We start from the raw sequence: 277,541 nt of genomic DNA, 5'->3' as shown, positions 1-277,541 counted from the left end.
ACCGATTTTTACCGAAAATGTCTTTAGTACTATAAAGGGGGAAAAATGTACAGCTGTCATTGGAAGATGAACTGGGACTTCAGCCTCACTTTACTATATCCGAGTTTATTATAGCAAGGTTCGAAGCTAACCGAACACTTAGTTTCCGTCGCTGCAATTTTTTCCTAGCTCCTGTGACCCTGTAAGTACTTCTTTATAAGTCTCTTGTGTGCCTGAAACTTGAGTATGCCTCATTTGTTTGGGATCCCCACACTAAATTACTCATACAAGCCCTCGAATCCATTCAAAATCGCTCTGCTCATGTCATTCTGTCTAACCATTCTCGTTTGACCAGTCCAACACATATGAAGAAAACATTAAATCTTTCTGAGCTTTCTTTATGCCGTCGCATTTCTCGTTTGTCTTTTTCACAAAATTTATTTCACCAATGAAAAGCTGAAGCAATTTCTTTTTAGTACTCCTACTTATTTCTTCTTCCGCATGGACCACAGATTCAAAATTGGCGTTCCAAGTAGCGCAACTAATCTTAATTTTGAATCCGTTGTTCCTATGACTAGCATGGACTGGAACCACCTTCCCGCCTCCGTTGTGCCCATCACCGCACCAGACTGCTTCAAGTCTGCTGTATTTAATCACATGCATTAACCTGCTCAGTACACCTGTATTCTTTGTTTTTGCTGTTTTGCTTTGTATTACCCACTCCTCTCTTTAACAGTGAACAGCCCTGAGAGCAAATAAATAAAATGAAATGAAAGAGTGTTACACCTACATATTACAAGACAAGCTATTATGAAATAACCATGCACAGATATGACACAGAGGAGAGATGTGATGTATTGAAAAGGACTTTGAACATGAATTCAGTCAATTATGGATATATCGAACCCGAAGGGGCATCATAGCTAAATACAAAAAATATCACAAGAAATAAGCTTTTATGCATAACCTAGAAGAATACAGTGCATCCACCCAGCAATGCACAGCTAGCCAATGTAGTGGTAGCGCGCTGCTTGTTCGGCGCGTGTCACATGCTGCAACTAGAAGAAAATTGGAAAAAATTGGGCCCAGATTGTTGTGTAACTTTTGGCAAGTGCCTTCGGATGCAATGCATGCCCAGCGATGGATGCCTGGCGAACAGATCTGCAGCCTGCAGAAATTTGCAACAATGCTGCTCCTGCCAGCAACTCCCGAGAAACCGCATGTGACGCGATGTCATGGCAATCCCCAAAGGCAAGTCTCTGAGAGACCGCCCCGATGCTGCGATAAAATTTCAACTTGATGGAAATTCATTGCAAGCCATCTATGGCTAAATTGAAGCTCTTTCTTGTCACAGACAGACAAATATTGCAGCGTCGAAAGATGAAAACCATAGCATGTGAAATAAGCCTTGAGGCTATTTCACATGAGACTATTGTTGCAGTGTAGTGAGATTTCAGCTCGTTTGCGACAGAAATGCACATAACTGGCTTCCAACGGGTTTGTTGCATTGCTGCACAGTCAGTACGATCACTGCGAAAGGGCTTTTCTTCAATCAATAGCATTCCAAGAGCACTTCAAAGGGAATGACGGGACGAAAACAGTCAGAATTGCAGGCTTAAGACCAGGAATTACTTTGACTGTTTTGAGCCATGAGTTCACTTGACTGTCTGCCTGGCCGTTCTCCTAATGATTTGCATGATTTGTTGCTTTGATCAAAAACCTCTTTTTTTCGAGAAGATAGAGCTCCTCGAGGAGCATGAGCATAAAGGCAACAGAGGCCAACAGCAATACTGCTTGTAGTTGCATAAAAAAGCAAAAACAGAAAAATTTATTTTTTCTGGCATAGGCATAGAAGTGCATTATACTTGTTAACTAAAGTCATGCAGATAAAAGGCATTGCAACATGTGCAACCTTTATTTTTGGTAAATGTTTGCTTGCGAATCGTGTACCTCTGGTGTCACAAAATTATTGGGAGTTTCGAGCATGTGAATTGGGCATTGCAACTGGCATCGCAACGACAGTGCAACTGGGCTGTATTTTCTTATGCACATCACATCACGTGGAACCACTTTTATGCGTTGCTGGGTTTAGCTTGCTTCGCATCGAAACTGCAGCAGATGATGCTTTAAGGCTAAGGTAACTGATAAGCACTAACAGTAAACGACCCTTGAAGAGACAAAGACAGGCAGTACAACGCCTGTCCTTGTCTCTTCTCTGTGAATCGTCTACTGTTTGCGCTCATCAGTTACCTTAGGAAAATAATGAACCAACTAGGCCCAACTAAAATTTTATTGCTTTAAAACTAGCCTACCACCTATAATAAAAGTTCTTATCCTGTAACTATTATAATACTGTAAATAAAATATCTCATTAAAATAAAATTGCAGTTGGTTTCTCCAACACTTTCAACGAAGCATGCCATGCAACGGCCGCCTTAGGCTGCTTTCACTGCATGACAAGTGGCGTACAGAATGCTGCTTTCGTTGCATGATAAAAATTTTATGAGAATGAGTATGAGAAGCCGAAGGTTATCCCAAAGCCCTGAAGAACATCCCATATTCAGCATGTGATGTTGTTTTACAGTGCTCATATTACCAGTAGGTATCGCAGGCCGTGCAGCCAACCCTGCACTCCATGCACCGTTTGGAGATTCATCGCTAGCAAAGGTGCCGTTTGACATAGAATGTTTCGCTGAATGAGAGTTTGATAAACGCCAACAATAGCATAACACCTTTGCATGGGTTTTATGGGGGGGATATGGCTCTTAAAGCTATGCTTTCCAATTTTTGACCAAATGTGATAAAACCTGGTATTCTGATTCAGTTTCTTGCACAGATTTAAAGTATATATTTTTCCAATTGGCCAATTAGTTCAAAAGATAAATGAAATTAATTGTTCATAATTTGTGGGAACAATGAAAAAATTACTGCATTAGAAACAATTCGCATGGACACTTTGCTAGATACTAGAAAGCATAGTGAATACAATGTTAGGAGCACTTTTTTGATATAACGAATATTAGCAATGTTATAGCAGTTCAAAGCCCATTGTTCCATATCTGGGTGCCCTACTATCCGATTTAGAGCAAAAGTGAAAAACTTTTGAACCGCTATAGCACCATTAATATTTGTTCTATTAAAGAAGTGCTCCTAACATAGTGTTCGTTATGCTTTCTAGTACCTAGCAAAGTGTTCATGTGAATTTTTTCTAGTGCAGTAATTTTTTCATTGTGCCCAGAAATTATGAACAATTAATTTCATTTATCTTTTGAACTAATGGGCCAATTGGAAAAATAGCTACATACTTGAAATCAGTTCAAGAAACTATAATCAGAATGTACTAGGTTTTATCAAATTTGATGAAAAATTGAAAAAATAGTTTTAAGGGTCATGTCCCCCCTTAAAATGTTTGGACTGTCTAACATAAACAATTTGGTTAATCGGCTTATGGGGTTTAATGTCCCAAAGCAATTCGGGCTATAAGAGACATCGTAGTGGAGGCCTCCGACTGGCATTGCACAGCACACGGGCGCCTTGCAGAGTTGGTGCACAAATAGTTTTGGTTTCGTTTATCGTGTAATGTCCCAAAACGACCCAGGCTGAGGAGTGCCATATTGAAGGACTCCTAAAATTTCAACTATCTGGGGTTCTTCAACGTGCACCAACACTGCATTGTAAGCAGGTGCTCTGCTTTTCGCCTCCAATGAAAAGTGGTCGCCGCCACCAAGGTCAAATTCACATCCTTGGGATCAGGAGACAAGTGCTCTAACCACTGAACCATTGCAGCGGGAGGTCACAAAAATAGGTACAGCATGTGTTTCATACTACATTTGCATTATATGCTTGTACTGAACAAGCTGCATAGCAAACAGAAGCACCAGAATTGCTCTTTGAAGTAAACGTTTCTTTTCATTAAAACAACTGCAGAGAGTACAATACTATATAGTGAAAACCTGTTATAACATTGCAAGTGCACTATGGTCTAAAAATTGTCATGGATGAAAAAGCGAAAATTCAACTGTAGCGGTTTCCACATCCCTGAATACAGGAATTCTCCCAAGAGCCACACAGCAGCGAAGTAAGTAGATTAAATTTGTTCCCATGAAAGTTGTGAACACAACATATGAACATCTTTCGACAATTTTGTGCCACAGAATGTTAGTTCTTAAGCCTTAATCCCTTGCTCCACAACCTCTTTGATCTTCTTGTGAAGTGGAAATCGAACGCCTTCTGGAGATACAGTTCCTGTGTGGTCGTCACAGTTGAGACTAAATGTCATGATTCCTCCAAAGCCCTCCGAGAGGATCCACCTGGCCTACATAGAAAAAGAGGTACAGTTTGACAATCAAAATGAAAAAATCAACTTGATTCAAGTACTTCCTGCCATAAGACATAACCCAAGCCAATTAGGTCAAATTCAAAGCAATAAAGACAAAGATGTTTTAAAGCATAAATGAGTGGGACTGAACACATTCTTCCTTCAGTGAAACCACACGTGCTGGCATCACAGCTTAGTGCTCTAAACATGCACAACAGGCATCACTAATATCAGAAAAACTACACGTCCACCAGTTCATGTAAAAACAAGCAATAACTTCCACTGCACAGTCTCTAACCAAAAATAAGAGATTCGAATCTTTCAGTGAGGGGAACCACTGCTCTCACAAAGCAAGAGCTGAACAGTAACAAGGGTACTACCAAAGCCCCACTGTATGAGCCCGTCGCAGATACTTGTATATTTTTGACAAATGGTTTGGCAGGCAGAGAACACAAAGTATGGGATGACTCTTTTGCAGCCACTTTACAGAATATGTAGATAATTAGGCTTTCTGCATTGTTAGCTTCAAAAGGAATGCATGAGCTAACTACCTGCATTCTGCAAAAAAAAAAAAAAAAAAAAAAAGGAAAAAAGGAAAGGTAAGGGGGGGGGGGGGGACATTTAGCTCTCCCGTAAAGGACATGACAACAGTTTTAAATAGACCCTTCAGCAGTTTCTCTTGCTGAAGCAGACACGAACACTGTCCTCTTTTACGATAGCAATCATTACATATGAAAGACCACACGACATGCATATAAAGCCCCACATTAAATAAACCGCACGAAAGTGCCTACGTGGCGCAGTGGTACAGTGACTGAATTGGTCACAATGAGATACGGCCTACTTAGACCTTACACACAGCCTTATCCACTACAAGCTCTGCAGTGAGCCAAAATGCTGTTGCAAACTGAAGAAGTTAAGCTGAAAATATCACAGTTGACGGGGCTGGCTCCGAGGATTTTGTTTCTACTGCCCACTTTTTTATTTGTACCTGGTAACTTAAAACAAGTGACTTCTACGTTCTAAAAGGGCAAAGCTGTGAGGGATGAAGGCACTCAAAGAAAAACACATGAACTGCAGCTTTGTCATTCTGCTATACTTTGAAAATTTAGTTTCTGTGCATGCCACATCCCTTGTAAGCACGCACCGGTCAATTTCTTAGCCAGTGCATTCAAAGCCAGTCATTGAGTTTGGTTTGTGGTGTTTAATGTCCCAAAGCGACTGAGGCTATGAGAGATGTTGTAGTGGAGGGCTCCGGAAATTCTGACTAAGCTGTGAGGGATGAAGGCAGTCAAAGAAAAACACATGAACTGCAGCTCTGTCATTCTGCTATACTTTGAAAATTTAGTTTCTGTGCATGCCATATCCCTTGTAAGCATGCACAGGTCAATTTCTTAGCCAGTGCATTCAAAGCCAGTCATTGAGTTTGGTTTGTGGTGTTTAACGTCCCAAAGCGACTGAGGCTATGAGAGATGTTGTAGTGGAGGGCTCCGGAAATTTTGACTACCTGGGAATCTTTAACGTGCACTTACACTGCACAGCACACAGGTGCCTTGCTTTTCGCCTCCATCGAAAAGCGGCCGCTGCAGCCGGGATGCCAGTAATTGAATATGTGCACAACATAATGACATAATGGCCCCCCATGCAGTGCTGCGTGCTGGTTTATGCAAGGCCAAGCATTACCGTACATATACCTTTGCTGCCACACTAGCAATCAGTTCTACAAGAGAAGAACACGATAAAACAGAAAAAGCTGCTCAGTGCAAGGAAAGCCACAAAGCAGATAAGCCTCCACACTTTTGCAGCACAGAGATTAGACATATCCAGGTCATGGCTCTGTATACTTCACTTGCTGTGCATTTTCTACAGTGGACGAAAAGCAAATGCAGCAAGTACCTGCTTGTGAACTAGCTAGAGGGGGCCAATTTTCAACTTGTTCAAGGCTCATCACATGCCCTGGGTATCTGCCCGAGTAAAGTGCTGCGATGCATGCATAGAGACCTAACATAGACACCAGCATTGTGCATCACTGCCTTCAGCTAAAGGTAATCTCAACTGGTTCAAGGGCCATCACATGCCTTTTGCATATGCCCCAGTCAAGTGTAGTGACATGTGTGCAAAGATCTAATATAAATCTCAGCGCTGTGCATCACTGGCTTCGGCGAAAGGTAACATGTGTGTATGTGGTGTGCCTACCTGTGCATGGCAGATAGTATATGGCTGTGCTACAGAATGAGTAAGATAGAAGAGCAAAGAGCATAAGAAGTTATGAAGGAAAGACAGCAACCTTAACAGTTTCACTCTGTGTACACTAGAAACAGGGCTGGGCAAGATACTTCAAAAAGTATCTTCGATACTGATACTCGATACCTTGAAAAATTGTATTTCTGATACCGATACAAGATACCGAACCGAAATCGATTTCTGATAGAGATACGCGATACTGTATCTTCGATACTTCGATACATTTCTGAAATCCAAATGTGATAAAGGCAGTAATATTATTAGCGAAGCTGGAAAATTTTACCATGCTTTCTAGACCTTTCAGTGGTACCTATATCGCAGTTTTTGTTTCTCAGAAAGGGCTTAAACAAATTTGGCAACACGGATTTATTGAAGCTCCGCTGTCTGGGCAGCTGGCCTTGTAAAAACTTCACATTGAACTGAAGCTATGGTTACAAAGCTTCCACAAGAAGCCTAGCGAACAATTTCTTTAAGCTAGCGTTCTTCATAGGAACCACCCTGTGAGCACTTGGCTATATACAATGGAATCTAGAATTTCTTTTGTGGCTTTCCATTTCATCTACTACATGCTAATTACCCGATGGCCCCCTCCATTTTCTCTTTGCGATAAAGCCCAGTGCTGCGTGCGATTGGGGAACTAACAGGTATTTTGATATTAGTGCGATAGCAGACTTGTGAAGCTCGCATTTTGTGTTAAAAGCTAGAGGATAACGAAAATAAAATGGCTGAACGTTTTTATTAGTTCTGAAATAGCCCCGCCATGTGGGCGTTGTGTAAGTGAGGCAAATAAAAAAGCCTATCTATATAATTAGTCGAGCACGCCGCAATGTTACATTTGATGAAGGGGCCTTTACCAAAAGATAAGAGTGAAGCATAGCCGCGTCGACTCCAGGATCTTGAAGGTACTAGTAACAAAGTCGATTCGCTAGCGTCTCTTGATAACTTATTCTGGTTTAGATAAAAGAAATAATTGTTCTTTTTAAGAGAGATTGGCTAATATGACGTCAATCAATCCACATATTTCAAAAATATTTTAATAGTTTATTGCTTTATGAAACAAGGGTTCTTCACAAGTTTTATTCACATTTCGCTGAAATGTTTTTGGCAAAGAAATTCTTTGACCATGTATTTGTTATTCAAATTTATGTGCCGCAAAAATGTAGTTACATAGCTTTTACGTCGTGTATTTCTTAATATTTTAGAAATAATAGTTTTTACAGAAAAAGCCCAGTGAAAGCCTCTTCTCAGCGCAGTTACAAAAAAAAGGTGTAACTACAAGAATGGCGACTGCATCGTGCCCAACTGAGGCCTTAGATGCTTATGTTCTTGCCGCCAAGCAAAGCCGACATGCGAAGCTCAAGGGTGTGGAGAGCTAGGGTCGTGCATAAGTTACTGAGTTTGTCAGCAAACTGAGCATGCTGCTTGACAAGAATCGCATGCCTGAGAGACGAACAAGGAGGCGAATTGCACAGGGTGGGAGAGCAGCCAGGGATGAAGTGTGTGTGGTCCCTACTCCCTGTTTGTCTTCTTTGGTCTTTCTTTGTCGATTTTAAGGCGAAAGCCTTTAATGGCTCATACTGTCATGGACAAAATGTGTCCCGCTTTTGCGGTGGCTCTGATTGGCCGAGGCGGGATGTCATCACAGAGGTCCCGACCAATCACAGAGTATCACCACAGTATGCCCGAATGAGTGCCTTATATGGCCATATGTCAACCAATGATTAGTTACTAATTATTTACTAATTAATTGATTATTAATCACCAATAATGACTACTTAAGTAATTAACAATACCAAATCAATCAAGTAATTATCAATGACCTACATAATGACTAATTGATCAATTATTTATTACTAATTAGTACCAGTTGCGTAGCAGAATGCGTCACCCAGGCTTTCGTCTTTCACTACTTCAGTCACTAAAGTCCCTCATAATTTTTGTTCTTTGTTTCTGCGTGTCTGTTAACGGCTTAACGGCTTCGTTGTATGCATCCGGTGCTCACAAGTAAACAACCTCATGAAGGCCTACTTGCAACTGGCTCCTTCAGTTTTAAAGAAAGGAAATATGGATAGATGGAGGCTAAGGAGGAAAGAAGGGAAACTTTGAGCAGGAGGGAAATCAGGATGCGCTGCAAGCAAAGACGCCTCCCGAATTGCAATAGCGCCTCAGTGAGCAGTCAGTCAGTTCAGTAGTTCAGTCGTGTCCGACTCTTCGTGACCCTATGGACCATATCATGCCACGCTTTCCGGTCTCTCACTGTCTTCCTAACATCACATAACCTCATCTGCAGCGCCTCGAGGATGCCATCTAACCATCGCGTTCACTGCCTGCCCCTTCTCCGGTGACCCTCAACCTTTCTCAACATCAAAGCTTTCTCCAGCGACTCTTCTGTTCTCATCAGATGACCAAAGTAGCTGAGCTTTAACTTTAGAATTTGACCCTCCAATGAGCAGTGAGGGTTTATGGCAGACAATATCGACTGATTTGATCTTCTGGCAGTACAAGGAACTCTGAAGTCTCCGCCAGCACCACAATTCAAACGCGTCAATTCTTCGGCGGTCAGCCTTCTTCACTGTACAACTCTCGCATCCATACATCACAACTGGAAAGACCATAGCACGAGTTATACGGATCTTGGTTGGCAGTCTAATGTCTCTGCTCTATACTAGGCGGTCAAGGCTAGCTATGGCTCTCTTTCCCAGAAGCAGGCGTCTCCTAATTTCATGGCTGCAGTCTCCTTCCGGGGTAATCTTGGAACCAAAGAAGAGAAAATCTGTCACAGCTTCCACTTCTTGTCCCTTGATGCTCAAGGACTTGATAGGGCAAGACGCCATGATCTTTGTCTTTTTAATGTTCAGTTTAAGCCCAAACTTCTCACTCTCTTCTTGTACGTGCATCAGAAGTCTCTTGAATTCCACTTCACTTTCTGGTATTAAAGTGGTATCATCTGCATATCTAAGGTTGTTGATACGTTTCCCAGCAATCTTCCAGCTGAAGACTCTTCAAGACCGGCCTTCTTCACAATGCACTCAGCATATAGGTTAAATAAGCAGGGCGACAGTATACAGCCTTGTCTCACTCCTTTCTCAATCGGGAACCAATCAGTAAGACCATGCCCAGTTCTGACTGTGGCCTCTTGTCCTTCAAACAGGTTCCTGAGGAGCCTCAGTGAGCGCCGTCAAGCAAATGTTTGACACACTGTGGCTTCAATATTTTATGGAGTATTGGTATCGTTAAAAATACACGATACACCAAAAATATATTTTCGATACCGATACTCCGATACTTTCATTTTCAGCACTCGATACCTGATACCGATACACAAAATGTATTTAAAGATAGTATCGAAGATACATGTATCTTCAATACTGCCCATGACTGACTAGAAGTGCCTGCTCTCTGAGGGAATGGATGAAGAGAGTGAAAAAGTGGCAAAAAAAGAAGAGCAGCACTGAGATAAGAAGACAGCAATCTTGTGATCTAGCAGCTTCTACCATGCAGCTAATCAACAAGGCACTTGCGCGCAAGCGAAATAAAATTCACAAAATCTCTATGTAATGATTGCCGTGAAAGGGAGAATATGCACAACTGTCATGACAAAAAATAATTTTTTGCAATGCAGCTTCCCTGTGGGATCGCAAGTGTGTGTCATCATGTTGCAACTTGTAACCATGCTGATCGTGTACCACAAAAGTCATGCCACACTCCAATGCTTTGGTTATGAAAAGTGCAATAAATGTTCATTTTGAATTTATCGCTTTCCCAAACAACAGTCTCATTTAATGTTTAACCATAACAGATATACTCACATCCGTACGATCTTCACATTTTTTTCTGAGCGCGCTTCTGATAAGTGCTCACTGTCCATTATAGCTAAAATTTCAAAACGAATTTCCTTAATTCATTTTGAAGAGAAAGTTGACAGTGAAGTCTCGTTAATTCGAACCCCAATCATTAGAGCTTTCAGATAATTTGAACTATACAATTTGTTCCGCCCAATCTCCATAGACGTCTCTGTACAAAAAAGCCTGTTAATTCGAACGCGAGCCGATTCCGCTATGAATAATACGAACTATGCGCCACCGCGTCTAGGTAGCCTGGTGCCCAGCCCACGGACAACACCCCCATGATAAAGTGGCATAGTTACGAGGCTATGCATACCCAAAACAGAGACAGAAGGTAATGCCAGGTAAAACCATGGAAGAGTGTGTAAAGCCTAACTGGCACCATGACCGGCGCGGTGGCTGGTGACCTCAGAGACTTGCAACTGAATGCTCATTAATTCAGACAGATAGATAAGTATTTCTGTTGGCACAGTCTCAGGTGATGCCCATGTAAAACTATAATGTCGGATAATGTTGGACGGGCACTATACAGGTATCCCACCGGTTCAGCCGCATCCGCTGATCCGAGCCGCATTTGACGATCTGCAAGCGATCATCAAACTAGCACTCTTCAAATCTCAGCTACATGTTGTGCATGGCAAGTATGATGAAACACAAACGGCCTCATCTCCGATAACAGGCGAACTACTTAGTTTCGGTTTCGCTTTAAAACCGAAAGCTTTTACTACTCCCCTCCGTAGCTTCTTCGCCGTGTGTGTTTGTCCTTGAACCGAGGAGAAACCACGTGGTAGCTATGACGTCACTCAGCTGCCAAGACCGAGGTAACCACGTGCTCACCTCTGCCTAGTCACGTGACAACCATGGCATCGTTAAACCACAGCTACGCTGGAGCTGTGGTGCTTGCTCTGTCTAGATAGTCTCTGCTGCCTCATAGCCAGTGCCTACGGATCACAGCAGCTCTCGACAATTTAACGGCAGCAGTCGTCATGGGTGATCCAGGCGAGATGCCTCGTGAACTGTCAGCGCTTCAGAGGTTGTGAAGATGACAGACCGAATCCGATCATCCACTGGACGTAGCTCGCCAAGAGGCTGAAACGTGCTGCCGCTTTCGCTTTAGTTACTTAGGTTTAGCAGGGTTAAACCTTTATGATCTTCACACTGTCCGCACCAGCTCGCAGCGAGGGCAGTTATTGGCCATGCATCATCCAGCTAACAGATTGCAGTTGCATGATGTGGATTTTTTAAGCAATTCCATCGTGCTTCTTCCGCTGCTCCCAAAATGTGTGTCCGTCAAGTGCAGTTCGGCAAGTCGTGCAGTGAAGCCTCAAACGCGACGCAAGCTGCTTGTTTAGGGGCAGTGTCGCTACCATGTCGCACCATGGAGGATACCGGGAAGGCAATTACCATTTTCAAGCTCTTCTGCTTTGGTGCTCTCAACAGTGTGCACACAATAAAACATTGATTACAATGTAAAAAATAGTCACTGGCACTCTGTTCCCATCTAAAACCCAGGCGACCATTGTTAATTTTCTGCCGCACGCATAATTAACCCATTTTTGTAGCAAGAGCTACATTGGCCACAGTCTCGCATTTCGCCGTGCCTGTCTGAAGAGCGAAGAAAGAAGAAGAAGTCGCTGGAGGCAATAGCTGGCAGCTATGGCTGAGTACTAACTGGAATTAGAGATTCCTGACACTACGTTTAGCAGGAGCTGTCAACTAGGATCTCTACTTTCATATGGGAAGGTAATATCCCAATCAGCCGGCCAAAACCCTTGCATTCACGTTATCCCTAGGCTACGCAGGCATGTTCATATGGCTCAGGGGGCTTAATCTGTTGGCTGGTAACTTATGCTATCGTGTCATCGCGAAGGTGGGAGTGACAACAGAGAGAAAGAAGTGCAGTAGTGGAAGGCTTCGGACCACCACACGATAGAAGCTGTCGCCTCATCGCACTTTAGTGGCCAAAAGTGCCCTCTATGACATAAATAAAGCTGAAACCATACAGTAAACAACTATGTTCAAAAGCCATCTGTTTACTTTCAAGCCGAACCTAAGTGTAGCCATGCAGATAGCTCTTGCGTAACTTCATGTTTAACCACAAGCTAAAGCACAGCTTTTGTTTTTTTTTAAAGAAAAATTTATGTCAGGTTGAGGGAAGTAGGGTTCGTTACTTAGGAAAAACTTATTATTATTTTTTTTTTTTTGCGAGAGTCAACGTCGATCCTTTCACCTATAACTGAAAGCAACGAAAGCAAGCGGTCAGCCGCGACCACGACGCAGGCTTCTAGCACTGTTCACTTCAAAGGGCGTTTGCTGCTATCACGCGTTCTAGCGATTTTATGGCAGTGGACGACACCTGCCCCAATCATGGCATTAATAAAGAAAACATACTGAAAACCAGGCTTGCGCAACCAGACTAACCAAGCAAGCCACTGCCGGCACTGCCGTCACGGCCACTTGCACTCTGCCAAGTTTCCCCCCAACCCACTGCTAGAGCTATAACCACAATAATGTCAAAAGGTAAACACACCATGATGTTATAGCATCTTGACATGCTACCAAGAAATGTGCCATGGATGCTAACGACCACCTTTTTTTTTTTTTTTCAAATTCTCACAAGCAAAAGTGTGTGTGTGTGTGTGTAAGCACATGGGGGAAGGGGGGTTCATTATGTAAATGGGCTCATTACGCAAGCAAATACAGTAAATTTATCATAATGCAAATGAATCTTGCCAATTTTTTGAAGGCTATTCAATAATTCGAATGTTGGACAATTCGAACTTATTTCCTGGTGCCATGAAGTTCGAATTAACAAGCTTTTACTGTATTACGTTAGATGCTCTTCCTTTGAACAAATAATCCTGAACGCCAGGAAGAAAATGCTTGCTGCATGGCAAATGCAAGCTGAAGCTAAAGCTGAACTTTTTATCTGCGCAATGTAAAAAGCATACTTTCATAACTGTATACCTTCAGTTCCACACTGGTGACATCATCGTAGCTTATCCAATTATTCTTGTCGATCACATATGGGACTTTTGACTGCTTATCAAATATCCTCTTCCCTCCATTGGATATTACCTTACAGACCTATGATCCAGAGAAAAGGAAGATACAGGTACATCAGCAAACCCTCCTGCACAGCAAACACTTTTGCACACTGGTAACATGGTTATATGCAACTCAGAAAATGTTCTGCTTCACAGCAAATCAGTACCCTACAAGAATGTGCTTGCAAGTATTGAACTGAAAACTCACTAAAATTTAAAGCATAATACTCAACAGCTATTTCCAACAAACTTAAATCACTCATTCCTTTCCCCATAACTCATGATTTTCTGGCAACAACTTCAGTGCCTATCAAAGCTAGGTCATTTTACAGCAGTTGAAAAAGACCCAAAATGAGTAAGCAACAGCTCAAGACTTAGTCACAATATAAGCATAAGCATAAGCTTTTGTCACAGCATAAGAATCAAAGCAGGCTCAACTAAGGATGATTCCTTTTCAGTGATGCCCCATTTTTAAAAAGAATTAACAGGGCTGTCACTAATCATTTTAACAAATTTTCTTAGTAAGTATGAGTAGAATAAGAAGTTATAGTATAGTAAAATACATTTTTACAAGAAATTGTGGGTGCTATTGGGTGCTATGAGAGACATGCAAACATCCGGACAATAGGCCTAATGCAAACATATGTGGGACTGCTGAGCTGATAGTGCACCAGACAGTAGATGGGGTAGTTGACACCAGTGGATTGATACATTCTGCATACACATCCACTGCATTATTTACACAACACAGGCCCAGCAATGACAGGGGACCATTGTTGAATACCTACATAATTAGATGCATGTGAATTAGCGACAACAGTTGTTTGGTGCTTGCTAGCCAGGCCTGACGTTAAGTGGGGTGATTTTGTTGGTGCAGATATGATCACTCCAGCATGGCAGACAAACTGATAAAGCCATATGAAGTATGAGCACTCCTTGACTGCAAGGAATCTGGTGAAAACTATCACAAGGAGGCTGACATACCATAAGAATGGCAATCAGTTAACTTCCTTCTCTAGAGGAGCTTTTTGGGAGAAAGGACTTAGGTGAGGAGCATATGGTCGCACTGAGGAGATTATAAAGCTCAACAATGTTGTTCGGCTTGAAGGAGCAGATGTGCATAACAAATTTAAAAGGAAAATGAATGCCACTTTATGTGTGCTTGCATTTTTGGCTGTAATATAAAAAGCCCACTTACAATGAACTTTTTGAGTATAGTAATGCTATCTGGCTTTCATGAAGCACAAGCTTACTATATTGGTGAAAAAAAAAAGCACAGCCTACTGCCTGGCGCTTAGCGATCCTCAAAAAGGTAGGCATAGGCAAAAAGGCAGGTAGGTTGTGGTTGGCGCACCATAGCCATAGTTGCTTATGCACCATAAATAGAAAGGTAGGATAATTTCAAAACAAATCATGAAACTTGACAAAGAAGCAGGAAGCATGAAATCAAGCATGTTATGTTATTAAAACATGAAACTGCATTTGGATAAGCTTTGACAAAAGTTATTTACTGTCAGCCAGAAGATCAGACTTTGGCATTAGTGACATAGCATGTCCCATGTTTGCCACTCTTTATATATGCCGGGAAGAGTATGGCAAAAGAGTTCTGCTATAGAGTGCCAAATGGTTGGCAACGTTAATGTCGGTTCAATAATTAAAACATCAAGTTAGCATTAAGGCAGCAGTACAGTAACTTTTACTGCATGAAAAAAGCAGACTGTAGGGTCTAACAGACTTTTTGCTGCATGCATGTGTCCCCTGTGAGAAGCCAATAAACATTCAGCTGAAGCAGCCAAATCAAAATAGCACAGGTAAACTGATACTGCAGTGGCATTTCTGCCCAGAATCATACCCATAAAGTTAAGCACATAAAGAGGACACATGCAGCACTCCGTGTCAGTGTTCTATGTTATAAATCTAGCCAATAGGAACGTAAATGTGAGCGATCACATGTGTCGATAAGATATGAAAGGGAACACAAAAAGTATACATCTGATGGGACTTGCCCTTAGCCAGTGGAGTTTTAGCCCATGCTCACAAAAAACGCCCCCAGCATTTAAATTCGCTTGAATGTAAAGGAATTCCCATCCTCAACCCTCTAGAGCTTATGACTTCCAGGAGTACTAGAGAAGCCTGGCTTAAAAGGAAACTGCTTTGATTGTATTTTTTTTCAAAAAGTCTGTACACAGAACCCCTTCATAGTAAAGGCACTCAGACTGGCAAAAGTTGTTATTATACTATATCAGCTGTTGGTGATAACATGGTTCTGAAGATGATGTCTGATAACTAAATGGTTACCTACTAAACACAATTTGCTGCTTTATAAAAGAAAACACTCTAAAATACCTTCCACACTCTCTTAACAGCACTTCGTGCATTTTCTTTTTTACAGTTATATGATGTTTTCGTTTAGATCTTGGAGTACTTTTTAAGCATGAAGGCTGCATGACCACGAATATAACTAAACTTGATTTCATGTGAAAACCAAAGCCTTGCATGAACACTGCATTATATTCCACTGTTTCTGTATTTTAAGAGGTAAGAGATGAGAAATGCAGAGACAGTTAAGCGCTGCAAAACCGCCCATGCCACACCTCCACTTCTTGCCACCGCTGTCTCGTGCTGCAAATGTTTCGCCGTTTCTTCCCTTCCCTATTTCTAGCCGCACTTCTACTCTCTTTTACTTTCTGAACTGACCCCATTACCTTCTTTTCATGTTTGTCGCCAGCTTTCCTTTTTTTTTTTTTCCTTACGAGCAGCAAGCTTTTTCTCACAACTGCAAGGCCTACGTAAAGTTGGCTTCTCCTCACTGCTAGCGTGTCTGGTGGTAAAGCCATTAAAGAAAGAGTATTATGTTCTTTTTTTTTAATAAAGAAAAAATTGCCTAGTGATTCTAGGTAACGAACTGTCGTGACGCTAGGACTAAGTTGACCCGGCCTTCACTTGGTAGCGTGCAGAGACTCGGGGTTGATGAAGGATTGAATCTTTGAAGTTGGTAAAATATATACAAGCAGGTTTAATGGCACTTTGAGAAAACTTATTTACATGATTATTTACATGAAAAAGAAGGGTATATTAACAAAATGGCAAGCGTAAAGAGTTCATAGCGAGAAGCGTCTGGACGAGCCGTTTACCCAGGGCTCAGAGCCTTTTCGTGCTCTGCAATGTCCTTAAAACCCCCTATGTCCAGCACCTCTCTGAAGATGCTGACCAACCAGTTCCAGGGCACGCCCCTCAGATATCGGCATCCAATCGAACACATCACTGCACTGATGGTCTGATGCACTGACTGGTCCGGCATTGTTTCGTTGGGCGTGGTCACTTGTTGGCGGGAAGAGCTTGGGAACGGCGAGGAGGTACATTTCTATTCTTCAGCAAAGATTCGATATGCTGGTTCCGGTAAGTGGATTTCCTTCTCAGAAACCCAAGTGCACGTGCGCGCCGCATACTGCTCCCAGCATTGTCCCTTTCCAGCAACTGCAAATCTTTCCTGCATTCCCGGGAAATCCTCTAATGGCCGTAATCACCTTGCTCCTTTCTTGTCCTGTACGTCAGCGGACGTGTCACTCTGTCACCTCCTTTGGACAGTAGGTATTCCTCACTGGACGATAGCGCTTCTCGACGGGAAGGGTGAACAATTGAACGAAAGCACTTCCGGCTATTTCCCGCAGGGGGACATTTCTTTGTATTTTTCTAGACGTTCCCTTGACAGGGCCAATTTGGCATTTGCAGGGTCTCCACAAAGCAAAACAGGCTTACACAAAAGGATTCATGGAAACAGGCTCACTTAGCGCCCTTGCACCAGCAGCACATATCCATGCCCACAGGCGAACAATAGAGCGCGCCAGTGCGAACGATGCAAGGTCATAACAGCCTCCTCCCCCGCCAGAAGAGTCACGGAGGGCAGCAGTCGCAGCTGCTGCATGAAGAGACGACTTAATGGCCTGCACATGAATGCTTGAGGCTCGCTGTTGCTTGTCGCGTTGTCTTGATTGTCGTAGGCCAAATTGCTTGAGCTGTCTCTGAAACTCAACCACATGTTAAACAAGCACTCGGCTCCCGTCTGAAAAGACCAGGTGAAAAGAAAATTGCCATTGTTGTCCGAGAAAAGCCCACACTCAAGACGTTCAGGACCCACATATGCCTAGAAAACCAAACGTGCTGCTTTACATAGTCACACATATACAAGCGCACGAAAAAAAAAAAGAACCGGAGTATCAATTTGGATACATGGTGAGGAACACCTCGGACCGCTTAGAAACAGCGGCTAAGCGCGTCCGCATTCCCATTTAACTTCCCCTTTTTGTATCTTATTTCAAAATTGTACTGCTGTAAAATCAAGCTCCACCTAAGAAGGCGACTGTTCTTCGATGTCGCAGTTTGCAGCCAAGCCAGGGGACAATGGTCCGTCTCTACGGTGAATTTGGCCCCTCCAAGATAGCACTGCAATTTTTGAATAGCCCATACAATGCAAGCGCACTCTTTCTCTGACGCGCAATAAGCCCTCTCTCTAGAACTCAGTTTTCTGCTCAGGTAGAGCACGGGGTGCTCATTACCGTTGTCATCTCTCTGGCAGAGAACAGCACCTAGCCCTCGATCACTGGCATCACACTGGACCGTGAATTCTCGGTCATAGTCTGGAGCTCGCAATACCGGACGGCTAATCAGCACAGCCTTCAGGTTTACAAAGGAGGCTTCCTTTTGTTCGTCCCAGACTACATTTGTCGGTTCTGTCTTGCGGAGAGCGTCAGTCAGAGGGCTGGCCAAAGCTGAATAGTTAGGGATGTAGTGATTGTAGCATCCAGTCAGACCCAGGAATGCTCGAATTTCCGTCTTCGTGCTCGGCTGCGGGTAGTCTGCTACCGCAGAAATCTTAATCTCGCTGGGTTTCCTGAAACCTTGACCTACATTGTGACCCAAGTAGTCCACGGTCGCCCTTGCCAGGCAACATTTCTCGGCCTTTACGGTTAGCCCAGCTTGACGCAAAAGGCTCAGTACAGCTCTTAGATGTACCATATGGTCCGCCCATGAGTCGGAAAAAACCGCAATGTCATCTAAATAAGGCACCGCGAATGTTTCACACCCCTTTAAAACCCTATCCATGAGTCGGGAAAAACAAAATGGAGCATTTTTGAGCCCGAAACTCATCATTGTTGGCTGGTAGCTGCCCGTCGGAGTGACGAAAGCCGCGTATCTGCTGGCGCGTTCAGTGAGCGGTACTTGCCAGTATCCTCGAGTAAGGTCCAGCGTAGTAACATATGCCGCTCTACTGACCTGTTCTACTCTCTCCTCAATATTCGGAATAGGATACACTTGATCCTGGTGAGAAAATTTAGCTTTCGGTAGTCTACCACAGGCCTAGGGTCTTTACCTGGAGCTTCTACTAAGATCATAGGCGAAGCATAATCGCTTTCTGAGGGTTTTATTACTCCCAATTCCAGCATGCGAGTTACTTCCCTATCCAGAATTTCTCTTTGCCTTGGAGAAAATCGGTAGCACCTTGATCGCACTGGCACGTCTGAAGTCAGCTCAATATCGTGCTCAGCCAAATCAGTCCTGCCTGGCCTGTCCACGAAGCAGGCCTCAAACTCTGTTATTATCTCGCCCAGATCGGACAGCTGGGATTTCTTTAGTTCTCCTCTCTGCTCCGTCTTTTTGAGAAGCTCCTGAGCGTTGCTTCCTTTTCCGCTGAGGCAAATCAAGTTGTCCCCCATCTCCTCGGGAAGGTTTAACGTTAGATTTACCACGGCTTCCCTCTGCACATAAGGCTTCATAAGATTGCAATGATAAATGCGCACTTCTTTATGCCTACCGGGGATTTTCACTGTGTAGTTAGTGTTAGAAAGCTTTGCAACGACTTCAGCAGGTCCTTCCCACTGTACTTCGAGCTTATTCTGCCTTGAACCTCTCAGCAACATCACCTGGTCCCCGATACTAAACGTCCTTTGACGAGCTGACTTATCATAGTACACTTTGGAACGAGCCTGGGCTGACTTCATGCTGGCCTCAACGAGTTCCTTAGTGTGATGTAAGCGATTCAAGAGGTTCAGAATGAATTCTACTACTGTTGGGTCTTCTCCGCGCCCCTCCCAGGCTTCGCGCACCATTCGCAAAGGTGAGCGCAGTGACCTTCCGTACACCAACTCGGCTGGGCTAAATCCAGTGGATTCGTGCGGCACTGACCGCAAAGCGAAAAGTGCTGCAGGCAGGCAGGTATCCCATTCGCGCTTGTTTTCATAGCACAGTCCCCTCAGGACTCGTTTGAGAACAGAATGCCATCTTTCTACGCTGTTGCTCTGCGGATGGTGGATCGAGCTATGCACTCCCTTAATGCCGCATCGCTCGAGAAATGAGGTGGTGAGGACACTTGTGAAAACGCTACCCTGATCACTTTGGACCTCGGAAGGGAATCCAACTCGTGCAAACACTGACAGCAGCGAATCCACTACACTCTCGGACGTCACCTCGCGCAGCGGAACAGCTTCTGGAAACTTTGTGGCTGGGCATAACATAGTGAGGATATAACGGTACCCTGACTCTGTCACAGGAAGTGGCCCAACTACATCTATTACTAACCGGTAAACGGCTCGGTAATGATTGGTACTAACACCATCGGAGCTTTCCACTTATCTTGCGCCTTTCCAACCCGCTGGCACGTGTCGCATGACCGTACAAAATTTTCCGTGTCCTTAAAACATCCAGGCCAATAGTATTCTTGCAACAGCCTCTGCTTTGTTTTCCTTATTCCAAGGTGACATGACCACGAGCTGCCATGGGAAAGTCGCAGTAAGTCTTCGCGGTACTTTTAGGGAACGACTAATTGGTCCCGCTCTACTCCGCGCTTATCCTTGAATAAGCGATACAGCACTCCCTTTCTCATCTCGAAAGAAATATTCTTTGCTGTCTTAGTGGCGCGGTGGCGCTCCCTTATCTCCTGTATCTTGGGATCATTGGCTTGCTCCATAGCTAAGTCCTCTCGGGTTCCACTTAAAAGTCTCGTGAGATTACTAGACACTGGTGGCAAGAGGTTACTCTCAAGAACGTCCTCATTCCGTGTCTCATCAAGCTCACTTTCAAGTTGACTTATCTGAGATGCTTCGCTCTCAAAGTTTTCTGACCCGCTATCTTCCGCATCGACCACTGTTTTAACTGCTGTTTCCTCCGCTGTGGATTTTTCTGGAATGAGCAGTGTAGCTAGTTCTCGCGCCTTTGAACGTGTTAAGGCTTGCACAACTCTGTCTCCGAAAAGGATGCCCCTCTTTCGCAGTAGCATGTCCGATTTGTTGGAAAACAAATACGGATAGCACTTAGGAAGCTTTCCTGAAACGGCAGCCTCGGTTGTTAACTCGCCGAAAGGGCTCTCGATGACCACGTTCGCGATTGGCAAGCACACACTCTGTTCCTCCACTACCTGGCGGATCCATGCACACTGTCCTGTATAGTCGGAAGGCGACACATACGCCGGATGGACAACATCCATCGTTGCGGCTGAATCGCGCAGTACCTTGCAAGGCTTCCCGTTGACTACTAGGTCACGCAGGTAGGGTTCCAAAAGCTGCATATTTTCATCGCAGTCACTGACATACGAGAAAACAATCTTTTCTTTCCGGCAGTTGACGGCAATGTGACCCTGCTCATTACACCTAAAGCATGTGAGCGGCTTCCTAGCCCCAAGCTTGTTCTTTGTGTTCTGCGCGTTGGTCACTTCCCCACTTTTCTCACTGCCGTCCTTTCTAGGGCGTTTGCCTGAAGAAGCCTTCCTTTCTTCGTTTGCAAATCTAGCAAAGTGCCTTTTCTGACGGTTATTCACACTGAACTTGGGATTGCGGGGCCTATCCACTGCTGGGTTGCTGAATTGTCGGCGCGAAGCATACTCCTCAATGAGTTCGGCAGCTTCAGTTGCCGACTTTTATGTCGCCTCGGTCTTGTAACCAATTTCTTTCTTTTTCTGGGAGGCAGTTATAAAACTGCTCCAAAAGAATTCGTTCGACTACAGCGTCCCTATCACTGTAGGAATCTGTGCTCTTTAGCCACTCGCCCAAATTGACTCTTAAATTGTACAGGAATTCAGGGTAACTCTCGTCCCTGGACTTAGTAGCGTTCCGAAAACGTTGCCTGAACGCCTCGGCACAAAGCCTATACTTTCTCAGAAGGCAAGCTTTGACCTTCTCGTAGTTGTCCGCGTCCTCCTTGCTTAGCCGCGCGACAACCTCCGCTGCCTCGCAGGGCAGAACCGTCAATAATCTCTGAGACCAAGTGTCTCGCTGGAAGGACAGTTTTTCGCACGTTCGCTCAAAGTTGGCCAAATACAGACCGATATCCCCTGATATCACATATGGCTGCATGTACTTTGACATCTTGAAATCTGCCTCCTTGTTGAGAAGAGGTACCGCTAGCTGGGGACAATTGCCCGACCTCTTGCTCAACTCTAGTTCTAATTTCCGGAGCTCAATTTCTAGCTCCAGCCTTTTTGCTTCTCTTTCAATTTCACGCTTCTTTTCCTCTTTTTCCCTCTCAAGTTCACGCTCACGCCTCTTTTTCTCACTCTTTCTGCTGTCTGAGCTGCTCCTCCTTTTTTTGTCCGATGAGGTTCCATGCTTCACTGAGCTCCTCATCATCGGTTCCCAAATCAGTGATTGACTTTATAATCAAGGGTTTTCGTGCCAAACCACTTGTATCAATTCCCAATTCCTCACACAATTGCAACAGTTCCGGTTTCTGCAGCTTTTGTAGGTCCATGATCGCTCCGAGTGTCGGCTACTTCCAAAACAACTGTGCAAACTACCAAACCTAAAGGCGTTTCCGCACTCTTTTTACCAGTTCTAAAATCTAACCCTGTTCTAGAACCTGGTCCACATCAGAAGAAAAGCCAAGCACTCACCCACACATGCGATCGATGTTCCGAGCTGCTCTCTTGTTGGCCGATTGCTGCTCCTGCTTGTTGCTTGGGATGCCACCTCCGATCACAAGATGTTGTGGCTTGTAGCTTCAGATCCACCTCCAATCACCAGATGTTCGAGAATAAAAACCAGCCAAGGGACGAGGACGAAGAAAGACGATGTACACACGGAAGCTGGTGTGTACATCGTCCTGCTTCCGTGTGTATATCGTCTTTCTTCGTCCTCGTCCCTTGGCTGGTTTTTATTCTCTGACTATGTACCAACTGACCCAGATTTCAACCCTCCACCAGATGTTGTGGCTTGTAAATTCAGATCCCACCGCTGGTCACCAGTTGTCGTGACGCTGGGACTAAGTTGACCCAGCCTTCACTTGGTAGCGTGCAGAGACTCGGGGTTGATGAAGGATTGAATCTTTGAAGTTGGTAAAATATATACAAGCAGGTTTAATGGCACTTTGAGAAAACTTATTTACATGATTATTTACATGAAAAAGAAGGGTATATTAACAAAATGGCAAGCGTAAAGAGTTCATAGCGAGAAGCGTCTGGATGAGCCGTTTACCCAGGGCTCAGAGCCTTTTCGTGCTCTGCAATGTCCTTAAAATCCCCTACGTCCAGCCCCTCTCTGAAGATGCTGACCAACCAGTTCCAGGGCATGCCCCTCAGATATCGGCATCCAATCGAACACATCACTGCACTGATGGTCTGATGCACTGACTGGTCCGGCATTGTTTCGTTGGGCGTGGTCACTTGTTGGCGGGAAGAGCTTGGGAACGGCAAGGAGGTACATTTCTATTCTTCAGCAGATTCGATATGCTGGTTCCGGTAAGTGGATTTCCTTCTCAGAAACCCAAGTGCACGCGCGCGCCGCATACTGCTCCCAGCATTGTCCCTTTCCAGCAATTGCAAATCTTTCCTGCATTCCCGGGAAATCCTCTAATGGCCGTAATCACCTTGCTCCTTTCTTGTCCTGTACGTCAGCGGACGTGTCACTCTGTCGTCTCCTTTGGACAGTAGGCATTCCTCACTAGACGATAGCGCTTCTCGACGGGAAGGGTGAACAATTGAACGAAAGCACTTCCGGCTATTTCCCGCAGGGGGACATTTCTTTGTATTTTTCTAGACGTTCCCTTGACAGGGCCAATTTGGCATTTGCAGGGTCTCCACAAAGCAAAACAGGCTTACACAAAAGGATTCATGGAAACAGGCTCACTTAGCGCCCTTGCACCAGCAGCACATATCCATGCCCACAGGCGAACAATAGAGCGCGCCAGTGCGAACGATGCAAGGTCATAACAGAACCTGCCGCGATGTCAGCCTGTGGAAAGTATGTTGCTGCGGCCAGAGGCACTTTACTATAACAAATTTTTATCAAAAACGTTTTTACTATAAATGGGTAAAAATGCACATTCGTCTAAGATGAACTGGGACTTCAGCTTCACTTTACTATACCAAAGTTTTTACTACTATATCAGAGTTTACTATCACAGGGTTCTACTGTGCTCAAGAGCTAAATTCATTAATGTGAAAGCGGTAGAGGCCCCATTCTGCAGAAACTCCAGCATTATTGGTGTTGTTGGCACCGTGTGCTAAATGTCATGGGCATGGGTAGTTGGCAGGTGACAGGGTCGGGTACTGATCAGTTGGCGGGTTGCATGGCATCGAAACAACATGGCATGGCAGGCACTGCCAACTAGGGTTTCTGATTTGAGGTGGAAGGGCGAGATGGGAATCGAACCTTGCGGGACTTTTCAGTGAGGAGTAAGACTAAGACATGCCGCTCCTGGGCCATGAAGGCACGCCCATATGGTTTGGTTAAGGTGAGGCTTTATACGTATGTCTGTCTGTGGTCTTTCGCATAACTGTGTAGCTTATGACTGCATGGTAATGAATATGTGCAAGATAATAGAGCCTCAAATTAGAAGGTTAGTGACTAAGTGAGTAACAAGTGCATGTAAATGAACAAGGATCTGCAAAAGGACCCCCAGATGGGAGCGATTAATGCTATTGAGTCATGCCTTTCAAAATGAAGCTTGAGTGTTGTTCCCTGCAGCTTTTTTTACTATTGCATTGAACCTGAGGAAGCATTCAAAGGATTACCATCATCCCCAGCTTAACGATATCCAATCCCTGCAGCTGTAGACACCTTATTTCCGCAAGCCTCACAAGGTCATTAATGCACCCACATGACCCTGATGCCTCCTGCTATGTATCCCTTCTCTAGGAGTCCATTTCATTACACTGACAGGCCACTGATTACCTTTTCTTGGCATTATATGCCCTGACTAAATCCATTTCTTCATGACTGCCACAATAGTCACGAATAGCCTGTGGCTCTGCAGCGAAGGTTATGATGAATGGGCTGTTAGTTGTTTGTCTTAGGGGTGCGGATGGGTGAACGGAGAGATGGTGCAGAGTTGCTAGCGCTGAGAGCCCGCACCCCCAGGGACGGGGGCAAAGGCCTGCCTCCTTTCCTTTCCTGTCTAACCTCTGCTGCAGATCCACAGAAAGCTGTCTGCGAGTACTATAGGATATCGTTAACTCACACCAGTTTCTCAATCCACAAAGAGATCATATATATGCATATAACCCTCTACTTAGAAAAAACAAGTATGACTTAAAGCAATTGCTGGCTGCCCACTAATGCATTCCCTTTCATGCTGCTGAAATTTACACATGGCAAAACATTTCCTTTGCTAATCACAGAAATAAATAGATGAGTAAGAATTCTGTCTAGTGATAACCCACAAGCATTTAGTGTCAATGAGTGATTAAGTGTAAGTAGATTTGGAATTGCAAAAAAATTACCAAAAAATGTATTATTTGAAATATTGTTATATATGGTTGCATGCTTGTTTGCAATGCCGTCCAAAAGTTTCACAGCTGAAATCCAGTGGTAAGTACTCTAATATACTGTTTCATAGACCAAAGTGGCCCTGCATATTTGAGGAAATGCTCAAACAATCAGTGCTTTTCTATGATAGTTTTCTGGCAAGATGCCAACCTTGCATAGCCCATTTATTCTGACTCCATTTATTTTGTTGGACTCCTAGGATCACACTGCTGGTTAAGGCATTCTTTATTTTTGAAATCTAATATTTCAATTATGAAATTTACTTTTAGCTAGATATGTCAACAGACACTACTAAGGAAGTTATTATTATTATTATTAATATACTTTTATCATTCATTGACATCCACCAAAGTGCAGCCATATGACTACAAAGAAAAGCTATACAGCTTTCTCAGAAACATTCCAGTTAAAGAAAAATTTGTCCTGGTTAGGGGGTTGAACTAGGGACCACTGCCTGCCCAGAGCAGTCTCTCTACCAACTGACCTAACCAGGACGGACAGCAGATCTGATGGTAAGGCAAGGGCTCGCAATTTGAAGTGGGAACGGTGTTGGTTCAATGTTAAAGGGAGTCCCACAAGGTGAAGTAATTTCTAATAGGCGTTATTACTCATCAGCATCTACCCAAACACAGCCATACGGCTACAAAAGATAAGCAGCTCTCTCAGAAATTTCGTAGTTAAAGAGCTCCTGGTTTGGGGTCCAAACCTAGGATCACCGCCTCTCCGGGGTAGTCACTCTACCAACTGAGCTAATGCTCAGGTAATGCTCAAAGGTAACTTCGTTCTGTTCAATCATAAGTGGCTTTAATCAATGCGGTAAGCAATGATCAAAGAACAAACCCTTTGAAAATCCCAATTTTTAATGAGAACACTGCAAGCCTTGTTTGAAACATTACTTTTCACACACAGGTGATGTGAAGTGCACGTTCACAGAGCTGTGCAATAGCATTCCACAAATGGTCTGTTATATTCACTACTGTGTCTACAAGTGTTAAGTTAATGTTAATGACAATGACAATGCACATATTTACATGTTTCAGTAAGACTGTACGAATGGGTGTAGTATTGTAGTCAAACAGCAGTCAATGGCTAGTATAAAGGTTGTATTGCTAAGTAAAAGCACATAGTGGTTATTTACTGTGCCAGCAGCTTGCTGTAGCCAGCACTACGGATTACACGGAAGTGACATCATAAGCGGCACATTAATGTCACAGTTCCCCAAAATCAGAAATAGAAAAATGAACTCCGGTACTACTTGCTCAAATACAAAACACATACTCAAACAACTACGAAGTTATACAAACCAAAAGGTGTAATTTAACCACACATTGCAATCAAGAGGCATGCTGTGGTATGAGATTAAAGGCATGCATACCTACATTGCCCAATTGACCACAATGCAACTTGCTGAACAACATGCTGAACAACATGCTCATAATTTTCAAAACAGGGACACATGAAAGTGAATTGGATCATACATCCAGAAGTTCAGCATTCAAAGTCAATAGCTCTGTGCCAAGTTATGTTTAGTTTGTTGATATCCCAACATATGAGCGTTAGAAGCCTAGTGAATTTTCATAAAATGCTGCCACAATTTATGTTGTCCCATCATGACTACCAAATCTCTCTTCTATCCAGCACAGGGCAAATATTGGTGAGAGCTGAGTTGAGTTGAAAGTCCTTTATTAAATAGGAAGGCTCATGGCTATGGAGGGGATGAGGGGGAGTAGACAGAATTTTCAGTGTCTGCAAGGGTCACCAGTCATCTCACATTGCTCTAATCAGGACTGAGGGAGCCATACTTGGAAAATAATATTCATATATTAGAGTTAATTGCTAGAAGGGAACCGTAGTTCAGGAGGTAGGGTTCGATCTCCGAGTATCCAGTAGAAAAGGCTGGGCAATCCCGAAGAAGATGGGATAGAGTCATGCAGTGGGGGCCCGCAATCATTTTCTTTGTGTACTGATGCCAGCGAGCCATAACACATGGTGTGCAAGCCACATGGGCAAGGAGCTTATTCAAGAAGACCTCCTGACATCGGGTGGGTCTTGCGTGTAAAGGTGGGTCGGGTGTGGTCAGCTGCATGCGATGCTGACCGAGGCTGCAAAGACTGGTCCTTGTACGGCGGATAAGGGCAAGAGAAGGGGGTGTGTTGCCTGTCCAAGGTCGAGCAAGGACGAAAAGTATGCATTTTTTCACACATATGTTCATGACAATGACAAAGATAATCTTTTTTATTAATTAAAATAGAGAGAATAGGGAATCAGAGAGCCTAGAGTACCTGAGCCCAGGCGGGCCGCTACCCCTGCTTGAACGCCAGGGTTACAGCTGTACATCAGTGCCTTTCATTTGTAATGAAAATAAAAACTGATGAATTGTATGCTGTGAAGAAACATTCCCATGGCTTTAAAGCAGTTGAAAGCTGTGCATATCAAAACAGAGTTAGATGAAGTTTGTGAGAATTGTACATTAGTGTCGAAGATTGTTTTTGGATGAGCAGTACGAAACATGGGTGGATAATGTGCATCCAAGGCAAAGAACACATTGAGCATTCAGTTAAAGTCATAAACGCACTGTGCAAGTGCACAAGGCTGCGGCTACAGAAGTGTTTAGAGTGAAAGTACTCAAAATCTTGCACGGAGAGCTCAAAGGATGAAATGACAAAATCCTTTACTGATAAGACAGAAAAATTTTTAGTGCTGTGTCAAACTAAAAATTTCAAATATGAATTGAACATGTTTGTTATTCAATTCGTATTTGTATCAAAGAAGAATGACATTCGGAATTTTCAGAATATTCAAACATGACTGAAAACACACTGAAAACGCACCGAGCATTTTCGAATACACCGCAGTTTCAGCACACTGCACGCATCACCGAAATGCTTGGCCGAGTGGACTGTGCAGTAAAGCATCCTCAAAATATGACGGGACAGTTTTGTAAAGAGAGCCCTCCCGAAAGTGTGCAAGCACTTGACGAAATCGGGAAAAAATGCTGTTCTCATTTTGATTTCATCTCGAATGCAGACAGCCATGGAGGTGTTCTAAGAATAAATTACCACGATGCAACTGCTTTTTGGCAGTTCTTTTCAGGCCAATTTGATAATTTGGGCTTTCAGTTACTGTAGACATTTTTTTCTGGTCCCACGAAAGCTGAATTATAAAGAGTTTACTGTATTCAGCAGCGATATGATAGCTCCACACAGTTCCATGCAGGTCCTTATGCTGTACAAAAAACTGGTATACAGAATGCTGTATAAAATTTATACTGGATTTTTCAGCATGGGCATACACTTTTGAATACCATATGAATTTTGAAATAAACAAAACGAGCAACATTTGCTACGCTTTAATTTTGTTTTGTTTTTTGTTGTTGTTTTTTTTTGTTTTTTGCTGATTGGATATTTGATATTGGACATTTTTCTCCACTATATTCATATTCCTTCCATATTCAAAAATTTCTGCACACCCCTAAAAAATTGCAACCCTAATGGGCCAACAGCACAGCGTTTCAGTAGATTGTACTGAGAAATTTAAGACCTTTCTCAAAGGTAAGTTTTAACTCGCATTTCTTCCAGACTTGTCAAACCGCCCTGAGCGACAAAGCATGCTAAAAAAATGAATTCCTTCAAACTAAGCAGAATTAGGCTCCAATTACTTAAAACTACACAAAAATCGCATCTTAAAAGCAAACAAAAAAGGCCTACCTCAGGATAGCTGATGTATCCTCCTCCCTCTCTACCTTTTCCCACAGTGAGGCATGAAACACCATGCCAAATTCGATGGCAAAGCTTCCACACTAAGCCATATGTCGGTATTCCAACTATTATCTTTGCCTTTGGCATCCCTCTTGAGAACCAAAATTCAGCCGAAGATGCCTGCACGACACAAAAAAAAGAGGCTCCTTTTCTTAGCACTGCTCTTGACAAGGCAGGACAACAAAAAACATGCACCTGAATATCTTTGCACGGCACAATATAAGAAAACATTACAGGCACAAGAAACATTAGGCTTATCAGCATTTCAAGAAGCACACTAGATTTGTTAGGTAGAGGTGACCCTCCCAAATGTTATTACAAGCTAACGTTTATCTCCAAATATTACAATAATAAAAAAAGACAGATCCAAAGCATAGGCATGAAGCACTGCAGGAAGAAATGGTAGCAGCACTACCAATTATGCCAAGGTGTTTCTGTATACTCCACCATAAAAAAAAAAAAAATTCATCTTGAATGCAAATAATCACTACTGGAATCAGTGCTAAACTTTCTCAGGGTCCATGCATTTAAAAAACAGTAGTCTGATTGGATCAATGATTAAGGGCTTACAGACTGTCATGATGTCTGCAATTCCTAATGTAAACTGTGACCAATTTACAAACTTCTAGATGGTTTATAAACACACAACCGTCCAGCAGTTAAATTAGTAAAATAGGAACAGTAATAAAAATTCACAAACATAACAGTCTGCGAGATAAATTAGGGGCAAAACAAGCAAAAGTAAAATGAACTTCAGAGGATAATGACAACAAACAGCTGCATTTTTAATCACTGCTTCTGGATAGCAATGCCACTAGTAAGCCCCTGAAGAGCGGCTAATAGGACCAGTCATTTCTTGAAACAGAGTCTCCCAAATGATATGACTAAAAACTTTTGCGTGAAACAAGGTGAAAAAGCTGTTGTGTACCTTTGCCCCTATAAAACTTCAACCCCTTTCATCTTAAATAAATGTTCACTGACAGCCAAACTGAACAAAAGAAGAATAATTGAGATAAAATATTAAAACGAAGCTGGAGGCATTCCCAAAATTATACTTTATCTAATGGCAATGTTCTGGAGGGTGTTAACTAGTTTTGCTTCCAAGGCTGCACCATTTCATTAAGAGATGGAACTGACCGTTGCACAAGCCTCACTCGAAGCTAGGTAGTCAAAACACGAAAGATGAGACAGATTCCTTATTCCTTGGAGTGTATCTTTTTCTGATGCAGTTCACACTAGTGGCACACTACTTACAGCATGCTGTTTCAGAAGAACGGTCGTAGGTGGCTTGCTTCCCACTTACAAAGTGAGCCTCATGCCTTTGCTCTTATGCCAGTTTCCCAAGATAAGAACAGAGTGAGGGCATGTGCTTTTCATTCAATGCAGAAGTCAACAATGCAGTGCAATGTTGGCATCACTAGCAACTGCCCTCATTCTCTCACGACAGTATGCACATACTACAGTACCACTCACGGGAGTGACAAAGGTGGTAGAACCCCATTGTCGCTAATGTTTTTAAGGCTAACAAAGTAAAAATAAAATTATACACTGAATAAAGCCCTTTACAGCAAAGCCTCCAAATTAGACAAAATAAATATTCAGAACTATACACATGCAGGAAAGCTATTAACCATGTTCAGGGTAGCAAAGTAGCCAATTTCTCTCCTTCTTCCATACAATGGACTGTTGTGCCCAGAGAAAGGGTAATACCACTTGAAGAGATGAAGGTCGTAGGTCATCAGGTTAATAAAGTCCACATACCTGAAATCAAATCAATAATGTGTAAAAACTGCCCCCGACACAGATATAATGAAGCTTATTTAATAATTATATAATGCCCTACAGTGTTAACAAAAGCAGCAAAACGTAGGAGGGAATTTACTTCTAATATATGCATGACAAAAAAAGCATTATTGAATATTGCACAACGAATGCAGGTTACTACTGCAAAAAGAAAAAAGGGTTGGTTATTCATGCCGTTTTCATGAAACTTAAATCAGTTTCTATTTGACATCAAACTAAAGTTGAGCAGCACAGCTGTTGGGTGCCTCTGGTAAAAAGGCCACTTGCAGCGTGGCTAACTCGTAGTGTGGTTCAACTGAAACAGTGTTCCAGATATGCAGAAACCATTTTAACTGGCACAGAGAAAAGCTCCTGGCACTGTTGATTTGCATGGCTTTGGCCAAAAATGAAAGACATCTTGCCTGTGCACAAAGAGCCTGCATAGGTGGGGCACCTGTTACAGAGTCAGTCTATGAACTTTCTAAAGCTTTGTTTCTTAATGCAAAAGCCTTTCATGGCTCATGGGTGGTGTCGACAGAAACGCCCGTAGAAAATGTCTGCATGAACTGACACTTAAAAGAAAAAGAAAAATCTGTCTCCACCGGAAATCGAACCACTATCCCTCTGGAAATTTCGACCACTTGGGATTCTTTAATGTGTAGCGACATCGCACAGTACACAGGTGCCTTCCTGTTCGCCCCCATCAAAAGGCAGCTGCCACAGTGAGGATTTAATCTCTCGCCTTTGTTAAACAATGCCCTAACCACTGAGCCAACATGGTGGGGAATAACTTATGGTTTGTCCCCTCTAAATTGAAAGAATTTTTATAAAAAAATGCTTACCTATATATATACATATATCATTTATATTGTTGCATATATATATATGCAACGATATGAAGTTTAATGAAACCTAAATTTTACTAGCTGCAGCTTAATACAATTCATGCCATAACTGCAACAGCATAATCAGTGCACACCTGAAAATGCAACTTATTATAAAGTTACAAGATTAGCAATATGCACTTTAATAACATAACTGTATTTGCAACCAGAAGTAACATATAACAGGTAAATTTGTTATGAGGAGAGAAATGGGGTGGTAACTATCACTCTCTAAACGCAGACAACATCCTGAGGGAGGGAATGGCGGGAGTGAAAGAAGGGAGAGAGAAAGAGGTGCTTTAGTGGATAGCTTTGCAACAGTTCCAACTGCTTCAGGTATATGCACTGTCATCTCACATCAAATGGGTGCCTTTTGGATTTTCCCTCCAAGAGAAAAACACAGCTATGGCAGCCAGAGAGAACTTCAATTTTGATCTTTTCTTTATTTAACTGAATAATCAGCAGACCTGCAACAGCCTCACACATCAATCACATCACACTCACGATGTGAATACGTAAACCTTGCAATAGGTATTCTCTTTCAGTTTATTATACTCTGCATTCTTTCTATTCTTTAAAACTTACCAGGACATCTTTATGGGCTAGTTCACCATCTGTGGCATGAAATCTACAATTCTGTATGGGATATCTTAAACCTCTTTTCGAAGCATCTAAAGCCATTTTTACAAAATCCGTGATGCTGGCTACATTTTAAAACCCTGCTATAAAAACGATAAAGCCATTTCATGCCCCCCCACCCCTGAAAAAAAAAAAGAGGGATTGCTTTTCAAGAACTAGAAATAAAGATGGACATCGCAAAGTCATGCAGATGTGCTTAGAAAGTGCTGTAACTGCTTCTTCTCTAACATTGGGGAATGTTTTACGAAAGAACACTGTAGCTAATTTTTGGTTTCGGAAACAGTTTCAGATATATTATTTCGGAATGCAGATACTTTTTTTGAATAGGGCTAAAATCTAGGTGGTTTAGAAGTGTGCCGTATGTGTGAATTCTTAAGTTTTTCTCTTCATGTTATATTCATGAAATAGGGGTTTTTAAATACACATGCAATTTTTCAGATGTTTCTCAATGGTAGGAATAATGAGTGTCTCAAACCGCGAATTGGTGAGAACTATGCGGCATAATGCAAAACGTTAACACTTGCTTAAACATTATTTCTGGCACTGGGGAAAGCAAAGTGAAAACATGGTGGGCTACTGAAATTTACAGAAGCAAGAGCAGTGGACAAGATTCTTTGAGACATGGATACAGCAGTGCTGTGCTGTGGTGCCCACACAGACACGTGTGTACCTTTAAATTCTAGACACATGCATTAGCTACAAGACTTTGGTTTTTTATATCATTCTAACACTCAATTTCTGCAGCTGGGTTTACAGCTAACCACACTGTTCATCACAGCATGGTGGACTGTAAACTTTTGCAACAGATGGAACATATGCAACACACAACCTTTTCAAATTAATTACCTACCATTTTTATAAAATCACTGGGTGTCAAAAAGAAAACAAACGAGATCTGCATCAGTGTGAATTTGGCCTCACGAAGGCACCTGAAGTGGTATAACAAATTATATTCTTACCTCTCTATCTCTGGAATATCATACGATGCTTTCACAAGCATTGACTGGGCAGCAACTGCTGCAGACAGAATGAGTGCCTGTCGTCCCGAAGCCTTTGCCTCATCGTCGAATGCAGTTCGCAATTTCTAAAGCAAAAGGTGAATCATTACCATTTTGTTTATATTAAATTATCCCCCCCCCCCCCCCCCCACACACACACACGCACACCCACACAAGTACCTGCAAAAGTCTGGTGAAATGGGCCTTGCCATTACGAATATCCATGGGAAACTCCCAGTCAATGTCAATGCCATCTAAATTATTTCCCCTCAGGGTTTCGACTACAGAGGCAACGAATCTGTCAAACAAGAATCACGAATTGTTTTGAATCAATGCACTTAATTACGTCACTGAAAAACTCAATCGACAATGAAGCGATTACATACCTGTCTGTGTTTGAGGGGTCGGACACCATACTGTGAAAAGAGTGTGAACGGCACCCGCCTCCAACAGACAACATGACTTTTAAAAGAGGGTTCTTCGCTTTGAGGCCGGCAACGGCATTATAGGATGGCTCCCCATCCGTGGACCCTTTACTGAGGACGCTGTCCTCGACATCGGTGAAGCCCAAAATAAGGTGCGTGCACAAGCTAGTATCAATACCCTCCGGCCTAAGGTTGGACTTATCCCAGCTGTAGTAAGACACAATCAGAAAACCTGCAAAAGAAACGAAGGCGACGCCCACAATTCAGCAAGGCACAAATCAAGGATATCCACTGTCGTATCAGACATCTCATCCTCTCATCCCTCAGCCTTCTTTACTAAACTTACGATACAAAAGATGCAGTCTCAGATCATCTTCGTTCACAACAATGCCATTTCGAAAAACCGCGCAACAACGACGGCTAACAAAAAGTAAACACGGGCGCGCCAAAACATACCTTGGTTTTGCTTAGCCATGGGCGTCATCGCTTGTTAGTTACAAGAACTGTGGGTCGTCAAATACCGCTCTCAATCGCAGTACACTTTCAGGTTTCTTCAAAGCAGTACCGTACCAGCTACGCAAAGAAGTGCAGATTGCTAATTTTCTCGTACCGTAATACGCTATGCTCTCACAACCGCTGCATGAGGTTAGATACAGAAGGAGAAGCTCTGGACTCTGACAGCAGCAGTAGTGCGGCCGACAACAGTCAGCCACGGTTTTTTTTTTTTCGTTTTTTTTTTTTTTTTTTTTTTTTAAACGGCTTAATAATAATCCAGGCGCGTCAAATAGCTGCACAAACGACGGTGTTCTGTAACAAAAGAGAATTGCTCAGAGTGGTTCTACGACAAACGACAACTCTCGGGAAGTGCCCTGCGTTACTGAATTGATGTCACATGCAAGTGCTTTCTGTCAACCACAAGACTCCGCAGCGACTCATATCTTCCTGTCTATGTGTTCAGGGGTGGAAGCAGGCTCAGACATTTTGGAGCAGCTTTGGAGCGACGAAACTAGAGCTTTGGAGCATTTGAATGAGCACACTAAAGTAACACGCCTCTGATTATTGCGGGCTTCTCTTTCTGACAAACACAATTCCATATTCGCACTCATCTTTGACAAGACCCACGGCCAAAGGCGGACCTGCAGCAACTTGCAACATACGAACAGCCTAACCTAAACCGTTTGCCTATTTTGATTTGATATATTTAAATGTCGAGAAATCTGTCGAGTATACCACTTTGACACCCTCAAGCAGCGCCACAAATTTGGATTTCAGATTAATGGGCACATTTCTGCTTTCTTATCTCGTGCATGTCCTTTTTCATCCTATGCCTGTGCTGATAAATTTCCGAGAAATAGTAGTGCATTCAGGAAACATAGATGGCACCGAAAGGTAGCCTTTTCATCCGTCAGTCTCTTTACCTCAGTGCCTCTTGCCAATAGTTTATCAACCTTTTGCATGAGCAATGCTGGAGCTCATTTCTAACATCTTGGCGATAGGCCCTGTGTGGCTTTCCAACACCTTTGGGAAGCTTCCTAGTGACCGACACCTTTGGCATACCAACCAACTACATGTGGCCCTGACGAAATACCGAATATCTTCCTAAAGCGGTATCCTGAACACGTCGCGAAATTTCTTAAAATTTTTTCTGTTTCACTTTCGTCGGGGGAGCTCCCGGCTGCCTGGAGGGTGGCCCGAGTTGTTCCGGTATTCAAAAAGGGAGATCGAAAAATACTCCAAAATTATCGCCCCATCTCTTTAACATCTCAATGTTGCAAGCTCTTGGAGCATATTGTGGCAAATTGCATCAATAAATTCTTGGCTGAAAACAATGTGCTTAGTTTCAGCATGGTTTCAGAAAGGGTTATTCGACTGTAACACAACTGGTATCCGTAATTCATAATTTTGCGTTATCCCTCGACAATAATGGACAAATAGATGTAATATTTTTAGATTTCACCAAAGCGTTTGATAAGGTGCCGCACGACAAATTAATATTTAAACTAAGAATGATTGGCATACCTGACATTTTTGTACACTGGATTGTTGCTTACCTCACTAAACGAACGCAGTACGTTAAAATTGGCGAATGCAGCTCAGCCATTCTTCCAGTCACGTCAGGGGTGCCCCAAGGTAGTGTTCTGGGTCCTCTGTTATTCCTGATATATATTAATGACATCGTGAATGTTGTGAGTCCAGGTGTTCAAATCAGACTGTTTGCTGATGATTGTATTTTGTATAAAGATGTAACAACTCCACGTGATCACATTGTCCTTCAAAATGATTTAAGCAACATATTAAATTGGTGCAGTGAATGGGGGATGTTGATAAACGCTGACAAATCAGTACTCCTCCGTGTTACTCGTAAGAAAGCCCCGCTTGTTTTCTCTTACTCCCTTGGTTCCTCACCACTGCGCAGTACTAACAGCTACAAATACTTGGGTGTTACCTTAACTTCTACTCTGTCCTGGAGCTTACATATTAAGACTATCTGCTCCTCTGCCTTCCGCAAACTCTGTTTCTTAAGACACAAACTAAAAAATGCACCCTCTTCCGTAAAGTTACTCTCTTACATCTCTTTCATTAGACCTAAGCTAGAGTATGCATGCATAGCATGGGATCCTAAGTCAGACATCAAGCACCTTGAGAAAATACAAAGAAAATCAGTTCGGTTTATATTTAATAAATTCGCTAGACGTTTGACTCACCCTCTCAAACAATGACAGATAATTCTATTCCCACACTTGAATCCCGCAGAAAACAGCTGAGGCTAGAATTCCTTTCTCTCCTGATAAATAACAAGCTTGCAATAAACCAGTCCCCTTATATATCTCCTGCATCAACACGCTATACGAGACATCCTGGCTGACACCCTATTATGCTCGAACTAACACGTTTATGTTTTCCTTTTTCCCTCGCACAATATCAGATTGGAACACTAATTTACAGATGGATATGCATTGCGAATAATATTGTATAATTTCTTATTACTTTTGTTGTTGTTCTTTGCTCTTTTTTGTACTCAACTATGCCCCTCTGCTTGGACCCAAGGGTCTGCAGTATGTAATAAATAAAATAAATAATTACGCTTCAAGTATGATTTTGTCTGCCACAGGCCTGCCATGCTTGCCATTGACAGAGAGGCTCAATGGTAAAGTACCTGCTTGTTTTCACAGTGAAAGCATTATAATAACTCATGCAGTTTTTGCAGCCGGACAAGTTTCCCAACAGCTCATAGTAGTTTGCACTGTCTGCTTCGTCTACTGCTCTCGCTTTTCTCTTCACCAGCGATTCAAAAGGCTGGAAGGAGGTGCTATATGCCACATGCACAGTACGTTTTTTTCACAATTCCCTCCAATCAATTGTGGCTGATACTAAATTTAGTTGCGAACAAAAATCTATTATGCTCTGCTTCAATTGCTTACAAAAATTTTATTTCTATTAAACTGAGTGCAAGATGAGTGATATATCTTTGCCCCCCGATGCAGTAAGATGTTCCAGGATTCTGCTAAATTTGATGATAGAACGTGGAGGCAGCCAGTTTGGAGCAGGATGGAGCAAATGGAGCAGCACTTCCACCCCTGTTTCATGGTGCGCTGCCGCATAGTCAATGGCCTACCACGCCTTTTGCGCGAGTTTTCTGCGCATGCGCGAAGCCCCAGCGGCGACTGATGAAAACACACTGAGAGGCGTCGACGGCGCTTCTCGTCGCCGCACTCATAGCCAACGCACGGGGGCTGGAGGCGCGGTACGTTCACAGCCTCGGTAAAACGATGCCAACCACCTGTGCCGCTTACGTCTGCCACTCTCGAGGCGTGCCGGGATGCAAGACGCGTTTTGTTAGGTTTCCTTCGGCAAGCCGCGACCTGCAACGGCGTGAAGCTTGGATTAGGGCAACCAAGCGTCAAGACGTGAATGGGCGACCTTGGCAGCCGACTGCGTGCTCTCGACTGTGCGAAAAACACTTCGTTACAGGTATGTATGCATCTAAAGGAAATGTGCATGATGAAAAGTATCTACCGGAGTTTGCACCAAGCCTGTAACCCACCAGTGATAGCCGCAATGAGCATTTGTTCGGCGCGTCTGATGGCGATGTATTTTGTCGTTTGTTGCGAAGGGGCCGGGTAGCGCAGATATCAAAGGGGGTTGTGTGCGCTAGACCGTAATATTTAGCATGTTTTATTGCGACTGCCGCCTGACTAAAAAGAAGAAAAAAAAAAAGGTGTTTGTTGTGATGCACCGCCGTCAGCGAGCCGAGTGGTTGAGCTGGTCATGAGGCTCGCGAACGGCAGTGCATTAAAACGCCGCATTTTTTTTTTCTTGTTAGTGAGGTGGCAGTCACGATAAAACATGCTAAATATTACGGCCTAGCGCACACAGCCGCCTGTGATATCTAAGCTACCTAGCCCTTTCGCACATAAAGATAAGAAGGGACAAAATACATCGCCTTCAGGCCCCGGTGCAACTGAAGCAATCACGCACCGAAGAAATCCTCATTGCAGCTATCACTGGTGCGCTACAGCCTGGGTGAAAACCAGTAGGTACTTTTCATCATGCCTATTTCGCTTAGATGCATACATACCTGTAGTATCTGTGTTTTTGCCGCTCGGAGCATATGACGTACTTGCACGACGCACAGTATTTTTTTTTTTTTTTTAATTAAAGGCTCGCCTTCGTGCACGAGCATCCGGACTTTGTTCCTTTAATGTACGCAATCAGATGCACTTCGTTAGGGAGCTTGATAATCGTCGTCTTCGTCCAACCGTTCGCAACGGCAAGGAAACCGCCCGGCACAATAAATGAGTCTCCTGGAGGGTTCATGCTCGTTCACTTGCAGAGTGGATCGCTCTGGACGTAAAACAGGGTTGGTTCCTGACCGAGATGCGCATCCGATATGTAGGAGATTCACATGTGTCACCAAGTTGTTGATTCCGCAGAAATCGCGGCGGAGGCAGAAATGAACGTTGGAGATTCTTTCACAACAGAATGACCATTCTCTGCGCACCGAGAACCTTTTCACCACTGCGACCACATCCGTTCCGACTCCTGAGGCCAGAAACCGGCTACAACTCTGAATCATCCATTGCCAGAAAAATGCAGCGCGTTTCCTGCAGGTGTGCATTTCGGCCGGGACAATGCCCTTTTCACGGGGTGTGTATATGTGACTCTCTGCCGATCTTCGTGGATAAAATCCTATAGCTGCACGGTTGTAGATGACGCGAGGAGGAAGCGACGCCCATTGCACCATGCCGGCGCCGCGGTGACCGCATTGTGCTCGGTAACTCAAGACACCCCGCGCATATGCGCCGCTCAAAGTCACAGGATACGATTCCACCTAGCTCTGCAGCATCAACAAACCCCTGGCTGCTTTGCCCTTTGAGATCCCTCTCTCTCTCTGCCCTACGCTCTCCTGTCTGCCGAAAACCTGCACGCTGAGAGCGTCTCATTCTGTCACGTCGAACACGGCCCGCGCTACACGCTCTTACAATACGAAGATAGTATATGCGTACGTGCGTTATGAGTGGATTGTGAAAACGCTCTACCTTCCCCCATACTGCGTGAACATGATATGCTGCAATCACTGTCACTACTTTTCGCTCCGAGGCCAAAAAAAGGGGGGGAAGCTTTCGCTTTCTACCAGCGTTGGCGTGGCCATTTCGTATGGTGCGCTCTCGTGTCGTCTGCTACACTGCCGCTCAATGTGTTTCCCGCCCGCTCCCGCATGATGGCGCCACATCCTCGCGCAAAAGGCGGATTATCCGCTTTACTGACTCGTGTATCTCCCAGAGCCGATGCGACTGCAGTACTCGAGAAGCAGCAGGCAGACATTACCGCGGGTGCGCGCCAGTTCATATGCAGATAGAACTAAATTAAAAAGAAAAAAAGCTGGGCGCTGTTAACAATTGTGAATGTTGTTAGGAGCCCACGTAGATACCGGTATTTTTTTAGTTCTGCCTGCTTAATGATTGGCAAACGTTAATCGGTTAAACTGAAATGTTCTAAACGACCAGACGAATAGGAAAGCTGTAGAGCAACATGAAAATAGTCTGACCCAGATGTTTTAGAAAAGGTAGCCTTAACATTGCCATCATCAGCCAGACTATACCCACTGCCTTGGAGGAAGGAAAATTGTTTCCTTCCCCCAGGCCCTCAGATATAGGTACTATATACCACTGCTGGGCAACCACTTCTCCCTTCATATTCCTTCAATTAACCCGACCCCCAAGAACACTGCATCCACCCAACCCTTGCAAACTTAAATATCATTTGCCCACCCCACAAATCAGTCTGCTACCCTTTGACTATCCCTTACCTTGCCCTTTGCATTACAAGCCCTGCCTATTTCCTTTAGACTAGAATGCCAGTAACTAGTTAGTTCCCTAATCCATTACTATGCATGCTTGTCTATATGTTACACCTATTATTTCCCTTTACAGATCACTGCATCATTCTCAAATTAAGTTGAACCTTTTTTTATTAGCCTTCATCTTTCTGCCCAATAGCAGGATACCAGTGGGCCTAATTGGTTCGGTCCAATTGGCAGGCTAAAAAGAACTGAAACCAAAAGGGAGGGAATTCCTGTGGTCCTACTTGGCTGGTAAGGGATAATTCATTATATCTTAAAGAGAGAACAGGGAGCATCACATTTCCAAGCCTCCAGGTGCAGATTCAACAGGTGAAGAGGGACACCCCCCTCTCCTCGCAAGAGAAATTTTCTGCGGGAAATGTCCCTCTTGCACAGAGGAAGAGTTTTTCAAATAAACAATAGTTTCTTGTGTACTGTGAATGTTTGCAGGCTTGTGGGACAAAATAGGTAGCAGCAAGCACTGCCCTCAAGTTACCAGTATGTCTACATTGCCATTTTTGTTTCACAGAGTATAATACGAGGATACAAGAACTAATTGCAAACTATGGTGGAGACTGGGCTTGCCAGTGGTAAGGCAAGCGACATACTCAGCAGCTTACTGGTAACTTCTGCTTCAATAAAGGAAAATACAACTACTTCTGTGCAGCAAACCTTGTGAACAAGGTTGCTGACCCAGATGGCGTGCAGCCAGAGTAAAAGGCTGAAAATCACTCATAACATAGAAAAATTTATTCTAGGATGAAATGCTAGGACAGTGACAGTCACAAGATTGTTAAAGTTTACACTAACTTGTTCTGTAATGGTAGCAAAAATGGGTAAGCAGTAGAACTGAACATAAGGTTTATAAATAATATCACAAAATTGCACAAACAGATACATAATTTGCAACTGTCTGTTGTAATGAATGCTCTAGCATCATGGTATGCATCTGAATGTCTTCCCTTCAGCACTGTTGCATGCATGAAATGTGAAGCCTGTGTTGTGGATGATGGGAGGTTTCTTTCGTGGACGGGTCAAAACTCTTCTGGCAAACAAACAAATGCCACAATGAAACATTGTACATGGTCACTTTGTCATTGTCAATTTGCCAGTGAATAATGATGAGAAATTTCTTACATGGCTTCAAAACACTAGCAATGTATGCTTTAAATTACAGCACAAGACGCAAGTTCTAAGCATTCTTGCTAACCAATACTGCTTATGAGAACACAGCTTTTTAACTTATGTGAGACCTTCTGTTTCAGTCATGAGTGATTTGACAGCAGACAAAATGAAAATGACACTTTCTAGATACCAAGTGTCACAAACGCTAACCTCATACTACTTGTATGAAGCAACAACATTATATATGTATGCACAGAAAAACAAATGGGAAAAAGGCTCTGCCAGAGAATAAAATTCAGGCACCCATGTGAGAGGTTCTAGCCTGTTAACTTTGAACCAAGAACTTTGTGGCCCACAGCTTGAGAACACGAAAAGAAAGGGCATGAAAAACTGATACTACTGCTAACTGCTTGGATGAAGAGCACAAAGCAGGAGCATGTGTCACTTTCACAAGCCCAAGTTTTTTTTTTTGTTTGTTTTCTTTTTCTCTTCCTCTGATGGCAATACAATGGACCTCCCAGAGACATGACCAGCAAGCTCCTCTACACAGCTTGCATATTTGATGAATGCAAAGTATGGTCGTATGTCTACAGTGACAATAGAGTGATACACTAATGATGATTAAACAGAGGAAAAAGGCAATGGTCACTAGGACGCACTGAAACACCACCATCGTCACCACAACAGTGAACAACAACAAACGAGGGAACAACAAACATCACCAGACACTGGAAAAAAGTGTTTTCACGACTTGAGCACTGATGTACCATGATGAAAAACACCTGAAAAACCCTCGACCAGCCACCCGATCCCACTCCTGTCCAGCCGCTGCATCAAAAGTTGAATGTTATGGGCAACCGCTGTTTTAATAACATGGTGGCCATGATGATGGCGGCAATGACACTAGTAGGCCACACTTCACGAAAGGCAACGCCGAGTAACTCGACATGGAGTGCAGCGACTCTGCTCTTGAATGAGCCGAGTCCTGAAGTATGACAGAAACACGTGCACAGCCCGTGCAGAAGCTCCAAGCAGACACACACGAGCAGCCACAGATGGCCATCAATCTGCATTCAAACACGGGGAAAAACTGACAATGGCATGCACCCATCTCAGCCCTGCTTCATGCCTGGCTCTGCAGAAGCTGCCACATATTAGGAGCTGCCTTAAGAACTATCGTGACACTGTCCTGTGGTATGTTACCCGACATACAGAAATAAAAAAAAAAATCCAATAATAGCATTTTGGGAAGCTACTACATACAAGTACAACAAACTAAAGACTATAGTTGCGCACAGACAACGCAAATATCTGTTTTCTTTTGAGCAAAATGGCAAACAAGATTATAAACTCACAGACACTGCCTCCTACTTTTGAGGTGACATGCACATACACAATGTATGTGAAAACAAAAACGGATATAGTGAATATAAAGCACCAGCTAAGGACTGAGCAATGAGAACAGCTACTATGTCAGTCAGTACACATTTAGGTCAACAGCATGCCTTAATCAGCTTTTGGGATGTGTTTACATCTGCAGCCAGTGCCGACCTTGGTTATGTTCAAGCTAGCACCACAACATTTTTTGCAGCTACATTCAAAAACCAAAGCACTAGCAATGCAGCTCCCACTGCCTGCTGCCAAGGGCATTACGCCTTCCATAGAGATATATCCAGAGCAAAGGAAAACCCCTGTGCCCTGCTGGAACACTTTTTAGACAAATGGTACCAGGACAAATGCTTCATTCACACACAACACGCACACACATAGTGGGAGTATGCAATAAATTAACAATGTTACATCTGCTATAAGTTGCAGAGGCATTCATTCACACAAACAACAAGGTCCCACAGACCAAAAAAGATCGCTGCAACGCATCAGAACTATCGATGGTGTCGGAAGTCGAAGAGTCCCCCTCAGTCGTACCCATCATTGCCTTTAGTGAGAACACGCAAGTGAATGAGGCTGTAATTGAAACTCATTTCCTACCAGTGTTCCTTAGTGTTTTCTTTTCTCGGAGAAAACACTAAGGAACACTGGTAGGAAATGAGTTTCAATTACAGCCATCAATTGCGTGCACCTAAAAGGCCATGATGGCGTCAGATGGGGGGACTTGATGACACCATGTTGTTGATGCGTTGCCAGAGATCTTTTTTGCAGGACTTGGAGCGCCGCAGGCTGTGCAGCAGTTCTGTGAACTGCACCATGCCACCGGGAGTTAGCATAAAAGCTGCACGGGCGCTGCGGAGAGTGTTGATGAATTCATCATACTCAACAGAGGTGATGTGGTACATCTTGGTGTGGGTGCAGGCGATGAACCTGCAGGGGCCAAAAGGACTACATGAAGCCACTGTCATGGAATAAAGAAGGAAGGTGGCAAAGAAACAGGGGACCACTTTCAGCATCAGAATAACCAAATGCACACAGCAATCTACTAACAAGCGACTACTATGGCTAGGGCTCATTCGCTTTTGAAGGTGTCCTCCTCATTATCATTGCTACTACTCAAGTTCAACAAATGTCTTTCTAAAAAGCACCAAGACACCGTCGAGGATGCTCATGTAGCACACCACTAAACAGTAGGAGTGTAGAATGGCTCAGTCCATGGACTGCAGCTTTGGAGAAAAACTTTTTTTTATGATTATTAAGGATGACCGAAATTGAAGATGTCCACACGCAACATAGAAAGGTTGAAGTAGGATCAACAAATGGGAGGATGGCATACGCTGCCTTGAAAAGCTCTTTTTCCAGGTAAGAGGGCATCTATTCGTCAAAAGAATGAGGTTTCTCCCTCTTTAAGTGGTGCAAATGACCAACGTCACAAATTCGGGACAGACCAGACATCAGATAATTATTGAACAAATGTTTCAAGCATCCGGTTTTGACACAGGTAATCTTCAACATCCCTGGGAGTAAAAAAATTTCTATTAAGCAAATTTTCTATTCCCATTTTCATTCATAGAGCTTCTTCACAGTGGAGTCAAACATTTTGGTCAGAAAGTGCTGAAAACTGGGAACACGTTGACACAAAAATTTGTATGCAAGCTCCTTGTAGGAATCAGTACACGCCGTGCAATCATTATACTGCAAACTTTGTGACACTGAAGCATAAAGGGGTAAGGTAAGGCCTGATGCTACCAGAGAAATATATTAAAATGAACAGAATAAATGTAATGGCAACATGTCCTCTGAATTAGAAGGTTGATGATGTGTCACGAAGTGGAAAAGCTACTGATATGCTGTACATATAACGTTTCGATAAAAACCGGAATATAGGTCGAATTTTGTTTAAAAAAATTGTGGCGAAAAGTCGACCCTCGTCTTATATACCGGTCATTGGCGGAAAAACTACGGAGGTCTTGCAACAATGGGCGGCTGAAGTCAACAGCCTTCATCACATCTCCATCGCCATCAGCAGCAGCGTGGCGTGGCATCGCCATTTTGCGTTTCCGTTGTCTGGAGCTAGCCACCATAGTCTAGAGTTATTCTGCTAAAAGCCAGCTTTTGACTTTTTTTGCTTCAAAATGCGCGGAAGCCGACGACAATTCACCGTCGCTTTCAAGAAAAAGGTGATTGAGTATGCGGAGCTTCACGGTAACCTGGTGGCACAGCATGCATTTGTAGTATCCGAAAAGAGCGTTCGGTACTGGCGGAGTCAGAAGCTGCATATTGCTACTTACAGCAACCAGAAGAAAACATCATTTCGTGGGCGGACTGCACCGTATCCAGAACTAAAAGCCAAGGTTGCGGATTTTGTACGGGAGCTGCGTGCAAGGTCGCTGCCTGTGACTGCCAAATGCATCCGCGTGAAAGCGGTACAGATTGCGAGTGCCTCGGGACTCTCAAGGACGCAGTTCAAGGGCTCGCCATCCTGGGTGCGGCGCTTCATGAAGAGGAAGGGCTTTGCACTACGGCGCCGTACTTCTGTGTGCCAGAAACTGCATGAAGAGTTTGAACACAAACTCATCGAGTTTCAGTGCTATGTGATTGCGCTCCGGCACCAGCGCGAGTACATGATGGGACAGATCGGAAACGCCGACGAAACACCCGTGTGGTTAGATATGCCCTTGAGCCGAACTGTTTCCAAGAAAGGGGCGAAGCAGATCAAGCTTCTAACTACGGGAAACGAGCACTCGCGATTCACTGTGATGCTCGCGTGCACAGCCGATGGGAAGAAGCAGCCCCCTTTCATCATTTTTAAGAGAAAAAAATTGCCGAAGGAGAAGTTCCCACGCGATGTCATCGTTCGGGCCAATGAAAAGGGCTTTATGAACGAAGCGTTAATGCTGGAGTGGATCTGGCTCGTCTGGAAGCGGCGACCTGGGGCCGAATCCACGAAAGAGTTCGCTTTCTCTCTCGTCGCCTCGCTCCACTGGTCGCGTGTCGCCACCAGGCGGGACCACGAATTTCGTTGACGTCACGAGCCATGTCAGTCAAATGAAAGCGAACGCGTTCGGTCGCTGTGTGTGGAACTCAGTAAGTGGCGTTCGCTTCAGGGCGAGAATCATGCCGTACGTGCCCTCTGTCGCCCCGCTGTTGTTTGCAGTGCTCAGCGAATGTGATCAGTGGCTTCGGCGGTCGTGCGCACATGACGATCCTTTCGACATGCCTGACGATGCCTTCCAAAGGTACTTCAGACTGTCGAAGAGGCTTGTACGCCAGCTATGCAAAGAGCTAAAACCCCACCTTGGCCCAATGAGGAAAAGCGCACTCAAAACAGAGCGGAAAGTACTCTGCGCGCTGCGGTTCTTTGCTACCGGAGGCTTCCAGGCGGCAGTCGGCAGCGAGGCAACTACAGTAAAAGCTTGTTTATTCGGACTTCTAGGGACCGAATTAACCGAATGTCCGAATTATCGAGAGAAAAAAAAAAAACATGCACAATTTTATCTCAACATACCTTTATTACTTAAAGTAATCACGGATGCTTGTCTGCTTTCCCGCAGAAACCTGCGCGGATACTATTTTCCTCAGTCCTTCCAGGTGCTCAGCAGCGCGCATGCCATCTGCAGTGCCCCAACAAAATTCCTCTAACACAACGAGGGCCTCTGCTGCTTCCTTCACAGTGCGAGGGGGCCGAGGCTGCTCCTCTCGCAGCCCCTTTTCCTCCTCCGAATCTTCCCCGTGCAGTACGTCCCGGACAATTTCTTCCTCAGTTAGAGAGCCGGCTGTAGCAACGCCGTCATCAATGCTGATGTAATCGGCGAGTGTCACCGCATCTGGCAGCACACCTCCGAAATCCGGGCAGTCATCTGCATTGTCATCTGGCGACACTTGTCGGGAGCCCGTTCTTAAGGGCCCGCAAAATTTCCACTTTGGTAGCCAAGTTCTTGGCCTTGTAGCTCTTTGGCCGTTTCACCGGTGTTGCCATCGGGGGCGAGTGCGGTGATACCAGCGCACAACAGAGAAGCAATGAGCCGCACTAAAGCGAGCAATCTTCAATACAACAGTGTAGCGCACCGACAGCAGCAAAACGACAAAATGGCACCGCCAGTAACGTTGACTCGTGAAAAAAGAAAAAGCGCCCATCCAACCACAAGTCGAGCCAAGTTGATTAATTGATGTCCATGGCGATGCTGCTTTTGGGTATCGCTATTGCGCCGCGTTCGTCTTATTTTCGTTTTCGAGCCTTGGTAGCTGCAGTTGTCCGAATTATCCGTTGTGCGGTCAAATCCGTCAGAATTAACAAGAGTTTCGTCCCATAGACTCCTATACATAATTCTAGGGACCAGGCGCGAAGGTCGAATTATCCGATTTTCCAAATTAACGGGAGTCGAATTAACGAGCTTTTACTGTATACGGCTCACGCAGTCGTCTGTGAGCCGAACAATTTTGGCCGTCGCTCAGGCAATCGTGCGTGTCGACACAGAGAAAAACTGGGTGTCATTTCCTTTGACTGCCGAGGAGAAGGCCTGCGCCAAGGCAGAGCAACCGAGATGGGACAGCCCAGCAAAGCCGATTGGCTGTTTTCTGCCCCCAGCGTTCATCCCACCCTTCTCCTCCAGATGCCTACGTCAAATTGACGTCACGGTAAAGCGAACGCGTTCCAAAGCAAACTATTTCGTGGATTCGGCCCCTGGTGCTCTCTTTGAGCGAACGCACATGCTTGTTCTCGACTCGTTTCGAGGCCACCTCACAGCCGACGTAAAACGGGCCCTGTGCGATGGCAAGACTGATCTCGTGATCTACCTGGTGGGCTGACGTCTGTGCTGCAGCCACTAGACGTTGTGCTAAACAAGCCTTTTAAAGATAGAGTGCGCGAGTTCTATAATGAATGGATGCCAGGCGACAACCCGACCGCCCCCACCGGCCGCCTGCGACGTCCATCGTTTGCGACTGTTTGTGGTTCGGTGTCGTCGACGTGGAAATCTCTGCCCGAAGAGATGGTGCTAAAGTCATTTAGAAAATGCAGCATCAGCAACGCGCTGGTCAGCACAGAGGATGATGCTCTGTGGGACGTGGGCAATGAGTGACAAGCACTCGTCATCCGACTCGAGTTTGGACGACTCTGATGACTCTGAGTAGACCAACGTTTGTGCACTTCGCATCTTTTCTGTGTACCGTACACCTGACTAATTTTTCAACAGTATCGCGCGACCATCGACCTGCGTGCTTGTCAGCGCCTTATTAACGGCGCTGAGTGGCGAAACAAACGAGGTACGCGCATATGTACACTTGCGCTTACTCTCGCTTCTTTCGCTGCTCCGTGCCATGATGATAAGGTGCTGACAAATGCGCGGGTCAATGGTAGCGTGATACCGTTGAAAAATTGGCCGGGTGTACATACGAGCACCATTTAAGTGAAAATAAATACTGTCACCACTGAAGCTAAGCAGCATTGGGCTCGGTCAGTACTTGGGAGGGAGACCACCTGGGAACACCGAGTGCTGATGGCACTTCTTTAAGCCCGTTATACTAAGTGGCACGGGCCGAGGCTCTTTATTTTTCTTTCCTTTTCTGCCTCAACATACCATATGTGCAACTGGTTGAGTCGCATTTGTTTCAAGGTAAGGGTGTCTTTTGGTACTTGTGCCATTGAAAAAGAATTTTTTCATTTTTATAATTTGTCAGTTAGGGGGTCGACTTATATTCCGGTCCGACCTATAGTCCGGTTTTTACGGTAGCTCCAAATACCACCCCTACGAATAAACAAATTTCGATCACAAGTTTTAACATTTTTAACAATTAATAAATTCGTGGCACTGATCCAAGCAGTTATATTTAATGCAATTGTGCAAAAGCATTCGTTGTACACACTGAATATATCACCACTGACCTTTAAACCTACCTCCTAGTCTTAGTCCAAAAAATTGGGGAAATCAGATGGGAATCAAACTCATGACCTTTTGGCAGCGAGTCAGACATGCTACCACTCACTACACAGACAACTTCACCATTCTACTTGGCTCAAGAGAGGCCTTGCGTGTTAAAAGTCTGAAGTGATATCTCCAAGCAACATGTTGAAAGGACCCATTAACACGACTGCATATTATCCTCAAGGTGGGGCTTAATTAATGCCCCCTTCAATTTTTAACTTAAATTTTTTTCCTTACTGTGCACTGTCCTTTCAAAACTTCACACAAAACCTGCATGTAATAGCATTAAAAAATTAGAACTCATCAATTTCACTATATGTGGGTTCAACTGCACAACATAAAAGTGCGCTACCAGAGACACCTGGTCATAGCTAAGAAACATGAAAATATATCTGGAGAGCACAGAAATGCAGCATCTCATATACTCACATTTGCTGGCACTTCTGGATGAGCGGTGTGAGGACATGAGATCGAATTGGCATAGACAGTGATGCCGAGCTGGAGCGTGATAAGTGATGGGCCGTGTCCGTGACAATATCGTACAAGATGAAGGGGCTGGCTACACTGTTCACTGTACAAATGCAAAACTCTTGCAAATAGGAGGTACCTGCACAATAACAACAATAAACTCATGTATGACAAAGTTAAGCCTGAATTTAACAGGAGTTAAATACAGTCAGGAAACAGTCAGAAAATGCAAAAAAAAAAAAAAAAAGAACTGGCATGACAAAGTTAATATTGATCAGTACAAAATTACCATTTGAATCAAATTAATTTATTGCATAACCTTTTGTGCCAGTAAGAAAGGTAGAGTACAAATAATACAAACATAAAATAAAGCCCCGCTAAACAGATTCTGAATGACACTGCAAGGTGGCTCGCATATTTATCAGTAGGCCACCATTCTATAAGCACCTAGAAAGTAGCTCCCGTTTTAGAAGAAATGCAAGGCATCAGAAATGGGGGATGTACAGCCGTGAGCAAAAGTGGTATACAACACTCAGCCAGTGGCAGATCCCGGGAAAATTGCATTGCAAGGACATATAGCAATAGCTATCTGGGATCGACACAATAGGGGTGGTTCCTCCTTTTATCCACATGCATGTGCCACAGTCATTGTACCTGTCGCTGTCGCTAGATGACATTTAGATGCAGTTTTTCTGAGCTCCGTCACCGGCTGAGTGTTGTATACCACTTTTGCACACGGCTGTACCTGAACAAGAATGGGCAACCTGAACGTCTTGGGATGTGAAAGTACTCTCCACAGTCAACTTCGGATATAGCAAATCCAGGTATAAATAATTACTGCTCTATTAAACAGTAAAAATGAAAAAACTAAGAGCAAATCACTCTTATTTGTATTTACTGCACTCGGTAGAACAGTGGATATACTGAATGTGGTGCTTTAACTGCTATCCCATGGCCCCTTTTTGCATGTGGAGCTGGGTCGGCTGTGTGGCCTTGGACACCTGTCGACAGCACAAGCGACCACATCACAAAATTTGTGCATTCAAGGGCAACTTTGGTCTTGCACTCATTTCCTACATGGCACTGCCATTATGCAGAAAAGCTGGAATTTGGTATGCTGCCTGGCATACATTGAAACTAAACCTAGTTGACCGAAGGCTAGCTAGCAGTGACCCTTGGCTGGTGTGTGTTGCTTGCTTCGTTGCCAAAGACATTGAGGAAACCAACAGCACCTTAGCCTGAGTGAGAAATCATGATATATTAGTAACAGGACTAGACCTCTCATGAAAGGCGGTCGCTAGTTCCAAAGCACTGCCCATCGTGGCTTCAAAATGAACCGAGCTAGGTCTAGTAACGCCTAGATAGTGGCGCACTGTCAGTATGCTGACAAGCAGCACAATGGTGCAGAAAACATGCTGCTGGCATGGGTACATTGTGAATTGTGGGGTTAAACATCTGGAAGTGACATATGGGCAATGAGCGCCGCCACAGTGTGGGGCTCTGAATTAATCTGGGCCCCCTGGGGTCTTAATGTGCGCCGATGTCTCTTACCATATGGGTAACCAAGTCTGGTTAATAGAGTAATGTCCCAAAGCAACACAGGCTGTGAGGAACATCATAGTGGCAGGTCTATTTCGACCACCTGGAGGTCTTTAACGTGCACTGATATCGCACAGTACATGGGCGTTTTGCTTTTAGCCTTCATCAAAAAGTGGCTGATACGGCCGGGATTTGATACAGTGTCCTTGGGTTCAGCAGTCGAGCGCCGTAATCACAGAGACGTATTGCAGCTCCATTCAAATGTTGCCACGGCAGCTGAGAATTGAACCAGTGACTAAAGATCAGTAAACATTAAATGCATTGGGTGTAGGTACAGTGTTTTCTTGTTTATGTGATACAGATAAGCTTACCTACTGCCACATTTTATATATCGAACTATTTCGAAATCCATTTAATAATGATATATTGCGAACTGATTGTACTGCACCTTTAGCAACATAAGCACCAAATTTATGAGGTCAGTTTATTTTATCACCAATGCTGCACGGGGCCTTAGAAATGACAGATCAGTTTCAATTTCCATGAGTTGTGACATCAAAGTTCAGTACAAAGGACTGCCCCAAGTCGCATGCACTCGCAGAAAAGTGGCGCTATAGGGAGTATGCACCTACGCCATCCTGGCCCATTTTGTGGTGCATGAAGCACGGCAGAAGGCTGCAGGCATATTTTTAACATTGTCTGTTCCAGCTTGCACTGCTGAAGCTGCGCTATGTACCACAAAATGGTGCCAGTGACGTCACTTGACCGCCTATAGACGGATGGATGGAATATAGGAGCGTCCCCTTCGAAACGGGGTGGTAGCAGTAGCTATCATGTTCATTTTTTTCCCCATATCTTAATTATTGTTTTAGATTGGTTAACTATACCATCATTTTATTTACTGAATTTTGTTTCCACATTACTAACATTATGTCACTTCTCTGCTTTTAAGCCACCAATCTTCCGGTCGTTTTTTGCTAGCTTCCACCGCCGGTTTATTCACACGGCCACTGGTATCTCTAAACCCCAGAGCTTCAAGAAGAGTGACTGCGCCTGCATCGACTTCCGGATGGATACCATTACATACGAGTATAATATGGTCGATTCTTTCACTGGAGTTACCACATACAGCGCATGAGTCATCTTCATTGTTAAATTTCTTTTTGTAGCTGCGTGTTCTAAGGCACCCTGATCTAGCTTCAAAAAGTAGGGCACTGTCTCTTGAGTTATTAAAGAAAGCTTCCTTCCTGATCTGTCTTTTCCACTTTCGGTACAATTCCACACTCAGTTTCTTTTCCATCAAATTTATCCAATTTTTTTTCCTTCTGTGTTTTTCACGTGTTCCTTAACACACTTTATTTCTTCGTCCTTGCGACCAGCATACTTACTGCTTAGTTTCCTAGTTCTTTTCCTCCATTGTGAGTCAACGCTTTTTAGGTATAGGTATTTAAATACTTTAGCGGCCCATCTGTTACCTGTCCAATTTTCTCAGGCATTCCTCATATACAGTAAAACCTCGTTAATTCGACCCTCGTTAATTCGGAAAATCGGATAATTCGGACAGCCCATCCGGTCCCGTCAACCGCATTTACTTTTCTATGGCGCAAAACTCTCGTTAATTGGGACAAATTTGGCCGCCCTTCGGTTAATTCGGACAGGCAGCGGAGCTTGAATGTATGTGTAAAAGGCGGCCATGAGGGCAGCTGACGATGATGATGATAGTGAATGAGGGATAAGCCTGGCCACTATAGCACGGGTGGCGCTGGTGTTCAACCGAAATGTAACAGCACCATACTCATTGCTATAAACATCAAATGGGAAAAGGCACGATGGGATACTTTTTTGTTTTCTGCTGCTGGTCGTACTTCGCCATTTTCCCTTTGTTTTCTTTGCGTGTGCATCGTAGAGCGCGCTTTGTCTCAGCTGTTGCGAGCGTGTCGTACGCAAGGTGTGCGCTTTTTTTTTTTCGCGAGGTGTGTGCGTCAAGCTGGTGTTGAAGTGTGGACAGCAGTCCCCTGTTCTCATTTTTTCCCGTGGAACAAGCCCGATAGCGCTGCGTTCTTAGGCCCCCGTGATGGCTACCGCGGCCCCAGCAAAGCGGGCGAAGTACTGCAAAGCGAAGGTCTTGGGAGAAAAAGTCGAGATATTGAAAGCCGTAAAGGAAGGAATGCCTCGACAAGTCATCATGGCAAAGTTTAACGTGAAGAGGTCCACGCTGAGCTCATACATAAAAAATGAAGCTCAGATTTTCGAAGCCTACGACGGACAGAAGTTCAGCGACAAGCGAAAAAGACTCCGGACAGCAGCGCACCCAAAGCTAGAAGAGGCACTACTTCGGTGGATTTCTGACACGCGAAATGCACAGCTGCCCTTGAGTGGACCCCTCATCTGTGCACAAGCAGAAAGGTACGCACTAATGATGGACATTGAAGCCTTCCGTGCATCAGAAGGATGGTTTGACCGATTTAAGAAAAGGCATAATCTAGTCTTCCGTAGTGTCTGCGGCGAAAAAGGCGCCGTGGATGAAAGCGTCGAGAACGATTGGAGGGCTCAGCTTCCGAGGCGCCTTGCTGCCTATGAGCCCTGCAATGTATTTAATGCAGACGAAACGGCACTTTTTTACAAGGCTCTGCCTGATAAGACAATCACTTTTAAAGGGGACCCGTGTGTCGGCGGCAAGCGGAGTAAGGACAGAGTGACAGTTTTGCTTGCTGCGAATATGACCGGCACGGAGCGGCTGCCACTGCTGGTTATTGGGAAATCTCAAAAGCCGCGGTGCTTCAAGAATATAAAGCAGCTGCCGGTAGAATACCGAGCGAACAAAAAGGCTTGGATGACGTCGGAAATATTTCAAGCATGGCTACGACAACTTGACCGCGGCTTTTCAGTCCAAAAACGCAAGGTGCTGCTTGTCGTTGACAACTGCAGTGCACACAGCAATATGTCCGGGCTCGAAAACATTGAATTACTTTTCCTGCCACCCAACACCACTGCTTCCCTCCAACCGATGGATCAGGGAATTATTCAATACCTGAAGAGCCGGTACAGGAAGCAGGTGCTTCAACGTATGCTCTTATGCACGGAAGCTGGACGCAAGTATGACGTCACACTTCTAAGTGCACTACACATACTGGTGCATGTGTGGAGAGGCACACCACCGGCAGTGATCGCCAACTGCTTCCGACATAGTGGTTTCGGTGATAGCACCGACTCCATCGGTGTGGACGGCCTCGATGCCAATGAAGATGATGAAGACTACGAAAGCGTTCTGCCATCGAATGTTCGGCTGAGTGATTACGTCGCTATCGACAGTGATGTTGTCGTTGCTGGCCGCCTCACCGACGGTGAAATCATCGCAGAAGCCTTAGGAAGCGAACAGCCCAGTTCCGAAGACGATGACGATGCATGCGATGAACTGCCGCATCACACTGTGACGGAGGCTGTTGACGCCCTGAGCGTTCTGGAGGACATTTGTGCAGGCTCTGCAGACAGCGTACGTGCACTGCACCATTTGGCAGAGGTGCGTAAGATAGTAGTTGCGATGCAAGTTTCTCGCATAAAGCAGACATCTATAACAGATTTTTTCAAAAAATAAAGGTATGTTGGTGTAGGACAGTTCGTTGCGTTTTTTTTTGCCCCTCTCGATAATTCGACATTCGGTTAATTCGGAAATTTTCTCCGGTCCCGCGAAATCCGAATTAACAGGGTTTTACTGTAATATTTTACTCTGAGCTTCCCATACTTCGAAAGATGCCCAGCCCATATCTCCCTGTACCGCCTCATTTGTGGTTTTGTCGTGTGCACCTAGTGCTAATCGTCCAACGGCTCTCTGATTTATTTCTAATGTCGACTGTACCTCTGATTTTAGGCACAAAACCGCATTTCCGAAAGTAAGCCCGGGCACCATAATTCCTTTCAAAATACCCCTCAAAACCTCATACCTGTTGTATCCCCACAATGCCCTATGCTTCATTATCCCGGCATTTCTTTGCCCTTTGGCCTTAAGTGATTGCTCAGGCTTTCCAATGTTTGCCAATTCTTTGTTTACCCATACCCAGAGATATTTATATTCTGCTACTCTGGGTATTTCATGGCCTTAAGACCCTGATTAGTTGAGCCGTTGAAAATCATCAGACCCGACTTAACTGCGTTAAAACTGAATCCTAGAGTGTCCCCTTCGTCTCAGCAATACTTAACTAGAGTTTGCAATTCTTCCAGACTCTTAGCTATACTCCGTTTCATACATCAGGTGCAACGCAGCGAAAGCTACGCAAGTAGTCCGCAAGAAAAAAAAACAGGAGGCGTATCACTACGCGCTCGTTCTGTAGGCGAGTGGTTCCTGCCGAAACGGGCTCTATTCCGAGCATACACGTTTGCAATAACATGCTCCGCATGCATAGACATCTTCACAGAGCGGATCTTATAGAAAAAATGCGCACCAAAGAACCATTTTCTCAAAACGAGATGCGCAGCGCGGAGGGCACAGCCAGCACCATTTGGTGGCACAGCTGGCAAGGTTGCGGGGCAGCAAAACGCGGCACGAACAAAAAAGACATAAAAAAAACATACAAATCAGCCGAATACGACCTTTTCTCCCTAAAAAAGGTGCTTTTTATGAAGTTGATGGCAAATGTAAAATGTATTAGGCTTGCCGACAAAGCAACTATTATTTTTTCTCGTCAAGAGCAGGCACTATTTTTTATCGCGGATGCGGAGAGCGCAAAAAAGAGCTGTAGCTTTGGTAGTGTTGCACTTGATGTATGAAACGGAGTATAGCAGCACAATATCACCTGCATATATCAAACCGGGGATGCACTGCTCTACCACCTTTCCACCTAATCTATATGACAGGTTAAAACCTAGGTTACTTTCTTCCCGCCACGCGCGTTCCCGCCATGCTTGAGAGTAGCTGAATTGAGGAGCGGCAGCATGGTAGGAGGGGGCTGGGTGGCCGACTGGGTTAATGCTCGTTGTTGACGATAATGCCGACATGCTATCGTGTTCCTTGTTGTATGCAAAATAAGGATGTTGAAGAAAAGAAGCAACTTAGATCCCTTGAGCTTTTTTTTTCTTCTTGTGGCCTTGTGTTGATGTGCTCATGCATGGTTCTCACACTGTAGGCGCACTTTCGATCAACTGTGTGCCTGAATTGTAAAATGGCATCTTATTTAGCCTGCTTGGAAAGATTGCAAATTTGTTCTCGGTGCCAAGGCAGATGAAATATATCGCTTACAGTGAGTTATGTTTGTCTGGAGACAGAGATTTAGCCCGTTATACTTAGTGGCACGGGCAGAGGCACCATTTTTTTTTTTTTTTTACTTTTGTCTGTCTTACCATAGAATATGTCTGTAGACTGACTGCGCATCACCTTTTCGCATAAAAGATCTGAAAGAGGATTGCTCCCGATTTTCTTGTTGCGCCAACTCACCCGAGATTACAGCATCATGTATACAAGCTGCCGAGAGATGTTCTACGTTGGGTATATGCCCAGGTATTCTGACAGAACACGTTGCGGCACTTCAAGGGAAATGGAATTCTAGAGTCTTTAAGCATTCAATCCATTGATGAATCGAATATAGTCAACATGTCCAGGCGTAACTGAGATGAGTCTCCAGAACATGGCTTGCAAAAAGTATCACGCAAAGTATACGTGCCAGCAAATTCCTCTACCATTTAGCTGCTCTCGTCTAGCGTGAGTTCGAATGATTGTTGTTGCTACGGTGATGGCGATCACCACGCTGCCTAATTTTCTTTTTATTAGTGCAAGATTTCTTCTGTGAGTTATGTGAGGTGCATCGAAAAAGAGTTCCACCTTAGCTTGTACCACACCGGTTTTTTTCTCTCATCCATATCACTGAAAAATGCTGTTTTTTCGTTTAACCTTCATGGCGCGCCATTAAAACAATGTAATGAGGTAGGGATTGAAACTGTCAACCATTTGGCACTATCCGCAGATCAATATCGCTTGCCTTACCACACTTAGCAGTACAGTCGAACCCGGTTATATCGAACCCGGATATATCGAATTTTGGTTATACTGAACTCACTGAATATCCCCTTGAAAATTCCATGTAAAAGTATAGGAAAGCCGCGTCATATATCGAACTCAATTTCGCCGGTCGTTCGATATATCGAACTTCGCACCACGCACTGGAAAGTGTGCCTTCCCCAAAGACGATCGCATCACCCTCGGCTGTTTGCCGCGTGACTTTTTCAAGCCACGCGCGGAAGGAATGAGAGGGGACAGTTCTGGACAGGGCCGCGCCCATTCCCCAAAGGCGCGCGCATCTGCAGTTATTGTTTCCCGCGCGCCAACACATGCGCCAACACATGACGTTTGCAAGCCATGTGCGTGGGTGTGCCCATTCTTTTGCCGAGCTATCTCTCCTTCAGCACGCGCTACGCATGCGCCAAGCCAGCTCAGCCCGTTTTCAGACAGACGTCGGACGCTTTCTCCAGCGCGTGTTGCGAACCCTCTGCGCGCGGCGGCTGACATGGCTATGGCACCTGCAGACGTTAAGAAGCGGCAGCCCTCTCAGTTTTTTTTTTTTAGTCATCCTTTCTTATCGTTGTGCTGTACGCGCGACGTAGCGTAAGATATGGCGACTGCGGACGTTAAGAAGCGGCAGGCTTTTGTTTTTTTTTTTTCTTTTCTTTTATTTGGCGGGAGCCGTTTATCTTTGCATATATGAATCACCGGACACACGCGGTCTGCTGCTGTGATCATGAGCCTGCCCCAAGCGCAGCGTGATAAATCGAACCAGGCAGTGTGCAATCAAGCCATCACGGGCACTCTGCCAAGTTCGCTCCCCGCCACCAGAGGAGCTATAAAAATATAAAAAGATAAACGCGCCCTGACGTTATCGCTGCGCAGCATCTTGGCACGCTGCCAAGAAATGAGCTGTGGATGCGAGGATCCTAACCGTAACGGAGTGACGCGCCCCATCCCCATGCAAGCGAAAACGCTTGCGCGATTTCTGCCGCAGCGACACAGAAACCTTGTATTGAGCTGTCGCGGTGGCTCGAGCGGCAAGGGGGACGCAGTTCCAACAAGTTTGAAATTTTTCGCTCTGTCGCTGCCGCTCGTCGCTGAGATCGCTCAATCGCTTGCATGTGAGCGAGCTGGTCTGAACGCCTTTTTTTTTTTTTCAAATTTTCGGGTGAAAAAGTGGAGGGTGGGTTTATTATGTGAGTGGACTGATTACGCGACACATGCGGTATCGTTTTTTGGCATCGTAAGTGCCGTCACAAGCCGAGTTTTGTATACCGAATTATCGATATATCCGGGTTCGACTGTATATGTGAGGCTTGTGACTGCGGCTATTGTAGCAAGTGAAACAGGATGAGCGCACAAGTCTTTTATTTTATCTAAAAATACCCAGCCCTATAAATGCATGCATGACATTTTCTGTATGCCCGTGATGCTGGGTACTACTTCCCCTAATTGCTACTCACAAATAATGTTTGTTGTTTTGCAATATGCGAAAAAATAAAAATAAGTAAAAAATAAAAGTCATGCATTATAACTCCACAATGATGACATTTGTGTTCTTTCAGGTGTCAACTTGCTGTGTTCCCTATAAATTCGGACTTTAAGAAATATGTTCGGCAGCTATTAAAAGAAAACCGCCATTCAACATCAGCCTGTATGTGTTCGCTACGTTAAAGAAAGAAAAAGAAAAAAAAAATGCAGCATGGAGAGGAGAAAGACTTTGCTGCAAAAATCCCACATTCCACAAAACATTGCTTGAATACGTGTCCATGAGGAGCTTGAAATTGCATCTGGGTATAGGGCAAACCTCTGCAATGTGACTACGCAAGCTCACTCCCTCTCTTCAAAAATGCACACATGTCTACGGCAGCAAACTCTCGTTATTTCAGCGCTAAATTGCGTGCACACCGGTTAATTTGGACTGGAGACCGGCCGACGCTGCCACTGAAGCGAGTTTTCGTGACACGCATTGCTACAGCGATCATTTCCTAAGGACCAAAACGCTATTTCAGAAACTTACGGAAGGCGGTGCTGCTCTAAACTATATATAATGCTACGGCGCTGCAGAGTGTACTGAAAATAAACATCAAGCGCGCATCGCTATAGCCATCTATCCATCCGTAATTACATTCCGCTAACGTACAAAAGGCGGCGCTCGCTACTGTAATTTCTTTTCTCGGGTGATGAGAGCACTGGAAGCTTTGGAGTGGCCATCTTTTGCATTTTCTGTGAGGTTCTTTGTGTGAAATGTGCAGTACCAGAGGACCCTAATGCTACTGCTTTCTGTCGCGATGGCAGTGCCAGCATCTAGCGACGAAAGTGGAGATCCTTGAAGCGCTGAAGGACGGCACTTCTAGAGAACAGGTGATGCGTCCATTCGACGTCAAAAAGAAGCACGCTGTCAACATACGTAAAAAATGAAGCACAGATAGTGGAAGCTTTTGAAAGTGAGAAATTCCATTGAAGTTGGAAGCGTTTGCGAACCGCAGCCCACTCATCCCTGGAGGACTCGTTGTTGTGGTGGATCGCTACTGCACGTGATGCAAAGCTCCCGTTAAGTGGACCATTGATCTGTGCACAAGCCGAGACCTATGTCCTTCGAATGAATATTGATTCCTTCAAGGTCTCAGAGGTCTGGTTTGCACGTTTTGATGACAGACATGGCCTTGTTCTTAAGGCCGTGTGCGGCGAAAGGGGTGAAGTGTACGAGAACACGGTTAAAGACTGACAGAACGCCCAGCTTAAAGAACACGTGGCAGCCTACGACCCGAGCGATGTTTTTAACGCAGACGAAACTGCGCCCTTCTTCAAAGCACTCCTAGATAAGACGATTACGTTCAAAGGGGATGCGTGCAGCGGTGGAAAAAGAAGCAAGGACCGAGTGACTGTGTTGCTGGCAGCAAATATGATTGGCACGGAGCTCCTACCACATCTGATCATCGGGAAGGCACGGAAGCATAGATGTTTTTAGAACGTTGAGCACCTGCCTGTGGAGTACTGAGCAAAACGTAAAGCTTGGATGACGTCGGAGATATTCCGTGCATGGCTGTAGGACATCAACAGACGTTTCAGCGCGAAAACATGAAAAGCATGAAAAGTCAATAGTCTATTATTCTACCATTTTTTGCTCTGAATGCGAGCAAATAGCACAGAAAAGCAACAGCGAAAAAGAGGCGCAGCTAGCGCAATGGCAGTAGCCGTAGCAGTGCAGTTAACACACTAAACACTTCGACATGGTGTCGCGTAGCGCGGTTTGCTGAAGGTCTGATAGATGGCAGAAATTTTCGCAAAAGGTCTATAGTCAGATGACCTTGGAAAAAAAAAGTTAACAATGGGCTACGCCCTGTATTCCTGCACCGAGCCATCACAACAGCTAACGAAACCAGTTTTTTTGAAGGGACAGAACACTGGCCAAAATATGTCATGAGATTATGGTGGAGATGAAAAGAGCTTGCCTCGTATAGTACAGAACGAGCACTACAATATCAAAGAAAAGAGGCTTTACAATTTTAATTTGCTATTGAAAATCGCATAAAAACAACAGAGGTGCTATCTAGCGGAGAAACCCTAGTACTTTCAGTGTAGCCCCCCACGTGACTACATGTTAGCAAAATATCGCTGATCTTCGTAGCTGCACATTGTTCTTTTTTATTCTAGGAGTGCTTGCCATAATTTATTATATTTTGCGCTCTCTCCAGTGCGTCCTTAAATAAAAACTACCCCTGCTTTTGCGCTGCGAGAGGTATGCTTCCAGGTTTTGCCACTAGATGGCGCCACAGTGTTTACAATTGCGTGAATGAAGCAATGACAGTGCCCACTAAAACTTTCGTCGACGAGGGTGTGCATTATTGTGTCGTAACAGCATTGAGTGTGAAACTGAAAAGGACGTTACTCTTCGCAAAAAATGTTGAAATAATGCCTAGCGAGTGAAATTTATATTTCTTTCGGTACATACTTTTTCGTCGACTACCAGTTGTCATCGCGGTCGCTGCTCATGGTTTCCAGCATCGGACTACATAAAAACGGGCGCACGCATTGGTAGAAAAATTCCTGGTAAAACTTTTCTACAGCGTTTCTAACAAAACCGTTATGGAATCGAACATTTTAGAGATCAATCTTCCCACTGCGGCGAAAAAAAAGCGAGACCTAAATTCAAGTGTTCTGTCCCTTTAATGATTGACAATACCAAACAAGCAAGAGGCACAAAATTCTGGAGCTTATATTTTGTCTGGCGGTTAGCTTTTTGTCTAGGTAACAAGGAAAGCCTCAAGTATTTGTTGTGACGGAGTAATTTTAAGTGGCAGTTACTGCACGCTTGAGTTACTGCAGTTACTGCACGCTATAGCTGCTCTGCTGTCTGCTGTGAATCCAAGAACTGCTAACTGCTACAGGTCAGGTGCCTACAGCAGTTGCGGTAAAGTGTCACTGTATCATGACAGTAACACTTCAGCTCACTGCTTTGTGACAGGCTTTTTTCATATGTACTGCTCTGTACGTCTTAGTGCATTGACACCAAAACAAACTCGAGGAGAAAAACAGTGCTGTAACAAAATTTAAAGCACATTCAGACATAAATTCCTGTGTTATGCCATTTGAGAATTTCAGAACTATTATTTATACAAGTATAACTACTGGCCACGAATCTAAATAACCAAATGCAAGAAATGGAAACTTAAGTGAAATAACTTCCAGCACTAAAGCAATGCTTCTTATACAAGGCAGGCACTTAAATCCTGACAGCATGTTTTCGCAAACAACCATGCGGTCAAATGAAAATAACACGCATTGCTTACCACTATACAGCACGGACAGCAAAGAGAACAGTTTACCTAGTTTCTTGGCCACTCCTAGAAGCCATTTGACATCTTCTCCATAAGGCGGGTTACGTGCATACTTGGCTTGAGGCCTGTCATCATGCACTCTGCGAGCCAGCGTCTCCATGGCAAGTAGTCCCACACGATATGAGGAGAGGAGGTAGTTTAGCTGAGTTTGATTCAGCTAGAAGAAAAATACAAGTGGAAAAATGCGCTCTTGTAGTGCTTATGCAAGCTGAGCACATTTAGCAAGTGTTCATATTATAAACCCTAATTAATAAAAAAAAAATGGTTGTACAGTGAAAAACAATACATAAGCTGCAAAATGCAATTTGGGGTCCCGACTCTACAACTTCTTGCACTCTTATTGCTGGGAAAAACTGGCATTACGTGCTGGTTCTGTCATTTTGTGACAGTATTTTTTCAAAAGGGCCGTTTACTGGCAGATAAAAGTTTAAAAAGATTATAGGTGTTTCACCCTGGTTATATTCATGATGGAGTGAAAGCTGTGCGATAAAACACAGCAGAAACATCGGTTTAGGTAGGAATATCTATTTAAAATTGGCCGAGAAAGTCAGGTCCGAGCGGATGGTAGCGCCCAACTGCAACCTCTCGTTATGGCTAACATGGTAGATGCCTGGGTTCCAGTTTTAAAATGCTTTCAAAAAGAAAATCACACAATCAACACTCCAGCTAGACTTCCAGTGGCGTTGCCATTAGCAGCACTGCAACCAGCAAAAATGATTGCCGATACCTGCGACAGGTATAACCAGTGGAATTTTCACTGGTAGTCTTTATCTTGGTTAACGTCACGCTCGACACTACCCCTGACATCACCTATGTAGCGTGGCAGCTGCCATGTCCACAGAGTTGGACAGAGTATGCTCACTTTATATCACATACCCCCGATATCGGGGTTTGCAGATGTTGTATACAATTGAGAAAACAGACTACCACATGAAAAATCAGGTTTAGGTTTTAAAATGTTCTGCTGTGTCTTTTGTGCCACAGCTAAGAATTTATCAACTTGGGCAAAACCTTTCGAATGATGCAAAAAAGAAAAAAGTCAAATTCAGGGGACTGCCCTTTCAAATGCCCTAAGAAATAGTTTTACTACTGCACAAACGTTTCTTTACAACTCACTAAGAACTCCATGTACAACCCTAATGTACACCACTAAATTATGTTGCAGTTCAATGTTGACCCCAAGAACCGAAGGAACTTTTTTTCCTCCACATACTGCCCAGCCAAACACTACTTAGTAGTTGATGCCAAGACATAAGTCCTGATAACTAGCTTGAAAAAGAGGCCTTACCTGGTGTGTCTGTCCAACTTGAGCAGCGGCCGGTGGTGGTGGCGGTGCAGGAGGTGGTGGGGCCATTGGCAAAACTGCCCGTGCCATCGGCGTCACATGCACGCCAATCATCTGATGGGTGTAGGCCGGGGGTGGAGCCTGGGGAGGTGCACCATGTCGGCTGGCAGCCGCATAAAACTGAGCATGACTGGGAAGTGGAGGATAGTGGTAGGTGGGCGGACCCTGGAGGTAGGCGGGGTGCTGAGTCACCAGCAAATGTGAGTGATGGAAGGTTGGCAGGCCACTAAGGTAGGGGTAGTGAGGTGTCCGGTATGGCAATGTGTACTGCAGTGGTGGGACCATGGGCAGTTGAGGAGCAGGGGTGGTGCCTAGGCCTTCCATGACAAATGGTGCTGCCACATCAGGCAGCCCGTTGCCTTCCAAAGACTGCGCTGCCAAGTTGGGGGGAGAGCTTCCACGAGGCGCTGCTTCCCCTCCAGAGGCAGGAGCATCTCCCGAACCTTGAGTGGTTTCTTCATACAGCTCAAACCTGAATGCAGACATGAAAGCACAGCTGTAGAGTGCAGGCCCCTATAATGACAACTGTGAAGCAAACCAAAGCCCACTGATCCAAAAACTGAACTTTCAGAATAAACAATACTATGAAGCAGGGAAAGTAAGCGCATATGTATTGGGGCTGCATTTGGTTACAATGCACGGGGTCCTGCAACACAAGACATTGCTAATTTCAGAAAACATACTCTGTAAAATTGATTTTTTCATAGCAGCCCTTCATCAACAAGGGTTTTCAATGGCTGAGTTACCACCAGCAGCCTCTGGTGCAGAGGCGTAGAAAGAGCAGCAAGTGGCACAGACTAAAACTAATCTTTCACATAAGCAAGATGCGGCATTGCTGTTGCCAAGTAATGAGGGTGTTGTTAAGAGTATGGCTCATAATAATGCATGCAAACAAAAGTTTTCACAACAGTTTTCTGAATATACAGTCACCAACCGAATTTTCGGACATGCCCAATTTTCCGGACGCCTTCGTGGCACCGCCACAAGCCCCACAGAATCAATGTATAAGGGCATCTGAAATTTCGGAAGCTCGAACCCCCCGCCATACAATTTTTCGGACTTTCTGACGAGACGGAAGGTCTGAAACTGCATCTGTATCATACAAAGCCACCATTTTGGCTATCTCCCAGTCTGCGTACTATGTCACAGCTTTGAACAACTAGACATACAGCCGTACCTAGCCGTCACACACCGATTTGGTCTAGCCACGCTGGCTATGTTTACCAGCGCCTCTTCCGGAGTTTCCGGAAGTGCCGCCGCCGCCGCGATCATTTCGCCTATTCATTGCGAAGACTCATCGCAGACCACATGGTGTTTTTTTGCTACGCTGGTGCATGGTTTTGCTACGTGCTACGTATTGTGCTAAGTGTGCTCTGCGATGTTAGGCCTAGGTGCTTCGACATTTCACAACAAGAGGATTTTGCTTGCCCGCGATGGCCCCCACTCCGTCCTCGTCGATGGCATCGAAGCGTGGAAAACAGTACCGTCGGTTAACGATGGAGAAGAAAGCCACCATTATTAAACAATGAGTGGCCGATCGCAGGCTGACGTGGGTAAGGAGTTCGGCATTTCAAAGCAAACAGTCTCGGATTTTTTCAAGAATAAGGGCAAGATCCTGGAAGCGGTTGAAAAACCATCTGGTGCCAAAAAAAAAAAAAAAGAATGCAAGCCAAGGTGTTCACCCAAACCTTGAGGAAGCCCTCATCGTGTGGCTTAATTCAATGACTGCAAAGCGGTTGCCAGTCTCGGGCGGAGTCTTGAAAGAAAAAGCGGAAATTCTCGTGCTTCAAATGGGCATTGACGATTTTAAGTTTATTGATGGGTGGCTGAGAAACTTTAAACATCAGAATGACCTGAAGTTCAAGGTGTGCGGTGAGAGCGGCGCCGTTGACAATGCAGTTATTGAGCAGCAACGTAACGGAAAACTGCAGTCTTTGTTGCAGCAGTTCTCTGCTGGCTGACAATGTTCTCAACTGCGACAAAACTGGCTTATTTTATAAGATGTTGCCGGAAAGAACGCTTGCTTTTGCTGGTGACCCATGCCACGGTGGCAAGCACAGTAAAGAGCGGCTGACCGTTCTCGTCGGCAGCAACATGTCTGGCAGCGAGAAGCTTCCCTTGCTTGTAATCGGGAAGTCGAAGAACCCGTGGTGCTTTAAGGGGAGATACGGGTTTATTCGAAAATGAGTGATTTTTTTGTTTTTACTTGCTTTGTCAAGTTTAGTGCCTACTTTCATGAAAATAAAAATCAGAGCTGAATTTAATCAGGAGATGGACTGAAATTGAGTTTAAAGAGCACACAGTGGCTGTTGAATGACCGAAACTACGCTATTTTCGAGCGTCCCGCGGCCGGCACAGTGCGGTTCCTTGCCGCTGCGGATCGCGTGAGGAGATCAGCCAAGCCACATTGTCCCAATCACCACAGCGCAAGAGATAATAAAAAAAGAGCATGCTTTCGTCGCGTTTTTCGAGCTCTGCGACTGGTTTTTAAATCACGTGGTATGAATTGGGCATCGCCATTGGCCGCCATGCGCACGCATGTGGCAAAGCCCACTTGCTGGCTCCATGCTACGCCGAGGTGTGTTTCCGAGTGACGATCGTTCGGAAACTTTATCTTCATCGTGGATGAAGCACAATCGAACCAGCGCAGTCATTGAGGAGTGAAATACAGTTCTGTTCACAAATATAGAGGACGTTGGTGAAAATCGAAAGCGGAGGCTCGTCCTGTGACAACTCGACCTGTAGCAGTTAGGCCTAATGGAACCGACGCCGATCCCTCCAGCATTTCAGATGCCTCGAGGGAATTTGAAGCAGCGTTAGATTGTATGAGTGCCTCGGAAAAAAAGATTGGGCATTTCTAAGGTGAGAACATAGCCTGCGGTGAGGAGTCATCTGTCGTTACTGACTTTACAGCACTGAACGCTCTTGTGGGCAGCGCGATTTGCCCAAGCCAGCGTTCAGGTCTTCCAGTGTCCGGGAACCGGCCGCAAAGCGTAGACTCTCTTCGTTCTTTGAACTACTCTGAGAAATCTGCCTGCCCGCAATGTGTCCTTTCCTCAACATACTGATTGCAGTGAGTTGCGGCGTGCAGGGACGTGAGCAGGGATGCGAGCAGAGATTGGCAGCTGGAGCTTGGATGAAAGCTTCGCCGTCAACGTCAAAGCTGCTGTGGCGACTGTTTTATAATAATTGGATATGAGCAGCTAGTGCGATTTTCCTCAATTATTGGACTCCACAAGCCGATGCATCATAGCTTGGCACATCCAGAGAAATAACAATGCCGAAACAAATGTCCTTGAAGCTGACTGCGGAAACGAGCGCAAACCGCAGCACACTGAAGAAAAAAAGCACGTGTCGGAGTCCACTCGCAAGGGTCGTGAGGAAGAGACATACCGTAAAAACCCGCGTATAGTACGAGGTTTTTTTCAAAATTTTAGGATGTAAAATTTCCGCCTCGTACTATATTCGGGTCCCAAAATTTTCAGCCCGAAGTTCGTAGTTCTTGTTTCGTTACAGCCCGGAAATATCATCATCAAGGTTCGCAACGAAGGATGCGCCGTCTAGTGGTGGCGTCAGCTACCTTTCTTTCTCTGTTTACAGTGTTCTAGAACACTCGTTGCGTCGCCATTGTCGCCGTTTTGGACATCGACTAGGCTACTAGGTGAAGCGCGCATGTCAGTGACAATGTCGGGTCCACGGAAGCAATATTCAGCTGCTTTCAAAAGAAAAGTGATAGTAGCAGCTGAGACCATCGGAAATTCTGCGGCAGGGCGACAGTTCGGCGTCACCGAGGGCAGCATTCGTGGATGGAGAAAACAGAAAGAGGCCCTCTTTGCGTGCTCTGGCCTAAGACGAAGTTTCCGGGGGCCAAAAAACGGAGCATATCCGGAGATTGAGCAAGGCCTGACCTCCTTCGTACAGGAACAGCGTGGACGACATCTGCCTGTGAACATCGAGTTGCTCCAAGCAAAGGCAAGAGAGATCGCAGCGGAAAAAAACATCCCACGGAGCGATTTCAAAGCCAGTAGGCACTGGGTGTCTCGGTATATGCACCGCGCTGGGTTTTCGTTGCGTCGAAGGACGTCAATATCCCAGAAGCTACCCGCAAGCTATGAGGAGCAGCTTGTGGCGTTTCAGCGGCACGTTATATCGCTGCGAAAAAATGTGAACTTTCCGCTGGGCCAGATCGGCAACGCCGATCAGACTCCGGTGTACCTAGACATGCCCTCTGCACTCACAGTGCATGAAAAAGGCAGCAGGCAAGTTTGTGTTCGTACGAGCGGAAACGAAAAAACACGGGTGACCGTAATGTTGGCGTGCACTGCGGATGGCCGCAAGCTACCACCATACGTAGTGTTCAAGCGGAAAACTTTGCCAAAAGGTGAGCAGATTCCCAAGAATGTTGTCATCCGATGCCAGGACAAAGGTTGGATGGACGAGACTTTAGTCCTGGATTGGATAAAGTCCGTATGGTGTCGGCGGCCTGGAGCACTGCTCGGTTTACCGTCAATCCTTGTGTTGGACGCCTTCCGCTGCCACCTAGCAGACTCTGTCAAGAGACTGCTACGCGAATCTCGCACCGAGCTCGTCGTCATCCCAGGAGGGATGGGATGACATCGCAATTGCAACCGCTCGACGTATGCATAAACAAGCCTTTTAAAGACGCCGTGAAACGCTGCTACGCTGAGTGGATGAGGTCGGGAGACCCCGAAGTGACTCCATCGGGGCGACTGAAGAGGGCTTCTCCAGCAGTCCTCTGCAAGTGGATCGCGGACGCATGGGCTACCATCCCTGAGGAGCTCATCGTTCGGGCATTTAAAAAGTGTGCAATTTCTAATGCACTGGACGGCACAGAGGATGAGTTCTTGTGGGAAGAGCTGTCCGACAAACTGTCAGACGTTTCACTGTCTTCTGACACTGAAACGGACGACGAGTGAAAACGAGATGCTGTGAAAATAAAGGCCTTCTTCCCTCGTATTATTTGCGGGTGAAAACTTTTTTTTTCCATTTTCGCTACCTCATATTGCACCTCGTACTATACGCGGGTTCGTACTATACGCGGGTTTTTACGGTATGCTGCAGGAAGTTTCTAGTGCCAGTGGCTGCTTTATGGACAATTTTCTTCTTTTTTGAAATAAGAATTGAAGCCCTCTTTTTTAAATAAACATGCAGTTTTAACTTCAAATGCGTTTTTCTCAAAATGCAATTTTGGGCAATTTTCTGAGTTTGCCCTTGTTTTTGGTACTTCTGATGCTCATATCTGAATGAAATTTTGCACACGTTTTCTCTGAGGTATGATGAGTGCACTTATCTCTTTAAGAATAAATACTGATCAGATATTTAGAAGAAAAAAATTAAACATCACATGGTGGTGTCTTGAATATGTAGACTTGCCAGGTTCAAATTTTTCACATCATTAGCATACTTTATATGTACTTTATTATTAGCTTTTGGCACTCTACTGTTTATATACAGTTGAATCCCGCCACAACGAATACCGCCACAACGAAATTTCCGCGACAACGAATAATTTTTTATTCCCTGCGAGTATCCTATAAGAATTAATGGCCTAAATTTCTCTGCACAATGAACCATTTTTGCAGAGCGTTTCCGCTTCAACGAAATTTTCGCGTTCAAAATCGAAACCGAAACTAGTTTTATTGGCGAGAAGTCCAAGTCAAATCCAAAGCCACATTAAGCATGAAATCACGTGATTGCAGTTCCGCCATTTTGGCTTTGTGTCGTGGTCGCGTTGTTCACTCGCTGCCTTTCTCTTCGACAACGACGAGTTTTCATCCGCAGGACACGATGGCAACGCAAGTGAAAAAACGCAAAACTCTTTCCCTTAAGCAAAAAGCTCAAATAATCGCCCAAGCAGAAAGCGGAAGGAAGAAAGCGGCAATTGAAGACTTCGGAATTCCTGCAAGTTCGCTGTCAACGATTCTAGGCAATAAGGACAGCGTGAGAATGGCACTTGCTTCAGGCACATCCTCGAAGCACAAAAAGGTGACGCGGCCCCTCCATGAAGAGCTGGACAAAGCAGTGCATGCGTGGTTTGTGGAAGCACGAGCCAGCAACGTCCCCCTGTCCGGAAGCATCGTCCAGCAGAAAGCCTTGAACTATGCATGCCTACTTGGCATTGATGATTTTAAAGCCAGCATTGGCTGGCTAAACCGTTTCAAGGCCCGCCATAACATCGTTGGAAAAGTGTTGTGCGGCGAGTCAATGTCAGCAGACGTGGACGGAGCAGCTGCTTGGAAGGCGAGTAACATGGCCGGAATTTTAAGCAACTTCGCGCCTGCAGACATTTACAACGCCGACGAGACCGGGCTATTCTACGAGATGTTGCCGGCTAGGACGCTCGACTTCAAGGGGCAGCGCTGTCACGGCGGCAAACACAGCAAAAAACGTATCACAGTGCTGCTTTGCACAAACATGGATGGCTCGGACAAGCGTCCGCCGTTAGTCATAGGCAAAAGTGCCAAGCCGCGCTGTTTTAAGGGAACTCGTAGCCTACCTGTGCAGTACAAGGCGAACAACAAGTCATGGATGACCCGCGCTATTTTCACCGAGTGGATGATGGCATTCGACCGCGACATGAAGCGGCAGGGCCGTAAAGTTTGCTTGCTTTTGGACAATTGTTCAGCGCATCACTCCGACGAAGTCAAGCTCACTAACACGGAGCTGAGGTTTTTCCCTCCCAATTGCACGTCTGTCTTACAGCCTCTCGATCAGGGCGTGATTCTTAGCCTGAAGCGCGCTTACCGCGGGAGGTTAATTCAGCGGCTGCTTTTTAACACTGAAACCGGCCGAGACACGAAGGTGGACTTGTACGTGGCACTGCAGATTATGTCTGCTGCCTGGAGCACACTGGGGCGCTCAGTAATTGTGAACTGTTTCAGGCACGCCGGATTTGCCGAAGGTCGACCCGTACACTCTGCTGGCCTAACACCAGGCGTTACAGACGACGACGAAGAGGCGTCACCGGCTCCGGGGATCGCAGCCGCCTGGAAAACGCTGGGAGAAATAGGAACCGTGCCGCCTAATCTCGAGCTCGACGAATACACCGGCGCTGACGCTTGTGTTGTTGTTCACGAAGATGTGAGTGATGAGCAGATCATAAAAGCTGCCCGGAATGATAAGGACTCTTCCGATGAAGAAGACGACGACGTACAGGAAGCGCCGGCTGCGGCAACCGCCGTACAGGTGATGGACGCTTTTGATGTCATCAGGAATTTCGTTGCTGTCCGAGACGACGATGTTGCAATGGGTTTTGCTGACCGAGTGCGAAAATCGCGTGACGGCGTTGCTCGCCGTGAAGCGTAAGCAAACCAAGCTTACAGATTTTTGGCATTAAACGCCTTTGCTGCTGCTTGGGCAATTCTTTCTGCGTTTCACGTCAAATTTTTGCGATAACGAAGTTCCGCGAGAACGAATTTTTTTTCGTGCACCGTGAATTTCGTTATAGCGGGATTCAACTGTAGATCAAAATGAGCCATCAATGGTGTTTATGGAAGATGAGTATGAAAAAGAGGGGGGGCAAAAGTGTATACAGTACAACCTCGGTAATTCGAAGTCATCGGGACCGCGAGAAATCTTCGAATTAAGCGGGTTTTCGAATTAACCGAACACACCAAGAAATAAGACTTACGCAAAAAAATTCGTTGCAGGAACGTGTTACCTTTATTCGGCATATTTTGAATTACTACTGAAAGTAATCAGAGATGCTGGTTTGCCGCGTCCGGTAGTTTGCGGCTCCTAAGGTCATGCTCTCGAGTTGGTCAAATAGACGAAACATCTCTGAACTTCCACCGCGGCACTCAACAAAACTGCGGATAACGTTCAGCGATCCGATAACTTCACCAAGAGCAGGTGCTCGGGGAGGCTTGTCGGTGTAGTCGTCGCTATCGTCGCTGTCATCGCGCATGTTCGTACCAGCAGTGATCTCACTCTTCAAGTCAGAGTAGCCAGTCTGCTCTTCGCTCTCAATGTTGATATACTCGGCGAAGCCGACTGTGTTGGACTCATCCTCCGTCTTCGAACAAGCGGCCAACTCGGTCTTCGAACAAGCGCTCTTGCCTGCTTCCTGGATCAAGCAGAACTTCTGCTGCAGCGTTAAAGTCTTGTACTTTGGCATTTCTGCACTGCTACGGTCACAAAGCTAGCACTTCTGCACAGTCCCGCCCCAAAAAACGGCACAGTAGCCGACCCCTAACCACAGCGTACAACACAAAGAAATGGCGCAGGCGAGACCGGCGCGGCGGCGGTGGTGGCATACTTGCAGCGTCGGAGGCACGGGGGAAGAGCGGGCGAAGCACACCAAGGGATGGAGTGGGGGTGAGGTCACGTGATAAAAACCGGTATGCCCGCCGTGTTGCAGTGAAGCACGTCTTCTCCTCTGTAGGCGCGTGTTTCGGCGGTGCGCGAGGCGCACTGTGGACTGATTTTTGTGCAGAGAGTGCTCCGGCTGGGGCGCTTCGCCTATAAATCATCACCATTACTATGTGGCTTTGCCGCATAGCAGTCCAAATTTTCGAATTAACCGGGCTGGCGCAGGCCGCCTGTTCGAATTATCCGGCCAAATTTACATTGGAAAATACGGGACCGCAGAAAACCTTCGAATTATCCGGAATTTCGAATTAACCGAGTTCGAATTATCGAGGTTTTACTGTATTTTACACACTGTCACTGAACAGAACAAAAACTATGCAACTTACTATAAAACTAACTGCAGATTTGAAATCAACATATAAAACTGAATTATTAACCAGAGTTTCATAGCTCTAAGTATAATATTAAAGAAAAAGTGTCTTCGAGTAGCATCTCCTCTTAAAGGGGCATTGCTGCCAGTGTTGTACGAAGCCAACAAAAAGGCATGGGTCACTCAGCAGTTGTTTTGAATGGCTCTTTTTCATGCTTTGGTGTTTCGGAAGCCCAATACCTCGTCCTTGACTGCTCTAATCCCAGAAATATTCGTAAAATGGTACGTCTTTTTCATGCATTCGTTTTTTCGGACTGCCTGATTTTTCAGACGTTTTTGCGTTTCCTAGAGGGTCCGAAAAATCGGTCCTTGACTACCTCTGAGGTCATCTCTCCATTAACAAAATCACAAAATACAAAATGGGTGACAGCAAACGAACGCGAACCCATCATTTTTCTTCATGTGAGCAAAGAGCAAGAGCATCACCCACGCCGGCCCTGTAACTTGCCTTCCACTTTTGCCAAAAAACGCTAGTGTCGGGGTGTCCCTCAAATGTGTTGGGCGCCATCGCATTCCAGTGTATTTCTTGGCAAGGCACCAAGATTCCTTCACGGTGTGCGTGTTAGCTCCAGTGGTGTGGTGAAAGGAGGGGGGGGGGGGGGGGGGGGGGGGACATGGCAGAGTGCCAGCAGCTTTGACAGGAGTGTCGGCAGTGCTCGGCTGGGTCCAGTTGCTCAGTGCCTTCCCTTTATCACACAGCGATTGGGGTGGTAGGGTGGGCACATGCCAAAAAATCATTGGAACGTGTGTAGTAGCAAAGGCCTTTTGAAGGGAACAATGCTAAAAGCCCGCATCATGATCGTGGATGATGGCATGCTTTCTTTGACGACTGATGGGTGGAAGGATGAACGACTGGTGTTAAAAAAAAAAAGTCTACTTCTTCCTGCGTATCGAACACTCTCCTCAAACTACATACTGCACCCGCTAAGCTGCTTTAGGGGCTTTGTCGAAGCAGTGCTCGATGCTTAGGTGCATCACATACGGTACCCCTTTGTCGGCAGTGTGAACATTGATCAGAAGTTTGGTCACTTGGTACTTGTAGTAGACCTTTAAGTTGGTGATAACCCCTAGTCTAAGGGCTGCAGCTTTGCTCAACTGTGCACTGATGTGATGTGCACTGTAGCTGTCGAGCAAAATCAGTCACTCTTGCTATTTCAAACAATCTCTCTGCTGTTTGTGAGCCACTTGCCAAAGATGTCTTGCATCATTCATGCCCCCTTGCTGCTCACTTATGTCACTGGCATTGAGGGCATCTTGCCAAAGCTGCACAGTTTCTTTGCTTTGACAATGGCCAAGTTTTTGTTCAAATCATCTATGTTTGCGCAGGTCACCATCAAGATCTGGATTCTGCTGGTTTTGCCTCCCACAAATTTATCAGTCTTGACCTCAAGAGTCTTCATTCGATGGCAGCAGTTAGAAAAACTGTCCCATTTCATCTGCACTGTAGATTGATTTGTCGGAATAAGCAAAAATCTAATAAAAGCGATTGGCCATCCACTGTTGGATCGATCCTTCAATAGATGCAGCCTACCCAACGATGTTTTCACACGACGGGCCTTTTTTTAAACCACACCTTTCTCTTTCCTATTAAGGAACTGGTGCTTGAGAGAAGACATAGCCAAAAAATTAAGAATTTTAACAGGGGGAAGTCAGAGTTGGTTCTGAGAAATGGGATAATCAAGTAGCTTCGTTGTGCAGACAACATGGTGCTGTCAATGTGGGCAGAGGATGAGAGACAATGATTTCATGCCTGATCATGCAATAGAACTGCTAGTAAGGCATTTGTTGACATTTAAGACATATGTCATGTAATATATTAAGGGGGGACGCGGGCTTTGAAAGTCGAAAAATCGCGAAAAAGTCGGCTTTTCAAAAAGTACATATCTCGGCTGTATATGTTATAAACTACCTTTCCTATAATTATAAACGCCTAATTCATCGTGGAACTGCTTTAAATTAAATATACAACTGGGCGCGGCAGCCCCAGAGTCGCGAGCGAATGGCAAAAGTACCCAAACTTCGCACGCGCGCCATTTCTCTGCCGCTGAACCGAGCGCCGCCATCTTGTCTTGTTTTGTTTGTGAATGCTTGCCCTTTTCCATACTGCCTTCACTGGCGGCGTCCGCGGTGTAGCAGAAGCATGGCTCGCTTGTGATTGGGGGCCTCAGAGGGATTGTTGAGCTTCCCGCGTCTCGAATTCGGGCTGTGATTAGACAAAGCGCGCGCTCCGTGAGAACGCGGGGGATCGCACGACTGCTATTGGCTGCTGCGCGTGCTGACGCGGTGGCCCCTCCCCGGTGCGTCGTCTGCTCCGGCTGCCTACTGAGCTGGCGTTCTTTGTGCGCTCGCTGAATCACTTCCCGTTTCACCATTTTGAGATCGCCGTGATCATCGCTCGTTACGAATTCTGGTGGCGTGTTTTGAACGGTTATGTGCACTTTGTGGATTATTGCACGGTTGGCCACGATGCACGCTAAGAAGTTCAAAACACTACATATGTCGTCGTTCTGTCAATGCCGTCCGAAAATCGCGAAGTTAGTGAAGGGCGTTGCCAACGGGCGCAGAGACGCTTCTATTAGTGCTGCTTCTGCTACACCACTACTAGACCGACTGCGCTGCCACCTCCAACTGCGTATCTTTCGCGTCAACGTAAGGAGTCGGCGTTTGAAGCGTGCCTGCTGTACCGACCATATCAACCTCGGCCTCCCGCATCGCGTCTGTCACCGCAAGCGATAACGCGTCGCCAGCGTCGTCCGCTGTTCGCATGAAAATGCACTTTCCGAGGGAATCAGGGAGGTGGAGGCCCAACAAGCTGCAGTGAAAAACAAACTTTAGACTTGAAAATGCTGTTTTAAACTTGAAGGGCCATTTTCTCAGAATGAATTTTTTTCATGGTATGGTTGCTTATTCCCGCAGTATTTCTGGAACCGCTATTCGGATTCCCACCTGTTTTTTTTTATTGTGTGCCTGAATAAATTTCCGAGGGCAAGTCAAGCTCATTTTTTCAAATTATTGAGTCTGGAATTTATAATAAACGATCAAAATCAGGCTAATGCAAGTCCAATTAGTGGCATTAACCTCAATGCACTGCTAAAACTTTCGGCAGGGAAATTAAAAAAAAGGGCTCTGTCTTGCCCTGTGGTACCTATTCAGGAACCTTCATAATGAATTTCATAGTGCCAACATATTTTCCAAGTTCACCAGGCATGGTACAAGGAACCCATGTGAACCATTCTGATATACTTCTATAACTTGAGTACCAATGTGTGCAGCTCCATGAAACTTTGCAGTTATTCAAATAGCTGTGCCATGAGTCTACCCTGAAAATTTCATTCAATTATCTCAAGAAACAATAAAGTTTGTATTCAAAGGTAGCCTCCCCCCTTAAAATTATGTATCAGCAATTCTATAGCAATTTTTTCATGCCTCACATGATCTGAATACCAAATACACATCACAGCCATCACTCAGATGATAAAACCGAAACAGCATAAAGGCTTTTATAAAGGAAGAAATTCAATTATGGATTATTTAGCAGTTGTAGGCAAATTACACATGGTAAACTATGTATTCTATTTTTAACATGCCATTTGAAGAAGAAAACACCCAAATAAAATTTGATGTCTATAGTTCTTTACAGGTGCAGAAATGCAAAAAGGTTGACAAAACTGGTGCAAGGCTTTGTTGGACACTGAAAGCAGATGATGGACTGGCTAGTGCTGAACATGTAGTAGTTGAACCACAACATGAAAATAGATCTGCACATGGCAAGTGAGGTGCTGCACGAGACATGGATGAGTGACTGCCAGAGCCGTCGCCAACTGTTTTCGACATGAGTCATCTGCTGCCAACAAAAGCAACTATGACACCGACGAGTGAACAAACCATGCAGCTGCACCCTAAGATGCACCAAATCAAACAGAACTGAAGTGTCATGAAGGCTACTCCATGAGGCTGGCATCGTGCATGAAGGTGAATCCTTCTTAAAGTATATGAGCGTGAATGCTGATGCAGCAACAAAGCAGCTGAATGACGATGGCTTCGTGCTTGCTGTCCGGGCATAAGAAAAAAATAACAAATGTGTCAAGCGAGACAACACTGTCCTGTGCATACGACAGGCCGACATTATTCCATGCATTGGGTGTACAGTTGAATCCCGCCACAACGAATACCGCCACAACGAAATTTCCGCGACAACGAATAATTTTTTATTCCCCGCGAGTATCCTATAAGAATTAATGGCCTAAATTTCTCTGCACAACGAACCATTTTTGCAGAGCGTTTCCGCTTCAACGAAATTTTCGCGTTCAAAATCGAAACCGAAACTAGTTTTATTGGCGAGAAGTCCAAGTCAAATCCAAAGCCACATTAAGCATGAAATCACGTGATTGCAGTTCCGCCATTTTGGCTTTGTGTCGTGGTCGCGTTGTTCACTCGCTGCCTTTCTCTTCGACAACGACGAGTTTTCATCCGCAGGACACGATGGCAACGCAAGTGAAAAAACGCAAAACTCTTTCCCTTGAGCAAAAAGCTCAAATAATCGCCCAAGCAGAAAGCGGAAGGAAGAAAGCGGCAATTGCTGAAGACTTCGGAATTCCTGCAAGTTCGCTGTCAACGATTCTAGGCAATAAGGACAGCGTGAGAATGGCACTTGCTTCAGGCACATCCTCGAAGCACAAAAAGGTGACGCGGCCCCTCCATGAAGAGTTGGACAAAGCAGTGCATGCGTGGTTTGTGGAAGCACGAGCCAGCAACGTCCCCCTGTCCGGAAGCATCGTCCAGCAGAAAGCCTTGAACTATGCATGCCTACTTGGCATTGATGATTTTAAAGCCAGCATTGGCTGGCTAAACCGTTTCAAGGCCCGCCATAACATCGTTGGAAAAGTGTTGTGCGGCGAGTCAATGTCAGCAGACGTGGACGGAGCAGCTGCTTGGAAGGCGAGTAACATGGCCGGAATTTTAAGCAACTTCGCGCCTGCAGACATTTACAACGCCGACGAGACCGGGCTATTCTACGAGATGTTGCCGGCTAGGACGCTCGACTTCAAGGGGCAGCGCTGTCACGGCGGCAAACACAGCAAAAAACGCATCACAGTGCTGCTTTGCACAAACATGGATGGCTCGGACAAGCGTCCGCCGTTAGTCATAGGCAAAAGTGCCAAGCCGCGCTGTTTTAAGGGAACTCGTAGCCTACCTGTGCAGTACAAGGCGAACAACAAGTCATGGATGACCCGCGCTATTTTCACCGAGTGGATGATGGCATTCGACCGCGACATGAAGCAGCAGGGCCGTAAAGTTTGCTTGCTTTTGGACAATTGTTCAGCGCATCACTCCGACGAAGTCAAGTTCACTAACACGGAGCTGAGGTTTTTCCCTCCCAATTGCACGTCTGTCTTACAGCCTCTCGATCAGGGCGTGATTCTTAGCCTGAAGCGCGCTTACCGCAGGAGGTTAATTCAGCGGCTGCTTTTTAACACTGAAACCGGCCGAGACACGAAGGTGGACTTGTACGTGGCACTGCAGATTATGTCTGCTGCCTGGAGCACACTGGGGCGCTCAGTAATTGTGAACTGTTTCAGGCACGCCGGATTTGCCGAAGGTCGACCCGTACACTCTGCTGGCCTAACACCAGGCGTTACAGACGACGACGAAGAGGCGTCACCGGCTCCGGGGATCGCGGCCGCCTGGAAAACGCTGGGAGAAATAGGAACCGTGCCGCCTAATCTTGAGCTCGACGAATACATCGGCGCTGACGCTTGTGTTGTTGTTCACGAAGATGTGAGTGATGAGCAGATCATAAAAGCTGCCCGGAATGATAAGGACTCTTCCGATGAAGAAGACGACGACGTACAGGAAGCGCCGGCTGCGGCAACCGCCGTACAGGTGATGGACGCTTTTGATGTCATCAGGAATTTCGTTGCTGTCCGAGACGACGATGTTGCAATGGGTTTGCTGACCGAGTGCGAAAATCGCGTGACGGCGTTGCTCGCCGTGAAGCGTAAGCAAACCAAGCTTACAGATTTTTGGCATTAAACGCCTTTGCTGCTGCTTGGGCAATTCTTTCTGCGTTTCACGTCAAATTTTTGCGATAACGAAGTTCCGCGAGAACGAATTTTTTTTCGTGCACCGTGAATTTCGTTATAGCGGGATTCAACTGTAGTGGGACTGCCGCCCTGCCATAATGACTACAGAGATGAACTTGATACAACTGCTGATGCAGAGACTTCAGCTAAGAATCAGCAGCATAGCACGACTTATTTTTCGCGCCAATTACATGAAGAGCAATCAAATGAATTCTGATGTGCTTGAGTGCAGTTTCTCAGTGCATGCGAAAAATGCATATCATCAAGGATGATTAGAACTTGACCATGGACACAGACACTCGGCTGTGATGGGAGCAGATACCTCAACGATGGCTTACATATAATAAGTACATTCTTGCATGCAAGAATTAGTCATTAATTTGTCAGTGGCTAGAACGAACTGTTATAAAAAAGAGATGCAGTGCCCTTCTGATATCATTGCAATGAGTATTAGAAGAGACTAGGCAAATGGATTACAAAATAGCTTCTGCTTAACACTTCCACTGAAAGTTGGGGAAAAAAAAAAGCTGACCAACGCACCATCTGCGAGCAACGTCGAAAAGAACCTCGGGGTAAACGCCGCCTCCCTTGGCAGCCGACTCCACTGCCAAGCATGCACGCTCAAGCACAGCAGGTGACTGTTCCTTGCACTGGAGTAGGGCTCGCTGTATCTCGTTGGGGTTGAGAGCATGTGCATGTGGTAGGCAGGAGAGAGCCAGCTGGGCAGCTGCCCGCACCATGGCAGGATCCCGGCCTCGTGATGCTTTGTCAGCCAAGGATGCCACTTCTGGAGGAGTCAGGTGGCCTTCCCATGTGTCCATTAGAAACATTAATGCACTGCTGCCAATCTCCATGGCTTGTCCTGAAAGATGCAAAAATTATGTTCAACATTTTACGCTGCCTCGAGCTCTGGTTTAGAAAACATTCCCTAACATACAAAAGTGTCCCAAAATACCTCACTGAGACCTTTCATTCGGCTAAGGCCACTATTACAGTAGACATGTTAAACAAACTCTAAAGATAACAGTGTCAGAACATTTAGTTCTTTTTGCACATACTCAATAGAACTGATTTCACTAGCAGTTGCGCTGCGCTAACACCGCTGCAATGCACTCTGGGAGTTGTGGTACTCTGGCCAGCGGCCATGTTGGCAAGGTAGGTGCATCTGTACGCAGGAGAAGTGGTACCACTTGCTTTGCCACATGTTCCTTTGTATGAATGGTAGACTGAGGGGTTCATCTGAGGGGTGTCATATGCTCTTACAGCTGTGTGAAGTACAAAACCCCAGATTTTTTTTGTTAGAGAAAAAAAAGTTTGCAATATATATGTACACAAATATATACATATATATACCGTCAAACCTCGATACAGTAAAAGCTCGTTAATTCAAATTCCACGGGGCCGCCAGGCCAGTTCGAATTAACCAAAATTCGAACTAATGAAAGTGAGCAAAAATGAAGGCGTTTGATGCCCGGAGGGCACGAAAAACATTTATTTAGCAAAAAAGTCTTCTGCTTCTTCTCTCGGAGGGCTACCGTACTCACTCGGTCTTCTAGCATGCGAATGCGACGCAGGGAGTCTTCTTCCCCCTCTTCAAAGCTGAAGAAAAGGCGCGCGACATTCAGCGCTCCCATAACTTCTGCCGCGGATGGACGCACGGGCTCTTGCTCCTCGTCGTCGTCCTCGTCTTCTGCCTCTTCTGGGACAGACTGCTCCCCAACAATTTCAGCGACAATGTCCTCATCACTTAGGGCACCGCACACTGCTGCATCGCTGTCTACTCCAACGTAATCATCAAAACTGACGTCCTGCAGCACAGCACGCACAGCCGCAGGCAGAGGCTCTGGACTCCCATCGTCGCCACTTTCTTTCATACTTCCGGCAGCAAAGCCACAGTGGTGGAAGCAGTTTGCAATTGTGGACGGCGTGACCTGCTCCCATGCACGCACCAACATGTGCATTGCTGTGAGCAATGTGATGGTGCTGGTCTTCTGGTTTCCAGTGCACAAAGTCATGCGCTCGATCATGTGGCGCCTATAGAAACATTTGATGTTTCTGATCACCCCCTGATCCATCGGCTGCAAGGCCGCAGTCGTGTTGGCGGGCAAAAAGACGAGCCTTGTGGCTTTCAGCTCGGCGTCGACTTTGTGTGCCGAGCAGTTATCCACAATGAGAAGAACTTGACGCTTCCCTAGCTCCATCCTCCGATCGAATTTCAAGAGCCATTTTTTAAACAATTCGCCCGTCATCCACGCCTTGCTGTTGGCGGAGTATTCCGTCGGCAGCGTCCTAATGTTCTTGAAACATCTAGGCTTATGTGCCTTGCCGACAACAAAAAGAGGGACCTTCTCCGTCCCGGTCATATTAGCGGCGACCAGAACAGTAATCCGCTCTTTGCTTCGCTTGCCGCCAGCGCAGCTGTCCCCTTTAAATGTTACTGTTCTGTCGGGCTGGAGCTTATAAAACAAAGCCGTCTCATCAGCATTGAATATATCATGTGCCGAGTAGCTTTCTAAGTACTGCTGCAGAGCACCGCTTCGCCACGTGGCACAAGTTTCTGCATCCACTTCTTTGGCTTCTCCAGACAACACCCGGAAGACAAGATTATGTCTGTCTCTAAAGCGGTGAAACCATCCTTTGGAGGCGACAAAATCTTCCACATTCAAGCGCAGGGCGAAATCGGCCGCCTTCGTCATGATAATTGGGCCGCTCAGTGGAATGTCAGCGCTTCTCATTTCTTTCACCCACGTGATCACAGCGGTCTCAATTTCCGGATACTTGGCTAACCGAAGCCTTTTTCTGTTGCTGGCGAAATCTTCGGCTTCATAGGCATCCTCGATGGCCTTCCTATTTCGGACGTACGTCGACAACGTGCTTGGTGGAATCCCGTGCTTTTTCGCGATTTCCACTTTGCTGGCCTTCCGTTCATCCACCTCGCGTAAAATAGCCACTTTCTCCTTCACCGTCTTGGCACAGTATTTCCCACGCGAACACATCTCGCGGACACAAGCTCACAACAAGCGGCGTGCAAAACGAGGGCTCACGAAATGCAACACGAAACCGTGGTCGATAACACTAAAACGTCGTTCCTCGAAGGAGTCGCGGCAGGAAAGACTGTTTAGTACTTGTTCCAGCACCCTAGCGGCGCCCCGATGGTTGTGCCATCTATCGTTCTGCCGTGAAAGCTTCCAGCGATGGTTTTTAACAGCGCCGCTTGGCAGCGCGCAGTTCGAATTATGGGTGGCGGCGGCAATTTTTGAGTGAATTAACGAGCTGTTACGCGCATAGACTTCTATGCACTGCGGACCGGACCACGATGACTATTTCGAATTATCCAAAATTTCGAATTAACGAGTTGTGAATTAACGAGCTTTCACTGTATAGTAAAGCCACTGGGACCAGCAAAAATCTTTCTATATCAGCCGGTGGTGATGACATGGTCCTGAAGATGCTGTCTGGTAATTAAATGGCTACTAACTAAATATGCCTTGATGAATAAACTGTAATAAAAGAGACATCTGGGCAAGTTGCTTAATGGCTTGTAGCTTAATGGAAAAAAAAAAAAGAAAAAAAAAAGAGCCTCTAAAACACCTTTTAACTTTTATTGTCTCTTGATGTCATTTTCTTTTTTCAGTTGTAAGATTTTTTGTTTACATCTCGCGGAAGTACCTCTTAAGCATGAGGGCAACGTGGCTACGAATACAACCGAGCTGGATTTCATGTGAAAACCAAAGCCATGCATGAACACTGTCATCTTCCACTGTTTCTGGGGAGAAGCCTTTGCCCTGTGGTGGGCAAATCCGTTTGCAGAGCCTCCTTACATCCAAGATGTGTTTTACCTGACCGTCAGCAGACCAGGTAATGAGCAACCTGGCCTCTAGATAGTTGCTAATAATGGCTACTTAAGGTCCCTCCTCTATTTCGCCCTATCTATATCAAGTTACTAACCCCAGTAATGACAAAGCAGCAATGAACTCGCCTGTGATCCAAGAGACATGCGATGAGTAGGTGCGAGACAACCAGTTTGGGGAGACTGCATTGTGCAAGCCCAAGGCATAGAGGCCAATCTGAAAGGCGCACATATGCAGTGCTCGGTGAGGGCCCCTGTGGTTCTGGCTGGCCGAGGGCTGGGTGAACAAAACCGCCGTGCTCGAGTTGCCACCGGCCTTGGTCAGCACAGTCTTGGCTAGCTCAAACATGAAGTGGGCCGAGGCCTCGCTCGGCTGGTTGGGTAGGCTAGGGCAGGCTCCTCGCTTGCCCTTCAGGCGGCTTGGTGGCGGGGGCTTCTGTGGGGCTGCAGCCACAGCAGCAGGAGCCCGGGCCCCAGTGCCAGCCCCAGGCAGGGCCCCACCACCGCTTGCCAGAAAACGTGACGGCCCCACAGATGCAGGCAGGCTTGGTGGCGGGCTGTCCGCTGGCAGCACACACAGGCTGCACACACATGCACCACTCCTGTGAAAGAGTATCAGTGGGAGTTTTACTGAAATTTAAGTAAAGGCTACCTACAAGAGACTGACTTCAGCCAGGCGCTAAGCAAAAGCCACAAATGTGCCCAGCGTAGGCCCTTCCATGTTCAACATGAAGACTAAGCTAGGAAGGATACGTTCCAATTTGTAGTAAAAACAGAAGCACTGTTGAAAAAGTAATCAGATGAAGGAAGGAAAAAGGATGAAACAAATAAAGCAAATAGTAAATCCTCAATAATTTAAACCCACATATCTCAAGTCAGGAAGTTTCTCCTGTTGTATACAAAGATGCAAGGAATATCACGTGTCACTGCTTATTTCAAGATGTGCCAGAGATTCAGAGACACTGAGGACAACTCTATCACAATTTTTATATTCGCAAAAGCCGATAGTATGGCACTGCATGCCTTTGTTGTCGCTTGTCCAGCAGCGAAACACACATTTATTGATGAGATATTTTGATTCAAAATTGAAAAGGTCTCACGCCACTCTGATTCAAACTGTTTTCACCTATGACACTATGGTGAACAATGACGCAAACCAAGACGTAACCATAGACTCAGCGATTGTGCTTGGTGTTCAGCAGTGAAATCTAGCAGCGGCCGAAATTAAAGCGACTGCTGGCTACACCAGTCGCTTTGTTTGCCCTAGCCATGAGCCCAGTTACAGAGCTTGACACCAGAGCCCTTACAGTGAATGCTGGCCTGCACTTCAGTGACCTCCACCCCACAGATCGAGAGATACTTTTAAAGGGGTGACTGGAACAGTAGGATATCAAGAATGTATAGAGTTCTGACGAAGCAGCAGTGTTGGCAGCAAGCCAAGCTACTCTCATGACCGATGAGTAGCTACATACTGGCATTTATAAATAGTAGCAAGGGGTGAACCAAGCATTAAGGCAGAAGGGAAAAGAAAAAGGAGAACACAGGGCATGTTTTTGTACAATTTCTTCAGTTTCCTTTGCTGCTGTAGTTCTCAATACTGCTGCGAAGCTTTCTTCTACAGCTAAACCTGTTTGGAATGAAACTGATCAAAATCAGCGATTGTTCGTTATGTCCAGATTTCCAGTATATGCAGCTTTTGTGTTAAGGCTCTGAAGGACAAGCAGATCAGAAACCGAAGTAAATTTGCGGGAAATCAGCTTGAAAATGTTTATAGTAAGTGCCCACTGCTAAAGTTATAAAAGCGGTGCAACGTCTCGTGATGGTGTCGATGGTGTGAATGCAAAAGTAGCAGCAGCCGCCACCACCTCCGCTGCAGCTCAAGCGATGCAGCTACAAGTGAGGCGGGAAGAGTGGGGGTGGTTGAGGAGAGGCACCATGGTCAGGCTAGAGAACACACTCGGTCATGCTGTTGCTGGCCATGGAGGACGCGCCTGGTTTTTGCACCCGGTTCTGCCAAATTTGCAACAATTAAGTACTAACCAACAGATAGTCTGCAAAGCAAGTTCGTTTTATCAAGGTCAACCATCACAACACGTGTGTTACATGGAGTTTTCAAATACAAGCGCCTCAATGAGGACGGTGTTGAAAAACAAAGAAACTTCACAATATCGAGGAATTCACTATACGGCGGTTCCTTACATAGAGGTTTAACTGCGTGATCAAGCTCAATGCTGTTGGGTGTGGCTTTATCTTGAATGATTGCAGCCATGCATGATTGCTTCCACATTGTTTCATATCGTTCCTAGTTGCCCTTAGCAAGTTTGCCTCGTCATTTCGCCGGCTTCAAACTGAATGCTGCTGAGAGCAGTGGGCATTCTGAAGTTCGACAACCTTTGTGGTCACAAGTCAGCATAATAAAATGCTTTTCTAGGACGCCGTTCATTAACATCATAAGTACAGTATTGCCACTATGACTATGCGAAATATGTTCGATGCTTCTTTAAAATTAAATGCTTGCAAATGGCTCACTTGACGGTTAATTGTCAGCACTGCTGCTCTGCAAGATGCTAAATGATGATAAATGACACACTATGCCACAAATTAGTCAGCCAGATAGCTTGTGCAACAGGAATTATGTGCGTTCCAAGATGATTACAGAACAGCACACAGTAAGAAATTAGGACATCTTGAGATACTACTGCAAACTTAGATTCTTATTAAAGATGCAGGAAGGGCGTTGGTGACACTGCCCAACAGCTAGAGAAAATATGGCATGCTTACAAGGCAATCCTTTAGCTATGACCATGATTTGACCCTTTTGCTGTCACCAATGTATTGTATGTTTTTGCATTTCCTCCCCACAGTGTCACTGACTTACCCGCACATTCTCTACTATGAGTTCAATTATTCGCACCAGAGCGCAAAGCTGGCCTGCTTGAACTTGTCACAGCATCCGTCACGCCATTTCAGAAGCTTGCATTTTTGCCAAGGGCTTTTGAAGTATGTATAATAAAGAGTGCGGAGCAACCGTGCTCAACCTTCTTTTTAGGTGGGCGTGGTCACTCCGTGTGCGCTACTCTTTTATGTGGAGAGAGCATGCGCACACGCACCTGCCACAGCTTTGTTTTTTTTTTTTTTTTTTTTTTATTATTATTCTGTTGCTATGTCTGCTACATGTAAATTTCAGGGATGCGCACCTTTGCCTCGCATGCGCACACGCACCTGCCACAGCTTTGTATTTTTTTTTTATTATTCTGTTGCTATGTCTGCTACATGTAAATTTCAGGGATGCGCACCTTTGCCTCTCAAAACATGACTCAAAATGTTCTGGAAATGTTTACCACCTGGGGTTTTTAAAGTGCCCCAACATTGCACAGCGCGAGTGGCATTTTGTGATTAGGGGCTGGTATTCTATCATTAAGAGACTATATTTTTATTTTATTTTTATTTTATTTTTATTTAATGTCTCTTTAAACTTGGAAGCTCAAAGCTTGGTCTCTGAAAACTTGGAAAATTGGCTGTTATCCAGTGGTTCACACAGCTCACAGGGCAAGTCATGAAGCATGTCTCTCGACACTACTCTATACACATCCCTGTTCATGTTTTTAGCACTGCACAAACAACCTAAGTATTCAGCCTCTACTCCCGGCTATGCATGTAGTAGAATTCATGCTAGCGATGTGATGCAAGGGTCATTACTAAGGCAATGACTGCTGGGCAAACAGAGAGAGGGGGACAAAAACGAAGTCGTGAGAACCTTAACTTGCCATGACCATGGTTTCTAAAACTTCATGGCTTCTGGGCTCGCCTGCAGGGTCTTCTCTCAAAAAAATGTGGAAAAAAAAAAAGTACAGCACCAGCCCTTTGCAGATTCAATAAACCTCTCCCTAAACCCGTTTAAATGATATCAATCAAATGGGTAGACGAGATTAATCATACAGAAGCCTAAATGGAAATAACCCACACACACCAGGACAAAGGGAACATATGCTTGTCTTTTAGGAGAGTTGAAGAGCAGTGTACAGAAGATGTTTGGTTTGGTTTGTGGGGTTTAACGTCCCAAAGTGACTCAGGCTATGAGAGACGCCATAGTGGAGGGCTCTGGAAATTTCGACCACATGGCTTTTTACCTCCATCGAAAAGTGGCTGCTGCGACCGGGATTCGGTCCTGCATTCTTGGGCACAGTAGTCAAGCACCCTAACCACTGCACCCCTATGGCGGGGCAGAAGAAAGGTGTACAAGCATATCAATCCAGGAGAGACTGTGAAACCCTTTCAAAAAGGCTGCACGAAGTAAGTCATGGAGGCTTGTGGTTAAGCATGCAGTAAGGCAGTGAATGCTGCATGGCTGTGCACTTTGCTCTACGCGTGAATAAGACCACTGACCTGTCTGTGTGGCGAGGCTTGGCCCCCGTGGCTCGGTCCCCAGAAGAGCTGGACACAACTGAGTCGCTACTCTCACCACTGCTGCCACTGTCACTGCCAGGTCCACACGGGCGACCCCAGCCACCACGCCGCACCACCGTGGGCGAGTTGTCGCTCGATGTCGTCTCGGGTGCGCTGCTATCTATACTGGCCATGCCTACAAGGGGCATTGAAAATGTACGAGCACAATGATGTCCCCCATGCCAAGCTTAACCCGATAACAAGAGCACACCTCTGGACGCGCACTTGCCATAGTAGCATGGGTGGTCAGCACTATGCACACTCACTTGGACAAAATTATCAACTTCCTTGTATCGAAAGAAACTGCCTCAGATCAGCTGCTGAATTGTGTAGCTTCCTAGATGACAATCAGTCTGAATGCCTCTCTTCCAGGATACAACACACAGAACAGTGCTGACGAAAAATAATCTTTCCCGTTAAGGCAGTGGCTGGCTGATTTTCCAGATTAAAAATTCTGACTTGCACAAATATACCAGACTTCACTGAAGAACTGTTGTGCACCTTACAGAAACGTGTGTGTATTCATGACCGATAATTTGGACAATTTTTCGGACTAAAATAGCCACCAGCAATATTTTGGAGATTGAGTTCTGAACTAGAATCTCTAGAATCTCTGCTGATCACATCTGTGAAGTTTATTTTTCAATTATGCGTAAAACACTAGCGCAATCACTGACTGAGAGCACGGCATTAAAATCTCCCATGTCCCGTGGATCACTGGGCGAAGGGGACAGCAAAGATAGAAACTCTGCCCGTGCCTGCCAATGTGACACCATTTGAAGGTACTAAAGGCATTCGAGCCATCCAAAAAAGCTGTCAGTGTGTGTTGTGGAGATACAAAGCATGCTAACTGAGTTTTGTACCCCCTTTCCCATGAGGTACTGTTCTCAGTTAAGGTGCACATGCACCTACAGCTGCAATGATGTCCCCTTCCACTGTTTCTCACAATATCAAACCTCACAGCAAAATTTATCACTGATGAGAAAAAAAGTTAAAGCTGACCAAAGCAAGCGCATTCTGCTCTGTGCACTTTCATGACAGTGACACGTGCAGAACTTATCCCTAAAGAGATTGCTAGGGCTTTGTCAAAAAGACATGGCAGAACTATGATGAGGTTCTTTCAATTTTTTCGTACGCACATGCACGCACACACACGCCACTACAGGCAACAGGCTTCGATGTTAAACATTGCGCAACTCATCAGCTCAATGTGCTAATGATTCTTTGCAAGCAGAGAGGCGATTGGGAAGAGCCACTTGCTGTGTCGCAGCATGTGATGGCTTTGCGAGGCCCTTTCCCGAATGGCTCATGTCTGACATGCTTGTGCAACCTCTGAAGAGCCATTATTAGCATCTCAAGGTGAGTGTTGCTAACCTCAGCACAAGCGTGGCCATATCTCCAGAACAGCAAGGTTTAGCTCGCCGTGTGAAAGCAAGCAAGCATCAAAGCTGTTCATATGCAGCATCGTGATTTTGCACCCGTTGTTGCCTTGCCATATCTTTACTTTTATAACCATTGCCGTTGCTTGCATGGCAATTCACCAGTGACGGAGGACAATGCCACTCACTGACTGACCACACTGAAACCCGAACTGCACTTTGTATTTAATGTTTATAAATATATAACAGGTACTATGCCTTCCTGTGGACTGCTATTTCAGCAACCTTTGCTGTTGTGGGATTGAAGAACGACAGCGTTTCACTGTTGAGAGAAACTGTACGTATTGAACCTAATGAACTTTGCCTGGGGCCTCCGAAATATTTTGTTCCTTGAGAAATTCGTACTTTTGGTTTCTGTTACTGCAGGGTTTAACGGTAATTAAAGATTTCCACCGTTAACATTTGGTTACACTCAAAGATAAGCTGGCTGAAATAAAAATGATTTTCTCAATGCTATTACTCACCTGCTGAATGCTTTTTTGTTGTCCTGAAGTTTGTGCAGCGAAACTTGGCTTCCCAAGCCTTGAAGTTCTCCTCCCAGCCAGGACTTGAAGCCCCCTCACTACGATCGCCACTGTCACCAGCACTTCTGCACACCATGCAGCGAAATTGAAAGCAAGCATTCACTGGATCTGTCAAAAGCTTCCTCATGTAATAAAATTTACATAAAAGTATTCCGCACAAAAAAGTGTCATCACCAGGAATAACAGCAGATGGCAGAAGTTCACGTGGGACAGAAGCGGACGTCTCATGGCAAGAAATATGCGATGCCTTGACACTGGTAGTAATGCTGAATGGGTGCAAGACGCACCGCACTCAAGAGTTGCTCCGAATAATTGAGACATTGCACAGTACATGGGCACCTCAAGTTTTGAACCCAATGAAATGCAGTCGCAACGACAGAGCTCGAACCCAGGTCCCCTGGCTCTGTAGTTGAGCACCCTAACCACTGCGCCGCTGCACTTAGCGCTTAACTGCTGATCCCAAGGATGTGGGTTCAAACCAAGCCAAGGCGGCTGCTTTTCAACGGAGACATAATGCGAGGCATCCACTCAGAGTTTTAATAAATATTAAAAATTAAGTGAACCTCTTTCCCACATGACAGGAGCCTACTGCTCGCATGAAAATTTCTTCCCACAGTAGACAGTGAATCTCGGCACCAGCTCCAGAAAATGTTAGTGAATAAGAAAAACACTCAACTGCACACTACCAAGGAGTTCGAACTGCTCCCGTTTAGCCCGAAGTCCTAGTAAGTTTGAAATTCCCCCACCTGTTGTGCCGGTGCGATTTGACCCTTGCTCCCCCCGAGTGTTCCTGCCGTGTCCCTCCAGGTGCCACAGGTGGTGGGCTTCCAGGCTCAGCTACAGCTGCAGCTGCTGCCACGGCTGCTGTTGCCACTGCTGCAACTGCGCTCCCATCTCCTCCGACACAGTCAGCAGCACAGCTGGTGCCTTCGCCGCTGCCCTCTGCACCACCACTCGTGGGGTGCACTGCGGCAGACACCGCCTCATCTGCCTTGGCTGGTGGCGTGCCAGAGGAGCCCCCAGAAGTGCCTTCGGATGCAGGAAATGCTGCGCTCAGTGCAGTCACTACGGGGGGAGTAGAGGTGCTGTAGTACGAGCTCAGTGGTGGGCTCTTGTACATCTGGTGGACCTCCTTGTCCAGCAAGCGATCCATTATCTGCAAGACCATTTGCCAATCAAAAAAAAAGAATGCTTTTAAGACATGCTCCAGACCTACCAACTTTAAGGGATAAAAAATACCCACACACATCTATTTACTGCGCACTCCTGAAGCATACCTTACGAGAGAATTTCGTTTCGCAGTTTCTTACTAAGAATTCCTCTGCACATTAAAAAAAAAAAAAAAAAAGTGGGAGGGGAGAGAGAGAGAACAGCCAGCATGGGATTTTGAGATAAGGTGGCAAGGACCCCAGAAAGCAAAGATATTAAAAGCGCTGTGAGGAACAGCAAAGGGGGAAAAGAAAGGGTGAATGGTTGCAGCATTGGGCAGCACTATGGACGAGCATTTGCAGGAAGCAGGGCCACTATGGCACTAGCAGGGGATTTTGCTCAGCTGATGCCGAGTGCGTTTCACAATTGGCTATTAAATGACAGATAGGCTGCGAAAGACAAAGCTATTTACATGGCAAAGCTTGTTTTCATATGGGTCCAAACTCTCCTTACGTTATATTTATGCAAATATATACGACGTACGACGGCACTCCGGTCGTGCGCTGCTCCCTGCTCATCGCTAGGCCTTGTTTCTTTTGAATCGCAGCCACAGCGGACGGCATCGTCCGCTTCTCTGCGTCTCTAGTGTAGTCGCTCGCGTGCTCCTGTGTACGATTCTTGCGTGTAGCTTCGGAAAGCGGTGACAACCTGCGCTTCCGAACTGCATGTGACGAGCTGCGATTCTGGCTCGGCCGATGCGTACACACGCGATAAAACACGCGTGCATGTTACGTATTGGCACTTCTTAAACGATGTGCGTCCGACTGAAAGTGTGCGTCGGTGCAGCAGTGCGAAAAGAGCACGAGCTGGTCCGATTCAACACCGTACCGATTAAAAAAGCAGCATCACCCTTCGTGTAAATGAAACGCGCGTCTAAAAAGGTCTGTCCTCAGCTTCATCGCGAACGTACACAAATTCGCACCACTTATGTGCAGCACCGGATGCCGCCAGGTTACCGCAGAGGTGCCACCGCGGGCGCCGCGGCCGACGGCACTCCGATCGTGCGCTGCTCCCCGGTCGTCGCTAGGCCTTGTTTATTTGCGTCGAAGCCACGGCGGACGGCGCATTGGAATCGCCCGCTTCGCTGCGTCTCTAGCGTAGCCGCTTGCATGCTCACGTGCGCGATTCTTGCGTGTCGCTGCGAAAATCAGTGACAACCTGCGCTGCTGAACTGAATGTGCCGAGCTGCTTTGCTGATGCTTTGCGCCGTCGATTCTGGCTCGGACGATGCGTACGCATGAGATAAAACATGCGTGCACGTTACGCATTGGCACTTCCTAAACGATGTGCAAGAGGACGTCAAAAAAAAACAAAAAAACAAAAAAAACTACACCATCCTTTTTGTTAATCTCAATTTTAAGATTCGCGGACGAATAATTCGCGCTCACCTGTCATCCGATATCCAAACTCTGTAGCGATCATCAGTCCGTGCTCTCGTCAGTGATACGTGCACGTATACATTCCATTCGTTATGCACAAGAGATGCCTCTCGCTGACCATAATGAAAGCAGCTCCGGACTAAAAGCGACGACGACATATGTTTGCACGCGGGCAACTCGCACGCTCAATCGTCTGCCAGCATCCATGCAGAGTCGATGCTATCGCGTCAACTCCGTGAGGGGTCACCGGCCGCCGTTGGTCAAACCGCAGAAGACGGTACCAAAGAGACTGACCCAGGCAGCGCGAGAGAAGAAAGCGAAATCCGTGCTTGGCAGAAGTGCACGCTAATTTGCGCTGAATGGGACAGGGATATGAAGGAAAGTGCGCCCTCCGCGGCGGCCGCCGGTACGTGTGGACAGCAGCTTCCCACCTGCAGGTATGCGCTCGCGAACGATCCGAGTCGTTCGGGCTGCTGTCGCACACAATTCCGAGAGGTCAAGAAACTGAAGAAACCGGCGGCCGAGGAAGACAGCAGACAAGGTTGAAAGCTATGCAAACGCAGACGGGACGGGAAAGGCAGAGACCATGAATGTATGGGTGATGCTCGGGGAAAACAGGCGCGATGACCGGAAGTCTGAGAACCAAGCGTCACCCGATGACGCTTCGTGGGCAGGGCTAGCGGGGCGAAGTTCCCGAGCTGTTTTCTTCGTTTTTTTCTGGTGTCTCCGAGTGTTGAGTTTAGGGGAGCGAGGAGGAGCGCCATTTTTAATCGCCGATATCTCTGGTGTTAATGAAGCTAGCTAAAACATTCCTGCGGTGAATTGACTTGTGAGGGAGTACCTATCTCTCGACCGATTTGCTTTACCCCATTTTAGACATGCATGACCCCTTTAACATGTCATGTTGCGAGTTCACATAATAATGTTCACAAATAATTTTCACATTATTTTAACACTGCCAAAGAATACAAACCTTGGCTAGCTTTTCTTGATCATCTTTATAGAACACAAGTAATGTGATGCTGAGATCACCCCTTTGCCTCCTTGTTCCTTCACACAACAATGGATGCTCAGCTTCTGAAACATTTGCCTTCAACCCTGTAAATATAGAAAAATGTAACACCAGATCAGGAAAACATACCCAGTGTGCATTTTTTCGTTCACTACAACAAATAACTTACCTAGGGCAGCTACTGCTGCTTCAAATCCTAAAGTCTCATCCGAAGGTAGCTTAGTGCCTGGGTTGGGTGCACCTTTTGTGTTGTTCTCTGCAAAATGTCAAGCACGCTGTCAAGTTTAGCAGGCAATAACATTAACTACAATTTAACAAATCCCTGCTTAGTATAGGTGCCCTAATTATCTGTTTGTTATAAGTCATAAAGAGATGGCACCATGACCGATCCCATGTACAGTAAAAGCTCGTTAATTCAAACTTCAAGGGACCGGGAAAAAAGTTCGAATTATCTGATGTTCGAATTATCGAATGGCCTCGAAAAAACTGACCAAAACCGTTTGTACTACAATAAATGTACCGTATTTAGTCGCGTAACGAACTCGCTCGCATAATGAACCCACCCAGCCCAGATTTGTGCCTACGAATCTGAAAAAAAAAAAAAAAAATAATAAAGGCGTCAGTCGTCCCTCTGTTTCGCGCCTTCACGGTCCACAACACATTTCTTGGCAGTGCGTCAAGATGCTGCGCGGCGATAACGGCGTGTTCGTGTTTATCTTTTGACTTTAGCTCGGGCAGGGAGGAAAGCGAACTTGGCAAAGTGCCAGCGCTTATACAGTTGTGCAAGCCTCCTTTTCAGTACGTTCGCTTTATCATGCTATGAGCGACTTGGGCAGGCGGCACCGTCTACTGCCACTCCAGTCTACTGCCACTCCAATCATCGGAGCGAACGGTGCTAAAAGCCGGCGTCATGATCGCGGCTGACTCGTGTGCTTCCGTTGACGACTGATGGGTGGAAGGATGGATGGCTATCGAAAAAAAAAAAAAAAAAAAAAAAAGTTTACCCCATAGTGCCCGTTCCAGATCATAGCCTTTTATGGGCATTGGCTGGGACCGCGCCGACAGTACTTATCCCTATTTCCAAATTAACAGGGTTGGAATTAACGAGTATTTGGTTGCGAGCTACGGAGGTTGCGCAGAAGAGAGAGCAGGCAGCCGCCGCCGCGCGGCCATGCACTCACCTTGCCGCGGCTGCGTCCCCTCCCTTCAACGCCGCCGGCCGCCCCGCCGGTCATGGCGCCATTTAAGTTTTACCCACTCTTCCATGGTTTTACCTGGTTCCTTATTCTGTCCCCGTTTCGGACGTGCGCAGCCTCTAATTATGCCTACCGATCGCGGAGGTGTTTCTTTACCTTTTTTTTTTGGCCGCGTGATGTGTGTCAAGCCGTCCAGACGCGGCGGCGCGTAGTTCGAATTATCCGTAGTGGAACCGACTCGCGTTCGAATTAACGGGCTTTTTTATACACAGATCTCTATGGAGCTTGGCCGGGCCAAGTAGTATAGTTCGAATTATCCGAAAATTCGAATTATCGAGGTTTGAATTAACGAGCTTTCACTGTATATGTACAGGAATGACTAAAGAAAGTGGCCGATGCAGCATGGGCTGATATGAACCCTCCTTCTCTCACCATCACGCTGCTTAGCACAGGTATTTGTACTGATGGGAAAGTTGCGCCAACCATTTCCAATCCACACCCGCATGTTGAAACATTATTCATCAACACTGAATCAGCTGTGTCAGTTATGAGGGAACACTCCCAAACCATATAGTATTCAAAGTCAGAATACATACGAGCAGCTCTCAGCTCATGCTGCTGGACTTTTGATGCTTGAAAGATCCAGCACTAATCCAGTTCAAAGCCAGCATCTTGTTCAAGATTGAAACTTCCCGTCAAATGCAAAAATAAAGCTCCGATTGGTTTAGACACTGTGAAAGCCTCAGGACTATACTTGTGAGCCCACAGCTATACTGCTTGCCCATAAGTTCTGAAGAAGGCTCAGAAGCCATCAACTAGAGAGCACTCGCAACTGGTCCAAATTTACGAAGAGGTAATGTCTATGGTGACATCCTCAGCTCACATCAGTGACCCTTCAATTTGCTACAGCCATCTCCTTTTTAAGATGTCCGAAAGAAACAGCCAGCATCAAGTAGCCTGTTTATTCCTTCTGAACATGTGATCCCAAGCTAAGCTCACAGCTGTTTGTTCGGCTTGTCTGTCAATCTTGCCCGGGAATCGTGAAAACCAAGCAACGTCTTCAGGAAAAATACTAGTGGCTAGGCCTAGGCAAACTGGTATAAAACTAGTAGCTGCACAATCTGCTAAGCTGCAGACAATAGTGTTACTAGAGTCATGAAATATCCCACGCCACTGGAGCCAGTGGGACAGTGGAGCATGACAGCTACAAATATTGTGTTTGCTATTTCGGTTGCAGTTTACTTTTCCAAGTGGCCAGCAGTTACTTTCTGCAGAGACCTGTCATCATCCTGTAAAGATGTGAACTTGCTCTTACCAGTATATGCACAGGGAGGCTAACTTGTAGAGCTGGTCTTTGGCCATGGGTTGCAGTTTACATCTCAAAACGTAATCAAGTACAGCTTTTTGGCTGTGCATCACCCCCAAGTAAATCAAGAAGTTCATTCCTGGTCTAGAAGGCAATTTCTGCTGTGTACCTCCACTGAAGATTCACAAGCATATAGGATGCCGACACTTTTGCATGGAAGACAGTCAAACTTCGGATGCCTCGCAGTTGTCTGCAGCTCCGAAGAAACAATCACATTGGACAGTAAGAATAAATTTCTCGCTGATAGTACCGCTCAGCGGAACTTTGTTCTTCGTTGTGAATTTAAATTTCGTGCAACTGAAAAGCACTAAGTGAGCATAGTCGATTCAAAGGCTGTACGCCAACTGAATTGTGAGCAACTCAGGAAATATAATGCCATTTCCTATGAGAGAGAGAGAGCTTGACTTGGGCTTGTTAGGCTTTTTCAAATGTAAATGTGTAAATATTTCTTGCTTTCAATCATTAAAATTTCTTTGATGAGTTCTTTTTTGGCTTTTTCTAAAACCTGTGTTTAATGTTAAACTACAAGTTTGCCCAAAGGATATCTCAGCAACTAGAATAGCTGGAACAATCAATAATTCCTTTTGTATTGTGAAGCTGAAAGTATAATGCATTCAGTGTTGGGAGCACAACGTTTATTTTCACCTTTACAATTTTTCATCTTAATGATTCTTATATAGTTGCCATGGCTGTGAGTGCCATGTTCAACGAGCTGCTAAATCTCTAATATTAGCTCAATTTGAAAACTGCTTCCAACGTTGCATTCCTTACACTTTACAGTATCCACCTGTATATTATAATTTAATTTTTGATGAGCATTTTTTGCCCTACTGCTTGGGCAGGCAGTAACAGTAATTTTCTAATACATTTTTAATACCTCTTAAACTAATTGTACCAGAAGGGCAGTTTTTGCATATCTGAAATCGGCAGAAAAAACTGAACATTTCTGCAAAGTTTCATCAAATTTGGTTGGTAAATAACAAAATTAGTTTTAAGACCTATGTCCCCTCTTAAATAAAAATACATGATTTTCAATACGGGAGAGATTGGAAAACACGGAAAATAAGTTACATCACTAATTTCGTTACATTGAGGTTAGTTATATCGAGGTTCGACTAATTTGTGCACACCATTTTTTTTATGCCTTAAAGACGAAAACTTGCAAATTACGCCAGTAAATGAGCCAACTCTTGCAAATAAAAACGGGGCGTTTTCATAATGCGTGGGAAAAAGAATTATAATTAATTTCAGCAGCCAGAGTTGTGGCTGTGTTTACAATGTGAATGCATAAGTTCTGCGAGATTTCTAATCAAACGCTGCCCGGAATACACATTAGTTTCGTGCAGTCCCTTGAAAAAGGCTCTAGTGTATTTAGTAAATAAAAACTCCCACCAAGCTAATACAAAAAGGTTTGGTAATAATACAACTTTAGCAATTTATTCAGGCAGAATAGAGGCTGAACGTAATGCACATAGTGCCCTGATCACCTAGATTCAAAGCAAAGGTGGAAGCAGTTATTGGCAAGTATTCTCAGTCTCTTTACGTATAGTCTTTTTACAAATGACTACAGCATAAATGACACAAGACTATATGTACAAGAGTTCAGAATGTGATCACACCGCTTATCACCCAATTTTAGTGGGGGCTGTTCTCTGAATTAGCTCCAGTACAAAAGAATGAGTGACTCATAACCTAAACAAAGTTAAATATCAAAATGCACACAACAACAGAAGAGCACTCACTGGAAAGCACCAGGGCATCAAAAATGTAGCTTGAGAGCATCAGTGGAAGCAAAGCATCACCACGAGACTGCAGCCTGTGATCACGTAAGGCTTCTGCTTTCTCTCTGATGTCATTCAATTCTGCATCTCCCAATGGAATTTTCTTCAACAGACTTACAAGATCTTGCTCCTGGTTAGCCAGTTTGACCTGCATTATACAAACAGCAGAAAACGTGCTAAGCCATTGCCCTTTTAAGCAAGGGCATGAACAAAATGATTTCAATCTTCACCATGCAGTGGGCAAGAAAAGTAGGCTTGTGTGAATACTAGTGCTTTTTTGGTTCGAAGCAAATAGTAATTCCTCTCTAATAATTTCGAAGCGAATACTTCAAATAGCAGGAAGTAAAGAAAAATAAACAGATGGCTACAGTCTGGGATTTATTCAAGGAAAGTAAACAACTTGATTACTTAAGAAAATCTACAAATTTTCCTGCAAATACACTAGCTGTTCCACATGCAGGGGTTTTTGGAGCTCCCTTCTGCAGCTAACAAGGGCTCATGCAGTAAAAAAAAAGGCTTTCACTTCTTGTCTGGGTGGCTGGTATCGAAAGATACCTATGGGCAGCTGCAACCATGGTTGGGTAAAGGTGGCTGTCTGCTTTTCCACCACATAAGGTGGTCTTCGGACCGGGAAAGAAGGAGGGCCTTCAAGTACTCAGCAACCTCCTCAGAGATTGTACAGTTTCACTTATGATATGCATGCAAACTGAAGTGTGTAAAAGCACTCCACACAGAGTCCCCTGATGGGTCTGCAAAGCATAACAGACATCTTTGTATCTAGGATCAATCAACATTTCCAATGCACGAAGACGCGACATCTTATATCAGGGAACCTCGTCTCGATGCTACATAGAAAGAAGGCTTGAGGCAAGCAATGCTGCCTCATCACCTTCAGAAACATGTTCAGCTAGACCACCTTAGTACACTGCAACGGGGAAATGACTTGTGACAGCGTGGAATAGCTCTCCCCAGACAGTTCAGTTGTGGCATGGTCAAGTGGCTTCAAGACTTGCACTGCTTCATTCATAACCTTCCACTTACTAGTGTTCCAAGTATGGGACTGCGTCAGATTTTGAAAGTTCTACAGTGATGACCGTATGGAGTTAGACCGACTCGCCCAACGCACTCTTTTAGACCGTATGGAGCTGCATGAGCCTGGACATCATGGCATGCTCACTGTTCTATTGCGTTGGTGTGTCTTGTATAACCTTGAGAGGGCCAAGCAGCATGTTCCTCTGAATTTCCTGAAGCCGTCCTTGGGCCTTGGCATTTCGTTTGTATCTAGCCACAATTGCTCTGGCCTTAGCACAGAGTTTCAAAAACTCTGACCCTTCTTTTTTGGCATCACTGTTACACAACTGAAAGATGCGTCCGAAACACTGCACACCACTCCAGGATGACCACGCAACTGCTTAAGTAAAGTTCCTTCCCTTATCTGTAACGATGAAGATAGGCCCAGTACCGTGGGCTGGAAGTTCCCACTCCTCGACGACACCTGCAATAAATAGCTCCAGGTTTTTGCAGTGCGAGAGTGTGTCTGTGCGAGCCAATGCATGCACATATTGCACGAAGTCCCTGTCCATGACGTGACAAGTTACACAAACATAGCTGTCATTTGCCCGTGATGTCCAACCATCAGGTGATTGACAGCGACTCCACTTCGATTGCAAAACTTTCTCCAAGCTTCTTTTTCCCCTTCTCTTTGCTTGATGCATAGCGGTCTGGAGCAATGGATGGCATGGCATAATCCAGCATAGCGATCTTTACCATGTCGAGGCAACCTGGTTCTTCAAGAATGTTGCAGGGGTGCATACCACAAGCTACGAAGCGAGCTATCATTTGTTATCTGTTGGGCTTTCGGGACCGACACCTTCACTTTCGACTTGAAACTGTCAGGTATAGATGGCTGTTGATCACTTGCCTTGCTTGCCCCTTTGAGCGCGGAGGGCCTTTCGTGTGCATCCCGCTTCTCTAGGTAGCCCTTGTGCAAGTCTGGATGTCTGTTTAAATGTGTTAGGGTTGTTGTAGTACCTGTCGAGGTCTTCAAGGCTGCCTTGCATTTAAGACGCCGAGCTTCGGTTCCCCGTGGAATCTTCATAAAAATGTTCCAAACCGAATTGCTAGCTGCATACACGTCCCCCATGGTGCTCTGGAGTGGTCCAAGGTGGCTGGGACTGCTCAAATGCTGCCACAACAGAGAGAGAGTCGCTCACTAAACGCAATCGACCGCACCAACGAGACGCGTTTTTGTATGTCTATTTTTGAGCTTTGCTGGCGTGAGTTGGATTGGTTGGGCTGGATTGGATTGGGAAAAGTATTACTGAATCCAAAAACCAAATGTCCGAAAACGCCTTCGCAATCGACCGTGCCGACGAGATGTGTTTTTGTGAGCCTTTGTTCTGAACTTTCCTGGCTTGATTTGGACTGGATTGAATTGATAAAAGTAATACTGAATCCAAAAACCAGAACATCCAAAGACGCCTTCATGTGGCTATTCGCTCGAGCAGAATACTTTGAAATTTCCGAATAATAAAATTCGAATCGAAGCGAACAAACAGCTCATTATTTGTTCAACTATTTGAAAAATCGAATATTCACATAAGCCTAAAGAAAAGTAAATCCCCATTTCACAACAAGAGTGGCTGTGATGACATGATGGTAATAGAAAACTGAGAACTAAAATGTTCCCGTTCTTTCAACCCTTGCTTACAGTACCTATGGGTCCACATAAACAATCTGATCATGTGCCGATCTAGCGACACATATCTAACACTTATTTTGAATTCACAAAGTCAACAAAACTCCTCAGCTGCGTTGTCTTATGTAAAAGTGCATCATTGGGCAACAGGCAAAGGTTAGTAAATGAGTTGCAAAATTCTGATACAGTACAATACTGATATTACTTTCCTAGATACTGTATTTCCATGAGATAGTCCTGCTCTAGCTACAGTTGAATCCCGCCACAACGAATACCGCCACAACGAAATTTCCGCGACAACGAATAATTTTTTATTCCCCGCGAGTATCCTATAAGAATTAATGGCCTAAATTTCTCTGCACAACGAACCATTTTTGCAGAGCGTTTCCGCTTCAACGAAATTTTCGCGTTCAAAATCGAAACCGAAACTCGTTTTATTGGCGAGAAGTCCAAGTCAAATCCAAAGCCACATTAAGCATGAAATCACGTGATTGCAGTTCCGCCATTTTGGCTTTGTGTCGTGGTCGCGTTGTTCACTCGCTGCCTTTCTCTTCGACAACGACGAGTTTTCATCCGCAGGACACGATGGCAACGCAAGTGAAAAAACGCAAAACTCTTTCCCTTGAGCAAAAAGCTCAAATAATCGCCCAAGCAGAAAGCGGAAGGAAGAAAGCGGCAATTGCTGAAGACTTCGGAATTCCTGCAAGTTCGCTGTCAATGATTCTAGGCAATAAGGACAGCGTGAGAATGGCACTTGCTTCAGGCACATCCTCGAAGCACAAAAAGGTGACGTGGCCCCTCCATGAAGAGTTGGACAAAGCAGTGCATGCGTGGTTTGTGGAAGCACGAGCCAGCAACGTCCCCCTGTCCAGAAGCATCGTCCAGCAGAAAGCCTTGAACTATGCATGCCTACTTGGCATTGATGATTTTAAAGCCAGCATTGGCTGGCTAAACCGTTTCAAGGCCCGCCATAACATCGTTGGAAAAGTGTTGTGCGGCGAGTCAATGTCAGCAGACGTGGACGGAGCAGCTGCTTGGAAGGCGAGTAACATGGCCGGAATTTTAAGCAACTTCGCGCCTGCACATTTACAACACCGACGAGACCGGGCTATTCTACGAGATGTTGCCGGCTAGGACGCTCGACTTCAAGGGGCAGCGCTGTCACGGCGGCAAACACAGCAAAAAACGCATCACAGTGCTGCTTTGCACAAACATGGATGGCTCGGACAAGCGTCCGCCGTTAGTCATAGGCAAAAGTGCCAAGCCGTGCTGTTTTAAGGGGGGACACGGCTCTTTGGCACCGAAAATCGGCCTGAAAATCGGATTTTCAATTTTTTCATTTTCGTATTCCTCGCACCATTCCGCATCTGCACGCAAATTTTCATCCTTATACCCCGCGTATTTATGAAGTTATAGCGATTAAAAAATGCAGTACCACACCCACTGCCCTTTAAATTGTGGACAAACGACACCCAATTTCGATCGCCCGGCGCATGAGAACTACGCGCTCCACCGCGGCGATTTTGGTCTCGTTCGAAAGTGCGCGCTTTCGGCTTATTTTTTCTTTCGGAAAGCAACCCTGTGCGCCCCGCCTTCTCCATAAAAAACAAACAAAAAGATAGCATGCAGCGCGCGCTACTATTGGCCGGTTAAGGCACGTGATCAAAATGGCGTCGTTTGGTTGGTTCCGGCAAGCTAGCCCTGAAATGCGGACTCCCAGTGACGCCATTTTGTCTTTCTGCCGACCACGCTAGTGCAACGCGAGAGTCATGCCAGGCGCGAAGAAGTACCGCTCTTTGCACAAGTACGGGCGAAAGCAACCAAAGAAACGCGTTAAGAATGCGACTTCGTTGCATACTGTGCAAGAAGCAAGTGCCAGTGCTGCGGGATTGTGTGACGATCACGTTGCGGGCGGCGACGCTTCTCCGATTCCGCTGGACAACGGCGCCGTTCTTCGTGCCGACTGCAGTCGTGTACGTATTGATACCGCGCCTGTCACTAACAGTGACATAACTCAAGTGAGTGCCCGTGAGCAGGCTACGCTTGATAGACTGGTATCGACGCCGGCGACGGCACGAAAGACCGCGCTGTTCGCCGATGCAAGTGGTGCGTCCGCAGAGTCAGATGCGGACGGAACGGCCTCCTATGCGGTAATTGACCTCAGCATTGTGAATATCCTTCTGGATGCCGTGCGGTGCAAAACGTGTCGTGGATGCGTGCGTTTAATTACCAGCGACCGGAGCTATGGCCTCGCCGTAAAACTGATCGTGCTGTGCGACAACTGCGGTGAGATTGCGGCCGAGTGGAACTCGCGGAGGATTGACGGCGAGAAAAGGTGCAATCCTTTTGAGCTGAATATTCTGGCTAGTCGAGCAATGCTGTCGACCGGTAACGGCCAGACAGCAATGAACGATATCTTTTCGGCGATGGGGTTGTCGCGGCGTGGGATGCACAACAAGACGTTTCAACGGCATCTGAAGAACACACTGCAACCCGCTGCTACCCGAGCCGCCACGACCGCTATGGCACAAGCCGCGCAGGCAGTGGCGAAGGTCTACGATGACTTGTGTTTTGGGCATAGGGGGAACATTGCCGTGTGCTACGACGGCACATGGATGACGCGCGGACACTCATCACATATAGGCGTCGGTGCCGTGGTGGAACTCTTCACTGGTTACGTGCTTGATTATGTGGTGTTGTCAAACTTTTGTCTGGGCTGCGAAATTGGTCCTAAGCCAAACACTGATGGCTACGAACTTTGGAAATCACGCCACCAGTGCCAAAAAAACACCAACTCCAAGGCTGGTCAAATGGAGGTAGAGGCTGGCAAAATTCTGTTTGAAAGATCTCTGCAGCGCCACAACATGCGCTACACAACCATGCTATGCGATGGGGACAGTCGCACGTTCAGTGCTCTTAAAGATGCTGCAATCTATGGCTACATTGAAATAGTCAAAGAGGACTGCATAAATCACGTGCACAAGCGTATGGGAGCAGCTTTGCGCAACCTCTTGCAGAGACACAAGGGTGCAGGGAAGCAAAGTCTTGGCGGCAGAGGAAGGCTGACAGCTGATCTAGTTGACAAGCTGGCAATATATTATGGCCGAGCGCTTCGATCAAATGTAGGTGATGTGGATGCCATGCAGCGAGCTGTGATGGCGACATATTACCACATCACATCTACTGATGACTGCCCCAAACACAGTTTGTGTCCTACCGGTGATAAGTCATGGTGCCGCCACAACGCTGCAAAGGCAAAAGAGGAGCCTGCACCAAAGCACAATTACAGTCTGCCAAGAGATGTGGCTGATGCTCTTTTGCCTGTTTATAGTTGTTTATCAGAGAAGAGCCTGCTGCAGAGGTGCATTCGGGGGAAGACCCAGAACTCGAACGAAAGCTTCCACTCGGTCATCTGGACCTTGATCCACAAAGAGCGGCACTCATCACTGTTTGCTGTGGAAGCAGCCACAGCAGAAGCTGTGCTGCGCTTCAATGCCGGCTGCAAGCATACAGCAGCAGCAATTCTGCAAGAATGCAGTACAAATGTGACAGCAACTGGGTCCAGGAGAGCTGAAGAAAAGGACTTGCGCCGTAGCGCACATTCTGCAAAGAAGCGGGCGGCTTCGCTTGGCGTTGCTAAAACAGAAAAAAGAAAACACCGCGACAGCATGCACCCCGACTATGCTCCTGGTGCATTTTAATAGCATGAGGTCTTTGGGGTTGCCCTTCCTGATTAAATGCCGTGAGGCTTAAGTGCTTCCGACAATCCCCCAATTTTGGTAGTGTTGCATTTTTTAAAGATCAATATCTCTGGTCCTGTTCTTGCTATTGCTTTGAAAATTTTTTTTCTAGAAAGGGAATCCTGCGAGTCTCATGAAACCAAGGTAAATGCAGTGACCACAAAAGAAAATTTGCTGAGAAGGTTATGTTGTCTTCGGTACCCAAATGGAATTTTCCTTTCAAACGTTTCCTATTGCGTAACTTTGGCTCAAATTGGCATAGGCCATTAATTTTCGCTTCAGATCACTTTCCACCTGTTTCTGATCTTGTTGACATATCAATCATTGACATAATTTACACCTACATGCTGTGAAGTGTTTTTCCTCGTTTTCTCAAAACTGCAATTTTGAGGGTGCTGCAATTTTGGAGGAGAGATATCTCTTAGTCTATTTGTGCTATAGCTCTCATTCTTGTCTTGTTAGAAACAGAAAACCTTCGACAGTGCCGTAGGACAAAAATATGTACAGTTATTATGCGGCAACATTTACAGAATTAATTATCAATCTTAGGTGCCAACCTGGGCTTTTATTCATAAAAGTTTGACTTATTGTAACTTTGGTTCAAATTCTTCTACCACGTTAATTCATGACTAGCGGCACTCTATGATCCTTCTAGATCACTCTGGCAGGGCTATTCTCATCATGCCATAAAGTGTTTAGTAATTAACTCACCTCCAAACGAAGAACATGAATTAGGTAATATTTTGAAAGCTATTTCATCTACAAGAAAACTAATCAGATATTTGAAATCAGCATGCAAAAGTACATTAATGGTGCAAGTTTCAGTCAGATCCACCCATAAATAAGGAAAAAAGTTTTAAGAGGGGTGTCCCCCATTAAGGGAACTCGTAGCCTACCTGTGCAGTACAAGGCGAACAACAAGTCATGGATGACCCGCGCTATTTTCACCGAGTGGATGGTGGCATTCGACCGCGACATGAAGCGGCAGGGCCGTAAAGTTTGCTTGCTTTTGGGCAATTGTTCAGCGCATCACTCCGACGAAGTCAAGCTCACTAACACGGAGCTGAGGTTTTTCCCTCCCAATTGCACGTCTGTCTTACAGCCTCTCGATCAGGGCGTGATTCTTAGCCTGAAGCGCGCTTACCGCGGGAGGTTAATTCAGCGGCTGCTTTTTAACACTGAAACCGGCCGAGACACGAAGGTGGACTTGTACGTGGCACTGCAGATTATGTCTGCTGCCTGGAGCACACTGGGGCGCTCAGTAATTGTGAACTGTTTCAGGCACGCCGGATTTGCCGAAGGTCGACCCGTACACTCTGCTGGCCTAACACCAGGCGTTACAGACGACGACGAAGAGGCGTCACCGGCTCCGGGGATCGCGGCCGCCTGGAAAACGCTTGGAGAAATAGGAACCGTGCCGCCTAATCTCGAGCTCGACGAATACATCGGCGCTGACGCTTGTGTTGTTGTTCACGAAGATGTGAGTGATGAGCAGATCATAAAAGCTGCCCGGAATGATAAGGACTCTTCCGATGAAGAAGACGACGACGTACAGGAAGCGCCGGCTGCGGCAACCGCCGTACAGGTGATGGACGCTTTTGATGTCATCAGGAATTTCGTTGCTGTCCGAGACGACGATGTTGCAATGGGTTTGCTGACCGAGTGCGAAAATCGCGTGACGGCGTTGCTCGCCGTGAAGCGTAAGCAAACCAAGCTTACAGATTTTTGGCATTAAACGCCTTTGCTGCTGCTTGGGCAACTCTTTCTGCGTTTCACGTCAAATTTTTGCGATAACGAATTTTTTTTCGTGCACCGTGAATTTCGTTATAGCGGGATTACCATAGAAACTCAGGCAATATAAACTCTATCAAATCAAAACCACGGCAGCGTTCACGCGTGGTACATCACGAATGTTGAGACCTCAAGATGGTTCTTTTCCAATGCCGGCGATGACATGCTGGCCGATGTGGGGCCCCTATAAATTAATAGTCCATTGGTGCCGGAGGCCGGCCAGTTTAGCAGATCTGGTGTGCTGCTCCCAAGCCTGCACCCCAATATTTTCATAGGCAGCAATGTTTTCGACTGTTGGCGCACTTCCAATGCTGTTAAATTGTCAAAACGGCCAAACGAGGAAAACAAGTGGCAACCTATGCTATCGAGTCACAATCTTAGAAGCGGAGCTTAGGTGTTTTCTGTCTGCTTGCATTCAAGCTTTCTTTTTTCCCATCTTTGTAATTTTAGAGGGGCCAGCTTATATTCGCAGATGGCTTATATTCGAGTAAATACAGTACACCGTGGTCCTCCTCACGAGCAAGCCTTTGGCGATGGGGGAAGTGGCAAGTGACATAGCCTGGCATTGGTCGGTTGGCAGTTTCTGTGATGTCACGTGTCTCAACTTTGTATGCGAATACATTTTGTAGACACAAGCACAAGGAATAGGGGTGGTGCGAAAAGCTAGGGCACACAACAAATAGACATGACTAGCCACACTGACTGCAGACATGCAAAGAAGTCTCCATGAAGAGACTTGTTCGCGCTTGTTCCAGCTTGCCCCATCTCCCGACGTGATGCTACGATGGTCATGTCACATATCAATCAGCCATGAAAACTACCAATGGTGGCTTTTAACAATGACGCTTGGCGGTGCGCAGTGTGAATTATTAAGTACTGAATTAAGAAGTAGCCTATATATGTAGGCTCCTTGCACTGTGGAGCTGACCACAACGTACAATTTCAATTGTCCAAAATTTTGAATTATCGTATTTTTGCTATTCAAAGGCTGTTTGGCATCTATAACACAAGTTGGAATGAGTTTGAATAGGGCTGTCACAGCTGCAACTTCAAGTGCACCACTCTTAAATCGTGTTTGCGGAAGATGTTTGCCAAAAAAGTTATTTCTCACTCCTGTCTCGTCAAAATATTGACACGAAAACAAGGAAAGGGGGCTATATTTTAGAACTTTTGAAACCCTCCCTCACTTTGGGCATCGCGATCGTGAAAAAAAAAATAAAGGGGGGTGCTTAGAATAAATACAGTAACAAGCTCTCACCAAACTTAACGCCCATGTACTACGTGAAGTAAATGCCTGCAAAACAGAATCTTGTGAAACTTTGCCTGTCCTAGCTCCAAGCAATTAGTAAAGTTAGCTCCCAGTCAGCTGAAGGCTCTTGGCTATAACAAAAATATGGCTCAACAGCAGCTCAAGCAGAACTTACCTCAAGTGCTTTTGTTGAGGCTGGTGGCCGAGACATTTCCAATCCAAAGAGCCCAATGCGAAAGGCCAAGTGATGGTGTTCCGGATTTTCGCCCAGCACTTGGCACAGGAAAGCTGCCTTGGCCAATGTTGCCGACGCCAAGAGGCTCACCTAAGGAAAAGGAGTGGATGCATGTTATACCCAATAATACAATTGATCTCATAGACAAACCGTACCACAATTACTCTATCCCTTCAAAAAGAGAGTGAAAGTTGCATTTAATTTATTGCTGACTACCACCTTTTGACCAAGTGTAAATATAAAAGGCACGTGAAGACCGTGTAAGAAACCTGTCGTATCAGTGTGCATGTACTAAAGTTGGCAACAGTGTCCAACCCAGTTTGCATGAAACTTGGAGTCAATACATTTTGGGCCAACCAAGAAGACAGCCCAAGATAGTGTAAATTAAAAAAAAAAATGACCAGGAGCATAAAAAGCACATGCATCAAGCAAGTGAAATTTTGCTGATAAATGCATAACAAATACTGTTCACACAAGCACTTGCTTCTAACGAAAATTAACTTAACAACAAGGAAGATAACCCAAAAGGAGAGTGATTAAGAAATACCAGCAACATCTATGCCAAAACAACCCATAAACAAAAAAGCAAAATCAGACAAATGCCTACCAAAAAAAAGAAATTCTTCTAAAAATGATAAGATGGGCAATGTAAAAGCTAATTATGAATAATTATGAAAATGCTACAAGCTTCCACCTTCAATTCACTGCAGTACTCGTTTGCAATGGGCAGACATTTACAATTATGACCGCGTACAACACACAAGAATGTGTTGATTTTCTTTGATCTCAACTGCAGTGCTCTTTCAAGCATGCTCAACAAACACCTCAGTATAATGCTTACATAAGGCCTAGAGATAACCTCCAGTTGGTACAAAATTAACTCAGTTGTGTGCCTTACCTAATGCAAAGAAGGTAGCATTATACAGTGGGCTTCAATTAACCATGCTTAGGCAACCCGCTAGTTGCCAGCAAATTTGCTTCCAAATATTCACACCATGGTTACATGGCATGGTGGTACAAGAAGCAGCCCACTGGCCGTGAAAGTAGTCTCCGTACTATAAGAATGTAAGGCGCAAGGCATGAAATCTGTCCGAGCCCTTGTGAAGTCCGGCAGCATCTCACTGCAACGCGCAACAACAGGCTCCTTGGGTATAACGAAAATGATGTGAAGGTATTGAGGGAAGGGGCAGACTGCAGAACAAATACAGTTGAACCTTGTTATAATGAACACTGACATAGTGAATTATTGAATAAAATGAAGTAAAAGCAAAGTTTGGCTGGCCTAAGTTTTATTTCTATGGGAGTCCTATCCTGCATACCAAAACAAAAATTCAAAATCTGTTATAACAAAGCAGTTATAACTAGCACCAACGGCTGACAGGCATGTGACTGGCACATGATCGAAAGATCCCCTCGTCATGGCACGCACCCCTACCATCAGTCTGACCTGTGCATGCGCGTTGCAGTCAGTGAGTGCGTTTATTGCGTCACACAAAATGGAAACGCAGAAACACGAAGCAGTTTCTGTTGCAACGCAAATGAAGACCTTTAGGAGAGAGCAGTGGGAGCAGAAGATTGAACTGCCAATTGAAGACACCCACAAGAAAGCGTGAACATGCCATGAAGAACTATTGGAAGCGCAGTTAGCCTTGTCATCGCATCAACTGGCGCTTGCCAATGTTGCTTTTGAGAACTTCGCCACTGCCGAGGACCACTTGGTTGTGACACCGAGGCACCTGAACTGACCGACCAAGAAATCGTAAATCTGCTCATTCCTGCAGGCGATGTAAGTAATGACGACACAGAACCGGAAAGAGAATAGTATCTAAACAGTGCAAAGGACGCTGATATGGCCATGCTAGATTACGCCACTTTTTAAATAGCTTCTGCATGGGGGCAACACTTTTACGCGAATGTTTATTTTTGCTTTCCAACACAAAACAACAAATTTTTGCGTCCAATACAGTGCAATACACTTATAACGATACCAGATATAACGATATATCGCTTATAAAGATCAAATTCTTGGGATTTATCAGTTTCCCCATTGCACCTATGCAAACAACCCCCCCCCCAACACCATTAACAACAAAAAACAATTATCAGCGGCACATACAGTCGAACCTGGATATATCGAACTCGAAGAAGATCGCGAAATAATTCGATATACAGAAATCGGGCTTATGACGGCACTTACGATGCGAGAAAATGATACAGTATTTGTCGTGTAATCAACCCATTCGCATAATGAACCCACCCTTCACTTTTGCACCCGAGAATTTGGAAAAAAAAAAAAAAAAAACCGTTAAGGCCAGCTCGCTCACATGCAAGCGATTGAGCGATCTCAGCGACGAGCGGCAGCGACAGAGCGAAAAATTTCCAACTTGTTGGAACTGCGTCCCTCTAGAGCCACCGCGGCAGCTCATAACAAGGTTTCTCTGTCACGACGGCGGCAGAAATTGCGAGCGCTTTTGCTTGCATGTGGATGGCGCGCGTCACTCCGTTTCGGCTGTCGCATCCACAGCTCATTTCTTGGCAGCGTGCCAAGATGCTGCGTGTTTATCTTTTGATAGCTCCTGCGGTGGCGGGGAGCGATCTTGGCAGAGTGCCCTTGATGGCTTGATTGCACAAGCCTGGTTCAATTTATCACGCCGCGCTTGGGGCGGGCGTAGTCCACTTCGGCAAAATCATTGGAAAGCGTGATAGTTAAATGCTGTTTGAAGCAAAAAATGCTAAAAACCAGTGTCATGATCGCAGCTGACCGCGTGCTTTCGTTGATTCATACAGGCAAGGGTAAACAACTCCTCCAGCAAAAAAAAAAAAAAGAGGCAGAGCGAGAGAGAGAGAGATCTTAATGTTCGCAGCTGCCATATCTTGCGCTACGCCGGGCGTACAGCACAGCGATAAGAATGGACGACTCTCGGAAAAAAGAGAGATTTGCCGCTTTATAACGTCCGCAGGTGCCATAGCCACGTCAGTCTTCGCGCGCAGAGGGTTCCCAACACACGCTGGAGAAAGCGTCCGACGTTCTGTCTGAAAACGGGCTGAGCTGGCTTGGCGCATGCGTAGCGCGTGCTACTGCGAACGAAGGCCGGGAGAGAGGAAGGAGAGAGATAGCTCGGCAAAAGAATGCTTCGCTCTATCGCGTTTTTCCTCTCTCGTTCCCATCGGTTCTCTCTGGTTCATTCACGCACATGGCTTGCAAACGTCACGTGCTGGCAAGCGGGAAACGATAACCGCAGATGCGCGCGCCTTTGGGGAATGAGCGCGACGCTACCCTAGACCAGCCGTCGCCGCTGTCCCCTCTCATTCCTTCCGCGCGTGGCTTGAAAAAGTCACACAGCAAACAGCCGAGGGTGATGCGATCATCTTTGGGGAAGGCACACTTTCCAGTGCGTGGTGCGGAGTTCGATATATCGAATGACCGGCGAAATTGAGTTCGATATATGAAGCGGCTTTCCTATACTTTTACATAGAATTTTCAAGGGGATATTCAGCGAGTTCGATATAACCAAAATTCGATATATCAGGGTTCAACTGTATAATACAACGATTGCTCACTGACCACCCAGAAGATGTTTACCACGAAAATTTGTCTGAACAGTTGATAAAACAATATGCAAAGAACTCGGCACAAGTGCCAAAAATGGACAGGCATGGTGAAATGCATGAAGGGACATTGTGTGCGGCTAGGAAGTGAAGCGCTATTGCCATTACAATTGCTGCCTGTCGCATTCGAAACTTTCGAACATTTGAAAACTACCGAATAGACAGAAAATTTTTGAATTCCCCGCTGTTTCACTGCACTGCCCACATCACTGCAATGCTTGACCGCATAGATTCTGCAGTGAAGCATCCTCAAAATGCGAAGGGGCAGTTTTGTGAACGCAGACTTAACCTTTTGAAAAGAGGGCCTTCTGGACTGTGTGTGCAAATCGAGCACTTAGCGAAGCACTTAACGAAGCCAGGAAAAAACGTCTTTTTCACTTCAGTTTTTTCATGTCTAGTGCAGACAACCATCGTGCAGATGTTCTTCAGATAAAATTACTTTGGTGCAAACGGGGTTTTGGCAGTTTTTTCAAGCCTACTTGATAATTCGAGCTTTCGGGTAACTCACATTTTTCTGGTCCCTTAAAAGGCCGAATTAACAAGTTTACTTGTCAGCAACAATATGACAGCTCCACCCAGTTTTATGCAGATCTATATATTGTTTTAAAAACTCCACCCAGTTTTATGCAGGTCTATGTATTTTATTAAAAAAAATCAGTATATAGAATCCTCTATAAATGTATATTAGATTTTTTAGTAGGGCATTCACAATTTTTATTTGCAAACACCACATGAATTTTGAAATAAGCAAGATGAATAATGTAGGCTATTTTTAATTTTCTTATGCGAAAGCGTTTGACTGCGTAGATCACAGCAGATTGTGGCAAGCTCTCCAAGAGATGGGAGTTCCAATTCACCTCATCTGTCTCCTCAGGAACCTTTATGAAGGGCAAGAGGCCACAGTCAGAACTGGGCATGGTCTTACTGATTGGTTTCCGGTTGAGAAAGGGGTGAGGCAAGGCTGCATACTGTCGCCCTGCCTATTTAACCTATATGCAGAGTGCATCATGAGGAAGGCCGGCCTGGATGAGTCTTCAGCTGGAGTGAAGATTGCTGGAAAACGTATCAACAACCTTAGATATGCGGATGATACCACTTTAATGGCAGAAAGTGAAGTGGAACTCAAGAGACTTCTGATGCGCGTACAAGAAGAGAGTGAGAAGTTTGGGCTTAAACTGAACATTAAAAAGACGAAGATCATGGCGTCTTGCCCTATCAAGTCCTGGAGCATCAATGGACAAGAAGTGGAAGCTGTGACAGATTTTCTGTTCTTGGGCGCCAAGTTTACCTCGGAAGGAGACTGCAGCCATGAAATTAGGAGACGCCTGCTTCTGGGAAAGAGAGCAATGGTTAGCCTTGACCGCCTAGTAAAGAGCAGAGACATTAGTCTGCCAACCAAGATCCGTATAACCCGTGCTATGGTCTTTCCAGTTGTGATGTATGGATGCGAGAGTTGGACTGTGAAAAAGGCTGACCGCCGAAGAATTGACGCGTTTGAATTGTGGTGCTGGCGAAGACTCTTAAGAGTTCCTTGGACTGCCAGAAGATCAAATCAGTCGATATTGTCGACCATAAACCCTGACTGCTCATTGGAGGGTCAAATTCTAAAGTTAAAGCTCAGCTACTTTGGTCATCTGATGAGAAGAGAGGAGTCGCTGGAGAAAGATTTGATGTTGGGAAAGGTTGAGGGTCGCCGGAGAAGGGGTGGGCAGCGAACGCGATGGTTAGATGGCATTCTCGAGGCATTGCAGATGAAGCTATGTGATGTTAAGAAGATAGTGAGAGACCGGAAAGCGTGGCGTGACATGGTCCATAGGGTCACGAAGAGTCGGACACGACTGAACGCCTGAACTGAACTGAACTGATTTTTAATTTTCATTCTTTTTTCACAGATAAGATCATCAGTATTTGAAGACAATTCCCCCCCCCCCCCCCCCATGTTCGCATTCAATTTGTATTAAATTTTAATATTTGCACACCCTAATGCAGACCCATCCCCAACAGAGGCTGCTGTCCCTTCTGACCATCCTATACTGTTGTTAGTCTATATACAGCCAAATCCGGGATATATTTAGTTTCCCTGATATTTGTATCAAAACTAAGGTGCAACCATTTGTTGTACAGCGTTCCAAGTTTTGTCAAACAATTTCTTGTTGCGCACAGCATCCATGTGGTAATCAGGATGGAGACCAGCTTGCAAGATTCCAAACAAAGACGTACATACCTCCAACTGTATGCTTTCAAACCTATGTTACGGCGAATATGGCTCCCAGACGCCGTGTGAAGCAAGGCAGTCTATGCAGAATACACACTCACATACCTCAAATATAATAACAAAAAGAACTTTAACAGTACACGTCGAAAAGCCCTCGAAAACATCTCACCAATGTGAGTGTGGCGAGGTTCACTGTCGTTTCAAATCCTATTGCAACTTGTCCGAAATTGACTGATGTTCCTCACAACAGAAAATTCAACAGGCACTATTTTGAACTATTACCGCTTCATCACCACGTAAAAATTGCTACCACACAGGCCATCCTGGGTTTTGACGTATCCTCACACATAGGCACAAACCTGGTGCCAGGCTGGGTTGAACCGACGACCGCGACGATTGCCTGTTGTTTTCCCCGGCTGAGCCGATGCCACCAATCCTTCTACTTCTAAACTGGGTGGATGAGCCAACAGTTCATGTGCCAACCGCACCGCCAGCTTGCTAGCCTCCTGGGTGTGACCATGGGCATGAAGTGCCTCCGCACGAGCAAAGAGGATCTGTTGGGAAGGAAAGTTTTGAATGGTCAAAAGAAGCAGCATTTTTGCACAGTTCCCTTTATCCAGAAACAAGCAGTAGCCATCCCTCAAGTTTCGCGATTATAATGAATTGAACGAAGCAGCACCTTTTCTGGACCGTTGTTCCATGCCTAAATTAAATGCCCTGCAAATAAACAAGTTTCCGCCCATAATGTAAGAAAACAACTTACCTCGAACGGATCTTCAATCTTTTTGATTTGGACAGGCAAGCAGTCCTCGTCCGGAAGCCTCAGGTCCCTGCTTTTATCGACATTTGTGGCCTTTCCTTGTGAGCTGAAGTAATAGATATGGTACTCTTCTCCAGCAGTTACTCGATCGTCGCTTCTCACGTCGACGTTGCAATTCCTAGAGGAAAAACAAAGCTGCTGTGTAAAGCTGTAACAACAAATAGGAAAAACGCTTGGGAGCAACATGTGAGAAATGAGATACGCCACAACTAAGCTCTGCAAAACTAACCTACGGGAGCACTGTCACAATGCATCAAAATGTTTACACAAAGCAGGGCTTTTACTATTACAGCAATGCAGTGATAACACCACATCCCACCAAGCTCTCAAAAGAAGCACGAGGCGAACTGCTTAACGCCAGTATAAATATGTGATTGAGTAAACAATATCCTTTCATGTTTTCACGGCAGCATAAAAGATATCAGACCTGAAACCTGACAGCCTTCTTTTCAGCGACTTAAAAAAAAACTTGCCACTGCACAGATACCATATTTTCTAATCTACGAGTTGCATTACTGCGCAAGCGTCCAATCGTTAAAACAACCTGACCTTCACAAGGAAAGTTTTGTGGATTTCAAATGGTCGCTGCGATGCTGAACGTTTACACTGTGTACAAAGGCTGGCAAGCCAAACACAGGCATGGAAGTGCTGCATACAGGGATGGTAATGTATGAAACGAAATAAGTATAACTAAGGTAAAAAAAGAAAAAGCTTTTTGTCTAAGCTGTAACTTACAGATTTCGTATGACAGTAATAAGCAACAGGGATGGCTGTTCCCCCAATGCATCGTTATCAAAATATATTCTATGCGTGAAGCCAAAAACTGCTTCACAGACCCTTTCAGCCCTTTCACTGAGCTTCCGGAATCTGGACATGTTGCGCCCAGCCTTAGAGTACATTCTGTGCAGAATTTAAGCAAGAGAGCGAAACCTGCTACTTTTCTGGTTGCATTGATGAGCGCTTTTACAATAAGAGCTTAGATGTACCTTGTGCTGAACTTTAATCCAGTTAATTACATATACAGCAAAAAAGTGCAAGGAAAGCAAGGACAAAAAAAGAGTGCCAGGTCTCGTATGTGCTTGTGTGTCATTATTGCTGCCCTCTTATTTTTCCTCCATAGAAGCCTACATGGTCCAGATACTTTCCCTTCTGACACTACAAAACACCTCAGCAGTACAGTCGAACCCGGATATATCGAACTCGAAGGACCGTGAAATAGTTTGATATATCGATAATTCGATATACAGAAATCGGCTAGTGACGGCACTTACGATGCGAGAAAACGATACAGTATTTCCTGTGCAATCAACCCACTCGCATAATGAACCCACCCTTCACTTTTGCACCTGAGAATTTGGAAAAAACTAAAAACCGTGAAGGTCAGCTCGGTCACATGTAAGAGATTGAGCGATCTCAGCAACGAGCGGCAGCGACAGAGCGAAAAATTTCCAACTTGTTGGAACTGCGTCTCTCTCGCCGCTCGAGCCACTGCGGTAGGCGGCAGCTCAAAACAAGGTTTCTGTGTCACCGCGGCGGCAGAAAGGCGGCAATGACAAGAGTTTTCGCTTGCATGTTGATGGCGCGCTCCACTCCGTTTTGGTCGTCTTATCCACAGCTCATTTCTTGGCAGTGCTCCAAGATGCTGGGCAGTGATAATGTCACAGCGGGTTTATCTTGATAGATAGCTCCTGCAGTGGCGAGGAGCGAACTTGGCTGAGTGCCCGTGATGGCTTGATTGCACAAGCCTGGTTCGATTTATCATGCTGCGCTTGGGGCAGGCGTCATGATCGCAGCTGACTGCGTGCTTTCGTTGATTCATACGTACAAGAATAAACGACTCCCGCAAAAAACAAACAAACAAACAAACAAAAAAAAAAACTCCCGCTTCTTAACGTCTGCAACAGTAATATCCTACGCTACGCGGCGCGTACAGCACATCGATAAGAATGAATGACTCTCGCAAAAAAAAAAAGAAAAAAAAAAAAGAGAAAGAGAGAGAGATGTGCTGCTTCTCAACGTCCATAGGCTCTATAGCCACGTCAGCCGCCGCGCGCAGAGGGTTCGCAACACACGCTGGAGAAAGCGTCCGACGTCTGTCTGAAAACGGGCTGAGCTGGCTTGGTGAATGCGTAGCGCGTGCTACTGCGAACGAAGGCCGGGAGAAAGGAAGGAGAGAGATAGCTCGGCAAAAGAATGGGCACACCCACGCACATGGCTTGCAAACATCATGTGCTGGCGCGCGGGAAAGAATAACTGCAGATGCGCGCGCCTTTGGGGAATGGGCACGGCGCTGCCCAAACCAGCAGTCACCGAACTGTCCCCTATCATTCCTCCCGCGCGTGGCTTGAAAGTGTCACGCGGCAAACGACCGAGGGTGATGCGATCAGCTTTGGGGAAGGCACACTTTCCAGGTGCGTGGTGCGGAGTTCGATATATCAAACGACCGGCGAAATTGAGTTTGATGTATGACGCGGTTTTCCTATACTTTTACATGGGATTTTCAAGGGGATGTTTTGTGAGTTCGATATAACCAAAATTCGATATATCCGGGTTCGACTGAAGGAGGAGGAAACAGCTTTATTTAACGCATTGCATTAAGCGTTAGGAATGTCCTAGGCCAGGGTCACCAAGGCTAACTGATCTTGCAGCTGATCAGAGGGTTCGACTGTAGTGATGATCTTCTTGAGCTACATCAGTGCCTTCATGTCGTGTGTGGAAGTTGATAAGTTTGGTGTTGTAACGGGTAAGTTGCAGAGCCACCTGGCAAAATGACAGGCCCCCTACAGAGTAAATGCATGATACTACCTAGGATATGAATTACCCAGGACGTTACTGTTTGGAAAAAATATATATATATATATACCTACTTCAGTGGTTTGTTAGAAGTCTCTTACCAGGAGAATGGCGAAAGCCTACCCGTCCTCTCCTATCATTTGCCTTTCACAGTGTCTCTAATCTGCGTTCGTTGCAGTGCTACATATAATTATAATTGGTTTACAGGAAAGGAAAGGCGTAGTATCTGTCACACTTTCTCCGGCAAGTGCGAGTTTGGACGGTACACCCTCGCTCTTGTCACGTGGCGTTTCTTGCTGCACGTTCATGTGCGGCATTGCAGGTGGCAGGAACGTTAGACAAGAACTAATCTACGTGATCTCGTGCAAGAGATTTCGCTCCATGAGCCTACAAAGGCTTTCCCTTTAAAAAAAGTAATGTATTAATTACAAGTCTCCAAACTTGGTGCCAAACCTCCAATCTCGGACAACAGCCAGCCAGAACAGACGCAGCTGACGCATCTTTCATAAAATGGTGCAATCTTCCAAAACTGCTGCCATGTGCAGCATGATGCCTGCCCACAATGGGAGCCGTGCTGCGATTATCGCATTTAATTATTCCCATAAAAAGCTTGGTAAAAGAACTGAAAAGGTCAACATACCCATCCACCTGACAACCTCACTTCCCCCTCAGACGGTGTGCGCACGCATACTGCTAAGACGTGCAGGCTCGCACTTGCAGCAGAACATGACAATATGCAACATGCAGCCAGTTTCATCTGGTGTCATGGAGAGGTGGCAAAGCCAACATGGCCCACCGCCGCTGGCCTTCGATGATGGTGAAACAGGGCTCGTCTTACTTACCCCTCATATAACCCATGAGGGGAAAAAAAACTCCCTAGTTTTGGTTTCATCTACCTTAAAGGACTGGAATGAAACTAAAGTTCAAAAAGGAATGACTCCCTGCACATGCATGCGGCATTGGCTGAGTTACTATGTTTTAACATGTGAACCGTGCAGTGAAGCATCGCCAAAATGCGACGGGGCTGTTTTGTGTAGAGGCACCACTGCAGCTGTCTCGCACTGCAGAAAAGGCAGCGGAGGTTCTATGATTTTAAGCACCACTTCAACGTTCCCGACAATGTGCGCAAAGTAAACCACTTGAACAAACCAGGAAAAACCGCAGTTCTCACTTGGGTTTCATCTCAATGCAGACAACAATCATACAGGCATTCATTAAATAAAATTACTGTAAAAGAACAGCACTTCACAATAGGTAGCGAAGCACTGGAAGGTGTATGTGAACAGTATGTAAACTTAGGACAGGTAGTAACCGCAGATCCAGACTATGAAAGGGTAAAACCCGGAAGAATAAGGTTGGGATGGAGCGCATTTGGCAAGTATTTACAGATCCTGACTAGCAGCTTACCGGTATTGCTCAGAGGAAAGTATACAACAGTTGCATCCTACCTGTACTCACCTATGGGGCTGAAACGTGGAGGCTAACGAAAAAGGCTCTACTTAGGTTGAAGGCAACGCAGAGGGCTATGGAATGAAAAATGGTAGGGGTAACATTAAGAGATAGAAAGCGCACAGAGTGGGTCAGAGAAATGAGTTGAGTTACTGACAAGTAACAATCTAGTGGAAATAAAGAAGAAATGAGCATGGGCAGGACATGCAGTGCGAAGACATGACAACAGATGATCGCTTAGGGTAACAAATTGGATTCCAAGGGAAAGAAAGCGTAGCAGAAGGTGGCAGAAAGTTAGGTGGGCGGATGAGGTTAAGAAGTTTGCTGGGGTCAAGTCGATGCAGCTAGCACAGGACCAGGTTAATTGGAGGAGTATGGGAGAGGCCTTCGCCTTGCAGTGGGTAACGAGTTTCTGGCTGATGATGATGATGACTGACACAAACAGCTTTTGGGTGTTTTTTTTAGGCCCATTTGACAATTTGAACTTTTGGTTAATTCAGACATTTTTTCTGACTTCTCGAAGGCAGAATTAAGGGGAGATGCGCGTCGAAAAAGCGAGTTTTCCGAGTAATTTTTCAGTTTTGAGTTTTTGCCTGTAAAATTATCTTTGAACATTTAGCTACAACTTTCTAAAAGATCAAGGCAAAATTCGATCGTGAAGTTAGTAAAAAGTCCATTTTATTCAACCACGGTGGCTCGAGAAAGTGCTATTTTCCGCGCAAATCGTCAATTTTCGTGCGCCTATACTTCGAGAACGCCGCGTCGCCCGCCATTGCCGTTTGCTGGGAGAGGTTGAGCAAGCCTTTCTCTTGTAGATAGCATCTCTCGCAGTTTCGTATCTCGGCTGCAAATAATAAAAAAAACGTTTTCCGCGCACGCTTCGAGCGTCCCTACTGGACCTTTTAAGTCACGTGGTGCTCTAGAGAGGCCGTCATTGGCCTAGACTGATACGACGCTGTGGCGAAGCCTACCTCCTGCTTTCGTTTTGTGCAGCGTTTGGATCGCGCTACATCGTGCTCTGCTAGTTCTTTTCAGCGGCCTTTTAGCATTTGTTGAGTTCGCGATGAACGACACGCAAAAGCGCAACTTCCGAGCTCGAAAGTCTCGGTCGAAGAACCCGTACCGAGGACGCCGTCGCGGACCTCACCGGAAAACTGCAGCGGGAGACGCAAGCTAGTCCTAACCAGGCCAACGTGCACTCGGACGAGATCGATGCCGCGGTGAACTTTGTGAGCACCTCGGAGGTGAAGATTGGACTCTTCAAGGAAGATAGGGCAGCATGCGGTCATCGATATTCTAAGAGTGTTGCGATATGCGAGATTAGCACGCTTACGGTGCTGGTAAGCGGTGCTGCTTGCCCTACGTGCCGCACCTGTACCCTTGCGGTACGCGAACCGGTGGAAAAGCGAAAGGGGATTTCGGCCTTTCTTGAGCTGCACTGTGAAAGTAGCGAGTGCCTAGCATCAGTGCTGTCTGCTGTGCACGCGTTGTGCCCGGTGGACTTGCAGATAGCGCCAGTGGAAATCGGGACTATCGGAGTGGAAGCTCTCGCGACAGCTTCGCCGTCAATGTGAAGGTGGTGGTGGCTGCGCGCGCGATTGGCATCGGACACGAACAGCTGTCGCGATTTTGTGCAATTCTTGACCTGCCGAACCCATTACACCACAAGAACTTTGCTGCTATCGGCAAGAAAGTTCATGGTGCGGCCATGAAAGCAGTGGCAAGAAGTTTCATGTGCTTTTGTTGTGTTTATGAAAAAATACAGATGTTTGAAACTTTCAAATGCAATTTTCTCCATTCGTAGTTTTCAGCATTTTTTACATTTTGTGCAACAAATTTTGAGTACTTTCAGTGGTCAGATTTGGATGAAATTTTGCGCACAGCCTCTTCAAAGTGTGTAGAATGTTGTTATCTACCTGGTTATAAAAAATCTCTTGAACTTTTTTTTAACAAAATTCAGAATGTTGACACATGGTGCCCAAAATATACACATTGGTGTTCCTGAATTTTTTTTACAATTATAGGATAAAATGAATAAATTTGAAGTAGCTTTCGACATACTATATTACCAAAGCAACATAATGAGCTATTGCAAGCTGGTCTAAACATGCATTTCATTATCAAAAAAGTGTGCACAAAAGGCCCTATATTGTGCTTTTGCAGACACTTCTACACAAAAACTAATAAAGATATGTGAAAAGTAAAAACATATTTGGAATCAGCATTAAAAACTCTATAAATGGCCAATGTTTCATAACCTTAGGTTCAATATTAAAGAAAAAGTGTTTTCGAGGAGCATCTCCCCTTAACGAGGGTTTACTGTATAACGGTGTTTGAATGCACTTATATTAGCACTGTTCATCCAACATGCCTACCTCTTCCAGAGGACATACTAAACCGCACGATCAGGCCCACCGGGCTCAATTCACTTACCCATCTGGGACTTGGTGAGTACCTTCCCGGGTACCTGACCAGTCCGAGTCAGCATCTTCAGGCGAAGAAGACTTCTCCCCCAGGGCAGCAGCCCCTTCTGGATCACTAACTCCAGAAGGGGTCAGGGTGGTGCTATCTTTCGGCGTGCCTGCACTGCTGCTGCAAGCTGCTGCTGTCTCTCGCACTCCGGATATGCCAGGTGCCACTGCAGGGAGCAGAAAGTCGCCTGCCACGTCTTCATTTTCACAGAATCCTTCAGAGCTGAGGGAACTCCTGTTGCTGCCACCACCACCGACCATGCCAGTCACGTTGCCAGCCAGGAGCGGAAGGTCATGGCCAAGTGACATCAAAGGCGTCAGCTGCTAAAGACAGAAACGGCAAGCTGTTGCCATGGTGTTGATGTTTGAGTTATGGCACCTAAAAATTGTAGACAGACAACTCTCGGGACAATTAGGATACCCAGTAATGCGCTATTACAACACACCTGCTGCGGGCAATTTCTGCCAATTAATGATGGTTATTTCACAGCGGCAGCTGCATGGGTGTCATTCCGAGAGATTACGCAAGGAGTGGTGGTGGCCCAAAAGTACAGCATTTAAAAGTAATTCTAACACTATGCTGGTTCACTGGTCAGTCATAGTCAAGTGGCACTGCTGTAATGTGTCAGCTTTTTTTTTTGTTGCATGAGTAATTAAGACCAGTAAAAGAACTTTGCATAAACAGTAACTTGATGCAAACATTTCATTCAGCTGCTTTTCAAGACTATCTAAACGTTTGTATTCATATTTTGCTCATCGAGCTAATAGTTGAAAAATTCGCTAATTATTCTTCACTGATTTAATAAACTTTGGACAATAAAAAAATACTGCCAGCTAGGCCATGAAATTCTCAACCCTCAGTTATAGAGTGGAACGCTGAGCTAGTTGGTCGACAATCTTAAAAAGGAAAGTTAAGATAGAAATTCGTTTTGAGCTATCCAATGTCGTAGGATAGCTCAAAAGTCGGTGTTAGGAATAATATTTCTACCAATACACGGACCATTATTAATTCTGAAGCGATGTATCGACATTTTACATTGAAGACTATTTCAATTTTTTCAGATTTCATAAATGCTGAAGCATGGACTGGGTCCCAAAAATCGCAAAAGAGAAAGACCAACTTTTTAAAAAGCAACATTTTAAAATCTGCTGCCCATCTCCAACGTATGTCTACAAATTTATTTATTCTATGGGTCAGCATTTTCACTAATTCCACTTTATATGACAAAAACGAGCTGAACAAGCTTCATTTGTTTTTCTTGATTCAATAGAGGAACCTCAATGCTGGCTACTTAACAAGGAGGATGTCTTTCCATCTAGAGTAAACAAAACAATTTTTATTACAGCATGCTCCTAAGTGAATAAAGTATACAATGTTGGGAACCGATTTCTCAATTTATGCTTGCCAATTTTTTGGGGCACTAAATTAAACTGCTCATCAACGAGACCTCACTTTATTGAACTTCAAACAGCTGTAAACTAATGTTGGCTTAATCAAAGAAGTACTTTCTATACTGGATTTCGTGCACTGTATAGTATTTAGCCACATGTCAACAGTTTTCCGATGAGTGTTCTTTCTATTGTTTTCGCACACAAAAAGTTATTGCATATTTGAAGTCAGAATAAAAGAATGGATTAAGCCTGAATTTTCATTGCATTTAGTACGAGCAAAGAAAAAAATCCAAGACCCTTGTCCAAGAAGTAATAAAAATTGGCTGCAAAAAGAATACAGTTGAAACCTGCAATAACGAAATCTCGAGAATATTAAGATCCTCGCCACAACGGAATATTTCCGGATACCCGGCAAATGCCCATAGAGGCCCCCCAATGTATTTCGTATCTCTTGGTAACGAAACATTTTCGTACCGCGATCCTACGATAACGAAATTCGCTGCAATGCCAGTCCAGTCCGTAGTGCTCAAATTGAGTACACTGCCACAGCGCACTTGAGCGGCTGTAGCGACGGTGCTGGCGCCTGGAAACCTTGCAGCCGGCGTGACTTTAACCACCTTTAGCCGGCGCTAGCCACCATACCGGCGCATCGCGTGCCCTCTGTGATTGGTTTCGCAGGGCGGTGTTCGTGGAGGCTGCATCTGGACACGGTCAGAGCACGACCTCCAAGATCAACCACACGAGTTCACACATAGATCTCGGAGGCTATGTTCAGGAGAAGCAGCATCGCAGTGACTTCATCATGGGGTGACACTAGACATCATTGGCACTACAGTTTTAGGCCTGCTGAAGCTGTGCACGTGTATGCGTTGTGTACGGTGGTGGTGCTGTGTGTGGGTGTGTGTATGAGCAGCAGTCGGCATGCTTGCGTTTCGAAAGATGTCTCAGCCAGACAAACAACGAAGATGTTTGTCGCTGCTAGAGAAGGCTGCCATCATTGCTCAAGTAGAAAAATGCAGGAAAAAAATGGATATCGTCAACGAGTACGGGATTGCATGCAGCTCTCTGTCCACAATTTTGAAAAGTAAAGCAGCCATCCTAAGTACGCTTGAGAATAGTGCTCGAGCAAGGCACAAAACAGTGACAATTGTGGCATTCCCGGACGTCGACAAGGTGGTGTTTGGCTTTTTTTGTGAACAGCGCGAACAAATTTAGTGCCTCTGTCTGGCAAAGTGTTGCAACAGAAGGCTCTGGGCTTTGCCTGTATGCTCAGGCGTGAACAATTCAAAGCAAGCGCTGGCTGGCTGAGCCGCTTTAAATACCATCACGATATTGTGGCTTGCAATGTGAAAGTAGAACTATGAAGTTGTAGCAAGGCAAGGCTCAGCAAACCAAGCTAACTGACATTTGGCAATAAATGTTCTTTTTGCGAGTTTTCTATTTTTTCTGTCTCATTTTCGCAGCAACGAAATTTTCGCGGAAGCGAATTTTTTTTTTGCTGTCCCCGGCGATTTCGTTATTCAAGTTTCGACTAATATTTTCAAGCAGCTCAGATATAAAAACAGATAATTTAAGTCTGAAGACAAATGTGTTTCCACACAGCAATGCGATGAAAGAAAGGTTGCACACAAATTCAGTTTTAACAAGGCACCCTATGCTCACTTGGATGCCTGCACCAGCTGGACAAGCACTAGATGACTTACAAAATATAGCAGCTTTTGGTGACCTTGCCACTAATGCTCAAACCACAAAGGCGCCAGTCTGTATTTGTTTGCTCTAAATGGCCTACAAGTTTGGTGCAGCCCACAGGGCTTTTCCTGAAAAACGAATTTGATGGCACAGACCTCGACAGTGTGCATGGACAAGATGCTAGGCTTTCCCTGTAGTACCACCATTATTTGCAGGAAATCGAAGTGTTCTCTCATTCTGTAAGCTATTTCATGGCAGCCGCCATAGTTCAGATTTCTTCAGCTGCATAATATTTGTCCTGCCATTCCAGGTTTTCCAGGCCGCTCGTTACAAGAGACACTCGGTTATAAGAGACACTTTAAAATGGTTTCGTTTGTTTTCCTATGTCTGCCATGTTAACAACATTGCATACAAGAGACATGGTTACTAGACACACTTGGTTACTAAGGATTTTTCAGGTCTGTGGAGTAAATTCTTCACTATATACAAGAGACACAAGCCAGGTGTGCTCATGCAATGCATCTGGAACGTACCAACTCGTACATGATGCACTTCAGATTCCCTTAGCTAAATTCTGTTCCATATCAGTGTCCTTTTTGTTGTGTATGTCAGGAACTGAGGAGTGCTTCCCCATGACTGGAAAGTCAAAACGGCATCACATTACTGTTACCTACGAAGCAAATCAAAATGCATAAATGACATCCAGTATTTTTAACTCCTTGCTGTTAAAATTTGATCACAAGATGAAAGCTTAGAATCCTGATGTCTTTCTCTTTGTGAATCATCTGAGGGTGACGAGCATGTAAGAGTGCCTCAAAAGGTATTAGAGCAACCGGAAGGCTTGCAAAGTGAAGTGCTTTACCTCCAGAATTTGGGAAGGAATACACTCTGCACTCACAAAAATACATATTAGAATGAATAACTTCTTTAAGCTTTCCTGAACAATTTCCTGGTAATGCACGTGAATGCATTTATATACTGATGTGCAGTAAACTGATCAACACAGTAATTTTAGAATTTTTGGTTACAAGAGACATGTTTTTCGGGTCCCTTGAGTGTCTCTTGTAAAGAGGTTTTACTGTATGTGTTCCAGGATGCTGCATTTTCCTGAATGCTTACTTCCAACGCCAGCTCCAGTGACAAGTGTTGCTGGCAGCCATGTTTACTAACAACACGGCTTGGCCTGGTCACAGAGACTTACCCACTTGAGCTTGGTGGGGCATTGTGTGCCACCTTAGGTATAGGATGTTTGGTCTGGCTGCATAGTTATCAGCAGTGGGTGCACAGTATGACAGTGCCTATTTCAGTTCCTTTGCGCTGCCGATTTTCCCTTCTTTACACCGTTGGCACAAATGCAATTATGTTTTTGCAGACAGTGCTGTTATTCTATCGGGGTTCTGTCTACAAGATTGTGGCCAAGCGTGTAGGTCACGGCATACAACAGTGGCGACAAAGAGATGCTGCCGGAACCAACCATTACGCTGGTTGCAGTGGCATTGCACCTGGTCAGAAAGTATGTGTTCATTGAAGTGATGACCACGAGAGACACACTGCACTAAAAATTTTGGGCAAGTGCGTTGTGCTCAACAGGCATGCAAAAATGTGGCAGGCAACACCGCAATTTTTTGAAGAGCTAGCAAAGCAATAAACATTTATCGAGTTTGCTACTAATGTCAGTTTTCAGTCTGTCGTGTCTTCCAGCTCTTGAATATATATATTTTTTTCCCTGGTCTCGTGCAAAACGTATAGGTGAGGTTCTACTGCACTAGACAAAGTCACCGTCACCACAACTGAGCTATTAACAGTTTCACTGTAAAATTAAGAAGCTTCATACGCACAAGACATCGTATTTCAATGCTCATGAGTATTCTACAACAGTACAATAACTCATCTTGTTGCTTACAGAATTTAAAGTACGGAATACTATCAACAGCAGCAATTTGCTCATAATAACTATCTTAGGTGCTGCATCCTGTGTGTGCCAAAGTAATGAAAAAACTTCCGGAACATTGCACGCCTCCTTATATAGCTTTTGCTAGCAAGGCCAGGGCTCATGCCACGCAGTGGAAATTTTCTTTCCTTGAAGCACGTTCATTGCAGTGCCCCTGCAGCGTATTGCCATTCCCCAAAAACTGCAGCAACAGAAGTGCCGGGGATCGTCACTAAAAAATAAAACAACAAAAAGGAAGTCAACAAAGCTATGTGTTTTTTTTTAGTATACATTGCAGTGCATAAACTAAAATGCATACGCAATAAAATAGTTTGCTGGATTAAACTTGCTTGCAGTAATCCTCTGATTATGCCATCCACGTCCGTCGCGCCATCTTTAGTACACTGCGTCAAAACAAATAAGAGCGCGTTTAAAGACTGCACTACCCATCGCATCTGTGGTGCAATGGATTAACACCACGTACATGATAGTAGGATATGAGTTCGATCCCTGTAGATGCAATTTTTTTTTATTCAGATAAATTACGACCATATTTCCAGGAGTATGTCCCCTTTAGGTTGCATAATACGATGTTTTTTGTTCTTAATAGCAGCAAAACCAGCCGTGAACGCAACTAGGATGTGATGGTATATGACAACGGTAACACCACACGATTACCTTCACTGTAATCAATTCCTGTCTTCAGTGAGTGTATGTTACCTTTAGGCTGCATTCTGAGAAAGCTCTCCGCAACAATTGCCTTTCAACATGCTTTAAACTCTTTACGAAATTGAGTCGCGGCGATTTTTCAAGTTAACTTATTCAACGTAGCAAAGATGGCGCAACAGACGCCACTGATGTATTATGCCCTTTACAGTAAGTATTTCAATCCATAAAACTATTTTATTAATATTGCATTTCAATTTCCGTACTGCGCTTCATGCTCGAACAAAATGTAAGGTTGTTTTATTTTTTTGTTACACACCCGGCACTTCCGTTGCTGCAGTTTTTGGGGAACGGCAATATGCGCTCTTGCAAGCGTGGGATTGACAGTAAGGCACAGCTCGTCGCCGCACCTCTACGTTGCCATGGAGATGGCAGGAACGCTAGACAAGGAGAACATACTTTGCGGAATCTAGCGAACAGGTCTCGCGCATGCGAGATTTTCACCAAGAAAGGCTTTCGCCTTAAAAGTGAAAGCAGTTGTCGTGCCTGATGATGGCCAGTGGCACAAAGAACGTGAATGGGCCGGCGGTCTGAATGATGTGAGGGGCCAGATGTCGAAGATCCCACGTCAACAGCACGACCTCTGCGGCACAAGCTTGACAGGTGCTCACTGCCACCCAAGGCTTCTGGAGTGGGGTCACTTCGTGGGCTGTGCTCTAGGAGACGCGTGTGCATGTAAGGTGAGTACCATCTGTAAAAGGGAACACACCAGTCATTTTTCCTTCAATTGAAAACTGGAGCTTGGCGAGAGGTGTGTGAATTATTAGCCGGCAAGAGAGAAAGTAGCCATTCTGGCAAAATACATTTTGCTCCTCTAGTCAAGCCCAAGAAACAATGAATGCACTCTCTCTGCAGGCACCATAATGCAAAAACTAAGACATTAGGCGCTGATCCCAATGCCATTACTTCAGCATGAATGCAGTGTATTGCACTGCATTTGAAAGTTGCAATCATTTCCAAAGAATTCTCCATACAAGAAAAAAACAAAATACGACAGGTGCCACACTGTTGAAAGGTCATGGAAGACATTCTCAATGGAAGTGTAGCAGAAAGATGGGACAAAGAAAGGCGAGGGCAGTACTGGTGCTACACCCATCCTGCCCTTGTAACTACCTGTCCTTGCCTTTCTTAGTCTCATCTTTTCGCTATGTTTCTGTTGTGAGCATGATGTCTGACCAACTGGACCGCACTATACAGTAAAACCTTGTTTATCCGGATCTCATTAATTTGGGAATTCGGTTAACTCGCCCTCACTGCGTGGTCCGGGCAAGACTGCGTATAGTTTAATGGCAGCAAATGCTCATCATCTCGGAGGCATTTACACGCACATCAATTGACTCCGAAAGCTCCGATGATGGCTACATACTCTCCTATGTTACCATGCGATACTGCACGGATGTACATCTACAGCAGGCGGACAACGGGAAACCTACGTGAGGCGAGCCGATTTGCGTGCTGCTAGGAAAAAAATAAAAAATAATAGTAAAAAAAAAAAAAAAACTCGAAGAGCAAGTGATGTGATGAAGATGATAGCAGATTATGTGAGCAGTGTGGCGCCGGTGATCGTGCACTTCAAAGGGAGAAGACATACCCAACTCTCTCCTGCATGCAGAGCGCCCGGCAGCGCCGGTTCAGTTGGGGACCAAAATGGCACCGTTAGCTCAACTGGCAACACTGATCTTTAGCGGGCTTTGGCAAGTGCCCCTTCAAAGGCTGGCACCAACCTAAGTCGGGCGCCGCGGCGCAACATGTAGGCTCCCTAGCTAGCCAACGTAGACAAAGCGGTTTCAAACCAGTGACTGCTTGTGGCTGCCCTCGGCAAAGCCCAAAGCTGCATGCACGTTTGCTTCCTTTCGTTTCCTTTTCTTCCTAGCAGTGAGGTACAGTGGAAGCTTGTTAATTCGAACCTCGATAATTCGAATTTTCGGATAATTCGAACTACACTACTTGGTCCGGCCAAGCTCCACAGAGATCTGTGTATAAAAAAGCCCGTTAATTTGAACGCGAGTCGGTTCCTCTACGGATAATTCGAACTACGCACTGCCGCACCTGGGCGGCTTGGCGCACATCACGCAGGGAAAAAAAAAAGAAAAAAAAAAAAGAGTAAAGAAACGCCTCTGCGATCGAAAGGCATAATTAGAGGCTGCGCATGTCCAAAACAGGGACAGAAGATGGAACCAGGTAAAACCATGGAATGGTGGGTAAAACTTGAATGGCGCCATGACCGGCGCGGCGGACGGCAGCCGCAGCAAGGTCAGTGCATGGCCGCGCGCGCGGCGGCTGCCTGCTCTCTTCTGCGCAACCTCCGTAGCTCGCAACTAAATACTCGTTAATTCCAACCCTGTTAATTTGGAAATAGGGATAAGTAATGTTGGCGCAGTCCCAGCCAATGACCATAAAAGGCTATGATCTCGGACGAGCACTATGGGTTAAGCTTTTTTTTTTAAATTTTTTGCGATAGCCATCCATCCTACCACCCATCAGTCGTCAACGGAAACACGCGAGAAAGAAAACGCACGATCCCTGCAATGCGCTGCGAAGAAGCGATCTCGCGACTGCCTTCCTGCATTGCCTCGAATACCAGCCACCCCACCAAACCACATGAAGAAAAAGAACGAAAGCAAAAGATTGCGAATGCACAGAACAGGCGCTCACTCTACATTCCTCTGCATCGCACCTTTTGACTGAGCAACGCACCTCTCGCAAGAGAGAGAGAAAAAAACTCCACGATATACGTGTGCGTAACGTATACCGTATACACGCTTGTAATGGCCGCACCCCGAATTTTAGACAAAATTGGGAAAAAAAAAAACTTAAAAAAAAAAAACAATTTCCAGAGCAAAAGCCGCACCATGAGTTTCAGGAAGTTGGGCAGTGCCGTCTACTGTGCGGTGCAAGAAATAGGGAACGTTTTGTGGATACTGCCGCCAGGTGGGGCCCAAAATTTAAGTGAAAGCCAAAATGAAGTGCAAGGTTAGAAGTAGAATTGCCAATAAGAATTAAGAACAAAATATTTGAGGGAAAAAAAAAAGTCGAGCATGGGGGCAGCGGCCACCACCTCCGTTACGAAGGGGGCGCTCCTAGCCGCAGCGATGCCCGCCCGTTACAAAGGGTGAGGCCAGCAAATCCAATCCAATCCAAGTCTGTTCGCTCCTCCGTTTCACAGCCATTTCCACGATAGCCCGAAGCATATCACGTGCGATCTCGCAATCGGAACGCATCGCTGCCCTGATTTCTTCTGTGCTAGTGAGCTGAAGATTTTCTTTTTCCTCGATGGGAAAATATGTTAGTTATACCGCTCACTTTAAGCTGAGTTATTCACTACGCGAAAGAAGAAGGAAAAAGAGTGGCTGGACGAAAGTTCGGCGTTGACGAAAAATGTGTACGGCGATGGTGCTCCCAAGAAGATGCCCTCGTACGTACAGTGCGTACAGTGAGTGCGTACAGTGAGTGGATGGCAACGGCCCTCCACCAGAAGACTCCAACCGGCCGACTGAAAGGGGCATCGCTTGTGGCCGTTTGCCACTGGATACTCGAAGTGTGAGCCACGGTTTCGTTCGAGACTGTGGAAAAAAGTTTCAAGGTGACAGGGATATCAAACAGGCTGGACGGTACGGAGGATGACCCCAACTAGGACAAGGACGAGCCTGAAGTCCCGATGAGTTTGGAGGAGGAGGAGGACGACGACGAGGAGTGATGTCTTGGACACGGGACGAGCCTGAAATCCCGAAGAGTTTAGCGGACGAGGACGAGGAGTTTTTTTGACAATAATAAAGGCAGGTACCACCGCAAATAATTTTTTTCGCTGTCTTTTTTCTCATGTAATCGCCGCACCCCCTGATTTTCACCCAATCTCGGAAAAAAAAGTGCGGCCATTACACACGTGTATACGGTAGTCTATGGCACCCAATGTGTCGTGATTGTGCACAGAGGACCTAAAAAATATTCTCCCATTTGTATTGCGTTCCCATGGCTGTCACTGCTGTCTGCTGGCTGCACGCCCAATTTCTTTGTCCCGACTCTTTGTGCTGCGACAGTGACAGCACGCGAATTATGCAAATAAGCGCCCATTGCTCTGTTTGACTGTGATTGGGGCCTGTTGCCACTGCCGTTGTGCTCCAAGATGGCGACCACCACTCCAGTGAAGCGACGAAGTTGTCGCCACCATAATGACAGACAGATTATCGGAAGTTCTCAATGATGGTAATTGTACCTACAATGAAAGTCATGAGCAGCTGCTGCTGCCGTGCACCGTGTAAGAGGCCTCTGAGGTTCTCAATGTACTGGAGGAATTTTGCGTCGGATCATGCGACAGTAAGCGTGCGCACCACCACTTGACGGGACTGTAAAAAATTATCGCGCAAAGTCCGACGAAACAAACAAAAACAAGTTTTTTATGAAATAAGGGTATGTGTACGCCCAGTACATTTTTTTGCTGTTTTCATGGTAAATACGGTAATCCGGAATTCGTTAAACTTGGACACTTTTGCTGGTCCCTTGTGATCCGGACTAACAAGGTTTTACTGTCCTCTGTTGAATGCCATGGAAGCCAACAGTGTTCAAATCTTGTTCTTAATTAAAATGCTAGGTCTTTTTTCTAAAATGTGCTTATGCTTGTTTGGCAAGGCAACAGAAAACATTTGTAGCAGAGACAGTGCTATTAAAAATATGCATCTCCTACCACTCCATCCAACTTTGTGATGCCTACACTGAAAAGGACCCTGAGCACAGTTTCTAATTGAACTGCAATGTTCCTTAGCCTCAAAGATTTGTGCTTGAATAAAACTGGACTATAGATAGATAGATGCTTGCAGTTTACTTGTGAGACAGGCAGGTGACAACAATACTAGTGTTTCGTTTTCTGCCAGGTTCCTAGCTAATAAAAGCACCGTTTTCAATTTAAAGTGGCATTTTTGCCATTTCTTTGGTTTATAGGGTTTAATGTCCCAAAGGGATGCTGTAGTGGAGGACTTCAGAAATTTCGACCACCTGGGGCTTTTTACTTAGAGTTGCACTAACTGCACAAAGTACACAGGCGCCTTTCTGCCTTCATCGAAAAGCAGGTGCTGCAGCGCATTATTACAATTAAATTTTCTGCCCAGGCCCATTCATTAGTTTGAACATTTTATGCAGTCCCAATGACTCTGAACAAATGGAGTATCACTAAAATGTATATTCATTCATCTTTCTCTTGGAACTGATATTCTTAAACGCAGTGTATGCTCATACATCGCTTTGGGGGCACTTCCAGCCTGAAGAACAAATTTTCGTGACCTCTTCAAATTCCTTAAAGGGATAAAATTTATTTAGGTGCCTACAAGGTCAGTCCAGCTGTTGCAACAGTTTCCAATAACACTGCACTTTCCCTGAATTGTGTACGTCCATCTGCAAACAGCGATACACTGTGCAACAAACTAACCTGCAGGCGCCACCATCAGCATAGGTTATGCCTTCAATAGGGTAGTCTGTCCAATCCAGCAAACAGGCCTCCATTGATGGTTTGAAGCCCGGAAAGACATCCAGGTCAGAGCGACGAGCTCCACTCAGGCCACCACCTCCACCGGCTCCAGCCACATTACTGCTGCCTGCCCGCACTTTGCACACTCGCTCCAGTGTCTTTACGTGCCACTCGCCCATCTGTACAACCACAAGGGTTCCAAGAATGAGCACGCACTCATGAAGAGACCCATGCAAAACTGCACAACACCGCCCTCATGTGGAAGTCAGCAAAATACTGCTACAGTTAAGGTTCATGCAATACAGTACTAAGGTACTGATTGGAAAGCAAAGACCTGTTAATTAAAAAAAAGTAACTGATTACGAGTAATCAATTACATATAAAGCAATTTATTTACCTAAAACATTAGTTTGCAAAAGTAATAAAATAATTACAAAATTCCATAAAACGTGTAATCCATTACTTGTGACGAGTTTTGTACAAGTCTGCTTTATATTTATGTAGGGAAGTCTTTCATATAATGCAGCCTGGTGCTTACAAATGCATGCTAAAGAGTATGTGTGAAATAATAGAAACACAAATAAAGAAATCAGTAATTAAGCCAGCTGCAACGTGCACATACACAAACGAGGATCTGCAAGGAAAGTTGCGGATGGGACCCCTTAACGCTGTTGCATCACACCCTTAAGGTGGAACTTTAAATGCTCCTATCCACCCCCCTCCCCCTTCTAGAATTTTTTTAAGCCCTGTTCTTGTTCTTTTGTGCAAAACACTTTTCTCATATGCAACTAATTTCTAACGAAAAAAAAAAAAATTAAAACCACCTGGAAACATTTTGTCAACTTTACACAAGTCAGAAATGGCAGTATGAAGGTAAACAAAATTCACGGGCAAGATTCATCCGTCAACATGAAAGCTCTCAGCGTACCACTTCTGTGAATTCCATCTGCATGCTGTTTCAAATAACTGTTACTTTGCCCCTCATTTTCTTTTTGTCATAGGTGCCAATCAGTTTCCTTTGCTTCTACTCCCGTGGTTTTCCCATGCTTCCAGAACACCTAAACTCTGGTTTCAACACACCTTCCACTGTTTGTGCAGTGAAATCATATCATCTGCGAAAATATGCGTGAAGAAGCTCCAGCACTACTGCGTCAGACGCCGAAAAAAGCGTCAAATCTTAATCATTATGGAGCTGTCCTGCTTCACGCACTCCCAACAGTGCTAACGAGTTAACACATATGGCAAAACTAAAACTGTGGCCCTGCATTACACTTTTAAAGCAAGATGACCAAGTCTTCAGAAAAAAATTCACATTCATATGTTCTGGTAGATTTAGGAGGACCATCTGAAGAATTCGACATTCGTATGTTCTTCCTACACCCTCGAAATTAAAATTAATAAGGTGTTACTACTTAATCTATATCTAAATTCAAAATGAGCCCCACAGATACTTTGACATAAGAACTTAGTACTGATAGCCCACAAAAAAAAATTGCAACAGAAGTACTGATACATCTATAACTGAAAATGACATTCGATCTAGCACATGCAAGATGCTCATGCCAATATGTAACATTTAAGAGCAAGATGGCAGGAAATCAATATGCAGTCTTGAATCTGGCAACAGCAACTCTCTTCACCTGAACAAAGAAGGAGCGTCGATCTTGAGGGGACAAGGCTGGGCTGAGAGCAGCCAGCCTCCAAAGAACGACGATTTCATCACACAGGCTACTGCAGGCATGCTGTGATGAGTGGGCATTGCCATGGCCCACTGCCCGACCTCCATGACCACCTGATCCAGTGTGCAGGGAGACCTTGGTGTTGAACCACCAGCAGAGGATCTGTATAGCACAGTGCACAAGTTCAGTACTATAACTAGAAAGAGATACAGTAGAACCCCTTTATAGTAAAGTCACTGGGACCAGCAAAAACCTTTACTATATCAGTTGCTGGTGATGACATGGTTCTGAAGATGCTGTCTGGTAGTTAAATGGGCACTTACTCTACACGTCTTGTTGATTAATAAAAAACACCACTGAAATACCTTTCATCTCTCCTTTATCTCTTCATGCAATTTTTTTCAGTTATAAAAATTTTTTACGCCTTGTGGAAGTACTTTTTAAACATGAGGACAATGTAGCTACAAATAAAACCAAGCATGATTTAATGTAAAAACCAAAGCCTTGCATGAACACTCACTTTTTGCTGTTTCTGTCCTTTAAAAGGCAATAAATGATAAATGCGTGTGGCAGCCAAGTGCTGCAAGACCCCACATGCTGCACCTCCATTTCTTGTTCTCTTCTTTCTTCTTTCGATGTTTGTAGATAACTGTACACTTTTTTATTTTTTTCCTATACCCTGCGTGCTTTCCCTCACGGCTTCAAGGCTTCGAAAAGTAGGTCTCTCCCGAATGCTGCTAAGCTTGGTGATAAAGCCACTTAAAAGAACACTCGATGTTATTTTGCTGTTTCCAAATACAAAAAATCTTTGCCTCGAGATTCTAGGTAGTGCTCGGGTGGTGATGTCCTATCGTGGGAGTTGTTGCCACAGCCAGGTGCACTTTGCTAAAACCGATTTTTACCAAAAAATGTATTTACTATAAAGGGGCAAAAATGTTGTCTATGGAAGATGAACTGGGACTTCAATTTCACTTAACTATATCCAAGTTTTTACTATATCAGAGTTTACTATAGCAGGGTACTACTATATATATCCAAGCAAGAAACAAAGAGTATTAAATTTTGGCAGAAAATTGATAAGAAATTGCTTGGGTATGTAGAACACACAAGCTCAAAAGTGAAACGAAGTTTGCACAGTGTTCATAAATATTGTTCCTGATGACAACACCACTTGCAAAGCTTTCAAGGTCTCCTGTAAGCGTGCTACCATCTAGGCGAAAGTACAATGTATCAAAGAATGCCATACTGAAGGGCTGTGTTCTAGTAGCGAAATATGCTCTACCGTGTGTATGGGCTTTGCACTGTGTAACACTTGCGCCAGGCAAAAAAGGTATACTCTATAGCCTTAAAACAATAAATTCACTGAGACGTGTTGGAAGCAAAACTTGAGACTTTAGATTTCGATAACAGATTTCTAGTATACATTACGCAATTTCAACCATTAAAAACTATATGTGAACTGTGGCCATTTTAAAGCATGTGTAGCTGGTTAGTCATAGCAACTATCACAAATATGGCTTAAAAGTTAAAATTGAGAAGGACACTTGAACTCTTATAGCCTTAAAAATTATCTCCATTCCTCAAATGGAGGCAGTAAAATGTGCAGTATTATGAGTGATCAAAACAAAGTTAATGCTTGATCACATGCTTGAGCTGCCTAACGTCACCAGTAAAGATGACATCACAGACATTTTTTTTTTGCAAGCAGCTTTTTTTTGTTACTTTCTTAAGACATAGCAGAAACTAATGAACCCCTGTTTGCTCCAGAACTACACATAACACACGCTGCTGTCAAACCCTCCAACATACAGTAAAACCTCGTTAATTCGAACTCAGTTAATTCGAACTGACGCTCGGGTCCCGGCATGGCCCTATGTATTTCAATAAGAGAAAACGCCCGATAACTCGAACATGCCAGTATCCACAACGGTTAATTCGAACTAGGAGCCCGTGGCTCACACAGCTCCTCGCAGACAGAAGTCAGCCCATACTGTGTACAATGCGCAGAAAGATTACTAATGAGGCAAAAAACAAAATCTTTCAAATCTGCCCGCGCACGCGAGACGAGGTGCGCACTCGACAGTCACAGCGAGCATTCCGGTGCATGCCGTAGCAGGTTTTCGCTGCCGGGTGCCGCCAGGCTCTATCACACCAACGGTCCGGCGCAAGCCGTTGCAGGTTTTGGCTACACTGCGGTTGCTGGGTGCGCTTTTGACAAGCCTTTTTTCTTTTTGTCCTGCGGTCACGTTGTGGGCGCAACGCAGTTGTCGGTGTCGTGCATTTGTTCGTGCCGCGGTGGTCCAAGTTTTACTGTTTTCGTTGCCTCACCGCTTTGCCAGCGACGACTTATCGATTGTGACAGCCATGGCAAACCGCGGTAAATACACGGCAAAGGACCTCAAGACGAAAATGGAGATTTTGAGTGAGGTCAAAAAGTATGACATCAAGAAGAGCACGCTGTCAACGTATCTCAGGAACAAGGAATCGATCAGTGCTGCCTTTCGTAAAGACGTTATGGAGCCCTCTCGCAAAAGGCTACGGACGTCTGCCCATCCCGAAGTGGAGAGTGCCGTAATGGCATGGATAAAAGAAGTTCGCAGCCGGAACATTCCGTTAAGCGGGCCCGTAATTGCTGCGAAGGCTGCAGTCTTTGCCAGCCAAATGGGCATCAGTGAGTTCGGCGCGTCAGAAGGCTGGCTGTCGCGTTTCAAGGCGCGTCACGGGCTGACATTTAAAAACGTTTGTGGGGAGTCACCTGAAGTCGACAAGGAAACGTGTGAACAGTGGGTCTCCAGTGAACTGAAGGAACTCCTCGCTGATTATGTGCTCAGCGATGTATTTAATGCTGACGAGACGGCGCTGTATTTCAAATTGCTCCTCATCAAGGTCACTTACAAAGGCGACACTTGTGCTGGCGGAAAGAGAAGCAAAGAAAGAATCACCGTCATGATGTGCGCAAATGCGACGGGCACGGAACAGTGGCGCTTGCTGGTGATCGGCAAGGCAGAGAAGCCTCGCTGTTTTAAAGGCATCAAGACGCTTCCTGTTGATTACACCGCAAACAAAAAGCCGTGGATGACACAGGAAATTTTCACCGACTGGCCGTGCAAGCTAGACAGGAAATTCGCTGCACAGAACAGGAATGTTCTCATGTTTGTGGACAACTGTACAGCTCATTGTGACGCGAATGGACTGACAGCAATCCGCTTGCCATTTTTGCCTAAAAACACGACTTCTGTGCTCCAGCCTATGGATCTTGGAGTTATTCAGAACTTAAAAATGCTATACAGGCGCCACTTCCTAGAGAGACCTCTTTGTTTGGACAGTGGCAAGTCGTACGACATCGATTTGCTTGGAGCTGTTCACATGCTGGCATCATCGTGGAATACAGTCAAGCCGGAAACTATCAAAAATTGTTTCCGCAAGTGTGGCTTCAGTGACACCCCAGAAGCATGCAACGCGGAGGTAGGGGAGGCTTCGTCTGATGATGACTCCGTCGTGCTCGACCGTAGCTACGCGGCTTTGTCGGAGGGTGTCGCCTTTGAAGCCTACGTTGACGTTGACAACGGTGTGGAGACGTCTGGGCCCTTGAGTGATGAGGATATAATCAGCTGCATGTGCTCCACAGGGCTCACGGGTGGCGAACACGGCTGAAAGCGATGAAGAGTCCGACGAAGGCGACGATCCGGTGCCACCTCCTAGTGCATGTAAAGTAGCATCGGCGCTCTATCTCGCCGCACAATACTTCTCCGCCGATGAGAATTCGGATACTGCGCTGGAACTCTTGGGCAAGCTGCAGTCTATGCTTGTGGAGTCGCGGCACAAGAAACGCAAGCAAATGCACATTACCGATTATTTTTCCGTGTAAATAAACTTGTTTTGAAGCTCGCTACTCACACGAATGCATTCCGGTTCTTGTTTGCGGCGCATGACTGACCGATTAGTCCCGTTCATTCGCTGTTGTGGCTCAATTGCAAAAATTATCGGAATCGCCCTCCGTAAACGTGCAGTAGCGCCTAGCCCTCTTTACTCATGGTAATGTGTCAACATGTGGGCTCGGCCAGCACGGTGGGCCACAATGGCGCTCATTCCAGTGCCCGACTGTTAATTCGAACTCCGCTTAATTCGAACAATTTTCTCGGCCCCTTTGAGTTTGAATTAACGAGCTTTTACTGTAGTTGGGGACATGAGGCTAACATGACGATTTCCCATCACACTTTCTCAAGCATGTCCATATCAGCCTCAGCCCACAAAGCTGTTCATTGTTTTGCAAAGAATAGGCAAATACAGTAAAACCGAGCTGGTACATTTAAAAAAAGTGCAAAAAAGAAACATTTTATCTGGGAAATGTATGATCCAAACTGCCTAATTTTCAAGAACGAAGGTCAAAGTCATTTAGTGATGACACTTCCACTGCATAAAAGTGTACATTAGCATGTCTTGACATCAAGAATGAACGGCTTTTTTTTTTCTTGCAGAATTTAGTCCACATCTGCACGGTCGTAAGCGCGAGACAGATCTAAAAAATCCGGTTTGCAGAGTGCAATGACAAGCCGGCATCGTTTCTTTGGCTGCTTCTGGATGCTTCACCTCCTTACACCAGTGACATGTGGAGAAGCCATTGCGATGGCTTACAAGCAGCATTTTTGTCCATGCTGTATACCCCATACCCAGCCACCTCACATGTAAGCACATAGCTGTAATTGTCTAATAATTTGTCCCCTGTGCCCTTGAGGCATTACAAAGAAGCCACCACGTTTATCCTCATTAGGTTTTCTCTGCACGAACGAGCGCCTTGTGGGACTTTGATGCTCTGCCCCTTTGCATTTAGGCACTGCAGGAAAGCAGCCTAGTGAGAGAGCGCCACTGTTTTTTTTTTTTTTATATTGAGAGTCCACAGATTTAGCGCCCTTGAACGTTAGCCCATGCTTGGTTGATCACCAAACGTATTAAATGACCACAACTGATAGAAATTTTTAACACAAAAAGAGGGAAATCATGTTATCCGGGAACCTATTAGACGGGAAAAGAATCCAGATATTTTGAGCATAAAAAACTGGAAAATAATATGAACCGGGAATGTATTAATGATGTTCTACTGTATATCTTTTCATGAAAATATCAAAATTTAATCCACATGGTTCATACATTCAGCAAATTCAAACGAGTTTCTAGAAGAGCCTGTTTAATTCATCGCACACTTTACTTTTATGGTCTGCTTGCTGCTCCTCTTATTTGAATGCAACCCTATTTATGTATCACCCATACAAGGTATAAACTGATGGCTTGCTTGAAGGACTTTTCCGAAGCTTGTTTTGAAATTCCCACTGCCTTGTGGTGATCAATTTGCTTTTGTGAAGCAGTGCGCAATGCTTCTTCAAACATCACCACTTGCATCACTGCCAGTTGTAGCACTACCTAGCAGCCCCTAAGTAAAATTACCGCAAAAAAAGGAAAACAAAAGAAAGATCCTAGAGTTCATGTAACCAGATGTTGAAATTAAAAAAAAAATGCTAGCAAGCACTCCGCATTCTTCAAAAACAAGACAAACATTCACTAGGAGAGTCACAAGTTTCTTTGATGTGGAAGAGTGTATGCAGTGCAATGATGAAATACAAAGCAATGAAACAAAACCACTAGAAAGTTTAACTAGCACTTTTCTATAGTATAAGTGCAGCAACACCGATCTTTGCAGACAAAACAGTGGTGTTGAACCCTTTTCAGTCAAACACAGCGCAAGCATTCACATAAAGACTTGCAACTAATTAAGGAACACACCTGCTCACAAGCCAAGACTTCTTCTGTCAAAATTTGTAGAAGTGGGATGGCATTGCGGTCTGAGCGACGAAACATTTCCCGTACAATGGACAGCAAGTTCCACATGCCCTCAGGCTCCCGGCCACGCAGTGGCCGCAGAAGGCTGCACCATTCAGTAGCTGCAGGTGGTGCCGTTGAGGACAGATAGTTGACATCACTAAAAACCATTGGCGATGGAACACAAAGCTTTATCAGGATCTTCCGAATGTTTTCATGCAGGGTTCCCTCATCAAGGCACCAAGTTGTCTGTTCATATGCTGATGCTCCCGCAGTTGGATCTGTAGCAGTAAAACGTGGAGAGGCATTTAGCAACAGCACAGCTTCCTGGACAAGAAATCTAAAAGACAACACGACAATACAATGCAACAATGTTCTTTAAAGGTAATTCTTGCCCAGCTTTACCACGAAAAAAAATGATCAAGTAAAAAATAAATGCAAACCTGAATACCCTACAAAACTAACTGCCATAAGCTTATCAAAGTCCATTTTAGGTACTACAAGATACTGTAACAAGTGATGCAGCTGCATAATTAGAATATTTGTTTCATATGTTCAGACTTTATACATTCTTGAATCTAACGTCACGCAATGAGGGGGAGAAAATTTGCAGCATGTGAAACAAGCTAGAAAAGGCTAACAGCAGAAGAAACACATAGTACCAAATCAGTTATGAATCAGTAAGAATTATGAACTGCACACTAGACTTGTGCTACATCGACTTTGCATATGGGCTTGCGGGAAGTCGAGAACAAGGTTTAAATGCTGCCAGTAGCAAGCTTGCGCAGCCTTGGTAAGCAGCTCAGAATGAATAAATGCCCTGAAGTGATTACAAAGGCCAAAGCTTTTTCAATCTTTTTTTTTTCCCCCCCTCACAACATCCCTGTTCTGCAGCTTTGGCAGCTAAAAGTGCATTTCTGCAGAAAAGGAAAAAAAAAAAAAAAAGGCAAATTATAAAGGTTTCCAAACTGCATTACAATTCTTTTTGCTTGATCGCAGTGACTGGTTAACCTTGGCAATAGCAGCAGCATAAAAAATGCTCAAATCGGTGCCAAAGAGAGAGAACAAAAAAAGATGAATGAGTAGAACCGAATCGGAATTCATTTGATTTAATATTCAGCCCTTATGTCAGATGCCAAAAGTGCAGGCACACTGTAAGCCCAGACAAGCCACCTTACTGTGCATTTTTCCAGGTCTGCAAAACAAATGGAAGCAGTTCACAAAGCCATGCTGTAACCACAGTGACCAATGTTACTGCCCCTATTTCCGTCCACAGACTGTACAGAACAAGTGATCAATGCAGATACGAACATTCAAAAATTGGTACAGACACATGGAAGGCTGTTAGCCACCAAAAGGCAACATTTAAAACAGCACAATCTTTATCAGCAACCTGGTACTAACAAATGATTGCCAATGCCTACCAATCACAATGTAGTAACATAAACGAGCAAGGATAAGTTACAACAAGAACTTAGAAACTTTGAAGAGATTCCTTGACCGTTACAAGCAGGTTTGTAGGTGTTCTTTAAAACTGCAAGGAACGGTTATATATTGTGCTTTTGAATTAGAGCGCGTATCCCATCTGGCAGAGGTAAAATGCAGAGGCAGGTCTTGCAACTGCAAAGTTCACGTTACAGGATTACATGTGACCAAAGATTCACAAAATAAAAGCATAGTCCAGGCCTTTGTCAATCCATTTCCTCCATGATGGTACACAAATCAGGCCTGTATTAGTTTTGTGTGACACAGTCCACTCAACCATTCAATGAACATGCATATGCCCTGGAAATACTCAGGTATCTCAGGTGTAGAGCCACGAGACCAAAAAGATGACCTTCAGCCAAATCCTATACAGTTGGTAGGCTCATTTCACCAGTACCCAACCTTGTGTATTTACAAAGGCTTCACTTGAATTCTAAGTAAACCAGCTCAAAAAGCTGGTAATGTTAGAAATTGCAGGCAATTTTAATATAGGGGCTCTTTACCAGCAACATTAAAAAAATATGTATATGAACACTAGCTACAAAATGGTGAGATGTGAACTGATTGCATAGTGTCAGAAAAATATATACAGTCGAAACCCGCAATAACGAAATCGCCGGGGACAGCAAAAAAATTCGCTTTCGCGAGAATTTCGTTGCCGCGAAAATGAGACAGAAAAGATAGAAAACAGACCGCAAAAAGAAAATTGGTCATGCCCGATCATGCAGGCAAAGTCCAGAGCCTTCTGTTGCAGCAGTTTGCCAGACAGAGGCACTTTGTTTGCGCGCTGTTCACAGAACCAGGCAAACACCACCTTGTCAACGTCCGGGAACACCGCAGCCGTCACTGTTTTATGCTGTGCTCGAGCACCATTCTCAAGCGCACCGAGAATGGCTGCCTTGCTTTTCAAAATTGTCGACAGTGAGCTGCACGCAATCCCGTACTCGTCGGCGATATCCATTTTTTTCCTGCCTTTTTCTGCTTGAGCAATGATGGCAGCCTTCTCTTGCAGAGACAAAAATCTTCGTTTTTTGGCTGGCGGAGACATCTCAAACGCAAACGTGCGGACTGCTGCTCATACACACCGCCACCACACACAACGAACACATGTGCACCGCTCGCAGGCCTAAAAGTGCAGCGCTGATGATCTAGTGTCGCCCCCTGATGGTGTCACTGCGAGGCTGCCTTCCCTGAACATAGCCTCCGAGATAAACAACCACGCGGAACCGATCACAGAGGACACGCGCTGCGCCGGTATGGTGGCTAGCACCGGCTCAAGGTGGCTAAAGTTTTTAAAGTTGTTCCGGCTGCAAGGTTGCCAGGCGCCAATGCTCTCGCTGTAGCCACGCAAGCGCGCTATTGCAGTTTGCTCAATTTGAGTGCTTTTTTGACACTGTTATTCATAATATGGGCGACAGTATGCGGACCGACGCTGCAGCAAATTTCGTTATCGTGGGATTGCGGTACAAAAATGTTTCGTTACCGAGAGATACGAAATACATTGGCCCCTATGGGCATTTGCCGGGATCTCGGAAATATTTCGTTGCGGCGAGAATTTCGTATTCTCGAGATTTCGCTATCGCGGGTTTCGACTGTATGAACACAAGCTACAAAACGGTGAGATGTGAACTTATTGCATAGTGTCAGACTAGAGGTGCAAAAGTTCACTTCTTAACAAACAAAAGCGTTCCAAAAGCATTTACTCCAAAAGATATCTTACTGCAAAAAAGCTACACTGCTTTCAGAACACATAGCAACTTTTTATGAGAAGCCCTTTTGCTCCAATGTACGGCTTTAGCCCAATTTGTTTAAATGCAGTGGATGTAAGGTACGTCGAACTCAAAGAGGTAGTTTAATAAAGTGATAACTCAATATATAAAACATGGCAACAGATGAGCTTATCAGAGGTTATTAGCAACCGAAAAGAGTGTACATGGGACACTTATCAGCAAACTAGAGGAGTGACACCAGCACCATGCATCCTGCACCAAACATGCTGCCCGCGAATATACCAGCAGCACTCCACTTGCAGAGCTTTGCTAGGTTTAGCTTACTTCGCACTAAAGCCGAAGTGGATGGTGCCTTGGGAAAAGTAACTGCCAATCGAAGTCTCAAAGAGTACGATAATAAATAAGGATTTGCTATGTATGCAAAAATTTTATGTTAATGTATAAAAATTTATATTAAGCTATCTTAAGAAAGCAAAGAGAAAGAAGATTTCAGTCGTGATGTCAGACTTTCACGACTTCACTTTCCTTCTCAAATGACAATACTTGCTATCCTTAACAGATAAAACCAGCAGTTCAAAGCTACAACATTGCACACCCGAGCACGCCGGACATTGCATACCCGAGCAGAAAAAAAAAAAAATAAAATAATCAAAAGTATCCTGAAAAACATGTTTAAATGTGAAGAAAAAGAAAAGGGTACCAAAATTGTTAAAGAAGGATTTCTCTATAGCAGAGTGTCAGACAATCTTGGTTCTGAAAAGCCTGCTTTGACAAGTTTGGTACTGCACAAAGCCCACATTATACATTTACAACTGTTTCAATGTGATTGCCTTAAAAGCCTCCCCAGGAAAAAAAAGCAGCATGTCAGTCATAAAGTCCCCCACTGGCTGAAGGGAAGGAAGTGACAGCTACAAGCTTCAATGCACCTTCACTGTGTCCATGTCGCCACTATGAAACACGTTCAAAAAAACATTTAACCACGAGTTAAAGGCCCCCAAGAGATATCTGGTTGTGTGTAGACTTATGTCTAGAGGTTCACAAACACATCCATGAAAGAATAACACAAACATTTATGAAAGGCCTCAACCCCTTCTGATGCTATCACATTAGGGAGCTTTAGAATAGGGCACCCATAAAGACTTGGAGGGCCCAAGAAAATATTGCGCCCCGGCGCAGCATGCGAGCCGACCGGCGAGATTTAGAATAGGGGTTTCCCCGACACAAAGCAGCCAGGCTTGCGTTCGATTGCAGCGCCCCTGCAGTAAACCATGAAAAAGTGTTTAAATATATAAACACCACTTTATTCATTTAAATAGTACCAGTGATATAAACAGTTTTCTTTAGACAAGGCTAAAATGACCAATCTTAGCCAATCCAGGCTGAGCCAGGAAATTCATTCAAACTTGGAGGAAGGAAACATTTGAACCCTTCGCACTTTTTGACTTCTGGTGCCCACGGCAACCAAACGAGGCAAATCCAGAAGAAATCAGAAAACACGGTTCATTTTATCACTGCAATTTGGCGGTGTCGGCATCTTTAGGCATAGCACAAGCTTTGTACACCTTTCATTTGCTATGAAAGCACGACGCTCCGCCGGGCGCCGCCATGTTGCCATAACCCAAGTAACCCAAGGCAGCTTGGGGCGAACGCTATTTCCGAAAAATAGCGTCCACCCTAAGCGTTAACTCAAGACCCCAGGCATGCCCTACAGTCAGCGCATCTGCATTTCGTTGCCCCGGGCTATTTGAGAGCACCAAGGCTTAGCGCCCCCTATCCAAAAACTCTCTATTGCCAACACAATGCAATTAGATGTCCCTGCGAATTTTTTTCACAGATTGAAAATACAGCCCATTTCCCGCTTTCCATCAACTTCAAGTAAATAATGTACCACAAATCTAAAAAAAAAACAACAAAAAATGCACCAAATGCGATGAGTTGCATGCTGCACACTTCATCCTGTGCAACAAGTCAGCACAATGTGTGCTAACACTATACCGCAAAAATTGTTTGAATGTAAGAGGCTCTCTGAACAAACTGCACTTACACAAAAATAAGATCCACAGAAGCGCTGGTCGCTATCTTAAAATATGGCAAAGCAATTACAAGAGTCCATGGAAGAAAAAAGTTTTCCCACTTACAATACCAATTAAAATAACATGCTCAGCATCTTTATATATCTTACATACAAGCCAACCTGAAAAAGATATACTTGCAGAAGTGACTTTGAATTATTAAAATACTTTCACAAGTGATCCTCAGCTCAGATCAGAGACTGTCGCTCAGACGAAACATATTGTTTGCTTCAGAATAATACTTACTAGTGAACTGAACAAAGACAGCAATGAAAGCATTACCTGGTGCTCCGCGTAATGTATTGATAGCAGTCTGCTGGCTAGAAAGAAGCTCATCCAGCAGACGCTGAGCAGTGGGCAGTATCTATAAACAAACAAACAAACATAACAAGCTACTTTGCAAAAGTTCAAAGAATTCATAAATATGTCCAGGATGAACAGTTACCTGCTGTGGGAGCTCACTGATAAGATACTGAGCAAACTTCTGAAGCTGGTCACGATGAAGCCTTGAGAGAGATTCTGATACTGGTGCCCTCAAGCAAACTTGATTTGGCTGCAAAATTTCAAGCAATATTCATGAAACTTGCCCCAAATAAAGAAATCGTACAATGATCTCACAGAAATGAGCACACCAAAACAAAATGACCTATAAAGTACATGGTTAGAGCTATTGGTAATGAGTCATCTGCACGCAAAAGAAGCACTCTAAATACTTATATTTATTAAGGAACTGAGAAATAACATAGCTTTAACCGCCACAGCTATTACCGTATTTACTCTAATGTAACGAGAGTGTTTTTCACGATTTTTGTACCTGAAAGTCTACCCTCGCTTTATAATCGAATACTGCGATTCGGTTGGTTAAAGCAGCGCCGGGGTGTAGCCATATTGAATCCGCCACCACTCGGTTTCGATTTCCGCGGTTTTATGATGTTATGTTGGCAACATGGGTACCTGGGAAGCCAAATCAGCCAAATTCCAATCCATCCTAAATCAAATCATTGCACATTTTCTCGCGGGCTCAGAATCACGTTTTCCCCTTTATCATGCGCTTGTCAGATCTTTCGCAGTGGATTAGTGTGGTTACTTCTGTTATTGCATTTCGCAAGATGGTAACGCGTTGTGCATGGTACGACGCTCGCCTCAAGAAAGCTATTGTGATAGCAGAAGGAACCAGAAATTCTGCGGCAGCTCGACGGCTAGACGTTACTAGTCTACCTTACGTGGGTGGCAGATGTGAGGGAGGAGATTTTTAAATGTGCACCTGGCCGCGAAGGCTTCTGAATCAATGAGAGTGAAAAGGAAGACTGGGTTTCTGAGAACTCAGCTTCCGGTGGCGCCGACGAATGGGCATTTTTGATTAGACTGCAATGGCCATAATGTGTATTAAACATACTTTTTCAAGCGCTTATCTCACGTTACATTTGTGGTTTTATTTTTTTTCCCACTGGGCAGTATGGAAAGTCGCCCCTCGCTTTACATTCGAGCAAATACAGTATATTCCGCTCTTGCAAGTACATTTAAATTAAAAATAACACCCCTTCCTGAGAAGCCAACATCATAAGGCCATGTAGTCAATCCCAGTAGGGGAAAAAAGAAAAAAAAATTGGTGAGATGTCTACATCTGGACCGCCGCCGGCTGTCATAAAAACAATGGTGTTAATTCAGTTAATTGCTTTGTAAAGTTGGAGCACACTGAAGCTCAGAAGATGTAGTATACAGCCTATTGTGGCATCACCTGTGATAAAAGATTTCATACAAAAAAAAGCAATAAAAAGAATTTTTTTTTGTGACCTGGTGAATCCTGTGCAAGCACACAGCCACTACATGGGAGCACCAGGAGGCAACGCTGCTGCAAGTACAGTTGCATGACGTGATGCGACAGCGATCAAATGTCACAGCCACATTGTACGACCCCTTGGACACAGGCAGGCTCTGGGGTGGATGCACTGTAGCACTCAAGTGGAAGCCTGTCAGTAAAAAAAAGTAAAAAAAAAAAAAAAAAAAAAAGCAGGGATATGAGAAGAACAATTTATTAGCCACACTGAGCAAGTCAAATTATCATCAAAACTTGTATAATGTTTCCTTACTTCCGAGAAGTTAGAAAAAAGTTTAATGGCTGCACTGAACTCTACGAAACGGAACAAGCTGGACACGGACAAGATGAAGCGCGAATTGAAAACTGCTGATTGCAACAAAGATTTTCATATTTATACAAAGAATGACAGGCACCACGAGGCTAGAAGGACGCAAAAAAAGAAAAGTAGCATCTACAACCAACTAGGCCCAGTTCTCGCTCTCTTACCACCTGCAGGTCAGGGCACATCTTATATATTGCTATAGGACACTGCTTCATTAACATAACTCACCAATTTGAAGAAGGTCCTTTGTTGCCTTTGCCTTAAAGAGGTGCTCTCCCCTCTGAAACTCTTCTGGACTTCCATTGGCCAAGCATGAATACAGCCTAAAAAAAAAAAAAATCTTAACAGACATCACAATTACGGTACACTATAAAAGGGCAAACACACAAAGAAAACATGCAATGATGATGGGTTCAAGAGTAGCCAGAGATGAGTTTTATCTGATGATTTGATCTGAGCTTTAACAGTTGTTGCCGGACTAGCTCGTCATCATCTGCAAAAGCCATGGGAAAATGCGCTGAAGCGGCTCTAACTGCTCTAAGAGCTGCATTACCCCTTTTGGACACAAATTACACTCTACTAGCAAGAAAAATTAAAATTTGTATTTGTATATTGAAACCCCCTAGTTTACAAAAACAACACGAACTGCGCGCACGCACACACACACACACACACACACACACACACACACACACACACACACACACACACACACACACACACACACACACACACACACACACACACACACACACACACACACACACAAAACATGAAGAATTCCTGCATGCTGAATCTTCCAAGTTTTTTTTTTTTTTTTTTTTTTTTTACAGAATTGGGAATATAAAAAAAAAAATAATCATTTCTTACATTATCCAAAGGTGCTTCTTCATGCAACTAAAACTCAGCTACAGTGTCTTTTATTTATTTATTTATTTATTTATTTATTTATTTATTTATTCACAGATACTGCTAATCCCATTCGGGATTGTTGCAGGTGGGCATATGTTAGCACAAAAGAAGTGTATACGGAGCATATAAGGAACACACAGTGACATGATAATGTGTGAAAGCAAATCGAGAATATAAAATGCATATGGTACAAAATTTATGAAAAATATTATAGAAACAAAAACAAATACGAACGAGAATTGTACATGTATCACGACACTACACTAAGAGAAGAGTAAAGCATTCTACAGCATCAAAGTAAGATGTTACAAAGTAAGATGCTACAGTACCCAATGGCACACTTCCTAGGTGGAGTGTAAAACTGCTTGCAAGCACATCGTTTTATTTGTAGCTTTGAACTGGAATCATTTCTTTTTTTTTTTTTTTTCTGGGCAAGAAATGGCTCCACTATTTTGTCCGGCAGGGACTTAATATGCAACTGAAACCGCTGACTTCGTGAGGACACCTGTAAACACTCCGGAAGAAAATGAAAAGTCAAGAGCCCAATCGTGGATGCTGTGCAGCAATAATACCCAGCACTGTTTAGCAACCGAAGCAAACTGCTTCACTGCACAGCAACGTACCACTAAGCTTTAGTCATCTTCATTTCCTATATGCACCTCCTACAGGCTGTTCTGGTATGAATAAATTTACACGCCCCAATTAACTGTCCACATCAAATTAAATGTAAGCAATGCGACTACAGATTTTAGTTCAGAGCAACTGAATGATAGAATACTTGATTTTCATTTTGATGACATGCGTTAATGGAAGTTGATGCAGCGTTAGTGGACCCAGTCTGTATTTCTTCTACAAGTACCACTTTTGTGTCTGTGTTCATATTTCAATTGATACTGATTTGTCATATGCCGTCACACATATAAGGACACATATTACCCAAATGAACCAAATGCCCTCCCCTGCCCCTTTTGACTTATGTTTGACAGTATAAGGATGTTTACTGACCATCAGGCCCAAGGCTATAAAGAAACTGCCAAAAAAATATTAGACACACGGTTATTAGAACCACGGTTATTTGTACCTAGCCCCTTTTCCTGCACATGTGTTTAGTATGGAACCATCAGTTCTAATACAGCCCAAATCCACTTATAACAATACCGCTTTGAACAATGTATAGAATAATGGACAGCCGTAGCACCGACAGGTTTACCACGTGTTTTATGGTAAAACAACCTGCTTATAACAATGCTGCAACAGTAGATTATCGATTATAACAACTAGTTTTCGTCACTGACTGCCAAACCTATCATGAAAAAAAGGACTTGCAAATGCTATGACCGTGCCAGCCAAACCACATCACAAACTCCTAAGAATGATCAAGTCCTTGCGGCACATCATCTGTGCTAAAATATTTCACTTAGCAACGTGCAGCAGTTAGGTGCCCTGCAGAAAGATGTCAAAAAGATTGCCGTGAAGTAGTCAAAGCTGACTGATTATGGGTTTGTGCCTGAAAACAACTGAAAAGCATACAATACTTGCCTTTCAATATTTGTCTTTTTTTTTTTCTGCTTAGCCCGGTAATAACTGATATTTTCGAAGCACTTCAATACTGTTATAAGTGGGTTTGACCGTAGTCCTGTTAACATACGATCTATAAAATTAAGATTGCTAAAAAAAAATATACAAAGTTAACTGTAATGGTTAGGGGCAGCTTGTCATATGACAAAAGTGCACAACATGCAACACCCATGGCAAGGCTTAGGAAGTTTCACACAGTGAAAGAAACACCATGGCACCTTGATCATATATACTTTTTAAACAGAGTAAACACAGGAATGCAGCCCCTTGCAACAACCACCCCCATGCACTAACACACCTGTGCCCCCACCCGCTGCACCTGCCGTGGTGGCTTAGTGGCTCTGCTCAGCAAGAGGATGATGACTCAAATACCACCAGCAGTGACCACACCTTGATGGAAGCAAAATGTAAATGATATCCATGTGCTGTGTGATGCCAATTCACATTTAAAAAAAAAAAAAAAAAAAAAAAAAACACCCAGCAGGTTGAAATTAGCCTTGAACCTCCACTACAATATACTGTTTCTCTCTCCCTTCCTTTCCTTACTGTGAAATAGAGGTGTCCATAGAGAGAGACATTAATTGTGCCTTTCCTGCCCCCTTCCCTCATAGGCAAGTCTCAAATCTCCGCGGCACCCGCCCGAAGAAGAAGAAAGAAAGAAAAAAAAAAACACGTAGCTAGTAAACTAGCTGTTTCATGTTTATATTCTTATCCACGAGAACAGTAACGAGTAATAAAAAATCTTGAATAAATATGCTTTCCTCACAGGCCCATGAAAGCACTTGCAATGTTAACAGTCTTGTTTTTAAATAATGCGGGGCTTCACATGGCATCGTTCCCTGCAACATACCTGATGTCTTCCTCATTCTCTGGGAAACTCCAGAAGGCAATGCGAAGTTGCAACTGTTCCGGGACTGGAGGGTAGACATGTTCGACCACTTCAAAAGGAATGTGTGCAGCCACCTCCCTAGCAGCAAGTTCTACCAGGGGCAACACCAGACCTCCTTCACCTGCAAGAAAAAAAGAAAAGATTAGAGTGCATTCTCAAGCACCTGTGCTGTGTCCAGCGGTCCCAATGTATACTACAAAAATCTTCCCACACGCTTGAGCAGTGCCTCCTACACTAAGTGCAGATCAGATTAGTACAAAGTGCGGTGGCCCTCTGAAACAAAAAGAAAAAAAAAAAAGCTTCCAAAAACTGCCCCAACCCTAATGCCATGAAGTTCAAAGTGCAGTTCTGCAAAAAATTCAGCATGCAAAGAGGTCCCACCTATTTTCGCAGTGTACAAGGTACTGCAGAAAAAAACAAAAACAAATTCCAGCGTTTCAGTGGGTTTTGCAGAGCAGTGATGGCTCCAGCTAACTGGACTTTCACCTTCTTGGTGAAAGTGCCTACCAACCCTACCAACAAGTCCAAAAGGCAACCTGTTACAGCCGGTCGTGCCTGTTACCTACCCTGCCGATTTGGCATCCCGGAACGTGGTACCACATCGAACCCTATGAGCAGAATTCGTCACATCGTGAAAGAAAAAAAAAAAAAAGTTTTTATCCGCGTGTAATGCGAGCAAGGAAATATCAACAAAGTACTGATTGCACCACATTTCGCGGTTGCCCAGCGAGGCCTAACGCGCTCCGCGCTTTCGCGTCCAAAGCCATCCCGCGACAGGTGTCGAATAGCGTCGCGAACAGTCATATACCGGAGCTCCCCTACTCGCGTCGACACGCTTAACCAGAATTTTACGCACCGTGAGGAGAAGGGCAGCTCATTGCCCCGGGAGTAGCGAAAGCCGCAAGGTCCTCCGGTTGTACTAAATCTGAATCTAGTAGGCCGCTTCCAGAAGGCGGGACAGCGCACCGCTCGCGTCTGTTCGCAACAGCACCGCACGCCGGCGCGCGGCGTCGTGTGCGCTCAGGAAGCGTGTTCTCAGGTTCTCGGTTTCCGCTACCGTCGTCGTCCGGTACGCATATCGTATGCCGAGAGAGAGAGAGAGAGAGAAAACCTTTATTGTGTAAGTGTAAGATGAGCTGGCGTAGGTGGTGAATGTCAGCATCTTCTTGGTCCGCGTTCCCAGTCAGGGATGCGGCAAGATCCCGCCACCTCCCGACTCTGGCGTGCGAGAGCAACTTGTGCCTCCGAGTGCTCGAGGAGGAAGGTTTCCCAAGCCTCTTCAATGTCTTTGGTAGTGGGTGTGGAGTGTTGAGGGGAAGTGGGGATTGCGTTGACAGGTCCACGCACCACGCGGGATAGCCGAGAGTCTCTTGCTGGAGACATCAGTGGAAATTGTTATTGGGTACCTGTAACACGTTTGGTATCCCGCATTTCTCGACAGCGCGATCGACGTGCTCGTTGGGAATACTGTGAAGCGTCCGCGAATTCGGCTGTAGGGCGTGGCCAGCACGGCTGAAGAGGACCGTGAGATACCTGTGCAACGTGCCGAGTGATCCTACGAGTGCTACGAGGTGCGATCATCTCTTTCCGGTCGCGTGGGCGTGGCGGGCACCGTGGTCGCGAGAATGAAACCGAAACCATCGAAACAGTCAGCCGACTCCACTAGGGATAACTAGGGTGCCTCGATGGCCAGCGCAGCCAGCGCCACTTTCAGAGTGGACACACTGCTCTCTCCCGAGGCATGTTGGGGCTGCACTGAGCGCAATGCGACGGCGGACGATTTTGATGATTTAACTGCGGCTGTTGCGGAGAATTCCGAAAAGCTGGTGTTCTACCAAGACTGGGTGATACTAGAGTACATTGCCAAAGAGAACCAGTGTTAGTTACGTTAAAGTATACATATATTCCTAACTCGGTCCCCTCTGAGGGCACGTTCCAGCAGCTAAAGTAGCAAATGCCTTTGCAATTCCCGATTCCTCGAACTCTGCACTCGAAATTACGATACTTTTTCAACACTCGTGATGATCTATATTGACCTGCAGCAAAGCCACAACCCTTTCGTTCGTTCACAAGCAAACGCGGAAAATAGGGGAAACTGAATTGTAATTCCGTGCCCACAGAGTCAGTAAAAATGGTCGGGAATGTTTCAGTTTGTGCTCGTTTTTTTTTGTTTTTTTTTTGGCTAGCTGACGGCAGCAGGGATGGGATTAAGTGCCTGACAGGCATATCACGACCGAAGCAGGCATTTCGCTGGAAGCTAGGAAGACGCTGCCTGTGTTGTCAAAATTCTATTTGTATGACGCACATGCTGCGAACGCCCTGAAGGACGGGCTTTGGGCAATATTTCATTCGCAGCTTTCACTGATTTACGCTTTTGTTAAGGTAAATGACTGCTAATCGATCTTCACGTTTGCTTCGATGCTGACCTTTGCCGTTCAGATTTAATGTAATGTATTCTTTATGTCCCCTTCATGGATCACTGCCTTGTCGTGGCGGAGGGGCTTGCGAAACTCGATAAGTCGTGAGCTCTGCTGTGTAGGGCCATCCAAGATAGTCAGGTCACGGCAGAGAGTTCTGACAAAATGCGATTCACTGGAGAAGGTAATGGCAACGCAGTCCAGTATTTCCTGCCAAGAAAACCCTATGGCCAGTCACAATAGCATTAATGATATGGCGAAGGAAGATGAGCCCCCCAGGTTGGAAGGCGTCCCATATGTTACTGGGGATGAACAAAGGGCGATTCCTAGTAGCTCTGGTAGCTCCAGGACGAATGAAGCGGCTGGGCTAAAGCCAAAAGGACGCTCAGTTTTGGATGTGTCGGGAAGCGACCGGAAAGTCCGGTGTTGCAAGGAGATATCACATAGCAACATAGAATGTAAGATCTATGACGCAAGGTAAACCGGACGTCGTCAAGCGAGAAATGGACAGATTGAACATTGATATCTTGGGTATCAGCGAGCTCAAGTGGACCGGAACGGGAGAATTTAATTCCGGTGACCATTATGTCTTTTATTGTGGGCGCGAATCCAAGAGAAGGAATGAGGTCGCTATCATAGTAAACAGAAGAATGGGCAAAGCAGTGCTAGGGTACAACCCCGAAAACGACTGAATGATTTCACTTCGGATCCAAGGTCACCCTGTCAACACAACAGTTATCAAAGTCTATGCACCAACCACTACTGCTGAAGAAGCTTACGTTAAGAGATTTTATGCGGACCTGCATTGCCTTTTAGAACGCACTCTATCATCAGACGTCCTTTTTCTCATAGGAGACTGGAATGCTAAGGTGGGGAGTGAAGAAATATACGGAATTACAGGCAAGTTCGGTCTTGGTGAGCCAAATGAAGCTGGGCAGAGGCTAGTAGAATTTTGTCAAGAAAACAACCTGACCATAGCGAATACTCATTTTCAACAGCACAAGAGGTGCCTGTACACATGGACTTCACCGGACGGTCTGTACAGGAATCAGATCGATTATATTCTTTGCCGGCAGAGATGGAGAAGCGCTATACAAGCAGTAAAAACAAGGCCTGGGGCCAATTGTGGCACCGATAATCAGCTTCTTGTTGCCAAATTTAAGCTGCGATTGAGAAAAATGCAGAAAACTAGAAGACCTTTCAGGTATAATATGGATCAAACTCCATCAGGATATGCTGTGGAAGTGAGGAATCGATTTCAAGAATTAGATCTAGAAGACAGAGAGCCTGAAGAGATGTGGACTGATGTTCATGATATAATACAAGAAGTTGCTACTAAGGTAGTTCCAAAGCAAAAGAAATGCAAGAAAGCAAGCTGGTTATCTGAAGAGGCTTTGCAAATAGCTGAGGAAAGGAGGATGGCAAAAGTTATGGGGGAAAGTGAAAGATAACAAGGTTCTCAATGCGGATTTTCCGAAAATAGCAAGGAGAGATAGGAATGCCTTCCTAAACATACAGTGCCCAGCAGTTGACAACAGCCAATTAAGGAACACAAGGGCTCTGTATAAGACAATCAAAGATATCAAAGGAAGCTTCTGTGCTAAGCTGGGCGTGATAAAGGACAAACGAGGCAAGGACCTCACTGAAGCCTCAGAGATAAAGAAGAGGTGGCAGGAATACACAGAACTGTACAAGAAGGACCCGGATGTGCAAACCCAACATAAGACGGTTGTGATTACTGATGCATCCTGAAGAGTGAAGTTGAATGGGCCTTAGCCAGCTTTGCTGAGAACAAAACTAGCGGAATTGATGGAGTTCCAGCTGAGTTGCTTTAAAACCTCAACCACGACGCTGTTAACATTCTGCATACATTATGTCAGAAGATTTGGACAACCCTGCAGTGGCCACAGGATTGGAGGAGGTCAGTTTACATCCCCATTCCAAAGAAAGGCAGTGCCAAAGATTGTTCCAACTACCGCACGATCGCGCTTATTTCGCATGCTAGCAAGGTGATGTTGAAAATCCTCCAAGGTAGGCTGCAGCAGTATGTGGATCGGGAGCTTCCGGACATGCAAGCTGGGTTTCGCAAGGGCAGAGGAACTAGAGACCAGATTGCCAACCTTCGCTGGATCATGGAAAAAGCAAGAGAGTTCCAGAAACCCATCTACTTCTGCTTTATTGACAATGCGAAAGCGTTTGACTGCGTAGATAACAGCAGATTGTGGCAAGCTCTCCAAGAGATGGGAGTTCCAATTCACCTCATCTGTCTCCTCAGGAACCTGTATGAAGGGCAAGAGGCCACAGTCAGAACTGGGCATGGTCTTACTGATTGGTTTCCGATTGAGAAAGGAGTGAGACAAGGCTGCATACAGTCTATTTAACGCTGCCTATTTAACCTATATGCAGAGTGCATCATGAGGAAGGCTGGTCTGGACGAGTCTTCAGCTGGAGTGAAGATTGCTGGAAAACGTATCAACAGCCTTAGATATGCGGATGATACCACTTTAATGGCAGAAAGTGAAGTGAAACTCAAGAGACTTCTGATGCGCGTACAAGAAGAGTGAAAAGTTTGGGCTTAAACTGAATATTAAAAAGACAAAGATTATGGAGTCTTGCTCTATCAAGTCCTGGAACATCAAGGGACAAGAAGTGGAAGCTGTAACAGATTTTTTCTTCTTGGGCTCCAAGATTACCCCAGAAGGAGACTGCAGCCATGAAATTAGAAGACGCCTGCTTCTGGGAAAGAGAGCCATGGTTAGCCTTGACCGCCTAGTAAAGAGCAGAGACATTAGTCTGCCAACCAAGATCCGTATAACTCATGCTATGGTCTTTCCAGCTGTGATGTATGGATGCGAGAGTTAGACTGTGAAGAAGGCTGACCGCCGAAATATTGATGTGTTTGAATTGTGGTGCTGACGGAGACTCTTGAGAGTTCCTTGGACTGCCAGAAGATCAAATCAGTCGATATTGTCGGCCATAAACCCTGATTGCTCATTGGACCAGAACCCTTGATATAAATCAGTGGCACCTATCCGGTTTGGAGGAAATGCTTTCTGCTCCACCTTCGTGGACTGGGTCCATAGGTGTTAAATTTTCTTTTTCTTTCTTTCTTTTTTTTTTTTTTAGCGAATAAATATTTTCGATGAATGTGCAGCTGGCTTTTTTTTTTGGCGAATGAATGTAGCAATCTTCTGTGGTTGAAAGGCTATCTCGAGGGTTTTTTAATGCGAAATGTATGTATACCAGTAATTAAGCTGCACATGATAGATCTTGAAGCTGTGTTTGTAAAATAAATTTGTTATCATTAAAGTGGGTTGTATTGGTTTCCACTTTGTATTGAGCCAAAGGGTGGGTATCACTTGGTTTTCTTTTATGGCAGCTATGAAAGTTCGCAACCATCACAGTAGCCAGCACATAACCTTTCCACGACAGCCATCCACAATTTCAAGTCTGTGGCCTACATGCAGGTGGTAAGCCTACTTGATTCAGAGTGAAAACAGCATGGAAAAACAAGACAAACGAAGAAAGGCAACACAAGCGCTGACTCACAACTGACTTGTATTCAAAAAAAAAAAAAAAAAAAAAAAAAACATTATTCCTATCCAGGAAAACACCAAAAGTAAAGAAGCACAACCAGAACTACTGATCATACATGACAGTGACAAGACATATACACCAACGATCTGGCGCATGCGCGTGAGACATGTATTTTCCAGATAAATAGAACTCTTGTGAGGCAAAGTGGAGATAAAAGGGAACAAAGACAAAAAAGAATAAGATGGGTAGTTGCTAGTACAAACATCAGAGTCGCTTTGTACCATGCAGTGCGAGGGTGGTGCACAGGATACCTTGTACTTGCAGAGTAGTTTACATGGGCCAGACGGGGCGATGCATGTATGTTCGTTTGAGTGAACATTAAAATCCGCCTTTTGCGCGATTATTCTGAGCATGCGTGAAGTCCTAGCGGCGACTGATGGAACACATTGGACGGCGTTTCTCATCGCCGCCAGTGCACGAGGGCTGGCGGCACGGTGATGGCGGCACGGTGACCGTAACAGGCTTTGCAAAACAATACCAACCACATGTGCCTTGTACAGTTGCCACTCTCGAGGCCTGCCGGGATGCAAGATGCGGTTTTTCATGTTCCTTTCGGTGAGCCGCGCCCAACGACGACGCAAGCTTGAATTAGGGCTACCAAGCGTCAAGATGTGAATGGGCGACCTTGGTGACCGACTGAGTACTCTCAACTGTGTGAAAAACACTTTGTTACAGGTATGTATGCATCTAAAGAAAATGTGCATGATGAAAAGCACCCACTGGAGTTTGCACCAAGCCTGTAACCCACCAGTGATAGCCGCAATGGAAATTTGTTCGGTGCGTTTGCTTTATGTGCGACGGGGCCCGATCGCGATGTATTTGGTCGTTTGTTTTCTCATGTGCGAAAGGGCCGGGTAGCGCAGATATCACAGGCAGCTGGCTATATGCGCTAGACCGCAATATTTAGCATGTTTTATCGTCACTGCCGCCTCACTAACAAGGAAAAAAAGTACCACGTTTGTTGTGATGCACCGCTGTTCGTGAGCCGACTGGTTGAGCTGGTCATGAGGCTCGCGAACGGCGGTGCATCACAACAAACGCCATATTTTTTTCTCTTGTTAGTCAGGCGGTATTCACGATAAAACATGCTAAATATTACGGTCTAGCGCACATAGCCGTCTGTGATATCTGCACTATATTGCCATTTCACACATAAAGCAAACACACACCGAACAAATCCTCATTGCGGATTTCACTGGTAGGTTACAGGCACGATGCAAACTCCAGTGGGTACTTTTCATCATGCACATTTCCTTTAGATACATATATACCTGTAGTATTCGCGCTTTCGCCACTCTGAGCATGACGCACTTGACACTCTTGCACGACGCTCAGTTGTTTTTTAACCTTACAGCCTCGCCTTCGTTCTCGCCAAAGCATTTGGATTTGGTTTCTTCGGTATGCACAATCAGCTGCACTTCGTTAGAGAGTTTGAAAGTCGTCTTCGTCCAACCATCTGCAACGGCAAGGAAACTGCCCGGCACATGTGAGTCTCCTGGAGAGTTCATGCTTGTTCACGTGCGGAGTGGAGCGCTCAGGACTTAGAACAGCGTTGATTCCTGACCGACAGATGATTACGCAGAAATCGCTGTGGAGACAGAAAGGTTGTGGATCCTTTCACAACAGACTGACCATTCTCTGTGCATTGAGAACCTTTTCACCACAGCGACCACTTCCGTTCTGGGGGTAGAAACCGGCTACAGCGCTGAATCATCCATTGCCAGAAAAATGCCGCATTTCTTGCAGGCTTCTGCTGGGCATTCTGGTCGGGACAATGCCCTGTTCAGGAGGTGTGGATAAGTACCTCTCTGCTAAGCTTCGTAGATGAAATCCTATAGCTGCACGTTTGTAGATGACGAGAGGAGGAAGCGACGCCCATTGCACCATGCCGGCGCAGCGGTGGCCGCATTGTGCTCAGTAACTGAAGACGACCCGAGCATATGCGCCGCACGTAAGTCACAGGAGACGATTCCACCTAGCTCTGCAGCATCAACAAACCCCTGGCTGCTTTGCCTTTTGATATGCCTCTCTCTTTCTCCACGCTCTCATTTAGAATTCGTTTTTGACTATAAATTTCACAGTATGTAGTGAATCTACGCTGTGACCATGTGTGATTCTGTCACGTCGAACACAGCCCGCGCCATGGCCCACGCTACAGGCTTCTACAATGCGGAGACAGTATCTGCGTGCATTATGACTGGGTTGTGAACACGCTGAAACATTCCCCCATACTGCGTGAACATGATACTGCAATCACTGTCACTACTTTCCGCCCCGAAGGCAAAAAAGTGGGGAGCTTTTGCTTTCTACCTGCATTGGCGTGGCCATTTCGCACAGTGCGCTTTCATGTCGTCTGCTACCCTGCCACGCAATGTGTTTCTCGCCGCTCCGGCATGATGGCACCACATCCTCCCGCAAAAGGCGGAATGTCGGTCCAATGATTCTTCATGCAATCTTGCCAGTCATTGGAGGAAAGGTACATGCCCTCCTCTTTTCTCTAACACCGTCATTCTCGCCGAACATAAAGATCGGTTAACAAGCGAAATTATAGAGGCACTGCACATTCATGATAACAGTGGCAGGTGCATCAGCGATCCTTCTATCACTCTCAATGATAGAGTTCTATTTATCCGTAAAAGACACCTGTCTGGCACGCATGTGCCAAGGTGTTGGTGTGTGTGTGTCTTGCCATCGTCATGTATGATCAGTAGTCTTGGTTGTCTTCCTTTACTTTTGGTGTTTTCCTGGATTGGAAAGCAATTAAAGAATGTTTTCTTTGAATAAAAATCAATTCAGAGTCAGCGCTTGTGTTGTGTCTTTATTCGTTCGTCTCTTTTTCCCGCGCTGTTTTCACTATGAATCAATAACATATCACAGCCTTAATAAACATACTCGACTCTCTGGCTTCCTTCGTTAATTGTCAACTTTCACTGAGCGTTAACGCACACTCACTCAGGTAGCTACGCTTTGAAAGCAAAGAACATACTGAGCTTTCTTGCCTAATACCGAATGTGAAAACTGAATTGGACTTAATTTTTAAGCCAATATATATAGTTGTTGCTCACAATGAGCTTTGATTACCTCAGGTTTTACAGCCAATCAGTCGCTCGTAACAATTATCACCTTGTTTTTTCTTCCTTACTTTGTAGTTAACAGAAAATAAGCATTAAATAAAATTTATGCTCTGGTAACATGACTTCTATGAATATTGGCTAGGCGCGAGAGCATCGTATTATCAAACTGCATTGCTTCCATGAGAAACAGAATAGAATAGAAAGGCAGGGAGGTTAACTAGGCGACACTCAGTAGGCTACCCTACACGTGGGGAGTGAAACGAGTCTTGTTACATGTCTAGAGATTTATAGTAAAAGGGGGTTGACAGCATACACAAAGCAAACTCTACCTCGAGTCTTTTAAAAACTGAAGGAGTGCCTTCACTGCTTTCCTTTCTGATGAAGGTGTTGTCCAAAGGCCCAGAATCTTAGCTTGTGTAAGAGGGCGAGAGAGCAAATTTTAAAAAGTAGTAATAAAAAAATAACTGCGCAAAAATGGTTAATATTCGCAGCTAATATGTCCTGCTACTGATATCCCCGTGGAAATCACCTTGCGTAAAGTCTGCACTTTCGTACATCGAGTGTAGCATTACCCTATGAAGTTCGGAGATCTTTATGCTTTACATTATGACTAAGAAAAATAAACGAGGAAAACAAAATACATGCCGTGTTTTTCATGTCCAGTTGCATTATTGCAAGTTACAAGATTACAGCGGAGAACCCATGCCGCAACACTGCTCACAGCACGCAACTGTAGAGTGGGACCTAGCTTGGCCCCACGAGGAGAAAACGGCGACCTGGGTTGGTGCAAACGGTGTACTCAGCGTGAAAGTGGCGGCGAAGGCATTGAGGCACCCTAGACGCCACTAGAGTTACTATATAGACGCCAACTGTAAATAGTGCCTCCTTTAGCTGGAAGCCTGAAGCTTATGGCACTGATTGACGAGGCCTGAACTGTGTATTTAGGCTGAAATTTGTTCAGATCCACATATAAAAAAGGTTATAGGGGGTATTGTTGTACTGCCAAGCCCACACTGTTGTTGCAAAAGTGCTTACAACTGCTTGAACGTTAGTGAACTTGCTAGCAGGAGGCACAGAGACAAAGCCAAGCCCCTTGCTTCCCTTGAATTGGTCAAGATGTTACAAGATCTGTAGGGAAGGTAATCAAAGATACCCGGCGAGCTAGAACACCGACCAAAATATGTCGAGATTATAATGGACATGAAGAGACCTTGTCTCATATACTACAGAACAAACACTATAATATCCAAGAAATGAAAATTTAGTTTTAATTTTGTAGTGAAAATGACATAACACAAAAACTACACTGACCTCCTGAGGTGAAATGCTGCAACTATAGGTGTAGTACCCAATGCGACATCTCAGGAAAATGTTGCCAATTTCTTTATGCGCACAGTGAGATATATATATAGATATAATTTTTTAATCTCACGTTTTCTTCAGTGCTCACATCAGCAAAAAGCAATGCCCCCTTTGCATCACCAATCATGAGCTTTTTACCTTTTGTCACTAGATGGCCCCACATTGCATCGAATTTTTTAGATGAAGTAGTTGTCCCCACACTGTATCGGATTTTTTTTTTTTTTGATGAAGTGGTAACCACATCACACAAACTTTAGTCGACGACACACATGTCCCCTGTGCCATGACAGCATTGAAATGTGGAAACTGAAACAGATGCTTCTCTTTACCAAAAATATTTGATTAGTGTAAGACGGGTGAGACATATTAGTTCCCAGCACACAACTGTTGCCAATGCGAAATGACCACCGTGCTTGTTTATCATTGTTTCCAGCATCCGACTGTATAAAAAGGAGCGCAGGCACTGAAGAAACTCTCAGTAAAAACTTTCTACAGTGTTTCTAACAAACCTGTTGTGGAATCATCCACTTCAGACAGCACGCTTTACATTGCGCTGAAAATAACTGGACGCTTAAAGTATGGTGTCATGTTCCTTCAAAACAATTAAAAACTATCTGACTATGACAACTTTTGAAGACCCGAGAACCAGGGTATGAAATATTGTCACTTGCATCCTTGAAGTGTGAGTGGAGCAAAGTGCAGCTGGCAACAAATGAGTGCTTAACACAGCTATCGGCTTTGACAGCCCACATTGTAGATGCTAAAAATAGGCCTTGCCACAACAATTCAGTGATTTACAATCTGGCGAACAGCCCAAATGAATCTTGGTCTGTAAGCAAGAAGCTATAGCTATCGGCTTTGACAGCCCACATTGTAGATGCTAAAAATAGGCCTTGCCACAACAATTCAGTGATTTACAATCTGGCGAACAGCCCAAATGAATCTTGGTCTGTAAGCAAGAAGATAATCATTGACCACTGTCATCAGTTTCTTGACAAAGACTTTGAGCCATGTAATACTGAATGTGTTCATGAACTTGGTACTTACACACATGGAAAAAATTGGCCCACTACCTTCAGGTTTGAGCACTTCCAAGGACAACCATCACATATTTTCAGGCGAAAGCCTTTAATGACCCATACTGTCATCGACAAAAGCTGTCCGTGCGAGTGGCGCACCCGATTGGTTGACAGAGAAGTGATGTCACCAGCCACCAAATTCGAAGCGATCAACCAGAAGTCTCATCTCGTCTAGCGTTCCTGCCATCTGCAATCCCACACTTGAACGCGTGCGCCAAGGAACGCCACGCGACAGGAGCGACTGTGTACTGGTCAAACGCACACTTGTCGGAGAAAGCGACAGATACTGAGTCTTTCTTTCCTGTAAACCAATTATAATTATATGTAGCACTGCAAAGATTGCCGATAAAAGGCAAACAATGAGGGGCAAATGACAGGAGAGGAAGGGTAAGCTTTCGTCATTTTCCTCTTAAGAGACATCTAAGAACCCCTCTAATTTTCTTTGTGCAAAACATTTCAAGAGAAAGGATTACAGCATCAGTGAAGACTCCTTGCCTGAACCTTTTTTTAGCACAGAAAAACTTTTTCGGTATGCCAGGAAACGTGACTTCAAGCTCAAATTAAGACATGAGAAGCTCATCACAAACAACACACACATTTATGATCATGATGCACAAAAGGTTGTCAAAACATTTTCAAATATTTGTCAAACATTTTCAAATAGTCAAATATTTAATACACCCATCGATAATTTTTTTTTTTTTTTCGGATTTTGAGAAAGCTTAAGACAGTCTAGAATCATCACCTGATACTTAAATTGTAGTCTTAACTTAAATCCTTCTGTGCTCACCTATTTCCTAACCAACTGTCTCCAGCTTGTGTAGTCACCAACTCCCACTCATCCACGCTTTCCCATGTGTGGTCAGGTGTTCCCCAAGGCCCTCTACTTTTCCTATTATTGCCTACCAGACAACTTAACATTTAATGTATGGCTGTAAATGACTTTGTGATATATCAACCCATAAGTAACCAATCAGATGTCATCACCCATAGAAGAATATCTGCAAAAAGCATGCACGGTGTGACACCTGGCTCATGAAACTAAATGTCAACAAAACCTTTCCTTGTTTCGTTCCCTCACTCAAATAACTACTCACCTCCAAACTGCTATCTTTACAGTTGTCCTGTAACTTGGACACTGCCAAGTACCTAGATATATATACAATCGTGCCTCGTTAATATGGACACTTTGGTTTCCGACCAAAGCTGTCCATAAAGCAAGTCATCCATAATAACGAGTCATGAATAAAAACGAAAAGGATTTTATTAAGAAAAAATAATTGTAATTAATAACTGCTTTTGTAGATAACAGTGTGCACTGGACTCAAAATTTGACAGAACACCAGCAATTTTGAGTGCATTATCCTTATCAGTGTTGTCATCGAAAAATTGTAGTGCAGTCTGAAGCAACTCGCGTACCATGACACGCGTGATGGTGGGCTCTGTGTTGGTCGAACTTTCGAGCATGAACTCCTCACTGGCCGATGAATCAGCATCCGATTCTCTACTCACCGCCACTTCCAAAATGGCTTCGTCACTGAGCAAATTAGCCGCTAAGTAGCTGCTTGAGATTCTTCTGAGGCAAGGAAACAGCCGAGCTGTCGATACTAGTCCCTCACGGCTTGGATTGACTGAGATGGTTTTTGCCGCTTGTATTCACAGATTGCTTGCTTTGCGCCTACGCTCAGCTCTGCTCTTTTGCGTTTAACTCCCGCCATGCCAAAATCCAGACTCAAGTCAAGGGTTACAGGCTCCTGATGCTTTGCACTTTCTTGCCTAGTTAATTTTTCTGCCTTTCTGTTCTTCTGATTCTCTCCTTTTTCTTGTACTGTTTCCATAAGGAAGCCAGGGGGTCAAGTTGGCAAGCTGCTGTGCAGAAGGCTATCGAACATCCCATCTTCTTGGCGCTGTTTCTATTTGTTCCTATAAAATAAACACTGCAAACTGAAGTGCAGTTTAAAACAACGGCTAGCCGACTACAAAGAGATCAGACCTTGTCAAGGCCGCATCGTTGACTTAAAGCGAAGCCGACATGCGGACCGCCTGAGGTGCAAAATGTGGCAGTTCAGCAGTGCAACAGGGACGAAAACCAGAAGCATGAGAGGGAAGCGTGTCCAGAACAGGACGCCCTGTCTCGGTTGCGTGTTCATACAACGCCTTTCTTTTGTCGCCCTACTCTGTGAGCGTGTCTTAACTCCAGCCGAAAAGAGTTAACGGCTTCATGGAACACATACTGTGCTTTGGGAAAGAAAACTTCAGTTCCCGCCACCACTGTAGGCGTATGTCTTTCTTCCTGTCATTTCTTTCTTACGCTTTTACCGGCCTCTCTGTTCACGTTCAGCAGAATTTATTGCAACCACATGCTGCTGTTTTTCCGACTGCGGAGGCATTGCCGCTGCACCCAGAAATGTCCTGGTTCCTCCCTTTCGGGGTCTTTCTTACGCCGACCCTTGGTTTGCTGTGTACTTTCCTGTCCGCTCTTGCGCTCCCCCTCCCCTCTACAACGGCGACACGTCCGCTTTGGTTCTTTCCAACCCCACAGGACTCGTTCAGGCATCCGGCCGCATCGACAGTCGCATAGGTTCGCGGGCGGCGTGCCCTTCAACTTGCGTTCGGACTCCTCTGGCTTTTTTTCAAGCACTGTCCATATTACCGAGACAAAAATACATGGGCCCAAGTGGGCAGTGAGCATTCTTCCCCTGTCCATTGTCCAGACAGCGAGTTTCCATATTAACGAGGCATAAATACACTGAAAAAGTTCCGTCCTCAGAAAAACTGTCCATAATTCGGGTCGTCCATATTAACGGGCACGACTGTAGTCAAGCACCTAGATATATCCAGTATTCATATTCATACTCATATTCATGTGTCTGGTGATTAGTGGAGTATTTATTCTACAGGACCTTTAAGACATTTGTTTCCTTTAGAAAGCTGAAAACACATGACAGATCAGTAAGTCCACTTTAACTAAAATCAATGCTGGATGGAACGGAATGTGTTCATTATAAAATCAAGTAAAATACTTTTTTCTTTGTATTACAAGTCTTGTGCATGAAAATAAAATGTGGTTACAGTTAGCTCCTCTCCATATTCTTCATACAGGAGTTTGTTTTCTTTTCTCAACAAAAATATATGTTGTGTGAGTAGCCAATGTGGAGATGGCATAATATGACTTCTATGAAACGTCCCTGATGACTATATGATTTCTATTTCCCCAAAATTAGCTTCACCAATTGCAGTTAATTATTTACTTTGCTTCTTGATTTCCACTAATATCAGTGACTTCAGTTATTTCTCTGACCCATTCTGCATGTTTCTCACCATTTTTCTTTCCATAGCCCACTATGTTGTCCTCAACTTAAGTAGAACCCTCTTTGTTAGCCTCCACGTTTCAGCCCGGTAGGTGAGTACAGGCAAGATGCAACTGTTGTATATTTTCCCCTTGAGCGATACCGCTAAGCTGCTAGTCATAACCTGCGAATGCTTGCCAAGTGCGCTCCATCCCAATCTTATTCTCTTTGTTATTTCCCTTTCATGGTCCGGATCTGCGGTTACTACCTGTCCTAAGTAGACATATTCGCCTACTTCTTTCAGTGCTTCGCTACCTAACGTAAACTGCTGTTCCTTCCCGAGGCTGTTGAACATTCCCTTAGTCTTCTGCATATTGATTTTCAAGCCTACCTTTCTACTTTTCCTGTCTAGGTCATCAATCATTATTTGCAGTTCATCCCTCGAGTTGCTTAGCAAGGCAATGTCATCAGCAAATCGCAGATTACTGAGGTATTCTTCACCTACCCTTATCCCTAACTTCTCCCATTCCAAGTCTCTGAATACTTCCTCTAAGCAAGCTGTGAATAGTACTGGGGAGATTGTGTCTCCTTGCTTAACACCTTTCTTTATGGGAATTTTGTTACTTTCTTTATGCAGAACTATGGTTGCTGTGCAGCCACTATATATATCTTCCAGCATTTTCACGTACGGCTCGTCTACCCCTTGATTCCACAATGCCTGCATGACCGCCGAGGTTTCTGCTGAGTCAAATGCTTTTTCATAATTAATGAATGCTATGTATAAGGGCTGGTTATATTCCGAGCATTTTTCTATCACCTGGTTGGTGGTATAGGGACCGGGTGCCCGTTGTATGGCGCTACCGTCGCCTCGGTGGAACAGCGCCGCCCGCGGCGGAGTGCCTAAACAGCGGAATGCCGAGGCAGCTGAGCGGCGCAGTCGTTTCCGTTCTGCGAGGCATTTTTGAGCCTGTTCCTACCCGTCGTTTTGCAGTGCGGCTATGAGAGCTTTGAGCTACGTTGAGTAATCGCAAGGAGTATTTTTTGACCGGGAAATCTTGAAAAAGAAAAGGGCCGTTCACGGCAGGGAGTGCGTGCGTTTTTTTTTTTTTTTTGAAACCGCCCGGCGCATGGTATTTCTGTTATATACTCGAAAATGCCGCGCTTGATTTCACCATGCGCTAGGAACACCTTCATTAGGCACTTGTTAAGGCGACTTCGAAGACTGGAATTGCGCCTGCACTGCGCGTCCATCTTATATTAGGTCTAGTCGAAACCTGCCTGAAGGTCAAATACCACCGAGCCGTGTAGCCGTGGCACCGTAGTAGTGGTAGTTGTAATGGTCAGCGTTCATGTAAAATGAAAAAGATGCTGCACCTGTCTTTTTTGGTAATAGCTAGGCTCAAACGATTCAGAGTAGAATAATAGCAAACAACATTCCAGTTTCAACCTTGCAACGAGAGCTGTGAAAGGAGAAAAATAAACAAGCAAGACCCAAGTAGGATCCTACTTGTGGTTGAAATAGCAAACATACATATACTTTCAGGACTTCCTGCACAATTACGCTACAATAGCTCACTGAACCCGGCCTTGAGACTATCAAACTTAATCATAATATAAGCCAAATGAGTAATACCACCTCAGCATCATTTTTACATATACGACAATGCTCTTGTTGAACACGTCGGAGCTGCTACATATAATTGACTTAGAAAATATTATACTATACATGCCTTTCTCCCGACATGCTGCGGAGGTTGTGAAAAGAAAACAAAAATATTAAATTTCCTGCTAGCGTTCTTTCACTCAGCGCAGGAAGTTCAATGCGATTGACCGCACCTGCCTTGAACATCTGAAGGCAATAGTCCAATACTGTCAAACTGTTAAATACAATCGAAAAAAAAAAGAAACACAGTGTGATGTGTTGTAAGATAAGCCACGAACAAATAAGAGGGCGTTCTATTGTTAAATGAATCCCTCTGATGGCTCGTTCGCTAAGGTGGTCTACTTTCTCAGCGTACCACGAACCTGTGGGGCCAATACCTAGCTGGCCTCGATACCCGATGAGTGTGAGGGGACACGACTATGTATGTAGTTTTCTATTTGCACGTAAAGAAATCCGGATAACTAAAAGCCATTCCTTTTACAACTTTGTCACTGCAGCTTGCCGGACTGCTGCTAAATCTGTTTACATTGGCCATAGAAGCAATTTCTGAGAGAGCTAAACGGTCTTGTCATACTACGCCACAATCAGGAAATCTCACGTTCACTAAAACGCCGATGAGAAACACATGTATTTAGGCGGGCCAGGAAATGGACACTGCTGAGAAAATAAGCAAAGCCTTGTCAGGTGCAACATGAATGCGAAAAAAATGCTACACGGCCTTCGAAATTAAAAAAAAAAAAATGCTACGTTTATGCTCGTTTCCACACATTAAATTGTATTTTTTTCTCTTGTTCGACTTTTATATGAAGCCGATAGCAGAATTTGTGACCATGCGGTATTGATTCAGCTGTGAAATGAGTGATTTTATTAGGCAAAATGGACATGCCACAAACAAATGTTAATAAATTCTAAGAGTATCAACGCAGAGCTCTCAGCGCATTTTCATTGGTTGACAAACGAAAAGGGGAAAAATGACAAGATCATGGTAATAGGAATTGTTCATGTCTCCTATCTGCTTTCTGTTAAGAGAAAAAAGTAAATTATCTTTGACTATGTCAGCAAAAGTATCTGCACAAACATTGTCTCTGCCCATCCCTGAAGATCTTAATGCAGCCCGAACGACGATGGTGGAGCTGCCTTCTCATTTTCCGTGCTGGGGTTTTCTTGTACACAGGCGGGGAAATGCTAGCGTTGTAACTTACGTTGTTGGGTTACTTCGATTTTCAATTGTCAATAAAGTGACTAGAGATGAAGGAGTGCAGCTTCGACTCCGAGACTCTCGTGCCGTCACTCCTGGGGAACAGAAGGCACATCCGGTAGCAAGCGGAATTTTAAAAATTCGGCACTTGCCATGACCGCACAGTAACCAAATACGTAGATTCGTGCCTTTGCTTTTCAAAGAACCATGCTTAGGTCACCCGCTACTCATGCTTCTGTGGAAACCCGTAGAAATGAATAGACTTAAAAACGTCCGACGAGTTTGCGTAGCTGCCAGTGGAGCCAACAATGCACCACGTTTCACCAGCCTTGTTTGGCCAGACTTCATTTCACTGGACATATTCACACAACTAGCCCAACTTTCTCTTCTCTTGAGGATAGTATATTCACGCACGTCATCTAAACCTTAGGATTTCCAATTTCCACACAAACCAACGACAAACAGTACGCTCCAATGTGCCGGCGCCAGCCGGCGCCGGCACATTCCGGCGTTTCAGCGATGCGCCGAGAGGCGGCGCCACCCGTACAGCTGTCCGGTCCCTATGGATATGATCAATAGTAGAGTACCCTTTCCGAAAACCTGCTTGCTTATCTTTTGCTTGGTTGCAGTGTAAAGTTGTCCGATTCTATTAGCGATTACCTTGGTAAATACCTCATACGTAACAGATAATAAGCTGATTGATCTGTAACTTTTTAAGTAATTAGTGTCCCCTTTCTTATGAATTAAGATTATGTTTGTGTTCTTTCATGGTTCTGGTACCGGAAGAAATGGGCATGGGCAGGACATCTAGTGCGAAGAAAGGATAACCTATAGTCGCTTAGGGTAACAAACTAGATTCCAAGGGAAGGAAAGCGCAGCAGGGGGCGGCAGAAAGTTAGGTGGGCGGATGAGGTTAAAAAATTCGCAGGGATCAAGTAGATGCATCTAGCACAGGACCGGGTTAATTGGAGGATTATGGGAGAGGCCTTCCCCCTGCAGTGGGTATAGTCAGGCTAATGATGATGATTTATTTTGCTACTCCATGAAGACTGCCATTCTGGTTTTAGTTTGCGGTGTACTAGCGTCATGCAGACTCTGTACGGCACATTTATATCTTTCATTTGTTTTTCATCGGCTTGAGCAGCACAACGTCCGCTCTCTCGTTGCTTCCAATGCCGACATAACTCAGGACCCAATAAAATGTTATGTTATGTCCTTGAGCAGATGCTGTTGATATATTGTGTATGATGTCCCTAAGTAGTGGTGCAACAGCGTTTTTATGATGAAGGGCTGTGAGAATATTTGAGGAGTTTGACTAATCACTCGTGTACAGCTTGTCAGACCATAACTAGAGTACGCACATTCTATATTTTATCCTCACCAAACTGATCTAATTTACACAAACCTATTCAAAGCCGTGCTCTATGATTCATGCTTCCAAATTACTCCCATCAAAATAGTGTACACCAACTAAAACCCCAAGCTGAACTACTCTAACATCCTGCCGCAAATGAATTTATCGAATTCGCCTTTCTCTTTATATCTTTTTTTTTTTTCACAACTTACCCCTTGAAAACTCATGTGTCCGCCCGGCCCATTGTTTATCTTGTCACCTCCACCTTAAAGCCGTCTACCTACCACCAGCACACCCATACCAACCTTATTTTTTCACCACTACCTCCATACTGCCCTGGACTGGAATTACCTTCCCGACCCCATCACTTCATTAACAGATCTTCAACTATTCAAAATGGCCATTGAAAATCATTTTTTGTCAGTCATAACCACATACTGCTGGCTACCTCTTAAATGGGGCCTTTGAGACACAACACACAAAAAGAAAATAAAGAGGAGCAGGCAGGAAAAATAAAATGCAGCATCAGGAGATGCTTCAATATGAGCAATAAGAATGCTCTGTTCCCACAAACATCGCTGTTCCTCGATGGGAAACGTTCTTTCAGCCAATATAGTGGATTAGTGCACAAGCTTCACACTTTTCTTGCGGTATCATAATAACTAATCATAGATTGCTTGCTACAGTGCACAACCACACGACACAGGACTAGCATGCTGCACGAAATACACAGTGCAAACTGTTCACTACACCAAGCTGCTGAAACAAATGGCACTATAGGTGAGGAAAACCACAAAGAAAATGCAAGTTCAGCTCGTTAAGGAGGCAGTAACATTTTAGGCAGTATCCAACCAGCAGTAGCAGATTTTGCTGGCTTCAATAACCTGTCCGAGCAGATTTGCTTGAAGCATGGTCCAGACTGACAACCCTTCACCAGATGATGTTAGGGGGGGGGGGGGGGTTGTACTACATTAATGAACGGATTTACTAGTTTCAGTTTAAAATCCCCTTTGCGCCATGAGATACGCTGACATCGCATTCACACATTGTGCAGAATGCAAAATGTCTTTTCTCGATGTCAAGAAACACAAATTTGGAAGTAAAGAACGAAAAAAACTTTTGCACATATCTTCTTGGGTTTTGAAAGCAGCATGACTTCAAGCACACGAGAATTTAAACTTTACAGTGTGCACCGCAAACATGTGGCCTAACTAGCCCGAAACATACACAAGCTGCAACAGCAAACATGAAGTGCAACCAGCCATAGCTACTTTGGCTTTGTCTTGATTTAGCTTTGATCAGCTGTTAGAAAGTGACGCCGACAGTGATAGTACGGCCGTTACTGGCGATTATGATCCAGCGGCAGATTCCACGGCGCCAGTTTCGCAACAGCCGTTCTTGCAAGGGCAGAGGCAACTTATCGGAAGATATAAGGCATGGTCGTACAATCAAACAGTTCAGACAAAAAAATGCGACTCTCTCAGGTGAATCAGGAGAGTTTGCAGGTATGCATTGCATTACCAAAACATTAGCTGCGATGTTTAAAGTGGGCTTAGGTCACAAGAGGCATAAAAAAATTTTCAACATAATCACTGATGTTACTTTCTCGCTACGTATCAGCGATTATATTAATCTTTTTTCCATGCCTCACATGGCCTAAACCCTGTTTTTATATCAGACACCATTCGGTTGTTGAGGGTGATACGCCAAGTGTATCATATGATGCACTTGGTGTTTCATAGTAAGGCATCTAAGTCAGTAAAGTAAGCATGTATAAATAACTCAATGCCTGTAAACTTGGCCCTACAGACTGTGTAGTACTATGTGCCAACAATTAATTTTTTTGAATTCATAATCCACCCTGAAATAATGCTGCATTATTTAAGCCCATTTGCAATGCATATGTCAAGCGTTCGCTACATGCTGGGCAGCAGCAGGTGCACACATCTTTTGGATGAGACTGAAGATAAATGAAGATGGACACCACATCAGTAATACCAACATGGCTGCATGGAGGGCTCTGAACAGTATCTGTGGCAATCGGTACCCCTAGAATTTGATATATTCTCTTAAATATAGTTCATAAACAATGCATGTTTCAATGCTAAGATTTTAAGCTATATGGATAACCTCCATGTCCAGACTAATCCAAAAGCACTTATTACAGCATGCCAGACCCAACACAGTTACCACTAAATAACTTTTCTTTTCACTGCAATACCTGCGCCACATTTCTGCTGCCACTGCACAAATGAGTGGTTGCACCAGTTTTACTGGCAACAGCTGCCAACTCTCAATGTTAAACAAATTGATACATTAGCTCCTATACACTAAGCAGACAGCCCAAATAACATGCTCATGACTAGTTATGAGGTTGGACCCCAATATAAACAAATATTTTTACGAATGGCAAATGGCAATGAGTGATGACAATCATTTTTCTGTGTAAGTAAAATGAAGCAGGCAATATGCATAGGTTCATCACTTTTTACGCCCAGATTTTATGCCTGGCCCCACTGAGTGCTACTGACAGCAGAAAATCTAATACACATTTTAGGGCGCAGTTGAATACCATGTAAAAGCACTGGGTGCAAAAATAATGATACTTTATAATTAACTACTCTTAAACTCCAAACCAAGGACCTAGGCTTTGTAGATGCATTCATGCATGTATCCAGTTGTCCAGCCTAAAGCTCGCAGCTACTTTACCAAAGCAACATCATATATAGTACTTTTGCCACGAATCAACAGATACTTTTCCAGGCAAAACTTGCTATGGGAATGTCTTGGTTTGTATTGGCTTGATTAAACTGAAACAAGCAGGAAGCCTATTTATTTTCTGCTGGATGAATTGGTCCCAGTTGGGAGCAAACTGGTCGTCATCCGGGCTGAACAGGTTCCAGCTAATAACTTTTTCCTTTGTAATTTGCAAATGTTTTTCCCAGGAGAGGTTTTACAATTGTTTATATGGGTATACGATGTTCAATTAACAGAATTTTGTAGTTAAATGTCTTAGCCTGTACTTGCCACAAATTGCATAAATAACGCTGAAATTAAATTACAAGTTTGCTTACTACCCATTCACTATTCTTACTTGGGAGACATCCTTAATGAACGGGTATATAAACACGAGTCCATGAAACAAGATTGAAGGTCAGTGCAGAAGTCCCATATGTATTACTCGTATCTACTTTGGTGCTCTACTGCTGCTTATGCTGCTACTCACTGAGTGCGGGTCAAAACTAGCAGATGTGGTGAGGTCTAAGCTTATGGAGTGATGAACATTTTTTCAGCTTGCCTTGCATTGCTCAATTTTGTCTTGTGTGTGTAAGTGCGCGTAAAATTTCAAAAGTATTTAAGGCTTGTTTCAAACAGTTCAGAAATGTCAGATGAAAGACACTGCAATGGTATTTTATGCACAGAAATTATGCTTTGGTGCTATGAGGCTAACCCAGGCAGCACTGAAAACAATGTTTATTTTAGAAAAAATTTTGGGTTGTGCCTTCTCTTTTTTTTTTCTTTTGACTGGTACATAACATATTAGTATCACCACGTGGGACAAAATGTTTTCCAGAGAAGCTTGAATGCTACAGCTGCTTGTTTATTCATTGTTAGTTATTCCCACTTTTGAGAGTGGAGTGAAAAAAAGTGACAGCAATGATATTTTTTTTTAATCCTTTGTGTCACCTGAAGTCAACTTAAACACATAAATCGATATGAAAATTGTAACCAGCATGGGAGAACTTCAGTAACAAATTATTTACCTGGAGAAGGTGAACTCTGCACAGCAATTCAGATTTACTAATGACATTTGCGCAACTCCGAAAACAAAAACAATGTTAACTGGCTTGCAATGTCCAGCTTTTATCATCCACTGCCGGGCCTACACCTTGTTTCACAACAGGAAAACATGCAGAATCCACAGCTTTCACTGAATTTAAACTATCCCAAGTTTCCTAGTACAAATACATGACCCCAACCTCAAAAAGAAAGTGAAGTTATCCTAACAATTGTAACATGTCCTCTGACGGATCAGTTTGAATACCTACATCAACCTAAATCTTAGTGCCACACACGAACACAAACTACCACTTGTATAACCGATCAAATCACCACAGGCTTTCTAGCAGCTGGTACGCCTCTCCATTTAGCATCAAAGGTTCAGTATTTCAATGTTTAAGCTGTGTAACGGTTTGAAGTTTACTTAGTACTAAGCGTGCATTACCAGGGCTGTATGTTACTCCAAAGAATCCAGAACTCTAAAATAAATCAAACATACCTCTTCACACTTAGTTAACGCAAAGTTGCATTTTGTTTTATATAAAAGTACACAAGCATATATGGCTATCACGCATCAAAAACTGGGTCAAGTTTGTTTTCATATTAAAACTGAGTTTTGTTTAGAAGGTCTACTTCCTTTAAGAAAAGCAAAGACCTGTGTAAATAAAATGAGGACAATTTTTCGTTGACAGCAGGCTAGTAGAATGGGTTGGTTTTGTTTTTCTCTTTTCTGAAGTTTTGTGTAATGTGACTGATTGTGAGCTCCTCGCCACATGCTTCACATGTAGGTTTCAAAAGTACGAAATCATGAGAAATGAGCCCATCCAATGAGAAGATGTCATAAAAATACTTTATTAAGAGTTTTTGATGTCAACATGATTTACTTTAATCTATAGTTGGCTTAAAGGTGCTCTTTCTATCCCTCGTCTTTTCCTGCGATTGTCTCATTGCACCGTTCCATTGGTTAGTATGAACCAATTAGCCCTTCAGCAAGTACTTCTATTATCAGGTGTAGTTTATTCACTTGCTTAATTCAAAAGTTGTATAACATATAAGGCTCGTATTTTGTGCAATTTACGATTGTGTAAATTGTGTGGAAGCATTCTAAATAAAGTAAGTCAGAGGCGACAATGGTAAAACGAAAGCTGTACACGCAAGAAATAACGAAGTGGATCAATGTCATGTCAAACCGCTAAACCTGCAAACCGATTTAACATGGCAGGAGGACATCATTCACCACATATCCAGTGGATACAAATGATGACGAAGGCACCCGCAGAATAAGCTTCGCGCTAAAAATGGAGAGTGCAGGCGCTGAGTACCACTTAGGCACAGCAGGTCGGCAAGAAAAATGACATAGCTAAACACGACAGGTCAGCCCTCTCAAAAACGCAACCAAAACTGGAAGACAAGGAAGGTATCAGTGCCCGATCGAGGCCTCACAACAAGGTAGACACGATCGAGCAAGTGAATTTACAGCACAATACAAATATAACTATCGAGAAGCTTTCATTTTCACAGCTACCGAAGTCACCAAGAACAAAAGACAGTAAAAAAATAAATAAATAAATAAAAAGACAGCTACACCACCCACCTAGCAAAGGAAGGCGCTCCTCAGTTTCGCGAAGTCGTTGACACATGAAAGTCGGAGATAACAGCATGAGCGGTCTATCTAGTCAGTTCGCTTTTACTAGAGAATAGCAGGCACAGGTAGTGAACTGACGGGATGAGCCGAGGAAGAGCAGCACGTAAAATGCAGGTTTCCATTGCACGGCGAATCAGGTGTTACGGCCGAGCTGGACGCCCGAATTTCTGGCGCTTCCAGCTTAACCAGAACCTTGCATTGCTCGCAATACACTTATCTGGACAGTAATTCAATATTTCAATTCCAACAAACGACAGAAAATTAATTAAAATTGAGTTTAAGCCTAAAACGAGGCTTACCTTTTGAGCGACAATGACCGCCGTGGAGCGCCGATGCGTGAGATGGGTTGCCCGTCGGCCTTTTCCAGCCTCTCCAGTTGTTACAGAGGCTTTCGGGTTCGCTGATCCAGGAGCAGAGGGAATCTTCTTCAAAGCGGTCGCTGTCCTCGAAGGAAAAACGGTCTCCTTCGTCCCAGTCAAACATTACCACGCCTGAGCACCGCGGGGCCGATTGGAGCGGCCCACAGAAATTTATACTTCCCAAATTATAACATCCAGCGTCTTTCCCGACGTTGATCTGGGACTCATGTCGGAGCGCATCAGCGAAACTTTGCCGACAACAGATTCAGATATTGCCGCACCGGCGGCGAAAACCTACAGACGGACCTCTTCAGCGTGCCCTCAAAAATGAGCGATATTATTCGGATCCCTTGTTGTCAGCTGTCCTGGGCTCAGCTGCCCATATTTCTTTCCTTTTTTTTTTTTCTTCTGTTCTCTCTCCCTCGACGCTTGGTTGGCTCGGATACGGCAACTTGACGCCAGCGGGCGGCAAATAAGCATCAAAGTTTTCACTCTGAACAATTAATGTCCAAGCTATCGGCCAACAGAAACTGCAATTACGAAGGAGAACCTAATCAAGCGCCTAATGCCCGTTCGTACAAAAATTTCTCTTCGAACGAAAGCATTTGCGCAACTAAAAACAAATGTGGAAGTTACTGAGCCTTCGACTACAAAGTTCAGCCGCTATTGGACAAAATTAATGACCTAATATTAAGAGCAAAATAACATAAAATAAAGATAAGTATTATGGCAATGTTTTTAGCAAGATGATAAAATTATTTATATTGTTTCTTATTGCGTATTGCGTATTTTATATACTGGTGCGGAACTACTCCAGCGGTGCACGCATTTGCACGCCGCGGATGAAATGAGCTGCGAGATGGTGCGGCAGGCTGCTTGACGAAGTTTTGAGTTGCAGTACGTGCTGTGTAGGCGTGTGTTCTGTCAAAATGTCTTGTTGCCTTGACGACTGACCGAAGTAAGTCATTTTTTGTGATAGTTATGCGATGTGATTCCTGGTGTTACTGAACTAGGTAGTACTTTGGTGTCTTGATCATTTCTCGCACGTGGCTTTTTGTTGTCGTATGTGCTGATAAGAGAATAGGTTTAAGATAGGGGTCCTCAAGAAGTTTGGGGCATCGAAATGCGCATGCTTCAGTGCACCATAACCTAAGGGATACCTTGGATCTTGGGTTAACGTTAGTGGAGAGCCAGTGTTTTCTGAAGTAGCGTGTCGCAAGGTAGCATGGCGGCGTCCGGCTTAGCGGGGTCCGTTCGCCTCTGTACCGATCCGTCGTTGCCGCTGCACGGTGTCTCGCGTTCACGGCAAGCGAAAGGCTTACGAAGCTTTTGCTTTGTCTGGAGATCCCCACACCACCAAAATTTAGTGCTAAAATTCACGATATGTTCTCATTGCTTCCGAATTTACAGGACTACTAGGGTTACGACTGCGCGTTGTTTGGTTGCCATAGAGACGTCAGAAAGCGCGGAAGGTTCGAACAAGATTGAAGTTAAATGGTATTTCTCGGCTTAAGCTGCTCGGAGCAATCACCTTGTGTTAATAAATAATTACTCAATGTATTACAAACTGTGAATAGATTATGACAAATAAATATTTTAAGGAATATGTCACCAAATTTTGGTAGCAGTTTCTCGTTAATGTACGTAAGAAATTACGGTACTGTCAGCAGCAAAAGTTTTCGATATCTCCAGCGCGTGACGGAGTGGCGGAAAACTAGGGTGTCTCGATGCCTTTCGCCTCCGCTTTCAGGGTGAGGATACCCTTTGTACCACCCCGCGCCGCCGTTTTCCCCTCCCGGTGGCATGTTGGGTCCCACTTGACAGTTGCGTGCAGCGAGCAATACTTGCGGCAAGGGCTGAAATAATGCGAATGAACTAGAAAAGGACGGTATTTTTTTATCTGCTCTTGGCAGTAATATTCTGGCAGTTTCAGGAGTGATCTTCTATGATGCAGTGGTTGTAGTTTGCTTGATAAATTCCGTACAAACGTGCTGCATTTGTTGTTCGAGCACGAGGACTTTTCACAACGCCAAGATGGTGTTCTCCAATGTGCCAACAGCGTGGAGGGTGAGCTAGCCTACAAATGTAACTCTCTATGTGTAGTTTAAACCCACTTTTCCACCGTTCATTCAGATCCCTTCCCTTTATCTTATTACAGTATGATATCTGAGGTATATTCAACGCATCACATACAATTTTTTCTTCCAAGCCATCCTTCTCTGGTGTGGACAGCTGAGGACAAATCTGAATCCAAGGGGTCATATTTTCTCAAGTTCTTCTAGTCGCCTGTTCGAAACAATATCTTTTAGACGGTTAGGTTTCCTCCGAATGGGAATGGTCATGAATTGGCGGTAGGTTGGCTTGCGGGATTGTAGTTGCTATGTTGACTTATCTAGGAGAAATTTAAATAAAGTGTTGTTTTTGTATATAGCCTGGTGTACATGAACCCGACAGAATGCGGGCAGAGTTGATTATTCTAGAAAAAAGTCTAGTTTTAAGAATGAAGCGCGTGTCTAGTTTTGTCCTCTCTTCATCTGCGTTTTTGCACTTTACCTCTAAAAGGGGACCAGACTTGATTTTAGTGGAGTTAATATAAATGTATCTAACGATAAAGAAAACCGCTGCAGGCGACCTGCTTACCAAGAAACCTGACAAAATAAGCCCCTGGTTGCTACACTCTGTGAATATTGTTGCCCAGGCCGTGCTCAATTACGGCAACTATCAGAAGGAAGCAGGAGAACTTGCCGCCTATGTAGCTTGTGCAGAGCCGTGCGCTCTCGCTGTATCATTGCTGGACAAGGCAAATGTGTGTGGAATGGATGAAAAACAAAGTTATAATCATAAAGCGCACAGAAATAAAGTATCCAGGAAGGCAATAGACAAGGCTTTCATCGCCGCAGAAGTCATCCAGATGAGCAAGAAAAATAAAGAAATCTCAAAATTTTTGCGTAGGCACATGCGTGACGAATTTTGCTTATGCCAATGGCCTGTGACGCAAACAAAAGGAAGCCCTTTTTTTACCTCCTGCCATCTTTATGATAGTGAATTTGGTAAGGGGATTACTTGTACCTACTAGAATCATTAAAAACTTAGGGAGGAGTGAGGTAGGGTGCAAAAATCAAAGGGTAGGAGGGGGTGGTGGTCTGAGTGTCTTTGTGAACTGCACAAAATTTAGCGACGATAGCTTCAGATACACACTTCATAGCGAAAGCCCCTATTTAGTGCGGCCATTTTATCATGAAGCGCCTTCTTTGTCAGGTTACTGAAAAAAGCCTCGGTAAATTTAGGTGTTGCCTAGTAAATTAGATCCTCATCTTCCCTTGGAGCCATCATTTCAGCTAAAAGTGCAAGTTCACAGAGCGCCAGTTAAAACGACAAAAATATGACGAACAAAGAGATGAGAAAATGACAAATTCGTGGAAATGTCTTTACCAACAATTCCCCACATAGCCTGGGGCATAGTTTCACAGCTGTGAGAGCATGATACGTTTTCGAGCCTTCTTATCAGGACATGTGACGCAGGTCTTGTGGACAAAACAGAAGACTTCTGATGGAATTGTGCAGAAAGTAGCTTAGAATGAGGAGTTTTGTTTGTGAAGGCGTGCTGGAGGGCAGAAAAAAGCGAAACATAGGCTGAAATTACATTGCACCTAGCCACAGATGACTATCAGACAAATTAAGACTTATAAAATATATTACTACAATATTACTACATGCATGCTATACACAGGATCTCCAGAACGTCCCTGTCATTATATCAAACTAGTCTGAAACCTTCTAGAGGGAGCTCCTGTCATCATCTCAAAATGTTCTCAAAACAGCTCTTTTACATACCCACTACTTTTGTTACACTACAAGATGTTCATGCTTGGTCCCAAGGAATCAAAATTTTGACTATCGTAGGTGAGCAAACTGCGCCGGGATATGCTACGCATATTAGAATGTAAAGACTGTTATCAAGGCAGAGAGCTTCTGGGCATATAACTAACAAAACATGACAGAATGTAGCGCAACTCCATTTCACAACTACTACAACATTCTCTGATACCATCCTGCCTTGGTAGAACATCAAATTTTCAGAAATTTGCACGATAGCGGTAGTTTTATCATCGAAACCGGCTGCCGCCCCACTGCACTCAATGCTTCCGAACAGGCGAGTGGGATCCAACATGCCGTCGGAGAGAGCAGTGTCTGTGAAAGGCATCGAGGCACCCTACGTGAAACTGCACTGGTGCGCCATCTACCGTAAGTGCACCCAATGATGAGGGTAAGGAAAATTGCGCCTGAAGCGTTCTTTACGCACGCCTTTCCTTCCTTCGCTACTAAGCAGGTCTCGGTGCTTGCTTCCCCGATATCCGCTTTTGATGCTCGTTGCTGCCACTGAATCGCTGCGTCACTATCTTTGCACAGGGCGTAGTGCGAAATGCACTGACGAACTCCTTTCTTTGCGCCTGCCAAAGTAGACTGGCGGTGAATGTCACACAGCGCCTCGGCTGGTTCCCGTGAATCTGATAAGCATTCACAGGGTACCAAGTGATGGGGCATGCTTGATGGTGAAGAATGGACAGGCATGCGCAAAGCCTGTTTCGGACGCAATTACCTTTAGTATCGTCATCTGGCTCAATTGCAGCAGATGGCGCGGCAATGCAGTTTTCTTTCACTCTGCCAGGCACTGGAGGTCCCACAAACTTTTGCGGCTTACAGTACATAGATCACCGCGTGGTTTTTACCTACGACGCTAAATAATATATAATGGACCGTTTTCAAGTAGCGCTACTGCGCATGACCGAAGCCTCCTCTGCCGCCATTTTCACCAGAATGCCACGCGAAAATAGGGGGAGGACTTCGCTGCACGTGCTTTTCAAGGAAACGACATCCCTCGCTTCATCGATGAGAGGAACTGCTGCACAATAATTGCATGCAATGCTTAGCATCTTCCATGCCTTCTGAATGGTTGCATCATATTGTCCTTGTCTCTCCCAGCTTGCGTCATCAAAGACAGGGCCAGGTTTGCCAGCTTCGTGTTGTTGTCGGTCGTTGTCATGGTTTAACAGGTGGTGTGTGTGTGTGGCGGGGGAGGGGGGGGGGGGGGTGTCAGGGTATGTCCACAGAGACACGCGTGTCTGCTCAGGCTAGGCGAGACCAGCACTGCACTCGGCTAATGTTGGGAAAATAAACCCCCCTCACTACTAGAAACGAATTTTTCCACAGGGGTGTCCTACTGGAAAAAGGTCCATTGAATTTCTTTTTCTTACCTGTTTCAGTTTCAACAGCCGACCCATTGCTGTGACATCAAAATTAAGTCTGGCTCACGGGATGGAATGAAAATACTGTGATATAACCATTATTTCTTCACGTTTTGTGATCCCTGTTCTTGAAGCAGGCTTGCTTGGCATTGCAGTAAATTAAAATGACGATGGAGCGACTACATCGCAATTATTTTTTTATCCCTCACATGACTTAGCCTTAACTGACACCATAGTCATTGCTCTGCTGTTGACATGGAAACAGATGAGAAAGAAGTTCAATAATAAATTATTTAACAGTCCTAGGCAAATTGCACATGATGACCCGTGTATAACGTCTTCCGCATCATATAAAGAATAAAACATTCAACCAAATGTTAGGTTTCCATATTCCTTTGGGAGGTGTGCATGCTACCAATCCATTTGATGCTTGCTTTGCCCCCCAATACTTTTTCACATTTATGACTTTTTGATGAAGAAATTAACATTCGTATCAGAATCAAAATTTATTCAACGAGCAATGATTGGATACAAAGATTTTGGTAAATACAGGAGGAGGTGCAAAAGCCAAGGGCTGCACAGGGGACTTCCTGTTACAAGCATGAAAAAAACTAAAATGATTACATATAAACAACAGCGGGTGAAAACTGGAACTGTTACGTAATATAAATATACAACACTTAGAAATACAGGATGGCATAAATATAAGCGGAACATAATTTGGGAACATGTTATATAAATGTAAAACAGGAAAACATTACAATATGTGATAAGTAGGGGTTGGACTTCTCGGTTTAAACCGACAAACAGCGATAAAGGTACGCCGAAAAACATTTTAAGAAGTTCTGTTTAAACCGAAAAAGGTCAGCACCTTTTCATGTACACCGCGAACTCTCGGTGATGGGAGAACATTACAACAGTATTCAATCCAGTGGTATGATGTAAGACAGTGGGATCGTTGGTTTAAGTACAGCGGTTGAGTGTTTTGACGCATTGTTCATGGTATTGCGAATGGGGGAAAAACGGCAGCCGTTCTTCCCGACCCTCATATACATGCCAAGCGTTTGAGAAGGGGCGCCTGTGGTGAGGCAGGCCCTTCGAGGAGTGAAGAATAGACCTGAGAATTTGCAGTGCAAGTGTATCCAAGAAATCACTCAGACCAAAGCCCGCCAGTTTCTTTCCACGTGACACTTTTTAGACACAAGCCGAGAGAAGCGGGTTTGTTTTTTAAGTAATTTGATTTATGCAAAAATTTGATCGTAATAAATAATATTTCAGTTACTCCTTCGTGAAAACTGTGAATTTATCTTTTACATATTCGTTTTGTCTTATTGCTAATTTTCATCATGACAATAGCATTTTCTTCCAGGTTCTTAGCTGTATATATAAGAAACAGTACATTAAATAAAAGTGGATAAAACAATGTGCAAGAAAAAAATAGCCGAAATGTACACTACGCCACTTTTAACTGTACACGGATGCCTTTATACCACCGAAAAAAATCAATATTTATTCAGCAGAAAATAGTAATAACCGAAAAAAAAAAAGGAAGTTGTGTTTGCAAATAAACACCGAAAAAAGTCAGCCGAATTATCAGAAAATTAAAAACCGAAAACTCCAATCCCTAGTGATAAGTATTTCTCATCAGTGAAAAAAATTTATTTAGTGCGATAGAAGAAAAGTATGACAACTACACTTGAAAGCATGAATGTTAGATGATTGCTTTATACTGAATGTTAATGAATTCTCAAAAAATGAGGCAGATAAATTAACTGCAAATTTGCCATAATTAGTTCTAGGTTTGGTAGTAAAAAATTGTATTGGCATCAAAAGAGAGTGAAACTAGGTCGCAGGAACTGGGTACTGTTAATTATTGAAATGGGAAGTGATTCATTCATGAACCTAAATATGAGGTTGTCAACAGAATAATAAAACGTGGATGAGACTCCAAGGATGCTATGATCTTGCAGTAAGGGTGCAGCACTGCACAAATGGCTTGCGTAATGATGCGCATGACTTGATTTTGTATGTGTTGTAGCGGTGCTGTGTGTGTTCTGTATGTGTTTCCCCTAGAAGAAATACAATAGTTAATATGACTATGGATGAAAGCATAGTAGAGTGGATGAGCATGTGTAAATTGAAGTAATATCGCACCTAGATGAGTACCCTTATGCCGTATGCTGTTTTTCTTATAAGGGAGGTTATATGTCTGTTAAATTATAAGTGGCTTTATGCCAAGAAACAGCATGGTCAGTGACAAAGAGTATGTATGTGAGAGTTGGGGGAAATGTGTAGGCATGCAGGAATAGTCTGGTGAGGAGATAAGATGACAAAGCTAGATTTAGAGGCATTAATTGTAAGCATGTTATTTTGACACCAGGTTGGTTTGCTGCATCGGTATTCAATTTATCTGTAAAAGAATCTATGCACGTGTCAGATGCTAGTATGGTAGTATCATCGGCGTATAATATTCATTCAGAAAGAAAGTTTAAAGTACGATGGCAGATCATTGATGTATATTTGAAAAAGAAGTGGTCCAACGAAGGAACCCTGGGTAACACCAACATTAATAGTTTTCGATGTAGAGTGTCAGAGATGCAAACTGCTTGGATTCGGTTAAGCAGGTAGGTAGCTGCAGGTAAATGTTAATGCAGGACCAGATACTCCAAGGGCATTTAATTTATCGAAAAGTATGTTGCGATTAAATGAATCAAATGCCTTCGACAGATCAATGTATAATGCGCCAGCTAATTGACCACAATCAATAACATATTTAATTAAGAAACTAAGGCTAATTTATTTGTAAAACCAGACAGGAAGTCAAACTGATAAGATATGATGTTAAATTTTGTGAGGTAATTTGCCAGACGGACGACGAACAGCTTTTCAATTACTGCTAAAGAAGGAAAAAATGGCAATGGGACGATAGTTACTTGTTGGGCGTCTGCCGCCTTTTCTGAAGATGGGTATTAGTTTGGCTTTTTTTAGTGTGCTAGGGAAGATGCCTGTCTTGAAGATTAAGTTGGCGATGTAGGAGAACACATTGCAAATCGGAGAAGATATTAGCTTGGTATGAAAAGAATGGAAGTAGGGAAGACCTGGGCTTGCATCTTTCCGATTCATAATGACGGTGCGCACCTCATCCGGAGAAACCGGGAAAACAAAGAAACTATGAGGTAGACAAGGGTAGAACTGAATGGGGTAAGTTAACGTGAAGCTGAACGATCACGAATGAATCGATGAAAGCATTCGCAATGTCGCGAGTATCACAACAAATGTGTATCTGTTTGGACTTCCTTCATTGAAGCTGTAGTAGGATTCCTATTTAAGAATGAGTGAATCATTTTCCATTGTTTTGTAGAATCACTGCCAGCGTGGCTTATTTCATATTCATAAATTTCTTAGCAGTTATTTTATACATTTTGAATGTATTGTGTAAGGTGTCTGGTGGTCGCATCCTCGCATTTCGAAGCACTCGCGAGTGACACCTCCAGAAGTTGGACCACTCGTCCTAGAAGACAGATGTTTGCCGTGCATTCCATTTTTCATTTGCAGTGTTTAACGGTGTCCTTGTAGGGATGGAAGTGGTGCTCCATTTTCTTCGTTCCGCTCCAAAACACAATATTGCACAAAAACTGCACCCAAACTGGCTGCCTGCAAGGGGATTTTTGCCGCACAGTGGACCATTGCATTGCCTACTAATTTTGATCTGTTCCAATTAGATTAAGCGATTGTGAAAAGAGCAACAGGCTGGTGGCACGTTGCTTTGGGGCCGCTGTAGTCGAAATGATAGCAGCACACCTATAGGAGATGTATGACGCACCTTGGTGGGGCCTAATGTATATAGAATTTTCATAAATTAGAGAAGCATGGAGCACAATAAATATTTAAATTTGGGCACAAGTGATTGGAGGAAAAAAATGCCCTGTGCATGTGACATAACATCTCCCAGCCTTTTGAATCGCCGTTGGAAAGAGAAGTGAGGGCAGGGATCAAAGCAGGCACTAAAAACTGCCACTAGGCGAACCATTGGGAAACTTCTCCGGCTACAAAGAATGTGCCAGTTGTTCCAATGCTTGTGCTGTGAATAAAAGCAGGTACATCATAAACCTCTTTGTCAATAAAAAGGGTGTCAAGCCTACATCAGATAAAAGCGCACTTGGAAGTGTTCTGGGGGTGACGCCACAAATGTGCGAACTACTAGAAACCTTAAGGTTTGTTGGAAAAGCCATACAAGGCCTATCACTCTGTTGAAATTAAGGAAATCCCCACGTTGTTCAAGCGAAAACGAAAATCCACTAGCAAAAGACAGTGAAGTAAAGAAGCTGAAGGAGTAAAACGTTACCCTTGCATTCACTGGACATGCACAAGGTGGAAAATGGCAGTGTACGTCTCATTGATGTGAACTAAAAACTATGGTGGGGCTTGAGCGCATCAAAGTGCCAGACTCCACGTTTTAATCTACCAAGTCAAAATAGTCTAAAGCTTTTATTCGAACTTGGTGTTCAGTTTTGAACTGCAACAGCACCTGTACATGTCCAGGAACTGGTAGCACAGGTGCAGAAGCCGCAAGACGAAAGTTTATAGTGTGCGGTTCATATTGTGCTGGTGCACAGGCTACAGATAGAAAAGTCGTTCTTTGAAAATCGGAATGACTTGTTGCCTCATAACTACTCTAATTACATGATGTTACTTCTGTTCTCACTCAGCTAACTGTTAGTTTGGCACTTTGTTTATTACATGCAGCTTCCAGTTGCCATGGATGACGACCAGAAAGTAAAGGCACATCGAGCTCGCCACAGTGGTCGGAAAGCAGAGAAGAAGGAGAAGAAAAATGAGCATGTCCAGGAACTGACTGCAAAACAACGGAATCCAAAAGCTTTTTCTGTCCAGTCTGTCCAAAAAGCAGAGAAAAAGTTCAGAAGGTAAGTTCATTGTCAATGCCAGCCGCAGTAGTCTCCAGGCAGTACTTAGTAATGTGAATTGTTAGTTTCTGAAGCCTTGAAGCCTTCTGTGTAGACACCATGCTTGTATGAACATAGCAGAAGTTTGTAATGCTGAAAGTTTCTGTGAAAGCTCATTTTCACTGTTGCTGATGTTTGTAATGCTGCAAGTTTCTGTGAAAGCTCATTTTCACTGTTGCTGATTCTAACATTTCTCCCACTAGAACTGTTGTTTGTTCAGACTTCTACACAGTAAAGAACCCCACTCAGTCTAAATTAATTCAGGTCCCTCTACATAGCCCATATGTTGCTTCAGGACATTTGACACCGCAATTTACAAAATTTGCCACTGCCTGCCAGGCTTGATGTATATTAGGCGTGAGAAGTAGAAATCAATCCATGTGAATGTTCAGGCGCAATGACAGCACTAAGCCACTTGCAGATAACATTAATGCACTCCCCAGTGCACTGTTAGAGTGCTCTGTACTAGTGTGTCTGTGCCATGATCTCACACCGAGACAGAATTTGGCAGTGGGTTTTGTACACTTGTTCGCAGTACTTGGAGGAGGTGGCTCATATAAACATTAACACTATTACACTGCAACTACTGCAAAACCATTATGCTTGCAGGGCACAAGTCGGGACACTTCATTTCCAGTTCTGTACACTAGGTCCTGCCACTGCTGCTCATTTCTCATTCACGTCAGGTGTAGGGAGCTTTAATATTCTCTACATCAGTAGTAGGCAGGATCATAACCTCCCGGTAAAGGAGCAACTGACTTGTTTAACAGAATCACAACATGCAGTTTTGTAAAGACCTTCAAAATCGCTATTGGAACCAGCTAGATTTTGTTCAGTTTCCAGTCATGTTTTTGTTTAGCCCCATTTTTGTGCTCGGTTATCAACAAAGCTGTGTCCTTCCCAAACTACAGCCGCTGTCGAATTCTGTAGTGGCTGGTAACCAACTTGGTTTCCCAGTCATTGCTCATGCATTGGTTTAAACACCCAGCTAGCCACCATGAAAGCGGTGGCCTTGTGGTAGAGCATCCGCCTCGCATTCGGGAGGTACGGGGTTCGATCCCCAGTACCGCCGGGTACCCACCGGTTTCCAATGGGTGCAAGATTTCCCCCGGCCTGGTGCTCGGCTCTTCTGGGGTGAAATGCTTGGGAAAAGGAGCCATGAACCAAACATGTTGGTTCAAGAAATCCAGTCACATGAAAGGTGACTGTAAATCAAAAAGGAAGTATTGCAGAGAATTTTTGGGCATGTCTGTATGATTCTTTGCACTCTTAATTTAATTGTTAATGTGCTGGATTTGCCCTTTAAATTTAGTGAAGTATGTGCATTTGATGTCAGTTTTCTGTAAGAAAAATGAGATTAAGTGATTTCTTGCATCAACTGGTCATTCAATAGTTGCTTGCTAGAAGCTAATGCAGAAGAGCAGCAAAGAACCTATGCAGTGGCTCTCGTTGAGTGTCCAAAGCATCATATCAACTTGCAACCTAGTGCACTGTTTGAAATTGCGGTAGTGTCTGCACATTTCTTGCAGCTGCATCATGTGGCCGCCATGTTGGAAAGGAGCACTGCAAAAGTGTGGTTGGAAAGGTGGTGTATCCTCCTGATATGCATATGGAAAATGTGGCTTCAAGCAGTGTTGCTTGCAGCACAATGGTGGAGATGCTCATAGAGCATTGTGGGCCCTCTGTCACAGTAGCTGTCACTGTCATGCATGGAGGAGGCATTCACTGAAGTTGCACTGCCCGATAGCACAAGCATTGGTATGCCTGGCACACTAAGGTTGGGGTTGGTTGTTTCATGCAGACTCAAGCAGTGTGAAGTTTGCCTTAAAGTACCTTTCCTATACTGTTGGCCATCTGTGATGTGCTTTTATGTTGTTCATCATTGCCCACTTTTATTTATGGAACGCTCCATGAGCATGCATAAAGGCTTTGTTATACTAGGAGGTTATTGGTATGTGGCTGATCGGCGGATGCAGTTGCCAACATCATGCTGGCTGTGGCACGCCTGGTGAGAATTCGCCCCCCCATCCCCCCTCCTACTCGCACACACATTCTAGCCGCGTCAACATGAACCAGCACCATACGGCTGGCAGCGCGCATGTGCTGAATGCCATTCGTCGGCACATCGCCTGTCATGAAATTCACGAAGCAGTGTCCTAGGACGGTGCGCTCCCTTCGAGACTGGCCATTCAAGTAGCAGCTGCTGAGTAGTACAGTAAAACCCGGATATATCGAACTCGAAGGGGATTGTGAAATAGTTCGATATATCGATAATTCGATATACAGAAATCGGCTTGGGACGGCACTTACGATGCGAAAAAACGATACTGTGTTTGTCGCGTAATCAACTCACTCGCATAATAAACCCACACTCCACTTTTGCACTCGAGAATTTTGAAAAAAAAAAAAAAAAGCGTTAAGGCCAGCTCGCTCACATGCACGCGATTAAGCGATCTCGGCGACGAGCGGCAGCGACAGAGCAAAAAATTTCCAACTTGGAACTGCGTCCCTCTGCCGTACGAGCCACGGCGGCAGCTCAAAACAAGGTTTCTGTGTCGCTGCTGCAGAAATGGCCAGCGTTATCGCTTGCATGTCGCACTCCGTTTTGGTCCTTTCATCCACAGCTCATTTCTTGGCAGCGTGCCAAGATGCTGCGCAGCGATAACTTCGCGGCGTGTTTATCTTTTGATAGCTCCTGATGGGGGGCTGCGGGAGCGAACTTGGCAGACTGCCCGTGATGGCTTAATTGCACAAGCCTGGTTCGATTTATCACGCAAGCGCGGGCGCAGTCTACTGCTACAAAATCATTGGAAAGCGTGATAAAGTAGCTGCAAATGCTGTTGAAGCGAAAAATGCTAAAAGCCGGTGTCATGATCGCAGCTGACCGCATGCTTTCGTTGATTCATACATGCAAGAATAAACGACTCCCGCAAAAGAAACAACAAAAAAAGCCGCTTCGTAGCGCCATATCTTACGCTACGCCGCACGTACAGCACAACCAGTAAGAACAAACGACTCTCGCAAAAAAAAAAAATCTGCTGCTTCTTAACTTCCGCAGGCGCCATAGCCACGTTGGCCGCCGCGCGCAGAGGGTTCGCAACACACACTGGAGGAAGCGTCCAACGTCTGTCTGAAAACGGGTTGAGCTGGCTTGGCGCATGCGTAGCGCGTGCTACTGCGAACAAAGGCCGGGAAAGAGGAAGGAGAGAGATAGCTCGGCAAAAGAATAGGCACACCCTTGCGTTTCGCTCTATCGCGTTTTTCCCCTCTCGTTCCCACCACTTCTCTCTGGTTCATTCACGCACATGGCTTGCAAACGTCACGTGCTGGCGCGCGGGAAACGATAACCGCAGATGCGCGCGCCTTTGGGGAATGGGCGCGGCGCTGCCCTAGTCGAACTGTCCCCTCTCATTCCTTCCGCGCGTAGCTTGGAAACATCACGCGGCAAACGGCCGAGGGTGATGCGATCATCTTTGGGGAAGGCACACTTTCCAGTGCGTGGGGCGGAGTTCGATATATCGAACGACCGGTGAAATTGAGTTCGATATATGACGCGGCTTTCCTATACTTTTACATGGGATTTTCAGGGGGATATTCCATGAGTTTGATATGACTAAAATTCAATATATCCGGGTTCGACTGTATCACCACTGATTTTTAAGGCAAAAGCCATTCTTGGTTCATGCACTGGGGACATGTCCATAGGGGATGCTCGCAAGGACTAACCTTGAGGAAAAAAAATTAAAGAGCACTACAGAATCTGCATTGTAGTAAGGTGGAAGCACAGATGCTGCTGTTGGCTGCTTCTAGTTTCTTAATTCACTTCTTGTTTTAGTCTTTGGTACTTTCAAATTGCGCGCCAATCCCTCCCTATGCCCATTTTCGGCTCTACTTCCGGTTGCGTGACGTCACATCCTCTCAGTTCAGTTCAGTCGTGTCCGACTCTTCGTGACCCTATGGACCATATCACGCCATGCTTTCCAGTCTCTCACTATCTTTTTAACATCACATAACTTCATCTGCAGCGCCTCGAGGATGCCATCTAACCATCGCGTTCGCTGCCTACTCCTTCTCCGGTGACCCTCAACTTTTCCCAACATCAAATCTTTCTTCAGTGACTCCTCTCTTCTCATCAGATGACCAAAGTAGCTGAGCTTTAACTTTAGAATTTGACTCTCCATTGAGCAGTCATGGTTTATGGTCGACAATATCGACTGATTTGATCTTCTGGCAGTCCAAGGAACTCTCAAGAGTCTCCACCAGCACCGCAGTTCAAATGCGTCAATTCTTCGGCGGTCAGCCTTCTTCACAGTCCAACTCTCGCATCCATACATCACAACTGGAAAGACCATAGCACGCGTTATACGTATCTTGGTTGGCAGTCACATCCTCTACGTCACATTAATTCACTTCTTGTTTACGTGTTTTAGTCTTTGGTACTTCCAAATTGCGCGTCAATCCTTTTCTGTGCCCTTTTTTTGGCTCGACTTCAGGTTGCTTGACGTCACCTTAATTGACCAATTTAATCAACTATTTTAGTATTTGATACATTCAAATGTGGCTCTAAGTCGTTGGCTAATAAGACCATTTTTGCCTTTACTTTTACATTTTTGCCTCTAATTATTTACCTAATTAACTTATTGGTCTAATCATATTTTCGAACACATTACATCACCCTCTATCGATTGACACCACTCATTAACCTCTACCACTTCTCAATTACTCACAACTGCTGCAGACACTACTGTGCCTGGTTTGCCTCTAATTAATTACCTTATTGACCTAATTATTTTTTAACAACAACATTATGCCACCCTATATCGATTAACACCACTCATAACCTCTACCACTTCTCAAATACAACTGCTGCGGACACGATTTTGTGGACGCGGCCTGCGGACGCGGTCTATGGACGCGGCCTGCGGACACGATCTTCTGACAGAAATCTGCGAATATAGCGAGGTAATGCTTTTGCATTAAAAAAATGTCTCCACTGGGAATCGAACCAGTATCTCTCCAATCCTCCAGCTGAGCGCACAAATCACTACGCTACGCCACGGGCATGAGAAAACGATTGTAATTCTCCTCGTCTAGTGTGAGGATGATAGCGATGACCGTGCAGTTGGTGATAATGATAAGGATGATAGTAACGATAATGACGGAGCAGTTAGTGATGATGATAATGGTAGCGATGACAATGATGCTGCAGTTAGTGATAATTGTAATGGTGATAATAGCAATTGTGATGATGATAATGATAGTAGGGGTGACAGTGATGATGAAGTTAGTGAAAACTGTTCTGTAAAGTGGCTTTTGCCATTTCTGCTCTTAAGCAGACTCAAGCACAATCCTGTCGTTTTTTTTTTCTTCCCAAATTACTAATGTCCTACTGGTGTCATGGCATTTATTTATAGCTGGTGTTGGGCTTGATAACATTTCCAATCATTGCAAATATGTGCACTTAACACTTCTTCACAATTTATCATAATTCATTGGTTCTTGACTATTTCTTTCATTGACCATTGGCAGCCTTTTCATGCTGTGATCATCCTTTCAAGATGGTCACAGTGTCATAGCACATCATATGCCACACTTCAATTGTTGCCAAATCTTTCATACTGAAAGCTGTTATTGACTGCAACTGGCAGCCTAATTTCGCAACTGAAATGAATGCGACATTTCAATCGCTTTTAGCAAGTGAAAGCAAGGCTTAGAGTGCAACTCTATGGCGACCGTTTTTGTGTTTCGCGGTGTCGCCGTTGTCCCTCGTAACGAGCTCTGCCGCCGGCGCAGCGCGCTTCTCTAGCTGTGCGTGCATTTAGTGCCATTTCTCCCCCACACTCAAACCGAAATGCATAGCCGCCGCCGTTTGCCACTGCGTATACCCACCCCCACCCCCCATGGTCGCCTCTGGTTCCAAATTGATGTGAAACCGCTTCCAGATACTTGCCGCCGCAAGGGTCTCCAGCTGGCGTTTGCCAACTTGGACTTGTGTCAGTTTCAGACTATGTTCTTCATGCATGCAATCTGTGCGGAAGGGTGACATTCCTTATAGAGCGCATATCGATCTGTTTCCCTGATCACAAAGCTTCCTTCATGAAAATTAAAAACTGTTAGTGGATTGTTTCTTGAACAAGGAATATGTGTGAAATATAAAAAATTGCCTAATTGTACACACATCTCCTACTCAAATTCTTTGCCTCAGTCTATTGAAAAGAGGAAACAGCTCGTGAGCTCTGCTCGAATTTCGCATTAGGAAGTAACATAATTGTCGGCAAATTTTTTTTCTGCTGCTTGTTATATGTAGGCAGTTCTATTCTTTTTTGCTTACCATATGTGTTTGATTTTGAATTTTCGTATTGTTTATTATGTTGTTTTTCCAAAAGGTTTCATTTTGGCTGCGGTAATTCCATCATGCTTGTAGCCCATACATTTCTGATGCTTTCTTTGTTTTGTCTATGGTTTGGTTTGTCATACTAGATGCTTCCTGCTATACTTTGCATTATGGTACATCTCCAGCACACCCTGTAATACTCTTCTAGAAAGTGCTTTTAGGAGGGGGGGGGGGGGGGGGGGTTATAAATAATAAAATTTCCGTAGACTTGCTTATAAATTTGAGCCTGGCAGATTCTTATGATGTTCAGCTTGTGAGGTTTAGTTAGGTGGGCGGCCACAGCAGCTGCATTCTAATGCAGGTAGAGCTGCATAAGTGGTCATGTACTGGAGTTTCAGTGCACTGTACACCAGGTAGACAGCACCTATTTGGGTTCCCTCCCCTTCTGTTACATGCCTCATAACCCAAAGTGTTGCTTTATTTTGTAAAGTAATCTATTAATCAGCTTTCTTGATGCCTTGCAAGCTTGATGGAAGGCGTTTCAGAGTGAATTTGAAATGTCTTTGAGATGTGTACTTGCAAATGTGCAAGGCATTTGTTTTTGCAATTGTCTCCTAGATTGCTGGAGCTTTTTGTGTTATGTCAAGCAGGCTCTCATTTTCTTTTTAAGGGCAAAGGACCTCCAGGAAAAGAGACATCATGTCCCACTTGTGGATCGCACTCCACTTGAGCCACCGCCGTACATTGTGGCTGTCGTTGGACCTCCTAAAGTGGGCAAGACTACTCTTGTGCAATGCCTCATCAAGAATTTTACGAGGCAGTTTGTCAGCACTATAACAGGACCCATCACAATAGTGTCCGGTGAGAAAGAAGCTTCAGTGGTCAAAACATGTATTGCAATCTTGAGGAAAATGTTATTCTCATGGTGTAAAAGTTTGAGGTATGAGGAATATAATTGACATGCAGTAGAACCCTTGTAGTAGAGTCTTTGGAGCAGCAAAAATCTTTACTACTATATCAGTTGTTGATGGTGACATGGCCCTAAAGAGGATGTCTGATAATTCAGTGGGTACTTACTAAACACGTCTTGTTGCTTTATGGAAAAAAACACTCCAAAATACCTTCCATCTCTCTCTTGCCATCTCTTTGTGCCATTTTCGTTTTTCATTTGTAAGGTTTTTTGTTTACATCATGTGGAAGTGCTATTTTAGCATGAATCCAACATGGCTACGAATACAACTGAGTTTGATTTCATGCGAAACACAGGATTGTTTTTCACTGTTTTTGTCATTTAAGAGGCTGTAGATGAGAAATGCATGCAACAGTCAAGTGTGGAAATACTGCACATGTTGCACCTCCACTTCATGCCGCTGTTGTGTCGTGCTTCATTCTGCCTCGTGCTTCATGCTGCACAGGGCTGTGAATGTTCAGCTGTTTCTTCCCTTCTCTGCTTCTTGCTGTACTTTTACTGTTTTACTTTCTTAACTGACTTCACCACCTACTTTCCACGTTTTAAACCACCTTTTTTGTTTTTTTCTTGCATGCTACATGCTTTGCCTCACGGCTCCAAGGCTCACATAAAGTTGGCTTCTGCTCAGAGCTGGAGAGCCCAGTGGTAAAGCCATTTTAAAAGCACGCTGTTTTAATAATATTTTTTCCCTCGAGAAAGAAATATTTGCCTCACGATCCGGCCATATTGCACATTACGCCAGCTGCATGCATAATTATTTCTGAATTTTTTGTTGTTTTCTTCTTGCTAAAAGAGAAGTTTTTAAAAATTGTTCAATAACTAAAATTGTTTTTTGGGTGATTCCATGTAAAATCAAATAAAGGATGGTCGGTAGACCTTTAAAATTTATTTCAGTTAAATTTATTTCAAAATTTTGTGTATATTTGCTGGATGACTGGAAAGAACAGATCTGTAATCTGTTTTGCTGCCAGTAATTTTTTCGATGCACAGGGAATTAATATATATGAGGAGGTGGAGTGCCGCACTTATCTTTTTTGCTGTTTTGGCCAACTTTAGCAAAATATAATAGGTAGCTGAATATTGTCTGACTAAATATATGCATATTTTTATTTGTATTTGTATTTTATTTTGGTTTTTATTTTTGGCTTTTCTGGGCAGTATAGATGTTTTTATAAAATTTGTTAATCGGCCCAGTAAACAAAATTTTACCTACTTTGCAGGCCTTTATATCAAAACGTTTGTGGCAGAGTGGCAATATTTTCACACTATGTTCTCAGCATACTTATCTATCAAACTGCTGAAGCTTATATTTATTGTTTCAGTACAGAGATATGATTATGCTAATTTCAAGAAAACGGTGAACAATGCCAATTTCTGGAGATACTAAGAAAAAATTGTTTTTCATGTTTTTTACACTTTACCCATCTATTCTCCTTTAATTCAGCTTTCAAAATCATTAAAAACATAATTTTGTTGCAGTAGTAATTACGGCCACATCAGTGGTGGAAGGGTTGTGCAAATTGCACCATTCTGTGCCAATCTGACCTGTTGCGCCAAGCTGTACTTGAGCAGCACTGGTAATTGACCATCGAAAGCATAGAAAGCGTGGGTTGAGCATCACTGGGTGCTCACTGCAGAAGGATGCAGCCATATCCACGCCCAAAGTTGTGTTTATCCTAAAGCTGTTGTCACGAAAGGCGGGTGGCACGAGCCAAGTTTCTGAATTGAAATGAATAGCAGCTAATTGATTCCACTTTTGTTTGTAGCAGCTGTTATTTGTATATTTTTCTTTCGTGAATTAGAGCAAAAATCTTTAGAACCATTGCACTTCTAAATAATTCTCATCATAGGATGTAGAAAAATCACTTTTCATGTAGTTTTGGACTAAAGCCTCCATTTTGACCCCCGTTAGTACGAAACACCAGCTGATGCCCATGACGTCGGACGCACCTTAATTCGGACATGGGTGGGCCTCGATGTGGGTAATTTGGATGGGGGATCACGCTGAGGTACAACACACGCCACCAGCGATCACTGAAATACGCCTCTCTGAACCTGAATTGCATGTAGCAGTTCTGTCCATACACAATATGCTCACTGTGGCATGTATGATGACGATGGGAAGTTCGCCATTTTTTAAATGAACTCAATCGCATACAGTAGAATCTCGATGATATGATTACGGCTGGTACGAATTTCGGGATGATACGAATTTTAAGAATGCTTTGAACGGACTACATTGTATAGAATACATTAAGATTCGGGGTGATACGAAGAATTTCTGAACCCGCCGTGGTTGATACGAACTTGCAAACCAGTCTCGCATGCGAGCGGGCCGGCGCGGCTGGCCTCAAGAGGTTAACATAACCGCCGCGGCCGCCGCTAACTCCTCTCCACTCCCCCCCCCGCCCCCGCCGCGAATGATACGAACGCGTTGTACAAACGCACAAAGCCACCGAGCAATTCGGCGCAAGAGCTCACAGGGGGAGAGGGTACCCACGCGGCCGCTGCCTCTCCTCTCCAACCCCCTCACCCCACTAAGCACCCTACCCCCACCCCCTTTCGTAGTAAACCGACGAGCACTAGACAAGGACAGCTAAGGCGAGGCACGTGCCCAGTCGTGTACGTCCCTCATTCGCTGGCAGCTCATTGGTCTATCGAAAAGTTGTCTCGCCGGCTGTTCCCACGAGGCCTGTGACGCTGGCTGCCGCTACAGTAGTTCTCCGTTCGCCGCTTCTTTCTGTCGTTTGCTGTGACGTGAACTGCCCAAACGTTAGAAAGACGCAAGCGTTCGCTGCTGCTGAAATGTTACGGAAGCGTAAAGCTCTTTCTTTTAAGGAAAAGCTTGAAGTGCTGAAGAGGGTCTAGGGTTGACACCATCGACGCTCTGCACCATTGTTGGGCAGCGAGATGTCATCTTGAAGAATGTGCAGCACTTCGGTGCGAACGTGAAGCAGACAAAAACAGCGAGCAACCCATGTCAAGCTGGAAGAGGTTCTGCTGACTTGGTTCCGCGAAGTGACAGCGGCCGGCGTCAACGAGGACGGCAAGGTGCTACGTGAAAAAGCCGACACCGTCGCGCTTTTGCTTGGAATTGAAAATTTCCAAGCGTCTGGGGGATGGCTGCACCGGTGTAAGGAGCGGCACGGACTTGTCTGCCGGGTCGTCTCAGGTGAAGGCAAGAAAGTGGACCAGTCGGCTGTAGATGAGTGGCTGAACACGCTGCCGGCAATGATTTCGGAGTACGTGCCACGCGACACATTTAATGCCGACGATGAGGCCTCTTTTTCAACCTTCAACCGGAAAGAAGTTTGTGCGTAAAAGGCCAGGCATGCCAGGGCGGCCAGAAAAGCAAGGAGAGAGTAACAGTACTCTTTTGCTGCAACTCGGATGGATCCGAGAAACTTCAGCTTACCGTCATCGGTAAGTCGAAGAAACCGAGGTGTTTCCGATCGGCAGAGCATTTGCCTGTCTGTTACAAAGGTAACCGAAAGGCATGGATGACTGGAGATTTTTTCCGCGAGTTCTTGACAAGCCTTGATCGGAAAATGGCGTCAAGAAACCGGAAAATTTGTCTTTTCGTGGACCAGTGCTCTGCCCACCCAAAGGAAATGACATTCAATAACGGGAAAGTAAGGTTCCTGCCGGCGAACACTACCAGCCATCTTCAGCCACTGGACGCTGTGATAATTAGAAATGTGAATCATCATTTCAAAGGACTTCTAGTGGGGCGTCTGCTGGTGAAAATTGACCGTAAAGAAGCAAACTTGCAGATCAGTCTCTTAGATGCTTTGCACTTTCTAGCCATGTCGTGGGATAGTGTAACTTCAGACACAATCTCGAACTGTTTTAGAAAGTGCGGATTTGCCATCCGACTTGATGCGGCTTCGGCAGGAGATTGTCAAGAGCCAGATGAAGACGTCACGATTGAGGGCTGGGACAATCTGGAAACTGAAGCTTCGGCTCGGGACTTCGTTACCGCGGACGACAACGTCGCGACCTGTGGGCTGAGGTCTATTGAAGACTTGGTCAACGAAGCGAATGATTGCTAAAATGAGCCTGACAGCAATGGTGACGCTGACGACGAGTGTGATCAGCCGCCGTCAACGGCAGATACTCTTCATGCTTTGGACGTTCTGCGCCGCACCGTAAGTGCCGGCAGCGTGAGCGACGAAACGGCGGCATGGTTCTATGCCTTTCAGGTGGAGCTCGTCCGCGACATCAACAGCAAAAAAGTGCAGACAAGCATTACGGACTTTTTCGGCCGCAAGTACATAATAAAGTTTGGTTCATTTTCAATTCATTCCCATGTGGAAGTTGACTTGTTTTGGATCATACGAATTCGGGATGATACGAATATTTTGCGTGCTCCCTTGGAATTCATATTATCGAGATTCTACTGTAGTCTTAGATTGGCTTTCATTGATATCATCCTGCGGCTGTGGTTGGACCTGTGTCTGATGTTGCGGAGGCGTTACTGTTCTTTTTTGGGGGGGGGGGGGTGGCATCATGCTGTTCTCACGCATGCACGTATATCCCTGGCGTGCATTCACTTTTCAGACATGTGCAGTTTTATCGCATTGGCGCTTCACTGCAATGCTTCACTGTTGCAATTCGCGGTGAAGCATCCTCTAAACGCAACAGGGCTGTTTTGTACAGAGGCATAATGCAGAGTTCCCTGCGAAAAGAGCAGTGAGGCTTTTACAGTTTTCGAGCAATCGTTCAACCTTCCCAGCAGTGCGCTCAAAGCAAAGCGCTTAACGAAACCGGGAAAAAACTCATTTTCACCCGGGTTTCATCTCATATGCAGACAGCTGTCATGCAGGTGCTCATCAAATAAAATTTCTGCAATGCAAACTGTTTTCGACAGCTTTTTCGAGCCCATTTGATAATTCGAACTTAGTTTATTTCAACATTTTTTCTGCTTTATTGGAGACCAAATTAAATCTAAATTTATTATATTTTGTGTAATTCATAACCAAAGCTGGCCAAAGCAGCTGAGAAGATAAGTGCGACACTCCACTTCTTTGTCATTTTTAATTTCCTATGTCTTGAAAAAATTTTTGGCAGCAAAACAAATTGCAGGTCTCTTATTTCCAGTCATCAAGCAACAATATATAAAATTTTAAAATAAATCTATAAAGTCGACCCGCCATCTTTGTTTGACCTTTCGTGGAAACACTAAAACTTTATGAACAGCTTCATTGCTGGCATCTTGAAATTTCTGCTGTCATACAATTACGGGAAGCCAGAACTAGACACTGGCGGCATTTTGTTTTGTGTAGTTTTGCTGTCTTGCTAATTTTTTTGTCAATTTTCAGGCAAGAAACGCAGGCTGACTCTTATCGAATGCAACAATGATGTTAACTGCATGATAGATGTGGCAAAAGTGGCTGATTTGGTAAGTAAAAAATATGTAGTGAATACAAGTTAAGTGCACAAACTTGTAAACTCCTGAAAACGTGACAAGACTTGAGGAGTGGATAACATTCATTCACTATCTGTTGCAGTAGTGGAACAGCTGCGCCATTTGTGCTAGACTGCCCCGGTTGGAGAGTTCTGTTACATGCTACTACAAAATAGTTTTTGCTTGATTTTCTGCCACATCTGTATTAAAGAAATAATTTAAAAACGTTGGGGAGAGTGAAACTGAAGCTGATACTTATAAATGTTGGCTGCACGCTCGTTCCATAACTGTCACAGAAGGTAGTTCTGTAGAGATATCCGATACTTAGATTGCTTGTGAAAAGAATCAGTAATTCGATTTGAGTTGTTCTGTGGGTTTTCATTTGAAGTCTCGAACAAGTATCTAAAAATTGCGGGTGTTCCTGCACCACAAAACTTGCGTCACTAGCTTAACATGCACAGTGGAAAATGTGCTCTATAGCAGTATGCCTTGCAAAAGAAATTCGCTTTCGACCATTGCAAGAGCTGTCGTTTCCACTCTGTACTTATGGATTGCAAAATGATAGCGCAGCATCTCAAGGTGGATCATGTCATGCCTCGACACGGCCAGCCGTTGGCCATGAACACGCTGATGAAAAATGTTGACAGGCTCCAGTACTCCTGCTCTGTTCGGTTTTCATGATGCACTGCATGCAGTAGTTTGCAGGTTACGTGTGCTAGGCTACTGCTAGTGTTGACACAACCTCATTCACGCAGGGACATGAGCACACGTAACCTGCAAACTACTGCATGTAATGCATCATGAAAACAAGTCGCTGTGTGGATGGGGTTGTGTCAACACCAGCAGTAAAATGCATGCTGTGCAGAAACACTTGGAGCATCATTTGTAAATTTCCAGAAAGGACTTTTTTTTTTGCTAGAAAGTGAGAACATCTGTTATGCTACAAAACATTATTTTACCTGCTGCAAAAGCTGAAATTTTTGTTGCAAATTGCATTTTCTTCTGCTGCAAAAGCTGTAAGTCAGGCTGTATTGTCTTCTTTCATTTGTGCCCTCCCTCAGCATCTGCACCAGTTTGACCAAACATGATCAACCAACTAGGCCATACCTAAACTCTTTTAAGGTTCATTTCTCATTCAGCAGGCCCTTTTTAATGCTACCAGAAGCTGTTTGTCGGTTCCACCACTGTTACTTTAAAAGGATTATTTAATTGTATAATTAAGCAAAAGCAACAGTCCCGATTCATCATACAAGTTTTATTGCCACCTTTGTGTTATGAAACCACATGTGAAGTCTTTTCTCATGCTGCCATTTTAGTTACTGACCAATGGCAGATGTTTACAAGAATGCATGGGCTGGCTTGTAGTATTGGTGCCTGCCTTTGCCTGCCATTTCTTCTTGATCATGGGGCAAAGCTAGTCATGAAAGTGCAGTTTTAATTTTGGTGATTCTTCTTTTTAATGCAGTGCAATGTTTCTAGTTCATGTGAACTTTTTCTGCCTGACCTTTAGATTTTGTTGTAGCAGAAAGCAGCAGGGCCCGCGTAGCTGTGTATGATGGGGAAATATATTGCAGGTTCTGCTCATGGTGGACGCCAGCTATGGGTTTGAAATGGAGACCTTCGAATTTCTGAACATTTGCCAAGTGCATGGCTTCCCCAGAATCATGGGTGTGCTTTCACACTTAGATGTGATTAAGAATGTGAAGACACTGCGCCACACCAAAAAGCAAATGAAGCATCGCTTTTGGACAGAAATTTATCAGGCGAGTTTTTTTTCAAGCCTAAGTTGTTGCTCTTCATTCATGTTGCCACCAGTGAAAACTGCTTCTTGGTAGCCTACAATGCTGCTGTGTTATCTGCCATTTTGCTTGCTTTAAGAATTGTTCTTACATGGGTGTACAATTAAACCTGCTTCAATTGACAGCAGACTTTGCTTCTACTGCAGCGAAACCTTAGTAGTTTGGACATAAGGGAGTAGGAGAAATGTCCGAAATATACAAATGTCAAGTTGCCAAATGGCATTCGAAAACCTTTTGTGTGAATAAAAATTCTATTGGGAAAACACCTGGACAATGGTCATCGCCTTCAATATGAAAACTGTGTGGCGATGTTGATTTTTTGTGCAAGATCAAAATGATTTAATTCATGCACACATTGAGTGTTTCCGCTGCGTAATGGTTATGGTTTCTTTGAATGTGTGACATGGTAGCGATGAAGCTTCTTTGCACATGGCCTTATGCATGGGGAGGGTTCACTCCACAAAACAGTGCGACATGACTGCGGAGCCCAGCTCGGAAGAACAGTAATGCCGCATGAATGGAAATGAGGGAAGTGCTCATCGGCTTCGGACTGGCCAGATGTCTTTTAGGAAAAAAAAAAAATCTGCAAGAAGACTTTGATTCTAAACAACATGATGCTATAGGCTCGGCTGGCTAGCTGAAGGCCAGTAGTCGCAGTCATCATGTGCTCCAAACCCCCTGCAAATAAAATTATATGACTGGCAGGTGTGTCGGCAAATCTACCTGCCCCTACTGGAGGGCCACGAGAAAGCTCATAGCTGGTATGTCAGAGGGGCTGGGGAAACAATGTGGAGTGAAATCTCGTTCATTCGACCCCCATTATTTCAAACTAGGAACATGGATTCAGCCTATGCGTATGTAAGTCTATGGCAGCATATGCTCGTTAATTCTGTCATGGGCACCTTTGTACTGCCATATCACACATCGCACATTGAGAGGAGCCATAACCATTATGCAGCCGAATCTTATGCAGAATCTGTCAATTTTATTAAACTTGTTGCATCATTGCAGCAGCGAATAACAGATGTATGCATTAAAAACCTTCCACACTGGTTAGTTCCCAATTTCTGCACCACATACAAATTTCAGTCATTAAAACAATCTGCCATCCCTTCTCAACAAATACCCTAAACAAGATTTTTCATTTAAAAAAGAACTGAAAAGATTCTTTTCTAATCTGTGCTAAAATGATGTGTCACCTTGGTGTTCTCAAACTTCTTTTGGTGCGCCTTGTCTAGGTAAGACAATAAGTTGTAAAGTTTGGTTCTGATATGCTCCTGTATTACAAGTTTTTTTTTTCTCGCTGTTTTATATGCATGTGCATTTGGTACTAATTACTCAGTCGTGCAAGGCGAATACCCAGTCTACTTGGTAACAGCGGAACAGCAAGTGCTCTTCCCTGTGTGGCACAGCATATCGCAGCAGGTGTTTAGGGCACGACACAAGCATATGCTTCGAATGCATGCAACTTGTTTCCTCTTTTCTTGTCTCCACGTGTTGCTCCTATTTTGCTCAAGATTAGACAACAGCTACTCTTTTTCCGTCTGTCATTCTTTCATGTTTCTGCTTTCCATGCACCATGCACCATGTTTCCTCGCCATGACCCCTCTAATGCTTTCCTTCACTCACATCGCTCCTTGATTCTGTCTTCGTTCAAGTTTGGTCACGCAACAGCAGCAGCACATTTCTCGCGGGGCGGTGAGCCGTGAAACGTAGAGGCACAGCTGGGACAGATGCTTTATAGCTTCCTGTGACATATGCCGAATGATTTGCAAGAGGTGGTATTTTCTCAGTGACAGAGTGTCTCGTCAAAGCAAAACGGAGGTACGATGTCATGGGCTGCCACATCAATGCACTAAACACTGTCAGCCTCACTGCTAGGTTTGTTTTCCAAACAAAAAGGTCCCATTCCGAGACACCTCACGTTCGGTGTGGCAACGAAAAGAGCAAAGGTATGAGTTAGCATACTGCATGGACTGCGACTGGGCATGTGCTGATAACAAGCACGTACGCAGTTCTGTGGGGGTGGTCGCAGTAATTTTTTGTGGTTGCCCTGTGCGTGGTGCGCTAAAGCTAATCTAAGCATTCTTTGAACTTAATGGGCTTCATTTCACTCATTGATTAATTAATAGGGTATTTTTGAAAGCGAAGCTACCCATTTTGCTTGAATTTTACCTAAAATAATGTTTTATTTACTTATTTTGCAACATCCCGAACTGACTCAGGCTATGAGAGACTCCATAGTGGAGGGCTCCGGAAATTTTGACCACCTGCGGTTCTTAAACGTGCACTGACATCGCACAGCACGCGGGTGCTTTGCTTTTCACCTCCATCGAAAAGCGGCCACCGCGGCCGGGATTCGATCCCGCATCTGTGGGTACAGTAGCCGAGCGCCCTAACCACTGCATCACCCTGGTGGGGCAAAAAAATGTTTTGGTTATAGAACGGTACCGCGGTCTGTGCTGTGCTCGAAACCAGTACTGCATAAAGCAAGCATTCTTCCACTTTTCTTTCCACTGAACTGCCGGCCAAAGCAACATAGGGGTTGGGAGTTTCATCAAGCTGCAGGTGCAATATTTTTTTTTCCCCTTCTCCTTAGCCATGTATTTGACTGAAAAATAAATCTTCAACCTTGAAATGATACAGAGCCTTGTCAGAATTCAGCAATGTGCTCTTGTGGGAGACTAGAAAACTTTTCTCTCTTTTGTTTTTATAACATGCAGGGAGCAAAATTGTTCTACCTGTCAGGCCTTATCAGAGGCGAATACCTGAAGAATGAGATCCACAACCTTGGAAGGTTCATCTCTGTCATGAAGTTCAGGCCTCTCCAGTGGCGTACATCCCACCCATACTTGCTTGTCGATCGCATGGAAGATGTCACGGATCCAGAACTTATACGCACATCTCCTAAGTGTGATCGGAACGTCTGCCTCTATGGCTATGCACGAGGAGCCAGCTTCAAGAGCAATAACAACATTCATATTCCAGGCAAGTACTATACATATTTCTGTGTTCTGTGGACAGTTGCATGAGGCCCTTTCTCTCCTGCTTTTATTCTCGAACTTCCCTGCCTAGGCAACATGGTTTTAGGAAGCTGGTTGTACATGCTTGGAAGTAAACTGTTCTCTCGTGTGCAATTTACTGGAGAGAATCCTGAACACACCAAATGCAACAAGCACATGGGTGCTTGTCGACACCAATTGACTTTCTTGCTCAGGTTTTTATCGTCTGGGACACCAGACACCAGATGGATGTATCGCCTGTTTTTTTATGCGGCTCTTTGAAGTGTTCAATATTTTGTTGGGCCATTCATGTACACCGAGGTTGCTTGCTGTCTCATCAGTTGGCTCATGTTCTCATCGTGTAGGAGGTGCATCAGTTACTGTTTCTGTGTTTGTGCTAATACAGTCGTCAACCGATATTTTGGACGCGCAATTTTCCGGACCTGCCTGAAAATCCGGACCTTGCCATGGCACCGCCAAGCACTCCATAGAGTCAATGTATAACGCCGACCGAAATTTCGGACGTTTCAAATCCTTCTCGTTCAATTTTCCGGACTTTTTCTTTCGTTTCGCAACTTAAAAGTTACTGAAAACGCAAACAACGCCAGTGCCATTTTGTTTGCTTTTCTGGCTGCTGCCATTTTGGTTTTTTGCAACCTCGAACCCATGTGTCATATTGTCAGCTGATCATGCGGTCGGAACCTCGCATACCTGGTATGGCCTCGATAGCAGGCACCGCTTGCTGCACCGTTCTGCCAGCATGGAGGAAGGAAAAACATGCCCGCCAGTGCCAGCTCTGCCGTGCTGCCGTCGTGCACAGTCGTCAGTCGCCGCTGTCGCCATTCACATGTTGTGTGTTGTGCTGTTTACACCGCCGCGTCGGGCACTAATGCCAGGCTTTATCCGGACACTCAAGCACCTCTATAGGTCATGTGTGCTTAGTTGCATGGTGTTATGCATGGACAGCAGCAAAACCTACAGCGTCGACTTGTCTGCACTCGGCATGCTTTCCGATGCATGGAAAGCGGTGACCGAGGAGCCACTGTGGAATTGCTTCCGCCATGCTGGTTTCGCGATCAGAGATGAAGTGCCGTCGTCATTCGATGATAGCGCCACTGAATCCCATCAGCCGCCTTCATCTGCTGACCTCATCGAGCACTTGTGCGCTGCAGGAGCCGTTCCCAAGGAAGTGGCGCTGGAGCAGTTTGCTAATGCTGACATCGAGATCAAGCTCTGCGCAGAACTCACCGACGACGAAATTGTTCACCAGGTGCTTGAAAGTGATGACTCGGGCTCCGACAATGAGGAGCCAGAGGCTGGGCTGCCAACTAGCAGTGAACTAACGCGAGCTCTGGTGGTGCTTTCGGCTGTGTACCAGCAAAAATGTCACGCTTGCCGACGTGCAAGCTCACTTACTTGTACGGCAACATAGTGCCCCGCAGAGGCATATTGACCGCTTTTTCAAGCCGCTCGCTAAATAAAGTGGCTATTTTTGCGTGAATTCGTTTTTTCAGACTGCCTGATTTTTCGGACGCTATCTTGGCCCCTTGAGGGTCTTAAAAATCAGTCGGCAACTGTACAACTTGAAGGGGTACTTGTGAAATTTTTTTCAGCCATTGGCAGGTGTCAAAGTATGCAGCAGCTTTAGATTTTGAATTCTATAATGCCACAGTGAAGCCCAATACTGTCAAAATTAACATCTATGTATGCTGGAACAGCGAAATATAAAACCTAATATCCAGAGTCATCGCTAGCCCCTAGAAAGAGTAAATCTCGGGCTGAAGACGCGCTCGCCAGTTTTGTTTGCTTCCGAATTGAACACACAAAAAATGGAAAAATTGCCATTTTTGTGGCAAGTTCATAAAAATAAGACATAAAAGGCACAATATCTACAGACACATTATTTACAAAGAAAATTTACATTTTGAAGATTGATGACCCAGGAACACTGTTTAAAAAATAAACTATCTGTACAGCGCCATACTTTAGCTGGATAAAAAAACTGCTGATGCAAACAACCTCATTTATCGAGCCATACAGTGAAGCAGTTCCTAGTTTTCTTGAGGCAGCAGACCAAAACTGCTGCAAACTGACTGTAAAGGCTTGGTTTGCATGTTGGACATGCGGCGAACCTTAGGAATGCATTTTTGTGGAATGAATACAAGCAAGATAAGATCTCGTGATTGAGATTGTCAGGTCGTGCCTATATGCAAAAAAAGAAATGCATATTCTCTAGCTTTTCCATCTTTATTTTGTCCCCGAAGTTTGAAAAAAGAATGCGAGCCATAAAACCAAGAACGTTAATTTTTCAGTGTGATAGCGTGCCTTGCAGTATAAAATGCTTATTTACAAAAATAGGTACAGGCCCGATTCCCAAAGGAAATATACCATGCTCCAGTAATAAATGGCCCTTGCTAGATTTTCTTTGGTTTACATTCATACTGTCTGATATTTCTCTCTCTTCATTGTTTTTTTTCTTCCTAAAAGTAAGGTTTCTTCCCTTTTTGAACAGCTCCAAAATTTGAATTTGTGCTTCAAAGTAGTTTTTTTTTTTTCTGTGAGCTGCTCCAAATTTGGATTTTAATGCTCCAAAAATTGGTACAAATTCTATTTCAGCTGTTGCACCCTTGTAATAATAATATACCCTAGGATAACTGATTGTCAGAAATGAATGGATCGCTGACTTTTGCTGAGTGATAATTGCAATAAAGCAGGTTTCTGCTCACAGCCTCATAGAAGCTGCTGGTAGTGCGGCACTGATTTATCTGCTGTATTTATATGTTAGCTCCACTGCTAGGCTTTACCGAAATTACCCCATCTTAAAATCTACAGATGCAATATCTAAGGGATCTATTTGTGCTGTCCACGCGCGTTGCAGCGACACGCTGCCGCATGCAATGCATTAGGGGACATGGTAACCAGCATAATATTGGCGAAGAGGGGTTGGAGGTGTCTTTCCGCATTGTACCTTGCCATGCCATGGTTATTAGTTATCCGCCGTGGACATAGTCTCGGACGGCTGGCGGGTTCGAGGGCAATTCGAGAGCACAGGGTGCCATTTACATTTAATGAACAATGTGAGGGAAATTCCTCAGATGCAGGGCCAAAGGAAGAGCTTTAAGCATACACATAGTTTTGAAGACCTCTCAAAGCTCACGTGTACGCTTCACAGTCATCATTTATAGGACAGCTGGCGAGTTCCAGTGGACGTGGCAATTCGAGGGCGCAGAATGCCATTTAATGAACATTGCGAGTGAAATTCCTTAGATGCAGTGCCAAATGAGGAGCTTTAAATTTACACATAGTTTTGAAGACCTCTCAAAGCTCATGTGTACGCTTCACAATCATCACTTATAGTACAGCTGGTGAATTCCGGTGGAAGCGGCAATTCAAAGGTTCAGGATGCCATTTAATGAACATTGCGAGTGGAATTCCTCAGATGCAGTGCCAAATGAACAGCTTTAAGCGTACATATAGTATTGAAGACCTCTCAAAGCTCATGTGTACGCTTCACAATCATTTATAGAACGGCTAGCAGGCCAGTGGAAGCGGCAATTCAAAGGCACAGGATGCCATTTAATGAACAGTGCGAGTGAAATTCGTCAAATGCAGGGCCAAATGAAAAGCTGTAAAGCATACACATAGTTTTGAAGACCTCTCAGAGCTCACGTGTACACTTCACAATCATCATTTATAGTACAGCTGGTGAGTTCCGGTGGAAGCGGCAATTCAAAGGTTCAGGATGCCATTTAATGAACATTGCGAGTGAAATTCCTTAGATGCAGTGCCAAATGAGGAGCTTTAAATTTACACATAGTTTTGAAGACCTCTCAAAGCTCATGTGTACGCTTCACAATCATCACTTATAGTACAGCTGGTGAATTCCGGTGGAAGCGGCAATTCAAAGGTTCAGGATGCCATTTAATGAACATTGCGAGTGGAATTCCTCAGATGCAGTGCCAAATGAACAGCTTTAAGCGTACATATAGTATTGAAGACCTCTCAAAGCTCATGTGTACGCTTCACAATCATTTATAGAACGGCTAGCAGGCCAGTGGAAGCGGCAATTCAAAGGCACAGGATGCCATTTAATGAACAGTGCGAGTGAAATTCGTCAAATGCAGGGCCAAATGAAAAGCTGTAAAGCATACACATAGTTTTGAAGACCTCTCAGAGCTCACGTGTACACTTCACAATCATCATTTATAGTACAGCTGGTGAGTTCCGGTGGAAGCGGCAATTCAAAGGTTCAGGATGCCATTTAATGAACATTGCGAGTGAAATTCCTTAGATGCAGTGCCAAATGAGGAGCTTTAAATTTACACATAGTTTTGAAGACCTCTCAAAGCTCATGTGTACGCTTCACAATCATCACTTATAGTACAGCTGGTGAATTCCGGTGGAAGCGGCAATTCAAAGGTTCAGGATGCCATTTAATGAACATTGCGAGTGGAATTCCTCAGATGCAGTGCCAAATGAACAGCTTTAAGCGTACATATAGTATTGAAGACCTCTCAAAGCTCATGTGTACGCTTCACAATCATTTATAGAACGGCTAGCAGGCCAGTGGAAGCGGCAATTCAAAGGCACAGGATGCCATTTAATGAACAGTGCGAGTGAAATTCGTCAAATGCAGGGCCAAATGAAAAGCTGTAAAGCATACACATAGTTTTGAAGACCTCTCAGAGCTCACGTGTACACTTCACAATCATCATTTATAGTACAGCTGGTGAGTTCCGGTGGAAGCGGCAATTCAAAGGTTCAGGATGCCATTTAATGAACATTGCGAGTGAAATTCCTTAGATGCAGTGCCAAATGAGGAGCTTTAAATTTACACATAGTTTTGAAGACCTCTCAAAGCTCATGTGTACGCTTCACAATCATCACTTATAGTACAGCTGGTGAATTCCGGTGGAAGCGGCAATTCAAAGGTTCAGGATGCCATTTAATGAACATTGCGAGTGGAATTCCTCAGATGCAGTGCCAAATGAACAGCTTTAAGCGTACATATAGTATTGAAGACCTCTCAAAGCTCATGTGTACGCTTCACAATCATTTATAGAACGGCTAGCAGGCCAGTGGAAGCGGCAATTCAAAGGCACAGGATGCCATTTAATGAACAGTGCGAGTGAAATTCGTCAAATGCAGGGCCATATGAAAAGCTGTAAAGCATACACATAGTTTTGAAGACCTCTCAAAGCTCACGTGTACGCTTCACAATCATTTATAGTACAGCTGGTGAGTTCCGGTGGAAGCGGCAATTCAAGGGCACAGGATGCCATTTAATGAACAATGCGAGTGAAATTCGTCAAATGCAGGGCCAAATGAAAAGCTGTAAAGCATACACATAGTTTTGAAGACCTCTCAAAGCTCATGTGTATGCTTCACAATCATTTATAGGACGGCTGGTGGGTTCCGGTGGACGCGGCAATTCGAGGGCGCAGGATGCCATTTAATGAACATTGCCAGTGGAATTCCTCAGATGCAGTGCCAAATGAACAGCTTTAAAGCGTACGCATAGTTTTGAAGACCTCTCAAAGCTCATTTGTACGCTTCACAATCATTTATAGGACGGCTAGCAGGCTCCGGTGGACGCGGCAATTCAAGGGCACAGGATGCCATTTAATGAACAGTGCGAGTGGAATTCCCCAAATGCAGTGCCAAATGAAGGGCTTTAAAGCGTACACATAGTTTGGAAGACCTCTCAAAGCTCACGTGTATGCTTCACAATCATCATTTATAGTACAGCTGGTGAGTTCCGTGGACGCAGCAATTTGAGGGCGCAGGGTGCCATTTAATGAACATTGCAGGTGAAATTCCTTAGATACAGTGCCAAATGAAGAGCTTTAAAGTGTACACACAGTTTTGAAGACCTCTCAAAGCTCACGTGTACACTTCATAATATACCAAAGTCCACACATTTGCGTCGTTCCGAAGTGTGAGCAGCTATGTGTTGTGCAGTCTTTAGCTGCTCATGATAACTCTGTTCATTTCTTTCACATCCAAGAAACCCATTTCCTCTGTCCACATGCGTTGCGGCGACACGCTGCCGCATACAGTGCATTGGTGATCAATGTAACCGACGTAACATATTCGGAGAGGAATTTGAGGTGGCTCTCTCACATTGCACCTTGCTGCCATAGTTTTATCGCCAATGGCAATGAGGAAGGCCAGTGTCAAAAGATAAACCCACCGTGTTGCTACTGAGGCGTAGCATCTTGGCGCGCTGCCGAGGGTGGCTCTGTGCACTGCGACGACGGTGGCACGAAACGAAGGGACGTGCTAATGGCTAACGCTTTTCTTTTTTCTTAAATTCTCAGTGACAAAAATGGAGGGTGGGTTCATTACCCAAGTAAATGCAGTATGCCTTTCATCATTGTATATAGGTCCGTTCGTTTCACCTGCACCACGTGAACTGGTTCACGTGGTGCTGCACTTCACCATTCGTTTCAGCGATGCAAGATGGCGCTCTCTGCACCAGGCCGTTTGTTTCAAAAAGTGCAGACATTGTGCAGGTCAAGTTCACGAAAGGTTCAGCAAAACTGTGCACCTCCTCAGCGGTCAGTGCCGAAATGGTGCAGCTGCAGCCGCCGCATGAAAGCAGACTACAGCTTGTGCGACAATGGCTTGCATGTTGTGATAAACAGTGAAGTGTCCCTTATTTCGCTCGTCAACGAGAATGATGTTTGTGTTTGCAAAAGAAACGACGACGCATACTTTAAACCATGTCTACCAAGTAAGCACGTGCATGCATTATGGTTCATGCTGACTTCAATCGTGATCGAAGTTAGTTTGTGCTTCGTGCCAGCTGCCGCATAATGCGCATACACATAAATTGATCAAGGCTGGTTCGTGTCAACACTTCATTGCGATGTGCTGTTTGAAAATTGATCTTATTCGGCAGGTTGGTGCCGGTTGATGTGAGTGGCAATATAATTCACAGATAGCCGACCACATGCAGGCGGCTTTTGTACATATATGCATCACATATTCATGAATGAATGCTCTTGCCTGTGTATATGCCGCTCGATCAACGGCGCTAATCATCCCAAACATGAAGATTTTCAAGTATACCACATCGCATTAAGTACGTCTTGTGCAAATGCATATAGTATATGCACCTTTTGCGGGAGCCGGCTATCGAAGCGCACATGGTCATGATTGGAATATATAATCGGCATACATCACACCGCATGCTTCAGTCTACTTCTTGAATATGCGTAACTAATACCTTGGCGAACTCTATCGTGTTCTCGTTGACAAGTGTGTTTATTACAAAGCACCGGCCAAAAGCATCGCGACTGGATAATGTCAAAACTTCGTTGTCATGTGCTATTTGAAAATTCATCAAGTTAACCGGAAAATTGGCGTCAGCTGACGCGATGTTGCACACAGCCGGCCGCAGCTTGTTGGCGATGCCAGGGCTAGCAGAAGGCCCGGCCTGCACTCTACCATTTGTTTGTAGGTAGCTGGTGCTGATGCTGCATCTGAACTGCTGGAATTGGTGCTGCACGCTTGCGGCACCGCCGCAGAACTTTACGGAACTGGTGTAAAGTGTGCAGCTGAATCGAACAGACTTTATATTTGCATTGCTGATTCTGCCACCAGACCGAACGAGGACTAGTTTAGTTGCCATTTTCAACTTTTTTCTTGATTCTACCATGAAACTGTGGTGTTCATGGAAGTCAATACAATGTAATTATTTAACTAAATTCAGAATTAGGAGCAAGCAAACTTTGCAACTGAAAAATAACTGCAAAAGTAAATTCAGAGTAAATTTGGAAATAAATTTAATCTCTAAGAAGGCGGTTTGTTAAATTGTACTTGCTGTAAAAAACCTACATGAAGGCTTCAAGGATTCGAAAGCTCAAGATGGCAGTATCCGTAAGCATATTTCCCTACGTACAATTGTTTTGTTGACTTGTGTTGGAACAACTTCATGAGCACAGTTTAATTGATACATGAAACATATCTATTACTGGTGTTGAAAATGTTACTCTTATGAATTATAAATTGACTTCTATGCCTTTTCTGCATGTTGGGTGCATGCAGGTGCATAGTGAAGAGTCGTAGTATGTGATGTAGCCCAAATACAACTAGACTTCTGCTGTTTGCAAACAGGGTGTGGAGACTTCACCATCCATGAGATTGGTCTGCTTCCTGATCCGTGCCCACTCCCTGATAAAGAGAAGCGGCGGTCTCTCAGTGAAAAAGAGCGCTTGCTGTATGCTCCAATGGCTGGTGTTGGAGGTGTTGTTTTCGACAAGGATGCTGTTTACATTGATTTGCGTGGAAGCCATTCTCACAAGGAAGGACGAGGGGTGAGTTACTCTTAGGAATGGAGCATTATAAACAGTTTTTTTCTGCTTGATAGTCTATCAAGGCTGCAAAGTGTTGTTGTACAAGAGCATTGTGCAAATTGGTGTGGTTAGGCCAGCATGTTTTTGTTTTTTCTCTTCACTGGACTAGTTTTGCTTATTTTTAAGGGGTATATGTGAGTAGTACTGTCAAACCTGGATGTATTGAATTATTGCATATACCAAAATCCCATACATGTGTATAGCATTGTTGTTCCTGTTTATCGAAGTCCTGTTCAGTAGAATTTTCTATATGTCGAACTGCATGGCAGGGGCACTTTACCAAACTATTTTGCTATTCCCTTTAAGTTCAGTATATCTGGCTTTGACTATATTTGTTTACAGTGTTTGTTTGCAGTGATATTTGTTTATTGCAAATGTCTTCTAGAAGCGATGTTGCCACAGTTGGTTTTTTGCTGGTGGTTTGAAACTGAAATGGGGCCACGACTTTAGTTAGCAATTTTCTCTATTGTGCAGCCTCATTTCATGGGAAGAAAGACATCGGTAATGTTTCTGGGGAAGGATCTGCTGCTTTGCTTAGTTTGAGGTTTTCATCTGTTGTCCCTTTAAGAGGACAAATGCAGTAGAATCTCATTGATCTTTGATACACTCCCTGCTCACATACACGAAATTGTGGGCAGTAAATAAATGTCTTGTAGACTTGCGTTTTTTTTTTCTGGTTAACATGTTTCCTGGTGACAGTTTCTTAGCTGCTGCATTTAGATATTTCAACAAATTATTATTGTACATGTTTAACAATCATCTACATGTGCTAACAGGCGAGCGAGCCGAACCTGCAACAGCACCTGCCAATCATTGGCTTCTCTGCACTGCTAGGATGCAAGGGGGAGGAGCAAAAAAAAAAAGAAAAGGAACATGAGAGGGTCGCGTTGTGGAGACATGGCATGAAGAGTATAAATGCAGCAGCATCTTCCCTGTGCCTACCGGCATGGGGGCAAAATATCTGAGCACTTAAGTTGTATGCTTACTGTACGATTGGCTACACAATGTGACTCACAGTGCACTGACATGTGCAGAACTCTGACGAAAACAAGATCATTTGTCAGGTATCCGCTGCCCCGCCAAACAGTGCACATGGCACACTATGTGCTCTACTGTTGTCGCACATGGATCTTGTACATACAGGCAGTCACTGTGCTTTCAGCCACCTACAGTGACCGCATGAAAGATTCAGGCTGACCTGCTTGCATGCAAGCTGGGCAGCATGTAACAACATATTCACGGTTTCTTTAAGGCAGTCGCCAAGCCCAAATAAGTATGATAAAAATGAGGTATTTTTTTGGACTCCTGTTTATTTTGACCTTTTGGTGGACCCTAGGAGGTCCGAGTAAGCTGTCGGCTACTGTAGTAAGTTGAACCCGGATATATCGAACTCGAAGGGGATCGCGAAATAGTTTGATATATCAATAATTTGATATACAGAAATCGGCTTGTGACGGCACTTACGATGCGAAAAAAACGACACCATATTTGTCGCGTAATCAACCCACTCGCATAATGAACCCACCCTTCACTTTTGCACCCGAGAATTAAAAAAAAAAGCGTTAAGGCCAGCTCGCTTACATGCAAGTGATTGAGCGATCTCAGCGGCGAGCGGCAGCGACAGATTGAAAGATTTTAAACTTGTAGGAACTGCGTCCCTCTCGCCACTCAAGCCACCACGGCAGCTCAAAACGAGGTTTTTGTGTCACCGCGGCAGAAATCGCGAGCGTTTTTTCTTGCATGTCGATGGCGCGCATCACTCCGTTTCGGTCGTCTCATCCACAGCTCATTTCTTGACAGCGTGCCAAGATGCTGCGCAGCGATAACGTCGGGACGTGTTTATCTTTTGATTGCAAACTTGGCAGAGTGCCCGCGATGGCTTGATTGCACATGCCTGGTTCAATTTATCGTGCCGCACTTGGGATGGGTGTCATGATCGCAGCAGCTGACCGCGTGCTTTCGTTGATTCATACATGCAAGGATAAACGACTCCCGCCAAAAAAAAAAAAAAACAAGCAAAAAAAGCCTGTTGCTTCTTAACGTCTGCAACGTCTTAATATCTTACGCTACGCCGCGCGTACAGCACAACAATAAGAATGAATGACTCTCGCAAAAAAAAAAGAGAGAGAGATCTGCCGCTTCTTGACGTCCGCAGGCGCCATAGCCACGTCAGCCGCCTCGCGCAGAGGGTTCGCAACACACGCTGGAGAAAGCGTCCGACGTCTGTCTGAAAACTGGCTGAGCTGGCTTGGTGCATGCATAGCGCGTGCTGAAGGAGAGAGATAGCTCGGCAAAAGAATGGGCACACCCACGCACATGGCTTGCAAGCGTCATGTGCTGGCGCGTGGGAAACAATAACTGCAGATGCGCGCGCCTTTGGGGAATGGGCACGGCGCTGCCCAGACCAGTCGTCGCCGAACTGTCCTCTCTCATTCCTTCCGCGCGTGGCTTGAAAATGTCACGCGGCAAACGGCCGAGGGTGATGCTATCATCTTTGGGGAAGGCACACTTTCCAGTGCGTGGGGCGGAGTTCGATATATCAAACGGCCGGTGAAATTGAGTTCGCTGTATGACGCGGTTTTCCTATACTTTTACATGGGATTTTCAAGGGGATGTTTCGTGAGTTCGATATAACCAAAATTCGATATAACCGGGTTCGACTGTAGTATGAAAAATGGGCTTCCTAGTTGCAAATAACCGCAGCACAACGCTATGTGCACCAAGTTTATGGTGGCCATTTGCACCAACTTTATCGCCATTTTGTTTAAAAATATGGTATAGAGGTCACTCTTCACATGGTGGTCCACAGTAGAGCCTGCATCACCCTTGTGTGGAGTGCTTAGTGTGCTCCACATAACAAATTGAAATTACAAAGACCCTGTGATATGCAGGCAAAGTGCTTTATGCCTACCTTGATTGCAGGTCTGTGTGGCTCTACTTTCATGAAAGTATTGTCTCTTCAAGTTAGATGCTGCGATGAAGTATGAATTTTGGGGCAGAAAAGCGAGCCGCCTGTGCACTTTGTAAAGGGTGATGGAAACTGTATGAGCCTGCATAATGCTAACCTGCACAGAAGATCTTTTCAGCTATCACTTCCATTTACTCAAACATTTGTCCCCACTTTTAGTTGCAGCTGCTAGCTTTGCTATTGGAGGCAGTAAGCGGAAATGAGGTCGATTAATGAAGTTTATTCCCCTTTTATTTCGTTTTGTATTGACAGGAAGATGGGAAACAAGTTGACGAAATGCTACAGTCAATGATGAAAACAAAGGAGACAATGGATGCCAAGATGCAGACCAGCAAGTTTGCTTTGTTCTCTAATGGCCAGACCCTTTCTGCTGATGACGTTGAAAAGTGAGAACGTTTTTTGCATTGTTCCAGAATGTATCTCCATTATATTCTTGCTTTGTTTGATGTATACTGTTGTATTGCTATTTGTGCTTGCTTTATTATTTGGAACCCAGTACTCTGCACGAACATGAATCATGGCCTCGAAGACCAGCACTTTCACGTATGTCTGAAGAGGGGGATAACACCAGTGTGTCGGAAGATGAGTCTGACAGTGAAGGAAGTGATATGGAAGACTCTGAAGAGGAGGTAAGAGCTGTCAGTCATCACTGTGGTAGACGCTTCAGCGTTATTTTAGGATATTGTTTTGAAATGTAAATGTTTTTTTCATGCAGGATGAAAATGAAATAATGCCAAGCAAACGAAGAGTGTCTTTTGCTGAAGAGTTAGGGTCAGATGATGAAAGTGCAGCTGACTCGAGTTCTGAGAATGAAGACCAGGAAGATGCAAGCAGTGATGATGATAACGATGACAGTAAGCATTTTTTGCAGCTTGCTTAATCTCAATTAGGATGAACAAGCACTTGTTTAGATCGGGAAAGATAGATGTACACATGAGGTAAATTGGGCTGTAGTGAACCTCCATGTGGCAAGTTCCTCAATATTACGAAAGTTGTCAAATCCCCAATGCCGTCCTCATTGTTTGTGAGAACTCTGTTCACCACTTTTGGCATCATGGAAAAAGTAGGCGATTGTGAGGGGTCTTGGAGAAAAAATTTTATATATAAATCATCCCGCTATAACATGTAGTGAAATATAGCTGTTCATATGACCTTTCACCAACTTTAATAATATTTCACTTAAACATGGTACAACCCCACCTTGGTGGCTCAGGGGTTAGGATGCTCGACTTCTGAAAAAGGCTGCAAATGTTGATTTACACGGTATTCTTTAGCTGGCACCGCCACTTGTATCTTTTTGATAGTAGCTGTATGACCACGTGTGTGTCCTTAATTTAATTTTTTCAGGCCTTTTATGCTTTGTTGCCAACTATTGTCATTTGTTTGAGAAGTCCGACAGTGGTTCACTTTTGTTTAATGTAAATGAGGCCCTGTAGTAAAGACACCTGCAAGTGTAAAACATGGCATGGAGGTCTAATCAAGTGTACTGGTGTGTATTCTGTGTTAACTAACTTGCAGGCAGGTACAGATGGAAAGAAAACATGAAGGAGAAGGCAGCACAGGCCTTTCATGCCAGATCCCAGAAGCAACGGAATCTCCAGTTTCTTATTTATGGGAATGGTGAGGCCATATTGCAATCTGCTGCTTTCACAAGTGCATGCTGAAACTTTTTTCATGACCAGAAATTGCCTTTTTCCGGTGCCTTCACGGTATGCACAGATTTGGCGACTGTGGATAGTTTTCTGCCATGTTCATTTTTCAATTTTTTATTTGAAACTAGTGTGTAGTATTTGCAAGTGCAGTTAACAAACCTTCACTTACTTGGCATGGTACAAAAAAAAAGTGTTATACAGTAAAGCCTTGTTGATACGTTTTTTAAAAATTCAGGGGAAAAAAACATATCTGGGGAAACATATGATCCGAACCACCTGATTTTGAAAATTTTAACTGCTGAATGAGGTATAAAGGCATTGAAAATTGACTTTCACTGCATAAAAGTGTAGATTAGCATTTATAGGCATCCATTATGCACAGCTCCTTTTATCTCTTGCAGAATTCAGTTCATATTTGCGTTGTCTTAAGCATGGAAAAGATTCCGGTTCATAGAGGGCAAAAACGAGCCGCCATCGCTTCTTAATTGGTTCTGAATGCTTCGCCCTCTTACAACAGTGACAGGTGAAGAAGCCGTCGCGATCACTTATAGCCGCCGTGTTTTTACTCATGGTGCGTCCCCCAGACACGGCCCGCTCGTTTGCAAGTGAATAGTTGTAATTATCAAATAGTTCACCCCTATGTCCCTAAGGCACCGCAAAGAAGCCACCGCGTTTCTCCTCGTGAAGTCATATTTCTGCTGCAACAAGCACCTCTTGCATGTTGGCTTTTCTTTTTTTTTTGGTGCTTCACCCCTTTGCACCTTGGCACTGCAGGAAAGCAACTGTGGCGGGTGAGCACCGCCAGCAAGTTTTTCATGTTGCGAGAGCTTGTTAGCACATGTCCTGTTAACTGCAAAACATATTATACTAGCTCTATTTGTTGAAATTTCTAATGTAGTAACCGGGAAATTGTGTTTTCAGGAACATATTGGCCGGGAGAAAAATAATGTAACTCTATGAAAGATGAAATCCATGAATGGCTTACGACTGATATATAGCATGATGGGCAGTGAATAGTGTAACTCTATGGGAGATGAAATCCATGAATGGCTTATGACTGATAACTAAATATAGCATGATGGGCAGTGAAATCTTATTAAAGGCTCCCTTTAATGAAAACTTGAAGGGCCCAGAAAGTTGATACAAAAGCTTGGTGAATTTGAGTATCTTTAGTGGCCGTCATGACTTCGAATTAATGGGGTTCTACTGTACATCTCATTCTCTTACTGTGTTGTTATTATTACAGAGGATGATTACAAAGAAGCTGAAGAAGAAATAGAGGATAGCTCAGAGTTCCTTGGTGAGCTGTTCAGAAAGGTGAAAAAGCAGGAGAATACGCAAGCAGAGAAACGCTCTTGGGATGGTGTGGAGACCACACGATGTGTATTCACTGAAGCCGATGCTCTTGTCAAAGATGAAGAGGTAATGGGATACAGTAATGCATTGCATTATGATGCTTGTGGGAAACATTAAGAAAGTGTGCTAATAACTTGCCTGAAAGGTTTCTTATTGCGTTCATTGTGGCAGCAATTATTGAATTCCCAATTTGTATGCGTTATGGCCCACTAGTGGGCCATCGCTATTTGGATGCAACGTGAGCCACCTGCGATCCATTGGAAAAAGCAGCTTCTTTCAGTCACCAATTGGTGTCAATAGTTACCTTGCATGGCCGTTTACTGTGGGTTCTTTCCTCTTATTGAGTAACTCATAATATGGACTGAAAACTACCTTTTGTTGTCCTTTATGTCTTTCTCCTGTCTTCTGCACTTTCATTGTCCTCAATATGTCCACTCAGATAGTTTGATATGCACATACACTGCATGCCATAAGATGAGCCTGTACTAATATGAGGATAAGAAGGTTTTTTTTAATATTTTAGCATGTCGAATTTCCACCTCACATTTTATTGGGATCCATCCAATTTTTAATTGGAATTGGTCATTCCTGTTGTACAGTCAAAACCACTTATAACAATGGTATTTTTATGGCACTTCAATATTGTTATAATTGATGATTGTTAGTAAAATCTCGTTACAGGAGACACTCGGTTATAAGAGAACTTGAAAATAGTTTGGTTGGTTTTCCTATGTTTGCCATGTTAACAACATTGCGTACAAGAGACATGGTTACAAGAGACACTCTGTTACTAAGGGCAACTTCTGCTAGTCCCTAAAGTAACTTCTTCACTAGTTAGAACAGAGACAATTAACCCAGGTACGCTTATGCAATGCAGCTGACTCGTACCAACTCATAGGTGTGGCAGTTTAGACTTCCTTATCAATATTATGTTTCGTATTGATGTCTTTTCTTGTCTGTCGCAATATGTCAGGAACAGAGGAGGAGTGCCTCTTCTTGACGGGGAAGTCACAGTTGTTTCAGTCTCACAGAAATGTGATGACAGTAGCCGAAACAATAGGGACATTTTGACTTCCTAGTCAAGAGGAGGCACTCCTCCTCAGTTCTTGACATATTGCAACTAAAAAGGGACACTGATATAGAACAGAATTTAACTGAGGGAATCTAAACTGCCGTACATATGAGTTGGTAAGACATCTTTTTCGGGTCCCTTGAGTGTCTCTTGTACCGAGGTTGGGTTAAGTAGAAAAAACAAAACATCCCAAATTTCAGAAAGTTTAATGAGGGAAAAATGGCTCACACTTTTTTACTTATTCCCTCGCAGAAACCCGTAATCATTTAGCTTTAACTGTCTCACGGCTATCTTGTTGACATCTCTCAGCAAGGCGTCCAGTTGTTGCAAGTATCAGTGAAAGATTTTAATACGAATGACGTCGCCTTTTTAGCGTTGTCCACTCAAGAATGTGTTTGCTGCTTTCACACGTTCAATAATTTTGTGGCAGTGGACGCGCCCGCCCCAGTCGCAGCGTGGTAAAACAAACATACTGAAAACCAACAAGCTTGCGTAACCGGGCGAGCAGAGCAAGGCGCTGCCGACCCTCCTGTCAGGGGTGCTGGCACTCAGCCAAATCTGCCCCCTCCCTCCCTCTCTCCCCTTTCACGTGCCCACCGCAGGGTCTAACAGAAAAGATAAACATGCTCTGATGTCTTCGCTGAGCAGGATCTTGGCACCCTGTCAAACAATGTGCTGCGAACTGGGTCGATGGTGGCGTAAAACGGAGCAACGCGCCGCACCAAACAAAGATTTTTTTTTCCCCCAAGTTTTCAGGCAATGCGCCGTGCCAATGAAGATTTTTTTCCTCAAGTTTTCAGCGGCATAAATGTGGCTAAATTTATGTTACAAATTACGGGACAGCAGAAATTCTTTGAATTGTCCGGAATTTCGAATTTAGCGAGTTCGAATTATTGAGTTTTTACGGTATTTGTGACTCCTTTTTTCTGTTAGAGTTGGTGCTCAAAGACCTGATTTATTTAATTGTTATAACCGATAATCTACCATGAAAGCATTGTTATATGAGGTTTATGTTACCATAGAATACATAATAAAGATGACTGTGCTGTGGTTGGTTGTTCATCGTTATATCTGATATTATTGTTTAAAGCAGTATTGTTATAAGTGGGTTTGACTGTATTATTATTCCTCTCTATCACCATCATGCTTCCAGGAGAAAGGCGCTATAATAAAACCTGGGTATATCTAATTTTGGTTATATTTAACTTCCCTTGGAAATCCCATGAAAAAGTATAGCAGTGTTATTTGCGTTCATTGAACTTCTGTTAATAGAACATTCAACGTGTCAAACTCCATGCCATGCCCTTACAAGGAGTGCTCCTTCTAATGTTGCTTCCACAATAACTTTGTGCCCATGGAGCCTGGTCGGCTGAACATCCTTGGGCACCTGTTGGTAGCTGTAATGCTGTAATGCTGTAAAACTACGAGGGTAATGTTGAGTCCCTTTGAAAGTGGCCCTCTGTTTGGCTTGCTTGTTTTGAGCTTGACGCTGCTGTAATGCAGGGAAGCCAGCATTCGATGCACTTATTGATTTATTGCATTTATAGTATACTAGTAGCGTAAGTACTAGATCTCTTATGGCTGGCAGTTGCTTTTCCCAAAGCATCATCAGTTGCTGCAGCTTTGGATACGAGCCCCAACTCCAACGATACTTGTGCCACGCGGCGCAACATACGAGCAGTGCGAGCTCTGATGCTCCAGTCTCGCCCATGGAGTAGCACGTCAGGGTGGGCACAGAGCACCCCCTTTTTGGTAACAATGTTGTTGCCTCCTGTTTGTGCATGCAGCAATTTTTATAAAAGGATTTTAGTACGAGATATTTTTTTTTATCTTATTATATCGCAACTGACTTCTTTAAATATGAAATATCATGTTCAATTATTTTTCTGTTCAAGCTTTATCAAAAACACCGTGTCTTTTGAAGGAATTGCTGGTGATGAATTTTTTGTTGGTTTTTATATTATGCCAGATCTTGGACCTGATTAAGGACTGCTTTGTGAGTGGCAAGTGGGGTGAGGAAGAGGATGCCCAGACATTGCTGGAAAAAGATGGTGAGTGTGCTTCCTCTGGTGCTTCTCATTCTCAGTAGCACAAGCTTGCTTGCCGGTTTGGAACTGACTAGTGCAGCTTGATGGGCAGAGCTGTAGATAAAAATGCTGCTTGTTGGAATCTAGACACTATGTGTATCGAGGACAAAAAAAAAAAAAAAGATGACAAACAAACCCCTCTGTGGAAATGTGCATGGCTACATTTCTTAAAGCATTACCTGAACACTGTTTCTTAGTGTCCATTTGCTTTTAAGGCCTCCACTTGTGCGCATTGCCTGACTGTAACAATGGAATTGCATCAACGGCTACAGCAAAATTCATGCTGCTGATAATTGCATGAAGCTACCAAGCTACCAATCACTGTGGTCAAGCAACAGTAGGCTTAATAGGGCTGGCATGCCATTGTGCTCTATACACGACTGCGCATGCGCTGTAACATGCCTTGGGGTGCCTGCTGTCTGCAAATCCTGCTGCACATGTTGCAGTTTGTTGCAAGCTAGTCAAGCAGGGCCATGCAATGTAAAAAATTGGAATGGCTGCTCTCAGTTGTTGTATGAGGTGACAATTATGATGTACAGGCGCCGACAGATTTTTCGGACCCACATGGGACCGGAAAAGCATGCAGAAAGCCGGGCAGTCCGAAGAACGAATTCACACTAGAAGCATCACTTCATTTACTGAGTGGCTTAAAAAACTTTCAGTCTGTTTCTGCTTGAAAACTGCTCGATGGTCAGAGGAGATCTTATCCAGAGAGGCGCCGGGCACCGGCAAACGAGTTTGGGTGGAGCCTCGCTAATCCCACATGACCCTAATCCAGTGCCTTTGTTTTGCTCCCGCATGAAAAAAAAAACGAATGAAGAAAAGGAAAGTGGTGGTGGTGGCTGTCTCCACAGGAGCAGTGGAAGTAATCTACTGCCCACATTTGTTTGAAAAAAAAAAAGAGCAAAAAGCGACGCTGTCTCTTGGGCTCCAGCAGTTGTCTGGAGTTGGGAACACAGAGCTCACTCAGAGATTGTGTTTAGTGGGACACCCATTGTATTGCAAAATGAACTAAAGTCAGCGTCTGTTGTCAATGGCAGTGGGCGGTTTTAGGTGCACTAGATAAATGCGCAGCTGTGTTGTTGTTGTTTTTTTCTCCGCACTCTTGCATTTTTGGCTTAAAGCGGACTCATGTCACCACGATTGCCATAGAGTCTGTTGGGCCAGCATATGATGGAGGTGGGGCCTGTAAGGCGACCGTGGAGCTCCGCCCTATGGAGGGCCAGTCCGCGCGAGCATTCTTTTCTCATGTGACTATATGTCACGGTTTGCGTGTTGCTGCAGGCAATGACTAGACACGGGCGGCAGAGAGTCAGGCAGTGTTGGAAGCGAGAGAGCTAGCAGTGCCTGCTATTGAGAGTGTAGCGGCTATGCGGATGCATACCTAATCAGCATACTCGCTACATATTGGGCACGTGATGGTGCCAGGGCAGAGTCTGAAGAATTGGGTGTCCGAAAAATCTGTCAGAAACTGTATTGCAGGCGATCTACGCTGGTAGCATGGCCTCTAGCTCGGGAAAGCATTCTGGCTTGGACCTCTGGAAACCTCTTCGCTTGCCGTTACAGCTGAAGGTTTTACCTCATTGCACCTGCCACTCATACATCATCTATTTGAAAACATTGAATTTGCAGTCACCGTGCATTTTTTTTTTTTTTCCATTACAAGGAATGAAAATTCTAGAACGTGAGAATGAACAAGCACTGAATGCTTATCAGACCTGGCACGTTTATGATAAAGAATGACAGCAAGTCAAACCACTGGTCAGATGTAGTTACAGTTTTACTATTACAGAAAAATAATCCCATCCCGGACCTTTTCAAGGGACATTGTGCTAATGTCAAGTGTTTGAAACATAGTGCTTGATGTACTGGGCACTGGTCATACAAAGCCAAGAAACACATGAGTGGTGTTAGCTTTGCTTCCTGAAAGCGCTGCTACAGTCACCTTTGGAGCAGCAGTCCTTCAATTAAGTAAAGTCGTGTTAATTTAACACACATTAATTCGGAAATTTGGATAACTCGAACTAGGAGTGCGGCCCTGGCCAACGATAAGCCTGTGGCATTAAATGCTTGTTAATTCGGACTTGGGCAGCCTCATTCTAGAATAATTTGGAGATGGGAGGGATTGTGTTGAACAACTTTCACAACTGATTTTCACTGAAAAAAAAAAAACTCCCCAAGCCTAATTTGCTGGTACAGTGGTGTCCACACACTGTATAAGGAAGAAGACCTGGACCAGGGGGCGCTGTGCTGCTCAGTGCGTCAGCGTCCTTCATGTAGACCCCGGCAAAACCTCCGCACAGCGCGGCCACGTCGTCTGCTCCCCGCTGCATTGAGAAGCATGTTGTCGTCTGCTCCGCGCTGCATTCCAGCGCATGTTTAGGCGCGCACGCGGAGTTGTTTCCTCCTCCGGCCCGGTTCTGGTTGCCGTCACACTCCAACAAAGGGGAAAAAATAATAAAATAAAATAAAATACTAGAATGAAAAAAATGACGGCGCACTTTTTTTTGCAAAACTTGTGTGGAAACGGTAACGGGATGGTTGTTGGCCTCTTTCTTTTCTTTTTTTTTTAGGCATCTCGTACCACTCGTATCTCGCACCTCTGTTTGTAACTGGCGGTGCCACAGCAGCCATCGCAGAACTGAGTCGGCCTCAAAAAAAACAGATATACGTCAATCATTCTATCCTCATACGTGATCCTCCTTCGGGAGCTCAAAACTGCGCACTCGTTAGAGGAGATAACTGAACTAGGAATTGCACAGAGGGGCTGTGGAATTAAGAGGACAAAGGTTTCTGAAGAGAGATGTCCCCGTTTGCATGGAAAGTCGTCGAGCATTTCCTCGCTGTTCTTCTCGTGAAGAAAGGAAATTGCCGCAAAAATGGCATGCCTCGGCTTCTCGTCAGTTACCCAAGTCATTAGAACCCTCATCATTAAAGGTTGATAGGTCATTGATTTCGGATGGCAGCGCCGCAGCAGCGAACTTCCCCTGGCCGCTGTTTGTGCCATTGTAAGGAAAACGTCAAATACTCGCCGAAGACGGGCAACGCGGCACCGGTAGCCTGTCAGTAGCTGTAGTCGTCACCCTGCTGAAGTGGATGGGCCTACGTAGATGGCAACATTTAGTGTTATTGACATTGTCGGGGGTTGACTAATATGTCTGTCGTCAAAGAGGGTTGAGTGGGCCTTCTCCAAGTAAATGGCCACACTCATCGTTGTGTACACGCGTGTCAATGAGTCTCCACGAGAAGAATGCACTGTTCCTTTCACTGAACAGCGAGGTCAGAGATTTCGGTGCTTTCACATTGACAAAAAAAGTTTAGAAATTAGAAGTAACTTTTCTAAGCTGCGGAACAAGAAAAAAAAAAAGAGGGGAGCCTCCTCCCCACCACCACTTCCTTGGTCTTGAAAAAGCGCCGAGTTTGCATGCTCGGCCGCGTCGTGTGCTCCGTGCAGCATCTGAGTGCTTGTCTGCTTGCGTGCGGTTGTTTTTCTCCTTGCCCAGTTCTCATCGTAGTCTGTTTCCAAGAAGAAAGGTGCAATATGATTAAATTATGATCTGCTTCTAAAAATATTAATTTTAAAAACTATTTTCGCGGTGTGAACTTCTCTCCCACAGCTTAACAACACAAGAGGTGCCGCCTCAAGTTCTTCAAAATGCCTGTCATTTGCCTCTTCTTGCCTTTGAGTAGCGAATTCGCATTCGTCTTTTTTTATGTATGAGCTTGCCAACAAGCGGTCCTTGAAAACAATGTTCGCCGTGATCAATTAATCATAATTTCTCGCTTTTGAAAGCATCGATAAAAAAATGTTTCCAGCCAGCCTTTTTGTCAGCCAGGGAACTGAAAAAAGCAAAAATAAGAAACCCCAGTGGCAAAGAGCGCCAGCTTTACGCCCGTCTGCACACACCCGTCCCCCCTCCTCGTTTTTCACCTTATCCTGCACCGCTTGCACATGCGACTGTTCGTGGCACGCGCTTCTGCGCGAGCGGGCTGCTCAGACTAGGTTTTGTAGTTCCTCTCCGCTCCGCCAAAAACCGAGCGCTAGCGTCGCGGAGGAGACTCCAGCTTGGGTTGCCTATGGCAGGCACGATGACGATCGAAAGTTCCCAGTTTTCGAAGTATAGTTCAGTCGCAGGGTTCTCCCCATAGTGGGCGGCAGTGGTTTTGCTGCACACCTCTCTAAGCGCTGTCCATTGCTCAGGTTTCAATTTTGCTATACTCGGGGACAACTTTCTCTGACTAATTAGTCAGAGAAAGTTGTCCCAGAGTGTAGCGAAATTGAGGTCAGTCATGCCGTTTCAGACACTGGAGCGTGCGTCGCTGTCCTTTTAGTTTTATTTTGGGATGGCGTCACACCATTCTAATGCCTACTCTTGCATCCACGTGCTTCCTCCGCTCTTTAGTACTACAAATTGTGGGGTTTGAATAGGAGGATAAATGAGTTTTCCCCGCTTTATCGTGGCTGACAGACCAAACCGCTGACCTCACCCAGTGATTGCATGTGCTACTGAGCCTACGCCGACCACTGCGGGTCGTGCTCTTCGGAACAAAGGAACAACACATACTGACAACAAACGTGCACTTATTGCTGCAATAACAGCAACGCCAGCTAGCAATAAAACTCTCTAATGAATCTAGGTCGTCCGACTCACCAGCAAGGTTGTTATGGGCGAATGTTCGCCGCACTAGGGCAGGGGATAAACTGAGGTCGGGCAAGATGGGCAAGCGGGAAAAGTTGAGCGAAGCTTCGGCTATTACAGAGTGCCACGAGGATGTGTCCACTCGCGACACGTTCCCAATGCTTAAGACCTGGCTTTCGCCCGCGTGCGCAAGGACGAGGCCTTCCTTGGCGCTTGTGCTGCTGCGGTGCTGGCGCCATCTCTCGATAGTTAATTAGCTGAATTTGGATAGCACAGCATTCCTTAGAGGCTGCAGTAAAACCGAGCCACAGCAACACAGCAGCTAGGAAAAGGGAACACCTTGGAATATAACTACAAAGTTCTATTTATTTAGTACATTCAGATAGATTTATTTTTGTGAGTACTTTTGTTTTTCTTCACCTTGCTTTCCTTCATTGTACTTTTATGTGTCGCCAATGATTTTTCATTTTTATTTCTACAGAAGAACTGTATGGAGATTTTGAAGACCTTGAGGCAAAGGACAAAGACTTGCCACAGGAGGCAGAAGGAGCTGTTGCTTCAGTTGAGCAAAATGGTGAGGTTTGGACACGTGTGGTTTCCAGTTGCCAGTTCCACCTCCAGCCTTTTGTGGAAGTGGCATGTGTAGTGCTGTGGCAAAGTCCATTTTAATGCGGTAGCGTTAGGAGTGCCTTTTCCCAGGCTTACAGACCACCCTGGCATTGTCTGATGAGAGTGAAGACATGGGCAAGTTGGAGCATTATGAAGAAAATGGTGGTCAAGAAATGCTAGCAATGCTAGAGCCACAGACACTGCTAATTCAGTGATATGCGTGGACTCCTACTTTCATTGCATTGCATCATTTTTTTTTTAATTAGGTGTTTTCTCGTCTGCCACGTATACTCCATCCCAGTAGTTCCTTGCAGCAGTACCAAAGCTGCGATGAGTGCAGAGGTGAAATTCTGATGTGTCGATTTTAATTCCAATATAAAATGACCATATGAGCACATTTTCTTTAAAGTGCACATTTGCAAAACGCTCTCTTGCAGAGCAATAGTATTTGTGCAGTCGAGTTGTATATGGTATTTCTCAAGTTTAATGTTGTGACTCTTGCATGCAATAAATTTGTGTTGCCAACATGAGGGTGCGCTTCGGAGTTAACTTGTCATTTTTATTCCGTTTAGTCTCTTTATTGGTCACAAACGGCACATTGAGATTTTGTTTGGCCTTGTCTTGTCTCACATAGAGCAACATCTATGAGTACAGAATTATTTTTTTTTTCTGGGAGTTGATTGTGGATGTGACAAATGGAGTATCCACACACGAAATGCTATTCTAAAGCTTGCAATGTTCTTTCAGGGTTTCGTATGTAGACATTTGTTTCTGCTGCTTGCAAGCATGTCTGCATACGCCACCTGCAGACGACACAGTGTGGAGGTACATGTTAAACACTCATGTGATTAGGTGAAGAGGGCTTCTAGCCTTTCATAATGCTGATAGTTGGCTACGGTATAGTGTATGAGTGATGTATTCCACCCATAATGACTACTACCAGACTTGTCCAGCACAAGTAAATGTGCTTTTGTCTCTACATTGGACATGTCTGGCTATCTCCAGTGGGACTTGTTCATTTACCTACAGTCTGGCATCATTTTTGTGCTACTTATTCGAAAGAAAGTGGCATACATACTAGGTTTTTCAGTTCTTCTGGATGCATTTTTTAAACAATAAAGGGAAAAAAGCATTACCCAAGAAACTTCATCCGAAATGCCGTGACATTTTCACTCAATACAAATATTAATTAGCATTTCCTAGCATAAATTGTGAACAGCTTCTATTTTAGTTCTCGCAAAATTCAGTCAGCATGAGGCTCTACTGGATATGCGAGAATTAAAATTGTACTCCTGGGAAAGCCATGGTCTCTCCAGTAAGCAGCTGGTGCATATCTTGCAGTATTTTATCATTTCATGTGTGCTGTTGCAGGTGAGGAGTCAAGTGGCAGGAGCAAGAAGCTCAGCAGGGAAGAACGAGAAGCCCAGTTACAGGCCAAGCGAGAAGAGCGTAAGCGGAAATTAAAGGAAGCCTTTGACAGTGAATATGACCACGAAGATGAGAAAACTTATTTTGATGAGCTGAAGCAAGAACTTGGTGAACAAGCTCAGGTGAGATCCTGCATCCAGTGGCTGTGATTCTTCCTTGTGGGCCTCAAATTGTCAATATACTTCACATGCCTTCTACAGATTTATCACTCCCTAGTGCGCTCTAAATTAGACTATGGGTTCATAGGGTATGGCTCAGCAAGGCCATCATACCTGAAGCGACTCAATCGCATTCATAATCTTGGTGTGCGCTTATCATCTGGGGCATACAGAACATCCCTTGTACTCAGTCTTTATGTAGAATCAAATGAGCCACCTCTAGAGCATCGCAGGACTGCACTGATGAGCAAGTATGTCTTAAAAATCTGTTCTCTCCCAAAACATCTCTTCTACTTCATAGTCACAAAATGCCCATCTAAAACTTTATTCTATAACAAACCACATGTTATCAGGCCCTTGGTATTGCATTTTGAAGATAAATGCAAAGAGCTAGCTGTATTGGACTCTGCCTAACACTGCATCAAGAAATGACCCTCTGCCACCATGGTATAACCTCCCTGTTGTGATTTCTCACTAACACATTTACACAAGAAACAAATTCCACAAGAGCACATACTACAAGAATTCTTTGCATTTCAAGAAAAATATGATGCCTACACTGACCAAGATACTTTGTTGGGTGAGTTGGTAGTTATTCATTTTATGCAGATGGCTCAAAAACACACACAGGTAGGAATTGCTGTAGTTCAAGACAAAAGTAAGAAAATGGTACGTCTGCCGCAGTGCGCCTAAATTTTCACGGCCGAGTAGAACAAATAATCAAAGAGAAAATTAAAAATAGCGTCATCTACACTGATTCTTTTAGCCTGCCTACAGCATTAAAACCAAAAAAATGCTCAAGAACCGCTACTGGGGAACATTATTCATGACAGTTAAAATCACCTCTCAAAAATGGAACATTAGGTTCTGGTGGGTCCCCAGCCATGTCGGGATCTGCGGCAATGAGACAGCTGATGCATGTGCTGCGCAAGTTCGATTCAGTCAAACAAAGCAAGTGAGCTTGCTGCACAGGGATTGTTTAAAGCTAATACAAATAAATTAAGAGATAGATGGCAGGCCGCATGGAAAGAACAAGTGAACAATAGATTGCATTCTTAAAGCCCTTTTTAGGAGAATGGAAGTGGAGCAGACATTGAGAACGTTTTTAAGGAAATGATTTTATGTCGCCTTTATATCGGGCACACTCATCTCACTCGCAATTTTTTACTAACAAAACGAGATAAACCATTCTGTGAAAGGTGCAGTGGTGAACTAGCTTATCTTTTGCGTATATTGCATATGGAACCATAACTCGTTTTTTCTAGCATGTGGCTAGATGTGCAGAACATGCAGTGTTGAGAGCTGAATTTATATTTTAATATATTCAGAAATTTTTTAAATGCTTTGTTTCATGGTTGTAGGCATATTAGGCCGTATTTATATCTTGAGTTTCAGTATTCTGGTGAGTCACTTATGATGATAAAGTTAAAGAACTGCTTTAAACATTGTCTTTTTTTTTCTAAAAGCTTATAATGGGTCATTTTTTTTTTTCATTGTGCGTGTTAATAGTAGGGTACTAATTAGGTGTATCTTGAGAACTAATGCTCCTATCATAAAACTTTTACATTTTTGGAATCGGTACCGAACACAGAAAACTACCGAAGTGTGTATATTTTGATTAAATTCGAAGCAAGAAAAAAGTGTTCCCCCTTTAACCAGTGCAATTTTGACTCTCAAAAAAAAAAAATATATATATATATATATATATATATATATATATATATATATATATATATATATATATATATATATATATATATATATATATATATATATCAAGACATCAAAGTTTAGCCCGCCCACAGTAATGACCCCCCACCACCTATCTTATTGATGCAGTTTCTTGCAGAAAAGTGGGTTTATTATGCAAGTAAGTGTAGCCACTGCTGCCATTGTATGGCTATGTGTGAATTTAGCAAGCCAGCTTGTCAATTGGGGTTCACTTGGAATGTGTAGCAGTGTTGCATGTTGAGCACACTGGGAGGTAGTGTTTGCTGAAATCCCCGGTACATTTTAAATGTGTTGTTGTGGAGGTCTGGGCCCGGTCTTAGGTTTGACTACTGCATGCAGGGCTCTCTAGTACTGCTTATAAAGACTATTGGACAACTTATGCTTGTCCAGCATTTTTGCATGCATCTGGCAACTGGCTGGGTGACGTCTATTTTAAGCACGGCCAGTTAGCATAGAAAATTTGTGCTCTGAGTGACGCCCTCTTCTTTTACTTCATGAATGTTAACATGGCTTGTACGCCTGTTGGAAGTCTGTTAATTTTTACTGAAAACACCTTTCTTGGGTGGTAGTTGAGATAAACCACAATGAAATTAAAACTGCAGATAGAATTAGTGCTACTAGCATTTATTATCATTGAGTTATTTTATGAGGCAGTATTTTATTGCCTAAATTGAGGTGTCTCTTGAAAATATTGTGCTTGACAGTTTGATATTTTTCTTTTGTTGGCATCCACTACAGCTGAACCAAAAGGAATTTGAGGACCTCGAGGATGAACGGCGGGTTCAGTTTGAGGGCTACCGTCCAGGTCTATACCTGCGCGTAGAGCTGTTGCGGATGCCATGTGAGCTTGTGGAAAACTTCAACCCCTCGTATCCCATGATTCTTGGAGGGCTGCTGGCTGGAGAAGGTCGAATGGGCTACTGCCAGGCATGTCATTTTCAGAACAGCTTTCTGTATCCTCCTTCCTTGCTTCATTGCCTTCTCTTCTGGCCAGCTTGCTTCCTAGTTTTTCAACTATTTTAGTAATTTTTTTGTTTGCTTTTGTCTGCCAACTTTGGTGGTGCAGTTCCAAGACAGGACAACCTCCTCTGCTGTAGTGCTGTTTAATGAGCTGCACTATGTAGTTGCTGGCCGAGTTTTCGGACTTGGGGCCTGAGAATGGTCCACATATTCGAACAGTCTAAAAAAATACGGGAACTCGAAAAACAGGCGAAAAAAATTCCTGAGAACAACCAGCTTGAAAAATAGTGAATTTCATTCCTTGCCATAGTCTCCTTGTAATATATATTTCTACCATATATCTGTGAGCCAAACACGAGGGCTAGCTCTGTAAGGAGCTAAAGCGCAATACCATTTCATTAAGGTTAAGGTTTGATTGGTTTTTGCAACACTTGTGACAGAATAGGTGAGCAAAGTTAGCCTGATGAGAGCTACCAAGCCTTCAGTCAGCTAGTTCAGCTTCACCATATGGCAAGTATTTTACCAAATGCTGGCTTCTGCGCAAGACAGCAGTGGCACATGGAAAGTGGCACTGCCAGACCAAGTGTTACAGTCATCCTCGTTCAGTGTATCGTGCAATTTTAATTTGTTTTCATGTGGCTAGCTTGACAGTAGCAGTCCAAGGCCACACCTGACACTTCTCTCTGTCCTAAAGGTGATCGTGCGAGTGACATTGGAAAAGCGCCACTAGCAAGAGTGCAGTGTGAGGCTATATCAATTGTTGAATTTACGAGAGCTCGATAAACATTTTCAATAGTACTTCACTTTTTGCATGATATTTTCAGGGGGATTTTTTTGCCAGTCCCACGTAAGCAGTAACTTGATATATCCAGGATTGACTACATATGATTTGGAATGTGCATTTTATAGCAGACAGAGCCACATTGTGTACAGATCGGACTGATTGTGAGCTGCATACATTGCAAGCACTTCAAATCTGCTTTGGAGCAGTTTTTGTCTCTCTAGCCTTGTCGAATATTTGCCTAGATCTGGGAGCACCTCTGAATTGTTCTGATGAAATTTTCAGGTCCGCATGAAGAAGCATCGTTGGTACCAGCGAATTCTCAAGAGCAGTGACCCACTTATTTTGTCGCTTGGGTGGCGGCGTTTCCAGACCATGCCAGTGTTCTCTACACAGGATCACAATGGTCGCAACCGCTTCCTCAAGTACACACCAAAGCACCTTCACTGCCATGCATCATTTTGGGGTGAGTGTCATTTGGTATTCAGCTGCTCTCCTCACTTGCTCCTGTACGTTTTAATACACTTGGAATTTGTTTGTGTTTGTTCTGCTCATTGCATGATATGCTCAGCATGATGCAAACGGTTGAGTTTTAAGGTAAAGGAAAAGAGGGGGGGGGATCCTGGTTGTTAACTTGAATAGCAGTATTGAATTTTGCTATTGGGGAGCTGGGGGCACACAGTTAATAAAGGTAGCAAGACTTGGATTTTATCACAGGTGCCTCCAGCTACTCATCTTACAGCAGCGCGAAACACGAGATGAAAAGGAGCAGAGGAGGACATGAGCTGAAGCGCTCGTATAGTCCCCTGTTCCTTTTCTTCTTGTGTTTCGCGCTGCTGTAAGATGAGTCCAATCAAACTCTCCCAGTTTTCTATACTTGTGGCCTCCAGCTAGGTGCATTCTACGTTCTTGTGTGCTATTATTACAGAGCACGCGTGAGGGAAGGCTGCTCAAATAAAGTGGCCAATTGAATTGCCAGTCGAATTGATGGGTGTGTGATGCCATAGACTTACATGGGTGTCTTATCGTTTCTTTTTTTTTTCTCACTGTATCTCATAGTGTGTGCTGTATTTTATTTTTGTTTTCCATCTTGTTTCAAGCACTTTGAAGGCTCTCAGGTGTGTACAGTAGAGTCCACTTATAACAATATTCAAGTGCCACAAAATTTCCATTGTTATAACCGATAATTGTTATAAACGGTTTGCACGAAAAAAAAGCATAACTGCAGAGAGAGGTCACGGACGGCAAGTGACATGTGAGCTCTGCCGAAACATCGTTTTGATGGCCCCGAAAGGGGTCTTGTAAAAAATACGAGAAGGTTGCCGCGGCTGCCCCTCAGCTTGAGAAATCCCGAAGTAACGCTGCGGTGAAGAGAGAGAGAGAAAAACGAAACTTTTATTTAAAAGCAGAGGAGATTGGAGCACGCAGGCCCTGGGGTGAAATCGCCGCAAGCATCTCGCCACGTACATCTCACTGGCTTGCACGAGAAAACCCCATGTCCGTTAACATTGCTTGCCTCACGCGAAGCGTGTCATCCTTCTCCATGGCATCTAGGTACACCACGTAGTGCAGCGGAAGGTCCCTCACGAAAAGAAAACCCCAGAGGGACTGAATCAACTGCGGGGCCTCTTGCGAGAACAACATTGAGGCAGCCTGCTGTACCGCGTCATCGTCGGTCGTCGTCAGGTGCCTTGTCGAACACGTTTGCGCCCACTGTCAAGCGAGGACTTTTCTTTGTCGAACTTCTGAGGAGCAGATGATCGTCGACACCGTCGGTTGCGATAGTGCGTACTCCTTCGCGATACTGCACTTGTCGTCTCCAAATCGATAGCTGTGCGCTTTCTTTTCACCGGCAACATTGTTCGATAATCAGCGTATGGATCAGCCATCTTATGTTTCGGCGGCGATTCAAACAAGACGAAACCGCGTGGCCAGGAACGTCTTCGACGCAATCAACTTGCACAAACAACCACATCCGTTTGCAGAACTGCGCAAAATGAGGGGCGAGCGGGTGAGTGAGCAGATCAGCGGATCAGTGCTGTCGGCGCGTTGGCGAAGTCCATTTGTGTTTCGGGAGGTGGCGCAGCGCAGAGCTATGGGCGCAGTCCATTTGTATTCCAAGGGGTGGAAGGGCAGCCGGAGAAATGTGCGCGCACTTACAATGCGGAGAAGGCCAGAAAACAGGTTCTATTGTATGAGCGCGCGGCGGGGGCGAGACTTCATTGTTATAACCGATAATGTGGCAAGGGGGCATTGTAGTAAGCCGGTTATTTTACCATAGAAAACATACAAAAGTGGACGGTACAGCAGATTTTTATTGTTGTAACCGATATATTGTTAAAACCAAGTGGACTCGACTGTATGTGTGTGTCTCTCATATCTGAAGCCTTTTGATGCATGGAGTACTGACGCACAAGCAGGTACACACTGCAGTTTTTTGTACACTGCAGACAATACGCACGGTGCTGATATCTGGCCATCTCCACCTGGAAAAAGCATGTTGCAACACCGCATCTACTGAAAAAGTGGCACCTGATGCTTAAAGCCCCAAGCCAGCAAGCGCGTGCACTTCGCATATACTATGCACTTTATTACAATGTAAGCTCTACTACTTGAGGTGTGCAACTTTGGATTTTACCTCAGTTTGTTGCAGGGACTTGAGCTTTGACCTCAAATCGTTCTCCCTTCCCTGATGAAGTAGGTCAATTGTGCACTGTGAACTGTGCCAGATGCAGTGTCTTTACTTTCCTATAAACCAGTCTAAAAATGTTTGTGTCCGCCGAAAAATTAGGCAGATGTTGCGCGCCCTCCTTTCCCAAAAACCCAACTTAAGCAAAAATATATCTTTAAAATCGTGAAATGTAAAGGCAATGTTAAGGGTACAATAGTGTCTACTCTTAAGGCAAAGCTTGAGTTTCCCCCGTCAAACCATGTACAGTCAACGACCGATTTTTCGGACCCTCTAGGGAACGCAAAAACGTCCGAAAATTCAGGCAGTCCAAAAAAAATGAATGCATGAAAAACACGTACCATTTTACAAATATTTCTTGGATCAAAACAGTCAAGGACGAGGTATTAGGCTTCCGAAACAGCAAAGCATGAAAAAGAGCCGTTCAAAAACTCTATGCAGCTGACAGCCTGTTTATTATGCATGTGTCGTCACGGCAGCCGGCGTTATAGGCTTCCAAAGCACCGTCGAGCGGCGCTGCTGCTCCTGACAGGGAGTGCCATCTCTGACAGAAAAATAGAAACTGGGGATACACGCGGCGGCGGCACCTAGGCATCCCGTGCAATTTTCCTCCTTTCGCTCGCTCGCTTCCGCGCACGTGCAGACACTAGACGCCACCGGCTCAGCTCGCTGCCTTAAAGGGCAACTCCGGAGGTTTTTTGACGTTCGAATATTCTAGTAAACATTTTTACCCTAGATTCTCCTCTTCGTCCTGACGCATTTGACAAAATTTGGGCGCCGTATGATAATCCGTTCGCGCGCAACACGGCTTTAAAATATGCCGTTTTCATGGCTTAAGTTGAGAGTATTTCTGCGGAAAAAACTGAGTTTCTGACATCACAAGCAGTATACCGGCGTTACTGCCCACTTCCCGCGTGATTATGAAACTGTGAGGTTTATATTGAACTACCTCAGACATTTAATGCAGTGTGTCATGATTTCCATACTTTATTTTCATCATCCAGCGCACGTACGAGGGTTTTTCTAATACTGAGTGTGACGTCACCAGTTCGTCAACTGGGACGTCATTTCTGGCCGTGAAAGCAGTTTCGGTTTCGATTCGCTGTTTTTCTTTTTTATAGATACTTCTGATTTTAATCTCGGAAAACGGTTTTTTGTGTTGGAGTCAGGATGTGCCGAGGAATGTAATTCAACCAAAAACACAAAATGATGAAAAAAACCACCGGAGTTGCCCTTTAACGGCGTGCGCCATGCGCTTTCTCTCGCACGAGCACGTGCCTTGACGCGCCCCCGCAGGCGCACCGCGACATGCCACCTGCATTTTGTCTTGATTGGGCAACCTGACGCGTATTTTCACAAAGGATATTTAATTATAGGCAGGAATCTTTTCATTCACGTCTATACTGTAGAGCAGACAACAGACGGGGATGAGTAAATATTAATTATGAATGCGTCCCACGTACGTTAGCAAAAACGTAGGAAGTGCATCTCGAGGTAAGTTCGCTATGTAATTATATTTTCATATATAATATGTTAAAAAACTGCTAAAGTATATCAGTATAAAAACAAATTCTTAGGTAGATCGCATGCTACAGGCCAAAACGATGGTCAACGAGCGGGCCACTTTATTTCACAGCATGCTACAGGCCAAAATGATGGTCAGCGAGCGGGCCACTTTATTTCACAGTATACTGTGAAATAAAGTGGCCCGCTCGTTGACCATCGTTTTGGCCTGTAGCATGCGATCTATATATGAATTTGTTTTTTTATTATTACGGCGTTACCAAAGGAAATCTTGCAGTAGAAGAATAAGTATATAGTCCGAAGGAGGTGTTTTCTCAAAGACAAGAACGCTAGCAATCTCATAAGCACATGCGTGCTCTGTGCGCTGCACGGGACATAACCGGCTCGCTGGCTCGGAAGGCAGGTGAAATCCAAGCTTGTACTTCATAGTGTTTTTTTTTTTTTTTTGGTTCTTATTAAATAGTTGTGCTTCATTTATGATAATATTTAGTTTGCACTCACGAACCCTGTGATGCAAATGGGGTGCTCCGTGCGAGTAGTGTCAGTCGAGCCATAGCTAGGATCACGCTAGGATCACTTTTGTACTGCACTTCCGATATATCTTTGTTATTGATAATAATAATAATAACAATTAGTTCACTTATTGGCCAATCTGCGAAAATCTGTAAAAGCGTCTCAGCAAGGCATGTTTTCCAACGCTGCCCCCACCCCCGAAAAAAAAAAGGCCTCGTTCCTAGATATTTTCTTGGTCAATCTAAAATTGAAAAGGCAGCTATGGACACTTGGGGCACATTCACACATCAGTCTCGATCGCGGACGTCGCAGATGTTGATTTGGTTACTTTCAGAGCACTCACAAAGCAGGGCGAGAGCACAGAAAATCTGCAAAACTAGACACGCGGGGAGCGAAGAGCAGGATAATCTTCCATCCTCTTCACTTTTTATGCATGGTGTTAAACCACTGTACTTTTTTGATGCCTCTTCAAGCCGTCTTTGTCAACTGTCAACATTTCTGAGTTTACAAAAAAAAGGGGAAATTGGCTATTTCGTTTCCACAAAGAACGCGAGACTTCTCAGAACGCTGTCATGCGGTTGAAAAACAAGTCTTGCGGACACGCTTCCAAAGGAATCTGCAAAGTTTCACACGTGAGCCTCGTCTTTTGGTGCTTCGCCTACTATTATGGCTTCCCATGACACAATGCTACTTAGTACATCCGTTTCGCATCAGCGGAAGCGTTTTTGTATCGCCAAATAACAGGCAGGCTCAACGCGATCACCGCGCGTGCACAGGAAGCTAGCGGAGCGTCTGCTCCGGCGAAGCCCCATCGTTTCACATTTCGTCACCACGACAGAAATGCGGCGCTGCTGTCGCGCTGCGAAACGTGAGCTTGGGTTCCCTATTGCTGCAGTGTCTTAAAAAACTTGTCGATCCTTGTTTGGACAGCGGTCCGCTTGCATGCGATCATATCCGCCTCGATCTGAGCAAGTCATGTCAGCGCTGTATACCGATGAAAGCGTGAGCAATGCTCGCGTCAACCCGGTGCTCTCAGGCGGCGCAGACGTTGGCTCCTCATTCTCAACATCGGAGTCCTCCAAATCTTCCACAACCTGACGGACTAGCTCCTCATCGGTCAGTTCAGCACAGAAGTCGAGCTCGTTGTCAGCGTCAACAAACTGTTCAAAAGTTATTTCCATCGTTATGGAAGTTCCAGCACAGCGGAGGTTGTTGATCGCGTCGTCCATGGGCGGGCACATGTCAATCACGTCACATTCAAGCAAGTCTGCTGCCTCTGTGGTGAGTGCGAAGCCTGTGTGGCGAAACCCACGTCAGCCTGCGATCGTCCGCTCATTACTTGTTTAATAATGGCGGCTTCTCCATCGTTAATAGACAGTACTGTTTTCCGTGCTTCGATGCCATCGACGAAGACTGAGTGGGGGCCATCGTGGGCAAGCAAAATCCTCTTGTTGCGAAGTGTCGAAGCACCTAGGCCTAGTGTCGCAGAGCACACTCGACACAATATGCAGCACGTAGCAAAACCATGCACCAGCTTAGCGAAACACCATGTGGTCTGCGATGAGTCTGCACAACGAAAAGGCGAAACAGTCGCGCCGTTGGCGACGCTTCCGGAAGAGGCGCTGGTGAACATAGCCAGAGTGGCCACACCAAATCGGCGTGTGACTGCTAGGTGCGGCTAATTGTTCAAAAGCTGTGACATGGTACACAGACTGGGAGATATCCAAAATGGTTGCTTTGTATGACGCAGTTGTGGTTTCAGACCTTTCGTCACGTCAAAAAGTCCGAAAAATTGGATGGCGGGGGGTTCGAGCGTCCGAAATTTCAGATGCCCTTATACATTGATTCTATGGGGCTCGTGGCAGTGCCGCGAAGACGTCCGGAATATCGGGCATGTCTGAAAATTTGGGTGTCCGAAAATTCGGTCGTTGACTGTAGTACAATCTTGCTAAACCATGCAAAACCATGCTTTTGCTCATATAACTAGGTTCAAGCGATGTTTAAACATCCACCATTCTTTTCTTTTTTCTGTTTCCTGGGTGGTCAGACTTTTCACTAATCTTATGCTCAAGCAAACACAATATAAATCATATTACCAGAACCTGGGTGGTTGATAGAGTGTACAGTCGGCTGTGGGATCATGTCCATTCTTGCAGCTGATTTGTGACTGCATTCCAGCCGTGCTTAACACTTTCCTGTCCGCGCCTAATCTCATCAATAGCCTGCTAACAATGATTTCATGATTTGAATTTTCCCACTTTCAAAGTGCTCCTTGACAAGTGGCATCATTCAATTGGAAATAGAGAAACCCTTCATTTAGTTTTGCTTTTGGTTTAATTTTTCCACTGTGCTGCACCCGTCCAGATGGTCACCGAAGTCAGATGATCGACGCTCCTTGTTTACATCATGGCGTCGACGTCGCGTGCTCCCGCTACGTGGAAACAGGCGTTTTCGCAGAAGTTGACGCATCTGAAAGCTCGTTTTTGGAAGCGAACAGCAGCTGCGATGACTCGGAAGACGTATTCAGCTCTTCAGTCTTTAGCACTGACGGCGAAATTACATCAAACTGACCTGGAACGTCGAAAGCCATGCCCCGATAATTGTCATCCGCTACCGATGGTCGAATTTTCCCGCTTTCGAAGTGCTTCTTGATAAGTGGCGTCATTCAGTGGGAAATAGAACCCTTCTTTCAGTTTTGCTTTTGATTTTATTTTGTGCGCCATGCCGCGTCCGTCCAGATGGTCTCTGGAGTCGGGTCATCGGCGCTCCTTGTTTACATCATGGTGTCGACATCGCGCGCTCCTGCTTTCGCGCAGTTCCGCGGAAGTTGACACATTGGAGAGCTCGTTTCTGAATGCAAACAGCAGCAGTGATGACTCGGAAGACGAATTCAGCTCTTCAGACTTTACACTGACAGCTAAACTATGTCAAACCAACCCGGAACGTGGACAGCCTTGCCTTGATAAGTTTCGTGTTCGCTCCCCTGCGCGCTGATCGGAAGATATCACTGTTCTGAAGGTCACAACTGTTATCTGCAGGGTGACAACATCTTTCGGGTAGTACTACGTGCCGCTGGCAGCGCAGGGAGTCATGTTTTCCTCTGGAGGACGGCCAGGGGTCAACCTTAACGTAGTCGACCTCGACTACTGTTTTCTTTCCTAACTCAGCAAATACTGTACACAGAAAGCTAGAATTCGCTGCAATGTTGCATTGGTCCCTGTTGTAAAAAACGTTAATTTTGAAAAAATTTTGTTGTATTTGTGTCAAGAAACTTTGATACCTTGGTGTGTTTTTTTAACCACAATTTTTTGCTGATAGTTCTTTTTTTCATCACTTATAAAATAAACATATGGATTGTCACTAATGTCATTGGGAAAAGGAATTCCTCCTCTACAATTTTATACTAGACACTCCTGTACGAAGCAAGTTTTGTTAAAGAGAAGAAAAAATATATTAATGACACCACCTAAAAACTACCGCTTTTCCCGCGGACAGAAAAGTGTTAAGCTGTGTAATGACGGCATGTAAGGTTGCAGGGTACCAGGGCTCATTTCACTTTTGGAATTTGGGATTTATGCTCTGAATATGTGATTCAGAGTTGTCTTTTGTAAGAAAAAAAATAAAAACAAATTGTGGGCTTGCTTTTCAGGCCCTATCACGCCTCAGGGGGCAGGATTTGTGGCAGTACAGCAGGTCCATGAACAGACTGTAAGTTCTTGTTCTTGCTCTTTCTTAACACTTTGCACCTTCTTGTGTGCTGTGTGGGTATCCTACCTTACCAATTCTATAGCTAACATGTTGATACAGGGTGTCTAGCAACCGCGAATTGTCAGGGAAATCTTCAAACATTTCGCCAAGTCAGGGAAAATTGCACGATATAGTATTCTGTAGTGCATTTTCATTTTAAGTTGGCGCACGAAAGTATGTTATTCATGAAGAGTTTTTTGCTGTTTCGCCAGCGCGCATGGCAAGGTGAGGCGTGATCACCAGCATATGACTGAGCATGACAACAGAAGCAATACACATGCATCTTGGGTGCTCAATAAATAATGTGGAAACGCTGCATGAGAACAGTACGCCACAAAAAGCAGGACTAACAGCGCCTGCAGCGGCCAGCGCGAAAGTGATCGGCCAAGCGCGCGCGCGCCTCGGTATTGGATTAGATTCACTCTGCTGTTTGTGGGGTGGGCAGCTCGCGTGCTCTGAGGCTGCCATCAGTGCACATTTAATTTTCAGTTAACTTTTGACGTTCTTAACGGCCATCAACAGTAATTGATAGCCTTATTACTATTGTAAATTGCAGAAAATGAAATAATAAATAGCTTTTTGTTGTGGATTTTTCATCTATGCTCATTATCATCAGCAGCTACATTTTCGAGCCTCTTCCCTCATCAGGGAATTTGAACTGAAATAATCAGGGAAAACCTGGAAAAGTCAGGGATTTTGAAAATAGTTTTTTGCTAGACACCCTGAGAGAGCCTGTGCAACCTCTTGATCTTGGAAAATTAATAAAAATGTGAACAAGTGATCAAAGCACCTAATGCATGTTACAGTAAAGCCTCGTTAATAAGGGAGTGCAAAAGGATCCGATTTATCTGAATGTCGAATTATCGGATGGCATCCCCAGCACCACCACACACGCAGGCATGCTCACACACACAGCCAGTTAACCGGTTAGAGGGGAAAAAGTTTTAGCTCATTTAGTACCACAAACTTGATGTATCTGACCTCAGCCGCAGCTCAACTCCAGGTGCATTGGAACAAAGTGAAAAGGTTTGAATTAACCAAAACTTCTGTAAGAAGTAAGCGCCTTTAAAATGCGTTAAAGTTAGGGCATGTGATATTCAATATTTCTAATATGTATCATATATTATTGTTCCTCAATTCGTATTCGAAAAACATGTGAAATTTCAGAATCGATGTATCATCAGGATTCTGCTGCATATCTAGTTTTGTTTCTAAGAGCACAAAATATTTTTCTGCTCCAGGATATCAAATTTGACTTCGTCACACAAACTTAATTATGCTCACGTTGACTTATTGCTACCATTTTATCATGTGTTAGTACTTAGTATGTAAGGGCTAACATAATTTCAGACCACTAAAATGTTATTTAAGGGGCTTCTTAAATCGGTATTTGCGCCTAATATTAAAGCATTCAGAAATATTTACTCAAGTGCTTCAACTGAGCGGTATGCGGTATATTCAGCGGTATGATACTTAATATGCAAATATTATAAATGGAAGAGCTACAGTGTACTCTATTTTGATTCTGGATTTTTTATTGGTTTTATATTTTGCAGGCAAACTTCAGGATTGCCGCAACAGGGGTTGTCCTTGACCTGGATCGTTCCACGCAGATAGTGAAGAAACTTAAATTGACTGGCAATCCTTTCAAGATCTACAAGAAAACTGCATTTATCAAGGTTTTCTTCTTTTTTTTATCACTGTATAAATATAGCTCAGCTGCTGAGGTATTTAAACTGTAAGCATACGGAACACTCAATGCCAAACGACGGCAGTGCTTCAGCAATGACATAAGGAACATGTCTCTGCTCAGTGGGAGCAATAATACCCTGCTACAAAGTAGAATTTGTTCGGCATCATGTCAGTGTGGGCTCCAAGCAACAGTTCTGGTAGATGAGATGCCGGTGCATCACTGGGCAAGTACTTGTTAGGGTTTCAGCAGCTGCTCCCACAATGCTACCTCTTTAGTGGCTGCTACATGAGAAATTCTGCCCACTTTTGGACTGCCCTCCTCCTTCACTTGCATCCTTGCCTGTCCTCACCACACCCTCCTCATGCTTCCATTGTACCGTTACCATTCATCTTCTTCCTTGAACAGTCCTTGCTGTCACTGTACTTTCATCCTTTGTAATGCTCTATGCTCACTTTCTTTCATCCTCCTCTGCACTCCTCATTCACTCTGCTGGTTATGTGGCCAATGCTTAAGTGGGGAGGCTACCTTTGAATACCAACTTTTTTGTTTCTTGAGATAATTGAATGAAATTGTCAGGGTAGACTCATGGCACAGCCATTTGAATAACTGCAAAGCTTTATGGAGCTGCGCACATTGGTACTCAAGTTACAGAAGTGTATCAGAATAGTTCACATGGGTTCCTTGTACCATGCCTGGAGAACTTGCAAAATGTGCTGGCACTATGAAATTCATTATGAAGGTTCCTGAATAGGTACCACAGGGCAAGACAGAGCCCTTTTTTTTTTTTTTTTTTTCCTGCTGAAAAATGTTAGCACTGCATTGAGGTTAGTGCCACTAATTGGACTTGCATTATCCTAATTTTGATTGTTTATTCTAAATTCCAGACTCAATATTTTGAGAAAACAAGCTTGTCTTGCCCTCATAAATTTATTCAGACACACAATAAAAAAAAAGAAGGTGGGAATCTGATTAGTGGTTCCAGAGATACTGCGGGAATAAGCAACCATACCATGAAAAAAATTATTCTGAAAAACTGGCCCTTGAAGGTTAAAACAACATTTTCAAGTCTAAAGTTTGTTTTTCACAGCAGCATGTTGTGCCTCCACCTACTCGATTCTCTCGGAAAGTGCATTTTCATAAAGACAGTGACTACGCGTTATCTCTTACAATGACAGACGCGATACAGGAGACTCAGATCGCCGAGTTTGATATGGTTGGTCCAGCAGGCACGCTTCAAACGTCGTCTCCTTACGTTGACGCGAAAGATACATAGTTGGAAGCAGCAGCGCAGTCGGTCTAGTAGTGGTGTAGCAGAGGCAGCAGCACTGCTAGAAGCGTCTCTGCGACCGTTGGCAACGCGCTTCGCTAACTTCGCGATTCGGACGGCATTCACAGAACGACGACGTATGCAGTGTTTTGAGCATCGTGGCCGACCGTGCGACGATTTGCAAGGTGCACAATACCGTTCAGAACACGCCACCAGAATCCGTAACGAGCGATAATGACGGTGATCTCAAAAATGGTGAAACGTGAAGCGATTCAGCGAGCGCACAAAGAACTCCAGCTCAGTAGGCAGCCGGAGCAAACGAAGCGCCGAGGAGGGGCCACCGCGTCAGCACGCGCAGCAGCCAATAGCAGTCGTGCGATCCCCCGCGTTCTCACAAAGTGCGCGCTTTGTCCAATCACAGCCCGAATTCGAGACGCGGGAAGCTCAACAATCCCTGCGAGGCCTCCAATCACTAGCGAGCCAAGCTTCTGCTATGCCGTGGACGCCGCCGGCGAAGGCAACATGCAAAAGGACAAGCATTCACAAACAAAACAAGACAAAGATGGTGGCGCTCGGTTCAGCAACAGAGAAATGGCACGCGTGCGAAGTTTGGGCACTTTTGTCGTTCGCTCGTCACTCTGGGGCTGCCGCGCCCAGTTGTATATTTAATTTAAAGCAGTTCCATGATGAATTAGGCGTTTATAATTATAGAAAAGGTAGTTTATAACATATACAGCAGAGATACATACTTCATGAAAAGCCGACTTTTTTGCAATTTTTCGACTTTCAAAGCCCACGTCCCCCCTTAATGCAGGAATAGGCATTTAAGAGCAGCACTCTTATATGTAAAATTCAAAGGTCTGATTAATGAATGGCCCTTGAGGAACTGCCGGAAACTATTCATGTTATAGTAAATTTATTATATAAAAGTTGTGTGGCAACAGCAATTTTTAGCAGTCAAGTGGGGTACTTCACTGTCTAAAAACTGTTGGGAATATCAATTCAGCCATTCTCCAAAATGTTAAAGGCTACCATGGCCTCTTATACGGTGCAACACAGGAAGAATTGAAAAATCGTGAGAACAGAAAAATTTCTCATGCAGAAACAGTGAAATGTTTGCCAGAAAGGGAACGACCAGTGACAGGCATCAAGGTCAGAGCAGCAGAACCAAAACTATGTAACTGGACAGTTTGCAGTGTCTGTTGGTGGGCAGTCATCACCTTTACTGCGCTTGCACCCCTGACTGAGGTGTGTGGGTATGACTGTTTTGTTTTATATAGTGGTTTAAATGAATAGTGCCTCAATGCAGGTGCTGACAGTGTTTCACATTGCTTTTTACATCTCTGCTACTGCCTCACCGCGATGGTACAGTGGTTAGGGCACTAGACTACTGTGCCCAAGGAAGCGGGATCTAATCCTGGGGCCGAATTACGGGACTCGCTCTAATGTTTTAGAGCGTGACGTCAAAATGGTGACACCATGATGCCTCGGCGAGATGTCAACGCGTGACGAGAATCGGAATCAACCAATGATCGCCAGGGTGCCACTGCGGGCCGCTTATTTTCACGGCAAGAGGTTTATTCGCACGTCAAGGAGCCATTTGTTAAATTATTTTACGTATAGCATGTGAATAAATTAATTAAAGCTTTATTTTTTCAAGAAGCCGCATTTCAAGTTCAACATCATCAGAAAAATCAGGAAGCAACTACAGTTTTGCAATTAAACGCTCTCGTGGGTAACTTCTGTTGCCGTGAGGGCACGCTGGCAGAGGTAAACAAACCGTACAAATGGCGCCCTTCAGTAAAACAGCTAATTCCATGGCTAGTGCCGGCTTTTGCGCATCGTCTGAAGTCAAGGTACCGTATGATGGTCCTAAATGCACGGAGAAATCATACCGAAGGCAGTGTAATTGAGGCTTTGTTTATTTTTCTTTAAGAAACAGAAACAAAAGAAAGACCGACCATGGAGCACGCTCTGTTGGGCAAAATAAACTTTTATATCCGCACGAAAGTCTCACACACAAATGCTTAAGTTATAACGAGCACAGGAAAAAGCAGCGCGATTTAGCGTACACTACCAACCTCACTCGCTTTCATTCGTTTTGTACTGTATGTCGCCTCCGCCTTTTACTTTGGGTGCACTGCGGATCCCAACCACCCCTCAGCGCACCACCCCTCAGCGCCAACTTAGCAGCAGTTGAGTTCAGCCATTTGACGCACGGACTTGCTCACCGTCGGTTATGAGAGGCCGACTACCTGCAGAGACTTGAAATCCTCCGGAGGCAAAAAAAAAAAAGATCGGAGCACGCATGACGCAGCCGCACTGACAGAGCGGTCGAATGTGAGCTTCATCACAGTTCATCAGCGCATTCGTCGCACCACTATTCCGCTTTCGCATTTTCAAGTCAAAATAGGCGTCGTAACAACTCGCCGAACAAGTAGACCGCATTCTCACATACAGTACAACCTCGTTAATTCGAAGTCATCGGGACCGCGAGAAATCTTCGAATTAAGCGGGTTTTCGAATTAACCGAACACACCAAGAAATAAGACTTAGGCAAAAAAATTCGTTGCAGGAACGTGTTACCTTTATTCGGCATATTTTGAATTACTACTGAAAGTAATCAGAGATGCTGGTTTGCCGCGTCCGGTAGTTTGCGGCTGCTAAGGTCATGCTCTCGAGTTGGTCAAATAGACGAAACATCTCTGAACTTCCACCGCGGCACTCAACAAAACTGCGGATAACGTTCAGCGATCCGATAACTTCACCAAGAGCAGGTGCTCGGGGAGGCTTGTCGGTGTCGTCGTCGCTATCGTCGCTGTCATCGCGCATGTTCGTACCAGCAGTGATCTCACTCTCCAAGTCAGAGTAGCCAGTCTGCTCTTCGCTCTCAATGTTGATATACTCGGCGAAGCCGACTGCGTTGGACTCATCCTCGGTCTTCGAACAAGCGCTCTTGCCTGCTTCCTGGATCAAGCAGAACTTCTGCTGCAGCGTTAAAGTCTTGTACTTTGGCATTTCTGCACTGCTACGGTCACAAAGCTAGCACTTCTGCACAGTCCCGCCCAAAAAAACTGCACAGTAGCCGACCCCTAACCACAGCGCACAACACAAAGAAATGGCGCAGGCGAGACTGGCGCGGCGGTGGTGGTGGCGTACTTGCAGCGTCGGAGGCACGGGGGAAGAGTGGGCGAAGCACACCAAGGGATGGAGTGGGGGCGAGGTCACGTGATAAAAACCGGTATGCCCGCCGTGTTGCAGTGAAGCACGTCTTCTCCTCTGCAGGCGCGTGTTTCGGCGGTGCGCGAGGCGCACTGTGGACCGATTTTTGTGCAGAGAGTGCTCCGGCTGGGGCGCTTCGCCTATAAATCATCACCATTACTATGTGGCTTTGCCTCGCGGCTCCGTAGGGCCGTCGTTTCGCCGGGTTTGCGGCGAAACATGGATCAGGCATTGCCACATAGCAGACCAAATTTTCGAATTAACCGGGCTGGCGCAGGCCGCCTGTTCGAATTATCCGGCCAAATTTACATTGGAAAATACGGGACCGCAGAAAACCTTCGAATTATCCGGGATTTCGAATTAACCGAGTTCAAATTATCGAGGTTTTACTGTACTGCCCTTCTTCATTGCTCGAGCCGGCTTTGCTGCTTCAAGCACCGCAGCCACCACTCTATCATGGACGCCGCCGCCATTTTCGCTGTAAAATGTTTTAGATCGCCTCATCGCACTCTACAAAAATGGCCTAAAACTACAGGCGTAATTAGGTGAGCGACGTTATCTGTTTTTTCGCCTCCATGACGCAATCACAGCATCTCGTGGCGAAACTTTTCAAGATGGCGACGGTAACCAATAGGAGCGGGCGTTTTAGAGCACTCAATTTAGAGCAGCCCGTAATTCGGCCCCTGGCCTCGGCGGCCACTTTTTGGTGGAGGCGAAAAGCATCTCTGCTACTGCCTCACCGCGATGGTGCAGTGGTTAGGGCGCTAGACTACTGTGCCCAAAAAAGTGGGATTGAATCCTGGCCTCAGCAGCCGCTTTTTGGTAGAGGTGAAAAGCAAGGCGCTCGTGTGCTGTGCAATGCCTGTGCACGCTAAAGAACCCCAGGCGGTCGAAATTTTCCTAGTCCTCCGCTATGGCGTCTCTCATAGCCTGAGTCGTTTTGAGATGTTAAACCCCACAAACGAAACCAAACATCTTTGCTACTTTGCAGGGCTTGACAACTCCAAGAGTATTCATTTATTTATAATCTGGCTTCAAAATGATTTGCCTCTGCTTGTATTTATGCTTCCAGGACATGTTTACTTCTGCATTGGAAGTAACCAAGTTTGAGGGTGCAGCACTGCGCACAGTCAGTGGAATTCGAGGCCAGCTTAAGAAAGCAGTCCGGGTGAGTGTTTCCATTATTGCTGCACTTGGGTGGTTTTGCTTTTATCTGATAGCTTAAGAGTCGTATTGTGTTGGAAAGCTGGCAGTGGTGTCATACACTTACCACATGTCACTTGCAAAGATTGGTGCATGGAAGAATCAGCTGTGACCTGCCATGGTTGGCAGGTGGCAAAGTAAAGAAAAGGAAATCTCCCTCTTTTCTAAGGGAGGAGAGGTAGAGACAGGCCATGGGAAGGTGAAAGGTTTCGACCAACTTTGAAAGGTTTGGGGGGGTGGTGCACGGTATCTGTGTTAGATGGGCAAGCAGATAAGCATATCGGGACAGGCACCATATGCATATCTGGAAAGCAGCTGCTGCACTGTAGGATTACACTGTGATGTAGCTTCGTCAGCTTGAGTGGTCTCCACTTTTGCGCACGACTGTACATATTAGTGCCAAAGCACTCATACGCTCACTACCACTGACCAATAATCTTGCCCAATCTTTCATGTGCCATCTTTCTGATTGGATAAGCTGTAAAAAAATGTATGAATTAACCAAAAAGCTCCAAGTATCAGAGGCCTGAAAAAACTGCCAAAAATCGTTTTCATCACTGTAACTTTATCTGATGACCACCTGTACGATAATTGTCTACATTTGAGATTCAACCCACCGGCGAATATTTTTAACACAGTAGCGTTAAGGACCCCGTGTGGCAGAAAAGGCAGTGTCGGCGTTGTGTTTGTAGTGAGAAAAGGAAGAAAGTAAAGAAACAATAAAAGTTTTGCGGAAACCCACGGAGTCTAACACAGTTCCTTTGCAGTGCGATGCGAGCACGCAACCACTCTGCCGCAGAACCGCATTGCTTCTCTCCAAATAAAGGTGGTCCTAATGTATGCATTCCCTTATGACTGTCGGCCAGTGTTTATGTGCATCATTAGAAAGAAACTTATTACAGAAGTAATAGTTAGACCAGTAGCAAAGAACATTTCCACTTTGCCTACCTGCAATGTGGCGCTCCCTGTAAAATTCCTTCGATCGTACAGCGCTGCCGCAACAGATTTTGCGAGCTGGCGCCCGAATCAAAGCCTTATGCATCCATCCACCTTCTTCAAAACATTGGGGTTTAAACGCTATTCATGTTTAACTCTAAACGGTAAAGTTAAAGCGCCCTCCTTTTTTTTTTTTTTTTTTTTTTTTACCCAGTTTCGTCAAGTGCTTCATTTTGCGCGCACTGGCGGGAGGAGCACCTTCACATAAAAGGCCCCATTGTGTTTTGAAGATGCTTCACTGCACAGCCCACTCGGCCAAGCATTGCCGTGAAGCACATAGTGTGGTAAAACTGTGGTGAATTTGACAATCTGTTGCTAAAGTTCCACTCACCTTATTTTCGAAAAAGAAAAAAAGTTTAAATTACATGCGTGTTACAATCAGACTCAAAACTGAAAACCTAAAAAACTACTAAAATGTCAAAACCCGAAGCGAAGCAGCTGAATAAACAGTGGCCAGTCACATCGCCGTGGGTATCATCAGAAGCTGTCCATCGCGAATATGGACTTGTGGGCTGATGGCGGAGGCACGCTGTGGTGCTCTATGGACGTGAATGTGGCGAGCACACTTCACGGCGAACCTACCCACGGACTGCTTTATTTGTTGTGCTGAAGAAACACTGCAACATGGGGTGATAAGCTGCAAAGCTATTCGAGCTCAGGCCAGTACGGATTCACTGTCGGCTGCGCTTGGCTTTGAACAGTACCGAGACGGACGTACAATGCTTGAAGCTACAAAGCGCTGTCTTGAACATTGGTGGAGTGGGGCCTCAGTGTGGAGGTCTGCTCCCATTCGACCTCAAGGCCCATGTGAAGATGTGAGGAGCTGAATTTGGTGGACAACATTTACAGTCGCCAATTCATGTACTTGAAAAAAGAAAGAAAAAAAGAATCACTTTTTTGCTAAAAATCAACTTCGCCGCTCCACATGTTTTGGTTATATGCCATTAACAGGGAGTTATAGCATTACGCAATCCGTTACTGTTATCGGCTTCTGTGCGACCACCAGTGCGCGCACTAGCTGGTGCAGACATGGTAGGTGTGCGCGCTGCCAGGAAGCATGCAAATCCCTCAAGGCAGTCACCACGTGCGCAGTGATTCCCTGCAGAAGTGGATCATGCCAAGCTGTAACATACTGAGACGCAGTCGATTGTGCCGCGAGCAAAGCAATAACAATCAGTTTTAATGGTTAAGGATGGTAGTGAAGACCACGAGAGAAAACTCAAGGGAAAGATGCGAGCAGAACGAGAGCCCCCATGGATCATGAAATGCCGGACCCGTCCCCACCACGGAGGGCAGTGGCAGAGCGAGCTGCGGCGAACGATGCTCGCGTTTCATTTTCAGTCCGATTGTGCGCTCTTTGTAGGCTTGCGCGATGAAAAGGTCGAGCATTCGCTTATTGGCACTGCGTCAAATGGCGACGAACATCCGAATGACTGCTTCGCCTAGCTTTCATGGCTGCGCAAAACCGGTTGTTTGTGAGAACGACACCCACTTGCGTCTAAGTGATGCCGAAAAAAACAAGCCTTCGGCCAAAAATCGATCTTCACTGTACTGCTGGTTCCAAATTTGGTTCAAAATATAGGTTGTAAAAATGTACACACTCCTATGGACCACGTGACGGTTCCTGAATAAAGTCCGAAATATTGCACAAGTCCTAATTATTGGAGTTCGAAAAATTAGTCGGCTTCTGTATTTCAGCCCATTAAAACGGGTGCAGCCAGTATCGCCATCAAAGCCGGTGAGCTTCCGTTGAGGCGCCTCTGTTTTTTAGTTGTATGTTTTTCCAGCTACCTTCTTGATGTGTGATTCAATCATGGCATCATGGCTTAAATAAGCCCGTAAAGGATTGTGTGCGTGCAGCGTACAGCGACTGGCTCTGTAAGCAGGCCCTCACGTGGTCTCGAGAGGGCAACGCTCGGGTACATTGCAAGATGGATTCACGGCGCGTGGAAGGCCCTCCCGCTAGCAGTGGTTGCATTTAAAAAATATGCAATTTCCAACTCCTTAGCTTGTGCTAGAGATGACCTTTTGTGGTCGGCGGACAGCTAGAAAGAGCAGTCTTCAGACTCTGACGGCGAGTAACCTATGACTCTCACATCTTGTGGTTGTATTTGTGTGTGTGCCAATTTTTTTCCATTAAATGTTTTACGCAATTTTCAGACATTTGATCACTGAATTATTTCTTGTACACGGTAGGCCACGAAAATACTGCCCATTACAATTGGGGGAGCGTTAGAATTGTGCAAATGCGGCAATTTTCAGTATTGATTTTGCTTGTGGTTGCCGTATTTCTGTATCTGTTCAACTGTTTACTTATAATTAGGAGTTGGAATTCTCAGCGTTTATTTTTGAAAATTTAGCAAAACTTTCTGTGAGATACCTGGCACCGCCGTGGATTCAAAGGTGTGTGTTGCTAATGTTCCCTTGTTCATTAACGAAACCATTTTATCTACGAATACAGACATTAATGTATAATATAGTGGCTGCAATATGAAATATCCCATCCCTTACTTTTAACTTGAAAGCAGTTTTAAAGTTTTAACTGCTCATTTGTACTCATGATGGCAAAGAACAGATCTTGTATGATTTTATCTAACTTGGGTTGTTTGCCATGTCCTTTCACCAGGCTCCACCAGGTGCTTTTCGGGCAACCTTTGAAGACAAAATTCTACTCAGTGGTAAGACCAAAAATTCTAAACCCTTACCTGTGCAGCAGTAATATGTGGTTGATTGTCGATTTAGCATAATTTATGCTGGTGAGTTGGGGTATGTGTTGAGGTGTTTCTGATAATACTTGAACATTTATCCTGGGTACACTCCACAATCACCTTATAGCAGCAGTGTTTCTCAGTTGTATTTACCGATTCCGGTGCAGTGCACGCTGTGGGGGTTACCAGAAGTTTGCACTATTTAGTGTATTTAGTGCTGTTTCATGAGATAGCTGGGTAAATGGTGAACTATTCAAATTTTTGTCAGCAGAGCTGATTTGCCTAAAATTGGCTTTTTATTTATTTATTTTTTTTTTTATTTTTATGTGGAGTTTTATGCACATCAAGGTATGATTTTTTTTTTTTTTTTTCAGGTGATCACTAGTGAGCTGTCGCCACATAGTTTTGTTTTCTGATCTTAGCTATATCAGCAATCAGCAGCTTATTGGCAAAACAAGCCAGGCTTGCACCCTCTTGTTCTTCTGTGTGTTTTTGTGCTTGTTCTTTTGTTCTTTGTTCAGTCGGGCATCATAGCTTGCTCCCGTCACTTCTGTCTTGGTAATTCTTCCCATGTGCCAAAAATATGTGCTCATCATGAGCTGCTTATGGTTTGAGGGAGAGACAGGGCTCCTGAGGGGCCAAAGATTGCGAAAAAAAAAAAAAAATAGACTTCCTGAAAATGACATTTTGAGAATCTGCAACCCATTTCTTACATACCTACAACTTTATTCACTTCCTGGATTATATATTCCACTCTATAAGGTTCAAATGAGTTGAATAAATTCCATTTCTTTGTTTATTTTGTTTTGTTGTTGTTAAAAGAAAATATACTTGACAGTTTGCTAGTTTACAAGACGGGGGTCTTCGCATCAAGAGCAGATACAGGAATGATTTCTATTCCAGCATGCTTCTACGTGTATAAATGATACAATGTTGGGAATTATTCTCTCATTTAATGCTTTAAATTGTTTTGTGTGTGTGTGTATGTGTGTCAATTTAAATGGCTCGTCAACCACTTTTCTGTACACCAAACTTCAAGTTCTATAACCATGAATATTGCCTTGATCAAAAAAGTAGTTCCTGCATTGTATTCTTTATACTGCATGCTCTCTAGCCGCAAGTTAATAATAGCTTTCAGGTTATTGGTTTTTTTTTTTTTCTCTATTGTTTCTAAAATGAAGTGAAATTGTCAGTTATCTTGTAAATTTATTGCCATGTCAGTTAAGTGATTACATATTTCAAGTTAACACAAAAAGCTGTTTGAAACTGCATTCTCATTGCAGTTAACCTAAAAATAGACAAAAAAATAGCCTTGCAATTTTAGGTAGCGCGCGTGCGGCGATGTCATTTTGTGGAAACCCGTCGCCGCGGTCGGACGCACTTTACTTTTACCGATTTTTATCAAATACAGTCGAACCCGGATATATCGAACTCGAAGGGGATCGCGGAATAGTTCGATATATCGATAATTCGATATACAGAAATCGGCTTGTGACGGCACTCACGATGCGAAAAAACGATACCGTATTTGTCGCGCGATCAACCCACTTCCATAATGAACCCACCCTCCACTTTTGCACCCGAGAATTTGAAAAAAAAAAAGAAAGCGTAAGGCCAGCTCGCTCACTTGCAAGCGATTGAGCGATCTCAGCGACGAGCGGCAGCGACAGAGGGAAAAATTTCCAACTTGTTGGAACTGCCTCCCTCTCACCGCTCGAGCCACCGCGGCAGCTCAAAACACGGTTTTCTGTGTCGCCGGCAGAAATCACGAGCGTTTTCGCTTGCATGTCGTTTCAGTAGTCTCATCCACAGCTCATTTCTTGGCAGCGTGCCAAGATGCTGCGCAGGGAGAACATCGCGGCCGCGGCGTGTTTATCTTTTTATAGCTCCTGCGCGGGGGGGGGGGACTTAGAGTGCCCATGATGGCTTGATTGCACAAGCCTCTGGTTCGCACTTGGGGTGGGCGTAGTCCTCTGCCACAAAATCATTGGAAAGCGTGATAGCTAAATGCTGTTTGAAGAGAAAAACTCTAAAAGCCAGTGTCATGATCGCAGCTCACCGCGTGCTTTCGTTGATTTATACATGCAAGGATAAACGACTCCCGCAAAAATAAAAAAAAACTGCCGCTTCTTAACTCTTTCGCTACCGCGGAAAAATGGCCGATTTTGGGTGTCTGGAAACAAAAATTATTTCTTCAAGAAACGCCCAATGGATTGCGCATCGCAATGTACCAAATTGTAGCTTATTATTTACACTTTCGAATAAAACAATTTCCAGAGTTGCGTGTCCAATAGATTTTGAAAGTTTATTTTCTATATATGATGAGAACACAAAGAAAGAAGACAAGCAAAACACAAATAAGCAGCGACACTGAGCCCAAACTTGATTAGAAAAAAAACTGAAATATACAAACTGCTGCACATGTTCGTAGCTGTCATTCCTGCAAGTCTCAGCTTTGTGAAAAAATCACTACACTTTTCATGGCCTTTCAAGTCAAGGGTCATGAGAGCTGTGCCACTCTGAGAAGCAGTCACGTGAGGAAGTGAAGCAGAGGTATATCTGGCATGTGCTGCACATAACATTTGTTCTGAGTTCTGCTTTTGTTTTCTGATAGCAGAGCTTGCAGTTCCTCCTTTTCTCCTTTTTTTTTCGGTTGGTGGCGAATGGGCTCTATGGGTGGAATGGGGGCGTGGCCTCTGAGACGAAGTGTCGCTGTCCGAGCTGAAATCTGACGTTTGTACGTCATTCTCAGACTCATCACTGCTGCTCTCATCGCAAAAAGCGGCATCAGAAGCAGCAGACGTGCTCGGTTTTGGCTTCTGCTTTTGGCGAGCGCGGAGCGAAACGGACGCCATGGTCGCGGACCGACGCTCCTATGCCCTGTCAAAGTTTCAGCTTTCGCGGCGCCCCGTCACGTTAGAAATGCAGAAAACAAAACTGAAAACGAGTTAGTTGCAGAAAAACAAACTAGATGGCGCAGCTTGTCCGTGAAAACTGGCTTCAATTTTTGTTTGGCGGCATTTTCAAATCGTCGGACATATATGTCTGATGGCCTATGGCGCGGTAGCGAAAGAGTTAACGTCCGCAGCCGCCATATCTTACGCTACGCCACGCGTACAGCACAACGATAAAAATGAATGACTCGCAAAAAGAAAAAAAAAAAGAAAAGAGGGTGAGAGAGAGAGAGAGAGATTTGCCGCTTCTTAACATCCGCAGGCGCCATAGCCAACGTCAGCCGCCGCGAGGGTTCGCAACACACGCTGGATAAACCGTCCGATATTCTGTCTGAAAACTGGCTGAGCTGGCTTGGCGCATGCGTAGCGCGTGCTAGTGCGAACGAAGGCCGGGAGAAAGGAAGGAGAGAAATAGCTCTGCAAAAGAATGGGCACACCCTTGCGCTTCGCTATATCGTGTTTTTCCCTTCTCGTTTCCACCGGTTCTCTCCGGTTCATTCACGCACATGGCTTGCAAGCGTCACGTGCTGGCGCGCGGGAAACGTTAACCGCAGATGCGCGCGCCTTTGCGGAATGGGCACGGCGTTGCCCTAGACCAGCCGTCGCCAAACTATCCTCTCTCATTCCTTCCGCGCGTGGCATGAAAACGTTTTCGGCGAACGGCCGAGGGTGATGCGATTGGCTTTGGGGAAAGCACACTTTCCAGTGTGTGGTGCCGAGTTCGATATATCGAATGACCGGTGAAATTGAGTTCGATATATGACGCGGCTTTCCTATACTTTTACATGGGATTTTCAAGGGGATATTCCGTGAGTTTGATATATCCAAAATTTGATATATCCGGGTTCGATATAACCGGGTTAGACTGTATGTCATTACTATATAGGGGTGAAAATATACAGTCGCCTATGGAAGGTGAACTGGGACTTCAGGCTCACTTTACTATATCCGAGTTTACTATAGCGAGGTTATCTGATAAAACAAACTAAAATTAAAATTTGGTTGGTCTATGGTTTATTTCTACGGGAGTTCTTTCTGTATAACGAAACAAAAATTTCAAAATTTGTTGCTACATCGGGTTTAACAAAGCAGTTCTCTTGCATTAAAACAGCAAAAAGATGCTTAAAGGAGCCAGAAAAAACGTCAAGATACTCAATTTTTCACTCAATCGAATCGCCCGCAGCAGAAGTGTGTTTGAATCGCTCGCGCGTTCGCATGCCGTGTCATTTAGCGGCGGCAGAAAAAACTACCACCACCGGCTTATTGCCTCTGAGATCACATCCCCGCGCGCGGTGATCTTGGAGGTCATGAACGGCCATGGCCAGACTCAAGCGGCGCGGTCGAAGTGTGTTTAAATCGCCCGTGCATTCGCATGCTACGTTTTTTAGCGGCGGCAACAAAAACTAGCATCAACGGCCCATGGTCTCCGACATCACACTTCCGCTTGCAGTGATCTCAGAGGTCATGAACGGCTATGACCAAACTCAGGGCGTCACTGCTGCCGCTGCTAGCGTTCAGCCATGCAACAGCTGGCAGGCATGTGACTGGCATCTCGTCACCATTGCTTCGTCATGGCGTGAGCCCATGCCGTACCTCTGCCACTGCAACTGACCTGTGCGCACGCGCTACACTCCCTGAATCCATTGGCTCCATCACGAAAATTGTGCGCAGAGGCAATATCTCTTCTTAGTGTGGGGGCTTGGTTCCCACTGTATCCGTCGAGATTCAACAGGTACGCCTGATGCCCCCGTTTTTGCTCTCCAACACGAAACAAAAAGCGAGAGTTCATGTTTATACCAAGCTTATTAAAAAATAGTGCTTTTTTGCACCTTTGTGTTGACCATATTAGTGTGCATTTTGTTTCATTTTATTAGCGAACTTCTTTACAGGAATTTGGGTGCGCACTTTTATAACGAACAAAATCTCGCGCCCCGTACTACTTAGTTATAACGAGGTTCGACTGTAGTTGACATGCAGTACAGCATGATAATACTGCAAAAAATAGTCATTATCACGTCCTTTTCCCTTCAGAGTATTTTCAGTGCTTTTCCCGGTCTTGTGAGGTTCCAGTACACCTGGTTTTAATCTATTATTGGGAAGGCATCGCAATATTAATAAATTTTAACCATACTTACAGTTGGAGACGGCATCATTATCTTATGCTATGCTTATTTGTAATGTTTTCATGGCAAAAGTTCCAACTGACAATTATGAATGCACAGATGTATTCATAAAGCAAACTACATTTAGCCTTTAATCATGTTAAGGTGCACATTTAATAATTGAGACAAATATGTCTGGTCCCTTGATGTTCGGATTAATGAGAATATACTGAATTTTGAATTAAGGGGGGGCACGGGTCTTTCGGACCAAAAAATCGCGAAAAAATCACTTTTTAGAAAATGCGATTTGCGAAATCAGTGGCTCTATCTACCTATGTGCTAAGTTTTTCATCTCTAGGATTAGTATTTTATTCACAATGCCAGTTTACATAATCGATGTCGCCCGAATTTGGGCCGAAAACGGCCCCCGAAACAACCAGTTTCCGCGAGGCATAGCTCCCATTTTATGTGCGGCACCGTAGCCATCTTGGTCTCATTCGAAAGAGCCGCCTTTCATCTTCAAATTGCCGCCTCTTCTGTTTACGTTCGCTCATTGGTCGCATACAAGATAGCAAAAAAGAAAACGTGGCATTTGCAATTCCATTGGCTTCCTGGTGCACGTGACGATAAGGCATCACCGCATTGGTGGAGCTGGCTGACGGCGTCTGCTCGGCGCGGCCGAGCCGCGGGGAGACGAGACGGCGGAGACGGAACGCCGGCCGCGCTTGGGTCCGAACCGCGAGGTGCATTCACGGCAAGAATTTAAAAAAAAAAAGTGAAAAAAATAGTTGATTAATTATCTCAAGTGATGCCTTGCCCCGGCTGTGCGCGCTCAGGCCGACGAAAGTCTTGCGACGAACGATCGTGTGTACAAGCCTAAAGTAGGCCTAGCATGTTCCCCAGCACGGGAGACTGCTACTGCCAGCGGTTGCACCCGCCGTTACAGTAATATTGCAGCAACAAAGCGGTAGTCGGATTGCTTTCGTGACGATGATGGCAGCGTGGCGGACAGTCCGCTTGGCGAGGCGGAGTTCACGATCGTCAGACCTAAACAGCTTGCAGAGATTGGCGAAGTGTAAAACATACGGCGGCGATATTGGCATTTAAGAAAGTGAACGTGGATAAGAAATCGCCGTCAAGCTTATTCTCCAATGCTTAAACTGCGGGACACGTCGTCTTCGTAGAGCTCGCCGCGCGTTTGCTCCGATCAGACCTCGTTCATAGTCCTTGTTGAATGCACTTGCTTCCTGTGCAATGCAGAGCACTGGGAAGCAGCAAACAGCTCCAAATTACATTTCTTTTCCGCAATAAACGTTTCTCACCGCATTCTTGATGCGAGGACATGGCAAAATGACGTACGTAAAAAAAAAAAAAGTCGCTGCCTGCATGAGACTCGTGCAGCCGAAAAAGTGACAACTGAATGTGCTGCAACTGCAAATCAAAATGAAAGCGGCGACACTTGGAGGTTGGAAAGCAAAGAGACTACAGTCCTGGAGGTTTCTAGCCATTTTAAATTGTAAATGTGTGCATTGCGCCAGTGAATGTCCGTTAAATAATCCCGTTTCTTTTTGCTCTTTTCTCAAAACATGTATTGTTGACCACTTGCAGTTTTGTGGCCTTAATATCTCTGCACCTATTGCAGATAGAGTAATAAATTATTTTTCAGCACTAAGCCAAATATGTGGAGCACACAATGTTGCAAGTAGATTTTTTAATTTCTTGTTCAAAATTTTTAAAATGGCTTTTTTTTTGTGACTATTATAGTGCTATATTTTGACCTTTGAACTTTGTTATGCAATAAAACAAGAAATAATTGCTCAATCAAAAAACTGCTTGCAACATTGTGTTCCTCATTCTTTCTAGTGTCCAGCAGTAATCATCTGTAGTTTTCCTTCAGTGGTAATTTTGTAATTGTTCTTGTAAGAATTAGACTAATTGGAGTAATTATCTTATGAAATAATTGGATCACAAAAGAAATAATTACAGTTTTGGAATCTGCACAAAAAACTGCACAAACCCACCAAGTTGCATCAATTTTGATTGGTAAATAAGGAAAATAGTTTTAAGACCAGTGTCCCCCTTTAATGAGAGTATGCTGTATTTTCCAAATCTTCTTTATTAGTAATTCTGCAGCAAAGGCCTTCAAATTGAATACCTGTCAAGTTTAAACCTATGGCAATAATGAACTTAAGGGTGCAGCACTCTTTACATCGCACACTACCTTTTCTGGCATTGGTTGCCTAACTAGGAGATTTGTCAACCAGAAGCCACATTCCCCAGGGTACTTTTCAGTCAGTGTTTATTGGTCCAAAGTGCTCTAAGCTGTAAATTTTAATGCTCCAAATTTCATTTTGGCAGTAGTACCGCTCTAAGTTGTTTGCTGCTAACGGCTTTTATTATTGCGACCTGATGTGCCCTACATCTGCTTCCAGACTTGGTGTTCCTGAAAGCATGGACTGAGGTGCCAGTGCAACGTTTCTACATGACCTTGACCACACTTCTTGCACCAGAGGAGGAGAAAACAAAGTGGCAAGGAATGAAGACTATTGGGCAGCTAAGAGCTGAGCGAGGCCTCCATGCACCCGTGTCGCAGGATTCTATCTATAAGGTAAGCAGGTTGCTTGATTGAAGTTCCTAGACAAGCTGCTTTGTGTGGGCATAATGCTGATTTGCACTGGATGAGGAAAATAGTCTGGTAGCTTTGATTGGGTGGTTACAGTCGCCGATCGATATTTCGGACGCCCAATTTTCCGGACCTGCCTAAAAATCGGACCTTGCCAAGGTACTGCCACGCACTCCATAGAGTCAATATATAACATCAACCAAAATTTCGGACACTTGAAATCAGTCTTGTTCGATTTTTCGGACTTTTTATTTCGATTCGCGACTCAAGAGCTACCGAAAACGCAAAACGCCGGTGCTATTTTGCTTTTCTGGCCGCTGCCATTTTGGTTTTGTGCAACCTCGAGCCCATGTCTCATATCGTCTGCTCATCACGCCATCGGAACCTCGCATACCTGGTATAGCCTCGATAGCAGGCACCGCTTGCTGCACCGTCCCGCCAGTGCCTGCTCTGCCGTGCTGCCGTCGTGCACAGCCATCAGTCGTCACGGTCGCCATTCACGTGTGGTGTGTTGTGCTGTACGACATCCCTACTACAACCCATGGACCAATGCATTATCCGGACACTCAAGCACCTTTATCGGTCACGCTTGCTCAGTCACATCGTGTTATGCGTGGACAGCGGCAAAACCTAGTGTCGACTTGTCTGCATTCTGCATGCTTTCCGATGCATAGAAGGCGATGACTGAGGAGGCACTGCGGAATTGCTTCCGCCACACAGGTTTCGCGATCAGATAAAGCACCGTCATTATCCGATGATAGCGTCAGTAAATCCCATCAGCCGTCTTCATCTGTTGACCTCATCGAGCACTTGCGCGCTGCAGGAGCCGTTCCCATGGAAGTGACGCTGAAGCAGTTGCTAACGCAGACATCGAGATCGAGTTCTGCACTGAACTCACCGACGACGAAATTGTTAGCCAGTTGCTTGAAAATGATGACTCAGGCTCCGACAGTGAGGAGCCAGAGGCTGTGCTGCCAACTAGCAGTGAACTAACCCGAGCTCTAATGGTGCTTTCGGCTGTGTACAGCGAGAATTTTTTTTAGAGAGTGGGGTAATGCAGCGTGTGCAACAGCAGCCGCTAGGCGGCTGCTCATCGAGAGTCTCGTGCGCGGACTTGAAGAAGGGGCCTCGTGGCATTCGATTAGAAGAGGTAGAAGTTAGCTGCTGTCTCTCGGTGCTCCGGACCTGCTCTCCTGTGCTATGCCTGCTAAACCAACCCCCCATTAAAAACCAACCTTCTGGTTATGGGCCTAAATGGCTACGTGACAGTATAAACAGGCAACGTTTGCAGACTGCCCAGTTTTACACACTCTTAGCAAGCAGCTTTCATAGCTAAACAATAAAGCTGGCTTTCTATAGAAGCTTTCTTTTGGACATTGGAACGAAAGTCTAGCACACCGTGGCAGTTCATTTCGAAGTGCTATGATAAGATTAAGTTCTGTGCTAAGTATGTTTCATTTGCCGCATTTTGGAACCTCGTTGTAACGAACCTTAGGGTAACGAAATTCGCGATGTAACAAATTTTTATTGCGAAAGCAATACTATGCCAGGTCTAACCGCTTGTTGCTGTGTGCCGTGTTCGTGGTCTCCTGGCAGGAGCTGCCAACTTAGGTCTCTCATTTCACATGGGACGGTTATGTCAGAATCAGCCTGCCATGACCCTGGCATTCACGTTACCCCTATAGGCCACTAAGGCACTTTCATACAGCTTGGTTAAAGCAGGGCTTTATATGTGGGCTGAGGAAGAAGAAGAACACTCGGTCACTCGCAGCCTTCGAACCCTTCTAATTTTTTTAATTTTCTTTTCTCTGCCCCATTGAAAACCATGTATATTTTTTTTTCCGCGATTGAACGAAGTAATTTTATACTGTACTCTCGATTTAACGAAGTCCTCGTGCATTGCATGCATGTACCAATAGCCACTTCGAAACTCGGATGGAAACTAAAACTTCAGCCCTGACACACTGCGTTTTACATCTGCCCTTTTATGTGCCAATTTTGCCGCCATTCTGGAATTTGCGAGTGAAACAAAATCCGTCGTGTGCATACGAAACCTACGGTGCGGAAGTTTTAGGACGTGTCATGCCATAGCGTAACTGGGCAGTCAGAACAAAAAAGCGCTAACCAGAAATATTGTAATTTGTTCGCATAATGAACCCACTTTTTTTTTTTCCCCCAAGAAATATCCACGCAAGTTTGAGAAGAGGGCTCAATACGTGGGAAAAGTTAAGATTATTATCATTTTATTTTTTACGAGTCCATCCCAGCCATCAATTATCAAAAAAGCATGCAGTCAGCCGCTGTCATGACGCCGCCTCTGCATCATTCCAGTCAAAAGGTGCTTGCTGCTGTCACATGTTCTAATGATTTTTATGGTAGCAGACCACGCCCACCCCATCACTGCGTGCTAAAGCAGATAAAGCAAACGCACTAAAAACTAAGCTTGCGCCACGGGACCATGCAGGCACTTCTTTCATGGCCTCTAGTTCGTGCCCCCCCCCCCCCCCCCTTTTCTACCCCACCACTACAGCTAAGGCCAAGAGACCATCATGAGACACACCACGCTGTTCTCCTGGGCAGCACCTTGACGCTGCCAAGAAATACACTGGACAGCGGCGGCACTGACTTTTTTTTTTTTTTTCGGTGGCAAAATTGGGAGGTGGGTTCTTATGCAAATAAATATGGTACGCGTACGTGAAGCCTGAACAAAGATTACTGCATCGTGTAGGCGATCCAGAGATAAGACTAAATCTCATTCACTATTGGGCGCAAGCACCACCACTGGAACAAATGGCACTAGCGTCGACCTAGGGCAGAAAGTGGGATCACGTGACTCTTTTTACTGCTGCTGAAGCAGATGCTCGATTGAATTTGTGTGTTTTAAAAGCTAATAGGCGCGTCTATTTCTGTAGTTTAAGTTGATGTAGAGTGCCAGCCTTGCACTTTCTGATCTTGCATCGTTACTAGGGCTGCTAAAGTTTATGAAAGCTGTTGCTATGGTCCGTTGCTGCTCTGTACCCGGACGTAATTGAGAGAACCCGGCGCAAGCTCTCATTGCTACCCGAAACATAAGCGCACAGAATTCTCCTTCTTTAATTAAAATTTGAATGGGCAAATCAGCGAGTGATCATTCTCATGGGCTACGCGAGATATGCATTAAATAAAAAAGAAAAAACCTACTGTGCGCGGGAAAAACAAATCTTCACTCTAACCAAGAGTGCCAATGACGGTAGTCAGTGCCGAGAATTCACTGCATGGAATGCACGTCTTCACACTTGCTAAAAAATTAATCCATGTCATCCCTGCAGTCAAACTTGTTTTCTCTGCTACGTTCAAGGGAATAAGCGAACGGTGCCGCTTCAGCTGGTGCTATACGAAGGCGCTCAACATCTGTCAGGCTCCTAACAGTCCTCTGCTCTTGCACAGGAATCCCATTACCTGTGCACTGACTGCTTACATCTGACTGGTTGTGCGGTAGCTTCAGTTGGTTTTTTTTTTTTCATAACAGCAGAAATGCTGCAGCCAGTGCACGTCGTCGTAGCAGTAAGCTCGCAAACTTCAATAACTGATTCGGTGAAGTGCTTTTTTGCCAAATGACTGGGCCTCATACCTCAAAATAAGCTTATACAGGCCCAGACCGAGGTGTATATTAAATAAATAAATGAACATAATGCTAACGCACAACTTAACTGCCTAGGAAAGCATCCTACAGCAGCCATTCAACGTGCGTTACACCACTTACTTCGTCATGCGGGTGCTTCTGAGAGGTGGGGCCACGGTATGTTCTCGCGCCCAATAATACGACAGCGTCCCCATTAAAATCCCTAGATCAGATGATCTAGAGACTTGTGTTAACTCTCTCTTGTCTCCGTTAGCAAACGTTGGATGATGATGCGCGGCCGGTCTCGAGGGAGAGCGCGCGCTCTTTTTTACGGCCTTCTCAATCGCCATGGGAACAATGGGATTTTTCCTTGAGTTACGCTCTCCGCTGCCGCCAGGGGCGCGACCTGCTCACTGTTTGTTTCGTGTCTGCTTCTGCGGCGGTGGGTGGCTTTTGCCAAGTTTCGCGCTGTCGCTCGCGGATTTTGTGGTGAGTGCTGTTCCGAAATGAAAGAACACAGAAGGTAGATGCTGCAGCGGCATGTCGTCAACGTACTACACACGCGAACGAAGTCTTTAAACACTGTCGCTCAGCAAACGTTAAAGCATATGACGTACATTAAGGCATGGTAGCTACTTTTGTCTATTTTAACCCGAATTTTTCCCAGCCTGTACAAGAATAAGAATAAAAAAAAAAACTGAATGAGCAGTGATCACATCGAAGCTTTTCAAGGCTAACATGACGGCAACTTGTCTGCAACAGCAAAACCGTCTTTCAGTGCTAGATGCAAAACCATCCATGTAGCACCGAAGATAAAAATAATTTCATAAAAATGTAATGTAAATTGCAAAATGCTTGCATGTTATAAAGTGGTAGTATAACAGTCAGAGTAAACATTTTAGAGTTGAGTTTTAAATGTTATTATAATTCATATATTAGCAAATGTGTTGTATTATAATCATTATTTTAATTTTGCAAATAAACATTGTTTAAATGAAATTTTTACATGATAATAAGCTTATTATGCAAATAATGATTGATGACCTAGACAGGAAAAGTAGTAAGGTTGGCATAAAAATCAATATGCAGAAGACTAAGGTAATGTTAACAGCCTCGGGAAGGAACAGCAGTTTACGTTAGGTAGCGAAGCACTGGAAGTAGTAGGTGAATATGTCTACTTAGGACAGGTAGTAACCGCAGATCCGGACCATGAAAAGGGAATAACAAGGAGAGTAAGATTGGTATGGAGCGCGTTGGGCAAGCACTCTCAGATTATGACTAGCAGCTTACCGGTATCGCTGAAGAGGAAGGTATACAATAGTTGCATCTTACTTGTACTCACCTATGGGGCTGAAACGTGGAGGCTAACCAAGAGGGTTCTGCTAACCAAGAGGACAACGCAGAGAGCAATGGAACGAAAATAGGGGGTAACATTAAGAAATGGGAAGCGTGCAGAGTGGGTCAGAAAAATAACTGAAGTTACTGACATTCTAGCGGAAATCAAGAAGAAGAAATGGGCATGGGCAGTACATGTAGTGCGAAGAGAGGATAACCGATGGCCGCTGAGGGTAACAAACTGGATTCCAAGGGAAGGGAAGCGTAGCAGGGGACAACAGAAAGTTAGGTGGGCGGATGAGGTTAAGAAGTTCGCAGGGGTCAAGTGGATGCAGCTAGCACAGAACCGGGTTGATTGGAGAAATACGGGAGAGGCCTTCGCCCTGCAGTGGGTATAGTCAGGCTGATAATGATGAAGCTTATTATGAAAACAATAAAAAATGTTTTGATATTCATGACACCACTTGCGCTGGAAGTGGCCAATAAATGACGCAGGTGATATTCGATGCAGTGGCTTACAAATGGGTTCCCCCCTTTTGTAAGTATTGTGAGCCCTCCTCGGATCTTCTTTCATTTGTACATACCATGATCTTCTTCCTCTTGTCGTCATCATCGTCCCGCGGCGCCGGCTCCGGTGCGCGCTTGGGTTTTCGCCAGCAGATGAAACGTTGACACGGCATACCTTGCCTTGCCTTCACGACCTTGCCGTCTGGACCTGGCCTTCTTTCACAAGTGGTGGAGGTGAAATTCGATCCCCTTGCTGCCTTGTGCCCTGCCTCTCGCTGGAGCTACGTTCCGGTCGCCGTTTAACAACTACCATCGTCATGTCAACTGACAGCAGTCCCGACCAGGCCGGACCCTCTACCTTGGCTACACCGCCGCCTCCGATGGTGCCCACACGACAACGCGACCCGCCGCTGTTCGCTGGTCGTCGCGACGAAGACGTCGATGGCTGGCTTGACACTTATGAACGCTGCAGTGCCTACAACCGGTGGGATGATGCCTTAAAATTTCTGAATGTATCTTTCTATCTTATTGAGGTCGCCAGAAATTGGTTTATTAACCGCGAACCCCACACCACAAACTGGCCCACCTTCAAGCAGCAGTTCCGACAGTACTTCGCCGACCCGGCTTTTCGGATGGAGATTGCAAGGAACAAGCTCGCTACCCACCTTCAAGGTCCCGATGAGTCCTATGCGTCATACATAGAGGCCGTGCTTGCACTCTGTCGGCGTATCAGTCCCACCATGCCGGAATCTGAACGTGTACACCATGTCTTGAAGGGAATCAATTCAATGGCTTATAACACCCTAGTTGCCCAGAATCCATCAAGTGTTGACTCCATTATAACGACCTGCCAACGCCTTGACCAGCTACAGTCCTCCCGATTGCAGCCCGGCTTCACTACTGCCCCGACCTCTACTGACCTCGATCTACGACCCATGATTCGAGCGATAATCCGCGAGGAGCTCCAAGCCCTCAGCCCTTTCTGCCGGTACGGGTGCAATCATTCGTCTCCTCCTTCTAACGACGCCGGCCTCCGCCAAATCATTAAAGAAGAGTTGGCCACTATCAACCACCCTGTCACACCCGATCCTCCTGCACCTCACCTAGCACGGACTTATGCTCACATTGCTGCATCCCCTCCTCCTTTTGTTCCCCCACCCCAAGCACCACCCTACAACCACATCAATGCCATGACGACGGCTCAACCAACGCCACCCTATTACGCACCTTGGCGCCCCTCTCGCCCAGGGTGCTATTATTGTGGAATTCGAGGACACATATCTCGCTTTTGTCACCGACGCATTCAGAAAGAGCGACGTGGTTATGACTCCTTCGAAAGTGATATACCTGCATATTATCAGTGACGACCAATTCCCAGCCAACCTCGTCGATTCTCTCCACCGCCAGTATCATCGTCTGAACCAAGTGGGGCTCATGTATCCCGACACCGGTCCCCTTCCCCATACCGCCGCTCTGTTTCGCCCCTTCGACCAGCAACAACTCTCCCTGTCCGTAATTCGGAAAACTAAGCGATGCAGTTTCCGGAGGTGAAACTGCACTTTGCGAACTTGCAAAACGTCCTCCTCATCGCCCGTATAATATGATTTCCGTTTTAGCTGAAGGATTACCGGTCAAAGCTTTGATTGGCACAGGGGCTGCACTTTCTGTTATTCACGCTGATTTGTGCCACCGTTTGCAGAAAGTAACGACACCATATGATGGGCCTGAACTTCGTGGAGCAAATGGCGTCCCTCTGCACCCTTCAGCAAAGTGTACAGTTCGAGTTGTTATAGATGGCGTCCGCCACCATGTGCAGTTTCCTGTGCTTTCACCGTGTGCGCATTTGATGATTTTTGGATGGGATTTTTTGTCAACCGCTTCAGCGTTAATTTCTTGTGGCGGCTGTGTCATCCATATGACAGACAGTGATTTTTCATCTGACATTTCTGCACAGCATCATTCCCTCATTGCTGCAGCTGATACTGTATTGCCTCCACAGCGTGAAACACTTATTACCGTTGTTTCTGAACACATCACTGACGGGGATGTACTCATCGCACCATCTCATCGTCATCTTGCACGTGGAATCGCCTTCCCATCAAGTCTTGTACGATTCCTCAGCAGCTCAGCGATAGTAGCTGCCACGAACACTTCCTGTGAATCCCTCGTGCTGACTAAAGGAACTTCCCTGCCATGCATAGTGGATGCTCACCCTATGTCCATGATGGTGCTCACTGCCCCGCTACCTCCGCAACGTGATTCATCTCAAGTCTCTCTTTTCCGAACCTCATGCTGCACCAACGCTAAGGATTGCTGCAAGTGCTTCAAGCCCACCGAGCCATTTTTGATGCCACTTCCCCACCACTGGGACGGACTAGTGTTGCACATCACCGCATCTTTACCGAAGGTAACTCAATTGTACGCCGATGACCTTATCGGGTTTCTCTCTCGGAACGAAAAGTAATTGAAGAAAATGTCAATGGCATGCTCCGTCGCGATATTATTCATCCATCAACAAGCCCATGGTCCTCCCCAGTTGTATTAGTTAAAAAAAGGACGGATCGGTACGATTTTGTGTTGATTATCGCGCACTCAACAAAATTACCCGCAAAGACGTCTACCCGATGCCGCGTATTGATGACGCCCTTGACTCTCTCCAAGGCGCCGAATATTTCTTGACCTTGGGCCTCCGCTCAGGTTATTGGCAAATACCTATGCACGAAGACAACAAAGAAAAAAACGCTTTCGCAACTCCCGACGGGTTTTACGAGTTTAATGTTATGCCCTTCGGCCTTTGTAACGCACCCGCAACATTTTAAAGAATGATCGATACTGTACTTCGTGGCCTCAAATGGAGAACCTGCTTATGTTACTTGGATGACATTGTTACCTTTTTGTCAACTTTCACCGACCATCTCACGCGCCTGAATGAAGTTCTCATGCTGAAGTTTTTCGCTTCAGCGGGCCTTCAGCTCAACACCAAGAAGTGCCACTTTGCAGAGAAGGAAATTAAAATATTGGGACATCTGGTTAGCCATGACGGCATTCGCCCAGACCCTGAAAAAATAATCACGGTCTTGAACTTTCCTCGTCCGTAACAGACTACAGATTTGCGCAGTTTTCTCGGCCTGGCGTCCGATTTCTGGCGATTTATAAGACATTTTGCAACTATTGCTGCGCCACTTCATGAACTACTTAAGGCGCGTAGCCCTTTCGTGTGCACTGAACAGTGCAACACTGCTTTTAATGACCTAAAGCACGCCCTCACATCAAATCCCGTTCTTGGCCACTTCAGCGACAGCGCTCCTACCATCCTGCACACTGATGCCAGTGGTCACGGTCTTGGCGCTGTCCTTCTGCAGTGCGATGCAACTTCGCGTGAGAAAGTGATTGCCTTCGCCAGTCGGACCATGACTCCAGCTGAGAAAAACTACACCATTACCGAGCAGGAATGTCTCGCCGTCGTCTGGGCTGTTCAAAAGTTTCGCTCTTACCTATATGGTCGGCATTTCACAGTTGTGACCGATCACCATGCTCTTTGCTGGTTATCTTCACTGAAAAATTTGACAGGCAGACTTGGCTGTTGGATTCTACGCCTGCAAGAATACCATTTCGATGTCGTTTACAAATCGGGTCGCCAACACCAAGACGCCGATGCTCTTTCTCGCTGCCCGGTTTCGGAATCAGCCTGCTGTTTTTCTTCACAATGCATTTCCACCTCTGACCACAGTCGACCATCGCTTCCACCGACGCATATCATTGCAGTTTCTTTTGACGGCTCTTTGAACAAGCACGCTCTCCGCTCACAGCAATTAGCTGATGCCTACTGCCGGCCCATCATCGACCGCCTTATCAGCGCTTCGAGTCCACCCAACGCCAGGCTTCGCCGACAGCTTCGCAATTTCAAGCTTGAAGATGGCATACTACGCCGCTACGTGTATTATCCTGATGGAACTCGCTGGCTCCCAGTCGTACCGCGTGTGCTTCGCCCACGTATACTAGCGGCTTTCCATGATGACGTTACTGCAGGTCACCTTGGTTTTGACAAAACATACGACCGCGTGAAAAGACGATTCTTTTGGCCCGGCCTGTCTACCACCGTAGCTAAATACGTTGCTTCCTGCCACCTGTGCCAACGTCACAAGCGGCAGACTTCTTCCTCTGCTGGCCTCCTACAGCCCCTTCCCTGTCCCGCCACACCATTCGACGTAGTCGGCATCGACTTATATGGTCCCCTACTTCTCTCCAATGGGGGTAACCATTAGATTATAACAGCTGTCGACCACCTTACACGCTATGCTGAGACTGCCCCTGTACCGACTGGTTCCGCTGAAGAGGTAGCTAATTTCTTTTTGCGGTCAATTGGATTGCGTCATGGCGCTCCTCAGGTGCTTCTAAGTGACCGCGGGACGGCCTTCTTATTGACAGTCGTATCCGAAGTTCTTCGTGCGTCATCCACCCTCCATAAGACAACCTCAAGCTACCATCCCCAGACTAACGGTCTGACTGAGCGATGTCATCGCACACTATCAGATATGATATCCATGTACATCACACTGGATCATCGAAATTGGGATACTGTTCTACCATTCGTCACATTCGCCTATAATACTGCAGTACAGCGGACTACCGGTTACTCCCCATTTTTCCTCGTTTTCGGCCGTCCTCCCACTACAATCCTCGACACTTCCTTCTTCTCTACACCCGACTACTCCTCATCATTACCAGCCCAGTTCTTATCCCGTGTGGCCAGATGCCGTCATCTTGCCCGCCTAAATACAGAAGCGTGCCAGCAAGACCGCAAGAGTCGCTACGATTCGAAGCATCGCGCGGTCTCTTCGTCCTGGTGACGAAGTACTGCTCTTTACACCACTGCGCACCCCTGGCCTTAGTGATAAATTTCAGCGCTGCTATCTTGGTCCCTACAAGATCATCAACCAAACTTCCCCAGTAAACTACCAAGTCACACCTGTTGATCCCCCGGCTGACCGACGCCACCGTGGAACTGAAATTGTTCATGTATCTCGCTTGAAGCCGTTTGTGCGCCGCGGTACATCGGTTGGTTAGGAGCGGCCAGGCCGGCCGCTTCCGACCTCCCGGGCAGATTGTGTGAGCCCTCCTCGGATCTTCTTTCATTTGTACATACCATGATCTTCTTCTTCCTCTTGTACATACCATCATCATCGTCCCGCGGCGCCGGCTCCGGCGCGCGCTTGGGTTTTCGCCAGCAGATTAAACGCTGACACGGCATACCTTGCCTTGCCTTGCCTTCACGACCTTGCCGTCTGGACCTGGCCTTCTTTCACAGTATGCAAGAAACATCTAAAGTGTTAAAGAAGGACACTCTCACTAAAGACACATTTTAAGCCCTATAGTGACACCATTGAGTCTCTCTTCGAGAAAGTAAGGGTAATGTGTGGAAGGAAACGACATGCTAGATGCGAGGGCCGTAACAGCTAGCGGCACTTGACTACATTGTCCAGACGGACATTTCATCTGAGAGCAAAATCGAGGCACCTTGCGTCGATGCCAAAAAAAAAAATCATTTCTGCTGTGCCGCAATCAGTAACGAGGAACTGAAGGAAGTGATGGCATCTCCTGTCAACCCATTACCCACTGTCACCTATTCCGGTTTACCTTATGTCGTTGGATATATCGTTAAATTAATCAATTTCGGGTGGGACGCTTGCGCTATTCTTCTTGAAACTAGCGAAAGCAGCAGCCCCATGTATACTCTTCTATGAGGACAATATTCTAATGGACTGCATTATCCGAAACCAGAGCTTGTTGCCCTGTTGGACAATTTTTTTTTTTTTGAAAATGTTGCCATGCACTTACTATCGTATTTATTCGCATATAGGTCGACCCTTTTCTTTTTTTTTCAGAAATGTTATCCATAATTAGCTATCGACCTATATTCGTGACCAAAGCGAGACAAGCCAGGAGGTTGTGACCAAAACAAACGCGCCGGCATGCATGTCGAAGATTAAAAACGGAAAATTTGCGACAATTAGGTACATAAATCCAAAAAGAGTGCTAGTGAAGTTAATAAGTCGCCACAAAGTTCCTGATTAATAGAATCACTGGTATAACCAATTCATAAGGGTAGCGCAGTAGCGCTGACGTCCGCTTTCAGGTTGTCTACTTTGCAGGCTTCGTACGGGGCTCGCATTGGCTCGCATACCTCGGAAAGCCTTGTCTTTGTGTCTTTTTTTGCGTCGCCTTTCTGAGATTGCATTCGCAGTTTTGCCAAATCTCTTTCTCTGTGGTTTTGCTGGTTCTGCTTTTGCTGCTTGATTGACGATGTCACATCGACAGAGCTTCACCGCCGACTTCAAGCGAGAAGGGATTCTTTTTGCGGAGAACTCGAACTGTGCTGCTCAGCGTGAGTTCAATGTAAACAAAAAGTTGATTAGGGGCTGGCGGAAACAGCGCGACCGACTGTTTGCGTGCAATGGATGGCGTCGTGCTTTTCGCGGGCCAGCAACCGGGAGGTACGATGCTCTCGAAAAGGAATTGAGTCTTCATGTGGAAGAGGAGCATGCGAAGGGTCTTCAGGTGTCGTGCGAGGACATACAAACGAAGGCTCGGCAATTGGCGCAGCGAGAGGGGATAGGTCGGTCGACGTTCAAAGCGAGTCGGGGTTGGGTTCAGAAGTTTATGCGGCGCAACTGACTCTCCCTTCGTCGTAGAACGACCATCTGCCAGAGTTTGCCAGCAGAATACGAGGAACGGCTTATTGAATTTCAGTGCTACGTTCTGAAGCTCCGGCATGAAAAGGATTATGGTCTTGGCCAGATAGGGAACGCCGGCCAAACGGCAGTATACTTTGGCATGCCCAGTTGTACCACCATAACAACAAAGGGGGCAAAAGACGTGCGCTTGTTGACGACTGGCCACGAGCATACACGCTTTACTGTCATGCTGTGCTGCACTGCAGATGGCTGGAAGTTGCCGCCATACATCGTGTTTCGCCGAAAGACTCTTCCAAAAAATGAATCGTTCCCGAAAAAAGTGATCATCCGCGCAAATGATAAAGGGTTTATGAACGAAGAAATGGTCAAAGAATGGTTTAAGACTGTTTGGATGAAGCGACCAGGCGCCGACTTGGGCCTTCCGAACATGCTGGTCTTGGACTCATTTAGAGGCCACATTTGCCCGGGCGTCAAGGAAGCCCTACAGAAGGCAGGCACGGACCTGGTCGTCATATCACCAGGTATGACGTCTCAACTGCAGCCGCTGGATGTCGCCGTCAATAAGCCTTTCAAGGACCGCGTCTCGAAATGCTACAAGGAGTGGCTAGCGAACGACAGTGCAGCCATGACGCCAACGGGACGTCGCAAGAAGGCCTCGCTCAGCGAAGTGGCGACATGGGTGAAAGATGCGTGGGAAGACCTTCCTGCGGAGATAATCAGGACAGCATTCAAGAAATGCTGCATTTCGAACGCACTCGACGGAAGCGAGGACGACGTCCTTTGGGATACCGAGGTCGCCAGTGAAGCATCCCAAGAGGAAAGCAGTTCAGACGATGATGTGGCTTCTTCTGACAGCGACTAGCTAGTGGCCAAAGCTCGTTATGAATAAAGGTTTGTCGTGTACATGTTTCTCGGTTTTTCAAAAAATATGGGTCGACTTATATTCGAATAATTTTTTTTTATTCCTCGGCGAGCCTTGTATATAGGGGTCGACCTATATTCGTGGTCGACCTATATGCGAGTAAATACGGTACACACAAATGTTCTCGAAGTACTTAAGATCCTGATTCAATCAGCACTTGAGAATTCACCATTGAGTATCCTGGAAGGAATTGGCAACAGCCATGTTATAAGGTCCACTTCTTTGATATTTGAAAATTTCTCAGAATCCTTCTTGTCAATTAATTATGCCTAGAAAGTGACAGACAGGAACGAGAGGCAAACTCCTTATGTGTCAAGCCGTGCCGGAAGATTTTGAGACTGAATTTTCTAGCCACAAGTCGCATTTTGATGAACGGATGAATATGCAGTACAATGTGTAATTTTGAAGGACCATTTTTTTTTGTGTTTGCCGCTCTTTTCAAGTATTCATTAAATGTATATGCCCATTTCCTTGATTAAAAGTTGTTGTTTATCTATGTAATATAAAGACTACGTCTGTCATACATGTGTGTACGGGCAGAGGCATATTATTTTCTATAACTTTTGGGTAGCCTCACCACACTACATGTCATACATGTGCGTCAGTCACGAGATTACATATACGTCTTCGGTCTTTCAACCAACAGATATGTTTTGAATGAAGCTAGAACAGCCCACTCCACTAGACAACTGAAGTTTTAACTATATGCATACATTTTTGTTCCTTACTTTGAATCTGAGACGTGCCACGAATTTTCACCGGTCCTCTTTTGCTCTGAACGAAAACGGCAGCGGCTGTCAAAATCTCTACCCATCAGTTTGCCATGCACTCGCATCAGGTTGCCCTGCACCTACTTACAGCTTTCAAAAGCACACTGCATAGCCTGATACATATCTTTTGGTATAAAATTTAGGGGTAAAAATTGTTGAGGTAAGTGTACCAGAAGCTTTATTCAACCTTGTGCGGCCGCCCTGACGAAGGTGCACGCGGGGATTATTGACTGTTTTATTCCTCATACAAGATAAATCTTAGACGCTGAATACGGCGTCTTTGCATAAGCCATAAGGGGTGAAATGTCAGGACCTGCGAGTTGCAACTGATGTGGGCGGAGCGAAGAGTGAGCGCACGTTTCCTTTGCGCGTAAATTGCGGTAGCAGAGGCGCAGCAGTGGGGCGGTGGTGACCCCACCGAGGCGCGGTGGGAGGTGGAAACAGACCCCGTTGGAGAGGCCGTAAGAAAAGAGAAGCGCGCTCTTCTTCGAGACCGGCCGTGGATGATGATACCAATGGCGACATCTGGCGGCGGCTTTGACTACTAGACACTGTGCTCACTCTCTGCACACGCGGAGAAAAATTGTGCATTTGCGTCTGTTCATTATCACTCATTATGTGGTCCTGATATACAAAATAGCTTCCGGTGCACTTGTTAGCGCTATTGTTGCTAGAATTTCTTGCTTATTTCCTGATTTCGTAGTTTACATGTTCCCAGCAGTGTTCCATGAACCTGTTACTTCATTTGGACAGCTAAAACATAGCAACCTCGACGTAACGAAATTCGCGATTTAACGAAATTTTTGGCTGCACGTAGGACTTCGTTATATCGAGGTTCGACTGTATATATTTGTGAAATTTCGACAGGAATGAGTTTGCACTTTTGCTGAGTGAGCTGCTGATAACGAGCCTTTGTCAAGTACTAGAGCGTTTCATTGAACGATTTTTCCTTTTGTAGACCCATGTTGCCTATGTTAAAATGAACTTCGATCTAATTATAACTTCTGTGGCTCTTCCTTTCAATACCAGGATCCAGAGAGGAAGATGTTCCACTTCAAACCATTTGTGGTTCCTAAAGAACTCCAGAAGAACCTCCCATACAAGGACAAGCCCAAGGTGAAGTCTGTGACAGAGGGAGGAAATGCCCTTGAGCGAGTGGCCGTTGTTCTGGAGGAACCAGAAAAGGAGGTAAGCAGGCTTCCTTTACGTAGAGAGTAGTGTGCTGGTGCTCCCACAGGATGCTGTACTCACACTTGTTTTGCATTCTCTTTTTCAGAAGCTAAAGCTGCTGCAGATGATGAGAGTTGTGCAGAAAGAAAAACACCGCAAGATGAAAGAGAAAATCATCCAGAGAGTGCGAGCACACCGAGCTGAGTGTCGAAAGAATGAACTGAAGCAGCTCAAAAGGCAGAAGGAGTTGAAGAAGAGGATTTGCAAGGCCTTGACGAGAATGAAGAAGCCACAGGCTAAAGCATGATGCAGAAGTCTGTGTTGTGGTCATTTGTATATAAGTCAGTAAATATTTTTTTTTTTGTTTTGTTTTTTAGGGTTTTAAATTTCGGAAGTGACTCAAGCCATGCAGGACGCTGTTGTGGAGGACTCCAGAAATGTCAACCACATGGGGTTCTTTACATGCACTGATGGTACACAGACAGGCACCTTGTTTCTTCCTCCATCAAAATGCGCCCGGTAGTGAAGCCGCATTATTTGATTCAGCAGTCAAGCACACACTGAGCAACCGTAGCAGCTAGTCAGTGACTTTAATGTATATCTGATTATATTTCAGTGTAATATCTGGCCTTGTCCTGGTACAAACAACTTCGTATGCTGTGCTAATCTGCAATACTAGCCCAAAGTGCACTCGAGTCTCGAAACATTGTCTGGCATGCATGGCTAGGCTATTGTTGCTATGGCAACAAGGCCAGGCATGCTGCTCTCTGGACAAAGTGGGGTGCTTAAGTGAGGCTTGTAACGTCACATTGATACATCCATAAGGATATATTCACTTGTTGGGGATTTTGCCAATCGTCCAAATTTCCAGGAAAATTCCATGCTGTCACAGGGTTCATTGTGGCAATCTTATAAATCTAATTTTTAACTCTCAGGACCGTGAAAGAACAGGCAATTCTGAGAGCCTTCAAAAAGCTTTTTTTTTTTTTTTTATGCAATATTAACAGCCCTGGTGCAATGTACAGTGACTTGAATACCACTTGAACAAACATCATTTAAACGAAGTATTCAGTTGTACAAACTTTATTGAATTCCACCAACGAAGCTCCATTGAACGCTATACAAATGCCGTTCACTTTAATGGAATCTGTTATTACTGATTTCAGTTCTACAAAGATTTTCAGCGGCATCATCCTGTGTCTCCCACGTCATACTTAGCACTTCAACAAGCACAACCCGCATAAACTTCACATTGAAAATAATGTTGCGTTACTATGCGACGAAAAGTGGTGGTAATTTAGCTTTAAACTGAATTAGCTATCTAAACAAGCTTGTTCAGGAGAGAAAGCTGCCTGGCTAGTTAGTGCTGTATAATGGGAAGAATTTGCGCAAAATACGGACACAAGACAGAAGGGAGGACGGACAGTCACGAGCGTTCGTGACTGTCCTATGTGTCCTTCCTTTTGCCTTGTGTCTATTCTGCGCTGACTTCTTCACAGTAAACAAGCTTGTAGCCACCCGAATCCGTAGCTGGCTTTGCATGCTTAATTGGCTCCACAGTCATAGCTAGCCATAGCCAGAGCCTCAGCCCTACTATGGTTTCAGCTCCAAGAAAGGCGCATGTATGCATGCTGATTAACGATGATCTGCTGAAGCAGTGATCAGCTTGGCAAAAATGAAGGCCTTTGCTGCTCAGCAGACAGTTGTGCCGGACAAGGTTCATGAGAGTTTGCACACAGTGACTATGCTCAAGACCACTGCAGCCGTTAGCTCAAAAGTGCTGCAAAAGGTTACTGCATTCTTCACTTACAAATGACCTCAGTGACAAATAAATGGATTGAGATATTTCAATGCCCTATGTTTCTTGGAGATAATGGAAACAAGCTTGCACGCACTTAGTTCAGTTCAGCGAAATTTCACTTTAACAAACTTTTCTCCGAAGGTTCCTTGAAGTTTGTTCACTATGCCAAAATGTAGCTACTTAAATTCTCTTTTATACACATGAATAATACTTAAGCACTATACATAACTTGAAAAAAGTCTTTCTGGTGGAATTTTTGGGGAAAAAATGGCTCTATATTGAAAAGATTTTGAATATAGAGATTAAGCATGGTAATAAACAATTTCAAAATATGCAAAAAGTGGTGCAATGCCTCTTTTCTTAGATTTAAAAATATGATTTGAATATTTTGTGGGCGCCATCGAATAAGAGAGATGACTTTGAAGGGTTCTGCGCAAAATGTTTTACTAAATGAAATATTTACATTATTTAAATAGAATATATGGTAAATGCAGCTAAATACATGGTCTTTAAAGTTCATGCAAAATATTTTTACAATTATACATGCAATGAATAAAATACTTTCTATGCCAACTTGCTGAAAAAAACATCTTAAAAGTAAAAGAAGGCATGTTTATCAAAGTAAAATGCTGCAAAAAAAGAACAAAGAAAAAGATTCAGAATGTAAATGATCTGCTAAAGTGTCTGTTGTACAAATTTGGCATGCCTATATGTAGAATTCTTTCCTTCCTGCATTCAATGCGTGCGGCGGTTGTTACCAAGTCTGTTGTACAGATTTTCCCAACTACACTAACAAAATGTGGTGAAGCTAAATTACCAAGGAAGTAATATGTTATGTACCGAAGTCTATTTTAAAAGCATGCCATCCTCATAGTATTGCTAAATTGCTAGCTCTTACTGTGTTCATAGCACAGCGTGGGTTGCATTTTCGCGCATTTTGTAGTTCATGGCTGCCAAGTTTTGCAGCACATTTTGCAGAAGATTGTGGAGTGTTATCTAGTTTTTGCAATTGTTCTAGGACCTGTTCTTAATAATGTAGGGGTTCAAACCACACTCCATGTGGCTTACAGAGCTTTGCACTGCTGCTGGTCTGCTGGTGCCCCCTCGCATACCAGGCGGTTCCTCGTTAATTTCTAGCAAATGGAAACAAAACTGCAGGAAAACAGTGAGTACATGTAACTGCTCAATAGTGAGCTGAAATCGAAAGTATGCTTTCTTTGGAGCACTAATTAGTTCCAGTCTGATATTTGACAGATCCCAATAAATGCGCAAAAAAGCAGCAAAATTGCAAGGTGGCGCCATATTCGTAGCACGTCTAAGCATGTCCTGACGCAAACTCCTTGCCATTTATGGTGTCGTTTGGGACCATTTCACTCCGAATAAGTTCTTTTATGCTACCACCTGCTGAAAAAAAGAACTTCATGGAAACAGACTACAGTTGTCATACTATCTGCCATGTGTTTCCAACAGATGAAAATTATAGCACATTTAAAACCATCTTTCATGTATGAAGACTGCCTATGGTGGGAGTTGTAAAACTTATTTAATTTAAGGAACCCCAACAGCAGTCGATATATGCTGGGGAACCCCCTGTTGTCATAAATCTGGCAATGTTGCTAGTTGGGAGCATGTTGTTCATATCCTGTTATTAGAGTGTAGACTTAGTGGATGATTTTTGCTATATGGCATAATGGAGTAACTACCCATTATTTTCTGCCTAAGCTGCACAGCCATACAGCTACAAAGGAAAGGTGTACAGTTTTTTCAAACATTGTAGGTGAATAAAAAAGAGGGTTTGGCCAGGGCTGAAACACATAACCAGCCGATTTACAGGGGAAAGGATGAAAGAAGGAGAAAGGTGTCATAGTGGAGGGTACCAGATTACATTAGACCTATGTATTACCCTGGGTTTCTACCTAACTGAGTGCTGAAAGTAAGTTTAGGCACGGAATACATTGAAGAAAATTTGTAGGATGATATGAAATGGCTCATAGGTGGTTATAGCTGTATTCAAAGTGACCATAAGTTGCTGGGTGGCTCGCACACTCGCAAAGGTAGTGGAGCAAGTAGTGGCGCTTGTGAGGTTATGGCCTGAACAAGCGCTTAGAGCAGAATGTAAATTTGTTTATAGGCGCCGTGCACGTTTAACACCGGGACGACGTGCGCGCCACTAGCGGCACCTTCAGCATCCAGAGTAGTAATGGAATACAAGCAAACAGAAGTCCTAAACGCCTTTTTATGAATGCACAGTGCAAGTACAATGTCTGCCCTTCATGAAGAAAAGCCCAATACACCCTGAAACATATTGCAAAATTATGAAACCTCATTTCGAACTCTATGCATTTTAAAAAACACCGCGATACGTGCGCGTGGGTGTCAGCACTGGCAACGGACTCAGAGACGAACATTCATGTTTTTTCTCGTTTTACTGAGTAAGCAGTCTTTCGATCACAGTTGACATGTACTTTGAAAAGCACAATGACAAAATATGCACCGGCATTAAGAGGTATTTTTAAAACGGCACGGAAAGTGCTGTGAAGACTTACCCTTAACAGGTCCTCCGTGAGCTGGCGTTTCTCCGAATTGTAGAAACTCCAGGAGTCCAATAAATAAGCTGTTACGTGTTCTCCGCTGGTTCACAGTACGATCGTTGAAACGTCTCAGCCTAGATGCTCTACGCGAAAGCCACCTATTAAACGGCATGACAAACGAACAAAAACAAACTGCGCACGCGGTTGCAGACGGTACCCCGGCCGCTGAGGTTTATCGCGCGCAGACAGTGGAAGCGGCCCGGGTTCTCGTCTGCGCCGTCGTCTGCACGGGACAAGTCACCGCAAAGGTCGGGTATCGTTTTCGCCATAGTTTGCAAAGGTGCGCACTTTGCCTTCTTTCGTCTGTCATGCCATTTCAGAGCTACTTTTCGCGTTACGCATATATACTGGGGTAGCACCGAAGATTAAATAATGTGAAATTGTTATCTAAGTTGCCTGGATGTTGCTTAACGTCCTATCACATAAAAAGAACATTAGTAGAACATTTAAAAGAAACATTATACTAATGTTGACTTTTTATTGTTGTTATATTATACGCATAATGTTTTATGTTGCATTATAAGCATTTTTCTTGTTACATCAAACAAATGTTGTTTCAATATTGTCTTCTAAATGTTAAAGTAATATTTGAATCATAACTATCAAACAACATATAGAATATATATTTCAAACACTGAGTCCCACCACTTTTGCCCTTTTTCTTCCAGTAACCATGTTTTTTCTGATAAGACTTCACGACTAGCTTTAAGATGATGCCCGTCGTAGAATGCAAGCACAGCCCTCATATTTTGTTACAAAGTTTTGCTTACTATCCATTCGCCACTATCACTCATGGAACATCTGTCGGCGATTGATATAAAAGCTTGAATCTGTGATATCTGTTTAGAGGTAAGTGTAGGAGTTTTGCCGTGCGTATTACGGACTTGTACTGTGATCTTTGCAAAGCATGCGAGCTGTGCACCATCACGAGCGGTGAGCCAACATGCTCGTGCTAGGTTGCTCTAGATTGTCACGAATGTTACAGTTATGCTGTATACGTATTAGATTTATGTTGTTTAAATGTTTATCGAAACATTACACCAGCCTTTATATGCAACAGTGCAAAAACATTATAAAAGGACATTGAATTAGTATAGATCGGCACTTCAGTTTTGAGTTCATGTTTTACCTTCTGTAATAATGCATAAGACATTACAGTACATGGATCACCTCGTGATATTCATCTACGGCAACTGAAAAGTTTGTAATCAATTTTCTTTTCTCACCAGTTTCGGTTTCAGTAACTGAGCCGCTGAGCGATGGCTTTGACGCCAAAGTCACGTTTAGGTCACGTGAAGGATGAATAAAACAGTTATATAATCGTTCCGGTGTCATTTTAATTCACCAGAACAGTAACGTCAGTCTGCCTCAAGGACGCGAACCCCGCCGGGGTGGCGCAGTGGTTACGGCGCTTGACTACTGTTCCCAAGGACGCGGGATCGAATCCCGGCCTCGGCGGCCGCTTTTCGATGGAGGCGAAAAGCAATGCGCCCGTGTGCTGTGCGATGTCAGTGCACGTTAAAGAACCCCAGGTGGTCGAAATTTGCGGAGTCCTCCACTACGGCGTCTCTCATAGCCTGAGTCGCTTTGGGACGTTAAACCCCACAAACCAAACCAAACCATCATCAAGGACGCGAATTACAGAAAGTGATGATTCAGCTATTGATGTTTTTTCATGCCGCGCGTGACCTAGAGACCTAGACAGACTTGATTGTGACGTCACAGTCATCTCTCGGCTACTGAACCCGAACCGAAACTGGTGAGTAAAAAAAAAAAAATCAATATTTGTTTTTTTTGTTTGTTTTTTTTTTAGTGGTCGTAGGCAAAAACCACAGATGATCCATATACAGGAATGTCTTACGCATCATTAACAAGAAGAAAAAAAGCCACCAAAATCTGGTGTCTATACTCATTTAACAAGATCAAAATAATTTTCGACTGAAACAAAAATGTATAGCATTGCTGTAATGTTCTAGATTTAACGAGTGTACTATGAACCATGTGAAGCGCAGGTAACAATGTTGGACTCCAGGCTCCAGGGGCCCTATTTTCGACAATTCTCTATTTTGTACAAATTGTGACGTACGCATGACGTGTCAGTAGGACTGTGTCAGGTTACGTAAGCACACAATCGGGTTACGCATTCTGAAGAAAAAAGTGATCGAAAAAAAAAAATAATAAGCGCTGTCGTCTGCTACTGTCGCAGCGAGATCGGCCAAGAGGTGGCACCCCCGTCGCTCCGATAGTTAAAACCCCTCAATAATTTGAAAGTAGCGACACTCTCCTCCACTCCGGCGTTTTCCTCCTCGAATATCCT

At 44.7% G+C, this 277,541-nt stretch overlaps 3 protein-coding genes across 9 annotated transcripts; 1 reads left to right on the top strand and 2 right to left on the bottom strand.

Moving 5' to 3' along the window:
* Window positions 1-1,873: 1,873 nt before the first annotated feature.
* LOC146202871 (chitotriosidase-1-like) lies at window positions 1,874-34,372 on the bottom strand. Of its 2 annotated transcripts, XM_084588412.1 has the most exons (8): window positions 34,129-34,369; window positions 33,634-33,904; window positions 33,428-33,545; window positions 33,209-33,333; window positions 30,576-30,705; window positions 28,894-29,064; window positions 13,354-13,473; window positions 1,874-4,294 (listed from the first exon to the last, which is right to left on the bottom strand). In XM_084588412.1, exons 1-8 carry the CDS (start codon window positions 34,154-34,156, stop codon window positions 4,145-4,147), a joined length of 1,113 nt encoding a protein of 370 aa, XP_084444538.1. In that variant the 5' UTR covers window positions 34,157-34,369; the 3' UTR covers window positions 1,874-4,144. The 2 variants fall into 2 exon arrangements, with proteins under 2 accessions (XP_084444538.1, XP_084444539.1); XM_084588413.1 differs by lacking the exon at window positions 13,354-13,473 and having other exon boundaries at window positions 34,129-34,372.
* Window positions 34,373-43,164: 8,792 nt separating this feature from the next.
* On the bottom strand, window positions 43,165-173,703 carry Dora (zinc finger SWIM domain-containing dorado). 5 transcript variants are annotated; one of them, XM_084588407.1, is made up of 26 exons: window positions 173,008-173,703; window positions 148,211-148,370; window positions 145,099-145,193; window positions 144,524-144,699; window positions 143,175-143,282; window positions 143,012-143,093; window positions 137,407-137,723; window positions 131,590-131,790; window positions 129,911-130,128; window positions 124,978-125,182; window positions 118,717-119,078; window positions 111,985-112,159; window positions 111,581-111,775; window positions 105,338-105,487; window positions 95,646-95,832; window positions 91,511-91,597; window positions 91,303-91,427; window positions 88,488-88,897; window positions 87,682-87,806; window positions 85,719-85,914; window positions 81,462-81,934; window positions 78,023-78,344; window positions 62,582-63,110; window positions 61,282-61,450; window positions 48,883-49,060; window positions 43,165-43,459 (listed from the first exon to the last, which is right to left on the bottom strand). In XM_084588407.1, the coding sequence occupies exons 1-26, from the start codon at window positions 173,189-173,191 to the stop codon at window positions 43,240-43,242; spliced, it is 5,649 nt and encodes a 1,882-aa protein (XP_084444533.1). In that variant the 5' UTR covers window positions 173,192-173,703; the 3' UTR covers window positions 43,165-43,239. The 5 variants fall into 5 exon arrangements, with proteins under 5 accessions (XP_084444533.1, XP_084444535.1, XP_084444534.1 ...); XM_084588409.1 differs by having other exon boundaries at window positions 81,462-81,913; XM_084588408.1 differs by having other exon boundaries at window positions 118,717-119,075.
* Window positions 173,704-173,884: 181 nt separating this feature from the next.
* Window positions 173,885-271,821, top strand: LOC146202869 (ribosome biogenesis protein BMS1 homolog). Of its 2 annotated transcripts, none has more exons than XM_084588405.1 (24): window positions 173,885-174,025; window positions 183,060-183,238; window positions 190,282-190,472; window positions 195,903-195,982; window positions 197,563-197,751; window positions 200,511-200,775; window positions 208,911-209,110; window positions 212,370-212,503; window positions 212,614-212,746; window positions 212,833-212,971; window positions 213,636-213,737; window positions 215,016-215,191; window positions 218,167-218,248; window positions 223,406-223,503; window positions 224,910-225,083; window positions 227,589-227,777; window positions 228,877-229,057; window positions 236,967-237,025; window positions 238,621-238,743; window positions 244,319-244,414; window positions 248,072-248,123; window positions 255,642-255,817; window positions 270,692-270,850; window positions 270,939-271,821. In XM_084588405.1, the coding sequence occupies exons 2-24, from the start codon at window positions 183,072-183,074 to the stop codon at window positions 271,137-271,139; spliced, it is 3,366 nt and encodes a 1,121-aa protein (XP_084444531.1). In that variant the 5' UTR covers window positions 173,885-174,025; window positions 183,060-183,071; the 3' UTR covers window positions 271,140-271,821. The 2 variants fall into 2 exon arrangements, with proteins under 2 accessions (XP_084444531.1, XP_084444532.1); XM_084588406.1 differs by lacking the exon at window positions 173,885-174,025 and adding an exon at window positions 177,294-177,312.
* Window positions 271,822-277,541: the final 5,720 nt, after the last annotated feature.

Source organism: Amblyomma maculatum, chromosome 1, assembly GCF_055883805.1.
Source record: "Amblyomma maculatum isolate TAMU_Amacu chromosome 1, ASM5588380v1, whole genome shotgun sequence".
Lineage (NCBI taxonomy): Eukaryota > Metazoa > Arthropoda > Arachnida > Ixodida > Ixodidae > Amblyomma > Amblyomma maculatum.
Note: the sequence above shows the minus strand (reverse complement) of the source record. Positions and strands in the feature narration are given on the sequence as shown.

Bases quoted from the DNA above. Each gene is read 5' to 3' on its own strand.
- LOC146202871 (XM_084588412.1), bottom strand. From the start codon at position 34,156: ATGACGCCCATGGCTAAGCAAAACCAAG. The intron at 33,334-33,427 runs GTACTTGTGTGG...CTTTTGCTTTAG, and splicing joins ATTTCACCAGACTTTTGCAG to AAATTGCGAACTGCATTCGA. The intron at 30,706-33,208 runs GTAAGAATATAA...ATTTGATTTCAG, and splicing joins GATATTCCAGAGATAGAGAG to GTATGTGGACTTTATTAACC.
- Dora (XM_084588407.1), bottom strand. From the start codon at position 173,191: ATGTTTGACTGGGACGAAGGAGACCGTTTTTCCTTCGAGGACAGCGAC. The intron at 91,598-95,645 runs GTGAGTGCTCTT...GACATTTTGCAG, and splicing joins TGATGCCCTGGTGCTTTCCA to AGAACAACACAAAAGGTGCA. The intron at 81,935-85,718 runs GTCAGTGGTCTT...ACTCTTTCACAG, and splicing joins AAGCCTCGCCACACAGACAG to GAGTGGTGCATGTGTGTGCA.
- LOC146202869 (XM_084588405.1), top strand. From the start codon at position 183,072: ATGGATGACGACCAGAAAGTAAAGGCACATCGAGCTCGCCACAGTGGT. The intron at 209,111-212,369 runs GTGAGTTACTCT...TTGTATTGACAG, and splicing joins CTCACAAGGAAGGACGAGGG to GAAGATGGGAAACAAGTTGA. The intron at 225,084-227,588 runs GTGAGATCCTGC...CATCCACTACAG, and splicing joins AACTTGGTGAACAAGCTCAG to CTGAACCAAAAGGAATTTGA.